This window comes from Pelophylax lessonae, assembly GCF_965119305.1.
Source record: "Pelophylax lessonae genome assembly, chromosome: 11".
In the NCBI taxonomy this organism is placed as follows: Eukaryota; Metazoa; Chordata; class Amphibia; order Anura; family Ranidae; genus Pelophylax; species Pelophylax lessonae.
Genome location: NC_138778.1, coordinates 5,222,597 through 5,510,954, shown reverse-complemented (window position 1 = coordinate 5,510,954; position 288,358 = coordinate 5,222,597). Strand labels below are relative to the sequence as shown.

The window sequence follows — 288,358 nt, the reverse complement described above, 5'->3', positions numbered from 1 at the left end:
CTATAGGGATTACCAGCAGATGGAAGGAGATCTTGATTCCTCTATGTATATATTTTTATCACTAAAGGGATCAACAACAGGAGGGTTTAGTCTAATTTTTTTGAAGACCTTTACATTTATTAGATATTTTCTATAACAGAAAAAATAAAACACTGTTATTTATTTATTTATTTATTTTTAAATATTTGTTTCCATTTGGAGCACAATAAATAAAAACCCAGCGTTGATTAAATGCCACCAAAACAAAGCTCTATCCCATGACATATATCCATGGCATAGGGCCAGGCCTCAATATTGGTCATGTGGTCTCTATGAATGGAAAGCATCCATGACTACCTAATGGCAGAAATGCTCATCCACTCAAAACTGACTGGGGGTCATTTAGTCACAAACATATACTGTACTCTATATTACCAAAAGTAATTTGGGACGCCTGCCTTTCACGCACATGAACTTTACTGGCATCCCAGTCTTAGTCTGTAGGGTTCAATATTAAGTCGGCCCACCCTTAGCACCCATAACAGCTTCAACTCGCCTGGGAAGGCCGTCCACAAGGATCAGGAGTGTGTCTATGGGAATGTTTTACCATTCTTCCAGAAGCGCATTTCTGAGGTCAGGCACTGATGTTGGGCAAGAAGGCCTGGCGTGCAATCTCCGCTCTAATTCATCCCAAAGGTGTTCTATCAGGTTGAGGTCAGTCAAGTTCCTTCACCCCAAACTCGCTCATCCATTTCTTTATGGATCTTCCTTTGTGCACTGGTCTAATCATTTGGTGGAGGGAGGATTATGGTCTGGGGTTGTTTTTCAGGGGTTGGGCTTGGCCACTTAGTTCCAGTGAAGGGAACTCTTAAGGCGTCAGCATACCAAGACATTTTGGACAATTTCATGCTCCCAACTTTGTGGGAACAGTTTGGGGATGTCCCCTTCCTGTTCCAACATGACTGGGCACCAGTGCACAAAGCAAGGTCCATAAAGACATGGATGATCGAGTTTGGGGTGGAGGAACTTGACTGGCCTGCACAGAGTCCTGACCTCAACCCGATAGAACACCTTTGGGATGAATTAGAGCGGAGACGGCGAGCCAGGCCTTCTCGTCCAACATGAGTGCCTGACCTCACAAATGAGCTTCTGGAAGAATGGTCAAACATTCCCATAGACACTCCTAAACCTTGTGGACAGCCTTCCCAGAATAGCTGTAACTCAATATTGAACCCTACGGACTAAGACTGTAATGCCATTAAAGTTCATGTGTGTGTAAAGGCCGGCGTCCCAATACTTTTTACAATATAGTGTACGTCACTGTATATCATGTTGTTTACTTCGTAAAAATGTCTTGGCCTTTTAATACGCAAAGACGTAAAGAACAGTCGTTGGGCACCGATAGAGTGTAAAATATTAAAATCGTCTCCTGCTTTGGGTGCATTGATTATGGCAACTTTCAAGATAATTTTCATTTCCAATTAAACAGCTTTACTTCATCCAATGTGTAATGCTGTTCAGTGCATTCATTTCCATGTATTACGGGCTGAATGCTAAACAGCCGCTAAAATCTATACATTTTTTACGGCTATTGCTGAAATCCATCTCTTATACTGGAGCTAAACCAGCAATATTTTATGCATTCGACATGTAAGCAAATGCCATTATCCAAAATATGTTAACCTAATTAGAATGAGCTTGCCAAGCACAACTGGGTTTGTATCAGATAAGTTGTTTAGAAATCAACAACAGAATGGCTATCAGTTTTAAACGCCAAAAGGCATTGTGAGCGGTTTATGGTTCCAGTTTGGTTCATTCATATTTTAGAGTGGACCCAATTCCTAAATAAGGTTTTGGCAACCATTTTTTATGCAAAGATTTATTCATGCAACATATAACTTTATTGATACAATGCCAACAAGTAATAAAAAAAGATTACGAATAGAGACTTTTCGTAATCAGTGTATATCAGGGAAATATACCCATTAACCTCATTGGCGGTATTCCCGAGTGTGGCTTGGGGTTAATATACAGTGTCAAAATTCGGTAACCTTGAGCCAGACTCGGGATTACCCCACAATCACACTTACCTTCTGCTACGATCCCCCGCCGTCCTCCCGCCGTCCTCCTGCTGTGTACTCCGGCTGATGCCGTCACCTGTCTTCTGGTTCCCTTCCCTGCGAGCCCTGCGACGCAGGGGGGTGGAACCGGTGGGAAATTAAAAAAATAAATAACAAATGACATGTTACAATGTAATCTGTTAGGATTACAACTTTGTATCATGCCATTTAACCATAGCTTTTCACCTAGTGGCTTTTCCAGTTCCATGCCTGTACTTTTGCGGTTCTTTGTGCCTGGAAAATTGAGAACATCCGTGGCGTCCAAAAAGCGTTCTTTTAGCTCAAAAATGCTTTTAGGCGAACTGGAAAACAGCAAAAATGAATCAGAATTATTTGAAGAACTGAGCGATAGCAATTTGTGGGAAAATTCTTCATCAGGTACTGAAAGTGACGACAACGACGATTCTGCGACTGTGATGTGAGAACTTGGTTCTCTATCGACTGCGGTACGGATAAGGAAGCACCCCCAAGATTCCCATTTACTGGAGCACCTGGTATGAAAGCTGATGTTGACCATGACAACCCCTTGGCATACCTACAATTATTTCTGACCGATGAGGTCAGACCGACTGAAAAAATAGTTACCAAGACAAACCGGTACACAGAGCAACAATTGGCTACGCATCGGAAGTTTGCAAGATGCAGAAAGTGGGAACCAGTGACCAAAGATGACATTTGGAAATTTCTGGGCCTAATAATTCTTCAGGGATAGGTGGGGAAACCCCTGCAGAAGTGGTATTGGACAACCAATACATTACTTGCCACTCCATTCTTTGGCACAGTCATGTCCTAGTACAGATTTTCCCTCATAATGAAATATCTCCACTTCCAAAACAATTAAGAATTTGATGAAACTACTCATCCTGCACCAAAACTAAAGAAAATTTGGGAAGCATATTAAATGATTCTACAGAATTTCCAACGGAGCTATGTGCCAGAAAGAGACATCAGCATAGATGAAAGTCTAATGGCCTACATGGGAAGGCTCAGCTGGGTGCAATACATTACATCAAAGAGGGCACGATTTGGCGTAAAATCCTACATGGTATGCGAATCATCAACTGGCTACATTTGGAATTCAGTGATATACACTGGAAAAGGAACAAAATTCGATCAAAAATACAGCAACTATGGAATGGCAACATCTTCTGTTCTTTCACTAAAAAATATAAAACAACAGATTTCCATGCAAAACAATGTATCGCTTTGAGATAAAAAATTCTGACATAATCAGACCACCAGGGAGGGTAAAGCAGATCTTCACTGCATCTTAGCATCACAATCCAAAACACTTTTTAAGGCCCCTCTCACACCTGGCGGTCCGTTGGCGGACTCCGTTTTTCTCAGCGGGGGATCGATCCGCCGATCTCCCGCTGAACAGGCGGATGGCAGCTCTGTTTTTGCGCTGTGTGCAGAGACGGAGCTGTCAGGTCCCCGCTGTTCTCTATGGGGGAATCGGATGAGAACGGACCGTTTGTCCATTCTCATCCAATCCCATCCGATCCGATGGACGGATGGAAAATAGGGTTTCCATCCGTCCGGATTTGATGGATCGGATGTCAGCGGACATGTCTCCACTGACATCCGAGGCCCCATGGAGATGCATGGGGCCTCCGTTCAGATCCGCCAAAAAAATGGACAGGCGGATCTGAACGGTCCGCCTGTGTGAAAGGGACCTAAAAGAGAAGTATGTTTGTTTTTACAGTGAGGGAAAAAAGTATTTGATCCCCTGCTGATTTTGTACGTTTGCCCACTGATAAAGAACTGATCAGTCTACTGATAAAGAACTGATCCCGTGTACTTCCGGGAAGGTCTGCAAAGCTGAATGGATCTCAGGAGCGTACCGGAAGTGATGTCAGGATTACACAGGAAGTGATTATACAACACACCGGAAGTCCCCATGGGAGGGAAGTAGACAGGAGACATCGCTGGAAGTGGCAGGAGAGGAGCGAGGATTTGTCCCAGAATTCTTGGTTGGACCTTGACTAGTGATTTTCATACACACTTGATTGAATTAAAGTCTGGTAAGAGGCGACCCCTACTGGTGTTTTTCTGACATTGCATCCTGTGTCACTTGGAGTTACCTATACACACTTGCTTTTACTTGATTTTGGTAAGAGGCTTGTCTAGCTGGTGATGGTCCAAGCACTTATCTTCAGTATTGTTATCATTCACTTGGGTTTATTAGATAATTTGGTCTGGTAAGAGGCAACTCCAACTGGCTATTTTTTGCACTTTATTTCACATTTATTTTGGTACGGTTTCACAATCCAAAAAAATTTTTTTTTTCCTTAGCTATCTTGGTGGTAGCTTCTTACACTTTTCCCAATTTCTATTATAAGTCACACTCAAGGTGATACTTTTTAGTCGTTGGGTTTTACGCTATTGCGTTTATTTGTATTTTACATGATCCAATGACCTCCGAGTTCATTGCTTACACGGGCCTGGATCTTCTATCAAATTGACAAGATTAAGCATATCCGCTTCAATTTTGCCTCAAGCTGGTAAGCGTACACTCTTAAGGGAGTCGGGCTCAGGACCCTACCAAGAATACTTTCCATTTGTTATCAACATTGGGACTTTGTGGACTTTATACCTCCATAGATCATATTAGCGCAACTTAATTTACATATTTCTATAGGGTGTGGTCACACTTGAAGTTGCTGCTTGTCTGTTTTATTCCTTTAGCGCGGTTAATTTCCCAATTTTTCTATAATTTTAATGGTTGGTTTATTTTACCAGTCAGACAGAATAACAACAAAAATATCCAGAAAAATGCATTTAAAAAAAGTTATAAATTGATTTGCATTTTAATGAGTGAAATAAGTATTTGACCCATTCGCAAAACATTACTTAGTACTTGATGGAGAAACCCTTGTTGGCAATCACAGAGGTCAGACGTTTCTTGTAGTCGGCCACCAGGTTTGCACATATCTCAGGAGGGATTTTGTTCCACTCCTCTTTGCAGATCCTCTCCAAGTCATTAAGGGTTCGAGGCTGACGTATGGTAACTTGGACCTTCAGCTCCCTTCACATATTTTCTATGGTATTAGGGTCTGGAGACTGGCTAGGCCACTCCAGGACCTTAATGTGCTTCTTCTGGAGCCACTTCTTTGTTGCCTTGGCCGTGTGTTTTGGGTCATTGTCATGCTGGAATACCCATCCTTGACCCATTTTCAAAGCCCTGTCTGAGAAAAGGAGGTTCTCACCCAAGATTTGACAGTACATGGCCCCATCCATCGAAGTTGTCCCCTCCCCTTAGCAGAAAAACACCCCCAAAGCATAATGTTTCCACCTCCATGTGTGACGGTGGGGGATGGTGTTCTTGGGGTCATAGGCAGCATTCCTCCTCCTCCAAACACAGCGAGTTGAGTTGATGCCAAAGAGCTTGATTTTGGCCTCATCTGACCACAACACTTTCACCCAGTTCTCCTCTGAATCATTCAAATGTTCATTAGCACTGTGTCAGACAGCTTCTATTAAGTGATTTCTTGAGTAATCAGGCCTGGGTGTGGTAAGTGAAATTTTACTCAGCTTTCCAAAAATTCTGATTTAAGTGTAAGTTCACCGTTACAGAAAATCTGTAAGGTGAACTTACACCGGACCCCCTCCACATCCCCCACAGTCCTGCTTTACCAGTGTCCTGCGATTCCCCGCAGTCAGACACCGGAATGCCGCTTCACCAGTCTGGGGATTTCAAATGCTCACAGTTTAAAGGAGTTGTAAACAGAAGGTGCATTCAATGAATTAAGATAAAAAGCCATCTGTGTGCAGAAGCCTCCCAGCATCCCCTAATACTTACCTGAGCCCCATCTCTGTAAAGCGATGTCCACATATCCCACGGCCGTTCGGGACGCTCCCTCATGTTTGGCTGAGCCACAGCAGTTCCTGCGGCTGTCAATCAAAATCAGCTAGCCAATCAGGAGAGAGATGGGTGGGGCCGAACAACAGCTCCGTGTCTGAATGGACACACGGAGCTGCAGCTCAGCTCGGGTGCCCCCTTAGCAATCTGCTTGCTGTGGGGGCACTTGACAGGAGGGAGGAGCCAGGAGCTCTAGTCAGGGACTCAAGAAGAGGAGGGTCGGAGCTGCCCTGTGCAAAACCAACTGCACAGCGGAGGTAAGTATAACTATTTATGTTAAATATAAGAAGGTTTGTTAAAAAAAAAAAAAATGACTTTACAATCACTTTAATATCCTATCCGTACCTCTCAGCATGTACAGATAGGAGGCATTCTAACTGAACTGGTCAGCACCATCACTTGGACGGCGATGACCAATCAGAGTCCATCTAGCCAGTCCTGTCAGTGCTGGAGGAGAGGAGAGGAAGCCAGGAGGTTTCAAATCCCCAGACCGGTGAATCGGCGGCCCGGTGCCTTGACAGCAGGGGATCGCGGGGCTCTGGTACAGCAGGACCAGGGGGTGGGGTCCAGTGGAATTTCACCTTACATATTTTCTGTAAAGGTAAACTTACCCTTTAATCACCGATCATTCATAATTTAGGAAGGGGGGGGCAATCACTTTTTCACACATGACCAGCCAGGTTTGGACAGCTTTTCCCTTGATAAATTAAATCATCATTTAAAAACTGCATTTTGTACTAAATCAGGGTTGTCTTTGTGTAATATTCAAATTGTTGTGATGATCTGAATCACTTAAAGGAGAATTATGGGCAAAGCTCGTTTTAGGAGTGCAGTTCGTTCTGCACTCCTGTGACCCGTTTTCAGCAGACGTCCCAGAACCGGTCCAGGCTTGGGCAAGATCGAGACAATGAAGTCAGGATCCGCCCACACGCATGGACCGTCACCCAACTCAGCCTCTCAGTGAGCTGCTGGGAGCCTGAGCCACCACTCCCGCCCCTCCACAACCTAACGCTACAGTGAGCGCAGGGGGAGGGGGCAGAGCAGAAAGGTTCTGACTGGCAGTCAGCAGCCCTCAGCTCAGGGAGCCCTGAAAACCAAGCCTTGATTGATTGCTCGTTTCTCAGTGTTAGAGCCGGTGGGGGACAGGTGCAGCATTGGAGCAATAAGTAGGATTCTACAAAAAAACAAAACCCCATACTTACCTTTTAAGTGTGGCAAATATGAAAATCATTTAGGAAGGGGGCAAATACTTTTTCACAGCACTGTATAATGTAAAATGTAGAAGTAGTGTATAGCTACTTTTGGTCCACTCTGTACGTTGACTGACAGTGTCTTTTTTAGAACACTATCTGACTGATATGGGCAGTCAAAGTGCAGCTTTGGAAAAAGTGAGCCATTGGTTGTCCCAAAATTATTGTTAATTTATGTACCTTGCGTGATTACTATAGAATTGTGATATAACTGTGCTCAAAATCCCAATATCTTCTACATGTACATAAACAATCAGGTGCTAAAGGGGGGTGGCCACATGTTTACAACAGAAATTCAGGATGAACCATCTTCAAACTGCTATATACCCTTTCTATCCAACTTTGCAAAAAAAAAAAATAATGATTATTAGTTCACATCTATTTCAATACATGCTTAACCTAGGCAAACTGCGTCAAACAGGGCCGGGACAAGGGGTGGGCAGGAGGGAACGGCTGCCCTGGGCACAATGGTTTATTGCAGGGATGGGAATGGCCTGACCCTAACCCTAAGGGAAGGGGGGACGCAGTTTGACGTCTTTACCCTGGGCGCTGGATGGCCATGTCCCGGCACTGGCGTTCAAAGTAATCCTCTGCTTGGCAAAATGCAAAGCTCCAGTGGATATATTAGTGCCAATATGGGGCAGATAGACAGATAGAAGTTGAAGGATTACTAGTCACCTGACTACTCAGCTATAGTAAAAAGTTAAGGCCACATGAAGGCTCTCTGCCCAATTAAGTATCTCAGGAATTGAGAAACAGGACAGTATTTGAAAATTTAAATAGAAATTGCATTAAAATCCAAGTGTGGCAAATCATGCAAAGAAGAACATTAATGAAAACAAAGATTCTGGAGGAGAAAGTAGAAAATGCAGCTTGAGTCAATTAGGCAGCACTGGACGGTTTCCGTTCTCTCCCTGTGAATGTAGCTACTTAAACCTGTCAGCTTCATTCAGACATATTTTGACATCCAGGATACGTTGTTAATTTCAGAACCCATCTATTTTCCTGGCCGTCATTGAAGTGCTGACTACATTATGCTTGATTGCTATTTTTGGATGGCTTGCTCGCCGCTGAAAATGGCAGAAACCATTATTTTGAAACTGGCTAAATTTGGACAGATCCCATAGCTTTCTCTCCCTTTTTATCTGACTAAAATTCATAAGCTTGCAGCTGCATTTCATATTAAGATTTTCTTAAAACATTTAATGCTGGATGAAGAGGTGACTTAATAACTAGTTAAAAAAAGAAAATGGATTTAATGGCTATGGGTTCATAAAAATAAAGAGACTTAATGATGTTCTCTCTAGTAAATGGAAAGAATTCATTATTTAGTAAATGAAGAGCCTTGGTGATGTCACTGGTCTCTAGTGATTGGATAGGCTGTGTTCTCATGAATATGAAGGGTCTCGGTGATGTCACTGGTCTCTAGTGATTGGATAGGCTGTGTTCTCATGAATATGAAGAGTCTCGGTGATGTCACTGGTCTCTAGGGATTGGATAGGCTGTGTTCTCATGAATATGAAGGGTCTCGGTGATGTCACTGGACTCTAGTGATTGGATAGGCTGTGTTCTCATGAGTATGAAGGGTCTCGGTGACGTCACTGGTCTCTAGTGATCGGATAGGCTGTGTTCTCATGAATATGAAGAGTCTCGGTGATGTCACTGCTCTCTAGGGATTGGATAGGCTGTGTTCTCATGAGTATGAAGGGTCTCGGTGACGTCACTGGTCTCTAGTGAATGGATAGGCTGTGTTCTCATGAATATGAAGAGTCTTGGTGATGTCACTGCTCTCTAGGGATTGGATAGGCTGTGTTCTCATGAGTATGAAGGGTCTCGGTGACGTCACTGGTCTCTAGTGATTGGATAGGCTGTGTTCTCATGAATATGAAGAGTCTTGGTGATGTCACTGGTCTCTAGTGAATGAATAGGCTGTGTTCTCATGAATATAAAGAGTTGAAGAGTCTTGGTGATGTCACTGGTCTCTAGTGATAGGATAGGCTGCATTCTTGTGAATATGAAGAGTCTAAGTGATGTTACTGGTCTGTTTTGAATGGATAGGCTGTGTTCTCATGAATATGAAGGGTCTCGGTGATGTCACTGGTCTCTAGTGATTGGATAGGCTGTGTTCTCATGAATATGAAGGGTCTCTGTGATGTCACTGGTCTCTAGTGAATGGATAGGCTGTGTTCTCATGAATATGAAGACTCTCTGTGAAGTCTCTGGGAAATGGATAAGCTGTGTTCTTGTGAATATGAAGGATCTTCGTGATGTCACTGGTCTCTAGTGAAGGATCGGTTTCGTTCTCATGAATATGAAGGGTCTCAGTGATGTCACTGGTCTCTAGTGAATGGATAGGCTGTGTTCTCATGAATATGAAGAGTCTGGGTGATGTCAATGGTCTCTAGTGATTGGATAGGCTGTGTTCTCATGAATATGAAGGGTCTCTGTGATGTCACTGGTCTCTAGTGAATGGATAGGCTGTGTTCTCATGAATATGAAGACTCTCTGTGAAGTCTCTGGGAAATGGATAAGCTGTGTTCTTGTGAATATGAAGGATCTTCGTGATGTCACTGGTCTCTAGTGAAGGATCGGTTTCGTTCTCATGAATATGAAGAGTCTCGGTGATGTCACTGGTCTCTAGTGAATGGATAGGCTGTGTTCTCATGAATATGAAGAGTCTGGGTGATGTCAATGGTCTCTAGTGAATGGATAGGCTGTGTTCTCATGAATATGAAGAGTCTCGGTGATGTCAATGGTCTCTAGTTAATTGATATGCTACATTCTCGTGTCTATAAAAAAGTATTGGTGAATTCACTGGTCTCTAGTGAATAGACAGTTGGCGTTCTCATGAATATGAAGGGTCTTGATGATGTCACTGGTCTCTAGTGATTGGAAAGGCTGTGTTCTCATAAATATGAAGAGTCTCAGTGATGTCACTGGTCTCTAGTGATTGGAAAGGCTGCATTTTCATGAATATGAAGGGTCTTGGTGATGCCATTGGTCTCTAGTGAATGGATAGACTACCTTCTCATGAATATGAAGCTTCTTTAGGATGTTATGTTGTAACTGGATACAAGTGACTGTACATTCTGCATTGTCCTTAATATGAAACATCTATGTGATATCTTTGGGCTCCAGTGTATTACCAGATTGGGTTGATCTTAAAAACATTTAGGCAAACAAAATGGCTGTAATTACAAGCACAAGGCTCTCTTTTAAATAGTTTGTATCAGGAAGACATGATAAATGTTTTTTTCTCCCATGGCAGTTACAGTATTCCATTACCACTCCATATAGATACGCTGGACATCAACAACACATACGCAAATGCTGACTTCTAATGCAAGGAATGAGCTGAGAAATCTTTAATATTAATGGTCTAGGTCAGCTGGCTTTGAATCATCGCATTTGAGCTCCAGTGTAATTAGAGTAGGTTGTCTGTGCTTGCAGCTGTATTAAGTTTTTGACAAGCCAAGCACGAACATCTTGGTGCAGGCTGATTTTTGAAGCTGGGCCTTGAAGTGTGTCTGATGGGAGCCTGTTCCCGTCAGAATCTGGTTCAAACAGCAACTGAATTTACATTAGTCATCAGCTACTCCCTCTTTTAAGTATTTAAAGGACACTGATTCTGTCTGTTAAAAGAAACTTCCACTTAAAATTATTAGAGTAATTGTGGGGGAGGAAAGAGATGAGCAAAGACTTTATGTAACAATATATATAACCTTTTCCTATAGGAGGATAAAGTTACTGAATTAACACAGCTGAATTTTTTTCCCCAAAATTTCTTGTTACCAAAACATAGAGCTGGTGTTGAGTATTAGCTTCTTTCCCCCGGGTAGAAGTCATATGACGTCATGGACTTTGAGTTGATATATCTGAATGATGCCTGCAGCAGCAGGCATCATCCAGATATCTATAATATCTATAAAAGCCATCTGTTTAACCACTTTATAGCTTTTGCAGGTGGCGGGAGGGGACCACCCCCTCCTGCCACCCTCCGGTGCTTCTCTGGGCTCCCTCTGTCCGGTTGGGGAGCTGGAGAATGGATCTGGCAGCCGCGTTGGTTTACCATAGAGCTGGCCGGGGACCAAATGGTCCCCTGCCAGCTCTATGAACCTCGGAGGCTGTAAGCGACGTCATAACTTCACTTCCGGCTCGGGCAGATGTAAACACTGCCTTATTTTGTACTGGAAAGCCTCAGGCTGATTTTTTTTTCTATCTCAGACTTTGCATCATAATGGAGAGAAGTGGGGACTTATAGACCCCAGATCTCTCCATAAAGAAGACCTGTCATGCCCTATTCCTATTACAAGGGATGTTTAAATTCCTTGTAATAGGAATAAAAGTGATCAAAAAATAAAAAGTTAAAGGGAAAGTGTAAAAATAAAATAAACAATTATTATTTTTTTTAAAGCGCCCCCATCCCCTTGTGCTGGCACACAGAAGCGAACACGTGTAGGTTGCGCCCGCATATGTAGACAGCGTTCAAACCACACATGTGAGGTATTGCAGCAACCGTTAAAGTGAGAGCAATAACTCTACCGCTAGACCTCCTCTGTAACTCTAAACTGGTAACCTGTAAAACGTTTGTTGCCTATGGAGATTTTTAAGTACCATAAGTACCATAATTCCTCGAGTTTGTGCAATTTTAAAGCGTGACATGTTTGCTATCTATTTACTCGGCATAACATCATCTTTTAGATTTTAACTTAAAAAAATTGGGTTATCTATTGTGTTTCATTAGGATTCATTGACCACCTCCTTCCCAAGCCTATTCTGACACTTCGCTCCTACATGTAAAAATCTACTTTTTTTTGCTAGAAAATTACTTAGAACCCCCAAACATGATATTTTTTTTTTTTTTTTTTAGCAGAGACCCTATAGAATAAAATGGTGTGTTGCAATTTTATATGTGACACGGTATTTGTGCAGGGGTTTTCCAAATGCTATTTTTTTTTTTGGAAAAACAAATTTATGAATAATAAAAAAAATAAAAAAATAAAGCAGTAAAGTTAGCCCAATTTTTTTGTATAATGTGAAAGATGATGTTAAACCAAGTAAATAGATACCTAACATGTCACACTTTAAAATTGCCTCTGCCCGTGGAATGGCGGCAAACTACGGTGCTTAAAATTCTCCATATGCGACGCTTTAAATGCCTTTACAGGTTACCAGTTTAGAGTTGCACAGGAGGTCTTGATAGCTTTTGCAGGTGGCGGGAGAGAACCACCCCCTCCTGCTACCCTCCGGTGCTTCTCTGGGCTCCCTCTGTCTGGTCGGGGAGCCGGAGAATAGATCTGGTGGCAGCGTCGGTGTCATGGACTTGCAATAGTGTTTGGCAGCTTACCTGCTCCTTCATGTCTGCATTAGAGGCCAGACTCCCCTTCTGGCTCCTTTTTATTTTCTTTCCTCCCTGTTCGGCCCCAGCCCAGGCCATTCCAGGAAGTCTATATTAACCAGTGCACTGCAGGTCTGCTTTGCTGTTCAACAATGTTTGTTAGTTGTTTCCTGTCTGCCGTATGCTTGATCTACCTTTCTGTGTACCGACTTTGGCTTGTCTCTGACTACTCCTGTTTGCCTGTGACCCTGACCTTTGGCCTGTCCTTGGTTACCCTCTTCTGCCTGTTGTCCCGACCTCGGCTTACCCATCACTATTCCTTGTGTCCTGAGTGGCTGCTTCCCCTCTCTCCCTACGGAGCGTGACCCAGGGGGACCCCAGGGGCCGCGACCTGGGCCCAGCTGCAGCCAAGTCCATCCTCACCACTAGAGGCTCTGGTGAACACCTACTGGGTCTTAGACTTCACTCTCTGGGGAATCTTGGGCTCACATTTCTGTCTATCCGCAGCAGTCAGCTACTGGGTTCACTATCTTGCGGTGTACCCCTGCCTCCAACAGGGTGCAGTCATCACCTGGCCACAGGTGACCTGACAGTCGGTTTACCATACAGCGTCAGTTTAGAAAAGATTAGGTGGCTAGGGAGTGGGGAGTTTTTTTTTAACATGAACCCAACCTTTGGCGTGCAGCTGATACATCATCAACATCCTACAACTAAGCCTTGTTTGGGTGAAATGCATTAGCATTCTATTACTAAGCACTGATTAAGTGAAATACGTTAGTGGGGCCGGTCCTAAGGGAAGGACTGTCTTTGCCATATTTGTGGATGGTTTGTACAATAAACATGGGCAACTGTGATCAAACCATGGCTTTTCATTTTATTCCTGATTAAAGAGCATGGACTGCTCAGCTTGCCTCCTGCACTTGGGGTTCAAGTATAGCCAGAGAGCAGCTGCTTGGAGTGGAGTGTTCACTCAGTTTGATGCTATTCAAACATGTGGCTATCCAAACGTGTGGCGGCTTGTGTTGTTGTGAATGATTGTGTCTGGAGTGGAGTGCCATCATTCACAAAAACACAAGCTCACAACATAGGCCAGCTATTACACTAGTCTCTCTCGATACGCCATCATTCACAGTTACTTCTCTACTCTAAAAAGGAAGAGGGGAAACAAAAGAGATAAGGGACAAAGAAGATCCCCCCTTCCCCCATATGACCCCTCGAAGAAATGGGACTCACAATCACAATCATAGGGAAGACTGCTGACTTGACAGTATTCCAGAAGACAGTCATCGACACCCTCCACAAAGAAGCTGGCTGTATACAGAGTGCTGTATCCAAGCATATTAATGGAAAGTTGAGTGGAAGGAAAAAGTGTGGTAGAAAAAGGTGCACGAGCAACAGGGATAACCGCAGCCTTGAGAGGATTGTGAAGCAAAGGCCATTCAAGAATTTGGAAGAGATTCACAAGGAATGAACTACAGCTTGTGTCAGTGCTTCAAGAGCCACCACACACACAGACATATCCAGGATATGGGCTACAACTGTCTCATTCCTTATGTCACCCCACTCCTGTACCAGAGACAACATCAGAAGCGTCTTACCTGGGCTAAGTAGAAAAAGGAAAGGACTGGACTGTTGCTCAGTCATCCAAAAGTTCTCTTTTCAGATGAAAATAAATTTTGCACTTAAATTGGAAATCTAGGTACCAGAGTCTGGAGGAGGAGTGGAGAGGCACAGAATCCAAGTCACATGAGGTCCGGGGTGAAGTTTCCACAGTGAATGATGATTTGGGGAGCCATGTTATCTGCTGGTGTTGGTCCACTGTGTTTTATCCAAAGTCAACGCAGCCCTCTAGCAGGAAATTCTAGAGCACTTCATGCTTCCCTCTGCTGACCAGCTTTATGGAGATGCTGATTTCATTTTCCAGCAGGACTTGGCACCGCCCACACTGCCAAACCTACCAATACCTGGTCACATGATCATGGCATCACTGTGCTTGATTGGTCAGCAAACTCACCTAACCTAAACCCAATAGAATCTATGGGGTATTGTCAAGAGGGAGATGAGAGACACCAGACCCAACAATGCAGATGAGCTGAAGGCCGCTATCAAAGCAACCTGGGCTTCCATAACACCTCAGCAATGCCACAGGCTGATCGCCTCCATGCCACGCCGCATTGATGCAGTAAATCACTTAAAAGCAGCCCTGACCAAGTATTTAGTGCATACTATACTGTACATGGACATACTTTTCAATAAGCCAACATTTCTGTATTAAAAATCCTTTTTTTATTGGTCTTATGTAATATTCTAATTTTCTGAGATACTGAATTTCGGGGTGTCACTCGCTGTAAGTCATAATCATCAAAATTAAAAGAAAGAAATGCTTGAAATATATCACTCTGTGTGTAATGAATCTATATAATATATATGAGTTTCACTTTTTGAATTGAATTACTGAAAAAATTTACTTTTTGACGATATTCACATTTTTTGAGATGCATCTGTATGCAACTATGTAACTACATTTCTTATAAAAAAAAGACGCAACATCTAGCATTTTTTTTCCTCACTATCACACAGAACCCCACGGGTTACCACTGCAAAAAATCCTCACACCTAATAAAATCAGAATCGGCCCAAATATTATTATTCCATCAATATTATGCTGCCTGGTGAGCTGTGTTTGCTCCGAAACCCAAACCAAAAATTGCAGGGAATGTTTAAAAAAAATTTGGAATGAATTTTATCTGTAAATTTAATGTAAGCAATATCTCGCAGTTGTTAAAATATGACCTCGTTAAGTTATGCTGAGATCCACAGGAATAATCTTTTTTATTAGCATTGATAATCATAAGATGACATGCTTTGTTATCAGCTTCCTAATGTATCAGGGAAATGTAACACAAACTATGAAAAAGACATAAAATGACAACTAAAAATACACCAGAGAGAGCAGGAGTGGGTGGTCTGATTACTGTTTAATGGAGCAATTATTAACACTAAGCACATTCGATGTGTGGGGGGATTCCAGCTGGCAGCATGTTGCAGAAATGCATCGACGACGGGTGTCTTTTTGTCATACCTCAACAATAATACTTCTTTCCAGGTACCCCTTGGGATGGTCTATAAAAGCTTATCATGAGATTCTGCGCAATATCACACTACTCTACTGGCTGTGCAAGTAAGTAGGGATTATTAGCAGTGGGTTTTATAGTAGCTTTGAGGCTGAAGTTTAATTGACTTATATTGTGCCTTCTCTGGTTCAGGGCTGAATATAACGGGGTGCTGGGGTGGGCAGTGCCCCCCCAGATTTAGGTCTTGTCCCCCCTAGGCGGGTGGCATCAGCAGAGCGGAACCTATAATGAGGCACTGAAGCCCAGTCCAACCACCACGGTTCAGACTGCCACAAGGATAAAATGAAAGTGTTTGCACCCCCAGATCAGACAGGCTAGAACTGGCCCTGGCCTGCTGTATTAACAGTGTGTGTGTGTGTGGGGGGGGGGGGGGGGGAGGCAGGGGGGTGCAGTTCTGGCTCAATGCCCTGAGCGCTGGTCAACCATGTCCCAGTACTGCTGTGCTTACTAGGCAAAACACACAGCTCAACCTTTGTGCTTGACTTCTAGTACAATAAAAGTCTCTAAATGCAGAGATTGTGAATCTCATGTCAGATTTAATCAATTAAAGAAATTTCAAGAGTCATTTTCAATGTTTTTCAATCTGCAGCTTTTAATAACCAGTTTGGCTCCAGAGCAATTATTATTATTATTTTTTTTTATTTGTTGCATACATGTAAAAATCTTAAATTTTGGCAATAAAATTACTTAAACCCCCAGAAGATTATATATTTTCTGAAAGCAGAGGCCCTGTAGAGTAAAAATATGATAGTTGCAAATTGTTTACGTCACATGATATTTGCGCATGATTAAATGCAAATTTTCAGAAAAAATATAATAAAATGAATTTTAATGCAAAAACACACCATATAAAGAAAACAAATGTTGGTTAAGTATAATAAATGAGGTTGCATCGAGTAAATTGATACCAAACATTACATGACCTAAAATTGCATGCATAAAATACGTCATGACGTCGCTTCTGGCCTCCGAGAGTCATAAAGATAACCGGGGATTTTTTGGTCCTCGGTCAGCTCTATGGTAAACTTCCACCGCCGGCGGGTTTATTCTCCATTTCGCTGATCGCACGGACAAGAACGGAGAAGCCCCAGAGGGTGGCAGGTGTGTGGGGGGCGTTCTCTCCTGCTGCCGGTAAAAATGATCAAGCAGTAGAACAGCCACTGTGATAGTTTTTATGGTGCAGGGAATCGCTGGCTGACAACAAAGATATCTGGATGATGCCTGCAGCTGCCACTCCAGGTCCCCGACATTATATGACGGCAACCCAGGAGAGGTGGTTAACTTCTAAAAATTACCCACAATGCCTGATTTTCACAGGCCATTCAGACTGTGGGGATAGCCGAACTACTGTACAGGGATTTAGCGGGCAGAGCCTCCAAGAATGCAAAGGATGGACGTCAGTAAGAAAATGAAGACAAATAAACTTATAGGAAAAAATGTTGTGTCTGACTGCAATGCACCTTCAATCCATTGTTTTTTTAATTTTAGAAATAAAGTCCCCACATCTCTCCTCTAGGCTGGAAAGCCTAAGATAAAAAAATAAAATAAATCGATCTCAGGCTTTCCATTAAAAAAAAAAAAAAAACGGCAGTGTTTACACCTGCCAGTGCGGGAACTGATGTCGTGACATCACTTCCGGCCTCTGAGAGTCATAGAAATGACCGGGGACCATCTGGTCCTCAGTCAGCTCTATGGTAAACTTCCACCACCGACGGGTTTAATCTCTGTCTTGCCGATCACACAGGCGAGACTGGAGAAACACCGGAGGTTGGCGGGAGGGGGGGGGTCCTCTCCTGCCGCCTGTAAAAACAATCAAGCGGCGGAACAGCCACTATGATTGTTTTTATGGTGCAGGGAATCACTGGCTGAAAACAAAGATATCTGGATGATGCCTGCAGCTGCCACTTCAGGTCCCCGACGTCATATGATGGCGAACGGGGGGAAGTGGTTCCAAGAATGCAAAGGATGGACTTCAGGAAGAAAATGAGGACAAATAAGCTTATAGGAAACAATTTTGTGTCTGACTGGAATGCGCCTTCAAATCCATTCGTTTTTTTAATTTTAAAAATAGTGTCCAAGGAAATTGCAGAGTGGAGAGACACGCAGAGCTCAGTAAATACACAGGAGCCAACAGTATAGAATTATACAATTAGAGTTTAGATACAAGGTCAAACCTTTCTCCTCTTCCAGCTTTTCGGAGTTCCTTTTACCGTTTCCCCACAATCTTCAGACAGATTTACAAATCTTATTATTCAAACATTGTCTGTGGTTGTATTTTTCATCCTAATTAGCCTTGGAACGCTGATCGGCCTTGACAGCTTGGCTGTAATTTCAATCCATTTTTTCTCTTCGCAAAAGTTTCTGCTTTTCTTCATGAAGGGCAGCAAAGTATTGACGTGAAAAGCCGGCATTTAGAAACTTTGTCGGATTTATTAATCCTTTCTGTGCTAGAGTGATTCATGGCAAGGGCAACTGCGGTCATAATCAAATTGTTAGTGGATTGTTATTGCCTTATGGCAAGGTGCTCCATCATGCTGGAAAAGGCATTTTTCGTCACCAAACTATTCTTGGATGGTTGGGAGAAGTTGCTCTCGGAGGATGTTTTTGTACCATTCTTTATTCATGGCGGTGCTCTTAGGCAAAATTGTGAGTGATCCCCTCCCCTGACTGAGAAACAACCCCACACATAAAAAGTCTCAGGAGGCATGACACAGGACTGATGGTGGCGCTCACCTTTTCTTCTCTGGACAAGGTTTTTTCTGGATGCACCAAACAATCGGAAAGGGGATTACGAGAAAATGACTTTACCCCAGTCCTCAGCAGTCCAATCCCTGTATCTATTGCAGAATATCAGTCAGTCCCAGATCTTTTTCCTGGAGAGAAGTGGCTTCTTTGCTTCCCTTCTTAGCACCAGGCCATCCTCCAGAAGTCTTCTCACTGTGCGTGCCGACGCACTCACACCTGCCTGCTGCCATTCCTGAGCAAGCTCTGAACTGGTGGTGCCCTGATCCCACAAAAAGGGTTTTGGGTCTATTGTAAAAAAAAAAAAAAAAACAGGTATCTGTCTGTCGGTGGGACATGGCTGCTCCTGTGTGGAGGAAACAACAAGACATTACAGACATTGCTCAAATTTTACCTCTCCCTTCCCTGTTTGCAAAGCTTTATTTTTCTAACTGAAGTCCACCTTCATTTGACCCTTCCTCTCTTGGGAGCAAAGACCAGTGACCCACCATTGCTCCTGAGGGCATCATATCTGACGAAACGCGTTTGGACGAGCCAGGTATACACGCAATCACGCATGCGCAATCCATCATCGGCCATTGTGGTCATTGGAGGAAGTATTATTTCCAGCGTTTTATACCTGAATGGTTCTACTTATGTGAGTGTCATTCGATTGGTAACAGCGGGTATCAAGCCCCCCACAGCATTCGGTAACATGGAGGAGGACGGGAGTTCTCCATATTTTGAAAGGCAGGCCTATATCCCTTGAGCAGGAGCATGATTTGATTACTTTTGATTAAGGAGTCACACAAGTTCGGGTAAGTGCAACAAGAGCTTTTCCTGCTGACACCTTGATTTCTTCTCATGATTTCACTTCTTGAGCACGGCTTGTGGGACTGACAGTCATTACTTAACCATTCGGATTCTGGATTTTGGGACTTTTTTACACATTTTTCCGTGGAGTAGGAAATCACTGGCCTTGGAGTGTGGCGTCACATCCGGTCCAAAGTGGTAGTAAATCATTTATTTTTATTTTTTTTTAGTAAAAGATCAAACTTTTATTTTTAATTTTGCTTTTAAAGTTAAAGAAGAGATTTGGAGTCTTTGACCCCAGATCTTTTCATAAAGAGGACCTGTCATACTTATTTCTATTACAGGGGATTTTTTTTATTCATTAAAATGTATTTTTTTCCCCAAAAATTGCGTTTAAAAATCAGCTGCGCAAATACTGCGTGACATAAAAATTACAATGATTGCCATTTTATTCCCTAGGGTCTCTGCTGAGAAATATATATATATATATATATATATATATATATATATATATAAATAAATGTTTGGGGGTTATAAGTAATTTTCTAGCAAAAAATACTGAGTTAAACTTGTAAACAAAAAGTGCCAGAAAAAGCTGGGTCTTGAAGTGACTAGTTTATAGTTGGGTTCATGCAAGTGTCAGCTGAAGGTGTAGCCAAACTAAATCATTTTCAAAAGATTTCAGAATAAAATCTTCTTCCTGTCTCATATCACAGAACACCCTGGAGAATATCGGGGAACAAACAGGCTTTGATTCAACATGTAAAAAATATCAGTTATTCGATACAATGTCATGGACATTCAGCAACCTACAGATTGCACATCATCGTAGTCTGCATGATGCTGACACCATTGACGTCTAGAAGCCTTGAGGATCATCCACCCTTTGTGGGACCCTTGGCTGCTACTCCGTTTTCCAACTTTAGGAAAGTCCGATGAAGGAAAACACATTTGTTTTTTTTGTTTTTTAAATTTGGTGATGAAATGTGTGCCAGAGCCAAGGGGACGCCGATCTGATGTGCCATACAGATGTAAAGTATAAACAGGCAGGAGGGTTCATCTTTTCCAAAAGTATTTCGGGACTTAAGGAAACAGCCTAGCTTAATGGGTTGGCAGTATGTTCACTTTCCACTTTAATGCATGACATCATCATCACTAGACTTGAAGTCGAGTCTAGTGGCGAGCCAAGTGTCACAAATCCGGTTTGTTTTAACTGCAGTGGCTCATTCCATGATAGTGAAACATTTCTATAGCATGTAAAAAATAAAGTCCTCTATAATTTTAATTTAATATTGTTAACCATAGTTAGTTAACAATACTAATAAAAAACTAAGCAAAACAAGCTCATGAAACTCAACATCTCAAAATTCTAGCAGTTTTGGTCCAGTAGAAGGGCTGGTATTGATTTTGCCATCACAAATAATGTAGGACCTTCCATACTTTATTACATTTTATTGAACCCGTTCCTGTTATGGCATGAAAACTATTTTCCCTCCAGATGGAATTGTCCCAGTTTAATTTCTATAGTTCTTGGAATAAAGGACTTACTTGCTAAATATAATTATTGACATTGGAACTAAAAACAAAAATAAACTAGGTCAACAGTGATTCATACGGAGCGAGTAGGTAATTTCAGAGCAATAATTTGGCATCATTGGGTGGAAGAAATTGGACACACTGGCAAATCACCTAAATAGTATATTATACGCGTGTTTGTGTAAAACATAATCTTTAGAAGATGCCTGCCAGTGAAAAGGCTTAACTATCTAAATTGTCCTTAGTATGTACAGTATATGTACAGTATGAATGTTAGTTGGGGACCTTAGATTGTAAGCACCATAAGGACAGGGAATTATGTGAATGTACAATACATACACTATATTGCCATAAGTATTGGGACGCCTGCCTTTACACACACATGAATTTTAATGGCATCCCAGTCTTAGTCCGTAGGGTTCAATATTGAGTTGGCCCACCCTTTGCAGCTATAACAGCTTCAACTCTTCTGGGAAGGCCGTCCACAAGGTTTAGGAGTGTCTATGGGAATGTTTCACCATTCTTCCAGAAGTGCATTTGCGAGGTCAGGGAAAGATGTTGAATGAGAAGGCCTGGCTCGCAGTCTCCGCGTGGTGGCTGGCACGTACAGGCCTGGGGCTGGCTGGCTGGTATAGTCAGGAGTCAGGACTCAGGCAGGGCCTGTGGCTGGCTGGCTGGTACACAGTGGGCGTGTGGGACTGGGTGGCTGGCTGGCACTGGGCAGCTGTGGGTGGCCGTGGTGGCTGTGTTACAGAACGTGTGTCTGTGACTGGTCACTGTGATTTTGAAGAACTACTAAATCACTGACTGTGTAGATCACTCACTGTCCCGACCGACTGTGCAGCATGCAGACTCCAGTGTGGCCACGGAGGGTAAACACTGTAACGAGGCTGAGGGAGGCAGCCTAAGAGCTAAAGGCCGAATCCGCTATATCAGGGAAAGTGCATATTAGACCCAATATATCGGTGTTGCCGATAATCGATCGATCTCTAATTTATACATGGTGATTATATCCCCCTTATGTATTTATACATGGTGATCGTATCCCCCTTATGTTATTATACATGGTGATCATATCCCTGCCCCTTGTGTATTTATACATGGTGATCATATCCCTGCCCCTTGTGTATTTATACATGGTGATCATATCCCCCCCTTATGTATTTATACATGGTGATCATATCCCCCCTTATGTATTTATACATGTGATCTTATCCCCCTTATGTATTTATGCATGGAGATCATATCCCCCCCTTATGTATTTATACATGGTGATCATATCCCCCCTTAATCTCCTCTTCTCAAGAGAGAATAAATTCAGTTGCTCTAATCTTTCCTCATAGCTGAGCTCCTCCATGCCTCTTATCAGTTTGGTTGTCCTTCTCTGCACTTTCTCCAGTTCCCTGATATCCTTTTTGAGAACTGTAACCAAAACTTTTAATATTAGGACACTTACCTGTCCTGGAATCCAGCGATGTCGGTACCGCAGCCGATGCCGCCACCATTGCCGGTAAGGGAACCCAGCAGTAAAGGGTTCCTACTGCACTGCGCTCGGTTGCTGGCCTGGAAGCAGAGGAAGGAGGAGGGGGGCCGAACTTCTGACGTACCTCGCCGCGACAAGGTCCGACCAAAGTGAGGACAGGGTACCTGTCAAAAACACGTACCCACTCCCCACGAAAGGTGCCAAATGGCACCGAAGGGGGGGGGGGCGGAGGAGACAGATAAGCGGAAGTTCCACTTTTGAATGGAACTCCGCTTTAAAGTAACGTAATTCTATCGTGGATGGAACCAATTAGGTGTCATCTGAGCACCAACATCCCTAATACTCATGTATAGAGGTGTATGCGTTATGGGACTTTAACGGTGCTCATGTGATATAACAAGAAAAAAACGAGGAAATAAGAGCCCATTCAGACTAGCGCGACACGACTTTGGGGGGCGACCTGTGAAGTCGCGTGCACCGCGACTTCGGCGCGACTTGCAGAGACTTCACATAATGGAAGTCTATGCAAGTCGCTCCGAGGTTGCCCCAAAGTAGTACAGGACCCTTTTTCTAAGTCGGAGCGACTTGTGTCGCTCCTATTAGAACGGGTCCTGTACTACTCAATGGGCCGCGACCGAGCGCGACTTGTCAGGCTGACAAGTCGCCTGACAAGTCGCGCTAGTCTGAATGGGCTCTAATAGTAATATATATATATATATATATAAAGTATAAACGTTTATTTGTTACAAAAGGTAAATATACTGTGAATATAGGATTGTGTATATGGGATTGTATGGTTGGGTTTTCTTTTCTGTTTTTTTGTTTTTTATTGGTTTAGCCAGATGGACTTGTGTCTTTTTTCATCCAGACTAACTATGTAACTGTAAAACATAATTTAATAGGTACACTTATTGAATATATGCATTTGCTGCAGTTTATTTTCCAACCGGATTCGTCGTGTCGGCTTCTTCAGGGAAATGCAGAAATTAATCTGGCTAACAAACAAATAGAAATACAGTGAGTGCTAGAAAACAGCAATATATATATATATATATATAAGAAGAAATATATACATAATTATTTCACTGATTTACAGCATAAAATAGTTATATCACAATGCAGCTAAATATATCCAAATGAATATGCAGGGACAATTAAAGGTATCCAAACCTGTAGCATGGAACACCGAGAGTAAAGCTGGATACAAACTATACAACTTTTGTTGTTAGATTCCTTTAGATTTACCTTCAACTATGTAGTGCAAGGGCCGGCTTGATTGCTAACAAATTGAAAGTGTTTAAATTTGACCTCATATTATTTGGTTTTGGTAAATCTAAAGGAAAAAATCTAAAGACAATTGTATAGTGTGTATAGCCCATAACTGTAAAGTGATGTATTTGAGTCCATTCATGAGGGCCACTAGCATCAGCTAGATGTAAGGGATAACTCCACCATACTAGGTCTCCCACAGGGGGGACATCCAGCCAATTACAATATCACTATTTAACAAAATCATGTAATGAATAAGCCAACAAGTACAGAAAATCCAAAATATTTTTACTGGTATTGCTTACTATTTCATGTATTCAATATACATACATATATATATAAAATCAAGTTACAAATGTCAAAAAGTAGTGAAAAGAAGCTCAGGCCTGTGAACAGCCGTGTGCTTTAGGAATTTTTGTTAACGCAAGAATCGCTGAACCATACTGGGAATTATCAATGCTCTGCAGTAAACATACCACTTTATGTCTATGCAAGGAATACACTTCCCTCCATGCGGGGAAGGGACAGCACCTGTCCTAAAAAAGACAGAGAATCAGGTTCTAATCACAAGTCCAATAAAGGTATACAGACAACACCTAATTCTAATCACTCACAGTGCTCTAAATACAACTACCTGAAGCAGTCAGCCAAGCAACACAGGAGGCTCCACAGCACACTTTGCAACTGATCGGAGCATTAATGTGTGCTGTTTTAATATCCCCCCCACCCTGCTGACGTAATACGTCTGTGCGGGATGCGGACGTAATGTCGAAGGATCACACCTGCACACTGGAGAACTCACCGCTCTTATACTTCCTCGCACTGCATCCCCTGAACCCGCCCACATGGGCGCAGAAGGAGAACCATCCAGGCCTAATCACGGGAGAAGGAAGGGGAGACGTGCGAATGGGGACACGATTGACCGAGAGCGGTGGGTGCTGGTGATAAGGGCTGGTCTCCAATAGTTAGGCACTCCCCCGAATTAAAAGTAACGCAGTGCCATATCGCAAAAATGGCTTGGTCATGAAGGGGGGTAAATCTTCTGGAGGTCAAGGGGTTAATGTACTTTTTTTGTTTGTTTGTAGTGATGCTTTGTAAACTTGTAATAACATTTTTTTTTTTGCTTTTAATTCAGTTTGTAGTATTTCCTGTAAGGCAGGTTTAAAGCTCCATAACCTATGTCCTATGTCCTGGGGGCGCCGTTGGCAGGATATAGACAATTGATCAATTCATTGTATGCCTCATACACACGATCAGATAATTGGACGACTTATTGTTCGCATTTTGTTGCATGATACTTGTATCGAATTCAACAACGCATACTAAATGTATGATTTTTTTTCCCGTACGATTCTGGAAAAGTTTCCTGGTTGCGTAGCTACGTGTCAGATGGTGCAAAACAAAAACAATGGCAGCCGGGTTATTTTCGTGTTTCTGATCATGCGTGGTCTCTGTCTATCGATTTTTAGCGAACGCATACTGTACTGATTAAACGATTGCCGTTTTCTGGCCCATCGTACGACAGAAGTTTTCATGTTTGTCCCTTCGGATTTTGTTGGACAAAATGTTGCGATCAGCTGTGTACTAACGATCAGATTATCTTGCGCTTAATTAGAAAGCGATTTTTTTTTTCGTACCATTGTCTGATCGTGTGTACGAGGCATTAGGGTAGAGATCTTTTGATGATAGATTTTGGGGAAAATACTTTACAACAAAAAGAGCCTTTATCTGGAAGATCCCAAGTGCCAAACAAATTCCTGAATAAATTGATTTTTTTTTTAATATACTGACTTTCCCTAGATGGGACGTTATCAAAGCCATGTTGGATTTTTCGAGCCCCTTATCTGCCAGTTTAGTGTTAACACTCACAAACACGCAGTTCCTTGTGACTTTTCCTGAGCGCGAGGCTCTTGTCCAAATGGCAGGCGCAGAAAGGTTCCCTTTGTACCGAGCAATGTAATGAAATAAAAATGCAGAAATTACACGGGTGACTTGTAAGCTGGATCCGTGCTTTCCGAGGAAGGAAAAAGCACATATGTATATTTTATTTTTTTTTTCTCCCCTGACATGCAGACGTTTTTAATTGAAGCTAAAATGGAAATTAACTGATTAAAATCTGGGAACAATGTATGAAATTGATTTCTGTTGTATGGCTCAGGGAAGGAAAGCTGGTTTTCATTGGCTAGAAGAATAAAAAATAAGCCGTTTCTTGGCCATGTCTGGCTACTTCATTGGAAGTGGTTAAAATGTTGTAGAACATGAATTCTGAAGAGGCTCAGTCTCAGCTTGTCAAACAGAACCTGGATCCGGTCTCCCGGAGCATGCGGTCAGCAAGCCATCAGCAGCTGTGAGTTCTCCCTAACAACTCAAATACCTTTTTTTTTTTTTTTGTAACGGTAGCGTACCAGCAGCAGTGGACTAGTTATCCCTTTTTTTTTTTTTGTACGTCACATCTTCTTCCTGGTCTGGAGTGCACGTGCTGCCAGCGACCAGTTTCCACTGTGATTGGACACAGGGAAAGCCAATCCGCCGATCGCTCCCGAGAGAGGCAGAACAGAGGTCTGTCTATGTAAGCAAGGCAGATCACTGTTCTGTCAGGGATAAGATAGAGATCTTGTGTTCCTGCTAAACATTACCACGGATCTCTGTCTTTCACCAGTTAGACCATCCCACACACAGTTAGCAAGCATCCCCTTGGGACACTGTGACGGCGTTCACCCATGGGGAATTTAAGGACAGATGGGTGATGGTTTGGATTGCTTCATATTTGTCAGCAAGGTCTCCATGTAGAAATATTGAGATTTGTTCCCATTTGCCATGAGGTCTCTGATCAGGAAGTACAACTCCTAATATGGTCATTCCAGGAAGTTCAATGAGGAGACTGACTGTCTAACAATGTTGCTTTTGTCTGAGGTGGCTTTCCATTCACCTATTGTCGGGTGTGCTAATGAACCCACCTGTTGTCTGCTAAGGGATGTATTGACACTAAGAGTAATGTGTATTGGGGGCTCGTTATGGAACCATTGTTCTGTGTCTGTCTATTGTGTACATTGATTGTCCCCTGGGGGCTTCTGTCTCATTACACATAACAGTCCTTCTGGTCAAGCTATCGGACCAATCCCTGCTGACTCATTTTCAAGTCCTCATTTGCATGGCTAAGGAGGACCTGAAGGAGAATGGCATGTACTTTGCAATTGACCAATGGGAAAGCGGTTGTTGGGGGCAGGATGTTCCAAATTCTGTATAAAAGTGTATTGTGTACTTCCAATAACCGTCTTCCTGTTTGAACTTACATACAGCCTGCCTGGTGTTTGTTCTAATGGATTCCGAACGGCACATAGCTGTAGTTAGGATCCCGGAGCCTTGGTTGACCGAACCATCAGACATTGCGATCTGCAAGCTGACTCACTAGAAGCAGAGGAGTGTCGGGAGAGCGGAAGCGAACGAGCAAGGGTCTCGTCACAGACACATTTAACCCTTTGATCGCCCCTGATATTAACCCCCTTCCCTGCCAGTGTCATTAGTACAGTGACAGTGCATAAGTTTACAAAGTGAAACTAATTCGTAGAGGCACACAGACAAGGGTTTTCTTGCCCACAAAGGTACAAACATACACTGCCTGGCCAAAAAAAAAAAAGTCGCCACCCAAATAAATAAAAGGTCACAAACTCTACTATTTTGTTGGCTTTGATTACGGCACACATTAATTGTGGCATTGTTTTGATAAGCTTCTGCAATATCACAAGATTTATTTCCGTCCAGTCTTGCATTAATATTTCACCAAAACTTAGACATGCCCGGAGTTTGAAGTAAATGATAAGCACAGGGCATACATGACAGGGTGGAAGGAAAACCAGGCAGTAGGGGGTTTGATTATTTGTTGGGATATGAAAGGTCAGGACCTTATTGGCAGAGCAGATGAGGTTATGAGGAGGAGCAGGAGAGAAAGTAGTTGGAGAGGGAGGAGTAAAGGGGCTTCACTTGCAGACTGAGATCATAGGAGAAACGTCCCTCCCGCTGGCCATGGTGAAGACGTTTTCTGTTGTTCTGCTAAGGAGGTTGGACGTTGGCAATTGGAGTCCTTGAGGAGGGTCCAAAACATGGTATCGAACAATAAAATGGTGGGATCCCTCTCAGGTATAGAGTCCTATGGTTGGTCGGGTTCAGTCTAGATCGACCAGGTAGTGTAAGGTGGTAGGGTTCTGTGGTCAGTGACAGGGTTCATACACATTTTTACCAATAAAATTCCACTTTTCCATGACTTTTCCATGACTTCACGTAAATATTCATGACCTAAAGTTTCATGAAATGTCTATGTATACATGTTACATAAGAAGAAAATCCATGTCACACCCAGCATATTTTTACTAAAATAAATGACAAGCTTTGTAGTGTACAGTACCTCTGCAGTTAGGGTTTCGTTTCTGGATACAGCGTGACTCAAAATGGTCCCTTGTTTTACAGTGGATGAGATGGAAGCACCACTACCGCAGCTTGGAGCGGGTGTCACTTCAGGCGCACGGGTGAAAAAGCTGAGAACTCTGATGTAGGGGGGACTCTGGTGACCAGAGACCACTTTCTACAGAGTGCATGCACTAAGGAAGGGAGGGGGGGGTCCTGATATAAGGAGGAACCTTTATAACAGTGCCCCCTTACATCAGTGACCCCCCCCCCTCAGACTGGCCGGGCAGCACTGTCACTGACCTCCTCTTAGGTGCACCATACTCTGGTTTTATCCTGTAGTCTCCTCTCCCCAGTCCACACATGTCTGTCTTCTCCTGCGATCCCTATCCTGACAGCACTCCCACTTTTGAGTCCTCTCCAGACCCCCTCAGAGACTGCAGACATGATAAAAGACAAGAGATGGTCAGAGATTACGGACATGATAGAAGAGATGGTTAGAGGCTATGGACATGGTACAGGAGGTGGTCAGAGGCTGTGGACATGGTACAGGAGATTTTAAAAGGCTGTGGACATGGTACAGGAGGTGGTTAGAGGCTACGGACATGATACAGGAGGTGGTCAAAGGCTGTGGACATGGTACAGGAGGTGGTCAAAGGCTGTGGACATGGTACTGGAGGTGGTCAAAGGCTGTGGACATGGTACAGGAGGTGGTTAGAGGCTGCGGACAATGTACAGGAGATTTTCAAAGGCTGTGGACATGGTACAGGAGGTGGTTAGAGGCTGCGGACATGATATAGGAGGTGGTCAGAGGATGCGGACATGGTACAGGAGATTTTCAAAGGCTGTGGACATGATACAGGAGGTGGTTAGAGGCTGCGGACATGATACAGGAGGTGGTCAAAGGCTGTGGACATGGTACAGGAGGTGGTCAAAGGCTGTGGACATGGTACAGGAATAGGTCAAAGGCTGTGGACATGGTACAGGAGGTGGTTAGAGGCTGCGGACATGGTACAGGAGAGTTTCAAAGGCCGTGGACATGGTACAGGAGGTGGTTAGAGGCTGCGGACATGGTACAGGAGATTTTCAAAGGCTGTGGACATGATACAGGAGGTGGTCAAAGGCTGCAGACATGGTACAGGAGATGGTCAAAGGCTGCGGACATGGTAGAAGAGATGGTCAGAGACTGTGGACATGGTAGAAGAGATGGTCAGAGACTGCGGACATGGTACAGGAGATGGTCAGAGACTGTGGACATGATACAAGAGATAGTCAGGGACTGAGGACATGATAGAAGAGAAGGTCAGAGACTGCGGACATGATAGAAGATAGAAGAGCACTAGGGGGGGCCGGAGAGCACAGGGGAAGCCAAGAGCACTGGAGGAGCTGAAGGGCATGGGGGGTAGAGAGAATTAAGGGGGGGTTTGGAAAGCATTGCAGGGGGGTTGGAAGGCGCAGGGGAGTGGAGAACACTGGGGGGGGGGGGACAGGCAGGGAAAACCAGGGAGATGGAGAGCACAGGGGGAGGGGGGAACTGGAGAGCACTGTCTGGGGGGGAACAGGAAATCACTGAGGGGGGAGCCAGGGAGCACAGGGGGGTGGAGAGCACTGGGGGAGCCAGACTAAGTTAGTGTTGCCATTTAAAGTTAAAGGGGGGTAGTGTTGGGTACTGATCCAGGTAATATGGTTAAACAGGTGGGGTCTGAACTATCCTAGTCATGTATTGTTGATGGGAGAGTCGGACCACTGCGCAAAGCCTTCTCCAGCAAATCCCAAAGATTCTTAATGGGGGTAAGTTCTGGACTCCGTGGTGGCCAGTCCATGTGTGATAATGATGTCTCATTCTCCCTGAACCACTCTTTCACAATTTGAGCCCCGATGAATCCTGGCATTGTCATCTTGGAATATGCCCGTGCCATCAGGGAAGAAAACTTCATTGATGGAATAACCTGGTCATTCAATATATTCAGGTAGTCGGCTGACCTCATTCTTTGGGCTCATGCAGTAATATCCAATAGGAAAGTTACTGCATGCTTAGTTTAGTTAGTTGCTTAGTAATTCCAGGTGGCGACTTTTTTTTTTTTTTTTTTTGGCCAGGCAGTGTACCTTGTCTTCTGTTAGGCACAACTTTTAAATGTCTAAAATGCTGCATTGAATTGAGTCTGCCTTTGATGCATTAAGCTTGTTTCTTTCAATGACGCCCAATGACTGACCGGATATTCAGCGTCAATCAATTGACTGAACTGTCTGCCAGAGACTTCGGATTATGCCGACACTGTCTGCTCCTGCATAACGACACTAAGTCAGCGCTTTGTTTATGGAAATCTCCATAGCGTGTAATGGCTTCTACAGATCGGTTGTTTTTTGTTTTTTTTTCCAATCTAAATTTTAGTCTACATTTTGTGCTTGCATGTTAACTCGCTAAGGGAGGAGAGTATGCATATTATTATAGGATCCATCTTGTGTCATGGCAGGAATTAGAACAGAAAGGTGAAAATGATAATGTGGGCAGCAGCTATACTGGGGCAATAAAAGCACATATTAAACTATACCTGAAACAATAATATAATACACTATATTACCAAAAGTATTGGGATCCCAGTCTTAGTCCGTAGGGTTCAATATTGAGTTGGCCCACCCTTTGCAGCTATAACAGCTTCAACTCTTCTGGGAAGGCTGTCCACAAGGTTTAGGAGTGTGTCTATGGGAATGTTTAACCATTCTTCCAGATGTGCATTTGTGGGGTCAGGCACTGATGTTGGATGAAAATGTCTGGCTCGCAGTCTCCACTCTAATTCATCCTACAGGTGTTCTATGGGGTTGAGGTCAAAACTCTGTGCAGGCCAGTCAAGTTCCTCCACCTCATCCATGTCTTTCCCTTATTTGATAAGTTTGCTATCAGTTTTTAATTGCTTGCCGACCAGCCACTGTAGTTTTACTGCGGCAGGTCTGCTCTGTCCTGCAAGACCATTCTTCCAGAAGAGCATTTGTGAGCTCAGGCACTGATGTTGGAGGAGAAAGGCCTGGCTCACAGTCTGCTCTATTGGGTTGAGGTCAGGACTCTGCAGGACAGTCAAGTTCCTTCACCCCAAACTCGCTCATCCATGTCTTTATAGACCTTGCTTTGTGCACTGATGGGAAGTCATGTTGGAACAGGGAAGGGCCATCCCCAAACATTTCCACAAAGTTGGGAGCATGAAATTGTCCAAAATGTTTTGGTATGCTGAATCCTTAGGAGTTCCCTTCACTGGAACTGCGGGGCTAAAGCCCAACCCCTGAAAAACAACCCCACACCATAATCCCCCCTCCACCAAATGATTTGGACCAGTGCACAAAGCAAGGTCCATAAAGACATGGATGAGCAAATTTGGGGTGGAGGAACCTGACTGGCCTGGACAGAGTCCTGACCTCAATCCAATATAACACTTTAGGGATGAATTAGAGTGCAGACTGCGAGCCAGGCCTACTCTTCATCTGTACCTGACCGCACAAATGTGCTTCTGTAAGAATGGTCAAACATACCCATAGACACACTCCTAAACCTTGTGGACGGCCTTCCCAGAAGAGTTGAAGCTGTTATAGCTGCAAAGGGTGGAGCCAACTCAATATTGAACCCTACGGACTAAGACTGGGATGCCATTAAAGTTCATGTGCGTGTAAAGGCAGGCGTACCAATACTTTTGACAATATAGTGTAGTTCTGTGGTAACACATGTAAAACACTATGGGGTTGATTTACTAAAACTGGAGAGTGCAAAATCTGGTAGCAGGTGTGTATAATAACCAATCAGCTTCTAACTTCAGCTTGTTCAGTTAAGCTTTGACAAAAAAAAATCTGTAAGCTGATTCTATTCTATGTTCTATATTTCGGTTTCTATTCACAGCTGCATCAGATTTTGCACTCTAGTTTTAGTAAATCAACCCCGTAGTGCACATATTAAACACCCACAACATGTCTGAATTGTGCAGATGTGAAGAGGACCTAAAGCAATCTGTGCCCAGTCAGAGCAGGAGACCCTTACCAGGACCCTACCTGTTAGGGTGGCCACATGTTCCGGATTGCCCGGGACAGTCGCGCATTTTGCAGGTCTGTCCCGGGTCCCAGGCACCTTCATTCCGGGATAATACAATGTCCCGGAATGAAACTGACACAGCCACCCTACTCACTGACAGTACTTGCTCTGGCCAGCAGAGACCCATTTTACCTGGTTCCACCGATGGCTCTACACTGCCTGAACTGGTTGCTAGGACCACCTGGTGTCTAACAATCAGTGACGTCACGTCAACACAGAGGGAGACTGAGGTGGCCCCAGCATTCAGAGCGGAGGAGTTCCTCCTCCTCCTTGGCTATTGCTTTAGCCCCACCCACCTCCTCCTTAATCTTCTCCGGCGACATGCTCAGAGGTAAAGGAACTGCCAGGATTTGAGAGCCACTCTCAATACTCAGAGGTGAGGCCGGGCGCCAGGGATGGATGGAACACCATGTGTGTCATGAGGCACTAACTGCAGAGAGGACGGCAGATGAGCTGGCTGCGGAGGACAGATGAGATGGGAGGAGGACACATCCTTAGACCCAGGGGTTCATGATGGGACTTGTAATCCTTCACTTTTTGGAATGTGACCCCCCAAAAGTGAAGGACTATAAGTCCCAGCATGAACCCCGCAGAGCTGAAGATGTGATACCCCTCGCCCCCACCAACTAGTAAAGAACTACAGGTCCCAGGTCACTACAGTTCACTACAGTGAACTTTTAGGAAAGTGTGGGGGGGGGGGGGGGTGTCCCTGAATGGCAGTTTAGAAATGTGGTCACCCTACTACCTGTAGCTAATAGGAACATTACAACCTTGACTGGATTAAATCATCCAGAAGCTAACGGAAGTGTTGACTGAAATACGAAGCTCTGAATTAATGACTTTTTTTGCCTCCATTTAAAAATTTACATAAACCCATAATGCAATGTTTACATGAAGCATGGGTTCCTGAATTGTAGATTGTTGTAATAGTCAGATCTGTGTCCAAGGCTGCCTGTATAAGGTAATTCTCTGGGCTCGAACACTTGCACAAAGCCACAGGTTTGGCACCATCCGTCGTAACGCTGTCCATGAACAATACATCTGACAGCACCCTGCCTGCCAGACATAACCTAGAATTCCTTCCGCATAATAGACGACTGAACACTTTGTTTATTTGAACGTCTTTGGCTGTCCATTCATATAATCACAATAAACAGAGTCACATTGGGATTGGCTCTGAATGAACATTTTGTTTAAAAGAGTTGCCATTCATAAATACAACCTATGGCCCAGCGAGTCAAATTACTAAGTGGGGATTAAACTTTGTGTGTAGCGTCAGAGGGTGGCATTGTTTTTCATTTGTGCTTACATTGGCTAATCATGAACAGGTAGCCATTGCTTCAACATGGAGGAGGCAGCCATTGCATTCAACATCCACCAAGAACTGGTGACTTTATGGAGGGCATTCCTGTCACGGATACAGGAAAGGATAGAGCGGGAAAAAGTCAAGTAGTATAATTGTGTATATACAGCCGTGGCCAAAAGTTTTGAGAATGACACAAATAATTAATTTTCAAAGTCTGATGCCTCAGTTTTTATGATGGAAATTTGCATATACTCCAGAATGTTATGAAGAGCGATCAGATAAATTGCAATTATTTGCTATTTTAATCCCATAAAAAAAACATTCCCCCTGCATGTGAGAAGAAGGCTTCAGGTCGCCCAAGAAATTCCAGCAAGTGCAGGGACCGCCTCCTAAAGTTGATTCGGCCACGGGATCAGGGCACCACCAGTGCAGAGCTTGCTCAGGAATGGCAGCAGGCAGGTGTGAGTGCGTCTGCATGCACAGTGAGGAGAAGACTTTTGGAGGATGGTCTGGTGTCAAGAAGGGCAGCAAAGATGCCACTTCTCTCCAAGAAAAACATCAGGGACAGACTGATATTCTGCAAAAGGTACAGGGATTGCACTGTTGAGGACTTGGGTAAAGTAATTTTCTCTGATCAATCCTCTTTTTGATTGTTTGGGGCATCCAGAAAAACCTTGTCGGGACAAGAAAAGGTGAGCGCCACCATCAGTCCTGTGTCATGCCAACAGTTAAGCATTCTTAAACCATTCATGGGTAGGGTTGCTCCTCAGCCAAGGGAGGGGCTCACTCACAATTTTGCCTAAGAACACCTCCATGAATAAAGAATGGTACAAAAACATCCTCCGAGACCAACTTCTCCCAACCATCCAAGAACAGTTTGGTGAGGAACAATGCCTTTTCCAGCATGATGGAGCGCCTTGCCATAAGGCAAAAGTAATAACAAAGTAGGTTGGGGAACAAAACATCGAAATTTTAGGACCATGGCCAAAAAAACCCCCAGACCCTAATCCCATTGAGAACTTGTGGTCAATCCTCAAGAGGCGGGTAAACAAAAAAACAAAAAAAAACACAAATTCTGACAAACGCCAAGCATTGATTATGTAAGAATGGGGGGCGGCCATCAGTCATGAAGTGGCCCAGAAGTTGGATGACAGCATGCCAGGGAGAACTGCAGAGGTCTTGAAAAAAAAGGGTAAACACTGCAAAAATTGACTCTGTTGCCAATAAAAGCCTTTGACGCTTATGAAATGCTTGTGATTACACTTCAGTATACCATAGTAACATCTGACAAAAAGATTTAAAAACATTGACCCAGCAGACCTTGTGAAAATTAATATTTGTGTCATTCTCAAAACCTTTGGCCATGGCTATACACAAGCCCTCCAACCTGGACAAGGGAAAACAAGGACAGGTCTGCAAGGAAAGCACAATTCTGACACCACTGGCCAGAAAACTTTATTCTCCAACAGATAATAAGATAATTTTTTGCAAAAACACACACTACTTTCTGTAAAAAAAATAAAAGTTAAAGACTTAATGCGGAACTTAAAATCCATAAAGACATGGATGGGCGAGTTTGGGGTGGAGGAACTTGACTGGCCTGCGCAGAGCCCTGACATCAACCCGATAGAACACCTTTGGGATGAATTAAAGCGGAGACTGCGAGTCAGCCCTTCTCTCCAACATCAGTGCCTGACCTCACAAATGCACTCCTGGAAGAATGGTCAAACATTCCCATAGACCCACTGCTAAACCTTGTGGACAGCCTTCCCAGAAGAGTTGAAGCTGTTATAGCTGTAAAGGGTGGGCCAACTCAATATTGAACCCCACGGACTAAGACTGGGATGCCATTAAAGTTCATGTGTGTGTAAAGGCAGGCGTCCCAATACTTTTGGCAATATAGAGACCAAAAAACATGATCACAAATTCCAAGGCTTTCAAGACATGTTTACACTCCTATTCTATTAAATCTAAGGAACCAATCTTTGGCATTAATTAGTAGAACTATGTACATCAAGATGTGCCGGTTATGAGTATGTTCAATTGTTTGCAATCATGTTCTTGTGTAGTGATCAATAAAGGCAATTGATAGGATAAAAGACCTCTCCAGAGATGAAGTGTGACACCTCCTTTCCCTGGAAGCAATACGCCTGTAACCTGACTTTAGCTAACTGCCCAATGCTGAGCGCCCCACTATTATTATCAAATTCCATTTATTTATCAAAGTAGCGTTAAAATGTATCTGTAGCCCAATTTTTTTTTTTTTTTTTGATTATTAGTTTTGGATACAGTTGGAAAGGAATAGAACCTCTGTCAGGTTTTATTGCTATGAAGAGATACCTTTACTTCCTTTCCCAGGATAGGAAATACCGTATATGCCGGTGTATAAGACGACTTTTTAACCTTAAAAACATCCCCCTCTCTCTCTCTCTCTCCCTCTCTCTCTCTCTCTCCCTCTCTCTCTCCCTTTCATTCAGCATTTGGGATAGACTCTGCAAATCGCATGCATTCAAATCCCCTCATTGCCCATTGGCCCCTTTGTTGCGAAATAGAGAATTCACCCCGGGCCTCACTCCCCAAACTTTTGAATGGTGGACTAATAAAGGCCTTCTGCGAATAGCAGATCTCTTAGACCATAAGGGCATGATGCCCAAACAGACTTTTATAGATAAATACTAGATGCCATCTTCTGAAAATTTTCGGTACCTTCAAACACAGCACTATTTACACACTTTATCTCGTAATAATGATCTTGCGACTATGTCGCCCATGGAATATCTGTGTCGTAAATATGATAAGGTTCAGGGTCACATATCAGAAATATATACTATTCTAATGCACACCTCAACCAAACAGGAATACATGGTCAAATGGGAGCAAGATTTTCAGGAAAACCTAGAACTTGAGGAGTGGCATTCGATTGCTCAGACAGCTTCGAGGTCACTCATCAATACCTCCATAATAGAAGAAAATTACAAAGTTCTCTTGTGGTGATACATGGTGCTGACCAGATTGGCTACCTATGTACCGGGAGCGTCTCCGATGTGTTTTCGAGGCTGCGGACAGGATGGAACGTCATACCATATTTGGTTGCAATGTCCCAAGGTCAGACGATTTTGGATTAGAGTTTATTTCAAATCAATCTAACCAAATCACCCAAACATACCCTGTTGGGTTGCAAAGTAGATGAAGCCTCAAGAAATCAGAAACGACTTTTCACTTTTATATTCATATCCGCTAGGATCACCATAGCAAGAAATTGTAGGTCAGCAGCCATCCCATTTGATCAGATTAAACATAAGCTTTCCTGGTTTATAATAAATTATAGGCTCTCTGCAATTTTAAGGGATAAAATGAAAGTGCTTGAAAATGTCTGGGGCCCGTGGATCAGATATTTGAATGGTGACCCCGGACTATTCCCAAATAATGTGTCTTGGCATGGTGTGGCACAGAGCACAGGGTCTTCCCCTTCCCTCCCCCCCCCCTTTTTTTTTTGTCCTCTCTTCTACCTATTCTTGCTTTTCTTTTCATTTCTAAGATTATGAGCTTGTAAGGTTTTGACTATGCAATTTTAGTAATGGATGATCAGAAGTCCTATCTCCATTTTATCCCCCCTCTTACAAATTATTTTCTTAGATTAACAATGCAAACCCTTTCTTTGGGAAATGTACAAGCGCTTAAGAATGTATTAACCTTGTGTAATGCAATTTTCTACATTGTTATGTTTACTTTTTGTAAAAACCTTTAATAAAAAATATTGAAACGAAAAACATCCCCCAAAAATCAGGGGGGTCGTCTTATATGCGGAGTATAAAATGTGAACCTTAAGAGAACTCCAGGTTTGGGACTGCTTTACATAGTTTGTTTGAGCCAAGCTGGCCCAAAACTTATGTCCCTAATCTGTCAGCCCACTGGATGTGCAGTAATACTGTATGTACCGTAGCTTCGGCTACATAGAGTATACCTCGCTGAGCCAATCACGGCGAGGTATTCTATTAACCACTTGCCGACCAGCCACCAATACACAGCGATGGGTTGGCCGGTTCACACAAATCACCGTACCTGTATGGCGGTTCGCGGGAGCATTGCTGTGGGTGCGCACCCCCGCCCAATTGACAGCCGGGAAGCCGAGGCGCGGGGCACACGCAATCGCTCGTTGTTCTCTCTGGTATCAACACAGAGCTCCAGTGTTCCTGCTATTTAGGAACACAGGTCTCTGTGCTGATATTACAAGCCCATCCCCTGCAGTTAGAAAACACCCCCTAGGCCCACATTTAACCCTTTGATCGCCCCTGGGTTAGGGGTCCGATCTGTCTGCCGCAATGTCGCAGTCCCGCAAAAATCGCTGATCACCGCCATTACTAGTAATAAAAAAATAAAAATGATATAAATCTTTCCCCTAGTTTGTAGACGCGATAACTTTTGCGAAAACCAATCAAAATATGCTTATTGGGATTTCTTTTACCAAAATATGTAGCAGAATACAAATTGGCCTAAAATGATTAAAAAAAATTGATTTTTTCATTTTATTTTCATTGGGAATGTTATACAGCAGAAAGTGAAAAATATTGTTTTTTTTTTTTTTTCAGAATTGTTGCTCTTTTTTTGTTTATTATTGTTAGAAATACAGAGATACAGGATGGTACACAGTTACATAGTTACATAGTTAGTGAGGTTGAAAAAAGACATCAGTCCATCCAGTTCAACCTATGATGTGTGCGTGAGTTTGCTGTTAACTGCACATTGTATACCCCTGTATGTTGTACATTGTATACCCCTGTATGTTGTACATTGTATACCCCTGTATGTTGTACATTGTATACCCCTGTATGTTGTACATTGTATACCCCCTGTATGTTGTACATTGTATACCCCCTGTATGTTGTACATTGTATACCCCCTGTATGTTGTACATTGTATACCCCTGTATGTTGTACATTGTATACCCCCTGTATGTTGTACATTGTATACCCCTGTATGTTGTACATTGTATACCCCTGTATGTTGTACATTGTATACCCCTGTATGTTGTGATCTTTAAGGTGCCCATCTAATAGTTTTTTGAAACTATCGATGCTCCCTGCTGATACCACTGCTTGTGGAAGAGAATTCCACATCCTTACTGCTCTGACAGTAAAGAACCCCTTTACGTATTTTAAGAATAAACCGTTTTTCCTCTAGTTTTAGTGAGTGGCCACGCGTCTTATTGTATTCCCTTTCCCTGAAAAGTTTGTTCCTTATGCTAGGGTCATCACCAGTACAGTGTTTGTACATTGATATCATATCCCCCCTCAAGCGTCTCTTCTCCAGAGAGAATAAGTTCAATGCTTGTAGTCTTTCCTCATAGCTGATGTCCTCCATTCCCCTAATTATTTTTGTTGCCCTTCTCTGGACTCTCTCCACCGTTCCAGCACATCCTTCCTGAGGACCGGTGCCCAGAACTGGACAGCATACTCCAGATGTGGCCGGACCAGAGTCTTGTAGGGAGGGAGAATAATCTCTTTATTTCTGGAGTGAATCCCTTTTTTTTTTATACATGCCAGTATTTTGTTGGTTTTGCTGGCAGCGGCTTGGCATTGCATGCCACTGCCAAGCCTGTTGTCCACTACAACCCCCAGGTCATTTTCCATCTTAGATTCACCCAGAGGTTCCCCCCCTAGTGAGTAGCTTGCTTTCGTGTTTCTGACGCCCAAGTGCATTACACCATAATGTAAACCCCTTATATTTCACAGGCATAGGTTCCCTTTATCTGAACCCAAACAAACATCCCCTGGACTGGGGCAATAGGGGCTGTCCCTCCACTTGAGGTTCCCTCAGTGATGATTACCATTTTAGTGTCAATGTATGTATCCTATATCCCATCGTTTCCATTCAAAGTAGGGGCTTGCAGATTAAAAGCTTCATTTTTCTGATTGCCTGCAATCTCTTTGGTCAACTGGCCAAATCAGAAGGTATACAGCCAAAATGATTGGCTGTAAGCTGCTGACAAACAAGCACAGGTCAGCAGGGGGTGCGCACCTCTGAAAAGGAAGTACACCGCGACGTACCCGTGACTGTGCCGCCCACTAGCAGTAAATGTACTGTTAGAAGGCGACAGGTGGTTAAAGAGGAATTCCAGGCATGAATTTTTTTTGCATAAAGACATTGGTCCACCTTGGACCATACCTGTGGTATCTCTTTGGAAGCAGGAAATTATATTTCATCATTCACAATCTCTGTTATCTTTAATTAATACTAAACTTACCAATTGTATACAGAATAAGTTAAACTCTAAAAATGCCAGTCATGGCACAATGGGGAAACCACGTGACACGCTGTTAAAGAGAGCATGAAATTGGCATGTTGCAGGCAAACACGGAATGCACTTCAATAATAAATGTACATGTCATTATAAATGTATACATTTAGCCTGCAATATTAAACACACAGAGGATATCAAACCATGTCACTTCCAATGTATACTGGTACAAAGCTTGTTACTATGCTAAAAAGTATCTTATGAAACATGCATTATGCATTCTTTTAGAGAGTTTGTCAATCAAAAAGTGTGACAGCCAGAAATCCTTTAATTAGACAAAAACATTTCTGCTAAGTCTGATTCCATACTAATACAATGTATAGCAAATTAATACCAGAAGCAGCCATACTCAGGGCCCCCGATAAGCCAGTACAACCGGTCCTATTGTACCGGGCCTGGCGTTCTCAGCTCAGCAGGCGGGGGGGGGGGGGGGGGGGGGCCCGGCCCAGGCAGCTTCACAGACAGTTAATGCAGAATAAAAAAAGGGGGCTTTCTAAATGACACCCCTGCTTGGCTGCTACTACAAACTTAGGGGGTGTATTACTACTATTTTCTGGGCCCCTCTCTGAAGTGCTGGTGGGAGCAGTGGAGGGACTTTTCTTTTTTTCATTGTCAGGCGCATGTGCATTCTGTGCCCACTCCGCTTGTTCTGGCTGCTTAAGTCACGGCCGCCTGCTGCTGCAGCTGCCCATTGTCTTCCCTCGCCGAGTGATCTTCCTCAACACAGCTCCACACTTGAGCCCAGGACGGAATGCGAGAGGCTTATGTACGGCAGGCGGTGGCGGCAGGCAGCTGACAAGGTACAGGAGCAGAGGTGGAGTCAGAATTCATTGTGGCTGCTGTAGCACAGGGGGCCTGGGGTCAATATAAAGATATACTACACTGCACATTACTATGGATGGTGTCATGGTGACATAACCCACAGGCAGCAGGTTCTCTGTCACAGTGTGTAACATGACATGGCTGTTGGGTGCTGATTTTGTCAACTTATTGGTCATTGCCAAACTCCTTGAACCACTTGGTCTACAACCGACTGAGCAACCATCTGACTAAGAACAAACGTCTTGATCCCCTTCAGTCCGAATTTCGCCCTCAACATTCCACAGAAACTGCTCTCCTTAAACTCACAACCAACCTACTAACGGCAAAAACCAACGGACACTATTCTGTACTACTCTTCCTGGACCTCTCTGCTGCCTTTGACACAGTGGACCACCCTCTCCCCCTCAAAAAAATCCACTCCTTTGATCTCTGTGACTGTACTCTTTACTGCTTCTCATCCTATCCCATTGCACCTTCAGTGTCACTTACAACTCTACATCCTCCTCTCCTCTTCCTTTTTCCATCGGGGTCCCCCAAGGTTCTGTTCTTGAACCTCTCCTTTTGTCAATCTACACCTCCTCCCTGGGTCAGTTGATTGCCTCCAATGGCTTTTAATACCATTTCTACACGGATCACACCCAAATCTATCTCTCTACCCCCCAGCTCACTCCATCAGTCTCCCCATGCATCACCAACTTACTAATAGACATATCAGCCTGGATGTCACATCACTTCCACAAACTCAACTTATCCAAAACTGAGCTCATGATACTTCCTCCCCCATGTGCCACTTCCCCTGATTTCTCTGTCAAAATCAATGGCTCAATTATCAACCCGTCCCCCCATGCCAAGGTCTAAGGAGTAGTCCTGGACTCTGAACTCTCCTTTCGGCCCCACATCTAATTGCTGTCCAAAGCTTACTGCTTCAACTTTCGCAACATTTGCAAGATACGCCCCTTCCTAACCAATGACACCACAAAACTATCTGAGACAACTGCTGAACACTGTGCTAATCTACAGCTAGTACACTATATCATTTACCTTCATTGAAGCCCGTATACATTGTTTCCCTTTTCTAAACCCTGCTGAAGGAGACAAGGTTTTGCCCCTGAAACGCATTTGCTTTCTTGTATATTCTTCCATCTAATTTTACATCGCAATAAATCGCACAGTTTATGGGAAAGAGCCGGGATAACCCACCACATCAAGAATAATATAACAGTATCCTAATCTCGTGAGACAAAGATATTCAAAGAGTGGATTTTATAGGTGTTAATACAAGTTACCACCCCTTTTCTTTAAAAGCAAAAACACACATTAGAACTCCATGCAGAATAGCCACTCAGACCACGCTACCAGTGATTTTTGCTGCCAGCCACGCCACGGCAAATGGCACCCCTTTAATAGTGGTTTGCAAGGTGGGGCTCTGTAGATCTGCAACCATTGATCAAGGACCACATAATACATTTTGGATTAATACAGCGAGGGTGGTTGTGTCCACTCTGACAGCTCATTCTTGGCCTGCTTAACTCACCATATTTGATGTAATTTACATATAGACGGGCATAATCCTAATGTTTGAGGATTGGACAGAACAACCCCCTCCCCATATTCCTGAGGAAGCACTTTCTGGATGAAAAGCGTTGGAAAATCATTTGATGCAATGATCCTTATTGATCCTAATCTCAGATCTACTCTTTTTGTGTAGAACCTGCCAGCCCAGTGCTTAGACACCTTATTAGGCAAATATCACCTCCATGTATTGTAGAAAAGGTTCCTCAAACTGCACATCACTGCAAAGCCACTAATAGAGAGGTATGTGATAGTCTCAGCCCGGGGCTCCGGCCAGGCCACTGCCCCAATGTATTTTTAGTCCCCATGATTAAGTTCTGGGGTGGGGCAAAACACTTTATGGGCGTGGCCTGGCTGGAGCCCGGGCTGAGACTGATGTTTGGAGCTGAGATTAGCTCTGTTCCCGGGCGGCACTCCCCGCGAGTTGGCAATAGATCGGGATCCTCCAGGAGCCTAATCGGCACCCACACTTGTACATAGGTTCACAGCAAATACCACCTACGTCTTATTGGGTAGTAATATTCAAAATATCTGGGTTCCAGGGCTACCTATCCAATCCTGCAGGTTATTATTACTGTCTCTGGTCCAACTGAGGAGATTTACCCTCTCTATTTGTCCTGGGTATCATAGTCTTTGGGACAAATTGATGGAAAACCAAAAATGGTGTCATAGTCACTGGAATAGGAGGTGAGGGGAAATCTTTGTGTTTAGGAGACAATTAGCAATGGCTTCCTTTCACCTTAGAGAAATGTCCATTAATTTCCTGTTGTGTCTCAAGGATAGGCAATAAAGGAAAAACCTCTCCAACAGGATAAAGACAGCAAAAGCCCCACAGAGGTTTTAAACTATATAGAAATTAAATATACATTTTTGCTTTAAATACTTATACCAGCTGAAGGCTGCAAAGAAGGAGTGAGATTTCACCATGAGGACTTAGTAATTATTTGTTTGATTGTATTATTGCCACAGAAAAAAGAAATGCTGCGAATACCTTGAAGTTAGACAAAGGTTTCTCAACCAGGGTTCCAAGAAATCCTAGGGTTCCTGTAGAGGTTGCTAGGGGTTCCTTGAGCAATGAGCAATTTCTGCCTCTAAGATAAGTTCCCAGTGACACCATTCATTTTTTTAGCTATCTGTAAGGGGGTAATTCTTGCCAATGGTGTCAAGAGTAAGGAGGATTCTTCCCACTGACCATCACACTAATGTATCATGAGCTATAGATATAGTCATTTTTAGCAGGGTATCCCTGAGACCAAAAAGTTATTTGAAGGGTTCCTCTGTGTCGAAAAGGTTGGGAAAGGCTGAGTTCAATTGTGGATTAATGTTACAGTAAGAATTCCAAACAATGCAAAAATGAAATGTCAGAGTAAACCCCATTTAGAAGACTGTTCAGTGTTACAACGATCTGCTAAAACATGAGATCCCATCAACAACCCAATGAAATTGTATTTATTCAGTTTATTAAAGCTAAAGTTGGACAACAACACTATTGCCTCGAAGAATCTAAACAATAACACAATCTTTCTGTGTACTATCCCATCCTCTCCTGGTTCTCACAACCAATTTGCTGGTACATGCCAAGGATAATTATCAAGGATAGAGTAACTAGAGGAGACATTAAGGTCTATGGTCTGTATTAAGGGCTTCCTGTATGCAACTTGAGTACATCAGTTACAGCAAGTTTGGCAATAAGCTTCGTAACCTGGGAATTCTAACGTTTTCATCACCGTCCTTTCTCAGTCTTTTATAGTGGGATCATTACGCCACTGGGTTATTCCTCGTCAGGAAAGCATTCAAAAGTAACATTTGTCTCATCCATGCAAACTCTATTGCAATTCAAACAAATGTTGGATGCATAGACCAGCAAGTGACAGACTCATAAAGTCTGCTAAATCAATGCATTGTGCTGCTTTTGGCTGGAGGATTCCCTGTGAGATCATATTTTCCTGCAGATATCCATGAAATGCAATCTAATTTATGGTATCCTTTAAAGAACCAGTCTAAAACTTGTTGCTACTCTGTTGGACCAGTCGTCAGGGGTTTACTCACGACACATCTGCCAATACAGGAAATAGACGGCACCCAAACAACGCTAATAAATCTTCATTTTTGGAACTTTAAGTGTTTTTTTTTTTAAGAGGAAATTTACTCGGGTTTGAAAAAAGTAAAAGACAGCAGCTAGAAGCACGCATACTCACCAGCCCAAGAGGTCCAGTACTGTCTTCCTAATAACGGAAGTTGTTCCCCCTGTTGGCTGAGGGCTGACAGGGCTGAGGGCTAGACAGACCCTATGCAACATCATCCTTGCCTAGGCAAGGGATGAGGTAATGGGAGAAAGTACCCGCTGGAAAGGTACTTTCTACCTCAAAAAAAATTTTTTTTTTCCATTTGTGTATGTACAGTAGCTCAGATCCCTGATGGGCCCTGTTGATTTGTCCCAGTTTCTCTTCTAAACTGGGTGTGCATGCAACCAGGAACACAATAACTCCATCTCACAAATGAGTGACCAGGCAGGGAATGTCTTTTTATGTTTTAGGTATTATTATTAATATTATTATTATACAGGATTTATATAGCGGCAACAGTTTACGCAGCACTTTACAATATAAAAAGAAACAGTGCATTTACAACACAATAAAATACAAGAGGGTTAAGTGGACCCTGCTTAGAGGAGCTTACAATCTAATAGGATGGGGCAAGTGGTACAAAAGGTTGTAACTGTAGGAATGAGCTGATGGAAGTGTTAAAAGATTAGTTGGAGGCATTATAGGCTTCCCTGAAGAGATGAGTTTTTAGGGATCACCTGAAGGTGGCCAGATTAGGAGATAGCCGGACAGATTGAGGTAAAGAGTTCCAGAGGATGGGAGAGGCTCTGAAGAAGTCCTGAAGATGAGCATGGGAGGAGGAGACAAGGGAGCTTGGGAGCAGGAGGTCTTGAAAGGAGCGGAGAAGACGATTTGGGTAAAATCGGACCCATTAGGTATTTATTGTTGTCTGTGTCCCCGTTGGGGAAACTCACTCTGTTTGTCCTGATGACCACTGTCACCAGAAGAGATGTAGAGAGGAAAATCTACCAATGGGGACACTTTTCCTGGTGACAAGGAGGAGAGATTTTATGGGGACAGGCAGCAGTCAGCATGGTCGATATGGTGTCATTTTTAAAATCTGTTATCCCTAGCCTATCCGTAGGATGCGAAGGGGGGAGACACTTGAGACACATTTATGTAAAAGTAAAGTTGTCCTTTATTTATTTTTATTTCAGGTACTTATATAGCGCTGTCAATTTACGCAGCGCTTTACATATACATTACACACATTCACATCATTTAACTTATTATAACTTTTCATTCTTACCTATGTAAGATTTATATTTCTCCCTGTATTTAGCATTACACATTATCTGAGTCTGAAGCAAGAGTTGTAGGGCTTCTGTCTCACTGGACCAGAAAGCTGCTTGGTCAGTGCTGGGCCAAACTTAGTGATAGAGGACAAGTAAATGGGGCTGTTATGCAGCCATACAACACCAGTGATGTGTGAAGAAGGGATTATGGGAAAGAATGGATAGCTTTGGCCTCAATGGACGAGCATAAGTTACTATTGTGGAGGAGGAGAGGAGTGAAATAAACAAAGGCCTTAAATGCCTTAAAACTTTCATCCATTTAAAGGACAAGATTTAAAAAATCCCTGAGGAAGAAAGTGCCTTTAGGAACTCTGACTTACTAATCATCTCAAATCTTGTAATTTAACTGGATACAAAATTAATGACCTTTTATTTATGGTACTCCTCACCTACATCAATAACACTTCTATGTTTTGGGGACCCTTTCTGGGAACCCTCAACATGCTAATTGCTAGAAATCACTGACCATGCGCCACATTACCCACCCACCACAGACTTAACATTAAACATAATGACTGTCACTGATTCCTCCTGAAGACTTGTAATCAAATCTGTGAAATTATGGTTTATGTTAGCCAATCATATCACTAAAACAGCTATGGCCATGTTTGGTAGCACAGAGGTTCCTTCGCCCTTGCATTGCAAGACCAGCCATTCTCAAACAGGGTTCCATGGAACCCTAGAGATCCTCCAGAAGTTGCTAGGGGTTCCTTAAGCAATGAACAATTTCTGCTTCTCAGATGAGTAACCAATGACACCAGCGATCTTTTTAGCTAGCTGTTAAGCAGGGATTCTTCCCACTGGCCATGTATGGAGCATTCTTACTAATGACCATGGAACTCCAGGGTTCCTCCAGAAGTTGCCAAGGGTTCATTGAACTGTGGTTGATTTACCTCCATCCCCAGCCCCCCATCATCTGGTGGTGCCTGCAAAATTTTCGGGTCCAACGCCATTTGGCAGATCTTTTTAGAAGTCTAAAAAAGGTGTCATTATGACAACCACTGTAAAGAAGACCGTTCTTCCCCCTGACAACCAATGCAAGTGGCATTCTTCCCACTAAACATTGACAAACTAATTTCAGCAGAGGTTCCTTGGGACATGAAAATTATTTTTTTCACAATATTTTTTATTGGAAAAAAGGTTTTCAGCCAAGAAAAAAAAAAAAAAAACAGTTGACATACAATAGCGTCATAAATGGGGATTGACAATGGACCAGACCATCCACATCTCAGTCAAGCCTGTTGTAGACAGTAAGCAGCTAGCATCATCAGAATGAACTAACCGATAAAGCAGTTCGCTCCTCTAGGAAGGATGATGAGAGTATGATTCTTAACAATTGAATACACAAGAACTATATACTCCGCGAACCCAAAGGGTTATAAGATAAGTAAAGATGGTATCCAGAGCAGCATCTGAGGTCAGTATGTCTTCGTGGTACAGGTCAAAAAGGCCCTAACTAGGGCTCAGTGGGACTACTTAGAGAACCACCCCATGCAACAGTTAGTTGGGTTTCAGTTCTAAGGAAGAGGATTTACCCTCGAAACACGTAAGCCATTTGAATCCAGGAGATGTACCCCCCAAGCTTCAGGAGAGTACAGAATGGCCTGAAAAAGCTTAACATTTTGATGAGCTTTTCTTACTTCTATGTCTAGTCACTTGCTTACTTTTAACAATAAAAGGCTATTGGGATTATGCACTAGGCTGGTATGCCCTCTCTTCTTTATCTTTCCAGTTCTTTGCTGGGACTCTCCCCAGTCTTAAGAGGGCTGAAAACACACCGGTGCACTTACTTCTACAGCCAGGAAGTGTTGGAAGATTCTGTGCCAGACCCCAAGATTCACGTGCAGGAGGTGTATTGTTGAGTTAACAGTTGGTACTGGACCTGTCAAGAGTATAACGTATAACCAAAGGAAAAGTTAAACCTCTTGAGGATGGAGAAGTGACGTGTTGGTTCGGCTGGAGAGCAATAAACGGTGCTGAAGAAAGTACAGCAAAAGAGAAAGAGGGGATAAGAAAGGAAGAGAGGAGGGGCAGGGGGGAGCATGGAGGGGTAGGGATACCCCTAAGAGGGGCAGAGGGGATCCATCGTCCACGCAACTAGGCTGATGCAGTGCCCTACAATTCCAGAAAATGCGAAGGTGTTCACATCGATAGGAACTGATCTCTCCAGGGTAGCCAGATGCATAAAAATGTGTCATGCATTTCCGTAAGTATCGCCATAAGCTTTTCAAATGAGAGGAGGGGTGTTTTCCACGCTTTCACAACGGTCTATCTTGTGGCCATAAAAATATGTGTCGCTAGAGCATGTTCCCTTTTCGCTATGCCTGGCATAGATTTGTGCAACAACATGAGAATTATTTCAAGGGTTCCTCTGGGGTAAAAAGGTTTAGAAAGGCTGCACTAATGTATCGTGAGCTGTAGATATAGTAATTATTAAATTATTAGCAAGGATTCCCTAAGACAAGAAAGTTATTTTGAGGGTTCCTCCATGTTAAAACGGTTGAGAAAGGCTGGTATAGACAGAAGTGGCTGAAGAGGTCAATGGCCGCCTTGCTAGCCTTGCCCTGGCTTGTCCTGCCTTTCTTCTTCTGGTGTACCTACTGTACATCTGCCAAATGCCGCTGCCTCTTGCCTTCCAGCAAACATAATATCACCAAAATAACAAAATTGACTTAATGATCCTAAAACCCTGTCGATCAAAAGTAATGCTTTATCAGGAAAGGAATTCAACAGCCTTTTTAGAAAACCACTTTCTCACAATGACACATTATCATCACAAAACCAATTTTTTCCACCCTTTTTCTTCTTCCCTTTTGCCTCTCCTTTACGGAACGAATCCCTCCCGCCATTTACCGTTTATTTTTAACGCTTCGCCTGCAAGTGCCATTTGCCTGAATTGCCCGTCAGTGAATCAATATTTCATTGCGATTTTTCCCTCTTTGCAATTTCGCTAACAACCTCTGATGCGTACAGGCCCCTTTTAACTCCAACAAAACGCGCATCTCTTATTCACCAGCGCTGTGTTCCTGGGACTAAATAGCTTGCTCATTATCTTGTCCCTTGATATTACTCCCAGAGTAGTGATATGAAATGCCATTACACCGTAATGTTCCCTGGGATTGTGCAATCGTATTAGTAAACACAGAAGCTTATAGAGATGGTGTATAATGCGTGTTGACAGTTACAGCTTTATTAAATCAGAAACACGAGGGAGCACAGAGGAGATAAAACGGACCCATAGACAACCTCCGTAGCATTGGCAAAATCTCTTGCTGAACTCCAGATTTTATGTCAGTAAATAATGCCTTCTCTCTTTTATTTAAAGGACCATTAACCACTGAAATTGGAAAATTTCAGGTGTGAACTATGAGGGTAGACTATGTAATTTGGTGCTAACTTGACGTCCCACTGCAGCTCTGTTATAAAATATCACCTCCGTTCATTGCAAACTCCTCCCATATCTCTTTTACAAGAGAATCAAGTTAAAAAGATGATGAGGATGCTGTTTTCTGAGATGCTGTGATATAATGAGCTCTGCATATTAGGGATGGATTCACTCATACATTCTTTGCTCTTTTTGTAAAACAGACTTTTCCAGAGTTCCCTGTTTGCCAGGAAATTAAAGGGCCTATATATTGGGGTTGATTTAACCACTTGAAGACCAGGCCTTTTTCTGACACTTTTTCTTTTCATGTAAAAGTCAGGATTATTTGCTATAAAATTACTTAGAACCCCCAGGGCTTTTTTTAAGGGGGAACGCGGGGGAACACAGTACCGGCACCTCCAGAACTGAATGCATGTAATAGCAGGTGCTGGGGTGTGAGGGTCTATTATTGCTGGCTGCTGAGCAATCTATTGTTGCTGGTGGGGATCTATTTTTGTGTAGGAAAGGGGGGGGGGGGTCTGTTGTTGCTGGGAAGTTCTTCTGTTGCTCACAAGGGGTCTATTGTTGCTGGTGGGTGTTATGTTTCTGGGGGTCACTTGTTGCTGGAAGGGATGTACTATTGAGGGAGGGGTCTTTTGTTGCTTGCTGCTGTAGGGTATATTGATGCTTGCTACTGAGGAACCTTTTGTTGCTGGAAGGGATCTATATTTGTAGGGGGTCTATTGTTGCTGGGAAGGTCTATTGTTGCTAAAAGGGATCTATTGTTGCTGGGGGTGGGTCTTATGTTGCAGGTGGTCAGTTGTTGCTGGGAGGGATGTACTGTTGAGGGAGAGGTCTTTGTTGCTGGCTGTTGGAGGGTCTATTGATTCTGGCTGTTGGTAATCTATTGTTGCTGAGATGGATCTATTGTCGTTGGAGTGTCCATTGTTGCTAGATATATTTTACTGTCTTTCTTGTTATCATTAACAAATTCCATACAAAATACTTAGCACCACAAAATAATACTTGGGTCTGTATTCTCTAAAAGGGGCGGTATTGGGAGGTGGGTAAGGGGTGGAACCAAGGAATAGTGCTTGGAGGTGGGTAAGGGGCAGAGTCAAAGGGTGACTCGAAATGGAGGAGTTCCTGAACCTATTCTCTGAGAAAAAAAGCCCTGAGAACCCCCCTGTCCTATTCCTATTCTATTGGGGGTATATCCCAATCCTATTGGGGGTTCTAATCCTATTTTCTTATCATGGCTTGTTGGACTCTTTATTCTGTCCTATTGTATTTTCTGTTGTATATGCCCTCATACGAATTTGATGATTTATGTTTCTTGTTTATTACCACAATATCACGGTTAATGTAAAGCATTTTAATTACACATATCTCTAAAAACAATAGACATTGGGGGCAGAGGCGTAGCTAGAACCTTCAGGACCCCGGTTCAAGAAACAACAAAGAGCCCCCCCCGCACCCTAGCAGGCACGTCCTCCCTGAACCCAGTGCACTCAATCTCCACCTCTGCAGCTTCAGCTGCACAGAATGAACGGACAGGAATAGCTCTGTACAGAGGCTTCCTGTTCATTCACAAACTGAAAAAGTTTACTATGCTTCAGTTATGAATGGACACAGTAAGTGCGGTACTGATCACTCACTGTGTTCATTCAGAAAAGGAAAGATTCTTTGGTGAATATTTTTCACTACTATTTGAATTTAGTTTGTGAGCCCTGCTCTTGTTATATACCTATATCTGTTGTATACTATCTAGGCTTAGTGTCAGCAGCTAACATATGCATGGATTCACCTGATCGCAGATATTTCACTTCTTTTTTTATTATCAAAATCTTCTCTGGGCCTTCCTTCTAGTTGCACAGCTAGATGGGCTTTAAATTGTGGTGTAAAAAAGACACAAGGTGCCCTAAATTACCCTAACTTGTATTTCCCAATTCAAAATACTCTAAGTCATTCCCTGGGTGCCAACTAGCTTTGAAGATTAAAGCTACTGTATATATACCAGAGACTATAGAAGATGTTATTTCTGGGCTATAATGAAATATTAAAGTGACATCAGGAGGAAAGTGGCTGGGGAGCAGCAGATGGCTGCACTGGTGTCACCTGAAATAAAGCACACACTTGCCTGGCAGTCAAAGTGTATGAATTCCAACACAAAAGAGAGCCTCACATGGCTGCTGGGTCTCCAGACTCCTCCATACTAAGAAAACAGGTGACTGTGCAAAAAATGGAATGCAATAGTTCTCTGAAAGATCCCTTTCTTCCTCTTTTTAACAGTACATTGCATCTCGTGCTGAGTCTAAAGCTCATGCAGAACAGGGTTTTCCGAACTGTACTAATAAAGTTTGTCGCAGATCATTGAGGGCCCCTGTGCAGTTTTGATCCCCTCCTTGCACTTGCCCCAATATCCAGAGTTAGTCTTTATCAGGAAATGAAATGGCCTATACAGTATGTTGTACAGTACATCCATAGGTGTGCGCAGTCTATTGCATTAGGGTGTGCACCCTAAAGCTCAAGCACAATGTGTGTATATATATATTTATGTAGCACTGTCCCCGCAGGGCTAGCTGTGTGATGACTTCTTGGGCTTCCTCTGATTACCTGCAGACAGTCACTTAGGGACGTTTCAGTCATCCATCCTTACTCCCAGTTACTCGTTACTCAATAAACAGTCCAAGGGTTTTGGTTTTATATGTATTGTGGAACTTGGTTGGAAGAAGGGAATAGTGGGATACTCCAACTTGAAATATTCACAGTAGATAAAGACAACTCTCACTTGGCCTCACCCGGTTATTTGTGGAAGCAGACACACTGCTTTACCCATACTGCCACTTGTATGGAAGAGTTAAGTCCTCTTGCTCTCTCTAGCAGCAGACTTGATGCAACTACATTATCCTCAGGACACTCTCTAACATCCCTTCGACTGAAACCCATCCACTGACTTTTCTAGTAGAAGGGGTGGCCCTCTCAGGTCAGGCCCCACGACACAGATTTGTACTCACTGTAGGCAGAATCAGATACTTATCTGTGTCTCCCTTCCACTCAGCTCTGCAGGACCTCTGGGTTCAGCTCCTCTCTCACTCCGGCCCTCAGGTCGACCACCTGAGGCCACATGGCAGCTTCTACAGAGGAGGGGTAGCCGTCCCCCCTCCCTCCAGGACCCCACTCTCCAGCTGAAAGACCCGGAGCACGTGTGCCCTTGTATTTTTACAGTATCTTAGCATGCATGAGTCACTTTCCTCTGCCAATTACCAGAGCTGTACGAAATGCCTGTGCACTCATTTGTCAGGTTTGCTCCCACTGTCTAATATGCCTCCTTATTGGACCAGTGTGAAACACTTCAGACAAACTGAGCTGCACCTGAGCACCGAAAGTAAAGGGGCTGAATAATTTTGCATGCCCAGTTTTTCAGTTTTTTATTTGTTAACAAAGTTTGAAATATCCAATAAATATCGTTCCACTTCATGATTGTGTCCCACTTGTTGTTGATTCTTCACAAAAAATTACAGTTTTATATCTTTATGTTTGAAGCCTGAAATGTGGCAAAAGGTCGCAAAGTTCAAGGGCCCGAATACTTTCGCAAGGCACTGTGTATATATATATATATATATATATATATATATATATATATATATATATATTTATATAGTATATCAGTTTATTTTTATTTTATTTTTTTATTACTTTGTTACAATTAAATTTATTTTTTATATATATATATATTTTTTTACAATATTTGAAGAGCCCCATTGGGGGACTTTGTGAACTTTGCTGACAGCGCTATATATAAGTACCTCGAATAAATATAATAAAATAAAATAAAAAAATGTTTGTGTTTGGGGGTTCAAAGTAATTTTCTAGCAAATAATATGAAGATTTTTACTTGTAAACAACTAATTTCAGAAAAAGGCCTGGTCTTAAAGTGGTTAAATTGTCCATTTGGTTCCAATGTTAGCGATGTGCGCACATGTTGCACATATGCTGAAAGTATGGTCAATAACTCCAATGTGTGAAGGGAGCGGGCCGGATGAAACCAGAAGTGTTTTTTATTGAAAAGTTTCTGCAATGACATAAAGCGTGACCCGATAGACAGGATAGCAACTGCTATTCTGTTCATACATAAAAATACACAGGAATAATGCCCTCATAGAAAATAATAACTAATTTAGCATGTGCTGATATGTTATTACTCATTCTGCACCACAGTGGTCTAATAATACAATCTAATATAATATAAGAACATAACACTATGATAATCACATTCCATGGACACTGGCCCCATGTGACGTCAGTGTAATCCACTAATGTTTGTGCAGTGTGTTATTTAATCACAGTAGCGACAGCAGCCTTTACTGATCACAGGGATGTACATTCAATCAATTTCGCCCTGTTTATAGCCCTAAATATGCTCCCTCTTACCTGCAATGACATAAAGCATGACCTTCAGTCTCATAGACAGGATAGAAACTGCTATTCTGTTCCCACCAGAAACGAAGGTCTGTCTTTTTGGTTCCCCCTGCTATATTAGCAGTTTCTATTAAAATTTGCTCTCTGTCATTCAGGCTTTTAACTCTATGATGCCATCTACTGGTGATTTAATAGAAATGCTATGAGTTTTACTTTAGGAACAGAGCTATAATCCTGGACTGCTGGAGCTAGAAATGTGATACTTTTTAATTTGTTTTTTTATGGGGTACCTGATTTTGACATCCCTTACACACGCATATTTGCACGACTAAGCATAGAAAAATGAGCACCTGCAGGCCTGCGCCTTAAGCCGTCATCTGTACTATGGTCAGTGGAGAGTACCAGATGTAACTCCGAATTAGCCCAGAGTAACGGGATGAATCTTAAACAAGGGCTACACAACCTCTTTCACAGCATGATTTCTCTGGAACATCTTCAAATCAATGAACACAACAGTTTTACAAATATGAAAAGTGTCACAGTATCAATGGAGACTAGCATAGAAGTGCTGATTGGACCAGCTTTGCTCATATAATTGATTGGCGGTTGAGGGATTTAGAGTATCACAAGATCCGAAACACAACAAAAAAATGACAAAAATGGTAAACAGAGGAGTAAGACCTGGACCCCCGGTCTGCAATCAAACTCTTACAGATTACAGCAACTTCTGAAAGCCTCTGTGCTTCTGAGGGACTTTAATGAGTTCTTTAAATGCACTTTGACAGTAAAAAGGGAAAGCAACACAATCTGTTTTTTGCAAACATGAATGTGCATCATAATCAGGCCTACATGGCTGTAATGCAATAGTCACACTCTTGTTTCATAAATGATTTTTTGCGGCTTTGTGGCATTTACTAAATCAGGGACAGACAAGACATTTGAGCTGTGTGCTGTTTACACAATAAGGACTTTATGCAAACGCAGGCCATCAATATGGCTACTGTTTACCAGATGGAGGGTGCGCAGGAGGCAGCAGTCCTTCATCTGCCTTTTAAGCAAAAGAAATTGTGTCGCTCAAGGAGGTCTTGAATGGGCACTTTAATCAGGTAGCATGTTACAGCTCGTGGGGAAAGAAGACTAATATGCGGTAAAAGTCGGCTCTATTTAATGTGGTTTTTTTTTTTGAACGAACTTAAAGAGTAAAAAACCCAATATTTTCTCTGAAGAGTTACTTTATTGTATTCTATACATTTCTTGACTTTGCAAGAATCTACAGGATGTGTCTTGGATATTTCATTTATGTGTAGAAAGTGTAGAGTATTTAAATATTTGAAAATCAACATATTTATAATACAGTCTAACAAATCTCTCTGATTGCAATACAATTGTCAGAAAAACTGCTCAAGCCCTCCTGTGCTCAAAGGAACGGAATGCATGCAAAATAGTCCAAAGGACTGTGCACAATATTAGAACCCCTAAACATGTGCATGTTTGATGGACTTTGGTGCCAAGTGGCCTATTTAAAGCCCTACTGGAAACAGGATCATTGCTGAGTGGTCATCACCTCCTACTGCTTATGATCTGATCCTGCGTACAGCCATATCCTGACCCAGCTTATTGATTCTGCTTGTTCCTGAACCTCTGTTACTTGAATCTGGCTTGTAACCCAACCTTGCTTCCTGCCTACTGTTCCAGTACTTCCTCTGCTTGCTTGATACTGACCTTGGCCTGGCTCTGACTCCACTCCTTGTTCCTGACTCTGTACTCTGGTTGTTGCCATCCTCCACCCGTCTCACTACGCACCTGCCTCCTGCCAGATTGCTTGCTTCAGTTCCTCATCTGCTGCCAAGATATTCTGAACCAGATCTCTTACAGGGGCCCGTGCCACTCTGTAGTGTTATACCCTATCATCATCTCCAGGGGAACCGGGACAAGAGGTGTAAGGGCAGCCCTCTCCTCAGTTTGGCTTCAACCAGGTATGTGACAACAATCCAGCAACATTTTACTAGAATGCAGAATGCCACAATTACCCAAGTCAGCATCAGTCTAGTCCTATCACAGATTCAGTGTCATGTAATGCACCTGTATACAGAGCCCAAGATGAGGAGAGTGATCTCTTACACAGTTCCCATCCAAGCCCCTCAAAGTTAGAAAAGGGTCTGCAGGGACCATAGAAAGACACAAGTGACAGGGTGGATCAGAGTCAGAGACAGGCAAAGGTCAGCAACAAGCGGCCAGAGAAGTATGAATTTGCTGGGCAGAAGCATGGTCATTAGTCCAGACTGAGGTCACTAGTGGAGATAGGCAGCAAACATAAGCAGATCAGGTTGATCCAAAAGCAAGTCAGGTGGAACTTAGGTCAATAACGGGATCGGAATGAGTTTCAGGCAGAGCAACATGGAGCGAGGCTGAAGACCATTCACCAAGAAGCTTGAAGAGTCCAAGTTTAAATAGACCACTTGGCTTTAGTGGACATGCACATGCTTGTAGAGGTACAATGATGCATGTACAGTTAGACTTCTATGTCCGCAAATATGTGCGTGTGCATTAGCCAGATGGCTGGTACAATGTTTCTGAAATTCATGTTCACTGGCAAATTAGACCCGGACTTCTCAATCAATCAATCAGCAAGTCCTATCACGACAGACTACTTGCTATCCTTATTTGTGCTTCAACCAAAAGGGCCAAAAATCTGGCAAATTTGTGATGATAATATTAGTTGAAACAGTAGTGATTCCCTACCTTTTAAAGGCTGATACAAATTATCTAATTTATTAGAATTTAGAAAGTTTATAACCCAATTCCAGAGACTGGACACCACACTGTCACTGAATATCTCTGTCTGGATCACCAACCCCACCCTACCATTGGACATATACAGTATTTATTTATTACAGGTACTTATATAGCACCGTCAGTTTACACATACACTATATTACCAAAAGTATTGGGACGCCTGCCTTTACACACACATGAACTTTAATGGCACCCCAGTCTTAGTCCGTAGGGTTCAATATTGAGTTGGCCCACCCTTCGCAGCTATAACAGCTTCAACTCTTCTGGGAAGGATGTCCACAAGGTTTAGGAGTGTCTATGGGAATGTTTGATCATTCTTCCAGAAGCACATTTGTGAGGTCAGGCACTGATGTTGGAAGAGAAGGCCTGGCTCGCAGTCTCCGTTCTAATTCATCCCAAAGGTATTCTGTCGGGTGGAGGTCAGGACTCTGTGCAGACCAGTCAAGTTCCTCCACCCTAAACTCACTCATCTCTGTCTTTATGGACTTTGCTCTGGTCCAAATCATTTGGTGGAGGGGGGATTATGGTGTGGGGTTGTTTTTCAGGGGTTGGGATTGGCCACTCTTAAGGCATCATCATACCAAGACATTTTGGACATTTTCATGTTCCCAACTTTGTGGGAACAGTTTGGGGATGGTCCCTTCCTGTTCCAACATGACTGCGCACCAGTGCACAAACCAAGGTCCATAAATGCATGGATGAGTGAGTCTGGGGTGAAGGAACTGGCTTGCTTGAGTCCTGACCTCAACCTGATAGAACACCTTTGGGGGGAATTAGAGCAGAGGCTGCGAGCCAGGCCTTCGAACAGGAGCCATGAGCACTGAGGTAGCGCTGTGAGGAGCACTTGAGCTTGGAGCTCATGCAGGACCACTTAAGCTTGCAGCTTTTTGGGATATGGAGAAGCCTAGGCTTGGTAGGGAACCTTCAATGTAGCGGCATGACGTCACGTGTCTAGCTACCCAATTATTGAGGAGCCTGGACTTCTGGTGAGTGAGTCATCCAGCTATTTGGAAAGTCTGAATATTTGATACATTTTATGAACTTTATAAACTTTCACTAATTTTTAGCGCTGCAATTTTATATTTATTTTTTAAATAGCCTCTGCTTGACCCAAGATGGCTGTCAAAATCATGTGGGGCGCCAGCGTCCAATCGGAAAGCTGTCTCCCTGTGACTGCAGAAACTTATAGAGGAACCACTTTCCTCACAACTTCCTTCCCCTTCCGCACTGCCTCTTCGGTCGAGCGCCACCTACAGTGGGGAATACAGACTACACCTGTCTACAAGTGACCTGAACACTCGTAGAAGATCAAAATCAACTCTAATACACTCTGTACAGACATATAATATTAAACTGCCAACAGAACCTGATCAATAGTGGTATAGTTTTTATACAATTATATTATATTCAGCATTATATTATACTCAGACATACAACAATACATTTCAGAAATCATAATACTGTTTTATCACATTCTAATCAGATGCAGAATTACACCTGACAATATGGTCCTACTACTGGACATGACGATAAAGCTTTATAATATTCTAAGCAGACATAGGACTACATTTCACATTATGGTTCTACTGCTGGACATGTGGTGAAAAGAACTGCAATGCAAACAATTTACCAAATTAATCTTCATGTACAAGGGGCATTCAAGTCAAACCGGTACTTTGAGTTTAAATGATTAACCACTTCTGGACCGGAAGGATTTAACCCCTAATGACCAGGCCATTTTTTGCGATTCGGCACTGCTTTACTTTAACTAACAATTGCGTGGTCGTGCGACGCTGTACCCAAATACAATTGATGTCCTTTTTTCTCCCACAAATAGAGCTTTCTTTTGGTGGTATTTGATCATTTTTGTGCTATAAACAAAAAATAGCAACAATTCTGGAAAAAAAAAAAAACAATATTTTTTACTTTCTGCTATATAAAAATTTAAAAATCCTATTTTTTTATAATATAACATTCCCAATAAAAAATGTTTTAAAATCAAATTTTTTCATAATTTTAGACCAATTTGTATTCTGCTACAAATTTTTGATATAAAAAAAAATTCCAATAAGTGTATATTTGCGCAAAAGTTATCATTTCTACAAACTAGGGGAAAGATTTGTCATATTTATTTTTTATTTTTTTACTAGTAATGGTGGAGATCAGTGATTTTTAGCAGCACTGCGACATTGCGGCGGACAGATGGGATACCTAACTGACATTTTTGACACTTTTGGGGGGACCAGCGACATCACACCAGGGACGTCTCATCACCATACTGTGCTTGAAGACTTCTGTAGATATCCGCTGGTTTTATGCCTTCGTTCACAAGAAACCTCATCACCGCACGCTGCACAATGCATGCACTAACACTGTTGTCTGCCATCTTGAGTAACGGTCTCTGGACTGGCCTGCAGCATGTGGATCGCCTATCAGTAATAGGACCCACTTACTACTACCGCCATGCAAGCATCCTTTTTTTTTACCTGTGAAATTAAAGGTCCCAGTTTGACTTGAACACTACTCGTACCTAATAATTTTTTGAACTGTGTAACTGGTGATATCCTTTTCAATGCTAAGAGTATCATTAAAAAGTATTTGATGTCTCTTATTATCTTCTGCATGTGATAATTAGCAGTATTTGTGAAAATCTTGCTCGCATCCCAGCCTGCTAATCAGATCAGGGAGCCTTGGTGGCAGTCAATTTTCTTCTGCCATCTGCACTAGCTGACAGCTTCCAAACATCAACAGCTTGTTTAGGAACTGAAGATGAGGTGCCCTCGCTGCGTCATCCAGCGGGCAGCTGTTTCCAGTGTTATATCGTCTCTTAGGTTTGCCCTCCAGGAAAATAATACACCAGTGTTTATGACACTTTTATTCTCAAGCTTCACTTGAAATGTGTTAATTTTCAAATAAAATTAAGCACCTGTCATTCAGCCATTGAAAATCCACCATTAAAGCTCCAGCCCTCATAAAAGCTGTAAGTTAGCCTGTGCTACCACCGACTGGCAGTAATCCCAAGTTATTTTGGATAAAAACTGGAGTCTCTTGCTTGAACATGTCCAGCAAGAGCCACCCAGGGGGCATCCATACAAGGTATCCTAAGCCCATCCAAAGGCTCTTACCATTTCTAAGGGACTACTGTAGTGTAACATAAGTCTGGCAGGCCTGCAGAAAATGTCATTTACACTGCCTGGCCAAAAAAAAAAAGTCACCACCTGGAATTACCTAAGCAACTAACTAAACTAAGCATGCAGTAACTTTCCTATTGGATATTACTGGATGTGCCCAAAGAATGAGGTCAGCTGACTACCTGAATATACTGAATGACCAGGTTATTCTATCAATGGGTTTTTTTCTTCCCCGATGGCACGGGAATATTCCAAGATGACAATGCCAGGATTCATCGGGCTCAAATTGTGAAAGAGTGGTTCAGGGAGCATAAGACATCATTTTCACACATGGATTGGCCACCACAGAGTCCAGAACTTAATCCCATTGAGAATCTTTGGGATGTGCTGGAGAAGGCTTTGCGCAGTGCTCCGACTCTCCAATCATCAATACACCAATAAAAAGAGAAGCTGCTGCCAGGCACACACCGACACTGGACACCGAAGCCTGGTGAGTGCTAAACTGACTGCAATCCCTCTTAAAGTGGGTGATTATCACTAGTGTTGGCACTTTGAAATAAATAAGTTGGTTTTGTCTCATAATTTGGGCACTCAGGCTCAAAAAGGTTTTCCATTCCTGGAGTACTGTAAAGTCTGTAGGAGACAATAAATATCTGGAAGTGTTACACTGACACATTACTCAGCACGCAGCACTTGACATACAGTACATCTGATACTAAGCCCACTTTAACAATACTGAACCAATCTAGTAAATGGTATCACAAGTCTAGTATTTCTTTCCGAGTGATGCTCTAGCTTTGAGAAACCCTTGTCGCGTAAATCTGGCTGCATCTCATTTTTTCAGATTTGCAGTGGTCTTGTCAAGCTGACTGTGAGAGTGAAAAAATTAAGTAAAGAATATATTAGCATCATATTTAATATTAGCACATAATACAACCAACAACAAAGGGGTCAGAAGTTAGGCTTCTGTCTTCATTATTAAATGATCACTGCACCTTTTGCATTTGTAGGCCTGTGGAGGCAGTAGGTGCTGCTAGCTAAGGAGAGATGCCGGCCTTCTGTCGGGCTAGCAGAGCATGGAGTGACGCGGTTGAACAGGGATTGCTCAGTCACTTCCTGGTTATTTCTACTTCCTACAGACACTAGGGGGGCTTGGCAAAGGGCCTATGTTTCCTCTGCCATGGATTCCGGGCACCATTGCAGTACACCCTGTGTTTAATTGGGCACAGAGTCCTTCTGAGATATTGGTGGTCATCTTGGATGCAGGAAGGCTATATGCGTTGTGGGAAGTAGAAGCAAGAACAGGACCCTGTTTGATAGGGAGAGGTTAAGATTCGAATTTAGGGGGCTGTAACAAAACCGCAACCCACACTGTACTTGTGGACTTCCGTCAGTATACGGCTTCCTCCCAGTTGTAAACATAGATATCAGATTTTCCAGCCGCCCCCATACAAAGCTAGCCGACAACTTAGCTTGTACTGGAATCTCTCTTTATTGAACAGTCACACAGAATTTATATACAGCATGGACCTCCCCCTCCTGATCAGATTACCACACACAAGTCAGGGGATGCCTGATTACATTATCATATGCAGATGAAAATGTATACAGAAATATAATTAACCTGAACTAATTATCTAGCCACCTAGACAGAAACAATATGTGAGCTCATTAACATTTAACAATGGGACAGACAGGCTTAACAGGATCCACATCACATCTCAATACACAAACAATAGGGAGAGCCGGTCTCTGCCATTGAAGTACAATACACATTAGCATAAGTGTAAATACAGACCCCATTGGAAGCACTCCAAGCAATATTCTCAGTGTCCATTAAGTATCTGTCTTTCACTCCCAGTGATGGTGAGTACTGTCACAGGGGCTTAGACAGCTGCTCCCTAAAAGGACAGCAGACAGAAGAAGAAGTTCCACATCCCATAACTAGTGTGCTGGAGCACTTGTGGAAGGGGGGTCCGGTACTGGATACCTAGAAGCAGTTACAAAATTACAGTTTTAAGTGCAAACTTCAATATTTAGGCTTCAAACAATTACAATATGCAATTAGCAATGCAATTTAAGGTAGATATTAAGGCCAAAAACATATATCTTATTTTATTTTTGATATACAATATCTCACAAAAGTGAGCACACCCTTTACATTTTTGTAAATATTTTATTCTATCTTTTCATGTGACAACACTGAAGAAATGAGACTTTGCTACAATGTAAAGTAGTGAGTGTGCAGCTTGTATAACAGTGTAAATTTGCTGTCCCCTCAAAATAACTCAACACAGCCATTAATGTCTAAACCGCTGGCAACAAAAGTGAGTACACCCCTAAGTGACAATGTCCAAATTGGGCCCAAAGTGTCAATATTTTGTGTAGCCACCATTATTTTCCAGCACTGTATTAACCCTCTTGGGTATGGAGTTCACCAGAGCTTTACAGGTTGCCACTGGAGTCCTTTTCCACTCCTCCATCATGACATCACGGAGCCTTAATATCTACCTCTAAGGAAAATTGAGTTATAGCAGAAAGGGTTCACATTGATGAACCGGTGACCAGTCCCTATTCTGTCCTTCCTCTCACTGGAGCCTCTCCCTACTCTAGGCACACTCTCCCTGACCAGCGGGTTTCTGTCCCTGTCCTGACCACATGCAAAATGGGTGTTAACTGCAGTGAGTCAGTGCTTTTTATAAGTGCTGCCCTCACTAAAGATGGCTGCCAGGCTACCCAGGGCAGCAGAGTTCAATTGGACAGCTGCCCACCTGGTGACACCTACAGAGGCCTTAACCACTTGCGATCGCCGCTGCTCTTCCCCGATCGTTGGGGAATCGAGTGTGGAGATCTGCCTGCTTGTTTAAACACAAGCGGGCAGATCTCCTAAGTGACAGGCAGGGTCAGATTGCAGGGTTCAGCATAGCTGAACCCTGGATCTGTCCTTGTGTCACACAGTCACCTCCCCCCACACACGTTAGTAAGCACCAGGCATAAATGAACCCCTCCCTCTCCAATAAAATTAACCCCTTCCCTGCCAGTGTCATTTTTACAGTAACAGTGCATATACAGTGGGTACTGAAAGTATTCAGACCCCCTTAAATTTTTCACTCTTTGTCATTTTGCAGCCATTTGCTAAAATCATTTAAGTTCATTCTTCTTCCTCATGAATGTACACATAGCTCCCCATACTGACAGAAAAACACAGAATTGTTGACATTGTTGCAGATTTATTAAAAAAGAAAAACTGAAATATCACATGGTCCTAAGTATTCAGACCCTTTGCTCAGTATTTAGTAGAAGCCCCCTTTTGATCTAATACAGCCAGGAGTCTTTTTGGGAAAGATACAACAAGTCTTTCACACCTGGATTTGGGGATCCTCTGCCATTCCTCCTTGCAGATCCTCTCCAGTTCTGTCAGGTTGGATGGTAAACGTTGGTGGACAGCCATTTTTAGGTCTCTCCAGAGATGCTCAATTGGGTTTAAGTCAGGGCTCTGGCTGGGCCATTCAAGAACAGTCACGGAGTTGTTGTGAAGCCACTCCTTCATTATTTTAGCTGTGTGCTTAGGGTCATTGTCTTGTTGGAAGGTAAACCTTCGGCCCAGTCTGAGGTCCAGAGCACTCTGGAGAAGGTTTTTGTCCAGGATATCCCTGTACTTGGCCGCATTCATCTTTCCCTCGATTGCAACCAGTCGTCCTGTCCCTGCAGCTGAAAAACACCCCCACAGCATGATGCTGCCACCACCATGCTTCACTGTTGGGACTGTATTGGACAGGTGATGAGCAGTGCCTGGTTTTCTCCACACATACCGCTTAGAATTAAGGCCAAAAAGTTATATTTTGGTCTCATCAGACCAGAGAATCTTATTTCTCACCATCTTGGAGTCCTTCAGGTGTTTTTTTAGCAAACTCCATGCGGGCTTTCATGTGTCTTACACTGAGGAGAGGCTTCCGTCGGGCCACTCTGCCATAAAGCCCCGACTGGTGGAGGGCTGCAGTGATGGTTGACTTTCTACAACTTTCTCCCATCTCCTGACTGCATCTCTGGAGCTCAGCCACAGTGATCTTTGGGTTCTTCTTTACCTCTCTCACCAAGGCTCTTCTCCCCCGATAGCTCAGTTTGGCCGGACGGCCAGCTCTAGGAAGGGTTCTGGTCGTCCCAAATGTCTTCCATTTGAGGATTATGGAGGCCACTGTGCTCTTAGGAACCTTAAGTGCAGCAGAAATCCTTTTGTAACCTTGGCCAGATCTGTGCCTTGCCACAATTCTGTCTCTGAGCTCTTCAGGCAGTTCCTTTGACCTCATGATTCTCATTTGCTCTGACATGCATTGTGATCTGGAAGGTCTTATATAGACAGGTGTGTGGCTTTCCTAATCAAGTCCAATCAGTATAATCAAACACAGCTGGACTCAAATGAAGGTGTAGAACCATCTCAAGGATGATCAGAAGAAATGGAAAGCACCTGAGTTAAATATATGAGTGTCACAGCAAAGGGTCTGAATACTTAGGACCATGTGATATTTCAGTTTTTCTTTTTTAATAAATCTGCAACAATGTCAACAATTCTGTGTTTTTCTGTCAGTATGGGGTGCTATGTGTACATTCATGAGGAAGAAGAATGAACTTAAATGATTTTAGCAAATGGCTGCAATATAACAAAGAGTGAAAAATTTAAGGGGGTCTGAATACTTTCCGTACCCACTGTATATAGCACTGATTACTGTAGTAATATCACTGGTACCCCCAAAAGTGTTAAAAATGTCAGTCAGGGGTCCGATCTGTCCGCCACAATGTCGCAGTCCCTCAAAAAAAAATCGCAGATCGCCGCCATTACTCGGTTAAAAAAAAAACACCAAAAATTACAGAAATCTTTCCCTTAGTTAGTAAACGCAATAACTTTTGCGCAAACCAATCAAAATACGCTTATTGTGATTTGTTTTACCAAACATAGGTAGCAGAAAACAAATTGGCCAAAAATTTAAAAAAATTTAGATTTTTACATTTTTTTGGGGGGGAATTTCATATAAAAAAATGTGAAAAATATTGTTATTTTTTCAAAATTTACGCTCTTTTTTTGTTTATAGCGCAAAAAGTAAAAATCGCACAGGTGATCAAAAACCACCAAAATAAAGCTCTGTTTGTTGAAAAAAAAGGACGTAAATTTTGTTTGGGTATAGCGTCGCACGACCGCGCAATTGTCAGTTAAAATCGCACAGTGCCGAATCGCAAAAAGTGGCTCAGACGTAAGACAGCAAAATCCTCTAGTGGTAAAGTGGTTAAAGGAACGTGAGTTCTCTCTGCATGGTGGCTGCTGGCAGCACCACCTGTGCAAGGAGGTCAAACTACACCTGCCTATACATTGAAGGTCAACCTTCAAAGCGGGAGGTTCGGGACAGCACCCTCTTCTGGGATAACCTTGCCACAGGAATTTTTTAAGCAGCTCTCTGTACGTAAGCCCTTTATTCTTACATTGTAACAATAAGTGTTAATAACTGAGTAAGTATATTTTTAAGAAGCCTTTGAGGTTTACTTACTAAAACTTAAGTGCAATATCTAATGCAGCTCTGCATGGTAGCCAATCAGCTTCTAACTTCAGCTTGTTCAATTAAATTAGTTGTAAAGTCAGAGGTTTTCTTTATCTTAATGCATTCTATGCATTAAGATGAAAAATATTCTGTGTGCAGCAGCCTCCCTCAGCCCACCTAACACTTACCTGAGGTCCCTCTCTCTCCACCGATGTCCATGAGTGTCTCAGCCGTCCGAGATTCTCCCTCCTAATTGGCTGACACAAAGTAGCGGCGCCATTGGCTGCCACTGCTGTCAATCAAAGTCAGCTAGCCAATCAAGAGAGAGAGTGGTCAGGTCTGGGCTCCGTGTCTGAATGGACACAGGGAGCTGTGATTCGGCTCTGGTGCCCCCAGAGCAAGCTGCTTATTGTGGGGACACTCAACAGGATCACAAAAGAGAGACCTGAGAAGAGGAGGATCAGGGTTGCTCTGTGCAAAAACCTGGAAGCTGATTGGTTTCTATGCACAGCTGCACCAGATTTTGCACTCTCCAGTAAGTTTTAGTAAATCAACCCCATTGTCTAAAAAAAAACGCTGAAAACAAAGAGTTGTGTTGCCTGTTCCCGTTAAGCCAGCGCCATGCGGTAAGCACCCGCTACATGTTGTCTGTGGAAATAAGCTATCCAGGGAATTTTTTACAATACATTTAGTATATTTTTCCCCTTCTCATAAAAGAAAAAAAAAACTCGTCATCTTAATTTTCAACCCTTATGTTCAAACAAGGTTAAAGCAATTTAAGGCGGAAGATTTTAGCTGTAGAATTTTCTGGATATTTTTTTTTTCTTCTAGCCCGGAGGCTGTCGATTCAGTTTTCTGAATTCATCAGAAGTTAATTTAGCGGTGGGGACAGCCCAGCTTGTAATGTACATTCATAAGTTCCTAATCATGGCGTATCTAGCCAAAAAAAAAAGATCACAATCCTCACTCAGCACCATATGGAACGAGATCCATGCGATGGCAAACGCGATATGCCCAAATGGACAAAAAGACAACGGTTATGAAAAATGAAAGAACGTTGGATATTATTATATTGCTCCATTACAAACACATTACACTTCAAAAGATCTGCATTTCCCGAGCTTTTATTTATTCTTGTAAGCCAGTAACAATACCTGTTTTATGCAGCCGGAATTGGAGACACATTGAGCCGTTTTCTTGTGATTTGCACTGTGTAATTCAGGCCTTTGGCAAAGTGATACAAATCTCTGCCTGCTGACAACAGACATATGCAGTGCATATGGTGACTATAAGGCAGAGGGTGAACGGAGCCAAGAAACGCACAGTGATCAGAGGGAGATAATCATGTAAAAAGAAAGGAACAAAGGGGAAAAGACAAAAATAATTAGTTCTGTTCTGGAACATGCCAAATAGAGATCTTGTTTAACCATTCCAGTTATAGAATGTTTTACTTTTATATTTTTACCATGAATTTTAACCATTTGCCTACTAGTGGCCTTTCTACCCAGGCCAATTTTCAGCATTCAGTGCTTTCAATGACAATTGCACGGTCATGGTCCTTATTTACCAGTGTTTTTTTTTTCTAAATAAATGAGTAAAGACCTAAAATTAAGAAAAAAAAAATATTTTTTATTGTTTGTTAAAAAAATTTGCACACAGGTAATTTTTCTCCTTCACTGACGTGCGCTGATGAGGCTGCACTGATGGGTACTAAAGAGGTGGCACTGATAGGCATTGATGGGCACTGATAGGCTGCAATGGTGGGCACTGATAAGGAGGCACTGGTGGGCACTGATGAGGCTGCAATGATAGGCGGCACTGATGAGGCTGCACTGGTAGGCGGCACTAGTAAGTGACACTGATGAGGAGGAACTGATAGGCACAGATTGGCAGCACTAGTGGGCACAGATTGGCAGCACTGGTGGGACTGCACTGATAATCAGGACAGCTGATCATGTGGTAAAGATCCGCTGATTGGCTCTTTACCTCAATCTGTGATCAGCAGTGTCCTCCGAATACGACGGCCCCCCAGAGCTAGCCAGAGACACTGTAGCCATCATTTGGCTATAGTGTGGTCTGTAAGTGGTTAAAAGAAAAGTACGGGGTTAAAAAAAAAAAACAATCATACTGAGCTAAATGGATGCAGCATTGGTTTGATGATGCATCTGTTCCACATCAGCTTTAAGACCAAGAACTGGACAATCAAAGACTGCTGACCGCTCAGTTCTCAGTGTTCATTGAGCAGAGAGCCTGTGACTGTCAGTCACTGCTCTGTGCTCTTCACCTCCAGTGCTCACTGGAGTGCCAGGGGGCAGGACTGGCTGGTCCAGGCTCTCAACGGCTCGCTGAGAGGCTGAGCCAGCTACCAGTCAGGCATCTGGGTGGATCCCAACATTAAAGTCGGGATCCTTATAGAGCCTGGACCATCTGAGTGACGTCACCTGGTAGCTGGCTTTAGCACACTGTCGGTTTAATATGAGTTACAGGAGTGCAGAACTAAGTGCACTCCTGTGACCTACGGGAAAAGTATGGCCAAAGGAGCTTTGAAAGTGGGTTATATGGTTTTCAGTGGCAAAGTTCACACCAGTGCTTGCAGTTCCAGTGCGTTCCAGTTCCAGAAAAAAAGTCCAACATGCAGCTCAGCTGAGACCTGCTCGGCATCACGCTGAGTGCTCACTGTTGGGCTTCCTTCCACCGGGCTTGTGGTGAACTGTCTTGTTTTGACTTCAATACAAGTTCTTTCAATTGTATCTGGACTAAGTGTGTGTGTTATTTCCGTCTTGCCACAGTGCAACCACCTATAAACTAATTGGTAAAATTCTTACCCCAGCACTTGCAGTTTACAACTTTTAATGTGGTTGGCTACAGCTCTTCACAGGAAAGGCCCCTTTCACACCAGCGGACTGATCGTATCCACCTGTCAGTTTTTTAAGCAGACCCGATCAGACCACCCATTAATCTCTATGGGGCGGCGGATGTTAAAGAACATGTCTCCGCTGATTTACGCCGGGCATCCGATCCAATAAAATCCGGTAAAAATAGACGTATGGCGATATGTTTGCCATGCGTCCTGCGGATCGGATGACAATTGGATGGAAACGGACACGCAGTCCCTTTCCATCCAACAGCCCCATAGAGGAGAGCGGGCAGTGTCCGTGTTCGCTCTGCATAGTGGAGCAAACACAGACCTGTCATCCGCCTGCTCAGTGGGGATCAGCGGAGAGATCCCCCGCTGAGCAGGTGGATTCTGCTTAGATGGAACCACTCCATCTGAAAGGGGCCAAAGAGTTAACAATGTACAGTGCAGTCGGGAACCACTTGGAAAATAGAGGGGAGAAGAGAGAGGAGTAGGGGAGTGCTATGCCATCTCAATGTATGGGTTAGTGTGGCCAGAGGCCTCAAAGGAGGTGGAGCTGAAGTACAATAAATTGTATGAAATAGAGCACTATGGTTTCTCTTTATTTTCTGGTTATACATGATTGATGGATATCTGCGCAGGAGTCTATTTGGGTCCAGGTTCATCCAGAGGAAGACCAGTGAGATCCAGAGGGACATAGTTACAGGCAATTGAGGCTCTGTAGTGGGGCCATTGTTTGGAGGTGAGCAAGCATTCCAGCCACAGGTGGTGGTCACTGAAGTCACTTGATTATAGAACTGAAAAAACACGACTGATTATTGCAAGGCGGTGGATTTTTTATATATTTATTGGGACTATTGCACATTGATTGCTGCTACACTTGATGTCATAGTTTTCAGTACAAGCCATATTTAATACCTTAGCCATGAACTATGTGACTTTAGTACTCCCACACCACGCCCTCCCTCTTCAAGCCCTCCACACCTCCTGGCTAACGTGAGAATATCAGCCCAATAGTATTGTGAACCGCAAAGGAAAAATTGGACCATTTATACTGGAAGTAACAAAGGAGGAGGACCGATAACCACATGCCACTGTGCTAGAGGCTGGTGGACTTTGTGTGTCTGCTGTACTCATTAAACACTAACAAAAAAAAAACACAAAGGCAACTTTATTCTTTAAGCAAAAGTGCAGAAACATAAAAGTAATGTATAATTAAAGATGAAAGTAATGACTTTTCAATGTTTGTCTGGACTAATCGGAATGAGTACATTCAGATATTTAAACGTCTTGTCCACGTGGACTCTGTACAGAAAGAGGAGAAGGTAAATGAGTTGATATAAAAGCCATGTGTTTGCATGCAGAAGTTGTGACTTAAACCTATATGTCTGGCTGGCTGTATAGAATACCCCCCCCCCCCCCCCCCCCATGTGTAAAAGTGATGGGTTGTAAGATTGGCCCTTCAGTACAAACTGAGACCCATTGAGACAATCTGATCTTTTCAATCTGTATGTTATGCATCAGAGCCAAAAGTTTAAATCATGTTTTGGGGTGTAAGAGACAGTCACTTCAGGACTACAAAATTGCTAAGATAGTTACATAATCACATAGTTAGTCAGGTTGAAAAAAAAAACCACAAAGTCCATTTGGCTCAACCAATAAAAAACAAAAAACAGTAAAGAAAACACAACCATACAATCCAATATACACAATCCTATACCCGCCCCAATCATACAATCCGCTATACACAATCCTATACCCACCCCAACCATACAATCCCATATACACAATCCTATACCCACCCCAACCATACAATCCCATATACACAATCCTATACCCTCCCCAACCATACAATCCCATATACACAATCCTATACCCACCCCAACCATACAATCCCATATACACAATCCTATACCCACCCCAACCAAACAATCCCATATACACAATCCTATACCCACCCCAACCATACAATCCCATATACTGTACCTACCCTTTATGCCTTTAAGCGATCTTTGAAAACTCATTTATTTAGGGAAGCGTACCCCACCTCAATCTAAGAACTGTACCCGAGTCACTTCCATCAGATCATCCCCCACAGCTATTACCTTTTGTACCACCTCCCCCTCCCTTTAGATTGTAAGCTCCATGGGCAGGGCCCTCCTTTTCCTTCTGTATTGAACTGTATTGTAATTGTACTGCCTCCTTCTACATTGTATATATAAATCCTGTATAATAATAAGTGTTAGGCCGCAGGCCTTTATTTGTGGGAGGAGCTAGCGTGCCTTTAAGACGCTGCTCCTCCCCTCCCCGCCTGCCGCGTCACACGCTGTCACCGGACAGCCGAACTTCCGGTCCCCCAGGCCCCGCGGGAGGTGCAGCGGACACCGCCGGCTCCCGCTGACACCACCGACTCCCGCTGGCATCAGATGGCACCGCCGAATCCCGCTGACACTGCCGACTCCAGATGGCACCGCCGACTCCCGCTGACACCGCCGACCTCGCTGGCACCGCCGACTCCGCTGACGCCACTGCCGCAGGTCCCCTCCGGCCTGCCTCCAACTTGCCAGCCTCCTGCACCATCATCCCCCGCTCGGGCGGCCCGTCCATCCATCCGGCCGCGCCGGGTGGCAGGTACCGCTGAGAGGGGTTTCCTGGGGGGGTTTCCTGAGGGGGCTTGATGTCTGCCTTGCCTGCTCCAGGCCACGGCATACTGCATACGAGGGTTTCTGGGGGGGGGGGGGGGTCTTGTTCTGCCTTGCCTGCGTCAGGCCACGGCCCTGCTTCTCACTACTCTCTGTCTTTTCCACTGTCACTGGCTGCGTACTTCTATGCTGTTATTACTGTTTTTACTATATGTACCGTTACTCTACTATGGACACTACTTGTTACCATGGGTACTACTCTAATACTATTGGTGATTAGGGGTACTGTTACTGCTATACTTGCTATGGGTTGGTACTCTTATACTTTTTGTTACTTTGGGTACTGCTACTTAATACTGTTGTTACTAGGGGCACCGCTACTCTGCTAATACTACTTTGCTATGAGTATTGCTACTTCAAGGGAATATTGTTACTATAGGGATTGCTACTCTGATACCATGGGTACTGCCGCTATGTTACTGTTAACTACTGTTATCTCTTGGACTGTTGCCATACGTACCGCCACACTCCCATTTCCGTGTTCCACTGGTTACAACTGCACGACTATACTGTTTAATACCACAACTAAACTGCATACCGATACACTACCATGCCGTTATTGCATGCACCATGGCTTCAATTACTACCACACGCGCTACTGCCCTACACCTACGGATGTGCGGGCAATACCACTACCTTACGTGTGCCTTGCCATACATGCTACGCATGACACTACTGTGGTCACGGCTACTCGGCCATGCTACTTCACTGTTGATACTATTTCTGCCTATTTACTGCTAGACGCTATTTTTCATCACTACTAAACGCTGCTCTTCTGCCTGTGCTACGGCATACGCTGCTACACTACATGACTATTAACACTATCGCAACCGTATTCATACTACGACACTACCTATGCTGCTACTGTGTGTACTACTACTACTTCTTCGCTGGTATGTTGCACTACCCCTTCATCAAGCCCCCGTATAGGGTTAGAGAACTGGCTATTTAGGGCTAGGCGCTGGCCTTAGTCTCCCTGGTAGCTGGTCCCGCGAGGCCAACACCCCAATCTCAACACGGAGATTTTTTCGCCCTCGGGCCAAATCATAGTTAGTGCCTCGCATCCACCCATCTCTTGGGGTCATAGTCAGGGCCTCACCTGTCACGGCCACACGTTAATCTTTTACCAGTCACCGAGAGGCCAACCCCCCGCCACCACGCTAGTGGCTCGTGCCCCACGCCCAAATCATAGATAGAGCCTCTCATCTGCCGCTCGGCAACTAGCAGGGCCTCACCTGTCACGGGGTAGTCAGCTTTCGCCTCGGCACTAGTTAGCCAGCCAGTTTCTGTTTTAGCTCAACGGTGTTTGTTTAACCAATTTTTTCTTGTGTGTTATTTTCTCTTTTCAGCATGTCTCAAGCAGTCATCGTAGGCGAAGGGTCATCCCCTCCAGGCACACCCGCTAGGCCTACCACCCCTGTGAGAACTGGTACACCCATAGAATTCCGAGAACCTTCCACGCCAGGCCCCTTGTAAGACCCTGGTCCATCCCCAGGACTTCGTCTGTTTTTAGCCTTACGGGCCCCCCTTTTCAGCTACGGCAAGGAGGCTGTATCCTGTGTACAGCTCTCAGCACATCCTGGGGTTCCTGGTCTGGGTACCAGCTCTCGGGGGGGGGGGCTCGGACGGACATTAAAGGACGCTAGACTCCATCTTCTGATCACTACAATCAACAGAGTCAGACTGTCCAAACTGGGAACGCTGACCATCCCACATGGTCCCACTTCCCTCTAAGCCGTGGCAGGCTCTCACTCCTAACAACTGATGGAGTAGGCCCCCAGCCTCGCCTTTCTTCCCTTCTGTTCCCCAATCTTTTCCCCGGCACATTGTCCCCCCAGCACTCCGCTAGGACATTTTTGAGGGGTGGACGTGTACCTGGTTTCCTTACTATCTGCCTCCCTAGTTGATGTAGGTAACTGGGCGTACAGTTACGGTGATTCGGCCATCATGATGAAGGCCGGAGACCCAAGACTCTACAAGCTTCCATACCAGATTTTGTTCTAGCCTTCGGCATCCAAAGGGACTTTGCGTGCTCCGTGCGTTGCAATGCCGGAAGGTATTAGGTTTAACTTCTCGTGGTGGTTGACTTAGGCGGCAGTACGGGGGTTTTCTTGTCCTTCGTCTTCCACAATCTGTATCAGCAAGCAGTGGCAGCTTGGCCCAGTTTTACGTCCGTTCTCACTGGAGCCTCTTGGGCTCAGAACTATTTTTTCAGGCATTTTTTCGCAGGCTTAGGCAGTCTGCTCCTCCACCTCTCCTACTGCCGACCTGTGCCCCTCGGAGGCTGATCCCTCCTTTCCTGGTTCCTCTGGGGGAGCTAGCAAACCCGATCTACGTAGCCTAAGGGACAGGCTTGGTCGTCCCGTCATTTGTTTGGCTCAGTTGTGCTTTACCCTTATGGAGGTGCCTGTAATTTTAGTGCCTGCAGTCTGCTGCACATCTGTTCCATATGCTTTGGGCCCATGCCAAATCCATGGGCCTGCTATGCCGCCAAACTCTATTGGGGTAGCCTCCAGCGCATATTCCAATAAACATCTTGTCTTTATCTGTCTGCTCTTCGTTCGTCCACTAACCCGAGCCTGTATTTACCCTCATTCTATCTACCTATTCTCTCCTTACCGTTTCACCCTGGTCATGCCATCCAAGCCAACTTGAAGGCAGGTAGGGCCGCATGGCTCAGTTAGTCCGTCACCCCTACGCCTTGAATTGCTACCCATTCGTCCTTCCTTGTTCATGGTGTCAAGGACAGTAGTATGTTCCTTCCTGTTAGTCTCACGTTTGGGGCCTTGAGTAGCCTGGGAAGTTTCGACACTTGCTGAGACTCCCTGCTGGTTCCTCCTCTTTCTCTAGATGCCCCACGATGTTTCATCACGTTGATGATTTCCTGATGGTCGCACATAGCGACTGCAACCCTGTCAATCCCTTGGCACTGTAGCACCGTCACTACCTTAGGCGTCCCCCTGTCACTAGACAAGACTACTGTTCCCACCACTAGACTAGTCCTCTTAGGCGTCACACTCGTTCCACGCCACACAGTCTAGTCTCCCCGTGGTCAAACTCGGGCGTTTCGCTAGGAAGTAGTTTAGTTCCTACTAGTTGGAACTTATTCGTAAGGATCTTCATTCTGGTTGGTTCCTTGAATTCTGCAACGCGCTTTATTCCCCTAGGTAGATCATTTATTTCTAGGCTGTTGGGCTTATCAACGGGCCTTCCAGATGAACCTTGGACGCTCAGATTCCCCGGCTAGGGTAGTCCTGGCTATGTGCTTGGTATTCCTGGTACACCAGCATGGGGTCTCCATGTTCATCCCACCGGGATCCGCCCGATCCTCCACATTTGGTGAACCCTCTACGTCTGGACGGACGCAGCCGCCGTTGCCGGGTTGGCAGCACTCATTCACTCTTCTTTAGGTGTTTGTTGGCCGGTTGGGTCTCTTGACTTATCCGCCTCTCGTGAGACTTCGGCCTTTTTAGGGTTTTACCTGATAGTAACGCCGGCTTTCGCATGGGGCAATCCTGGACAGGTTGGCTGTGAAGTATTAGTATCAACTAGGCAGCCGAGACGAGATCTAATAGGGCCGTTCATCTTCTTTGATCATCATGAGGCTGGTTCGCTGGCTGACCGGGGAGGCAGCCTCCGGTCAGTTCTTCCTCTTTGGCGATATTCTCAAGTTCCCCAAGTTCGTCTAGTTGTTCCTGGGCTAGCCCGGTTTTTGGCTCACGGTGACAATTGTCCCGGGTGGCCGTATCTGCGGACACCAGGAGGACTCACGCCAGAGCCTTGACCATCTTCCTAGGTTCTCATTTGAACTTGTCTTACACGGTCGTTCAGTTCACCATGGTCGCGTTCGCTGTTTTTTGCCACCTTTTAGCTCAGACTTCTCTATTACACGGGCAAACCTTACTTTGTCTAGCGTACAATCCACGCTTTGTCATCTGCTCCAAGCCTTTCTCCTTTCCTCAGGGTTGCCCAGTGAAGAAGGTATTGTAGGTTTGGTAGGGAGAGCATCACGAGACATCAAGCGCTGCCCTTAGATGGGAATACCGGACCTTCTGGCGTACTGGACACGTCACCATTCGAACCTCGTACTTCCTAGTCATCAACTTCCATTTATTAGTCCATGGGCTCTTGGTCCCGGGATTTCACCTTTGCAACCCGGTCGGCTAGGCATTCGTGCCTCCTCGAGAGGTTAGGTAGGTAGAGGACCGATGTCCTTTCACTCCGACGTTCAAAGGCCGGGCAGACATACCATCTGTTGGCATCCCCGTCTACCCGACCAAGGTTAACTGGTGCCTAATTGGAATCCTGGAATCTTCCAGCTCGGGACTCTCCCGGCCGCTCTCCGCTATTCTCCCTGACAGGTAGTCCCCTAACCACCACTTAATCCATGTTTTACATACGCTCGTTGTGCATTGTGTTAGGCTGGGTCCCCTCTTCGCATCCCGGACTTTCATTCAGAACAGGGGCGGCTTCAGCTGCTTCTAGTGCCAATACGCCAGGGCACATAATTATAACCAGGGCGATGGGAATCAGCTATTTTCCACGCATACACCCCTCACCCGGGGATAGAGGTAAGGTTAGCCTTCAAGAATCTTGTATCGTGAGTTGTGTCAAGTATTAGTGTGTTTACCGCTTACTTTTTGCCCTCTTTTATTTACAGGCCTACCCCCTACGTCGGTTCCGGCACACCACACCGACTTATCCATACCTGCAGGTTCTAATCATCATTAATTAGCCGACCACAAGTGTTAGGCCGCAGGCCTTTATTTGTGGGAGGAGCTAGCGTGCCTTTAAGACGCTGCTCCTCCCCTCCCCGCCTGCCGCGTCACACGCTGTCACCCCACCCACCTTCACCCTTTTTTAATACTCTATCCCTCGGGTGGGCCCTCTTTTATTTACAGGCCTACCCCCTACGTCGGTTCCGGCACACCACACCGACTTATCCATACCTGCAGGTTCTAATCATCATTAATTAGCCGACCACAATATAATATTAATGAGAAATCCAAAAGGGAGAATGAGACACTCTTCATGTAAAATGTCAGTTTTTGTTTTTTCTTGACCATTAAAAATAGATCTCTGCTCCTGTAACAAACAATGACAGTCTGACTTTATTGACTTTATGAAGGGTGAAGGAGGTAGACATGTGCGGTTCGTTTCGTTCCGAATAAATATTCAGGCAAATTTTTCTTTATTCGGAGATTTGGATATATCCGAATACCCGAACTGCAGTATAAACAAAGTTTACTGAATGCTCTGAATAACGAAACAAAGTTTGTCCGAATTTCAGAAATTCAAATTGAAATTCAATTCGAATTTTACATTGAATTTCATTCAAATTCGAACTGTAAACATATTTCTGAAATCAAAGAGTGTTATTAGACTACCATTTCTAAATAACGCTGTTTTTTTTTTTTTTCAAGCCAAAGGTAATTTAACCTCCCTGGCGGTATGATTCTTTTGGATTTTAGGTGCTGAAAGAGGTACCATTATTTTGCATGTAATTCTTGTGAATGAGCAGCCAAAACCAACTGTATACATTTATTATATATATATATATATATATATATATATATATATATATATATATACGTATACATATATTATATATATATATATATATATATATATATAATATGTATACATATATATATATATATAAAATAAATGTACACAGTTGGTTTGGGCTGCTCATTCACAAGAATTACGTGTATATATATATATATATATATATATATATATGTGTGTGTATATATATATATATATATATATATATATATATATACGTATATATATATATACATATACATAAAAAGTACAGTAAAACTGCAGGAAAGGGCACTGAGGGGCAAACTAATATGATTTTTTTTATTTTGAATGGTATCAGTGTGTTTGGTGTGTTTTTACATTTGAATTTGCCGCCGGTTCCACTCCCCTGCGAACGTCACGTCGCAGGAGACGGAAGCCGGGGCACGGAGACGATCGGGAGGAAGATCCGCCGCGAGACACCACCGGGACACATCGCTGGATCCCGGTGACAAGGTAAGTAACCCTGCTTACAGGATCCAGCGATGCTTCTGGCGGTACCGCTTTTGGCTCTGAAATTTAACCCCGAGCCGCGCTCGGGAATACCGCTAAGAAGGTTAAAGAGTCATTGTAATCATTTGATGAAGATTTTTCTTTTGTTTGTTCACTTTGCCGCATTCTAATCGAAAAAAAGAAAAAGAAATCTAAAGTTTTCGATTAGACCGATTCAAAATTTATCGGTTGGAATGTTTTGAATCGAAAAAATTTGTAAATTCAAAGAAAATTTGAATAAGACATAAAACCAATTCTGAATACGAATCCTGAATACGAATTGAACAAATCAACCAAATTGAACTAAACAAAATAACTAGATTAACGAATCTAAACTAAATGAAACACATTTTTTCGTCATGCACATGTCTAGAAGGAGGCTAAAAAATATTTATGGAAGGAAAGGGTGTTTCAGGCTCCCTTCAGCAGCTGGCCATATGTCCAATATCATGGCATTGGTCAGTTGGTCTCTGCCAAAGGTGTGGAACAGTTTTCATGCATCACTCAACTGATTGCCATGATATTGGTGGGGGGAATATTTGTTTGAGCATAGACCCACCTAAATTTACAGAATTTTGAGATGCATCCAGCTCATGGTCCTTGAAATCCCCAATGGTACCCAGTTCAGACATTATTTAAACTGGGATTACCCAGTGATAAAAGCTTCTATTGTGTTATTTTTCTTGTTGCCGTTGCACAGATCATTAAAATGTACTGTGATCCACCTTGCTGACAGTTTGTTCAGTACAGACAGGAAAATGAAAATTTTTTTTCTTCTGGTGTCATGTGTGCATGGCGGCAGTCTGCGGATGCTCGGCACTGATTTACGTACTGTGGTTTAGGAGTAATGGAGACATTGTGACATTCTTGGAATTTTACTTCTCCTGACTCAGGCCCAGGAGAGGAATATGAGATTGTGAATGGTCTTTCCTACATTCTGGCACATTTTCACTCCAAAAATGTATTTAAAATCCATGTAAGTTTTTAATGTAAATCTCACATTTGTTACATGATGATAATACTGAAAATAAAAAAAACACCAAGCTTGCTTTAAATGTATTTATCTACCTAAAAATTCCTTTACTTACATTATTTTGTGGTCACAGTAAGTAATTCATAACTGCCTGATGATATGAAAAGTCCAGATGCCCACATTGCTGCCTGGTGACATGAACAGTCCAGGTGCTCATTTCGCTGCCTGGTGACATCACATGAACAGTCCAGGTGCCCACTTCGCTGCCTGGTGATATGAACAGTCCAGATGCCTACATTGCTGCCTGGTGACATGAACAGTCCAGGTGCTCATTTCGCTGCCTGGTGATATGAACAGTCCAGATGCCTACATTGCTGCCTGGTGACATGAACAGTCCAGGTGCTCATTTCGCTGCCTGGTGATATGAACAGTCCAGATGCCTACATTGCTGCCTGGTGACATGAACAGTCCAGGTGCTCATTTCGCTGCCTGGTGACATCACATGAACAGTCCAGGTGCCCACTTCGCTGCCTGGTAACATGAACAGTCCAGGTGCCCACATCGCTGCCTGGTGACCTGAACAGTCCAGGTGCCCACTTCACTGCCTGGTGACATGAACAGTCCAGGTGCCCACATCGGTGCCTGGTGACCTGAACAGTCCAGGTGCCCACTTCACTGCCTGGTGACCTGAACAGTCCAGGTGCCCACTTTGCTTCATTTTTTATATATTTTTTCCAGCCCTGTTGGGGTCTAAACAGACCTCTAATGTCTCACTTTTAAGACAGAGAATGGAAATTGAGGATAAAGTCCTCAGCTGCACATAATAAATGAACAGGAATAGCTCTGTACAGAGGCTTCTTATTCATTTACAAATGAAAGCCTAGTAAACACAGTTTTCTATGCTTCAGTTATGGATGAGCACAGTGAGTGATTGGTATTGATCGGTCATTGTGCTCATTCAGAAAAGAAAGGACTGGTAAATTACATACTAGCCACTCTCCATCCTGAAGATTCCCCGCAGCAGCTGGTGGGAGAGGAGGGGAAGCCGGAAAAACTGCAAGGGGGGACCAGGGGAGCACAACGGGGAAAAGGAAGGGGAACCTGGAGAGGAGGGGCGACGGGGTGGCATATACTGGAACCAGTCCACTTTGCCCCGGAAGCACCTGAATGCCGGCAGGAGGGAGAGGAGGAAAAGCTGGCTTTCAGCTGATGCTGGGGAAAGGGAATCAGTTCCAGTAAATGCCGCCCCTGCTCCTTCCCAGGTTCTGGGGGTCGGCCAGGAAGGAACGCGATCTACCCGTCACCTGCCCACAGTCGATGGTGTAGATCGCGATCAACTGGTTGCCGACCGCTGGCTTAAAGAGACTGATAGACTTGAGCCATGAAGAAAGAACAGTAAAGCACAATCACTGTGTAGCACTTCTAAGCAGGAAAATGTGTGTATAAAATAAGCAAAAAAGGTTGTGGTCATATACAGAAATTACAATGCATGCTTTGTAATAAAAGTATTATTTCTGGTTTCCACATTGAGAAGAAGGTATCAACTCAATTTATGTCCCGGGGATTGAAGCCATTGGGACTGTATGTGTTTCTTGGGAGACGTGGAAACAATAGAAATCAGGTAAAGCTTTCAGTCCTCTACCTTACCGAAAAAGTTTTTTACAGCTTCCTATGCCATATCTGGAGGGAGCATTCCTCATCCTTTGTCGGAGGCAGCAGCAACTAGGATGGAAAATAAAGAGAAACCATGGGCACAAATAGTAAAAAGAACCAACAATTTCTAACTATTCCTTCCCATTCTATCCAGAAAAAAAATAGATTTTTATACGTAAATTTATATTTACTGTTATACTGTAAATTTTTTTTACCATAAAATCTTTTTCTCTGAAGTTCATTGACAGACACAGCTTCATATCTTCTTCACCATTGGGTTAGGCTGCCCCCTACAGGCTGGGAGACCTTAAGGATCTAGAATATCCAGTCCGAAACCCAGCCGGCTGTTGCTTGCAGTTCTCCAGGAACTCTATTAAAAGAATAAACTACAAAACTCCTAAACTAGGCAGAAACAAACTGAGGGCTGTAGCAGAGTGTGTGGGGTTATGCCTGCAGGGACAGCCCCATAGGCATGGTAAAGCTTTTTACTGCCTAGTGTGTCCTACTCCTGTAGGGGGCAGCATAACCCAATGGTCAAGAAGATATGAAGCTGCATCTGTCAATGAACGATAGAGAAGTATTTTTTTCCACTTTGAAGTACAAATAAATATTGTATTAATACGAGCAAGTAAAAGGGGCTTCGTGGTTGGCTGATTTTGGCATCAAGCACAAGTACCTACCCAGTGGGAGGAAACCTGACAAATGAGTGCACAGGCATTTGGTACAGCCTTGGTGATTTAGCAGAGGAAAGTGCCTCTGTGCATGCTGGGATACTGTAAAAAAGCCATAAGCACATGTGATCGTGGTCGACCTGAGGGCCTGGAGAGTGCTAGTGAGGAACTGAACCCAGAGGTCCGATAAAGCTGACTGAAAGGGGATACACTGGAGGATCTGATTCTGCAGTACAGTGAGTACAGATCGGTGTCAAGGGGCATGACCTGAGGGCCCCCCCCTGCAGATAAAAGAGTCAGTGGATGCCTGTCAGTAAAGGGGATGCTAGTGAGTGTCAGAAGATAATGTAGATTCACCAAGTCTATTGCTGGAGAGAGAGAGCAAGGAGACCTAACCCTTTCCATACATGTGGCAGTATGGATTAAGCAGTACAACCTCTTCCACAAGCAACCTGGTGAGGCCAAGTGAGAGTTCCACTATTCCCCTCTCCCATCCAAGTTCCAAAATAAATACTAAAAAACCAACACCCCTGGAATGTTTATTGAGTGATGAGCCATCGGGAGTAAGGAGGGATGTGTGAACTGTACCCTAAGTGACTGTCTGATGGTAATCAGAGGAGGCCAGGAAGTCATCTTACAGCAAGCCCTATGGGGACAGCGCTACAGAGGCTATAGAGAAATGCATTGACTTGAATTTCATGTGTCTGGAGTTCAGCTATAACTGTTAGCAGATAGTTACATGAACAGTCAAAAATATATATGAATATATCAAATGTTTTTCCTGACAAACAATTTTTAATTCTGGTTATCCAGTTTTATTATTCGCACACTTTGGCCACTTTACTAAGCTAGTCAAATGTGTTTTCCTGGTTCAGTTTTACAGCTTCCCGTGTTCCTGGCCGGCTCACTGGGAAAATGAGTCAGCGGTGTGGGGATGCCAATTTACTTACCACTAAACAGGATTGAGGCAAGAGGTGAAGCTACAAATCTGCACCAGGAAATAAGATTGTCACCTTCATGCAACTCCTTGTGGTACTTGGCAAAGGGGAGGCTTTATCGGGGGTTGTCCAATGGCATAGGGAAAAATTGGATTGAATGAATGGGAGTAGGTAGGGAGCGGTGACAGGAGTCAGGAAGCTTAGGATAGGTTGGGTAAGGGACTGTTAGGTAGCAATGATTTCCTCTTGAAGACCAATGGAAGTCCCACACCCCCTCTCATTAAGTATGAGTCCTGTATTGATCCAGTGCTGTGCTCAGCTGCATCTGGACTCTCCTCTCTCCTCACTCTCACAGGCTTTGCCATTGGCTCCTGCTGCTGTCAGTCAAATCCTGTAAGCAGTGAGCGGGAGCAGTCATTGGACACACACAGGCTGGCTAGGGAGCAAGCCCCTACAAGTGCCCTCACAGCATGCAGCTTGCTATGGGGGTACTTGGAGAAGGGGAGCAGCAGAGAGTGCTGGCAGGGGACACCAGAAGATGAAGAAGGGGGCTACTCTGTGCAATACCACTGCACAGAGCAGGTAAGTATACCATGTTTATTATTTTAACCACTTGTCCACTGCACTATAGCCGAATGACGACTACAGGGCAGTCTAGTTCTGGGCCACCATCATATGATGGCCTCCCGTAATCGTGCCTGTCATGTGCCCGCAGCTGGGCACTCTGTGATTACAATGTCCTCCAGACACTGCTGATCACAGATTGAGGCAAAGAGCCAATCAGGGGCTCTTTACCACATGATCAGCTGAGAGCATGAGGAGAGAAGAGAGCTGATAGCCAGATTCTCTAAAAGGAATCTATACTTATAATCAGGGTACTGATTATTAGTGTCCTAATTATCAGTGCAGTCCCACCAGTGCTGCCAGTCAGTGCCCATCAGTGCCTCCTCATCAGTATCACCTATCATTGCTGCCTACCAGTGCCACCTATCAATGCCCATCAGTGCCAACTATCAGTTCCTCCTATCAGTGCTGCCTATCAGTGCCACCCATCAGTGCCCATCAGTACCACCTATCAGTGCCCATAAGTGCTGACTATCAGTGTAGCCTCATCAGTGCCCATTAGTGCAACCTATCAGTACCCAGAAACGCCCATCAGTACCACCTCATGAATGCCACCTCATCAGTGCCACCTATCAGTGCCACCTCATCAATGCACATCAGTGAAATAGAAAAATCACCTGTTTGCAAAATTTTATAACAAACTAAGAAAAAGTGTTTGTTTGTTTTTTCAGTATTTTCAGTCTTTTTTCATTTATTTAGCAAATAAATAAAAAATCCAGTAGTGATCAAATACCACCAAAAGAAAACTCTATTTGTGTGAAAAAAATGATAAAAAATATGTTTGGGTACAGTGTAGCATGACCCATGGACACAGAGAAACAAACAATGATTTCTTCAGAATAACAAAAGGTAGAAATCTGCAACAAAGTTTGTTACATTCCCTGCAATGTACAGAGATCACCCAGAGGGGAGGGGTTGTTCTCAACCAATATGGAGTTACTGCTTAAAGAGGTTGTAAACTCATTTAAAAAAATTTTTTTTTTTTTACAACCTGCAAGAGAAAGACATAATGAGCTAGTATGCTTCGCATAATAGCTCATTATGAAATACTTACCTTAGAACGAGCCCCCGCCGTGCCGCTCTCTTACCTGTATGACGGGCGACATGACATGTCGCCCGTCTTCCGGGATCGCGGCATCCGGTCATCTGATTGGCCGGAGCCGCGGTGACGTCACTCCCGCGCACGCGCACGGGAGCCGACGGTCACGGCACGGGGCTCTGAAGGAACGGCACGATCAGCCGTTCCTTCAGAGCGCATGCGCCAGTGACGTCACTGGCTGCATTAAAGGTAAATATCTCCTAAACGGTGTAAGTTTAGGAGATATTTACAGTACCTATAGGTAAGCCTTATCATAGGATCACCTATAGGTACAACTTCCTGAGGAGGGTTTACTTCCTCTTTAAGTCTTAAAACAATTTCACAAATATAAAAGAAGCAAAATGTTACGAAGTGTTTGCTAGATTTCAAAACTTTTACCAGCAACAACAAGATTTTTTTTAGAATTTGTACTTTTTATTTTGAGAGCAGCCATTTATTTGTGTATAAGATGATTTTGTGGCTTTGCTCAGAACTTCACTCTGCTAAAAGCAAATCACATCAGCTGTGCATGTAATACGACACTGGCAATTTCTGCACATTAAAACTATTTACTGCAGAGATGTGATCGTCACACTAATGGATCCTTGTTCTGTTCGGAGCTAAACTGTTGTTATTGAGTTTTTACAGCGGGGTGACCCAAGATGACGTTCATGTGTTATTTAACTCTTTCACTGACAAAAAACGTTTTTGTGTTTGCAGGTATTGCCTTTTGTTTGCCTTACCTTGTAATGATGGGCTCACCCGTTGTGTTGTGATAACCAATCGATCCCCCTACAGTACATCCGGAAAGTATTCACAGAGCTTCACTTTTTCCACATTTTGTTATTTTACAGCCTTATTCAAAATTGGAATAAATTCATTATTTTTTTCTCAAAATTCTACAAACAATCCCCCATAATGACAACATGAAAGAAGTTTGTTTGAAATCTTTGCAAATTTATTAAAAATAAAAAAGGAAAAATCCCATGTACATAAGTATTCACACCCTATGCTCAATACTGTGGTGAAGCAGCTTTGGCACCAATTACAGCCTCAGTCTTTTTGAATATGATGCTACAAGTTTGGCACTCCTATTTTTGGCCAGTTTCTCCCATTCACCCATCATTTCTGAGACCTGCTGTCACTTTACCAAACCAGTAAGGCCAGGGAAGATGCTAACAGAGTGCAATATGCACTCCATTAGCTTCACTGGGGGACAGGTGAGACATCAGGGGTCTTTTAGGACATTCCAGACACAGACTTGTATAACACAAGTAAGTCGGTGCTTCTCTGACACAGCGGAACAAGCAATTAAAAGTCTACATAGTCCATATAATGGCAGGGTAATCAGGTGGATAGGAAAGGCACATACAGTCACCGGCAGCTCCTCATCAAGGGTCTGGGAATCCCTCATAGGCATACAAAGAAATGGAAAGGGCGCCAGATCAGTATGGGTTAGAAACAACGCTGGTTTATTGTAGACTCACAAAGGCCGGCCATACGGGGGGGGGGGGGGGGGCAAGACAGCTACGCATTTCCAAGGCCTTGCCTCCTTCATCAGGCGTTTTAGGACACCTGGGAGATGTAGTTCTGGGGGGTGTACTTCGAGTCTCGGCTGGTTCAACAGGAGCCGTTTGAGATTCGAACTGTTAATGGGCAGGCTGAATCTACCAAGTTGATTGATCTACTTGGGTACAACCAGTCTGCCAGGTTCTCTTGCGATTCACTGTCTTCTCCCAGCGGGGGCGGTTTCCCCCACCCCCTGCCAGGAAAAGACAATGGCCCAGCAGGAGGGATTCCCGAATCAACACTGTCTGCAACAAAAGAAATTTGCTCCGTGTATGGCCGGCCTTACATATAAAACTCCTGGGTGCTGTTCACATGGCTGGTGTGGTGTGCAAGGCAGATTCAGCAATCTGGATGGACTAGTAGATAACTGTGAGGCACAGGCAGAGACCCGCCGTGAGGAGTAATATCGGCAGCGCCTCGAGCCCTCACTCACACCACTTACAGGAGACCAGGACAAGCAGGGGGGGAGCGCGGCCGATACGCGTTTCCAAGGCCTTGCCTCCTTCATCATGCCTTTTAGGACACCTGGGGGATGTAGTTCTGGGGATGTGCTTCTGTTAATAGGAACTGAACTCTGTGCAGCTCCCACCTTTACAAGCCTGCTGATGATGTGAATAATAGAAGATGTTTCTCTGTAAAAGAACAAGGAAAAAAATAATGCTGGGACATGATGTAGAGAGACAGATGGACCCTTGGGAGTAAATTTGGGTAATGCCTGGACAGTGGACACACACTTGAAATTAAACCAATCAAATACAATGATCGCAGAATATTTTGTTGCTGTGCATTGATATCACTTTCAAAACTGGTGGCCCTGTGAGTAAAATCAGTTACTTCAGCTGCACCAGATTTTGCACTCTCCAGTTTTGGTAAATTTACCCCAATGTGTGGGAGTGCAGTCCTCACTTCCTAACTAAACTTTAGCAGAGGGTTTACTGTTTTTTTCTTAAAGAATAGGTTCAGGTACTCCCACCTTCCTAATCATCCTCATCCTCCGAGCACGTCCCTTGATTTCACTCCCTACCCGCCCCCTTTTAGAGAATACAGAAGTATCATTTTGTAATGCTAAGTAATTTGTATGGAATTTGCTAATGATAACAAGAAAAGCAGTAAAATAGATCCCCTGCAGCCATCAACAATAGACCCCGCCAGAACTATAGATCCACCTCAGCAACAATTGAACCCCCCCCCCCATTCCCAGAAACAATAGATCCCTTAAAAAATAATAGACCCTCTAAGCAACAATAGACCCCCATAACTATAGAACCACCTCAGCAGCAATTGAACCCCCCATTCCCCAGCAACAATAGGTCCCCATAAAAATAATAGACCCCCCTCAGTGACAATAGACTCAGAAACAACAACAAAATACCTTCCAGCACCAATAAATCTACCCCAGCCACAATAGACCCCCACAAGTAACAATGGATCTCCCAGCAGGCAACCTCAAATGACACTTCAGCAGCCAGAGACAATAGACCCCTCCCTCAACAGTAGAGGCCTCCCAGCAACATAAGACCCCCTGCAACAAAAGTTCACTGGCAACAATAGATCCCCCAGCAGCCAGGATCAATAGACTCTCCAGCACACCTCACATTCCCGCTGAAAAATAGCCCTGCCTATAAATGCTAGTCCATAATCCTAATTTACTAAAGAAATCAAACATGTTTACTTTGCATAGTGAATTGTCACTTTGCTTAGTAAATGTGGTGAAAATTTAGATTGGAAACTTTAACCAATCATGTGCAAGGAAAATTTTAAACAGGATTTTTTTCTTGCACAAATTGGATTGAATGATTGAAGCCACCACAGCTTACCCACATTCACTAAGCTCAGTCCTTTTTGTAAATCAGGTACGGCCCCTTTCACACGGGCTTTCCGATCCGGTCCCTGTCAGTTTTTTCAGGTGGACCTGATCGGATGCTCCATGCACCCCTATGGAGCGGTGTATGTCAGCGGTGACAAGTCCGCTGACACTCACTGCTATCCGATCCGATCCTGTCCATGAAATCCAGACGGATGCAATCCCTATTTTCCATTCATAAGGAGGATCGCATCAGATTAAAATGGACAGGCGGTCCATTCTAATCCGATCTCCCATAGAGAAGAGCGGGGATCTGACAGGTCTGTCTCTGCAAAGTAAGCGGAGATAGAGCTGTCATCCGCCTGCTCGGCGGATCAATCCCCGCTGAGCAAAACAGAAAGTGGAAAGCCTATGTGAAAGGACCCTACATCTACACACTGAAGAGCAAGTAGGAGGATGAACAGCATAGAATCATTTGACCTGAGATTGCAGTCCCCGGCATAGAAATAGGCTAACATTCTTGACAGCAAGTTCTGAAGGACAATGTACTAATAGATAAACTGAGATGACATTGCTTGTAGTGTTCATTGGGTAGCTTTGTCAGTTCATTCATCAATTCTGTTTCCTTTTCTAGAAAAACAAAAAGACATAATAAGTAAACAGATTTATCATTAATTTTCCATTAAAATTTTGCTTCCTGAAAGAGCCGCAGGATGTTATATTTACACAGCAGAAAATCAATATTTGAGTTGTGATAAATGGTATAATTTAGCTCTTATGTCCAAAATTATGCAACTGTAAAAAAAATAAAATGATAGAACCTTGAAAAACAGCAATATACATTATTTGTGCGCTATTTAGCAAAATAATGCATTATGGTAATGCATAAATAAATGTGACTAAATTACAGGTTTTGAAAGATGCAATTTGAAAAAGGCAAAAAAAAAAACCAGATAAAAAAATGGTGAAATCAGCTTGCTTAATTATTACAAGTTTTCCTGACTTCTAAAGGGTACCTGTCACCTAGAAAATGAGAACAGTTGGTCGCCCACATTTAGGTGGGTGAGATACGGTTTCCTGTGCCATCACAATGTCCCCTAATGTTCCAGCTGAGAACTAGTAGCACACATCGAGAGCAGAAGATCTCAAACACCAACCAGTCAGCATTGTGATTACCACAGCATAGATCACCTGCTCTATGCTTTGAAAAAAGGTACAAGTTATTACCATAAGTATTGGGACGCCGGCCTTTACACACACATGAACTTTATTGGCATCCCAGTCTTAGTCCGTAGGGTTCAATATTGAGTTGGCTCCACCCTTTGCAGCTATAACAGCTTCAACTCTTCTGGGAAGGCTGTCCACAAGGTTTAGGAGTGTCTATGGGAATGTTTCACCATTCTTCCAGAAGCGCATTTGTGAGGTCAGGCACTGATATGGATGAGAAGGCCTGGCTCACAGTCTCCGCTCTAATTCATCCCAAAGGTGTTCTATCGGGTGAGGTCAGGACTCTGTGGCCAGTCAAGTTCCTCCACCCCAAACTCACTCATCCATGTCTTTATGGACCTTGCTTTGTGCACTGGTTTCCCCTCTCACCGCCGTCAGTCTGCAATCGTGACTGGGAAGACTATGCTGCAGTAGAGCGATCTTAAAGCGAGGCTTGAAGCGCTCGTGGAGTGCAGCATGGAAGGGATGATAACAATGGTGGTGTGGAGGATGTGGACAGCTTTACCCCCGATACCTGCATACTTAACTGTGCCTGTTTTAATCATCAACCATGTGAGTTGCTAAATGTTGAACCTTCATTAAATGTAACCATATTGCTACACTCTTTTAGTCCACTATAGAGATGACAGACATCGCATGTGATTCGAGGTGCACTGCTCTGAAAATCACATGCGATGCCTGTGCGATGCAAATTCAGCCATACAGATTGTATCTGAATTCGCATCGGATTTGGACACAACACGCACAGGACCCTTTTTTGGATCTGCAGCAGAATCGGATCGCATGGGTGTTGTTCGCACCAGTGCAATCCGATTCATGTCCAAGCTGACAGTTTGCATTGCGATATGCAAACCGATCTGGGGGTGTCGTTAACTTCGTATTGACAGCCCCAGCGATTCGCATATGGCAGTGTGAACTGACTGCGATTTGAATGCGATGCGGGAACCCGCAGTGGATTTGCAGGGTTCCCCGCATCGCATATATGTGAACTGGAACTTATACTCAGTTGTGACATGATGCTACTTGTATATCCAGACATTGCTTGTTTATCAAGAACTCATTCACTATATCCGATCTCCCCAGTACTCTGCATTCACTATATCTGCTCTCCCCAGGACTCTGCATTCACTATATCTGATCTCCCCAGGACTCTGCATTCACTATATCTGATCTCCCCAGGACTCTGCATTCACTATATCTGATCTCCCCAGGACTCTGCATTCACTATATCTGATCTCCCCAGGACTCTGCATTCACTATATCCGATCCCCCCAGGACTCTGCATTCACTATATCCGATCTCCCCAGGACTCTGCATTCACTATATCTGATCTCCCCAGGACTCTGCATTCACTATATCCGATCCCCCCAGGACTCTGCATTCACTATATCTGATCCCCCCAGGACTTTGCATTCACTATATCTGATCTCCCCAGGACTCTGCATTCACTATATCTGCTCTCCCCAGGACTCTGCATTCACTATATCTGATCTCCCCAGGACTCTGCATTCACTATATCTGATTTCTCCAGGACTCTGCATTCACTATATCTGCTCTCAGCAAGATAGTACCCACCCCAGCAACAACTGACCCCTCAGCAACATAGTACCCACCCCAGCAATAACCCCCCCCCCCCCCCTGCAAAACTAGACCCCTTCCAGAGACAATAGATGTCCCAGCAGCCATACTAGACCTCCCCAGCAGCAATAAACCCTCCTGCAGGAATAGATCCCCTCCAGCAAAAAAAGACCCCTCAGCAGCCAGCATCAATAGACACTGTAGCACAACCCAGCACTCCTTGGCAATACATATATTCAGTGCTGGAGGGGTCTGAACTGCGTCCCCTGCATTCCCGCTGAAAAAAGCCCTGGCTTTATTATTAGTGCTTGGAGAAGTTAGGATTGTCTGCCCCTGCTGCCTGACAACCAATCCAATATGCACTATATGATTGTTTGGCTTGTGGCACCCTCTGATAGGACCTACATTTAATATTCTAAAGGAAAGTGGGCTTTATGCAAATATTTTTCTTAGTTCAGTTCAAAAAAATATAATTATGACAGGAATTCCTCCTTAAAATTAGCATAGGACTACATAATTCCTGTAGGGTAGAGTAGAGGTGGATCAAGGGCATGAATAGTTTCTTTCTGAATAATCAGAATTTTGCATATTAAAATTGCACACTGATTCCATTGACCAAAGCCATGGAACCTTTACCTGCAGAGTTACTAGCTCAAGATCAAGTGTCCCTGGTGTACTCACCCAACTTCAGAATCCAAAACAAAAGCTATGTTCCCTATATGTGTCTGCATGTTAAATTTTCCATCATAGCAGGAGTAGAGTATAATGCCGTGTTTGCTATCGATTAATGCAGAATGTGTGATACCTTTTTTTTTTTTTTTGGCTAATTTAGGTTATTAAAGATACAAGCTTTCGGGTGCCTTACATATTTTCTTTATACTGTATGTAGAAACTGATATTAATCAAACCTTTCTGCATGTTTAATTCTAAAACAGGCTTCACTAAATGGCAGACCACGGTCCGGATCTGGACCCAGTAAAAGTCCTGTCCGGACCGCAGCCTCGCCAAATAGTTGTCTGAGTGTCCTCTCCCCACCGCCGGCTCACCTGTCCGCCACTATCATCCTTAATTAGGTTCACAGCATGGTAGGTGCGGCAGATCTGTCTCTTCCATACCATGGCAGCACTCCTCCCTTCCTCCCCACTCCCACACAGTGCCCTGCCTTATTCATACAAGATGGGACAGGTCCGGACAACGGGTGGGACTTTTCAAGTCAAGAAGTGGGTGATTGGTTTCTAGGCAGTGAGGTGGTCCCAGCAATCAATTACCTGCCTTTCACATGAAAATTCCCGCCCTTTGTTCGGACCTGCCGTTCTTCCTTGTGTGAATAAGGTAGGGCAGGGTGGGGAGGAGGGAGGAAGGGGGGAGTGCTGCAATGTTATGAAAGGATCAGTCTTTAATATTAAAGCGGTTGTATCCTCCTAAAAATAAAAACCCTGCAGGACAAAGGCATAATGAGCTAGTATGCATCGCATACTAGCTCATTATGAAATACTTACCTTAAAACTAAGCCCCGACACGGTCGTCCGGACACCGCTGAGGAAGCTATCATGTTCCCTCGGCGTCTCTTCCGGGGTTCGGCGGCTCCGACGCTGTGAGTGGCCGGAGCCGCGATGATGTCACTGCCGCGCATGCGCGCTGGATTTTTCTTTCCGGCGAGGAGCCGGACCTTCAGAGCTCATGTGCCGCTGGTGTGAGCAGCTGCATGCAAGGGGAATATCTCCTAAACCGTGCAGGTTTAGGAGATATTCATTTTACCTACGGTTAAGTCTTATCATAGGCTTACCCATAGGTAAAAGTTTATTGGCGGAGTATACTACCGCTTTAAGGGAGGACTGTGATGTGAAGGATCTGAGAAATGGGACCAATACGACACTCTGAAATTTTTACTGACTGGACCCGTGAATTTGAATTCAGTACCCTTGTTAAAATATGATTAGTAGCAGTTTTATTCTTTGACAGCACTTTAGTCATGGAAAGAAAATAACAATTGCAACAGGTTAGTGAACCTACAAGATGGGAGCTCTTCACTCCATTGGAATGGGTGTTATTCAGAGGACCAGAACAGAATTTCCCTCCTCTGTAGGAGCCTGGGCTCATAATTATTTGTTGTTTTGACAGAATTTTGTATCCAGAAAAAAAGTAGCATTATTCTGAAACAAGCAATTTTCTGCTTTCTAAATCAGTGGTCTCCAAACTGCTGCCCAGGGGCCGAATGTGGCCCTTTCCTTGCTATATTCTGGCCTTTGAGGCATTATTCCTCCCACTGACACCAATGATGGGGCACTATGCCTCTCAATGACAACAACGATGGGGCACTATGCCTCTCAATGACACCAATGATGGGGCACTATTCCTCCCATTGACACCAATGATGGGACACTATTCTTCCCATTGACACCAATGATGGGGCACTATGCCACTCAATGACAACAAAGATAGTATACTATTCCTCCCATTGACACCAATGATGGGGCACTATTCCTCCCATTGACACCAATGATGGGACACTATTCTTCCCACTGACACCAATGATGGGGCACTATGCCACTCAATGACAACAACGATAGTATACTATTCCTCCCATTGACACCAATGATGGGGCACTATGCCTCTCAATGACCATATCAATAGTACACTATTCCTACCACTGATACCAATGATAGGGCACTATTCCTCTCAATGACTATAACGAAAGTACACGAATGTGGCCCTTTCCTTGCTATATTCTGGCCTTTGGAGCATTATTCCTCCCACTGACACCAATGATGGGGCACTATGCCTCTCAATGACACCAACGATGGGGCACTATGCCTCTTAATGACACCAATGATGGGGCACAATTCTTCTCAATGACACCAATGATGGGGCACTATTCCTCCCACTGACACCAATGATAGGGCACTATTCCTCCCACTGACACCAATGATGGGGCACTATTCTTCTCAATGACACCAATGATGGGGCGCTATTCTTCTCAATGACACCAATGATGGGGCACTATTCTTCTTAATGACACCAATGATGGGGCACTATTCCTCTCAATGACACCAATGATGGGGCACTATTCTTCTCAATGACACCAATGATGGGGCACTATTTCTCTCAATAACAACAACAATAGTACACTATTCTTCTCACTGACACCAATGAGTGGGCACTATTCTTCCTACTGACACTAACAATGGTATTGTCTACTCCCACTGACATGAGGACCTTTTCTGCTCCAAAAGGCCACAGTCCGACCCCCCTAAAGCCTGAAGGACAGTAAACTGGCCCTTTGTTTAGAAAGTTTAGATACCCCTGCTCTAGATGAATGTACTGTAATATTGGGGAAAATGAGCCACTTTGGAAAAAAATATGTATACACAATACACTATTAGGTTATGTTTATACATTTTCTGCCAGCATCCCATAATACAGATTGAATAAAGTAATCAAATATTTTATTCTGGTTATGAAAAGGAGAAAGTATTTATTATAATGTGATTGTTATACATCTCTTATTGTGAAGACACAATCTAAAGATTTATTTTAAGTGTAAAAAAAATATAGAAGTTTAATATATTATATCTGTTTTATTTATGAATCCCAGCCAAAGTCGTGCCCAGTCATTTGGTAGAACTTCATATTAAATGGCCTGTAGAATTCCCGTAGTCTCTGGACCACTTCAGGGTCAATGTTGGGGTGAGTCCTGCCCTTGGTTTTTCCCAAACAGTGGGGTTTGCTGCTCCCTTCTGCCTTCTTTAAGCAAGGAAAACCTTTAGTCTTATTGAAATAAAAATGTTTGTCTGTTATGATCCTCTTAAGCACCAGAAAATCCTGAACGCGCCCCAGTTCTCCTGCGGGATCGGTGATCAGTCTCTCCCCGCTCACAAACAGTATCTGCCTCATAGGGAAATACTGGAGCCAGTTCTCCAAGTGCTTGGCATAGATGCCAATCTGGATGGCACTCCATGAAATATCGATAAGGCCCGTAGTCCTGTTTTTAAACGTCAGGCTCTCAAAAGTAGGGATGTCGGGCCTCTTGGATAACGTCTGGGTATAATCCGATATGACTCGAGTCACTGGGTCCCTCACCACCACGATGAGCTTGGCATCCTTCGACATGGCCGAAATACGGGCTGGGGCTTCCTTGGTCACAAAATAACTGGGAGTTTTTTCCATGGTGATCTGGCCATCGAGAGTCCGTGGCATTAAGTCCCTACCAATAAAAAGAGGAAAACAGATTAGTAAGAAAAATTATAAGCTATAACAACTTGCCATGAATTATTGATAAAATGTTTTGTTTTCATTATCACATTTACTTAGCAAAAACACAGCAAATTTAGTTTATGATGTAAAGCTTCACTTTACAAAGAATACCCAATCACACGTGAGGAAAATAAAAAATAAAAACAGAATTTTTGCTAGCACGATTGGATGATGAAAGTCAGCAAAGATTCCCCTTATTTACTAAGCTCTTGAGCAAATGCTCTTGCAGAGTGTAACTGCACTTGAAAAGTCTAGTTGCCTTTAGTGAATAACCCCCAACTTCTGGAAATGACAGTATCTTTGTTCCATTTGTAGGCAGGTGCAGTCTGTACTCCCCACTGCAGGTGGCGCTCGACCAAAGCAGTGATGCAGAAGGGAAAGGAAGTTGTAAGGAACTGGGAGGGGAGAAAGCTGTCTTATTGGACACTGGCACCCCATGTGACTTCAGTGGCCATCTTGGGTCAGGCAGAGTCTATTTAAGACTCCAGCTCCTGGGTTTGGCTCATTTTAGTTGCTAGTGTAGGCATAGGATTCCTGTCTGACAGGGAAAGTGCTTAGAGATAGGGAAAGGTTCCAGAGGAGTAAGTAAAGTGCAGGGAATACATCTACCTCTCTTCAGAAAGCCTCCCCTTTGGGTGTGCACCGGCCAGGCTGCATTCCACTCCTCATTGCAGACGCTGTTGGCATCTTCATGTCTTTAGACTGCTGTCATAAGTGGCTCCTGGTGGGTGTTTACTACCCACCACACCACGCTGCACCTTGTTCATGCACCTGTACAAAAATTGTACAAGGCATTCATTCTGTATTACTAACCTAAGTAATAATCATCTTTTCGGTCCAGAAACATACAACAGGGTGCAGCTCATTCAGAGACCCTCGAATCTTAGAGATTTAGTGAAAGAAAAAGGCCTCTGTAGAGATGAGCAAAAATAATAAATTATCTGTAACCATCCATTCCCCTGCTGCCATTACTGATCAGTGTCCATGGAAAGCGTTGTGTTTTGTCTGATGGGAATATAAGCCTTCAACTGCCCTTGCTCTCAACAAATGGCAATAGGCCTAATTCACAAAGCTACATTTTTTTTAGCAAAGTAAAGTAACAAGCAGTAACCATAAGGCTAAAAAAAAATAGAATGAAAAATAATAATATATGTGTTTTAGCTTAGGAATTGAGCCTGTTGACATCTCTATAGGCTGCCCAGTCTAATGTATGAACAGACTAATATATCGTGCTGACTTAAAACAAGGGACTCTCTGTAGCAGGGGTCTTCAAACGATGGCACTCTAGTTGTTCAGGAACTACAATTCCCATCATGCTTTGTCATGTCTGTGAATGTCAGAGTTGTTCAATGCCTCATGGGATGTGTAGTTCCGCAATAGCTGGAGGGCCGTAGTTTGAGGATCCCTGCTCTATAGAAACTACCTGATGCCACTTTGGATTATAAAGGCCAATTAGAGGATTGTGTTGGTTGTGGTTAGCCTAAGGGCAATAAGGAGCTCTTACAACTGCCCTGTTAGACTGTCTTCCTCCAGTTATAGCTATGACAGTGTTCGAGAAAGGACAGTCTTCTCCATTATTCTTCACACCTTCCCATCTAACAGCCATATGGCAAAAGAAGCCTGTGTTCCCAGTTATTAATGAGGGAAATTAACACTGAACTCTAAGCAAACAGCTAAAGAAACAGGCCAGCAAAATGAAAAGTTAAAGTCATGAAAAAATTACTTTTAACCACCTCCTTCCCAAGCCTATTCTGACACTTCGCTCCTACAAGTAAAAATCTACTTTTTTTGTGCTAATAAATGACTTAGAACCCCCAAACATTAGATTTTTTTTTTTTTAACAGAGACCCTCTATAATATGGTGGGTGTTGCAATTTTTTATGTCACATGGTTTTTGTATAATGTAAAAGATGATGTTACACCGAGTAAATAAATACCTAACATGTCACTCTTTAAAATTGCGTCTGCCCGTGGAATGGTAGCAAACTGCAGTGCTTAAAATTCTCCATAGGCGACGCTTTAAACGCCTCTACAAGTTAACAGTTTAGAGTGGCACAGGAGGTCTGGTGCTAAAATTATTGCTCTTGCTCTGACGTTCGTGACAATACCTCACGTGTGGTGCGATCAACGTTTACATATGCATGCGGGAGTAACTTATGCATTCACATTTGCAGGTAAGCATGGTGGGACGAGGGCACTTTAATTTTTTTTATTTATTTATTTTTATACAAATTTTTTTTGTTTTTTTACACTTTTTTTATTATTTTTTTTGTACAAACTTTATTGCTATCACAAGGGATAAACAACATTCTTTGTAACAGCATGGGCCATGACAGGTCTTCTTTATGGAGAGGTTTGGGGTCTATTAGATCCCAAATCTCACCTCTGGTCCCCCATGCAGCCGATGAGACCGAGATCAGTCCGATTGGCTGCTTAGCTGGTCGCTGGTGGTCAGGTAAACAAACAGGCAGACTTGGAAGTCATGAATACTCGTCGTTCCCGGTTTCCAGGGTTACAGAGAGAGGGAAACGACGTCAGTTCCTCTCTCTCTGTACCAGGCAGCCATCGCTGCCAGCTGCATCGCTCCCAGCCTCTGCAATGGGACCAGAAAGCCCAGGAGAGGCGGCGGGAGGGGGGTGGGACCTCCTTCTGCTACCTGCAGAAGTGATTGAGTGGCTAAATAGCCACTCAGATCACTTCTACAGAATAGCCAGCTGCAAACAATGGTACCGGGATGATGCCTGTAGAGGCAGGCATTATCCCGGTATAACCACCGAAACCCAAGATTGACCACAGATTGACACAGCAGAGCTCTATTTTGAGTCCAGTCAAGGTTCTTACCTTAACTGAAGCCCTCATGAAGGGGGTGTTTTTCTGATCCATGAAACGCGTTGGCTGTTTTTTTTAGTATAAACTAATAAATCAATTTTATCCTTGGTTTGGCGTGCTTGTTTTTTTAAATAATATATGGGAGCTGTTTTACCTGCCAAAGGATTTGTATTTCTGTCCATGATTGAGAAAGCGCTGTTCCTAGTGCCAAACATGTCAATAGAACTTGTCCCTGCTGACTATTTTAATAAAGGAAGATTTTTATTTTTCATCTCAATGTTTTGCATCCCTGATGTTGCTTCGGTGGAGTGCAAAAGTGCAGTTAAAGTTAAATGAGGTGCTTTTTGGAGCTTTCAATAACCAGATATAGTTGATGGCACCTCTACCCACCAGACGGCGCAGACTAGAACATATATTGAATTGAGGGAGTTTAAAGTGGAGTTCCACCCAACGGGTATCTGTTTTGAAGAAGTTCGGCCCCCTCCTTCCTCCTCCGCTGCCAGGCCAATTACAAAGCGCAGCACACTTCGCACATGCGCAGTAGGGAACCAGCTGTGAAGCTGAAAGGCTTCACTGCCGAGTTCCCTTACCCTGAATGGCGGCGGCAGCACCCGAGAGCTGATACGAAAATTGGCTTCGGGTGCCAACATCGCGGGAACCCTGGACAGGTAAGTTGTAATATTTAAAGGTCAGCAGCTACAGTATTTGTAGCTGCTGACTTTTAATTTTTTCATGGGGGCGAAACTCCTCTTTAAGCAGCTGCAGATGGTTTCTTCTACTCTTATTGAGGGCGCTACCATTCCTCCAGGCTACAATATAGCTACATATACAGATAAGTTCATCCATTTGATCTAGGGACAACTTTTTGGCCTTTCTTTGTTGGGACCCCTGTGAAATTTGGAATCTTTTTGGCGGCATTGGCATTCCCATCACAACAAAGTGAATGCAGCAGAGCCACACCGCAGCACTTTCTGCACCATTTCCTCTCCCTTTTTTATACATCTCTGTGATTTTATCCTACACTGCTTTTTCTTTTCAATAGTTTTTATTAAGATTTTCAAGGTTATAACAAAAAGACAGTGCAATACTTTAGAAACAGTGGTAATAGAAAAACAAAAGAGTATCCAATCACTTCCTACCAATGGGACACAATTAACAAGTACTTTAAGAAGCAATTGAGGGCCACAGACCTTAACAGTAAACATTCTTAAGTGGTTTCTTGGGAATGGTGCCCCAGCCCAGGCACCCCAAAGGGAACACACTGTGCCCGAGCCAGCGCCCCATTCCCCGCCACCATCCGTCACACCAGTCCATGAGCCATAGTATATCAATGTTAGCTGTAGGAATTTTGTCTATTAAGAGTGAAGTAATTGTAAGAATTAGAAAGAAATCTGAAAATATGGACTATCAACAGGACAGTCCCAACAGTACCTCCTAGTGATCAATCATACATTATTATATGAGCACATGAAATTAGAAATCGATTACCCTGGATACAATAAGGACCACTTCATCCAATGATTATGAAATTTCCTGACAGAATCTTGTGAGCATGCGAAATACAGTTCATAAGAGTAATAAACCTTAACCCTTTTAATGACTTTGTAAACTGTAGGCATTTGAGCCGTCCTCCAGGCCACGGTGATAGTGAGCCTAGCTGCCCTGAATATGTGAGAAACTACACTTCGATGTTCCGTAGGGATCTCCCCTATGCCTAGGTTCAGTAGGGCCAAGTCGGGAAAAAGGGTCAAGGTCAAACCAGTCACTGAAGCTATTAATGTGTATACTGCCACTCAATAACTCTGTAAGCACACTTGCACTCCCAGAATAGATGAAAGATAGTGCCCCTGGAGCCACAGTGTCTCCCCTACACTGCTTTCTCAATATTAGGAACGTCTAAAGTGTATAAGAAATTACACAGCTCTGTACTCTATACCCCTGAGGAAAGGTGTTCTCACCTGAAACTCGTCGGGTTTTGGAGATTCAATTTCCACTGAAGTTCCACCCATTAGGATGAGTACTAGCCGTGTTTCTTTTATTGTGTTTGTATAACTCTATACGTCCTATCAATCCTTTTTTTGAAATGTGATATGTGTAATTTTACATGATTTAATAAATGATAATTTTTTATTATTTGGATGAATAGTTGCCCACATAGTCCCACCCACAGGGGTTTGTTGCTTCTCAGATCCTTTAGGGCCCATTCACACCAGCCTGCGCCTAAGCTCCCTATAACACACTTGTGCTGGTGTGCATTGTGTAGGAGTGTGCAATGCTTTGTTACAGTGTATCACATTGTTTATATATATTTTTTTATTTGATTGAAAGTTACAAAAAGCACCTCATTTACCTTTAGCTGCACTGTTACGCAGTTAACCAATACACCTGTATGGTGTGAACAGGAGACTTAGAAAACAATCGTTTTCTGTGTGACCTTGTGTTGAGCCTGTGTTGACTAATGCTGATTGATACAGCTCAACACACCTGGTTTTAAGGAACGCTTAAAGCAGGGGTAGGGAACCTATGGCTCGCAAGCCAGACGTGGCTCTTTTGATGGCTGCATCTGGCTCGCAGACAAATCTTTAATAAAGGGGGCGTGTCCAGACGTGAGCCGCGCTGGACGTGTAGTCCCAGAGCTCCGCTGCGTCTACCACTCAATCCAGTGACATCCGTGTAGCTGTGCCCGGTGCCAAGGAGATTTCTGCACCCATCGACGGTACACTTTGTGGGCTACCCACCGCTACCCTCAGTTAGTCTCTGGGTGACCGGATTGCCGCGCTACGGACCCCGCCGCCTACTCGCGGTACCGCCGCCGGCTTGTGTGCTGTGTATCTGAGTGCCTTGGCAATCACCACCCGGTAAGGTGACCTGCCATCCGCTCCCTGTGCCACGATCTCCTTCTCCTCTGACACCCGGGGACCCGCGGGAGCTACCTCTCACATCCATTTCTGAGGCCTTCAGCGGCCGGCCGCCATTTTCTCAAGGCCTATACTCTCCCCCATCACCTGCAGGCGCTTCACCACTCCGGCCTCATTGCATACCTGCCTGCTCTGCTCTCTTCCCGGCTTGACTCCAGGCACTTTCACATGGCTCCATCTACTCACTGTATAGCTGCGGCCCATGAATATGAATATTAAATATAGCGTATGGCTCTCACCGTATTACATTTGAAAATATGTGGTGTTCATGGCTCTCTCAGCCAAAAAGGTTCCCGACCCACGCCTTAAAGTGTCCATCTAAATTATTTTCAAATGCTTTCAACTATGTAGAGGATGTCATCTGCAAGAGCCGGGGAGGAAGTGAGTAGTGGAAGACTTCCACTGCCAGCTTCTGTGTTTGCAAGTGGCAGTGATACTTACAGGTCTGGGTGAACCAGCTGAAATTCACTCAATGGGGGGGGGGCGCTGAAAATGTTTTCGGCCAAATCAGGGCTGCATCAAATCACATGCAGCTGCCTCTCAGAACGCAATGGCTCGGGAGAGGGATTCATCCTGCTGTTTGGTGTAGATGGAGAAATCTAAGTGTATGGCCAGCTTTAGACTTTCCTTCCTATGGTAACTGCATCAGACTAGAAAAAGGTATTTAATGTAAATCTAGTCTATGCACCCCTAAGCTAAACTAGAATATGCATAAGGGCTAAATTATGCTAAATTTCTGCTGTTGCTATGAGATCTATTTTGGCATGTGCAGTAATACTATTCAGGTTTAATGGCTCTTTATTCTCTGCTAAGTTTGTAAAGGTTCCAGCTGTATAATGTTGAACGGTGCATGACGGCAAATTTAATATTACATGTTTAAACAATCATCAGTACAAAATAAAATAGCAGTTAGTCTAAAGTGCAAATACACTTAATGGTTTAGAAACTGCAGTGTATTTCTTTATGTTTTGTACATTATACTGCATTGCTTTCTATTATTAAAGCTTTGTAAAAATTACTTAAATGATGCACATGATGTAAACCTGGTTATGTATGCTCTAGAAGGGGAAAGGGGTGCTGAGAGGTGGGGAGGGGGTGGAGACAAGAGATGGGTACCCACACCTATTATTCTCTAAGCCCAATATTTAGGAATGTTTTGTTGAATTTTGTTTAATTACTCTCAGTGAGTGATGGGGTTTAGTCGTTAGTGGAAATCTTTTTTTTTTTTTATTTGCGTGGGGGTCTATTGTTGCTGGGGAGTTTTATGTTACTGGGAGGGATTTACTGTTGAGGGAGAGCTCTATTGTCTCTGGCTGCTGGAGGATCTACTGCTGCTGGCTGCTGGGAGATTTGTTGTTGCTTCGGTGGAGGGGGGTCTATTGTAGTGTGGGGGTCTATTTTTCCTGAGGAGGAGTTGCTCACTGCTGGGGATCTATTTTACCGTCTTTCTTGTTATCATTAACAAATTCCATAAAAATGAATTAGTAGTAGTTGGTTCTGTATTCTCTGTAGCACTGCCCCCTTGAGGACAGACAGATTTCACACTTATGAGTCCCCCTGAGTTACAATCAGCAACCTTGACATGCACAGTCTCTCACTTTTCTTCTTTAGCTCGTCCAATAATCAGTCCAGGGGTATGTAGTTGTTTTTTGGATTTTATAATAAATTAGGGTTGGGAGAAGGGAATAGTGGGACACTCCAAATTAACTATTCACAATACTGGAGGACTTCTATCTCTTGGTACAGCCAGGCCGTTGATCCACCTTGCCACTGGGGTGAGTTTAGATTTAAGTCTCTTTCCTAAGACGACTTGATGAACTACGGTTATCTTCAGGAAACTCTCTCAGTGGACGGGTTTCGGCAGTCAAGAAAGAGGATACTTTCCTACTCTTGGGGTGGCCCCCCCTCAGGTCAGGCCCCTCAACACGAGCCCCTGTTCTCACGACACTGTTTTCCTAGGGTCTCCAGTGTCTCACCCTCAGTCAGCTCTCCTGGACCTCTGGGTTCAGCTCCGTTCCTCTGGCCCTCAGGACGACCCTCATGAAGCCACTGCTACAGAGGAGGAGGCAGCTGCCACCCTCCTTCAGAGACTCTGCTCTCCAGCCAAAGACCCTGCAGCACATGTGCTCCTGGCTTTTATACAGTATCCCAGAATGCACCGAGGCGACCCGCCCCTGCCAATCACCAGGAATGTACCAAAGCCTTTGCATCCATTTGTCAGGTTTCCTCCCATTGTCCAACATGCCTCCCTATTGGACCAGTGTGAAACACTCTCTAGAGATAATGAATCGCATACTGAGCACAATGAGCAGACCTCACTAACAGATCCTGCTCTACAATAAGCAGAAAGCAATATAGATTCGCCTGCTGCTCCTCTGATAGGCAGACAGAGCCAAAAACTATACTTTCTCACTAGTACTTACCTAGGAGGGTGCTACATCTCTAAAAGGGGTGGTACTGGGAGGCAGGTAGGGGGTGGAACCCAAGGACGGTGCTCAGAGGTTGGTAGGGGGCAGAGACGAAGGATGACTCAGAAGGAAGGAGTTCCTGCACCTATTCTCTGAGAAAAAAAGCCCTGCCTACAGGTAAGCTTATAATAAAGCTTACCTGTAGGTAAAACGAACATCTCCTAAACGTGCACTGTTTAGGAGATATTCTAGTGAGCAATAGCCAGTGACGTCACCGGCGCATGCGCTCTGAAGGAATGACTTGGCCGTGCCGATCACAGCTCAGTCATTCAGCCCACGAACCCAGAAGGAAGACCGGGTGAAGATGGATGCCTCTGCAGCGGTGACAGTGCGCCTCTGGAGGGCTTTGTTTCAAGGTAAGTCTTTCAAAATGTGCTAGTTTGTGGTGGTTATTATATTGCAGGAGGAAACTTTTTATGTTTATTTTACTGGGGGCATGGCCAAGATCGCGAGATGATTGGCTGCACGCTTCAGAGCTCTGCTGGCTGTACATTAGACCCTTCCGTTTCCTGCTTACCTCTCTATTCGTGAGTTGCTTTACTCGCTAAAAGGGGGTAAGAAGCTTTGTTTTTCGCTTATTGCATATACTCCTTCGGCCCCAGGAGACCACGTGGCAGCTTCCCCCAGGTCAGTCACCAACATGGCATCCCAGGTGGAGGATGGGGAGCCTGCTGACTACCCACAGCCTGGCTTTCAAGAAGTTTTGGTGGTGAACACTTACTGTCAGGCAACGCTCACCACTAAGATTGAGGCTGTTCAGCTGGATGTGGGCCTGTCTGAGGCAGAGTAGCGCATCGGCCAGGTGGAAAACATGGTTGCCGAACATACCTCCTCGCTTTGTACTCTGAAGACCAAAGTCCCAGCCCTGGAGTACAAGGTTGATGATGCAGAAAACCGGAATAGGAGGAATAACCTAACATATTGTGGGACTGGCGGAGGGCGCTAAAGGCAAAAACCCTACAGTCTTAGAGGAGGACCTGCTACGATCTCTGCTGCCTGCAGCTTAGTTCTCTCATTACTTCACCGTGGAGCGAGTGCACTGCATCCCGCCCACTTTGGGGCCCAGGGGCACCCCTTCCCAAACATTGATATTTTGATTGCTTAATTTCAGGGACTGGGATGAAGCGTTCTCTGTGCTGCATGTACCAAAGGTGACCTGGCCTATCAGAGTTGCAAGCTACTTCTTTTCCCTGACTACTCTGTGGAAAGAATTTACTACCACTTTAAGGTAAAAAATGTTCTGCAAGCAGCCCCAACCCCCCTTATACTTACCTTACCATGATCTTGATCTAGCGATGTGCATGAGAGCAAAGGCTCTGTCAACTCTCTCTCTCTTTCTCTCACCTCGTTGACTCAGACACAGCAGTGGGAGGCATTGGCTCCCACTGCTGTCAATCACAGCCAGGAGGGAGTGGGAGGCAGGGCAGAGCCACGGTCTGAGTGTCTTATTAAAAAGTAATAATTGAGCCTTTAGAATCACTTTTTACCGCCCCCCTGGTCGCCCATGTGAACAAGCCCTTAGTAAGCATTATAATATTATAAACACCAACCTAAAATGTGTACTGACCAAAAATACACACTAGATCCTTTAACCTGAAAAAAAAGGAAGAGAGCTAAAAAGTTAATGGAATCCATTGCACACCCAACAACCACTTTATACAGTTCCATTCACCAGATAGTCATTAGAACTTTGTATCAATCTCTCCATAATTCACTGTACTCCTAAAGTATATACTCTGATATACAGGTATGTATAGTAGCCTGAAATGCAGTTTCCATGGTACCCGCCTATAAAAGCTGACAACTTAAAGGTTGCTGAACATTTTACTATAATTTTTGTACATTACACAGAGGTAACCATTTACTGTAGTAATACAAGTACAATAACAGAGATCTGTAATGTTGCTACCTTACATTACTACTGTGCATAAAGCTATTCACAACCAATTTTACATACAGCGCTGCTGAAATAGGACAGCAATCTATCAAATCCCATTGAAGGGTCTATTTTAAGCGTGTCACTGAACAGAACACATTATGAGAAAATTAAACTGCAGTCCTCTGCCGTCCAGGTATACTCCGACCATCAACTGCCAATCTATCAGCAGAGGGAAGATGAAGATAAACAAGAGATCAAATGGGTCATGTGATCACCTGTGAGCTGCCACTTAGCCCCAAGTGAGCCACAGCATTGTAAAGATTGCCAAGCATACTTCATTTCCTTTAGCTTACTATAAGTATGATCTGTATTAAGAACATAAACATGCACGCAAAGATGTGTGTGTATGTATTCATCAGAGTTGTATAAAGTACTCGAAACCCATACTTGAGTAAAAGTACAAGTGCTCGATCAAAAAGTGACTTGAGTAGAAGTGGAAGTGCTCGATCAAAAAGTGACTTGAGTAGAAGTACTAAAGTATTCAACATTTTTTGTACTTAAGTATTGCAAGTAGTTTTTTTAAAAAATGTTGCTACTCAAGTACTGAAAGTAAAAGTACAAGTACTGTGTTATGTAGTTATTAAAGAAAGAAGTCAAAAGTTTGAACATCATATTGTCTTTTATTATTTCAAATGCAGCTTTTATTTATACATACAGTAGCATTTATTTTTGTATGCGCTGATAATACACATGTTCTGATCGCTTCATGAAACCTGCCATCTACTGTTCTGGCAGTGGTAATTTTTATAATAGTAACGAGTAACTATGCAGCACAAAAAAAAAAATATCGGAGTAGAAGTATTGAAATCATCGAAAAAAATGTAGTGAAGTAAAAGTGGAAATAGGAGAAAAAAATTCTACTCCAGGAAAGTACAGATACCGCCTTTCGGTACTTAAGTACAGTAGTGAAGTAGTTCTACTTAGTTACTATACATCTCTGGTAGTCATGCACAGTATATTTCCTTTTTGCCTCTTGATTAAACAGAAATTCAGACAAGCAGCTAAATACACACATAATGTTTCCTCCCCCATGTGCCTCCTCCCCTGATTTCTCTGTCAAGATTAATAGCACTACTATCAGCCTGTCCCCGCATGCCAGGGTGCTAGGTGTAATCCTGGACTCTGAACTTTCCTTTCAGCCCCACATCAATTCACTGTCCAAATCTTGCCGCATCAACTTCCACAACATCTCCAAAATATGCCTCTTTCTAACCGATGACACCATAAAGCTCCCAATCCACTCCCTGGTTATCTTTCAACTCGACTACTGCAACTACCCCCTCATTGGATTACCTTTACATATTCTATCCCCCCTTCATTCCATCATGAATGCTGCTGCCAGGCTCATCCACCTTACCAACTGCTACTCCTCTCTGCCAATCCCTCTACTGGCTTCCATTCAGTGTCCTCCCCCTCTCCTCCAATCCCTCCACTGGCCTTCATTCAGTGTTCTCCACCCCTCTCTGTCAATCCCTCTACTGGCCTCCATTAATTGTCCTCCACCCCTCTCTGCCAATTCCTCCACTGGCTTCCATTCAGTGTCCTCCCCCTCTCCTCCAATCCCTCTACTGGCCTCCATTCAGTGTCCTCCACCCGTCTCTGCCAATTCCTCCACTGGCCTCCATTCAGTGTCCTCCACCCGTCTCTGCCAATTCCTCCACTGGCCTCCATTCAGTGTCCCCTACCCGTCTCTGCCAATTCCATTCCTCCACTGGCTTCCATTCAGAGTCCTCCACCCCTCTCTGCCAATCCCTCCACTTTCTTCCACTCACCTAATGAATTCAATTCAAAGCCCCCAACTCCATCACTGACCTAGTCTCAAAATACCAATCAAATCGTTCTCTTTGTTCCTCCCAAGACCTCCTGCTTCCCCATCACCTCTTACCATGCTCACCTCCATAACTTTTCCGGAGCCTCTCCGATCCTATGGAGCTCCCTACCCCAATCTTCCCAATTATCTCCTACTCTGTTTACTTTTAGACGATCCCTGATAACCCTCCCCTTCAGAGAAGCCTATTCTGCCTTGACCTAACAACTGTACTTTCTCCATCAGCCCATCCCCACAGTTATTACCTTTTGTATCACTTGACTCTCCCGCAGAGTTGGGGGTTACTACGGAGCGGGTGATCAGGAAAGGTGGGGGTACTACTGAGTAGGGCATCAGCAGAGCTGGGGGTACTACTGAGCAGGGAATCTGCTGAACGAGGGTACTTATAAGCTGAGGATCTGCTGAACAGGGATACTAATGATCTGGAGATCTGTTGAACAGGGTATTAATGAGCCGGGGTTCTACTGGACCCCTTTAAAACAAAGAAAGAAAATTAACACCCTCAGGACATTTGCCAAGTTTCATTATAGCTTCAAAAAAGCATCACCGAAGCATCAAAAACACATAAAAAAAGCATGTTGAAACGTCAGGTGCTTTGATGTGTGTTAAAGTCGAAGCAAATGTAAATGAGCCCTAAACGAGTCTCACTTCACAGTCCTGCCAAGGGTCGACCCACTTCCATAAGTGTTACATCTCTCTGTGTATGGTTCCCTTCCCATGGCCAATCTCTTGGTGTAGAGAGCCCTAGAGACCCCCCCCCCTTTCCCCCGAGGCCTTAATACTCCACCTACAGGATTGTTAACAGTCCAGTCAATAGAAACACCACATCAAGTTAACCCCAACAATACCAGCAACAATTACAGTACAAACTATAATACTATTAGCACCTGCCTACACAGTGAAAACGTGTTTATACCCAGCCATGTATTTCAACATGGAGGTCCAAAAATTGTTCTTGCAGCAGACTTTTGCTGAGTACATCTGCCATGGGCTTCAGATCAGGGATGCAGGAAGTACTGAAACATGGCAGCAGGGCAACAAGCATTTTCAACAGGGAGTCACCAATGGCAGGCCAAGGGTTTCTCTTAAAACAACCCGCTAGGAATTCTTCCTTCGGTAAATGAACTATATGCCTTTGCATGCAAACAAACTTCCTAAGTAAACCCATCAGCACAATGTAAGTGCACCATGGTGAAGCAGTCAGTACTGTCAACCTCCCAGCAGCAGGGAGGCAACAACAACATCTGTTCGTCTGAGAGAGAAGAATTGGACAACTCAGAGAACAAAACATTTTACCAAAATCTACAAGCGATCCAAAGATCCCCCTCTTGTTTTTTACAAAACAAAACAATTAGCACTTCACCTAATGAAGCCAAACTGGAGCTGACACAGTGGCCCAGGGCACCTGAGATAATTACACCAATTTGCTAATGCTGCAAAGCACTAATCTGTCTTGAAACAATCGTCTCTCTCGGGATGCTGCTGAAATATTAACAGCTGATGAAAAAGGCTCATATATGAGGCTCTGCATAAAACAGACAGCTGAAACATACATGGTAACCTGTCAAGAGCTGTACATAGCAGTGTCCATACTCATCTGATTCCATCACCTCTGCTGTGTATCATGACATCGGGATATCATGGGATGTAAATTCCCAAAAGCCCACGTTCACATTGGTCCGATTTGACATGTCGAATCGCATGTCAAAACGGAAAGCCAGTTGCCGGAAATTGCACCTTTCGAATTGGTGCGACGTCGACTTTGCGGTGCCACACAGATTCTCAAAAGTAGTACTACTTTTGACGACTTCAGGGGTGATTTCCATAGACATTTGTGCAGGAACTCGCACAGGTGTCTGTAAAATCGCCCCCAAAGTGGGACTAAAATGCCGGCTTGAAATCATATTTCTCGCAAGAGTAGTCCTGTCCATAGGTTGTTAGGGGCCCCTTCTGTCCACCACACTAGATGACAAGGGGTATATAGTAGGGATCGACCGATTATCAGCAAAGCCGATAATTCCCTGATATATCGGAATCGGCCCCTGAGGATCCCGATATTGCCGATATTCCAGGAAAGTGCTTGTACCGGAGTGATGCCTGCAGCTAGAGGCATCACCCCGGTACCGGCGTCCATAGCCGACAGTCGGCTGTCTTGTAACGACAACCGATGCGGCTGAGAAGCCGCTTGGCTGTCACTACAAGGAGCGGGAGGGGACATCCCCCCCCTCCCGCCGCCTTCCGCGGCTCTTCCGGGTCTCCCGTCCCACCGGTAGACCGGGCATCCTACCTCCATGTCCGCCGAACAGAAGACCCGATCAAAGCCGCATTCGTCTCTGATCGGGTCTCCATGTAAAAACCCGGAAGTGATGTCATGACATCACTTCCAGGTATTTGGCGCCAGATTAAAAAAAATGACAGCATTCAAAACAGCCAAACTTGGCTGTTTTGAATGCTTTCAAGTGCAGAGGAGGGGTTTGGGTTCTTTTAGACCCCCAGATCCTTCCACAACAGTACCTGTGACTAATTACATTTTTGTCCGAAAGTATCGGCCAGTATCAGTGGATACAGATATCCGATGACCAAAATATCGGTATCGGCACTAAAAAAACGATAGTGGTCGATCAATAGTATATAGCACACACAAATAGCAACCACCCCAACAAAAACAAGGAGTGTAGTTACCACACATTTGCAGATATATGCGTAAGCTGCAGAGGCCACGTCACAGCACCCCAGTGTACTGCAGTCCTAACTATCATTTTGAGAGTCTCCTGAGTTGGAGCTCACATATCATAATGGATAGATTAAGGGAAGGTAAGGGCAAGGGGTATATACCCTGGCTGGGGAAAGAACTGAGAAAGAGCTAGTGGAGGCTTGAGAGAGTGAGACCCTGTTTTTCCCTGGAAGGATGAAAATCTCTTGGACCCCAATGTAGTAGTGGGGTGAAATGATTTCCCCCGTGGGGAAAGCATGGGGCTACCTTCAAATGAGAATATTATATAATAGCATGACTGACTATTTTGCAGTCACGTAATCCCAACCAAAAATATGGATTAAACACAGTAAGTACAGTAACTTGTGAGTGCTGTATCTCTCTTCCTCGGGGTACAGACTAGGCTCCTAGTAGAAGAATGGAAAGTTTAGAACTACTAATGAAACTGCTCTGTACTGTTGGTTCATTCTGTAATCTGTCATGCTGTGATAAAGAAAGAGATGCACCTGTCTTGCATGCTGTAAAGCAAATTTTGTTCTGCAAATAAGTATGCTGGACTGGTCTTTTATTATTTTCTGAGAGGATTGCGGTGTAGCCAGTGCTTGGGTGATAGAAGGGGGTAGTTGTGCTGTATAAGGTGGACATTGTGAAGGAATTAATTACCAGGTCTCCCAATATCCTAAATCAACTGCCTGCTTGGGGCATCCTGTTGGCCGGTTAGAGCATCGGTCCATTGTGCAGTGCCTGAAGCCACAAGGGTTAGGGAGGCCTTGTGAGTTATTGTGTTCCCCTGTGGAAAGTGAGCCAGTACCCATAGGAGATCCAATGTTTGGAAGACTGAAAACTTCTTGTAAGGTTCTGAGGCTTAGAAGAACCTGCTGGAGGGGTGGACTAACAAGGATGTAGGCAGGTGCCTATTATATACTATTATTTTATTGAGTTTGGCATTGTATTGTGATGCTGGTACTGTGTTACCTAAAATATTCTGGCTGTTTGCTGCAGGGGTCGGGTTGTGTGTGACTTCTTCCTCTGCAGATGTTTCATATCCTGTGTCCTGGGTTATATATACAGTAAAACCTTGGATTGCGAGCATAATTCGTTCCAGGAGCATGCTTGTAATCCAAAGCACTCTTATATCAAAGCGAATTTCCCCATAAGAAATAATGGAAACTCAGATGATTCGTTCCACAACCATTTATTCATAAGTCCTTCAGTTTATAGTCCATATAAAAAGATTATAGCATTGCGATAGGTTATATAACCATAAAATGTCCATCGACAAATAGCCGCTTCCACAAGGGGATTAGAAGCAAAATCCAGCAGGAGCTACAGAGTATCAAAGAGAAGAGAGGCGCCTCTAAGTGTAGCAATATGGTTACATTTAATGAAGGTACAACATTTAGCAACTCACATGGTTGATGAATAAAACAGACACATCTAAGTATGCAGGCATCCGGGGTAAAGCTGTCCACATAGACTATCTTCTGCACCGCCGGCTGCCAATCTGTAATCCTGACCGGGAAGACCACCCTGCAGTAAAGCGATCTGAAAGCGAGGGGCAGCATGGAAGGGAGATGTAGATGGCGTTGCGGAGGATGGTCTATGTGGACAGCTTTAGCCTGGATGCCTGCATCCTTAGATGTGCCTGTTCCAATCATCAACCATGTGAGTTGCTAAGTGTTGTACCTTCACTAAATTTAACCATATTGCTACACTTAGAGGCCCTTCTCTACTCAGCTGTGACTCGAGGCTACTTGTATATCAAGACATCGCTTGTATATCAAGTCAAAATGTATTTGAAAATTTTGCTTGTCTTGCAAAGCGCTCTTAAACCAAGTTACTCTCAAACCAAGGTTTTACTGTAGCTGCAGATGACCAGCCCCATGGAGAGAGCCCGATGGGAATAGATCTGTGAGGACCAAGAGCTGTGATGTAATTCTTGTTTTGCCATCCCTTCTATGGGCCCATTCTTCAAGTCCAAGTTTCATGGACTTTTTGTTGTTGTGGACATTACCCACTACAGGTATGGGGCGCACTAAAATCTCTTTGCACCTTTCTCTATCCAAATGCTTGGGACAGTATTTTAATTCAGCAACACAGCCATTCTACCCAGGGCTGGCCCAAGACATTGTTCTGCCTGGGTCCAAAAATTAAATGCTGCCCCCCCCTCCCCAAAAAAAAAATCACACCCACCAAAAGGCCCACACAATTTTATTTTATATTGTGATAAATGTAAAACTAAAATTAAATGGGTCAGGAAGTTAGATTTATATGCAACAATACATGAACAATTATGACATACCATTATGTTCAATTCCAAACCACAAACTCCAGTATTATTGTGTTTGTCTGAATGTCTGATGTCATTGCGCACACCACAATCACATAAGGAAAGTTCCCCGGAGGAGACCCTCCACCTCCTCAAACTCATCAGTTTGCACTACAGACGGCAGTATGAGATGGGAAAATGCCACCCGTAACGCGCCGCAAACTGATGACACAGAAAACTACTGGAAAAAAAATATTGAGCATCAATTTGCTGCCCCTCTCAAAGTTCTGCTTGGGTCCAGTGGACCCAGTGAGACCCATGGTAGGGCCGGCCCTGATTCTACCTCAGCAAATCCCATAGCCAATTGAATGTCTGCAGTCATATGTGTATGTGGCGAAAATTCTAGAATGTAGAAGGTAATTTCAAGTCTGCCAGTAAAAAGGACTTTATTTAAAGTAGAACTATAGGCACAACTTTTTTTTTTAAATTTTGGATAGAATAAGGAAGAGTTATAACCCCGGTCAGATTTTTTGCCAAACAGGAAGTGAGAGGAAATCACTGCAAAATAAGGGAATACCTTGGGGAACCCCAGATCACTAGAACTAGGTTCCCCATGGAAGATTTCCCCTCTATTACTTTTTCGGGGGCAACCCAAGATTTGGGATTTTATTTTACTTTCAGTCCCCGTTCACACTGGGGCGACCTGTCAGGTCGCCGTAGGTCGCCTGCCATAGAGAAGCTGTGGACCCGTTCTAATAGGAGCGACACAAGTCGCTCCGACTTAGAAAAAGGGTCCGGAGCTTCTTTGGGGCGACCCAGAGCGACCTGCATTGACTTCAATGTTATGAAGTCCGTGCCGGCCGCTCCGAGGTCGCGGTGCGAGCTGCGCACCGCGACCTGTGAGGTCGCCCCGGCAAGTAGCGTCGCCCCAGTGTGAACGGGGTCTTACTCTCAATGATATAGTAAACAGGACAAATAGAGAGGGTGAATCTCCTTAATAGGATCACAGACAGAAAAAAAAACTGACAGGTGTTCGAATTCCTCTCCACTCCATCCAAAACTAAAGAAAAAGCTTTGTCTTTAGTTATACGTTAGGTTGTATGTGTCATTTACTGGGAGAGATGTTCAGGTAAAGAATAAGTGTAAACTTGGTGTGGCAACATAACACTAGCTTTGGGAGTAAAGCCATTGAAACCCTTAAGCAGCTTAAAAATTGAGACACTCTTTCAAGGAATAGTGGCCAGTCGTCGTCGTCGGAGGAGGAGGAAGCTGGTGACTGTGGTGACTGACGATGACCCTGGTAGGTAAGAGGACAGGTGCACTTCATGTCCTCGCCTCGCAGCTTGGTCTTCATATTGGAGCCTGCTGTGGACCAGAGTTGACCTATGACCCTGGCCTGTGGAGTCAAGAGAGCTTGGGTTAATAGAAGTGAGATAGCTTCCTGTGGCGTGTGTCTATAAGCCAAATAACTTCAAAGCCCTGTAACGCTAATCTTCAAGTGTCAATGTAGGACATGAGTGACTGGTGAGGAGTGGGTCATGTTCTGCACCCTTTATCCTGAAACGCTGACGGATACTGGGACTGAGAGGAGATCATGGTGTCTGTTCGTTTCTGGCAAGAAGAGGTTAATGCTATAGGAACCAAGGTGTGGAAAATTCTTTAAAGGCTGGTGGTTTTTAACCTGCCGTCTAAGGGGCAAACTCCCATTTTCACTCACACACCCTACAAGCGGTTAGATGAAACTTTTCAGACCTAATTTTAAACCTGTCCTGAATTCTGCCTTCTGAAATATTGATGAACGTGGCCACACTGGCGCTACCTACCTTATTCTCCTTTCCGCCTGTAAACACAACTAATTATCCCCCTCCCATCCATCGGTTAATATAGCTACTTATTTTTTCAAGTTAAAAAAGACACATGTTCAAACAAAAGACAAAAATTAAATAAACTAGAAGCGAATAATTTAAAGTTCTGGAGATTATTATTATTATACAGGATTTATATAGCGCCAACAGTTTGCGCAGCGCTTAACAAAATTAAGGCAGACATTACAGTTACAATACAATTTGGAACAAAAGGAATCAGAGGGCCCTGCTTGTTTAGAGCTTACAATCTAAAAGGGAGGGTCAATTGATACAAAAGGCAATAGCTGTGGGGGATGAGCTGATGGAGCAAGTGAAACAGTGTTATTAGTTAGTAGCCGTGTAGGCTTCTTTAAAGAGAAGGGTTTTCAGGGATCGTCTAAAGATGGATAGATTAGGGGACAGTCTGATAGATTGGGGTAGAGAGTTCCAAAGAATGGGAGAAGCTCTGGAGAAATCCTAGGGGCGCGCATGGGAAGAGGTGACAAGGGAGCTGGAGATTCTGTAGAGATTTTGCCATTTTGGCTACATGCATTGGATTTAAAGGGAAGGATGAAATGAGGAGGTGTTTTGGTGCTGTTTTTGGGTATAATGAGTTTTTATTGTTTCATGAGGATTCCTGAAGTTCCTTTTATCTATTCTGATCCTGTTTTTGGGCCATAAAATTGTCTTACGTTAGCCTCATTATTTTATGTTTTTTTACAGAGAAATAAAAAACAGATGGCTACTAAGGTAAAATATCAAAGTTACATGAAGTAATGTACAATGCACAAATTACATATTATACACAAAAAAAGAACAAAAAAAGTACAAAGAACACTAAGGGCCACATTTGTGCGGTGTGATAACTTGTGTTATGTCCTGTATTAACGTGTTAAATTAAGACAGTCCATAAATGGGATGCTAATACATCAAAATGTTTCAAAAATCGGATTTGCCACAAAAGTTTTAACACCCACCAATTCACTATGGTGCCTTGCTGTGCGTTGCGTTGTGCTGCCAAAGTATGTTGGAGTGCCATTTAAAATGTATGGCAACGCAACAAAGCAGCACATTTAAAGAATATTTCTGCAATGCATAGATGTAAATGGTCCCTAAAGAAAATAACTCCACCTCCTCAACTAGTAGGATTACCAACAAACAAATGTTCATTTGAACATTCATTTAAATATTCAATTTTGGAATGAAAGTAATTTTCCAAGCGAAAACCATATTCACTTTTAGAAATTTGTTCAGTCAAGAAATATTTTCCATCTTGCTTCATTAAATGTTCCCATCACTGCAGTCAAAATACAAACATTGATTTTACCACACTAATGATTTGAAAATTGAACGAACATTCCTGAAATTAAAGTTTTTGAACAAAATTCTTCTAGTGTATGGCCAACTGTAGCAAATCTGAGATTTTCCACTTTCATTGGTGTCTTAATCATTTTAGAAGAAATCTAAGTTCCCTCATGCCTAGTTCTCAAGGATTGGTTAATAAGGAGCTTTGCCTGCGATGTCAACTTCTAACTTGCAAGTTGAGCAATATCTAGCAAAAGTGTTAGAGAAGGCAACACTTAAATTATCTCCCACATGGACATACCAGTCTGAGCGATAATGTCACATTTGTTTACTGTATGCGTGAGCGGAAGGCAGTTCAAGGGTCACAGACATAACTTGTGTTGGCCGATATATAAGAGTTCTCACCTTGCTGTGCTCACATTGGTCCTGCCTGAAAGATGTACTGGGATTAATAGTGCTGTGGTCAACAAGACAGAGTCATTTATGTCTACAACTTTGTTTGAGGAACACCACAGCATGTCAGGCATGGAGGTGTCCTCCAGCCGGGAAGAGGTGCCAACTTACTGCCCTTAAACCATGACCTCTCAAACTTTTATTTATTAACTGCAGACCTTTTTACAGCAACAACAATTTATGCAGCACTTTATGTGCTATAAATTCACATGTGACCCTGCTGTCAAGGAATTTACAACCCAATTTGGCCATTCTTTACTAAGGTTCCGTGAAACCTTAGGGTTCCTCCAGAAGTTGTCAGGGGGTTCCTTGAGCTGTGGCTGATTGACCTCTCTTTTCATGGTACTTATATAGTCCTTTGGTCAACACCACCTGGTAGATTAGACTGTTTGAACCCAATGATCTCTTTAGCTTTCTGTAAGGATGGTATTCTGACCACCACTGTAAGGAGAGCTGTGACAGTCAGGGGTCAGGCTCAGAGGCCAGTAGCTCTTCATTTGTATGGCAGGCTGTACGCAGCAGGTGAGGTATTCTGAGCGAGGCAAAGCACCAAGAAATTATGCTAGGCATAGAAAAAGCCTGCAAAAGCCCTGTGTGCATAAGCCCTACATGTAAGAAGACAGTGGAAAATTCTACCTATACGTGTGCACCAAGAACTGAAGTTTTTTTTTTTTGCTATGGCAAGGGCAGTGTCACAGCCAGGGGTCAGGCTCAGAGACCAGTAGCTATAGCAGTAGAGAGGCTCCCATGAACAGCTGGATCAGTGCACAAGCGGGTTACCCTGGCATATGACACAAGCTCACCAGAGGTGCGGAGTGTTAGCACTAATCGTTGTTCACCAGAGCTCCTGATGGTGGATATGGGTCTTACTGCTTGTTAGTACCTGGTCGTGGTTCTCAGGATCGCTCCACCAGGATGTTAGCAAGCCGAGGGTCCAGTAGCAGATATAGCAGGTAGGGATCAAGCAGAAGCGTAGACAGTAAACAAGCCAAAGATCGGTAACAATTGGTCACAGGCTGGGATGAGGCAGAAGTGTAGTCAAGGAACAAGCCAAAAGTCAGTAATGATCGGGGCAGCAGGAGTGACAAGGGAAAGATTTTGGCTGGAGAGAGCACAATAATCTGGCAAACAGGAAGTGCAAAGGCATGGCTTAAATAGGCAGTTCATGGGAGGAGCAATGAGTTCAAGTTTTAGTTGAAGAAAGTCACAAGGCAGGATTGTTCAATTGATCAGATAGGGTGCTGTCTGGTAGCTGAGCAAGAAGACACATCTCCAGACACAGCATAGGTTGCAGGTTCAGACCTGGGTCTAGACAGCCTGGGCATTCTTTCCAGTGACCAATATAATGGTAATTTGTCCCAATGACTACCAATTAAATAAAAATGTAATGTAATTAAACATTATTTCAAGGCTTCCTCTAGGGTAAAAATGTTGAGAAAGGCTTATCTCTATCTCACATGCATGCATACAGGCACAACAATACAAGGGATAACTTAAGACAGTAGTTAATTGACCTACCAGCATGAGTGTGGTGTGGGAGAAAACCTGAGCCAGCACAGGGAGAACATGAAACTTCATGTAGACATACCTCCCAACTTTCTGAGATGGAAATGAGAGAAGCCTATTAGCAAAAGTATGTCGGCATAGGACACACCTCCTGCCATGCCCTCCTTAGAGGAGAATTCCATAGAAAACATGATTGGTTATACCCACAAGTGCTTTTTGCCATTAATATTTCTTTATATTTGCCTTTGGAATGTACAAATGCTGCAAGTTAGAAACTGGATGAAAGGTTTAGCCCTGTAAAAACCCTTTTTGATAGAGAAGTTGTGCATTTTATCTACAACTATATAGATCACACCAAAATGAGGAGCAAATGAGGAGGAAAGAGGAACAGAGGGACTTTGCACTGAATGAGGGACAGTCCCTTGAAATCAGGGACAGTTGGGAGCTATGATGTAGGGAGTGTCCTGGCTTGGATTTGCACCGAGGACCCATTACTTTTAGCATATATTAAATGTTTTAACAGAACCAGTAACTGCCTGCTTGGTTTGTAAGCTAGCATTGCAGCACTGAAGGAGGCCAGATTGGGCCCTATTGGCCCGTCAGTGCCAACCTATTTGTAAAAATGTGATAGGCCCAGGGGGTAATTGCCCTCTTAACAGTCATTCACTATCGTTGGTTTTAGAAAGAAAAAATAAGCACTGGATACTTGTTGCAGGCCATGTCTTGAAACCATTATACCGTCAAATGCCACATGCTATCATGTACAAGTCACAGATTGTTAAACAGTTTGCAATTTGACCCCGGCAATCGGTTGGCCCTTTGACTGCCAGTCAGTGTGAATTAAGGACAAGGTTGACATCGTTTTGACAACTCCGCTCAACAAGACATCTTTCTACACCAGGATTAAATCATTATTTCGCAGCTGGTGGCTGCGGAGGAGGGGGGTGCCCACTTGACCGCGTGATCTATAGCAGCAGGTGAACAAATTAATGAAACAAATATTAAATAATGACTCGACGAGAGGCAATTGAGGAAGGTGACTGTGCAGGAAAAACACATTAGCAAAGTCTTATTGCAGGCTGCCAAATCATAAGTGTTAGCGTTACCAGATTATTGATGTCTGTATTATTGAACCAGGGTAGTGCCAAGAGGCTGTATCCAGAGCAGGCTGTACTGTCGCCAGCGGGTATCTATTCATGGGGGTCGGTCTGAGAGAAGGTGACAGGCGTCTTTCCTGACAATGGTATTTTTATCATACCCTCGAGGGTAAATCTGGATGGCTTGTTAGAATATTATATTACATGGCACTATTGGCAGATCTCTGATATTACCGAACAAATGTTTCTCTGAGTGGGCAACACAAGGGCCTGTCAACACCCAACTGCAGCATTTAAAGTGAATCTCTGCATCAGACATACACTATATTGTCAAAAGTATTGGGACGCCTGCCTTTACACACACATGAACTTTAATGGCATCCAAGTATTAGTCCGTAGGGTTCAATATTGAGTTGGCCCACCCTTTGCAGCTATAACAGCTTCAACTCTTCTGGGAAGGCCGTCCACGAGGTTTAGGAGTGTGTCTATGGGAACGTTTGACCATTCTTACAAAAGCACTTTTGTGAAGTTAGGCACTGATGTTGGATGAGAAGACCTGGCTTGCAGTCTCCGCTCTAATTCATCCCATCAGGGGTCAGGGATCCAATCCTTCTATCAGGTTGAGGTCAGGACTCTGTGCAGGCCAGTCAAGTTCCTTCACCATGTGACCCTTGGAGATACCTTGCTTGCTAGTGAAAGTACTTAGCGGTAGGGAGAGGTTGCAGAAGAGGAGGAACAGATTAGGGATTCGCCATCCTCTAAGGCAGGGGTAGGCAACCTTAACCACTTCCCTCCCAAGTGTGCCCGTAGTTTCTGGCGGCGATTCACTACAAAGCAGAAGTGATCTGAGTGGCTAATTAGCCACTCCCACTGCCGCTGCCACCTCTCCCGGGCTCTTCGGTCCCATCGCAATGCAGCCAGCGGCGATGGCTGCCTGGGACAGAGAAAGAGCAACTGATGCCGTTCCCCTCTCTGTAACCCTGGAAACTAGAAGAGACGAGTATTCGTCACTCCGGTTCTGCCCCTTTGTTTATCTGGCCACCAGCAGCCAGAGAAGCAGCTGATCGGACCAATCTCAGTCCGATCGGCTGCATGGGGGGCCAAAGATGAGATTTGGGGTCTAACATATCCCAAATCTCTCCATATAGAGGATCTGTCACGGCCCATGCTATCACAAGGGATGTTAATAACAATAAAGTTTGTTAAAAAAAAGTGTAAAAAAAAAAAAATTGTATCAAATAAATATCGAAAGAAAAAAAATTTAAAGCGCCCCCATCCCACTGTGCTTACGTGCAAATGCAAAAGGTGATCGCACCAAACAAGTGGAGTATTGTCGTGAACATCAGAGCAAGAGCAATAATTCTAGCACCAGATCTGCTGTGCAACTCGAAACTGGTAACCTGTAAAGGCGTTTAAATCGTCGCCTATGGAGAATTTTAAGCACCGTAGTTTGCCACTATTCCACGGGCAGATGCAATTTTAAAGCGTAACATGTTAAAGTGGAGTTCCACCCTAAAATTATACTTACCTCCATCTTCTCGCTCCGGGTCACCTGAAAAACAAATGGATAATCGCAATTTTTTTTTTTTTACTTACCTTGTTAAGAAGAAAATATACTTACCTTACTTCCTCTTCCTCCTCTCGGTGGCCACGCCCGTCGTCACTTCCTGGCGTGCAATGATTCCTGGGAGCTGAACGTCATCGCTCCCAGGAATCAATGCGCCTGCACCGGCCCCACCGTCACTTCCAGTGCAGGCGCCTTCATACCTTGCAAAACAGCTTCTGGGCATGCCCAGAAGCTGTGCAGAAATGACGCTGCGGCACCGGAAGTGACGGCGGGGCCGGTGCAGTGCATCGTGGGACCGAAGAAGACGGAAGAGGACACAGAAGAGGATCGAGCTGGCTTCAAGCTGCCCACACCTGAGATGGCAGCGCTGAAGAATACATTTTCAAGGTAAGTATTTCTTCTAAAAGGTAAGTGCAACCCGGGACAGATCAGAGGCTATCCATTGTGGAATGTACTAACCCTGACTGTCCCGGGGGTTTTTTATAAAAAAAAAAAATGTCCCAGGGTGGAACTCCGCTTTAAGTATCTATTTACTCGACATAACATCATCTTTCACATTATAAAAAAAAATTGGGCTAACTTTACTGTTTTTGTTTTTTTTTTTATTCATGAATGTGTTTTTTTCTTCCAAAAAAATTGTGTTTGAAAAACTGCTGCGCAGATACCGTGTGATATAAAAAATTGCAACACACACCATTTTATTCTATAGGGTCTCTGCTAAAAAAAATATACAATGTTTGGGGTTCTAAGTAATTTTATAGCAAAAAAAGTAGATTTTTACATGTAGGAGTGAAAAGTCAGAATAGGCTTGGGAAGGAGGCGGTTAAAGAGGTGGAGATCTTCCAGAACAACATGGGAGAAGTCAAAGATCATCGGCCACAGTGTCACCTCCTCACACCTTATTTATACCTCTAATTGCGTTACTACCGTGTTGCAATTGCATTCATTGCACAGCAAACATGGGTTTAAATCAGGTGGTGAGGAGGCAACATATCGCCCCCTCACTACCTGTCAAACACATCTTTACAGAGGAGCTTTTCAGAGGAGTGGCAGTTCCTCCTGCACTTGTGAATATCCCTAAGTTGCATTCGGCAGCGACACCTCTAGGGCTCATTCACACAAAGCTGGGGTGGTAAAACCCTGAGGTCGGTTCACAGATTTAACACCCCCAATCCCTACTCCTTTTAGCTGCTGAGCCAGGATTATTGGTGTACACATGCAGCAGCAGAAATTAAGCCCCCTGTTGCTTTTGGTAAGTGCTAACGCCTGCCAAACGGGTCCCATTCAAGTAAATGGGGCCACTTTGCAAGAAGGTTATAGCAGGTGATGAGAAAGCAAAACAACACTGCCCGCTTTCAGTGGTGTATTTAGGTTTTGTGCTGCCCTAGGCCTGACTAAACTTGCGCACCCCCTAATTTAAATATGAACCACCTCTTCCTGTAAAGGCCACACCCCTTCCTGTTTATGACCTGCCCTGTCATCTGTAAACCACAGACCACAACCAGTCTATCAGTGCCCATCAGTCCATCCTCATCAGTTTCAATAAGTTCAGCCTCATCAGTGCCCATCAGTGCGGCCTCATTACTGCCCATCAGTGCAGCCTCACCAGTGCAGCATATCAGTGCGGCCTCATCAGTACAGCCCGATCAGTGGCCATCAGTGCATCATATCAGTGCCCATCAGTGTAGCCATCAGTGAAGCCTATTAGTGCCCATCAGTACCGGCAGGTAGCAGTGTGACCGCTTTATGGCGGTGCCAGACTGATTTGCCCCATAGGACTGGCACTATACTAAAAGTGTAGTGCAAGCCGATGGGGACCCTTTTTGTGCGGGAGTCAGGAGAAGGCTGTTTTTTTTCCGTGCGGGGTGCAGCTTTTTTGCTGCCCCCCTGCAAAGTGCTGCCCTAGGCCTGGGCCTTGTTGGCCTAGGCCAAGATACAGCCCTGCCCGCTTTGGGATAACAGGAAGAGTACAGTTGGTATCACTTGGCATGGGACAGGAGCCGGCACTACAGAGGAAGCATCGCTTATGTGGCTCTTGCTCCCTACTACACCTCCAACCTTACAAGTAGTCCCTCTGCATTGTACTCTGATGCTCTGGGATGGTGGGTCAGCAAGTCCAGACGGCAATCCACCTTTTTACCTGTCCATGATCTACGGTTGCTGACCCCCGCTGCACTCTCCCCTCTCTGAGACAGATGCTGTCGACATCTCTCCTCAGCCACCTTGTGAATCACATGAACTGTGAGTAATCCCTTAACGTCTCTCTCCCGATGGGACTTGTAGTTCCGCAACAGCTGGAGGGCTGCCAGTTTGACACCCCCTGCTCTAGGGTGTTTGTATATTAACCAGACCATCGAGGTTGAGCAGCCCTCCCCACCCCCCCACACACACCTGTACTCAATCAGTGTCCACCATCTAGTGGATATAGTAGGAGTCCCCTGTAGTGCATTTGCATATCCTTCCCAGCAAGGAGTATTATCTCCAAGGGTTAGGCTGGATTCATCTCTTTTTCATGGATAGTGTAGGACCCACTGATAATGGGGTACTTTGACGCAGTAGTGGGCTTGAGCACGATATGGCCATATGGTGGGACCAAACCCCCATTTTTATTTATGGATTGTCTTCAGATTTGGTAGTAATTTCTTTTGCATTTGCGCGCTATTCTTTTTTAATATACATGTCTTTTGGTTCATAGCTGCAGCAGCTTTAGAAATACATGGGTATGCTCCCCCAAAAATTTTTTTCTAGGGTGTTTGTACCTTTGGCATTCTACTCAATACAAGTTTCAAGTTTATTGCAGCCGGACTGTGTGTCATTACTTCCCGCACCACGCTGCACCTACCCACAGGCGCCATTCAGGGAACGCTTTGCATTTTTTTCAAGGAATGGAAGAGCCTGAGCCAAGCGCTCCCTCCCTCTCCACAACCCAGCAATCCAGTGAGCACTGGAGGGGCAGAGCAGAGAGCCAGTGACTGACACTACCGGCTCTCTGCTCACTGAAGACCGAGAACTGAGCAATCAGTTGCAATTTACATCTACTTTAACATTTGATCACAATAGGAATATTCCCATGTATATAATATACAGATCATGGAATTTTACATCTTCCAACACTTGTGGTTATATGGCAGTGGAGCACATAACTGAATTCTGTGTCTGTGCTGGAAGAAGATGTCATATCAATGTGCACCAAGAATTAAGATTTCACATTGCAAAGTGCTGGGCCTTTAGCAGAGACAGCAGCACCTCTATAACAACCCATTGCTTCTGTGTATCAAGGACATAAAGGAACTAGCCAATGCACACAATGCAATGCAAAGTTGCTTATGTGAAAGCGTTACTGGTATTTTTTTTCCTCCTGTATAGTCCTTCTCCTTAGACCTAAGAACATTTTGTGAGTTTTCCTTTAAGCAATAATCCCCCTTAAATTGCATCCCATCTTAGAGTTCTTTTTTCTTTCTTTCCAGCCTTCACGAGAGCTCATCCTCAGCAGCCTGACATAATCCATCGTTAAATCAATTGTCTAATTGTGAAATTGCTTCGGCTAATTAGAAGCAGTAATAGCGCTGGTGTCGCCGCGTGCTCGGGACCCTGAGAACAGATGGGACATTTAAAGCATTAGCAAAGCTTAGATTCGATCAGTCAATTACACTAGGTGACACTTGTTGGGATTAGGGTAGCATACGGCTGTGGCGGCGCGCCAGATCCAGCCATTAACCTTCTGCAAATGACTGTGGGGAGAGGCAAACCGTACCCCGAACCTCCATAATGATAAATTAAACATACAAAATACATCTAATATTTCTGATTAAATTATGTTAAAGGGCAACTCCAGCATCAAGTACCACATACTGCTAATCCTGTGCAGGGGACACTGCAGCTATGCTAAAGTCATAAAATTCCCAGTTTTATCGTATCAGTTGCAGCCAGGCTCAACAGGTTTTTATGTTACTTCTAGGCAGGCTGTCAGTCTCTTGTCACATGATTCTGTGCAGCCCTCTTCTCTGAGAACTACAAAGGGCAACAATATCTGCAACCACAGGGATTAAGCAAATGATAGATGATTAGAGTGTGCTAAAGGCCCTTTCACATGGCACTCCAGCTGTTTTGGAAGAGCAAGTACCATGAGGCATTGCAAAGCTCTGATAATCACAGGCATGACTCCCAGAGACAGAGGCATGATGAGAATTTGTAGTTTCACCACAGCTGGAGCATCATGGTTGCCTGCCCCTGCCATATCAAAATAAAACTTCAGTTGTTGGTGCATACGCATAAGTAGAACTATCCACTTGTGAGGAAGGTGCAGCATGGTGTGGTGGGCAGAGTCCAAAATAGGCAAGGGCAATATATTGTAGTAAGTTTCAACACAATACAACTAGGCCTGGCGGGTAGGCACGACCGCCCAGGGCCATTTACAAACTGTAACCGTAGCCCTAAAAATAGTGATGGTGAACCTTGGCACCCCAGATGTTTTGAAACTACATTTCCCATGATGCTCATGCATCCTGCAGTGTAGCTGAGCATCATGTGAAATGTAGTTTAAAAACATATGGTGTGCCAAGGTTCGCCATCACTGCCTTAAAAGATGCTGACCGCTTTGGCAACGAGAAGCAGAATGCGGCCTGGCCGGTCCAGACCCAAAAGGGAGGCTACCTGACGCGAGGTAGACATAGTCTCGGCACTGTCCCTCCTCCTCCGGAACCTTTCCCTATCTCTAAGCACTTTCCCTGACTGACAAGGAACCTATCCCTACTCTGGCCACTCGCAAAATGTGCGCCAAACCTGGAGACCAGTGTCTAAAATAGACACTGCCCTGATCCAAGATGGCTGCTGAGGTCCTGGGGCATCAGGACAACGGTTCCCACTGTTCACCTCAGGAAGTCATAGAGGAACAAAGTTCCTCACAGCTTCCTTCTCCTCCTGCATTGCCGCTTCAGTCGAGCGCCACCTACAGTGGGGAATACAGACCGCACCTGCCTACAAACTTCTTCTAACATGTGTTAGGGTTCATGCACACAGGGCTTTTAGCCTAGCATAATTTCCCACCGCTTTGCCCCACTCAGGAAGCCTCACCTGCTGCGTACAGCCCGTCATACAAGTAAATGGCTATCCACTGCCTTGCTCTTGTAAACGCATAAGATGTACAGTATTTTCTGAACATGGAAGTTATGCGTACTATCATTCACTTGTATGGCAGGCCCTTCATGGCAGATGTGGCTCCCCAAATCGGGAAAGCACTATGAAATTGTGCTAGGCAAAGAAAATCCCTTGTGCATGAGCCTTTACAGGTGCCACTAGCAAAAACTCAGACCTAGAAACTCAGGATGGTTCAAATCACAGACAGTTCATCATCATGTGCAACTTTTCAGCACCGGGCAGGCAGCTCCTATGTAGAGAAGGGCTTCCAAAACGACTTCAGGGTGGAATCAAGGAGAGTGCCACACCATATCATTGGAGACTTATGCCTCGTTTCCACTGAGTGGTACGGTACGGTTCGGTTCAGTACGGTACGGTTCGGAACGGTACACCTTGCGTTTCTACTGCCAATAGTACCCTTTCATGATAGGCGTGGTGTAGCAGGAAAGCTGTGATAGACGATTCCCTGTCAACCAATCAAAGTTCTGTCGAGTGTAGCTCCACCCTGTTGGTACGGTACTAATGTGCTTGGTACCCCACGAAAGGGTACCAAAAAAGTGGTACGGTACGGTTCGGAATTAGGGTACCATTCACAATGGAAATGGCATAAATAGCGTACCGTACCGAACCGAACCATACCAGAAAGCTCAGTGGAAACGGGGCAATAGAGTCCAAAAATATTTATTCCACTAATGTCATTTTAACAAGATTGGTAGGTGCATTCAATATGTTTCAGGAGCTCAGAACTTCCACCTTCAACAGGGATTGTATGTGCAACTGAGTGGACCTACTTATAGCTGGTAAGATCATCAGCAGCTGGTATAGACCAATGCAATAAATAATTCTGTATTCTAACCTCTTGGTACAGTGCATCTCTTCTACCAGGAAAAAACTTGTAGAGATTCCATCTCTATCAACCACTCTCCCCATGGACAAAGTTTTTGTGGAAATTTTACAACTCCTGTTTCATTCGAATGAAAACTATGCTGAGAGAAATATGGAAGATGCCATTGCTGACCTTCTGAAAAGAGGATGAATCAGTGGAAGGGTCATATGTAAATAAGTTGTTTATTAATGGTTATTGTTAATAGAAGTCAGTTGGTAAATATTATTTGGAATTTTTATTATTAATGGGCAACGCATTTCAGGTTTCCAAATTCTCCTTCTTCATGGCTTGAAGCTATAAATCCAGAATTGCTGCGGCAGTGGATACTCACCATTTGGGTCTAACTACATATTTGCCCAAGTACATGTTTTATTTTAATGTAAAATAAAAAGCAAATCATACAATGACTGAAAGAAAGCGTTCTTTAGATACGATGATAAATCGTGTTTTTATACTTTCCCTTATAGAGTCGCAAATCAAAATAAAAAAAAGATTTAATACCGATAATTCATCCAGCTTTTTTTGAGATCCGCTGGTTCACAAATCTCAGTTTGATAAATGCGAGTCAACTAAGCGGTAATAATTTTTATCCGCCAAACTAGTACTAAATGTATTTTCAGCGCAGTTTGAGAGCACTGACCTCGGCTTGTAAAGAGAGCTTGTCTCTATTTTCTCTGCTGTAATCCTCCCTGATTTATGCAATCTGGGTGATGGCGGCTCTGCCTGTGAGGCTGCTTTGTGCTTTCTATACACTGGCCCAAGCATGTGCAGATGTGTTGATCATTATCACTGATCGTTTCCCACCTCTCCGTCGCACTTCGCTTTGACGATAAATTTTCTGTCATTTGTTTGGTGGCTGGTGTCTACACCCGAAAAGGCTTTGTGTGACTGTGATTAGGCAAGGCCTCATTTAACCTTTATCTTAACCACTTCAATACCGGGCACTTTCACCCCCTTTCTGCCAAGGCCAATTTTCAGATTTCAGCGCTGTCACACTTTGAATGACAATTGTGCGGTCAATCAAATCAACACTGTACCCATATGACATTTTTATCATTTTTTTGAGACAGATAGAGCTTTTTTTTTGTTCGTATTTAATCACCACTGGGGTTTTTATTTTTTGCTAAACAAATTAAAACAGGCCAGAACATTTAAAAAAAATGTTTTCTTTGTTTTTGTTATAAAATTTTGCAAATAAACAATTTTTCTTCACTGATGTGCACTAATGAGACTGCACTGATGGGCACTGATAGACTGCACTGATGGGCACTGATAGGCTGCACTGATGTACACTGATGTGGTTGCACTGATGAGGTGGCACTGATGGGCACTGATAGGCGGCACTGATGAGGCTGCAGTGATTGGCACTGATAGGTGGCATGGACACTGATAGGTGTTACTGATGAAGCTGTAGTGATGGGCACTGATAGGTGGCATAGACACTGATAGGCAGCACTGATGAGGCTGCAGTGATTGGCACTGATAGGTGGCATGGACACTGATAGGCGTTACTGATGAAGCTGTAGTGATGGGCACTGATAGGTGGCATGGACACTGATAGGCAGCACTGATGAGGCTGAAGTGATTGGCACTGATAGGTGGCATGGACACTGATAGGCGTTACTGATGAAGCTGCAGTGATGGGCACTGATAGGTGGCATGGACACTGATAGGCAGCACTCATGAGGCTGCAGTGATTGGCACTGATAGGTGGCATGGACACTGATAGGCGTTACTGATGAAGCTGCAGTGATGGGCACTGATAGGTGGCATGGACAGTGAAAGGCAGCACTGATGAGGCTGCACTGATGGGTACTGATAGGTGGCCTGGATGGGCACTGATTGGTGGCACTGATGAGGCTGCAGTGATGTACACTGATATGTGGCATGGATGTCAACGGACGCTCTCCCAGAACTATAGTTCCGCGCTGTAGCCGTCTTTTGGCTATAGCGCGGTGCTAAAGTGGTTAAAGAGAAAGTACCTATTTGTGATGTATAACTATTAGCTTTTCCATGTAGTAGCAGTAGAGAGTTATACCTGTAGCGCTACCCCGAAAAGAGCCGCTGTAACTTACCTGGTCCTTTCCCAGAGTCGACGCAGAGGCAGCCAGGCTCACAGCAACATTTCACTGGGAGGGAGCTGTGGGATACCCCAGCAACACTGTACAGTAATAGGAGGACACTCTTCACTTCCTTAAAGGAGTTGTAAAGTCAGAAGGTTTTTTTTATCTTAATGCATTCTATGCATTAAGAGAAAAAGCCTTCTGTGTGCACGAGGCCCCTTCAGCCCCCCTAATACTTACCTGAGCCCCATTTCTCTCCAGCGATGTCCACACATGCCTTAGACACCCCAGACTCTCTCTCCTGATTGGCTGAGACACAGCAGCGGTGCCATTGGCTCCCGCTGCTGTCAATCAAACTCAGTTAGCCAATAAGTAGAGAGAGGGGGCGGGGCTACACGTCAACTCTATGTCTGAATAAATCCGTTGATCGACTTGGGTACAATCAGTATGTCAGATTGTTAGCATGCGACTATTGCCAGCAGCTAACAATAATCACTGTGTTCTTCCGGTAGGGACGGCTCCCTGCGCCACCCACCGTGAGAACACAATAGCTCCGCACAATGGATTCCCCCATCAACACTGTGTAGATGGGGGAATCAATAATCGCATAATCTATGAGCTGCCCTAGGGGGCGGATCCATGACGCACATAATCTATGAGCTGCCCTAGGGGGCGAATCCATGATGTACATAATCTATGGGCTGCCTTAGGGGGCAGATTCATGTCGCACATAATCTATGGGCTGCCTTAGGGGGCAGATCCATGATGCACATAATCTATGGGCTGCCTTAGGGGGCAGATCCATGATGCACATAATCTATGGGCTGCCTTAGGGGGCAGATCCATGATCCACATAATCTATGGGCTGCCTTAGGGGGCGGATCCATGATGCACATAATCTATGGGCTGCCTTAGAGGTCAAGTCCATGGCGCACATAATCTATGGGCTGCCTAAGGGGGCGGATCCATGATGCACATAATCTATGGGCTGCCTTAGGGGGCAGATCCATGATGCACATAATCTATGGGCTGCCTTAGGGGGCAGATCCATGATCCACATAATCTATGGGCTGCCTTAGGGGGCGGATCCATGATGCACATAATCTATGGGCTGCCTTAGAGGTCAAGTCCATGGCGCACATAATCTATGGGCTGCCTAAGGGGGCGGATCCATGATGCACATAATCTATGGGCTGCCTTAGGGGGCAGATCCATGTCGCACATAATCTATGGGCTGCCTTAGGGGGCGGATCCATGATGCACATAATCTATGGGCTGCCTTAGGGGGCAGATCCATGATGCACATAATCTATGGGCTGCCTTAGGGGGCAGATCCATGATGCACATAATCTATGGGCTGCCTTAGGGGGCAGATCCATGATCCACATAATCTATGGGCTGCCTTAGGGGGCGGATCCATGATGCACATAATCTATGGGCTGCCTTAGAGGTCAAATCCATGGCGCACATAATCTATGGGCTGCATAAGGGGGCGGATCCATGATGCACATAATCTATGGGCTGCCTTAGGGGGCAGATCCATGTCGCACATAATCTATGGGCTGCCTTAGGGGGCGGATCCATGATGCACATAATCTATGGGCTGCCTTAGGGGGCAGATCCATGATGCACATAATCTATGGGCTGCCTTAGGGGGCAGATCCATGATGCACATAATCTATGGGCTGCCTTAGGGGGCAGATCCATGATCCACATAATCTATGGGCTGCCTTAGGGGGCAGATCCATGTCGCCCATAATCTATGGGCTGCCTTAGGGGGCGGATCTATGACGCACATAATCTATGGGCTGCCTTTGGGGGCAGATCTATGATGCACGTAATCTATGGGCTGCCTTAGGGGGCGGATCCATGACGCCCTACACTAACCGGATGTCCTCAGTCTTCAGACTGAATACTTCTAGTGAAGGAAATAAATTACTGCAGGGGGGTATTGCAGTCAGATTCATTATAAACTGCTACTAGGGGACTATTTAAAAAAGAAATGCTCAGTGTTAGACTTTAACAGTAGGGAAAGACACAACTCTCATCTTTCTGAATGTTTTTTTATGGGTTCACTAATGAGCTCAGCTCTGTAGAAATCCTCTCGTCTCCCCCGGCTGTGTGTAAATAAACATATTATCTCCATCAGCTGCCCTGACACCTAACCTAATAAATGATTTAATCACATATAACATTATGATCAGCAGCATCCCTCCCTTCCCCACGGTGGCTGAGAACGGCCGGAGGTTAAAAATGATTTCCTTCCAGCGCAGAATTATCACCCCCATGCATATGTGAGAGCGTCTGATAACAGCGTGTGTGTCGCCAGGCCCAGGCAGATGGAGTCTATCAATAAAGGGCAAGAGGGAAGAGAGGGCTCCGAAACAGAAATGCTATTATTTTGATTGATGCATTGGTGCATTTGTGACACAGCAGCATAATGGCTCACTTTTGAAACCATCATTACCTCTTAAAGGGCAGCTCCAGCCACACAGAACAATAAACAGATGAAACGCATACATTATGCCAGAAGATCTGTAAACATATTCTTCCTGGAGGAGAGACGCATAAGAGAAGATATGATCGCAATGTACAAAAACACTATGTTACCAAAAGTATTGGGACGCCTGCCTTTACACACACATGAACTTTAATGGCATTCCAGTCCGTAAGGTTCATTATTGAGCTGGCCCACCCTTTGCAGCTATAACAGCTTCAACTCTTCTGGGAACAAACCCACACCCTAACCCCCCCCTTCACCAAATGCTTTGAACCAATGAACAAAGCAAGGTCCATAAAGACATGGATGAGCGAGTTTGGGGTGGAGGAACTTGACTGGCCTGCACCTCCACACCTTTAGGATGATTTAGAGCGGAGACTGTGAGCCAGGCCTTCTCGTCCAACATCAGTGCCTGACCTCACAAATGCGCTCTTGGAAGAATGGTCAAACATTCCCATAGGCCCACCTAAACCTTGTGGACGGCCTTCCCAGAAGAGTTGAAGGTGTTATAGCTGCAAAGGGTGGGCCAACTCAATATTGAACCCTATGGACTAAGACTGGGATGCCATTAAAGTTCATGTGTGTGTAAAGGCAGGCGTCCCAATACTTTGGTAAGATAGTGATTCTAGCATAGAGGATAAATTATTCAATTTAGGTCTGTTAGGAAGGCACGTGGCCACTCTATGAAGCTGGACAAGAAGTGGTTTAACCTTAACACTTCCCTCAAATGGACCTACCTGTTCATCCTTGGGTTCAAGTGGTTATACCTGGGCCCATGGGTGCAGCCGGAGCCATCAATCTTTTCAGCTGGTAATGTTGAATAAAGTTAAAGCGATCCAGCGGCTAAATAGCTACTGGATCCGTTTCACATGCGGTGGAAGGGGGTCCCCCCACTCCCGCGACAATCCTGGGCTCTCTAATCCCACTGGGGAGCCCCGAAATGAAGCTTCCATCCGGCTTACCAAAGAGATGACCAAGAACCAGAAATTCCCAGGTCATCTCTATGGTCTAAGTCTGAAGCAACAAATATTTTGCACTTCTGGTTTTAGAGTTCTGTAAACAGGCCGTTACCTGCCTGTGGAAGTGTCAGATCAAACTGATCTTGGTTTAATCAGATGCTTTTAAGGGCAGAAGAGAGATCTTGGGTTTAATAGACTTCCAGATTTCTCAGTAAAGAGAACCTATCACTGCTCCAGCTATCACAACAGATACTAATCATCAATTTTGATAGTGTAGCACCCTCCTAGGTAAATGCTAGGTAGAGAGTATAGTTTTGGCTCTGTCTGCCTATCCCTGCCTATCAGAGGAGCAGCAGGCAGCTTAACAATATATATAATGTTATGGGGCTCTAAGTAGTTTTCTAGAAAAAAAATGCAGATTTTTACATGTAGGAGAGGAATATCAGAATTGGCCTTGGTTGGAACTGGTTAAATGACCCATGTCATTGGAAAGAGTCTGGAAAACAGGCTCACCTTTCAGATCTTTATGGTTTTCATATACCAGTGATAGTGAACCTTCTCACTCCAGATGTTTTGGAACTACATTTCCCATAATGCTCATGCAAGCTGCAGTGTAGTTGAGCATCATGAGCAGGGCTGGCCCAAGACATTGTGCTGCCTGAGTCCAAGAATGAAATGCTGCCCCCCCCCACCCCCCAAAAAAATCACACCCACCAAAATGCCCCCACATCCATTATTTTATATAAATATAAAATGTTGAAAATATTATATATACTGTTATCTTCTTCTATAACTCATACCGGGACCGATCCATCAAACACCCACTGTCTGTCCTCAGTCCTCCTGCCACTCCTGTGTCTGCCGCAGCCACCGCCCTAGAAGATCCAGCCTGCCCTGCGTGAGATGGAGTGTGCTAAAGTCTGACGTCATTGCGCACACCACAATCACATGAGGGACGTTCCCCAGAGGAGACGCTCCGCCTCCTCATACTGATCAGTTTGCACTACGGGCGGCAGTATGAGATGGGGAAATGCCGCCTGTAACGCGCCACAAACTGATGTTACACAAAACTGCTGGAAAAAAAATCTTGGGAGTCAATTTGCTGCCCCTCTCAAAGTTCAGCCTGGGTCCAATGGACTTAGTGGGACCCATGGTAGGGCCGGCCCTGATCATGAGAAATGTAGTTCTGGGGTGCCAAGGTTCGTCATCACTGACATGTACTATTTGTTACAAAGTAGACCAGGTATGATGTAGCAGTTTGTCTTTTTACTTCATGAGGGAAGGAAGTAAAGAGAGGAAAATGATCTATAAATCTGGAGAATCTCCCATCGGAAGGCTTTCCTTTCATTACATGAGCTTTTGTTTTGTCCACAAACCCATCACAAAGTTCAGTATGCACCGTGTAACGTCTTATCAAGGTAGAGATACGAGGACATTTACGACAACGTAGAGCTCATTGAATGTAATGCTTTTGGAGGGTTACTCAATTCTGTACCACCAGATCATTCATAAAGGAAACTTGGAACACTCCTATCTGAGATTCAGAATAACTGGCAAGTTGATTATTTTGGAAAATCAGTCTTGCGAGATAGAATGACTGCCAATTTCACGATTTCAGGCTCTTTACAATATCCAGATCCTATCTGCACATTGTGCGCTGTGAGTTTAAAACTTATTACAGTCTACAAGACTTTCAGAATCAAATTTACTCCAGAGATGAGCAATCAGATGATGATGGAGCTTTAAAACATGAAATATACTCTTTTAAACATTATAGATGGAGGAGCCCTGAACAGGCTACCTATAGGCGTATTATTCTAAAGTCTTGTTTTTTTATTTTTTTGTACTGATTGACTATGTCCTGGGGAATATAGTAATGATGTGATTGGATGCTGGTTAGTCTAGTACTTTGACCACACATTGGTTGTAGACCACTTTAATGATCTAATTGTCTACATAGCTAGTTGAGTCAGTCTGAGACATTAAATTCAATACATTCCTAAGTTCAGATGCAAATCTTGAGTTCAGCTCAATAAAAAAAAATAAAAAAAAATGGTTAGCATGTCTGTCATTCTAAAGTGTTACTAAACCCAGGACTCTGCATTCACTATATCTGATCTCCCCAGGACTCTGCATTCACTATATCTGATCTCCCCAGGACTCTACATTCACTATATCTGATCTCCCCAGGACTATGCATTCACTATATCTGATCTTCCCAGGATTCTGCATTCACTATATCTGGTCTCCCCAGGACTCTGCATTCACAATATCTGATCCCCCCAGGACTCTGCATTCACTATATCTGATCCCCCCAGGACTATGCATTCACTATATCTGATCTCCCCAGGACTCTGCATTCACTATATCTGATCTCCCCAGGACTCTGCATTCACTATATCTGATCTCCCCAGGACTCTGCCTTCACTATATTTGATCTCCCCAGGACTATGCATTCACTATATCTGATCTCCCCAGGACTCTGCATTCACTATATCTGATCCCCCCAGGACTATGCATTCACTATATCTGATCTCCCCAGGACTCTGCATTCACTATATCTGATCTCCCCAGGACTATGCATTCACTATATCTGATCTCCCCAGGATTCTGCATTCACTATATCCGATCTCCCCAGGACTCTGCCTTCACTATATTTGATCTCCCCAGGACTCTGCATTCACTATATCTGATCTCCCCAGGACTCTGCATTTACTATATCTGATCTCCCCAGGACTCTGCATTCACTATATCTGATCCCCCCAGGACTCTGCATTCACTATATCTGATCTCCCCAGGACTCTGCATTCACTATATCTGATCTCCCCAGGACTCTACATTCACTATATCTGATCTCCCCAGGACTATGCATTCACTATATCTGATCTTCCCAGGATTCTGCATTCACTATATCTGGTCTCCCCAGGACTCTGCATTCACAATATCTGATCCCCCCAGGACTCTGCATTCACTATATCTGATCCCCCCAGGACTATGCATTCACTATATCTGATCTCCCCAGGACTCTGCATTCACTATATCTGATCTCCCCAGGACTCTGCATTCACTATATCTGATCTCCCCAGGACTCTGCCTTCACTATATTTGATCTCCCCAGGACTATGCATTCACTATATCTGATCTCCCCAGGACTCTGCATTCACTATATCTGATCCCCCCAGGACTATGCATTCACTATATCTGATCTCCCCAGGACTCTGCATTCACTATATCTGATCTCCCCAGGACTATGCATTCACTATATCTGATCTCCCCAGGATTCTGCATTCACTATATCCGATCTCCCCAGGACTCTGCCTTCACTATATTTGATCTCCCCAGGACTCTGCATTCACTATATCTGATCTCCCCAGGACTCTGCATTTACTATATCTGATCTCCCCAGGACTCTGCATTCACTATATCTGATCCCCCCAGGACTCTGCATTCACTATATCTGATCTCCCCAGGACTCTGCAGTCACTATATCTGATCTCCCCAGGACTCTGCATTCACTATATCTGATCTCCCCAGGGCTCTGCATTCCCTATATCTGATCTCCCCAGGACTCTGCATTCCCTATATCTGATCTCCCCAGGACTCTGCATCAGGGGCGTAACTACAGGGGTTGCAGGGGTTGCAATCGCTACCGGGCCCCATGCTCCAGGGGGCCCGGTAGCAAACCAGGGGGTGAACTTCCAGGATCGCAAAGGTCACACTTGCGACCGGACCCTGGCATTGCACCACTGTGGGGAGGCCCCAAGATTGCAGGAAGGGGGCCCACAAGATTGCAGGAAGGGGGCCCACTGCAGAACTTGTGAAAGAATCCTGCTGCGGGACCGTAATAAAAGGCCATGCAACGAGTGTAAAGAGCCCCAGGATTAGTGGGAAGAGCCCTGGGCTTGAAGGTAAGGGCCCGGCCAGGGGTCTGGGGGGCCCTTCATGGTTTCTTGCATCAGGGCCCTGAAGGTTCTAGTTACGCCTCTGCTCTGCATTCACTATATCTGATCTCCCCAGGACTCTGCATTCAAGATATCTGGTCTCTCACAGTACACAGAACATGGAAATTTAATTAATTTAGTAAATATAAACTGCTAAATACCTTTTCTCACCAGCAGTATATAGCAGTCTTGTGACTTCTATAAGTGTCTGGCTGAGCACTGGTTAAAGCTTAAAGGAAGATTTTTCATTTTCCTCTGACTGTTCTAGGAGGCTGCATGACCCCTGACCCTTTGTCGAGTTCTGATTGGCCCTTTGCTGATTACATGCACCCTCTCAAAAAAAAAAAAAACCTCTTGCAATACATATCAAACTGAGCATGTGCAGAGTGCCTTCAAGGCTCCATACTTTCAGGAGATGAATTGGGGACTGTGGAAGAAGACAGGATCAAACAGCCATTTTACCTGTCCCCGCCATGGGAACACAATGATTATTGCTAGCGGCTATAGCCACTGGCAATAATCGCACGCTGAAAATTCAACATGCTGGTTGTACCCAAGTCGAAAAATAGAAAAATCAGCCTGTCCGTACGTGGATTAAATCAAACCATTTATGTCCTCCTTCCCGCTTAAGTGTAAAACACATAAATCTTATTGCCGAAGCCCAATTTTGCAACTTTCACATGTGTTAGTAAAACGGTACATATCATCACAACTACTTTGTGCATACAAGTGGATTATACCGCGTTTTTTTTTTTTTTTCAGGACAAATTGGGTTTTCATTTGGTGTTAGAGGGTAATGTATATCTCCTGTTTTTTTTTATCTAAGAAAAGTGTCCCAAAATAGTAAAAATACTTATATATATTTCTTGCTACTACGATACCCTACCACCAAAGAACATTGCAAAATAAATTCTCTTGCTCCTGGCGATCGCAGTGATGCCCCATATGTGTATGTTAGTTGTTGTTTGAACCCGTAGTACAACCCAGCGCATTTTGCTTTTTTTTTTTTATCCTACCCAAAAACACAACGACACTAATTAAATAAAAATCCTGTCCTTTGACCCTGACCTTGACCCTAACACCAAGGCTTTTTTTCAGCAGGAATGCGGGGGAACGCAGTTCCGGCACCTCCAGGACTGAATGTATGTAATGTCAAGTGGTGATGGAGTTGTGCAGTAGGGTCTGTTGATGCTGGTTGCTGGGGATCTAATGTCACTGGAGGGAATCTATTATTGCAGGGGGGTCTGTTGCTGGGGAGATCTGTTGTTGCTGGCAGGGGATCTATTGTTGCTAAGGGGGGGGTCAGTCGTTTCTGGGAGGGATCTACTGTTGAGGAAGAGGTCTATTGTCGTTGGCTGCTGGAAGATCTGTTGTTGCTTCCAGGGGTCTATTGTTGCTGAGGAAGGGGTGGTATTTTCTTGCAGGTGGTCCATTGTTGCTGGGGGGGGGGAATCTATTCTTCCAGAGGGTCTGCTGATGCTGGCTGCGAGGAGATCTGTTGTTGCTGCTAGGGAGGGGGGTGTTTTGTTGTGAGTGGTCCATTGTTGCTGGCTGCAGGGGATCTATTCTACTGCTTTTCTTGTTATCATTAACAAGCTCAATACAAATTAGTTAGTACCACAAATGTTACTGTATTATCTAAAAGGGGTGGTCTTCGGAGGTGGGTAATGGGTGGAACCAAGAAACGGTGCTCGGAGGTTGGTAGGGGCAGAGACAAGGGGTGACTTGAAAAGGGGGAGTTCCTGCACCTATTCTCTGTGAAAAAAAGCCCTGCCTAACACTAACACTGGGCCAGACCTAGATCAAACCTTGATCTAGGTATTTTTTTTAATTAAATTTTTTAAATTATTATTTATTTATTTTTCTACACAAACTTTTTTTTTTATCTCTGCAGGGACAGAGAAAGATACAATGTATCTGTCTTGTCCATTCACAGAGACAGAAAATACAGGGACGGGCTTCACAGTGACTGATCACTGTAATAGCCAATCAGAAGCCATCAAATGTTTCGGGCAGGTACGTGTAGAGGGGGACTCTGTTCCAAATCAGGGACAGTCCCTCAAAATCAGGGAAAGTTGGGAGCTTAGTGTTTGTCCAGGTTGGTACTCAAGTGGTTAAAGAGGCGAAGCAGGGTTAGAAGTACCATGGAGACACTGGTGGCATTTTACTTTAATTAACTCCATTTTTCGCCGCCTTGCGCATTAAGGAACGCTGCAAAGTTCCTGACATGTTCCCATTAAAACTAAACCTAAAATCAGCCATCACTTCACTTATAATTGCTTCTGTCAAAATCCACTTTGTTATAGCAAAGACGAGATTGCCATAACCCAAATTAACTTCCCATAAACATTTGTTTAACTGGCCACCCGTATGGTTTATTTCCCCGTACGAACGGAGATAGATGCGGCCCTAAAAGGTTTTTTTTTTTTTGGCTGTTTGGCTGTTGACATCTCGGTTGTGTATAACAACTCGTTATGGTCAAGTAAATTCGGCTTCCAAGATTCTTTGTGGGTGGGAATGGCGCTGAATGGATGCTTTTACTATACCCTCACACAACTTCAAAAGGCCTTGTGAGATTCTTTTCCAACCAGCAAAGAATTTGGAGAGAAAACTTGGCAAGACTTCTTCTGAACCGAGTCAGTCCACTTTTCACCGACTGAACAGCGAAATACAAAAGGCGCTTTATTTATAAGTAGCCGGCGATAAACCCAGAGCCTTAGCAAGAAAGGATTATATCTATTTCCCTTATTTTTCCAACCCCCGGAACGAGGGCTACGTCCCGGGCCCAGGGAGAGAGCTAGATTACCCGGTGATAATCTATTAACTGATTTAGTAACTGATTCATTAGCCGACCTCATTACCCCAGAGAGACGGAGGGCCTCTTTAGAAGAAGTAATAAATCTCCTTTTTCTCAAAATATTTGGGGGGGGGGGGTAATGAGGCTATTTATATATAATACCGCCACTTCTCACACCCAGGGTTCTTGCCAGGTTATCGGAATATCTGAATTGCAGTCCTGGCAAAGGAAAACAAAAAAATGGAAGCGGGAGGGGAAAAAAAGCAATAACTTGGATTAATTTTAGAAAAATAGATATACAAACTAGGCAGATCATTTGTTTAATCTGCAGGAAAAAAGGGGGCTTTTTGTTATTGTAATTATTTCATCTGCACATGCTACTATTATAAATCAGCAAAGAGGAACTTCGGTCAAGGAAAAATTTCTCCCAGATAAGCCTTGCAAATGATATATATTATAGATATAGATATTTTGAAACCTTTGGCTTTAACCTTTTTGTATACAGCGCATTTGGAAAGTATTCACAGCGTTTCACTTTTTCCACATTTTGTTATGTTACAGCCTTTTTTCCAAAATGGGTTCAATTCATTATTTTCCTCAAAATTCTACAAACAATCCCCCATAATGACAACATGAAAGAAGTTTGTTTGAAATCTTGGCAAGTTTTTTAAAAATAAAAAACGAAAAAAAAATCCCATGTACATAAGTATCACAGTCTTTGGTCAATACATTAATGAAGCTCCTTTGGCACCAATTACAGCCTCAAGTCTTTGAGTATGATGCTACAAGCTTGGCACTCCTATTTATGGGCAGTTTCTCCCATTCTTCTTTGCAGGACCTCTCAAGCTCCATCAGGTTGGATGGGGGAGGGTCGGTGCACAGCCATTTTTAGATCTCTCCAGAAATGTTCAATCGGGTTCAAGTCTGGGCTCTGGCTGGGCCACTCAGGGATGTTCACAGAGTTTTCTTGTAGCCACTCCTTTGTTATCTTGGCTGTGTGCTTAGGGTCATTGTCCTGTTGGAAGATGAGCCTTCCAGAGCGCTCTGGAGAAGGTTTTCATCAAGGACGTCTCTGTACATTGCTGCATTCCTCTTTTCCTTGATCCTGACTAGTCTCCCAGCTCCTGCCGCTGAAAATAAACCCCACAGCATGATGCTGCCACCACCATGCTTCACTGTAGAGATGGTATTGGCCAATTGATGACCAGCGCCTGATTTCCTCCAGACATGACGCTTGCCATTCAAGCCATAGAGTTCAATCTTTGTTTGATCAGAGCCGAGAATTTTGTTTCTCATGGTGTGAGAGTCCTTCAGGTGCCTTTTGGCAAACTCCAGGCGGGCTGTCATGTGCCTTTTACTTCTGTCTGACCACTCTACCATACAGGCCTGATTAGTAGAGTGCTGCAGAGATGGTTGTTCTTCTGGAAGGTTCTCCTCTCTCCACAGAGAAACGCTGGAGCTCTGTCAGAGTGACCATCGGGATCTTCGTCACTTCCCTGAAAAAGCCCCTTCTCCCCCGATCGCTCAGTTTGGCTGGGCGACCCGCTCTAGGAAGAGTCCTGGTGGTTCCAAACTTCTTCCAATTACAGGTAATGGAGGCCACTGTGCTCATTGGGACCTTCAATGCTGCAGAAATGTTTCTGTACCCTTCCCCCGATCTGTGTCTCCTTACAATCCTGCTTTGGAGGTCTACAATTTCTTGGACTTAATGGCTTGGTTTGCGCTCTGACATGCACTGTTACCTGTGGGCCCTTATATAGACAGATGTGTGCCTTTCCAAATCATATCCAATCAACTGAATTTACCACAGGTGGACTCCAATCAAGTTGTAGAAACATCTTAAGGATGACCAGTGGAAACAGGATCAACCTGAGCTCAATTCTGAGTGTCATGACAAAGGCTGTGATACTTATGTACATGGGATTTTTTTTTTTTACTTTTTATTTTAATAAATTTGCACAGATTTCAAAAAACTTCTTTCATGTTGTCATTATGGGGGATTTATTTATAAGTATTTATAAGTACTTAAGTTAAGATTTATAAGTATTTTGATTTTATCTGGCTGTTATACTTCTGACGGAACCAAAAATCCCCCTGACCCCCCCCCCCCCCCCCCCCACCTTCCCTTGTACAGGCCTGTTGGCTCTTAATAAATGTATCCAGGATGTAGGTACCTCCTTTACTAACTATAATATAGCAAGAGCACCAACTACATTCTCTATTTTATATGATAGTCTTTAACCCAGGGATCCTCAAACTACGGCCCTCCAGCTGTTGTGGAACTACACATCCTACAAGGCATCGTAAATCTCTGACATTCAGAGACATGACTAGGCATGATGGGAATTGTAGTTCCTGAACAACTGGAGGGCCATAGTTTGAAGACCCCTGCTAACTCCTTCCCCATTGTTTACAAAACTAAAAAAGAATGAATTGTAATTAGTTCTTTCACTGACGGTTTGTTTCAATGCATTAGCCACCTCATCTGTGAAGGTGGAATTCTCCTTTAAGTTTTAATTGCCCTGGCCTGGAGTATTTATGTAACTTATTAAGGCAGGAGCACGTGGGATCTTTTATATGCAGACATTTTCTCTTTGCGCAGCAGGATTCCAGGGTCGTTCCATCGCCATTCATTAAACAAGTCTTCCAGTTGTGCCCTCCTGGACATCCATCACGGCGGTCCCCCACCGTTTCATAACCGTAAGATTAGGAAAGGAGGTCCTTTAGCACACACTGGTGTTTTTATAAAGCCACTCTGGTTTGGAGAGAAGCTAAATCGCGAATAAGAGCCAGATCTATATTTAATATAAGCAATATAAAGAGATTACACTTCCGCTAGTTTATGGGCGTCCTGGGACGACTCTGAATGCTACTAAACTGCTGTAACAACAGCGTGGATTGGGATATTTAGAGCCGGTAATTGAGCCCTTATAAAGTCTTCAGCTCCAGTTCTCACCAACATTAAATTACCAAAATGATTTTGTTCAATGCTTTGTTGCTGCTTTAATCTTGGACATATGTTTAATTAGCTTTTATTTTTTTTTTTATCTCTCTATTTTCTTATGCTTTGTTTTTACAACGTCTGGGGGATTTTCAGATTAACCAACTAATGAAGTCATTTTTACACTGATACTCTTGAGATTCTGAGGATCAGTTCTGAAGCTTGGGGCAAAGCAAACCCATTCTTGCCCGCAGCAACTGATCAGATGTGTAACTCCACGCTGTGGTTAAAACATAAAAAAATAAATAAATGAACAATCAGAACCCCCATTTTTTTAAAATTCCACAGCAAAACATTCCCTCATTGTCTACTTTCATGTACTTTAGACTGCATTCACACCTCAGCGTTTTGAATCACGGGCAGATTTGCAACAATTCTGCCCAGAATTTCAAAGTGCCGAGGTGTTAATGACAGTACGCAGAACGCACATTTGAGAAGCCATTCATTTGAACGGCACCTAAAATCGCAGTGCGGTTCTGCTGCCATTGACGCACGATAAATCGCACTGCAATCATGGCAACCGGCATCGCGTGAAGCAAAGGAAAGAAACTCACTGCTCAAGGTGGTATGAAAGCCCGTGGATAATCAGTAAAGAAAAAAGGAACGGTTGCACTCCAGATGAGGTCAAAATCCAGATTTATTGACTGGACATCCCAGTGTGACAAATGGTGGCAAGGTAGACGCGTTTCACACACTACAATGTGTGCTTAACCTCCCTGGCAGTATGATTATTTTGGATTTTAGGTGCTGAAAGCGGTAGCATTATTTTGCATGTAATTCTTGTGAATGAGCAGCCCAAACCAACTGTATACATTTATATTATATATATATATATATATATATATATATATATATATATATATATAATAAATGTATACAGTTGGTTTGGGCTGTTCATTCACAAGAGTTACGTATATATATATATATATATATATATATATATATACACATATACATGTATATATATATACATATATATATATATATATACGTATCTATATACGTGTGTATATATATATATATATATACACACACACATATATATATATATACAGTATATATATATATATATATACATACACGTATATATATATATATATATATATATATATATATATATATATACATAAAAAGTACAGTAAAACTGCAGGAAAGGGCACTGGGGGGCAAACTAATGTGAATTTATTTTATTTTGAATAGTATAAGTGTGTTTGGTGTGTTTTTACATTTGAATTTGCCGCCGGTTCCACCCCCCTGCGAACGTCGCGTCGCAGGAGACGGAAGCCGGGGGAACGGAGACGATCGGGAGGAAGATCCGCCGCGAGACACCGCCGGGACACATCGCTGGATCCCAGTGACAAGGTAAGTAACCCTGTTTACAGGATTCAGCAATGCTTCTGGCGGTACCCCGAGTGTGGCTCGGGGTTACCGCTTTTGGCTCTGAAATTTAACCCTGAGCCACGATCGGGAATACCGCTAAGAAGGTTAATCAATGATAATGGTAATGATTAAGCACACATTGTAGTGTGTGAAACGCGTCTACCTTGCCACCATTTGTCACATTGGGATGTCCAGTCAATAAATCTGGATTTTGACCTCATCTGGAGTGCAGCCGTTCCTTTTTTCTTTATCGTGTGAAGCATGTCGCCCAAAAGTAGCTCCTGAACTTTTTTTGGGCGACAAGCTTCACACAACAATTGCTGCAGAACAAATGAATGGCATCCTAAATGTGCGTTCTGCAATCTGTCATCCACACCTTGGTGCTTTGAAATCGCGGGCAGAATCGTGGCAAATCTGCCGGCGATTCAAAACGCTGAGGTGTGAATGCAGCCTTAAAGTGATTCTAAAGGTTGTATTTTTTTAAAATAACAAACATGCTATACTTACCTGCTCTGTGCAATGGTTTTGCAAAGAGCAGCCCGGATCCTCTTCATTTTGGGTCCTCCGTCGGTGGTCCTGGTTCTTCCCCCCTGCCGAATGCCCCCAATAGCAAGCCTCTTGATGCACCCAGAAGGTCACTTACTTTAAAGCATTTTCCTGGACTTTTTCACCCTTATTTAGTCCAGCACGTCCTTTTGTATTTGTGTGCTTTGACTCCACTTTTTTGTGTCCAGCCAGTACATCCTTAAACTAATCTCTCCATAAAGCCCAGAGGAAGGGGGGGGTTTGAGCCCCTGAAATGCATCAGCTACTCACTTTTGAATGATGTTTACTATACCTTCTACTGGATGTATTCAATTGTTGTGGCACTCTTGTTTTTCATTCATGTTCTTTTAAACCAATTTTATTTTATAGAAGAGAAACTATCCACAACCAATATCAACACACATTTACAATGGAGCAAAAATAAATGGTTTCATTTTCTAAGTCTTGCAGGAATTGATATCATATGAATAACAGCAGGAATTTGATTGCTTTGCAATACATTTAGGTAGTTGTTTTTATATAGTTTTTACCTAAATGCCCAATGATGCCTCACAAGGAATCATGGAAGAACATCCATCACTTTTGTGGCTCCTGACTGCATTCCACCCCTATCTGAAATGCTCCACAAGGGGGAGACATAAAAGATGTCCATATACCAGGCTTGTCAAACTCGAATAACAAAAGTGGGCTAATCTAAATGCAATATAAATCTCAAATCTCCCACATTATGAAATATAAATAGATGATGGGTAGGGGTGAGCAAAATTGAGAGTTTAATCTCTCAGAAATTTAGATGACAATCAGGAGATATCGGTGACATTTTTTTGTTCAATCTTTTTATTGAAAATCAGACTGAATATAAACATTGGTGGAGTTGGTACAAACACAGAATACAGTGGGATTTGCACCCCCAACAAGTACAATAATTATTGTTACAAAGCATTTCAGCAATATATAACAGTAACATGTACATTGACTGATAGTTACTGATGGGAGTGGAGACTAGGGTACCATTCCCTACGCAGTTAGAGCAGTATAAACTTCCGAGCACAAAAAGACCCATAAAGCAGTCAATCCAAAGGAGTTGGGATGCAAAATAAGCACAAAAAAAACAATTACCATACGCCAAAGAGGAGAGAGAAGAAAGCAGGAAAAAGGTGGCTTAAGGGGGCAGGAGGGAAAGAGGGAGGTCCACTGCACTGGTTTGGGGGAGCATTCAGTCTCCATATAGGCTCAAGAAGAGAAGAGTCAAAACCTGGAGGTTAAAAAATATCTACTCATGGCTGTCAAACCTTTATATGTTTAGGGACTGTGTCCAAGATTTCAGCAATCATGGAAGGTGGTATTAAGATGGTTTTTACGGGTACAATGGGCTTTAATTGTAACCTGAATGTTACAGCAGGCCTTTTCCTGGATCTAGTGTTGACCTCTCATTAGCCTTATTCTTTTACATATTTCCCCCCCCCCCAAAAAAAATTGTATAAAAAAAACAACAGTATACCATCAATGATAAAATAAAAAGAAAAGTAAATACAAAGAACATTAATGAAATGAACTAAAATACCCTGAACACAACCAACACTCAAAAAACCAACACCCTCTAATTTAATAGATCATTAGTAGGTTTTTTTTTTTTCCAAGAAAAATCTGGGATTTTACCAAAATCTCCAATGAATCTGGCAACGGCATTTACAGTAATTACTGCAACTTACAATACATTATCTCTAGTATAGGGTCGATAGGACCCTGAGAAATAAGGTAGTGTAACCTTTCTCAGTTGGAGAACTATCTGGGGCCTCCTTTAGATTAAATCCCTAATGTAAATCAGTCACAGGTTCTCTTTAGGATCCACCTCCCCTACTGCTACTACCCCCCCATATTCAGTTACCCATTGGAGTGTTTGGAAAAACCCATCATTTTCTGGCAGCAAGGTGCATGGGGTGGGGGAAGGTCCTAAACCCTGTGTAAGCTCTAATACAGGCTGACACTGAGCTTTGTACCTGCTTAGTGGTTAGGTGCAGGGAAGGTATTAGTAGCATAGAGGGTAGCCTTTAAATAAAACATGTCATGAACAAAGGCTGAGGATCACACTTAAGGAGTGAGCCTACTGCTTTACCAAAATTCCTCCTATGTGTTATTCAGTCCTGGGGAGCACAATAATTAGGATCTTGAATTTGGCACCCCACCCCTTTCTCAAAAATGCTCAGGCCCTAATGAAGGGTACTCACACAGAATTATGGGAAATGTAACTGGGTGGTGTAGCTAATATTGTGACCTCATCCATTTTAAGTGGGCAGCCCCTTGACCACAGATTTGTATGGTGCACATTTCAAAGTACTGTGTCCAAAATAAATGGGCAGCACAGTGGCTACGTGATAAACACTTCCACCTAGGAGCATTGGGGTTGTTGGTTCAAATCCCAACACGGTATTACCTGCATGGAGTTTGCATGTTCTCCCTCTGTGGGTTTCTTCCCACACTCCTAAACTTGCTGGTAGGTTAATGAGTTGCATATGTACAGTATGTATAATTGTGAGTTAGGGACCTTAGATTGTAAGCAACTTGATGGTGGGGACTAGTATGAATGTACAGAATATTTATGTATAAAGTGCTGTGTAATTTGATGGTGTTTTACAAGTACCTGTAACAAATAAATGTAACCTGCCTATATAAAATATGAATTTGTCATTATTTTGTCCTTGTAGGCTGAGAACCCTAAAAAAGGCCAATCCATCTAAAAAAATTCCACTTCAACTCCAGGTCTTTAAAGCCTTTCACAACTTCCAACCTGCCATAAGGACATCTCTGCAAACTGAATGGGGCTCAGCAAACTCTAGGTAAGCTACTCTTAGGTCCCATTAACACCTAGCGCCACCTTGTCCATTTTCACATGGCTTGCATAGGGCAGCCCATTTGCTCGAATGGGCTGCCCTATGCATGACAAACATGCCAAAGACGCTCCTGCATCTTCTTGGGTATAGGGCTTTACACATTATTTTTACCACTAGCAAAAATGTGTGTCTGTTGGTTGTAATTGGGGTGCCGTTAAGACTCGCCTCTTTTGCACGTTCCTGAAATGTGTTTGGAAACCCGCGTTCGTTCCCGAAGCATGCCGATGTGAATGCAGCCTTACTCTTCAGCTGTGTAGAGTGCATAGAGCAGCCTCTGAGTTGCCTCAATACACTATAAATGTTCACAAGCTCTTCACATCAAGAGCTTTGAGTGGGACTCTCAGCAACTCATGTTTGTTCTGAAGTGTTCAGCCAGAGAGGCATTGGCGTGCCAGGAACAAGCTGCGCTGTGCCACTAGTACAGAGATCAATTACTTCTCTAAATGACTTATGTTACAATGGCAAAGACATGGCAACCCAAACAGAAGAACCCCCCTCCATCCTCCCCACTTATGTGCATGTCAATTATTGTTATAAAAAAGCATGGATATTTTAATATAAATTACGTTGCTTTTTTGAGAACTCCTATACACAGTTGGTGATTTATTTTTTAGTTGATTTCTATCAATTGAAAGTCTGTTTTAGAAACATATTTTCAAGAGTTCCTATTATTGAAAATTACATTCTAACAGTACAATTCCCTAAGCTATGGGTAGGAAGTGGAATAAATAAAGATTCAGACTATTTTCTGCAACAAAGAGATTGACCCAGCCCAGTTCAGGCGCAACAAATCTCTATGGTCTGGAACAGGGTCTCCAAGATTTCTATGGGCCAGTTTACTGTCCTTCAAACATTATGGGGGCTGGACTGTGGCCAGTGGAAGTAAACTATGTCTCAGGCTTGGGAATCAGTGAGAAAAATGCATAGCTCCTGTGGTAAGTAGGAAGAGGAATAGTGCCCCATCATTAGTACTATTGGAAGGAATAGTGCCCCATCATTGGTACTAGTGGGAGAAATAGTGCCCCATCGATGGTACCAGTGAGAGGAATAGTGAGCCATCATTGGTATCAGTGGGAGGAAGAGTGCCCCATCATTGGTACCAGTGGGAGGAATAGTGCCCCATCATTGGTGTCAGTGGGAGGAATAGTGCCCCATCATTGGTACCAGTGGGAGGAATAGTGCCCCATTATTGGTATCAGTGGGAGGAATAGTGCCCCATCACTGGCATCAGTGGGAGGAATAGTGCCCCATAATCGGTATCAGTGGTAGGAATAGTGCCCCATCATTGGTGTCAGTGGGAGGAATAGTGCCCCATCATTGGTACCAGTGGGAGGAATAGTGCCCCATCATTGGTGTCAGTGGGAGGAATAGTGCCCCATCATTGGTGTCAGTGGGAGGAATAGTGCCCCATCATTGGTACCAGTGGGAGGAATAGTGCCCCATCATTGGTATCAGTGGGAGGAAGAGTGCCCCATCATTGGTACCAGTGGGAGGAATAGTGCCCCATCATTGGTGTCAGTGGGAGGAATAGTGCCCCATCATTGGTACCAGTGGGAGGAATAGTGCCCCATTATTGGTATCAGTGGGAGGAATAGTGCCCCATCACTGGCATCAGTGGTAGGAATAGTGCCCTATCATTGTTACCAGTGGGAGGAATAGTGCCCCATAATCGGTATCAGTGATAGGAATAGTGCCCCATCATTGAGATCAGTGGGAGGAATAGTGTCCCATCATTGGTGGCAGTAGGAGCAATAGTGCTCCATCATTGGTTTTATTGGGAGGAATAGTGCCCCATCGTTGTAACCAGTGGGAGGAATAGTGCCCCATCATTTTGATCAGTGGGAGGAATAGTGTCCCATCATTGGTGTCAGTGGGAGGAATAGTGCCCCATCATTGGTGTCAGTGGGAGGAATAGTGCCCCATCATTGGTGTCAGTGGGAGGAATAGTGCCCCATCATTGGTGTCAGTGGGAGGAATAGTGCCCCATCATTGGTGTCAGAGAAAGCAATGCTGTCTCACTGTTAGTATCAGTGGGAGGAATAGTGCTCCAAGGCCAGGGTAAGGGCAAGCAAAGGGCCGCCTGTGGCCTGCAGTTTGGAGATCACTAGTCTACACCAGCATCAGATATACAATTATTATGTCAAGAGCACAATGCTGAGCACTCTTGACAGGCAGCGCTCAGCAGACACTACTATGTCTACTTCCACATATTTATTACCTCTCACAGCGATCACAGTACACTCCCTGACAATACCTTCATCTATTTTTATCACCAGAAAGACAGCAGTATTTTTGTTCAAGCATCACCCAGGGTCACCGTCTTCTCCTGGACTGAGAGGCCAGCTAACAGATGAGTCAATTATGTAAATCCTGGTGTCTGTGCAGTTCACAAATTACTCAAATTAGCCCCTGCTGCAGCCTCTGAGACTTGCTTCAAAGTTGCAGTCTGATCACTGGGAGAGAGGAGATTGAGGGAATGCTTCCTCCTGCCTGCAGCAGACTGATGACATCATCTTAGTCTAGGCAAAATGACTGGACTGAAGCTCACATATGGCTTTTTAATGATAAAAGGTGGAATTTTTCTGAACATTGATCCTGCTGCTGTGTATTGTGACATGTCAGGAATGTATTTATACAGTGCAGTGTATAATGTGCACTTTATGCATTTGATCACTTGACTAAAATGCCTGAAAAATAAGCAACTGCCAAAGTTTAGTATATTTTCACGGAGCCAGTCCACATGTATGAATTTGGAATGCAGCATTTTAAAAGGGTCTTTAAATCACAAGAGCAGCACTGCATTAAGCACTACAAGCCCCAGCATGTCCTGCCTGCCCTGCACCACCCTCTATGATGGAGGGTTTTGCATTATGACAGTTAGGTTCTAGAGTCATGTAGTAAGTATCAGTTAGCAGATGAACACTAACATTGATTTCTTTGAGTCACTAGACACTTTAGCGCAGCTCTTATAAATAAGCTTAATTTTGTCTCCCTATCTGGGTATACTTTGAAGCTGAAATTTGCTAATATATAAATATGATAATGGGGATCTGCTCTTTATTTTTTTGTAAAGAAAAGATCCTCTGCCGTTTCTGCATTTTCCGCCTTCCTAGCACTGAGAACGATAATGGCCCATCAGACCTGAATAAAAATGGCTTCACATTACATTCTCGCAATGCACCAGCGATCCAAGGTATCAAGCTCTGGCAGCGGAGTCTCATTAGATCCCTGGCGCGGAACTTATGTTAACGTCCTTTATTGGACAGAACAGTTACAAGCCCACCATTATTCTGAAACCACTCCATTTATGCTGAGCCAAGCAGCCATTACTACCTGAACTCTGTCTGCTAGCTCACGGCGTACAAGGATATCAAGACAAAGGAAAGGGCAGAGGAGACACAGAGGAGATGGATACATTTGCCTCTGGGCAATATGGGAGTTGGGCAGCCCGTTGCAAAGCAGAACCAGTCTATGTACACAGCTATAGGGGATTCTGAAAGAAAGCAGAGGTAGCAGTTGTGACGGGGGGGGGGGGGGGGGGGCTCGTGGAACCCAGCTTACCTTAGAGAGGTTGGCAAACTCCTAGTTTAGTTTCCCAGGCCCTCTTATGTGTAGATCACCCTATGTCTATTAGGGGCTAGTGATGTCGCGAACATAAAATTCACTGTTCGCGAACGGCGAACATCGGCGAATGTTCGCGAACCGGCGAACATTGCGAACCGCCATAGACTTTAATAGGCAGGCAAATTTTAAAACCCACAGGGACTCTTTCTGGCCACAATAGTAATGGAAAAGTTGTTTCAAGGGGACAAACACCTGGACTGTGGCATGCCGGAGAGGGATCACACAAAAAAAAGTTCTTAAAAATTTTAATTTTTTGATAGAGAGCCAATTATTGGAAAAATTAAAAAAAAATAAAAATAAAAAATTTCTTTGGATTTAGCATCTGGGGGGTCTAAAAAGTGTACCTGTGAAGTTTCAGCTCTGTAGCATGTCCGGAACCAGAAAAAAATACGAATTAGGGTTAGGGCTAGGGTTAGGGTTAGGGCTAGGGTTAGGGTTAGGGCTAGGGTTAGGGTTAGGGTTAGGGCTAGGGTTAGGGCTAGGGTTAGGGTTAGGGCTATGGTTAGGGCTAGGGTTAGGGCTAGGGTTAGGGTTAGGGTTAGGGTTATTTTTATGGTTAGGCTTAGAGGGTTAGGGTTAAGGTTAGAGGGTTAGGGTTATGGTTAGAGGGTTAGGGTTATGGTTAGAGGGTTAGGGTTATGGTTAGAGGGTTAGGGTTAAGGTTAGAGGGTTAGGGTTATGGTTAGAGGGTTAGGTTTAGTGTTAGGGGCTAGGGTTAGGGTTACGGTGAGATACTTAGGGTTAGAGTTAGTAGCCCTACCCCTACCCCTCTAACTCTAACCCTAAGCACTAAAAATAACCCTAACCTTAGTCCTGACCCTAACCCTAGCCCTAACCCTAACCCTAGCCCTAACCCTGATTCTATTTTTTTTCTGGTTCTGGACATGCTACAGAGCTGAAACTTCACAGGTACACTTTTTAGACCCCCCAGACAATAAATCCAAAGAATTTTTTTTTTTGTTAAGTTTTTTTTTTTTTTTCAATAATTGGCTCTCTATCAAAAATGACAATTTTTAAGAACTTTTTTTGTGTGATTTAGTGTCTAGGGGGTCTAAAAAGTGTACCTGTGAAGTTTCAGCTCTGTAGCATGTCCAGAACCAGAAAAAAAAGATCATTTTTCAGTAGAGCAGGGATGGTGGGAACCCCTTTTACACCTATGTGATCTTTTTTTTCTGGTTCTGGACATGCTACATATATATATATATATAAAAAAAATACTCAAATACCAGCCCTCAAAGGGGCTTTTGGGGACAATATATATATATATATATATATATATATATATATATATCACAGAACAAAAAAAATTACACAAATACCAGCCCTCAAAAGGGCTTTTGGGGACAATATATATGTATATATATATATATCACAGAACAAAAAAAATTACACAAATACCAGCCCTCAAAAGGGCTTTTTGGGGACAATAGATATATATATATATATATATATATATATATATATATATATCCAAAAAAAACCTCAAATACCAGCCCTAGGAAGGGCTTTTTGGGGTGCTGTCCTTACAGCAGGAGTGTACCAAGAACACTGGCTAACAAGACCGGGAACACTGACTAACTGTCCCCAGCTATAACAGCAGCAACAGCACTTTCCCTGCTCTCAGTAACACAGAAATGATCTAAAATGGATGCTGCCCTTGCTTATTTATAGGAGGTGGGAGGGTGTGGGAGGGAGGTATGCTGATTGGCCTGGAATGTGTCTGCTGACTGTGATGTTCAGGGTCAAAGTTTGCCTCAATGATGATGTATAGGAGGCGGACCGAACATCGCATATGTTCGCCCGCAGCGGCGAACGCGAACGTTCGAAGTTCGCCGGGAACCGTTCGCCGGCGAACCGTTCGGTACATCTCTATTAGGGGCACAGGGTGACCGAGAAAATGATGGACAACTACTTAATAGACACTGAGAATATGGTTTGGATTACTTCAAATGGGACAGTAATATTTATCAAAAATAACTCTCAAGAAATATATGAAGACTATTCCTGGTTTGCTTGATTCTGAACTATACATGTTTATTGAAAGAGCTGGTCACATTGATGATCTCTGTTCCATGTACTCCAATGTAGGAGCCGAATAGTCTGTTGCTGTTGGTCTCCTGTGATTGTCTGTTTATTAAGGTGTTATGTGTTTTCTTCTCAACACCAGGAAACACATAGCAGATGTTAATCTCATCAACTCACGCCACCTGTCTTTCACCCATTGTTAATTGTGCTCAATAACACACCTATTGTCTGCTAGCAAACTACTGTGGGGATGTGTTTATACTTATAATAATGTGTATTGTACTTTGTGAGCTTGATACCAGCAAGTTTAACCTGGAATGAGATCCCTGATTGTCCAGGTGGCTAGTTTAATGAACTTAATCTTTATAGTGTTTAATTTATTTCTGTTTACAGTTGCTTTGCATATGATAATGTGATCAGCTTCACCTGAGTGTGTAATGTATAAAAAGACTGTATTCTTGTTCAATAAAGAGTTCCAGTTTTGCAGCTAAACTAGTCCTGTCTAGTCTTGGTTGCAATACGTAGCTAGAATATCTGATATCTATGTTCAGACTGGAAGAAGCGGTATATTGACGGAAGCACTGAAGTGGGGTGTGGGACGGTTCCATTACAGCAGTTATGATGGTTCAGTAGCTCCCAACTGTGTCCCTGATTTGGAACATAGTCCCTCTTTCCTCCTCATTTGTCTCTCATTTTGGTCTGATCTGTATAGTTGCATAAAAAAGGCACAACCTATCTATCAAAAAGTGTTTCCCAGTGCTAAACCCTTCATCCAATTTCTAAATTGCTGCATTTGTAAAGTCCAAAAGCCAATATAAAGGAATAGTAGTGTTAAAAAAAAACACTTCTGGGTTTAACCAATCATTTTTTTTCAATTCCCAATTCTCCTTTAAGGGGGCGTGACAGGGGGTGTGTCCTTTGCCTACATACTTTGTTAATAGATATCCCTCATTTCCATCTGAGGTATGAGAATGGTTATGTTACGGCACGGTACTGTTTTTCCCATAAGTGCATTATCCCACAAAATTGTTATTAAAAATGTGATAAAAAGTACTACTCAGCACTCATCAGGCCACTCTCCATGGCTATACACAGCCAGACTGGCTGATGACCCAAGCACGGGGGGGGGGGGGCCACTGGGATCCCTGTAGGCTAATGCATTTCGAAGGAATGTCCTTCTTCATCAGAGCCATGGGCTCTGATGAAGAAATTCATTGGTTTGAAACCCATCAGGACTGTTATTACCTATGCTTGTGATTAGTACTTTTTCAGCTGCACCAGATTTTGCACTTTCCTCTTGTTTTAGTAAATCATCTCCAATGTCTTTTATTTAGATAACTAATGGTAAGTCAGCTATGTGGAAGAAAATATCTCTTCTATTATTAATATTCATGATAATAATAATAAGAATAATAATATTAATATTATTATACAGAATTTATATAACACCAACAGTTTGCACTGTGCTTTTCAATAATAAGGAAAACAGTACAGATACAATACAATTCCAGTAAACAGGGTTATTGATAATATATCCGCTTCCATATAGATCCACAAACGTCTGCACATTTACCTATAAATCTAATTTATAATAATTATTTTTATTAAATAATGTGCAATTTAAGTTCACTGGTTATTAAACTAGAAGATTCTCCCGATGATATAAATGAAGTCATTACAGGTGTCAGATGGGTTAATGGGGAGCGGCAGCGTGCACAATGTTTTATAGACCCAGCAATCTCATTCGACAGCCGTCTGATTATTTACATCTGGGGCCTGAGCCTCACACTCACCTACTCTATTAATTAGGTTTATTTCATTAAACAGGCCTCATCCTAGCAATGCTTTATTCTCTGTATTATCTCTGTCGGTGAAGGAGCGGCGGTTCAGGGCCTCGTCTATCTCTGGGAGAAGATTCCTGTGCAGTCAGCACATTCTCTCCATCTTCACTAAGTGCTCAGAATGTCTCCGACAAATGGGACTTAATTAAAACATCAGCAGCTGGGAAGGCGCTCCAGTGACCCGATGGTGGAATATAGCCAACTGCCAAGTGATTGTCACTGATCTACTATCACCCCGAGGTATGGGGATGACAGGAACATTGTCACCACTTTCTACTTTTGCAATGCGGTGCAGTGACCTTGGTGCGTAGAATGAGCATGTGGTGCTGCCCAACCATACAAACTAACAAATGCAAAGCCCTGGATGTATGCAGCCCTAGATCCTCAATATGACTGCTCTGCTCTGCTGGAGGACTCTGCTCCTTCCTCTATAGCTCTCCTCTCCTGAAATACTCTGCACTGCTGGAGGGCTCTGCTCCTTCCTCTATAACTCTCCTCTCCTGAAATACTCTGCACTGCTGGAGGACTCTGCTCCTTCCTCTATAACTCTCCTTTCCTGAAATACTCTGCACTGCTGGAGGACTCTGCTCCTTCCTCTATAACTCTCCTTTCCTGAAATACTCTGCACTGCTGGAGGACTCTGCTCCTTCCTCTATAACTCTCCTCTCCTGAAATACTCTGCACTGCTGGAGGACTCTGCTCCTTCCTCTATAACTCTCCTTTCCTGAAATACTCTGCACTGCTGGAGGACTCTGCTCCTTCCTCTATAACTCTCCTTTCCTGAAATACTCTGCACTGCTGGAAGACTCTGCTCCTTCCTCTAAAACTCTGCTCGCCTGATATACTCTGCTCTGCTAGAGGACTCTGCTCCTTCCTCTATAACTCTCCTCTTCTTAAATACTCTGCTCTGCTGGAGGACTCTGCTTCTTCCTCTATAACTCTCCTCTTCTTAAATACTCTGCTCTGCTGGAGGACTCTGCTCCTTCCTCTATAACTCTCCTCTTCTGAAATACTCTGCACTGCTGGAGGACTCTGGTCCTTCCTCTATAACTCTCCTCTCCTGAAATACTCTGCACTGCTGGAGGACTCTGCTCCTTCCTCTATAACTCTCCTCTTCTGAAATACTCTGCACTGCTGGAGGACTCTGGTCCTTCCTCTATAACTCTGCTCAGGGATGCTCTGTGCAAAATCATTACACAGAGCAGGTAAGTATAGCATGTTTGTTATTTTTATAAACAAACAACATGAGGGTTTACAACCCCTTTAGGCGTTTTGGTGTGGTGTGATTTTTATGAAAGGGTCAGGGATTTCTCTTGTGTGTTTCTCGCACTTAGGGCAGCCTATTGAAATGAATAGGGTGCCCTAAACTCGACATGCAGAAATGCATAAAAATTTAAGTGCACTTTGTTGCACCTGCTGGGTGTGAATGGAGCCCTAAGGACATCAAGATGGTGTAACCATTACAAACATTGCCACATTCCATCTGATGATCTCTTCTCAGAAATGACCATCCAGAAGGGATTTCTAGCTTGCACACCCATATATGACTTCCCAAATGTGATCATAAATACAGACCGAGAATCCCCCATGACACTTCATAAAATGTTTTAGGCTCTAAGTTGCTTGTGGTTTCTAAAAGCTTCCAGGTTTTAAAGTTTTAGGAGTGAGATTTATTGGTTCCACTAGTTTGCATAATCAAAACTGCACAGTCATGTATAAAAAGGCTTCAGCTTATAAACCGGTTACTGATATGGATTCTGCTGAAATAGGTTGGCCCATTGCCTTTTTGATGGTACCCTTACCTGATCATATACTTTGTATTTGCACAGAATGTATACGGATTCATTGGTTGACCTGTCATTGATGGGAAGGGTTTTGACTTTTTTGTTTTTTTGCCATATTGTTAATACTGCCTGTGCGAACCACTAAGTATCCAATTGCCCTCAAGGCCATCATTTTTGTTATAGTATACAGTATATATCTTTTGGTCTGTGAGGGTTTCCTTTGAGTTTTCTGGTCTCCTTAAAGATTTAAAGGGCAGGAAAATTGGACTCAACCCAAAATATGCTGCATAGGTGTATGACTATGGTGGGGACATTAGACCGTGACAGACAGCAAATGACACAGCTAGTGAAGGGCTGTCTTTATATAAAATATCTACTTTTGCTGAAATATTCACTCTATCTTGGGTCCCCTCCCCATCAGATTTACTGATCTGCGAGTCTGGGTTTAAAGGTGCTCAGCATCACTCAACTCTATTCCTGTGAGCCCAGAGAGTCAAGGACCTGCCCCTTGGGTTATGTCACCAGACCATCCTGGACTCATAAGAGAACTCTGCAGGGGGGGCAAAACTAAATCCTTATGGGGGCACTGCTTTCTATTGCATTAAGGACCGGTGGAGGAAGGAGAAGACAAAGAATATCATGTGACTGACATATCACATGACTAAACCAAAGCACCTCACACAAGCAATGGGGCGGATTTACTAAAACTGGAGAGTGCAAAATCTGGTGCAGCTCTGCAAAGAAACCAATCAGCTTCCAGGTTTTATTAAGAGAATAAACTGAACAAGTCACACCAACAAAGGGTGATACTGTGGGTGCGAAAAAAATAAATAAATAAAATAAAATAAACTTCCTACTAATTATAGTGTGTAAGGCGCCACAGATTGGGAAATATGGACTTAGAAGGCACGATTATTATAAAAGTACTAATTTTATACAAAACCATTAAAAACGAAAACATACATATATACATGGTAGAAAATATGTAGTCAAAAAACACTACATGATTAATTGGCTTAGCCCACTCCAGGCTGATGGAGCAATAAACCTGATAGTGTTAGGCCCTTTTCACACAGGCGGACGGTTCAGATCCGCCTGTCCGTTTTTTTGGCGGATCGGAACGGTCCCCCCATGCATCTCTATGGGGGATCGAATGTCAGCGGAGACATGTCCGCTGACATCCGATCCGTCAAATCTGGACGGATGGAAACCCTATTTTCCATCCGTCCAGCGGATCGGATGGGATTGGATGAGAACGGACCGACGGTCCGTTCCCCTATAGAGATGTATGGGGAACTGACAGCTGTGTCTCCGCACACAGTGTGGAGAACAGCTGTCATCCTCCTGCTCAGCGGGGGATCGGTGGATCGATCCCCCGCTGAGATAAATGGAGTCCGTCCAACGGACGGATAGTGTGAAAGAGCCCTTAGACTATACAGTAGATTAAGCTCAACATGTTTTGGGATAATATGCTTCTTCAAGAGCCTGTTTTCTATTTCTATATTGATATTTGTATGAGCTGGAGCATATCTATATAAGGGAGCAGTAGCGCGGTAGAAATATCCTCTGAAACCCCTGACCGTCGGCTGCCGCTTCCATATGCTGTCAGCTTGCTACCAGTGGACTTTTTGACAGATTACTGTGTCCTGGGATATACTCAGGCCAACATACCAAATATTAGTCCTGGGGTCCTCTCAATTATAGGTGGGAATACCCACCGCTATCTTATATTGAAGTTCTCTGTATTCATCTGTTTAACAATGAAATCGACACCACAAGTGTAAGTTTCCATCAGTATCAATACAGATTTTTCAATAAGCTCCAGAGGATATTTCTACCGTGCTATTGGTCCCTCATATAGATATGCAGAATGTTGCTCCAGCTCCTACAAATATCAATACTGCTTCTATCTGAGCTGCCAGGCCCTGATGGAACCTAAATTAAAGATTACAAAGATTACAAATGAAAATAGGCTCCTGAAGAAGCGTATTATCGCGAAACACGTCAAGCTTAATCTACTGTATATTCTAATACTATCAGGTTTATTGCTCCATCAGCCTGGTGATTGAGTGGGCTAAGCCAATTAATTATGTAGTGTTTTTTGACTATATATTTTCTATCATGTATAAATGTATGTTTTAGTCTTTAATGGTTTTGAATAAAATTTGTACTTTTATAATAATCGTTTCTTCAAAGTCCATGTTTCCCAACCTGTAGCTCCTTACACATTACAGGTTTTATTGTCAAAGCTTAAAGTGATGTTCCACCCTATTTTTATACTTACCTCCATCTTCTCGCTCCGGGTCACCTGAAAAAGAAATGGATAATCGCATATTTTTTTTTTTTTTACTTACCTCGTAGCGAAGAAAATATACTTACCTTACTTCCTTCTTCCTCCTTCCTCGGCCGCGGCCCGTCGTCACTTCCTGGCTCTGCAATGATTCCTGGGAGCTGGACGTCAAAGCTCCCAGGAATCATTGCGCCTGCACCGGCCCCGACGTCAGTTCCGGGTCGCGCGCGTCATCCCCTTCTAAACAGCTTCTGGGCATGCCCAGAAGCTGTGGAGGGATGACGCGCGCGACCCGGAAGTGACGTCGGGGCCGGCGCAGAGCATCGTGGGACCAAAGAAGGCGGAAGAAGACGCCGAAGAGGACGCGCTGGCTTCAAGCTGCCCACATCTGAGATGGCAGCGCTGGACAAGACGTTTGCAAGGTAAGTATTTGTCCTAACAGGTAAGTGCAACCCGGGACAGATCAGAGGCTAGCCATTGTGGAATGCACTAGCCCTGACTGTCCCGGGGGTATTAAAAAAAAAAAAAAAAAAATCCAGGGTGGAACTCCGCTTTAATTGAACAAGCTGATTGGCTGCCATGCACAGCCGCATTCGATTCTGAATACTCCAATTTTACTAAATCACCCCCATTTTTAAATCTGAATCAAATGAATGGGGTTACTCCAATCTGGAGGGGCAGGGTTAAGGAAGCAGGAGGTGGCCCTTCAAAGCACTGTAAAAACGCATCAGCACTATATTAATTATACTACTATTGACCACTAGGTGGTGATAACAGCATTTAGCAGATCTATCCTGTCGTTAAAGCTGTTTCTAGGTAGCGCTGCTCATTCCAGGTAAGATTGGCCAGTGTGTGATGCACAGAGGTGAGCTCTGTCACCACTCCTGGGATTGCAGCAATGGCTGCCTTTAGAGCTGGATGGAACTTTTGGCCATTCCAGCTAAAGATGAGACTTGGGTTCATGGGTTGGAGGTGAATTCTCCAGGTTTAAGATTTGTACTTACCAGAAATGTATGTGCAAATTTACCCAGAAGAACTTTTTAAAGCAATAATGCACAGCATGGCCTAAACAGCGGGCCCAGATAAGCAAATAAGGGGGTTATTGGTAAGCCAACCCCTTCACTATAAAAAGGGGGCACCCAACAGTCTTAGGGGCTGTTTTTTTTTATTTTCCTTGCATGTGATTGGTTGTTCTTTGTGATGTGAAGCCTCGCCTCATTTACTAAGCTCCAGGTCAACTGCATTTGCAAAGTGCACCTTCACTTTCAAAAGAGCACGGTAAATTTGTTTTTAGTAAATCAACCCCATAGTGTCAGTAAATTGGAAGCTGTTGCAGGGAAAGCATAGGGAAAACTTACAAATGGCATAGGGAGAGATTAGGGTTAGTTAAAAATTGTTCTTTGATACGGATTGTTAGCTCTGTGGGCAATCAACCCCTCTGTTACTTTTTTGTTTTGTACTTTGGGACAGTTTCCCTTAAACAAATTGGCTTTTATTTCAGGGGGTGGTATTTTGGGGGTTTCATTTATTTTCAGAGTATATTGTTTTTATCACATGTTGATAGGGCCCTCCTTTTAGGTTAAACTGCTATTTTCTTTGGATTTTTTTTGTTTTTATGTTGATTGTGCCTTTTTTTAAGCTGTAGGTGCTCAAACTGAAGCATTAGATTTTAGCTATCTGTTTTTGAAGCTGCCTTTTGTTCACAGCACATTGCTACATTGTTTGAAAAAAAAAAAAACATTAAGTGTAAGAACAGTGTGCACCTAAACCACCTCCCAATCTATCACTCACATTTATTGCACCCCCTATCCCAAAAGATAAAATAAAAGTTAGGCATACACCGGTTAGGCCTAATATGCCTGAGTAGAACAGTCTTACTACTGGGCAGTTTTTTTAAAGTGCTGTATTCTCTGCTTTACTGTATTTTATTATACAGGATTTATATAATGCCAACAGTTTATGCAGCGCTTTTCAATATAAAAGGCAGACAATACAGTTACAGTGCAAAAAAATACAAGCGGGCCCTGCTCAGTAGAGCTTACAATCTAATAGGGTGGGACAGGTGGTACAAAAGGTTAAAATTGTGGGGGATGAGCTAATGGAAGTGATAAAAGATTAGTTGAAGGCGTGATAGGCTTCCCTGAAGGGATGAGTTTTCAGGGATCCCTTGAAGGCAGCCAGAGTAGGAGATAGCTGGACAGATTAAGGTAGAGAGTTCCAGAGGATGGGAGAGGCTCTGGAGAAGTCCGGGAGACAAGCATGGGAGGGGGGCAAGGGAGCTTGAGAGTAGGAGGTCTTTAGAGTAGCGGAGAGGATGGTTTGGGAGATATTTGGAGACATGATTGGTGATGTTGCTCGGGGCTTCGTACTATATCTTAATTCTTGTAGTAAAGCCCCCCGCCTGTGCGCTTTGTCTCTAAGAAATTTAGGCCTTGCTTTCCTCATTAAAATTGTTGTGCAGCTGGACTATTATACATTACTGTATTATCTGCAGTTTCTGAATTTTTGCAGTTTAACATCTACCTCTGCTGTTTTTTCTTTAGTATATTTTGGCCAATAATCCCCCAATACAAATGTCCTGATAATGTTAAACAATTGTGTCCAATGCCATATCCTAATATTTAGTGACAGCGTGATAGAGATAGCCCAGGACAATTTGGTATCAATGAGAACAGGGAAAGCCACAGCAAACTATCAAATCCTATGTGCCAAACTATTACCGTTTCATTAAAAAGATGTGTTGCTGCTTTATAAAGGTAGTTGAAAAATACACTTTTATTTCAAACTAATTGGGGTGATACTGCTGTGTGAAAGCCAAGCTAATTGTAAAAGAGAAAAAAAAAAATCACAATTATACTCAGCTAGTGTTCGCTGTCATTGAGACTTTCCCTGAAATCCGTACTGTGTTCTAACATCCCATACAGGTTATACCGCAAAGCATTTTATTTAACCACTTGAACTCCCTTAAGGGAAAATTTACCCCCTTAAGGACCAGGCCATTTTTTGCGATACTGCACTGTTTTACTTTAACTGAAAATTGCACAGTCATGCAACACTGTACCCAAAAAAAAAATCTATGTTCCTTTTTCCCACAAATAGCGCTGTCTTTTGGTGGTATTTGTTAAAAAAATAAAATAAAAAAATACATTTGTAATCACTTTAAAATACCAACTAAAGGCCTTATATGTTCTTAACAATATGTATAAATAGTCATAGAGTTATTGTTAAATTAACCGACACATGATGGCCCAGGGGTCTAGACATCAATAACCTTTGGTAAGAAAAAAAAAGTTAACAAAACAACATTGTTCTGCCCAAAATTCTGTGATCCCAGAGTATAAAGTATATAGCACATGCCCTCCGTATCCTGACCTTGAACCAATCCAACCCCAAAAAGTTATAGAATGGCGCAGACATTATTACATTACATCATCCATATCCTTGCAGAACTGCTCAATTCACAATTTTCTTCCCAAGTCTGCCGCATCTTCCCCGGGGAGCGGCAGAGAAAGATTTAGAAATCTTTACGCTAATTACAGATTACAATTTCCATTTCTGATTGGCCTGCTGAATAATTAATCCAGAAAGCTCCTTCTCCTACCAAATTAAAATTAACTTCTTCATCACCAGAAGCATTTTTCTGTGAGAAGGCATTTCAGGATTTCACTGCTTTTTTTTTTTTTTTCTCCCGCATAGATGTTATACAAGAGCAAAATGTTTGCCTTCCCTGCATAATCAGTAGGGGCAAAAAGGAGAACTCCAGGCAAAAAAAAAAGGGAACCTCAGGCAAAAAAAGGATAACCCCCAGCAAAAAAGGATAATCCCAGACAAAAAAAAAAGGGGATCCCCAGGCAGAAAAGGAGAACACCAGGAAAAAAAGAGAACCCCAGGCAAAAAGGAGAACCCAAGCCAAAAAGGAGAACCTCAGGCAAAAAGGAGAACCCCCAGACAAGAAGGGGTTGTATCCTAGGCAGAAAAGGAGAATACCAGGAAAAAAAGAGTACACCAGGCAAAAAAAAGAAATAGAACCACAGGAAAAAAGGAGAACCCAGACAAAAAAAGGAGAACCCAGACATAAAAAGGAGAACCCAGGCAAGAAAAGGAGAACCCAGGCAAGAAAAGGAGAACTCCAGGCAAAAAAGGAGAACCCAGATATAAAAAGGAGAACTCAGACAAAAAAAGGAGAACCCAGGTAAAAAGGTGAACTCCAGGCAAGAAAAGGAGAACTCCAGGCAAAAAAAGGAGAACCCCGACAAAGACAAGGAGAACCCCAGACAAAAAAGAAGGGAATCCCCAGGCAGAAAACGAGAACACCGGGAAAAAAGAGAACCCCATCCAAAAAAAAAAAAAAGGAATCCCCAGGCAGAAAACGAGAACACCAGGAAAAAAGAAAACCCCAAGCAAAAAAAGGAGAACTCCAGGCAAAAAAGGAGAACCTCAAACAAAAAAAGGGAAAATCCAGGCAAAAAGGAGAACCCCAGACAAAAAAAAAGATGTCCTCAGGCAGAAAAGGAAAACACAAGGAAAAAAGGAAAACCCCAGGCAAAAAATGGAGAACCTAAGAAAAAAGGGAGAATCCAGGCAAAAAAAGGAGAACCCCCCCCCCCCCCAAAAAAAAAAAAAGAGAGAACCCCAGAAAAAAAGGACAATCCAAGGCAAAAAAGGAGAACTCCAGGTATAAAAAGAAGAATCCCCCCAAAAAAAAGAGAACCCCAGAAGAAAAGGACAATCCAAGGCAAAAAAGAGAACCCCAGAAGAAAAGGACAATCCAAGGCAAAAAAGGAGAACCCCAGAAGAAAAGGACAATCCAAGGCAAAAAAGGAGAACTCCAGGCATAAAAGAAGAATGCCAGCAAAAATAGAAAGTAATAGTTATAAGTAATAAAAAGGGATGTACTTCTGTATGGTTTTGGGTAAAATTTGGGTTTTGTGCCATTTAAAAGAGTAACAAAGCGGATGAGTTCTAGTTATCTGTGTGCCAGTTCACACTAGAATGCAGTATGGGAAAGGTGCGTTCGGTGCATTTTTACGGTACCGCATGGGAACCTGCTGACCTTGTGAGGCCTCCTCTGCTTCTCTCCTTCACATTTTACATGGCCTATGGCATTATCATCCACAAAATCCACCCTGGATTAAAACAAACACATTTTTTCAGGTGAAAGTGCACACTCAACCGCAGTCACAATAAGAAAAGAAAGATCTCTGCTGTAAAGAACGATTGAATATTCCATACAGTATAGAAGGGTGTGTAGTGTACAGGTGGGAGCGTCCAGGTGAGAAAGTCAGGCACAATAAATGACACGAGTCCCTTCTGTGCATGACAAATTTTACGAAGTGAAACATAGTATGGCATTGGAATAAATTGTTGTTTGAAATGTTGGCACTCCATTATGGTATCACTGAATACTCTGATAAATAAATTATCAGTTTTTTGAATGAATGTTCAAACAAATTTCTACAGGTCTATGGCCAACCTACAGCAGAAATCTGGCTAAAAATAACAAGATAAAAAGAAAAGATAAATGAAGAATAAAATAATAATGAGATAAAAAAAAAGGAAATAAAAAAAACGCAGCTCTTGTTGCAATATTTACTCTCATTCCAGACCCCACAGGTATGGCACATACATACATGCTTACTTTTGCAAAGCCTTAGCGATTTTCTGCTAGAAGCTTGTAGCTCTAAAATGCTCAACAAACCAAATACCATTCATTTCAATGGCCCCTGTTCACATCTGAGCATTCTGTCTCCTGAAGCAAAAGCAAAATGCCTGTCGCTCAAAAAAGTACATGAGCTTCTTTTTGGCAGATTACAAGCGTTTTTGGCCCCACAAAATTCAATAGAAACGCCTGACTTGAGCGTTTTACCAGCGTTTTGTCACTCGTTTCCTGCTCAAACAGCAACTCTCCACCCCTAATTTCCTCTCCCTCTCTTCCCGCTAGTACTTTCTATTGGCTAAACAAAAACGCTTAAAAAAACACCCGAAAAACTCCAGTAAATGGCTACGCTCAGGTGTTAATGGAGGCCAAACTCCAAGTGATTGTAAAATGTTATTTTTATTTTTATTTTTTTTTAAATAACAAACATGCTATACTTACCTCCTCTGTGAAGTTTGCACAGAGCAGCCTGGATCCTCCTCTTCTCGGGTCCCTCCTCGGCTCTCCTGGCCCCTCCCTCCTGTTGAGTGCCCCCACAGCAAGCAGCTTGCTATGGGGGCACCCAAGCCGAGTTACAGCTCCCTGTGTCCATTCAGACAAGGAACTGTGACCCAGCCCCGCCCCCTCTCTCTCTGCTAATTGGCTAAATGATTTGATTGGCAGCAGCAGGAGCCAATCGCGCCTGTCAATGGGGAGGGGAGCTTAGATACTCCTGCAACATTGCTGGATAAAGATGGGCTCAGGTAAGCATTAGGGGGGCTGAGGGGGCTGCTGCACACAGAGGGATTTTTTATCTTAATCTTAATGCATAGAATGCACCTTCTGTATCTAAAACCAAAACTTTGTTTATAGTTTTTAAATGGAGTAACCACTTGCCCTCCGGAAGATTTACCCCCCCTTCCTGACCACGCCATTTTGTTGTGACACAGCACTGCATTATTTTAACTGAAAACTGAGCGATCATGCAACGCTGTACATAAATGACATTTTTATTCTTTTTTTTTCCTACAAGAGCTTTCTTTTGGTGGTATTTGACTGCGGTTTTTATTTTTTTGCGCTATAAAGAAAAAAAAAACCAACATTATTTTTTTAACTTTCATTATTTTTTTTAACTTAAAGTATATTAAATAAAAAAATTTAAAAAATCTCATTTCATCATAAATTTAGGCCAATATGTATTCGGCTACATATTTTTGGTATAAAAAAATCAAAATAATCGGATATTGATTGGTTTGTGCAAAAGTTATTGTGTCTACAATAGATAGTATACTGGAATTTTTATTTTAATTTTTTTTATATACTAGTAATGGCGGCGATCAGCTACTTATAGCGGGACTGCGATATTGCGGCGGACAATCTGACACTTTTGACACTTTGTGGTAACCATACAGTGATCAGTTCTAAAAATTTGCACTCTCACTGTACTAATAACACTGGCTGGGAAGGGGTTAAACATCTGGGGCAGAAATCTCCAAATTTCGGCCCTCCAGCTGTTGCAGAACTACACATCCCGTGAGACATTCACAGACATGACTTGCCATGATGGGAATTGTAATTTCTGAACAACTGGAGGGCCATAGTTTCAGGGCAATCAAAGGGTTAAATGTGTGCCTAACCAGTGTTTTTGTGCTTACCATGTGGTACTTTCACTAAGGGATGTGCTTTGCGGGGAAACAAAACCCAGCACTTCCCCACTGAAAGGACAGAGCTCTGCCTTGTTTACGTGAACAGAGGTCTGTCCTGTCTTCCTCCTTACCAATCAGATGCAGGCGGTCATCCATTAGCCAGTATTCTGCCGAAAACTCCCAACTCGCCTAAATCTTCCGATGACTGTACAGCAGCAATAATTGGAGATTTAGACGAGTTGCTGTTTTCACAGAACACCGGCAGCCTTTACACTTGAGTACAGGACAAGTAGAGTGTTTTGACAGAACACCGGGTAAGTAGGAAAAAAGTTGCAGCCGCCTTAGAGGCAGCCATGTTTTTGGTAGTGGGCAGACTAACAATGTCCACTCAATATATTCATTGACATTTGCATATTTTGCTTCTGTACAGTCACCGGAAGTGATGTGGTTGGAGATTTAGGCGAGTTGGAGTTTTCAGCAGAACACTGGCACTAGGGTTGCCACCTCATCCCTTTAATCCAGGACAGATATTAATTACACAGGCACCCACTGATCGACTTCTGCTGCGACTAATCACAGCACAAGCGGCATGCCTGATGTAGGGGTCCTGCGAGGCTCCGAAACGTTGCTTCTATGATTTTGATGTGATCGTTGAATAAAGCTTTGGACATGTTCTTGAGGCTCTTGGTCCAGCCGGTAGTCACTGCAGGACCGACTTACATTTACAGCCATTTTTCAGGAACATGTGCTTTGGGAATATTGTGTTTGAACTTTAATAAAGAGATATCCTATCACTTCCTGTCCCTTTGTCACCGGACGAAGGGAAAGTTAAAAAAAATACTGAAAGACTGTGACCCCTCTCAGCTCTACCAAAAAACAAAATGAATAATTTTGTCTGGAGTTGAGATTGAAGGTCCAAATCCCCTGCATGGTTGATCGTTAGAGGCTCGGGGACCCGATAATGGCGGGTTTGTTTTTTTACAGAAAGGATTGTGATTGTTTCTCAGATAACAATAGAGTTGTGTCACTTTTTACATACTTAGCGGAGAGCCTCTTTAACGCCACAGACTGAGGATGTTTAGGAGTCCTCCAGACGCAATGGAAACCCATTGAAAAGGAAAACGTTACCGGGAACTGTGCCTGCTCATGTCACAAATATTGTCAGAGCTTAAGTGCTATCGACAAGCTGGAGACCTTCCATACCATTAGCTGGAGCCTTGCATTGATTTTCTCCTTTTAACAAGAAAATCTTCTCACTTTATAAAATCCTAACAGCGTCGAATGCCATCAGCTTCCTTACTTTTGGACAATTGTTTAGACATGGAATTATCGAGTGTGGAAGCTTGCGGGATGTAGACAGCAAGTTCATTAAAAGAAAAAACTGAGCACATTTGGTTTTTGTACGTCTTAAGCAAACAATTATTTTCAGAGTCAGGTATCTTCCAGAGGCATCCATCATGTATCTGTGTCTGATCATCATAGATATTTTCCTCTTTATGGAGAATATTTGAGTCTTTCCTACAGAAATCTTTTCATATGTGCATAATGTATATTTACGGATTTTATCTTCTCAATTTCTGTACTTAAAGTGTTACTAAACCGAGAACCTGCATTCACTATATCTGATCTCCCCAGGACTCTGCATTCACTATATCTGATCTCCCCAGGACTCTGCATTCACTATATCTGATCTCCCAGGACTCTGCATTCACTACATCTGATCTCCCCAGGACTCTGCATTCACTATATCTGATCTCCCCAGGACTCTGCATTTACTATATCTGATCTCCCCAGGACTCTGCATTCACTATATCTGATCTCCCCAGGACTCTGCATTCACTATATCTGATCTCCCCAGGACTCTGCGTTCACTATATCTGATCTCCCCAGGACTCTGCGTTCACTATATCTGATCTCCCCAGGACTCTGCGTTCACTATATCTGATCTCCCCAGGACTCTGCATTCACTGTATCTGATCTCCCTTGGACTCTGCATTCACTATATGTAATCTACCCAGGACTCTGCGTTCACTATATCTGATCTCCCCAGGACTCTGCATTCACTATATCTGATCTCCCCAGGACTCTGCATTCACTATATCTGCTCTCCCCAGGACTCTGCATTCACTATATCCGATCTCCCCAGGACTCTGCATTCACTATATCTGATCTCCCCAGGACTCTGCATTCACTATATCTGATCTCCCCAGGACTCTGCATTCACTATATCTGATCTCCCCAGGACTCTGCGTTCACTATATCTGATCTCCCCAGGACTCTGCGTTCACTATATCTGATCTCCCCAGGACTCTGCATTCACTGTATCTGATCTCCCTTGGACTCTGCATTCACTATATGTAATCTACCCAGGACTCTGCGTTCACTATATCTGATCTCCCCAGGACTCTGCATTCACTATATCTGATCTCCCCAGGACTCTGCATTCACTATATCTGCTCTCCCCAGGACTCTGCATTCACTATATCCGATCTCCCCAGGACTCTGCATTCACTATATCTGATCTCCCCAGGACTCTACATTCACTATATCTGATCTCCCTAGGACTCTGCATTCACTATATCTGATCTCCCCAGGACTCTGCATTCACTATATCTGCTCTCCCCAGGACTCTGCATTCACTATATCCGATCTCCCCAGGACTCTGCATTCACTATATCCGATCTCCCCAGGACTCTGCATTCACTATATCCGATCTCCCCAGGACTCTGCATTCACTATATCCTATCTCCCCAGGACTCTGCATTCACTATATCTGCTCTCCCCAGGACTCTGAATTCACTATATCTGATCTCCCCAGGACTCTGCATTCACTATATCTGATCTCCACAGGACTCTGAATTCACTATATCTGATCTCCCCAGGACTCTGCATTCACTATATCTGATCTCCCCAGGACTCTGCATTCACTATATCTTATCTCCCCAGGACTCTGAATTCACTATATCTGATCTCCCCAGGACTCTGCATTCACTATATTTGATCTCACCAGGACTCTGCATTCACTATATCTGATCTCCCCAGGACTCTGCATTCACTATATCTGATCTCCCCAGGACTCTGCATTCACTATATCTGGTCTCCCCAGGACTCTGCATTCACTATATCTGGTCTCCCCAGGACTCTGCATTCACTATATCTGATCTCCCCAGGACTTTGAAGTCACTATATCTGATCTCCCCAGGACTTTGCAGTCACTATATCTGATCTCCCACAGTACATAGAACATGGAAATGCAAATATTTCAGTAAATATAAATGGATAAATACCTTTTCTGATCAGCAGTATATAGCAGCCATGTGACTTCTATAAGTGTCCGTCTAAGCACTGGTTAAAGCTTGTAGGAGGAGTTTTCATTCTCCTCTCACTGTCCTATGAGGCCGCATGACCCTTGACCCTCTGTCGAGAAAGTTCTGATTGGCCCTGTGTTGATCACATGCACCCTTACAAAAAAAAAACTTTGTGGTAAAGCTTGTAGGATAGGGTTGCCACCTGTCCGGGATTAACCCGGACAGTTCGGGTTTTGAATCATGCGTCCGGGTTTCAAACTGCCTGAAACCCAGACTTTATTCAAACCAGACTATGGCCACTCAGCAGGGTCTGCCCACAATCCAACTCTTGTTTTGAGGATTCCTCTTGCTCAGTGTAATCACTGGAGTGAAGCTAAAGCCAAACCTTTTTCTTTTCAGGTTGGATGGAGTAAGGAAGGGTTATAACCACTGACAAGTTGTTTGCCATCTGTGTCCCATTGGGGAAGTTTCTCTTTATTTCTTGTCCCATAGTAAAAATAGGAAGTGGGGTAATCACTTCATCAGAATTAGTTTGCCCATTGAAAGATTTCCTTTTCCGGAGACAACACAATATTTGGAAATTTCTCTTTTGGTGAGAACCGTAAACAAGACAAATAGAGAAAGTGAAACCTAAGGGAGACAGCATAAAAAACCTGACATGTTCTAATCCCTCTACACTAGGGTTGCCACCTGTCCAGGCAGTTCGGGTTTTGAATCATGCATCCGGGTTTCAGACTGCATGAAACCCAGACACATTATTCAGACCGGACTATGGCTTCCCAGCAGGGTTAAATGGTACACTCTCTTTCACACTGCCAAAAGCCAGCACTTACTGTCTGTCCCCCCTACACACACACAGATGGGAGAGGAGATTGGGCTCATTCTGCTTCTCTTCCCTCTGTGTCTGCCCACACTCCAATCCCGATGCTGTGCCTCAGAAAGTAGGGGCGGAAAATTTGAAGCCCAGCAGCCTCAGATACATCTGAATGAGAGGTGCTGACTGCCAAGGGGTGAGTGAGCTCACCATCCATCTCTGTCTGTGACTGAAGTCTCCCCCCTTCTCTCTCCTGCCTTTGAGTAAACTAAGGTAAATCTGGGTTCTCAGAGCACCCCTTACATCAGAGCACCCCTTACACTAGAGGCCACAGTGTTCCCCCATACATCAGAGTCCTCTCTTGCGTGTTGTAACACCTGAATGCTCCCTAGCCTCTCACCTTACTGCTGTAAGGTAACAGCATATATTGGTATCTTTTCTGGTACTCTGTGTAACTCAAGGGGTCCTCCACTGGTCTTCCCGGCTGGCCGGTTTCTATAGTAAAATAGTGTCGCCTCTTATATGTTTCTGAAGTCCCTCCCGATGTCATCCTTCCTGAATGGTAGACATGCTGCTGTCAGTCAAATCATGTGGGAGGAGGACAAGGTGGAGCCACACCGTGTGAAGAAGTTATGTGTGACGAAATGCGTAGGAAAGAGCTACATGTTGACGAACTGCAATACATTTTTAAATAAAAGGTGTTTGAAGATTTTACACTATATAGAGTGTGTGCTCTTGTTCTTCTTTCCATCCCTGTTGTGCATACAAAAATACAAACTTTGCCCTTGGGACTTTAGATGAGGCGCGACACAGCCAGTAAAAAACATAGTAGAGAGTTTTTACATATAATACCAATGAGGTCATCTGAAAGAAGGTTCCATGTTGCCATACAAATTGACCCAACTATAAATGTACAATCCATAGTAATATAAAATATTTCGCAGTAAATCCATAGTTCATGTAACAAAGCATCTTGAGTGACCGAAAGTTGTCTCGCCTCATCTAAAGTCCCACAAGCAAAACTCTGTATTTTAATAAAATATATAACAAATTATATACACTCACAGGCCACTTTATTAGGTACACCTTGCTAGTAGAGGGTTGGACCCCATTTTGCCTTCATTCTTGGTGGCATAGATACAACAAGGTGAGCCTGAGGACGCGTTGGACGAGAAACGGCCGTAGACCTTCTTTATCTCAAACACCTAAGGTCCAAGCCATCACTTTTCATTTTAGTGGTGGCTTTATATGAGAGTTCTTTTTTACCATTATTTGTTTTTATGCTATCCTTTTTGTACACTGTATTTTATATCAGTGATACATAGTATATTTATTTTTAAATAAATTCATTTTACTACATACAACACCATGAGCCTCTTCCATTTTGCATTTTAACCCTCTCATGACGTGCTGAGTCAATCAACACACTGGAGGTTACCCATGAGGCTGGAGGTTGCTGACTACACAGATGTCCTAAAGATCTTGAAGCGAGTCGCATAATAATCGCTGTCCTATAATCTAGACAGCATTTGGCTCTGGTGAGTTTGCATTTCACTCGTTTGGTGGTGAAGAAATCATTTTTCCTTTTCATCATTGTTTTCACCTATATATTGGACTTCCCCCACTGAATATCGTCACAATATTTATACAAACTTTTATCACAAGAGACGTTTTATATTTTATTATTTTTTCTTATTGAAGAAAGTTTTTCATTGGATTACACTTTAATTTTTGTACTGCTTTTTTTAGCGCTGCAATTTTCTCTTTATTCTTGTAGTTTTGTGTATGTATATATTACACTTTTTTTGCTAGCTGCTGTTTTTTTATCACAAGCGCTGATTCACTTTTTTATTATTTAGATGCCTAAATGCATTGAGTTGCTGCCATGTGATTGACTGGTTAGGTATAACTACTAAAGTGGCCGCTGAGTGTAGGTTTATACATTTATTTATTTTTTTTACCACTATAGTAAAGCCGGGTATATGAAAAATACCAATTTATGTGTACAGCAAAATGGCACCTCTCTAAACTCGTACACAGGCAAGGATTAAATAAGCTGCATGAGAAGCTGATTAAATCAGATAAAAACTGAGGATTTAATATCACTTTAAGGATAACCTAAGTGGCCCATTGCCAAATGCTTCCCATTAAAAAAAAAAAAGTTTTTAAGGTTTTTTTTGTAAAGGTTTAGATGGAGCCAGTCATGGCCATCCATCATCAGAATGTGGCTTCTGAGCCAAAGGAACGTTGAAGCTCAGACCTAAAGATGGAAGACAACAAGAGAGAACAAAATGTAGAAGTGGATAAATCTTCCCTCCAGTGAATAGAAGAGTATGAGATGGAGGGTACGAGTCACCGTGGTGGGTGACAGATAACTCGCACTATTGGACTCTCACAGCAGGTGTTTCCATCAAGGTTTAAATTACAACTATTTAATGCTACAAACAGACCGAGGACTTCGTCTTATCCTTTCAGTTTATTTAACAGTCTGTCATCCATCTTGAAGACAATGGCTTGTTTTGTTGTCGTTTGTGTGTTGCAAACCCAAAAATAAAAGCTTATTGTCCCACGTCGCCTAGTTCTCTGGGTGAGCTGCACAACCATCCTCCCTAGGAGTGGGCACTAACTAATTATCTTAATATCCTCACCATAGGTGTGTGCAGCCTTTGGATTAGGGCGTGCACCCCACAGCTCAAACACACATGTGTGTGTGTGAGTGTGTGTATATATATATATTGGAAAAAAGAGGACTGAGTTATAAGTGACCATACACTGATCTCAATCACCCAACGCTTAGGTAATCATTAATGAACAAATGATTCAATAGTTTCAATAGTAATTAAAATAAGAATAATATATATATATATATATATATATATATATATATATATATATATATATACATATACAGAATATACAGTATCTCACAAAAGTGAGTACAAACTAGGGATTGACGATATATCGAGGGCCGATATGCACTTTCCCCGATATATCGGAATCGGAACCAGAGGTTACCGATATTGCCGATATTTCGGGAAAGTGCTGTACCGAAGTGATGCCTGCAGCTAGAGGCATCACCCCGGTACTGGCATCCTGGCATCCATAGCTGACAGTCGTCTGTTTTGTAGTGACAACGGATGCGGCTGAGAAGCTGCTCGGCTGTCATTACAAGGTGCGGGAGGGGACCTCCCGCTGCCTTCCGCGGCTCGCCCGGGTCTCCCGTCCCACTGGGAGACCCGGGCAACCAGCCTGCACGGCCGCCGAAGACCCGATAAAAGCCGCATTGGGCTCTGATCAGGTCTCCATGTAAAAACCCAGAAGTGATGTCATGACATCACTTCCGGGTACTCGGCACCAAATTTAAAAAAAATGACCGCATTCAAAACAGCCAAACTTGGCGTTTTGAATGCTTTTAAGTGCAGAGGAGGGGTTTGGGGTCTTTTAGACCCCCAGATCTCTCCACAAGAGTACCTGTCAATTTAAAAAAAAAATAAAAAACATTAAAAAACATTGACCACCAATGTAAGGGACATTTTTCCCACTGACCACCAATGTAAGGGACATTCTTCCCACTGACCACCAATGTAAGGGACATTCTGCCCACTGACCACCAATGTAAGGAACATTCTTCCCACTGACCACCAATGTAAGGGACATTCTGCCCACTGACCACCAATGTAAGGAACATTCTTCCCACTGACCACCAATGTAAGGGACATTCTGCCCACTGACCACCAATGTAAGGAACATTCTTCCCACTGACCACCAATGTAAGGAACATTCTTCCCACTGACCACCAATGTAAGGGACATTCTTCCCACTGACCACCAATGTAAGGGGCATTACTCCCAGTGACCACCAATGTAAGGAACTTTCTTCCCACTGATCACCAATGTAAGGGACATTCTTTCCACTGACCACCAATATAAGGGACATTTTTCCCACTGACAACCAATGTTAGGAACATTTTCCCCACTAATCACCAATGTAGGGAGCATTTTTCCCACTGACCACCATTGTAAAAAGAATTCTGACCACCAATGTAAGGAACATTCTTCCCACTGACCTCCAATGTAAGGGACATTCTTCCCACTGACCTCCAATGTAAGGGACATTCTTCCCACTGACCACCATTGTAAAAAGAATTCTGACCACCAATGTAAGGAACATTCTTCCCACTGACCTCCAATGTAAGGGACATTCTTCCCACTGACCACCAATGTAAGGGGCATTCTTCCCACTGACCTCCAATGTAAGGGACATTCTTCCCACTGACCACCAATGTAAGGAGCATTCTTCCCACTGATCACCAATGTAAGGGACATTCTTCCCACTGACCACCAATGTAAGGGGCATTCTTCCCACTGACCTCCAATGTAAGGGACATTCTTCCCACTGACCGCCAATGTAAGGGACATTCCTCCCACTGATCACCAATGTAGGGAACAGTCTCTCTTCTGTATGCAGCTCCCCCCACAGACCCCCCCCCCCCCTTAAATGTTTCCCTGAACCAAATCTTGATCCAGCGATGTACACATGAGCAGCAGATCTCAGCTCTCTTTTCCCATTGGACAAAGAGACAGAAGCACTAGGCATTGGCTCCTGCTGCTGTCAATCATAGCCAGTGAGGAGAGAGCTTGGGGCGGGGCCAAGCTGCACTGTGTGTGTCAATGGACACAAAAAGCCGGCTCGGGAGCAAGCACGTATGAGTGCCCCCATAGCAAGCGACCTGCTATAGGGGCTCTCTGCAGGGGGCCAGAGGAGCCCAGAGTGCCAGCAGGGGACCCCAAAAGAGGAAGATCGGGGCTGTTCTGTGCAAAACAATTGCACAGAGCAGATAAGTATGACAAGTTTGTTATTAAATAAACAATGCATTTAGAATCTGCTTTAAAACTAAAGCACAAAGTCCACTGACAATGCATACCAATCATAACGAAACAAGATTGCTGTTTAGTGCCATCTAAAAAGAAAAAGTCAATTCTGATTGGCTGCTGCGAGTTAGGGCACGTGCCTGAGAGAGAGAGAAATATGCTCCTTCATAATCCTTAATCAAAATAAATGTATCCATCATTATTTTAATATTGTGTACAGACACTTATATAGTAAATAAAATAAAAAAACGCAGCCAAAGTTTTATTTAAACTCCCCAATAAATAGAGTAGCAGCAGGAAAGAACATACAATTATTTCCGATCGCCACAAAGCGCCCTTTCAGTGATTTCATATGGAATCCATTTTGCACATGCTGTTATTTTTCTCTCTCCCTTTTTTTTTTAAACATCCCAAGACACACACTGTAGCGTTATATCATCTAAAAACAACATACGTTTCATTACTTGGCTGCGGCCCCAGAATCCCGAGCCCCTTCCATCAGCCGAGCCTGCGACACAGACCGCTCCTCATAAATTTCCACTAAGGTGTATCAATCAACATGAAATTCCTATTAGTTTGTCCCCTCTGCTTCCTCTTGTCTGCTCGGAGAAATATGAATTTATCTCCTTTTTGAGATGTTTTTTCCTCTGTATCTCAGCGCCTAATCTCCTAAGTGCACACGGGACATTGACAAAGACACAAATGCAATTTAAATACTTCTGCAGCGATCGACAGCTCTGTGGTTCAACACAGCAACTTAAAGGGTTACTTCACCTTTTCACAGGAAAAAAGAAAAGGTGAATGAACTTACAACATCCTTCCCACCCCTTTCCGGCCCCTGCCGCATTTACCTTATATTATCCCTATTTTTCGACACTCTCTCCAGCTTGTATGTAGGCAAGTGCACTCTGTATTCCCCACTGTAGGTGGCGTCAATGCGTAAGGGGAAGGAAGTTGTGAGTTCCTGCAGTTACAGGGAGACCGCTGCAGGGTCGGCTGCCCTGGGCACTGTGGCATTATAGGAGGTGCAGGGGCACCACCAGAAGATTGGGGGAGGAAATTTGTGTTGGGAGGGGGGATTTAGGGGGCAGTAGGAGATAAGAATTGTTCTAGGAGAGGAAATTTGGGGAGGTGTTCTAGGGATAGTGATTTGAGGGGGGGATGGGGGGGTGAGGATTTGTGCTAGGAGGAGAGATTTGGGGGGGTTGTGCTAGAAAAGGTAATATGGTAGGGGGTGATATGTGCTGGGAGGGGAAATTTGGGGGGCATTTGTGCTAGGAGGGGAAATGGGGGGGGGGTGAGGATTTGAGCTAAGATGGATGGAGGGCAAAGATTTTGGCTGGGAAGGGGAATGTCAGCAGGGGGGTTGATTTGTACTGGGAGGAGGGGGAATTTCTGCTTACGGGTAAATATGCAGATTAATAAGGATAAAAACAAAAAGACCAGCGCTATGGATGGATTCTCAGAGATTAATTTAGGAAAAAATAGGTTGCAGCCTCCAACCAACCCCTAAGGATTAGGGGTCACAAATATAAAGTGGGGGGGGGGGGAGATAGTTGGAATTGGCGCTACCTTTTGTATATATTGTGCCAACAATGTATCCAAAACCATGAATCATTAGCATGCAATTAAAGTGCCAGTGCAAAATATGTGCAGATATTTTGCACTGGCACTTTAATTGCATGCTAATGATTCATGGTTTTGGATACATTGTTGGCACAATATATACAAAAGGTAGTGCCAATTCCAACTTTCTTCCCCCCCACTTTAAACATGCAGATTAGTGCTCACATTTTTGGGGATTTTTGCTGACACATAATACTCATACATCTTGGGGGATGGACACAATTTGGCATGTTCCCCCTGGGCTCTAGGTGACCTTTCCTAGCACTGGACAGCTGTATGATTGGACGCTTTGATTTGACAGCCATCTTGGCTCAGGCAGGGTCTATTTAAGACTCTGGCTCCAGGGTTTGTTGCGCTTTATGCCTGTGGCTAGTGTAGGAACGGGTTTCCCGTCTGGCAGGAACAGTGCTTAAAGTTAGTGAAAGGTTCCGGGGTAGAAGGGACAGTGCAGAGACTACGTCTACCTCGCTTCAGGAATTCTGCCCTTTGGATATGGACCAGCCAGACCACATTCCGCTCCTTGTTGCAGATCCTGTCAGCATCTTTCAAGTCTACAGACCACTGTTACAGTTGTACTGTGTTCAACCTTTCTACAATATATTGTTCTTGCCTATTTTGGGCTGTGTGTGTTTACTGCCCACCACACCACACCAAATCTTGCTCACAGGTAGAACAGTCTGCCACTTGAACATTTCTCTAAACAACGCTGGAGACTGTATAGCAGCCTAGTGCCTACAATGACAAGTGCTTAATCTCTTCTTTATTCTGAGATGCCATTTTTATTGGTCATTGTTATTGTTATTGTTATTGTATTATATATGTGTATTAATTGATTGTTTATCATTGTCAGAAAGAGCATAGTGTGTAAAAATACTCCTGAAGAAGTGGTTTGCCACGAAACATGTCGAGGTACACACATCTGGAAGTTTGAAAATCCACTTTTGGATTATTAAAACTGCATTTTTGCTCATATAATTGTTGAAATAAGCTCTGATACAGTACCTTTTATGTATTATGTTTTTTCATTGTTTTTAGATCTTACATTCAAATAAAAATTTGTATTTTACTCTTTGACTACTTGATTAATATAGTACCGAGAAAGTCCCCACTTTAGTCCATTCCCTTCCCTTATCCCCATTGACCATACTGGGTGGTTGGTCTTGGGTATCGTCCCCCTTGTATTCTTTGAACATAAAAACGAAATAGATCCGAATCAATTTGGAACATTCATTATGCCTTTACCTTATTTTGGATCCCAATGAAACAAATTAATTTCATTGTTTCATTATAATTTATTTTGGATTCATTGAAATTCGTTATTATTGTGATTCCAAGATTCGGATACCTCTGAATCTCTTAATAACATACATTTCGTCTGAATTTCGATTCATAGCGGAAAGGAGCACACATGTCTATTGGCGGCTATAGGGCAAAAGTTTTCCTTTTGGATAGAATAGTGGGAACCTCTGTCAGGTTTCATCACTGTCTTAGGCTGGATACACACTATACAATTTTCTATAGATTTTTTCCTTTAGACTTACCAAAACCATATAATATGAGGTCACACCTAAACACTTTCAATTTGTATGCAATCAGTCAGGCCCTTGCACTACATAGTTGAAGGTAAATCTAATGGAAATCTACCAACAAATGTTGTATAGTCAGGGCCGGCCTTTGGGGTGTGTGAGCTGTGCGGCCGCACAGGGCGCCATGGGCAAAAGGGGCGCCGTGCGGCCATCGCAGCTCGTACATGATCAGGCCGCACAGTGGGAGGTAAGCGGCGACCGCGGCATGGAGATGGTTAACACAGGCCACGGCCGCCGCTTACCTCCCGCTGTGCGGCTGTGCCTGTGTCTTCTATAGCTGCAGGGCTGAGCTGTGTATCACACACAACTCAGCCTCAGATCCGCCGCCACTGACAGATCTCCCCTCCTCTCCAGGGACGCCAGAGGAGAGATCGTCGGCTCCTCCTCCTCCCGCCCCTACTTCTCATGGTAAGCCTCCATACTAAGGTAAGTAAGCTCTCTCCTGCATCAAATGTAAGGGGGGGGGGGCTCTGTGTGGGGGGTCTCTCATGTAAGGGGGGGCTTTGTGTTGGGGGTCTCATGTAAGGGGGGGCTCTCTTTGGGGGTCTCTGATGTAAGGGGGGGCTTTGTATGGGGGGTCTCTGGTGTAAGGGGGGGCTCTGTGTGGGGGTCTCTGATCTAAGGGGGGGCTTTGTGTGGGGGGGTCTCTAATGTAAGGGGGGCTCTGTGTGGGGGGTCTCTGATGCAAGGGGGGCTTTGTGTGGGTGGTCTCTGATGTAAGGGGGGCTTTGTGGGGATGGTCTCTGATGTAAGGGGGCTCTGTGTGGGGGTCTCTGATGTAAGGGGGCTCTGTGTGGGGGGTCTTTGATGTAAGGGGGGCTCTGTGTGGGGGGGTCTCTGATGTAAAGGGGGCTCTTTGTGGGGGCTGGGGGGTCTCTGATGTAAGGGTGCTCTGTGTGGGGGGTCTCTGATGTAAGTGGGGCCTCTGTGGGGGGTTTCTGTTGTAAGGGGGGCTCCGTTGGGGGGTCTCTGATGTAAGGGGGGTCTCTAATGTAAGGGGGGCTAATTTTGTAGTGATCATAAAAAAGAAAAGTCAAATGAAGTGCAAAAAAAGTGCAAGAAAAAATGTGCAGGGCGCTGGTGGGGGCGCCACAGGATCAGCTCGCACAGGGCGCTTGAACACCTAAGGCCGGCCCTGTGTATAGTGTGTATCCAGCTTTAGTCCCCACTGGTGATTTTGTTTATCGAGACTAAAAATAATGAGAAATTCAGACATTTTGGAGTTGTCATAAAGGGAAAATCCTCCCATGGGGACACCTCCAGAGAACTGTCTAAGAGGGAATTTACCTCACTTTGGAGAGATGTCATCTCACTTCCTGCTGTATCTACAACAGGAAGTAAAGGGAAATCTTCTAGCACAAACAGCAAAACAAGCCTATCAGCAGTTTTATCCATTCCCTATTTTATCCAAAATTAAAAAAAAAAAATATTTTGTCTTTAGCTATATTTTAAGCCCCAATGTTTGCCCCATTCACACCCAAAACTCGATAAACTCCAATCAGATTGTGACCCTCTTCTCTCCGCAGTAATATGAAAGTCACAGAGCGTCACCCAGACCTCATCTCTCACATAGATAACACTCCAGCAATGTTCTCCCCCCTGCGGTCACCATTATCTCTCTGATGGAAAGCTTTCACAGCAACAGGAAGGCTGCATCTAAAATTATCCAGGAAGGTGATCCTTTTTATTTGGTAATATATTTCACCTCGCCACTTGTGATAAAGAGGAGACTTTCACCTCAGGCAGAGCAGGAAAATATATGGCTTCCCACATGCTTATGTCAAGCGATCTATCAAACCAAATACGCTAAGGATTATGGGGTCGTTTTTCAACGTTTTTTTTTGCTCACGTTTGCTAAGAACGTCTTTTTTCTGTCTTCCCACATGTGCGATAGTTAAAGCAGAGCTGATGCTTAAAAAAAAAAACGGTGAAAAGGTTGTGGAATAAAACTTTTTGTCAATGAAGCATCAGCCAAATTATAAACTTACAAAATGACAGCCCTGTATTTATGGGAATGGATTCTGTTTATTTATTAGAGAGAAGTGACATTACCAAATCACTTCATATTTATAAAAACACAGCATATCCGTACAATACGCAGCCTATCCTCTCACCAGTGACATCACCAAGACACTTTATTATCTATCCACTGAAGACCAGTGACATCACCAAGATGCTTCATATTCATGAGAACACAGCCTATCCAATCACTAGAGACCAGTGACATCACCGAGACCCTTCATATTCATAAGAACACAGCTTATCCAATCACTAGAGACCAGTGACATCACTGAGACCCTTCATATTCATGAGAACACAGCCTATCCAATCACTAGAGACCAGTGACATCACCGAGACCCTTCATATTCATGAGAAAACAGCCTATCCAATCACTAGAGACCGGTGACATCACTGAGACTCTTCATATTCATGAGAACACAGCCTATCCATCACTAGAGACCAGTGACCTCACCGAGACCCTTCATATTCATGGGAACGCAGCCTATCCAATCACTAAAGACCGGTGACATCACTGAGACCCTTCATATTCATGGGAACACAGCCTATCCAATCACTAGAGACCAGTGACATCACTGAGGTTCTTCATATTCATGAGAACACAGCCTATCCAATCACTAAAGACCGGTGACATCACCGAGACTCTTCATATTCATGAGAACACAGCCTATCCAATCACTAGAGACCAGTGACATCACTGAAACCCTTCATATTCATGAGAACACAGCCTATCCATCACTAGAGACCAGTGACATCACCGAGACCCTTCATATTCATGAGAACACAGCCTATCCAATCACTAGAGACCATGGGAATTCATGGGAACACAGCCTATCCAATCACTAGAGACCAGTGACATCACTGAGGTTCTTCATATTCATGAGAACACAGCCTATCCAATCACTAGAGACCAGTGACATCACCGAGACCCTTCATATTCATGAGAACACAGCCTATCCAATCACTAGAGACCAGTGACATCACTGAGGTTCTTCATATTCATGAGAACACAGCCTATCCAATCACTAAAGACCAGTGACATCACCGAGACTCTTCATATTCATGGGAACACAGCCTATCCATCACTAGAGACCAGTGACATCACTGAGACTCTTCGAATTCATCTTAAAACTGCATGTCTTTGATTCTTACAGAGCTGTTCTCTGCTCAGTCACAGCAGTCAAAAAAAAAATAAGGCTGCTAGATAACTATAAACACAATGTTTTACAATGTATAATTTCCTTCTTTTATATCAAAGGAATGAGCGTCTGTCTGTAAAGGAAGGGCAGTCTAATCTCTCTTAAGGACCGGGCCTTTTTCTGACACTTCTTGTTTACAAGTTAAAATCAGTATTTTTTGCTAGAAAATTACTTAGAACCCCCAACCATTATATATATATATATATATATATATATATATATATATACAGTGGGTACGGAAAGTATTCAGACCCCCTTAAATTTTTCACTCTTTGTTATTTTGCAGCCATTTGCTAAAATAATTTAAGTTCATTCTTCTTCCTCATGAATGTACACATAGCACCCCATACTGACAGAAAAACACAGAATTGTTGACATTGTTGCAGATTTATTAAAAAAGAAAAACTGAAATATCACATGGTCCTAAGTATTCAGACCCTTTGCTGTGACACTCATATATTTAACTCAGGTGCTTTCCATTTCTTCTGATCATCCTTGAGATGGTTCTACACCTTCATTTGAGTCCAGCTGTGTTTGGTTATACTGATTGGACTTGATTAGGAAAGCCACACACCTGTCTATATAAGACCTTCCAGATCACAATGCATGTCAGAGCAAATGAGAATCATGAGGTCAAAGGAACTGCCTGAAGAGCTCAGAGACAGAATTGAGGCAAGGCACAGATCTGGCCAAGGTTACAAAAAGATTTCTGCTGCACTTAAGGTTCCTAAGAGCACAGTGGCCTCCATAATCCTCAAATGGAAGACGTTTGGGACGACCAGAACCCTTCCTAGAGCTGGCCGTCCGGCCAAACTGAGCTATCGGGGGAGAAGAGCCTTGGTGAGAGAGGTAAAGAAGAACCCAAAGATCACTGTGGCTGAGCTCCAGAGATGCAGTCAGGAGATAGGAGAAAGTTGTAGAAAGTCAACCATCACTGCAGCCCTCCACCAGTCGGGGCTTTATGGCAGAGTGGCCTGACGGAAGCCTCTCCTCAGTGTAAGACACATGAAAGCCCGCATGGAGTTTTCTAAAAAACACCTGAAGGACTCCAAGATGGTGAGAAATAAGATTCTCTGGTCTGATGAGACCAAAATAGAACTTTTTGGCCTTAATTCTAAGCGGTATGTGTGGAGAAAACCAGGCACTGCTCATCACCTGTCCAATACAGTCCCAACAGTGAAGCATGGTGGTGGCAGCATCATGCCGTGGGGGTGTTTTTCAGCTGCAGGGACAGGACGACTGGTTGCAATCGAGGGAAAGATGAATGCGGCCAAGTACAGGGATATCCTGGACAAAAACCTTCTCCAGAGTGCTCTGGACCTCAGACTGGGCCGAAGGTTTACCTTCCAACAAGACAATGACCCTAAGCACACAGCTAAAATAACGAAGGAGTGGCTTCACAACAACTCCGTGACTGTTCTTGAATGGCCCAGCCAGAGCCCTGACTTAAACCCAATTGAGCATCTCTGGAGAGACCTAAAAATGTCTGTCCACCAACGTTTACCATCCAACCTGACAGAACTGGAGAGGATCTGCAAGGAGGAATGGCAGAGGATCCCCAAATCCAGGTGTGAAAGACTTGTTGCATCTTTCCCAAAAAGACTCCTGGCTGTATTAGATCAAAAGGGGGCTTCTACTAAATACTGAGCAAAGGGTCTGAATACTTAGGACCATGTGATATTTCAGTTTTTCTTTTTTAATAAATCTGCAACAATGTCAACGATTCTGTGTTTTTCTGTCAGTATGGGGTGCTATGTGTACATTCATGAGGAAGAAGAATGAACTTAAATGATTTTAGCAAATGGCTGCAATATAACAAAGAGTGAAAAATTTAAGGGGGTCTGAATACTTTCCGTACCCACTGTATATATATTTTTAGCAGAGACCCTAGAGCAGGCATGTCCAACCTGCGGCCCCGGGGCCGCATGCGGCCCTGAACGGCAGGCAATGCGGCCCACTGTCCCCTGACAATTTTTATTTATTTTTTGCTGGGGAGGAAGGAAGTTGGGTCGGGGGCACAGCCACAGCAGCCTCCAACTAACTGTAGGCAGAGGCTGCCTCGGAAGGGATCATCCTCTAGTTGTGTTAAATTAGTGCTGGGGGGGGGGGGTGGCGTCAGCGTGGGAAGGGCGCGGCGGCGTTTTATTACTTATATACCTTAACTATAGTTTATATTTTATATGCGGCCCGAGAAAATTTCTCTACACTCAATGTGGCCCAGAGAAGCCAAAAGGTTGGACACCCATGCCCTAGAGAATAAAATGGCGATCGGTGCAATCTTTTACAGTATGTCACACTTTAATGAATTAAAAAAAAAACTAAACAGTAAAGTTAGCTCAATTCTTTTGTATAATGTAAAAGATAATATCACGCCAAGAATCGCGGTCTTTATTCTACGCAAAAAAGTTGTGATTCTCATTTTATCCAAAATCGTGCAGCTCTACTAGAGGCTATAATTCAGTTAGGACAGCATCTGTCATATCGTGTGTGTGTGTGTATATATATATATATATATGTTATTCCCAGACGAGAGATAGAAAGATTCCCAGCTGAACATTAATTTTCCTCGGTCCCCGTCAGATAATTGTTTATGAAAAGACAGATGAGGGTAATAATACCCACTGAAGGCCTTTGATGTATGTGGTGTTAATGGATTGGAATGATCGCTTGGTTAATAATAAGAGGGCGTATTTGTCAGGCCAGGCCGGGCCCGGGGGCCTTTGTACGCCTCATCCGCCAAGTGATATCATCGAAGCTTTATAAGGAGGGATTCGAGTGACAGGCCTCCCAGAGACAGGCCTATGAATAAAAGAGTGACTGGTACCCAGACATAATTGAACTGCCAGCGAAATGGACATGATATCTTAATGGCGCAAGATAGGAGGCGAGTAATGAAGTCTGGTTGGAAGGATATAATGAACGCACACATCACAGGGTGACACGCGGTACCTGCTCCCGGACACTTCCTCTTCCCCAGCTGTTAAATGAGTGCACGCCAGTGATTTTTCTCCCCTTTCTTATCAAATCACCTGCTGGTCTGTTTCACAGCTCCCGCAGGGAAATCTCAACACCCTTGTCAGGAGTCAGAGGCCCGGGCACAGTGATGTGTGTAGAACAGGATTCACCGCGACGGCGTACGCTGTTTATAACGCGCCCTCAGGATGAGAGAAGGAGGCTGAAAACAATAGAACAAGCTGTTTAAATTGAACCTTTTCCCTTTAGAGGAATCTCATGTTTTTTGTTTTCATGTTACACGTGGGCGCTCCCTGGGCAAATGTGAAAACGCTGAATTGTCACTCAAAACGCAACCTACCCACCGAATGGCTGTCATTTTTATCCTGACCTTTTTTCTTCATCACCTGGCTGCTACCTAAAATTCCAGTGTTTTTTTGGTATATTAGACTTCAAAGGACCCTGAACCTAAAATGCCAAAAATGCAGGCCATATATTCATCTCAGAATCATGTGAACAGAAGCTGCAGTCCCTAACCAGTTGTTATGAAAAAATGCCTAGTTAATTTTTATTGTAGTGAAATTTTCCCCCAAATGTCCAAGATCTTTAGATTTGTGTTCTTACAACATGTTCCTATGCAGGGAGAATGTTCAATTTATTCAATTTGACAGCTAGGGGGAGAACTTCTGCTCAGATCGCCTAGGTGAAACCAGGTACCAAATCCCCCCCCCCCCCCCAAAGAAAAGTGCAATTTTGTAATATAGGGTAACTGCCCTTGGGATGGGGGGGGGGGGCAGGGACCCCTTTAAATGAATCAAAAGCCTCCATACTAAGAACAACATGTCTAGAACAACCCAACGCATGAGCAAAGTCCAGTCCAAGACCCAGTGATCTGATTCCCCTATACCAGTGATGGCGAACCTTGGCACCCCAGATGTTTTGGAACTACATTTCCCATGATGCTCATGCACTCTGCAGTGTAGTTCAGAATCATGGGAAATATAGTTCCAAAACATCTGGGGTGCCAAGGTTTGCCATCACTGACCTAGGTGAAACCAGGTACCAACCCCCCCCCCCAAAAAAAAAGTGCAATTTTGTAATATAGGGTATCTGCCCTTGGGGAGGGGGAGTGGGAGGCCAGGGACCCCTTTAAATGCATCAAAAGCCTCCATACTAAGAACAACATGTCTAGAACAACCCAACGCATGAGCAAAGACCAGTCCAAGGCCCAGTGATCTGATTCCCCTATACCAGTGATGGCGAACCTTGGCACCCCAGATGTTTTGGAACTACATTTCCCATGATGCTCATGCACTCTGCAGTGTAGTTGAGCATCATGGGAAATATAGTTCCAAAACATCTGGGGTGCCAAGGTTTGCCATCACTGACCTAGGTGAAACCAGGTACCAACCCCCCCCCCCCCCCCCCAAAAAAGTGCAATTTTGTAATATAGGGTATCTGCCCTTGGGGAGGGGGAGGTGGAGGCCAGGGACCCCTTTAAATGCATCAAAAGCCTCCATACTAAGAACAACATGTCTAGAACAACCCAATGCATGAGCAAAGACCAGTCCAAGGCCCAGTGATGGCGAACCTTGGCACCCCAGATGTTTTGGAACTACATTTCCCATGATGCTCATGCACTCTGCAGTGTAGTTGAGTATCATGGGAAATGTAGTTTCAAAACATCTGGGGTGCCAAGGTTCTCCATCACTGCCCTATACCATGTCTACTGGGCTATAACCTGGAAGGTGCACTCATGGAGCCACAGGATAGAACATACAAATGCAACAAGCATGGACATTTATAGTGAACTTCTCCTTTCTCTCCCCCCTTTCTAATGGCAGAGCTGTTCTCTACTTTCCCTGTCTCGCCCTCCCATGCATTCATGTAGCGAAAGTCAAGCTGTATGATTAAAGTCTGAGTCATTCCCCAGTGCTCACTTTCCAGTTTCCAAACTCCATCTCTAGGGAATAATAGATTCATTAAACACCGAGGCCGATCCAGTTAGATAAAATAACTCCAGCGATCCCCCAGAGATTAAATGCCAGCTTAGTTTAAGTCCGAGGATTAGAAACATAATACTGATTAGCTTACACAGAAAATCCTCCACCCTCCCGTTTCAAGTCCTTATGTTTTTCGAACTCAACTTGCACAAGAGAGATGGGGGTTTGGGGGTGGGGGGGGGGGGGCTAACACCACTGCTGGGAGTATTATACCAGCGGGACTGCCGGATATCAATTTCTATCACATAACCAGCCCATTTCTACTTTACATGAATGAGATCACATGCCAAACAATTCTTCTTTACAGTTAAATATAGTTATTTGTTAAAAAAAAAAAACACACTTTCAGGGGAAGTTTATATAAGCAAGTGACAGTGGTGGTTGGGGGGGGGGGGCAGAGGGAATAGGAGCCAAGAGCCAGAATGCAAAAAATATACAAATAACCTATGGGAAAAAAATGGCTGCTTTAAATTTCTCTATAGGTGGCTCGAATTTTGATTGGTTCTTGCTGCAGACTGAAGAAAAGAAAATCAAGCTGTCCAGGGAAATGTTTCTCAACTCCAGTCCTCAAGTACCCTCAACAGGTCATGTTTTCAGGCTTTCAATTTTTTTTTTTTGCACAGGTGATTTGTTCAGTTTCACTGCCTTAGTAATTTCCACGGCCGTTTCAGCTGAGGGAAATCCTTAAAACATGACCTGTTGGGGGTACTTGAGGACTGGAGTTGTGAAACATTGCTCTAGGGCAGTAATTGCAAACCTTGGCACCCCTGATGTTTTGGAACTACATTTCCCATGATGCTCAACTACACTCCAGAGTGCATGAGCATCATGGGAAATGTAGTTCCAAAACATCTGGGGTGCCAAGGTTCCCCCCGTCACTGGTCTTGGGTGACCTTAAAGTGGCTGAAAAATCCTCACATATACCTACTGATATACCTACTGATATACCCATAGACTGGCCTCAGGTGATACAGTAGATGAAACACATCCTCCTACATAAGTTGTACATGTTTATCTGCAGTCTTCTCTTCTCTACATCTGTTCAAAGTCTAACACTTTTAAAGCTTGTCTGAGCTGTCAGGAAAAAAGGGGCAGAGAGCTGAAATTACACTCTGCAGAGCTCAGTGAGGAGAGCTAATTGGAGGAAAGGGACACCCCCCCCCCCCCTTCGCACAGCACACAGGAACAGAGCTGAGGCTGTTAATCACAGGCTGTGTGCTGAAGCTCCCTCCCCTGTCACCTTTTTTCCCTTAAAAGGTTGTCAGAACTGACTCATGCAGACAGCAGAGGAAGGAGACAGCAGACAGAAATGACACTCAGTGCTCTGGATTGAGACAAGAACACACTATAAAGGGAAAAATGCTCATTAGGTCCAGGGTAGCGGAGTTAGGTCCAGCAGGCTCCCTTCATCTTTGTGACTGGTCCCCTGAAGGCCAGCGGTCCTATCAAGTACAATGCAGGACTAATCATGCTGCAATGCACACCAGGACGTCAAGGGTCCCCCTAACAGCCTAGAGCGCGTGAGAGAAGAGCAATGGCAGCCAGGGGAGCAAAGAATGCGGTAAGTATTTCAGCCTTTTTCTTACCCCCCTAGACATAAAGGGTATCTCCGCTTTTCATGAGGCAAAAAAATAGCAAATAAAAAAAAAAATAACATAGCGTATACAATTGCTACACAAGCCATACTCTAATAATTAATTGAATATTATGAAAAGATGACCTTTCCTTCTCAATCTGTGGTGCTGTAATGTTGTCTTTGTGTGATTGGAGTGTTGGAGAGTGTTCCCTGGGACAATCTCGCGGTGTTGCCTTACCACATTGGCCAATGGGACTTTGATATTGGCTGCCCGGACTCGCCTAATAATCATTGAGGTAACATAGCTTTTGAGCCAGAGGTACCCCCATCAACACAGGGGGATGCTCTGTGGCGGGGCCATTTGCTCATCCCTTCTATTTATGAGGGGACAGGACCCTATGAGGAAGTTCTTCCACTACTACGATCTGTAATATGCACCCGGCCATATATTTGTCTGGACACATGTGGGAGGATAGCAAATTATCAATATCAAATGGTTGTCCCCTAATATGGTCCTGATGCCTGCCTAGGGAACACTCTCTGCATGTGCACCATTATAGATGGGTACTGTATGGCCTTTGTAGCCCTGAGGAAGAACTTGGTGAAACGCGTCGGCACCGAAGACCCACAATTATATAATACTCATCACACCAGTTATAACAATTGCCCTCAAGGGATTGTTTTTACTTACTTGTCATTGTGTATTGCTTTTATATATTTTTTTGATATACTAAAAACATGTATTTTATCTAATTATGGATATCCCTCTGTTTGGCCTGTACAGTCCTACATTTTCTTTCTTATATATATATATATATATATATATATACAATAATGGATGATGGCCACGTGTCACAGTTATCTTTATATCATAACACTGCAAGCGCATTAGCTGATCTATAATGAAAAATGCATTCCCTTTCAGATTCACTCTGCACACAACAAACAACTTATTCTTCAGAGCAGAAACAGGTAGGTCTGTGCAACAAAGGGGTGGAATTACTATAGGGAAATAGACTGGACACTTTGACTCCAGAGCTTATTAAATAAGACGAATATTCACATTGCAAAGAACAGCCAATTACATGCAAGGAAAAAGGAAGAGCCCGTGTACATTGTGAAGAAATGAGAGATCTGGAGATAAGGAAGAAATCCCCGTGCAGGGAGATGAACTTGTTTCTATAGAGCAGAGAAAGATTTTAAACTGGAATTGGTAGTCAGGTCCAATAAACACGTCAAGCCCAATAAATGCCACAACCGAAACGAAGCTGGATCAGAATAGGCAGAATAGAAGGCCGGGTGATTGTAGAAGGAGACTAAGGTACAATGGGAAGACATTAAAGTGGATGTAAACCCCATTCATGAAATCTGACCTGGGCACATATATCTGTAGTGTTTACCTATCTCTCTCCAAAGCCCTAAGTCCTGTGTCTTTCTGCTGCTCCCTTCTTCTGTTATCAGCATGATAACTTCTGACAAGTTCTCTGACACAGGAGATAAAAGCAGCTGGAAATTTGTGTCAGGGAGGTAACTTAGAGATAGATATGCAGAGAGCTGGTCTAATCACAGCACAGCTCTGCAAGTTTATTTGTTCTTCTGCCTATTTGGAGGAGAGGTGTGTACCTTTCCTCCAATCAGCTCACACACAGTGCATGCCTAGACTCCCCTCCCACTGCTGAAATAGGAAGAAAAAATTCTTACATGATGTGACATTTTTAAAGAATATAGAAAGCCGAAGACAGCGGATATAGAGGTAAAACTTATGCAGGAGGATTTGTTTAATCTCTGTGTATCATATGAGGCTGATCACTTCACTGGGTGTATGTGAGGGTTTAAATCCACTGTAATTTAAAGGGGCCTTTCAATTTGTCCCACAGGGGAAGGGAATGTTGGGTGATCGGGTTGGCTATGGGCCCTCGGTCAGAGCGATGTAACCATCAGAGGACATTGGACACGGACAACCGGCAAATCTGTATATTTTAATGTTATTAATATACATTAATAGTAGTATAAATACAAATTATTATTAAAATTATTATATATGATCATATACTATAATACTCATGTATTACACACCTTTTATTTAGAGTATAGTGATGTCATTGCTCTTTTCTTTACCAGAATAAAATACAATCCTCAGCCCACTCACTAGGGGGCGCCACAATACTTGTATGTAGAAAATACCGGTGCTGTCTGTGCATTGCATCTTGCAGTAAAGGAAGCCCGGACTAAATTAGTTTCAATGGTAAGGAGAGCCTCAAGTTTAGTGCAGCCATTCTATAAAATCTGTAATTTATAAGCTGAAGGATTGTGCTCAGAGCTGCTTGGAGTAATGTTCCTGTAAACATGCCCCATATTGTTGGTTCAGATACGGATAAATCAATCCTGAGCCCAGCCTGGATTTTGGAGTTGGTTAAATTTCCATCTAGTGCTTAGGGAGAAACCCCGCACTGAACACAGCCATTAATCCAAGGATTCAGAAAACTCAGGGGGACTCGCTTTTTAGTTTAAGACCAGAATCAGGTTTCAGACGTTTTGGTTGTGGCGGCTTCAGAGTGCCACTAATTCCTGGGGATCTTCATAAGAAGTGGCTGGAGGTGATGTAATACCTGATCCCTGTTTGGGTCATCTCCATACCTGCTGAAATTTTAAACCAGGCTGACTGTACTGCTCTGGTGAAATGAGAGAGGAGGTGAGCATAATGCTGATTGTAGATGGGTAATTTTCTTTTTTACAGTCTGCGAGCTGATCAAAATTCTGCCAGTCCCTACTGGACCGACCGTATTTCAAACTATCTATGGCAAGCCTAAGTAATTACCAAAGCCACTGCCTATTCCTGCTGCAGAAGATTAGCAGCTGATAGTAGACGTTAGTTTACATGGAAATGGAAGACTTGGAGTATGACAATTGCAGCCCATTTTTATTAAACACCTCCCTTACTCCTCATCTCCAAAACTCAGGGAGGAGGTGTTTCACAGTCCACAAAAGATAACTGGGATGGTCTGTGTTGCACTCTTAATAGTTACATTGTTCCCAAATTTCTCTGTAAACTACAGAACTCATTCCCCTGTGGATAGGTGTACACAGGGTATTGCATTAGGGTGTGCTCCCTTAAACTCAAACACACATGCGTGTGGGTATGTGAGTGTGTGTGTATATAACTATATATATGTATGTATATGGTAGAGGGGATGAGAGAGAGGGGGGGTGAGAGGGGGTTCAGAGAAAAAGAAAGGGGGTGAAAAGAAGGGTAAGAGGCAGGGGTGAGAGAGAGAGAGCGGGTGTAATAAGGGGGTGTGAGAGAGAGGGGGGATGAGAGAGAGAGAAAAGTGAGGGAGAGAGAGAGAGAGGAAGGTGAGGGAGGGGGGTAAGAAGCAGGCGTGAGAGGGGGTGTAATAAGAGAGGGGGGGAGTGAGAGAGAGGGGATAAGAGAGAGAAAGGTGAGGGAGAGAGGGGGTGAGAAGGAGGATGAGAGAGAGAGAGACAGAGAGAAAGATGGGGGAGAGAGGGGTTGAGAGAAAGGAGGTGGGGGGGTGAGAGAGAGGGAGAAACAGAGAGAGAAAGGTGAGGGAGAGAGGGGGGGGTGAGAGGGGGATGAGAGAGATAAAGAGGAGGTGAGGAGAGAGGGGAGATGAGAGAGGGGAGGTGTTTAAAATGCTGAGACAATTGCAGGTAAGCCGCTCAGGTGCAGGTTAGATCCGTAGTCTCCAGCAGTATCCTCAGACACAAAGTGATGACCGCACTCCGATGTAAGTAAACATGTGAAGTTTATTCACCACTGTAAATCCAAACTGGACATCAATACATCATGGACAAGGACAAAGGTTGATGCGTTTCATGAGTTTACACTCGCTTACTCATAACCACCGCTTATGAGTAAGCGAGTGTAAACTCTTGAAACGCGTCAACCTTTGTCCTTGTCCGTGATGTATTGATGTCCAGTTTGGATTTACAGTGGTGAATAAACTTCACATGTTTACTTACATCGGAGTGCGGTCATCACGTTGTGTTTGAGGTGTTCGAAATCCCTGCTACTCACAATTATGGCCCGAGGCTGGTCTCCCCTAGGCTCAGGCAGCCAGGAGTTACAGCTGCTGTATCCTCTACATTTAAATCTGCCACCTTCATTAAAAGCCCTTTCATAGGAGCGTGTGCAAGTCAGGGGGTGGAGTCTGGGGCGGGGCAGACTCAGCAGGGATAAGATGGGAGGCAGAGCAGATTTAGCCTCCTCTGTTCTGTTTGTACACACTGTACTGGGCACTGCACATTGGATTGGCACTGCTAAGTGCACTCTCCGCCCTCTGGCAAGATGGATGATGCAGCAGATCTAGTGCTGCAGATAAATATAATGGTTTACTTGGGGTGTGTAGTGCATGACAGGGCACAGTGGGCCCCTCTTTCCTCGTGCTGTGTGCTCCACACATTTCTGTACACTTCATGATGCACTGGATGGCTCTAATGCAAAGGGTGATTAGGGTCTGCCCAGGCACACCTGGCACCCCCCCCCCCGCGCATTCCCTTTGCCCCTGTGCTATGGAGATTGGGGGTGGGGGGCTGTAGTCTTGTTTTAGTGTCACAGCGCTATACATCCATAGATACAGTACAGTAATGAGCGTTGTCACCCCAGGTCAGGAAGTGTGATACTGGCAGGATAAATAAAGAAACCCTAAAAAGAAGACCACTGGTAATGTACTGGTAAGCTAAGGTGACAAGATTTTCAAAATAAAATCCAAGGGCATTGTACTGGCCATGCCCATTTTTAGTGGGGGAGGGGCCGGAGGTGGGGATAACAGCAGCATGCGAAGCACGCCACACCAAATGTTATAATTTATAATTTATTGACACCTGAGCCTACTTTGCTCTGGGTCAAGAGTGCAGGCCCAGGTGTGTACAGCAGGTCACTGTCACAAACAAGGGAAAGGTGGCAAACAATGCACATCCTTACCTCCCACAATAAAGTCTGCACAAGCCGTGAGGGGAGGGACTGGGAAGACCACCTAATATCAGCACTCCGGACCCAGACGGGTGCAGACACACCCCTCCCCCCTCCTACTTCAGGCCAGTCATGCAGCCGCCCTTGGCTGGCGATGCCATTGGTAAATTTGGAAAGAAATCGGGGACACATTCTTTTAACCGGGGACAAAATTGGTGACATATTTTTCCCAGTGGATGCCCTCTAAAATCAGGGACTGTCCCGGAAACTGGGGACATCTGGTCACCCTATGGCAAACTGCAATATGTTACATTTTGGTTTTTGGGTTTATATACACTTTAAACACAGGAGATATCAGAAAAAAAACAAAGCACAGTAGAGGAAGGGGTTAACAAGGCTGTCAGTCACGTTGGCAAGGTTGCTGAACTGCAATTCCTGCTGGGAAGACCTCCGTGTGATTCTGTGCTGTTGGGAGAGGTGAGAATACACCTTCCTCTATTGAGTGTTATCACTCCTGTCTGCATTGTTAACACATGTTCATGGAATGGAAATGGGGAAAAACAACAGTAATTTCATCATAAGGCAATTCGTTTTTTAATACAACGTTCGTTCGGGGCTATTTTGATCCCATCTCTTTGCAATACCACCACTGAGGGCCCATTTACCCTTTTGTGGTGCATTAACAAGTGTTGTCATGCATAAACGTGATTTGCGTTAAGGCAGCCCAATCATTTCCAATGAATAGGCTGCCAACCTACTCTAATTTGCCTTAATTTGCAAATATCTCTTTTCTTTGTAGCACAACCCATGTCAATGCACTAACGTGTCAATGCATTTAAAGAAGAATGTTACTTCCACCACCACCCTTACATGCAGGCCCAGTGATCCAGCTGTGTTCTCCAGGGATCCACCACAACACCATTGCACACTCAGTATCATGCCAGACTTCTCTGACGTCATCAGGGGCCACCTGTCTACTTCAGGTTTTTGCAGTCCCCCCCCCCCCCATGCATTATCAGATTGCTGGATAAAAGGACCAATAAGACACATCTGGCCTCCGATGATGCTCTATAGTGCAGGTGCCATGGAGCAACACAAGGCCTCCTGAATTCACGCCCCTGAACACATTTGGCCCCTCTGATGCCATCAGGGGTTACCTGTCTACTTCAGGATTTTGAAGCTGCCCCCCTGCATTATTAGAGGGCTGTATAGAAGAATCATTAAGAGACATAGGGCCTGATGGTGACCTAGGGTACAGATGCCATAGAGCACCACAAAAGTAGAGTTACTCTTTACCATGTCTTACTGTAAATACATAAATTAACGGCACACAGGGGGGCGTGACAGAAAATAACCAGTTATAAAGATGCTCTGTGCAGTGACCACCAGCTGCCAGACTATGTACGGCAGTGAAAAGGCCCTCTAGCCCTTCCGGAACTGGGTTTTGTGATTGTAATCCCTCATATTCTGTCCTTGTAGATGATGACTTCATATCTGTTTACTTGACACCTGTGGGAAAGGGGTGACAGGATAATCCGTGCTTTAGATGGAAAGCAAAAGGTGAGCCAGAGAAAGTCTCGGCATCCACAGAAGCCGAACAAGTAAACAGTGTGGTGAGCACCTTTGTGCCGCATGACAGTGGCCTCCTGTAACCTGCTATTATCGGCCTTTGTTCTTCCTAATCGCATTGTCATCATGTCAAAGACCTGTTATTAAACCCGAAGCTGAACCGGATTAACGTCTTAAACAAGAAGCCGTGAGGTTCTGGCAGACAGGATCAGAGACACTTCCATCTGCCCAATGTTCTCTACCGGAATTTCACTATTAAAGTATAATGGAGGACATAGGTCAATAGAGGAGAGACCTCTTTTCAAGAAGATCTTATTGCCAAGTATTTCTGTTCTGCTCCTACACAGCCAGTCTTTGCCTCTATCAGAACTCTCCATACTGTGTGGTTGCCTTGGTCTGAAAAGTGACTATATTTTTAAGGCCATCACTTTTTTGGTCATGCCTCGCCTCCTAAAAAATGCCTGACCTCTGGGTGCTCCCCAAACAACAACTATCCCAGCACCTGAAGTTGGGATTTTAGTCCTGCAGCGTCCAGTATTCCGTCCAAGAGTCGGGACGCTCGGGGCTGCCATGGCTGTAAGACACACCGAACACCGGGGTCTGGGGGTAACGTTGGCGAGGGGGAGGCGGCAAAACAGGGCTGGCTGATGCCCATGACTTCTCCTTTGTGGAAGTGCCCAACTAGGAAGGGGGCTTTTTCCACCTCTTGCTGTGTTTCTCCAGGAGTGGCAGGGTGCCGCGCGACGAGATGATGTCATCGTCAATCGATGCAGCTGTTCTCTACATCAATGCAGAATCCCGAACAATTCATTGGCTGTGTCATTTTCATTCTGGAACACTGTATTGTTAAAAAAGGCCTGGATTCTTTCCTAGGTGTAAATAATATAACTGGGTACTAATATTTATAGGTAAAGTTGATCCAGGGAAGATCTGATTGCCTCTCGGGAGATCAGGAAGGAATTTTGTTTCCCCTGCTGTAACAAATTCAATCATGTTTTGCTGAGGTTTTTTGCCTTCCTCTGGATCAACTGTGGGTATAGGATTGTGTATATGGGATTGTATGGTTGGGTTTTCTTTTTTGATTTTTATTGGTTGAGCCAGATGGACTTGTGTCTTTTTTCAACTTGACTAACTATGTAACTATGTCCCGGAATGCAGGTGGCCAGGACCCGGGACAAATCTGCAAAATGCAGACTGTCCCGGGCAATCCGGGACACGTGATCACCCTATTTAACATAAAAAAATAAAGTTTTATGACACCCCCCCCCTCCCTCAAATATACTTTATCCATACATTTTTTCAGGAGTTTTCTGGTGAAGTAATTGGCCCTGGTTCTTCTGATGGCAATGATGGACAGTCCCTACCCCCCTGCACTGAATAGCACCAAGATGGGTGAGCACAATTTAATACTGCGAGCCCCAATAAAGCATAAGGATAATAGCTTGGGCTCAGAGCCAAATGCATTGACAAGTAGCTCATAGCTCTAAGCCACCTTTCCCCACTGCCCCTGAAATTAAGCCAAGCCGTCTATGCTCATGGAAGACTGCCGCACAACACGTTTCACCTGATAGGGCTTAGTCATAAAGAAATGTGACAGCTTGGGCTCAGAGTCATCCACTTGCCCCGCAGGGGGCTCATAGTATTAAATGGCGCTCACCCATTAAGGTGTGATTCACAGCTTTCAAACAAGTATAAATAGTAGACCACTGAACACCAGAAAGATCACTAAAACCCATATGTATTGTATAAGATATCCAGAGTTATTGTAATGACAGTCTCCGCACTAGGACCACCTCCTAACACCTTTCTGTACGACTAAGCCCTGCTGGGTGAAATGTGTTAGAGGGGGTGATCCCAGAGCCGGGACTATCATTGCAGTGAATGTGAATAAATTAATGTGAATGACACTGGCCTTCATTCAACCCGAAAGATTGGTGACATCTAGTGGCAGAAAGGAAATACTGCAGGGATAGTGCCAGATTGAACATAAGTATTGCAGCAAAAAGTGTTTTTTTATTTTATTTACTTTTAGGGCTTGTTTACACCAGAAGCATTTATAAATATAGACTCAACGAAAGGGTACATAAGAGACAATTGTTCCCTTTGTGCCCTGGTGCGTTGGTGTGCATTGCATAAAAATGCAGCAACACAAAGTGGCCTATAAAGTTTTTTTTTTTTGTCATTTTTGCTATTCATTTTTTAAAGGGTTTTTAATATTTTAACACAGTAGACCAAACATTAGGTCCAAATCATACATCTTCTTAGCAAACATGGTAACGTGTTGCTGGTTCACTATTGTAAAGTGTGTAGTATAACAGATTGTCAACCAACCAAAGTAATTTTGGAAAAAGGAAAGATACATGTAGCGCACCCCCTAAAGGGCTGCTGATTTGTCTCAGATCCTTTTCCCAGTTCAGGGTGATAGCAACCAGTCACACACACAACAGTCACTCTTCTGGCTCAGGAAACAGTCTAGGGCAGTGTTTCTCAACTCCGGTCCTCAGGACCCACTAACAGGCCAGGTTTGCAAGATAACTGAAATAAATCACAGGTGATATAATTTGCTGCTCAGTGATTGCAGTACTCTAGTCTGCATCTTCCCAAGGTAACACTTAAAATCTGGAAGTTAGTAGGTCCTGAGGACTGGAGTTGAGAACCACTGGTCTAGAGGTTGCCTTTTTTTGAAGATTTATTGCTGAATAACTTGGATTGGGGCATAGGGAGCTGTGGGATACAACATGAACACTAAGCAAAAGACTGAAGACACTCTTCACTAGTTCCTCCAGCAAGGCCCAAACACGGACAAGACTAAGATGCCTTTAGTAATGTCCTAAGCCAGGCAAATAGTAGTATGGTTATGCTAGGGTTACCAGCAGCAACAGTCACAAGGATACTTCATTCAGGTCTCTACTCACAATGCTCCAGAATACTTGGATGCCTCCCTCCAATATCAGACAATCTTTCAGTGAGCCTTCCAGACCAGATCCTCAATATAATCCCTTGCTTAGCTTCAGAGTCCTTTTCTAGCAGAACAGGCCCCCAGCTCTGCCACCTTGATTAATAAACACACACTTTCAGCTGGGCTGCCCAGCAGGGCAGCAGCCCTTCAGGCTGGGAACTTCTCTTCCTCAACAAGAACCAGACTGTACCAGGTCTCTATTTTTGTGTTTGGCAGCCATCTACTGGGCATACCTCACCAGGGAATGGCTGAGACCCATTAGGTTTAGGCTACTTACTTGCCCCACTACTATGTTGTAGAACAGTGATGGCGAACCTTGGCACCCCAGATGTTTTGGAGCTACATTTCCCATGATGCTCAACTACACTGCAGCATGTATGAGTATCATGGGAAATGTAGTTCCAAAACATCTGGGGTGCCAAGGTTCGCCATCACTGTTGTAGAACCTTCAAGAAGGCAGGAAGAAGCAACTGAGTTTGCAGCCTATGAGACCCTGCCTTGCACTTAAGGAGGATGCTACAAACATTATGTGCAATATCCTTATTGAAAGATTTTCAGTTTACACTCTGTAATGTCGGATAACAAAGCTAAGATTGTGACGGAACAGAAAGAAAATTATATTATAGGAGAGAAAAGAGGGAGAAGAAAACATGTGAGTCATAAAGACTGAATAGAAGGAAATATCTGAATACATTTGCCAAACCGTAGATGAATACAAGAACAAAAAAAGAAAAAAACATCCAGGACACGGACCCAAATTTGGCCAGATTATCATGTAGAACAGCAGAGCATTGTAATTCCCATTAGCTAGTAGTATCCAAATCATTATCAAGTTAAGCTCTATGCATGGAACAGTGGGGAAGACATATTTGGCAAGGCATCTATACAGACTCAGTGTGGACGGAGTTCAGGTTTGGGAACTGGTTTCCAGTTGAGGAGTCTGGGGAACCAGAGTTGGATTGGGCTATTTAAAGCATGCATGCCTTTAGGAGATTGCTGGGATGAATTTTTAATGATCTAGTAGAAGAACTCTTCAGAATAGATAGCTCTTTACCAAAACATAAATGTAGTTTTTGAGTAATGGGATCCTCCTTGCCATCTTTAATTGTACTGATCATACTTGATCTATCATAAAGCTGGTCCTATGGAGGTCCCTTGTGCTCATTCCCCAGAGGTTCCTAATGCTTGATGTCCCCTTCCCCCCTCCTTTAGGTTTTTCATTAGGTTGAGTTGGCTAAGTTTTTAACCCTGTTTTTAACGCATACTGTTAGACAGGTTAATTTGGCTGGTTGCTGGCTGGTTGGTAAGTAGTGACTGGAAATCCCTTCGTTTTTGATCTGCGTTTGCCCTTCCAGTGCTCCTTACTATCTAGACCAGTTATAGGTGGAGGAGGTGACCACTTTCTGCAATATCATATAAACGTTTATATTGGTCAGGCAACGCACTGACACCTTTGCTGCCATTGTGCTATGTGCTGGGTGTTCAGTGTGACCCTGCCCCTGTCCTCCATCTATCTCATCAGAATGCATGTGCTCCCATTGTGGAGACTCTTTAAAGGTAGAGTTAGGGACTGCAGATATCAGGGTGCCTTGGCGCGGCCTGCAGCTTACGCATGTATTTGCAAATGTGTGCAACTAAACCCCTGTTTTTAACGCATACTGTTAGACAGGTTAATTTGGCTGGTTGCTGGCTGGTTGGTAAGTAGTGACTGGAAATCTCTTCGTTTTTAATCTGAGTTGGCTAAGTTGAATCTACAATTCTAATCATTACGTGTTGAAGTCCTCTTGAAGAAACGAGTTGTTACCCCATGAAACACGTAGAGAAGCCCTCACAATTTCTACTCGCCTGCTCACATTAGGTGAGTAGAAATAAGCTGAGGGTGAGTGTGGAGCTGCATCGGAGGGAGGGGGGGGGGGGAGCAGGCGCCACCAGCAGGCGGGGTTGAATGGGAGCTGATTCTCCTCCCAGCCTCCATCCCCTGTCATTCTCTTAGCAGGGCCTGACATACAGCGGGAGTCAGCAAAGAACTAGATGAGGTGGGGGCGGGGCAGGGAGGGGGGTTGGGCGGGAGCTGCCAAAGTTTCCTTTTCCCATTAAAAAGCTGGTGACTGGTTGCTCGGACCGCCTAGCAACCAATCACCAGCTTGTTATTAGGAAAAGTTAACTTTGGCAGCTCCCGCTCCCCTGTCCAGTTCTGTGCGCCTCTGTAAATCTCTCTGCATCCTAAATCAGTGAAAGTGTCATTCATTGGTTTTCATTTTATTATAATGCTATATTATGTGTACAGTACCGATAGTAGCCAATCATATTTTATCCTTATTTTATTTATCACAGTCAGGTCAATGAAAAATTATTGCTGGTATTGGTTAATTTTATTTTTTTCCTTATTCAGTTTAATTTTTACACTGAATAAGGAAAAAAAATAAAAACAAGGTGGACGAGGACCCCCCCATGCACCATACATGGCATTGTTTAGCCTTTGGGGAGCTCTTGGCATAAAATATATTTTTTTATTGTTTTTTTATGCTATGTGCTATAAATGAAACGTTTGTTAATAAAATTAATTAAAATTGGTGTCCTTATGCTTCAGGAAAAGGGCACAGTTTCCGCTTTCCTTGCCCCCCCCCTTTCTTGGGGGTGAATTGTTAAGCTCTATTCTTACTTTTTTGTAAACAGTGAGATGTGTTGAAACAAAGCATCACACAATGCACACAGAGCATAATGCTGGTGTGAATGGACTCTTAATGGGCTACTTTAAAAAAAAAAAAAAAATTGCTACCGTTCTGCTTTAATATAAAGATGGCAATAAAAACCTAACAGGGGTGCCAACCCTCCTGTGGTCTAAAAAAATTCAAAATGTATATGGATTAACCGCTTGCCAACCAGCCACCGTAGTTTTACAGCGGCAGGTCGGCTCTGTCCCGCAAAATTATGTACCTGTACCGCTAGCGGGGGGGGGGGGTTTGCTTTGGCTGGGGTCATGCCACAGGGGAATCTGATCAGTGGGTCCGGTGGACGCGATTGCCGACTGGCACCCGCAATCGCTCCCTGTGGAGACAGAACGCCGGTCTGCCGATGTAAACACGGTAGACCGCTGTTCTGTCAGTGATAAACACAGGGATCCTCCTATTTAGGAACACAGGTCTCTCTGTTCATGCAGCAAGCCTGTCCCCCATATAGTTAGAAAGCACCCCCTAGGGACACATTTAACCCCATTGATCGCCCCTGGTGTGAACCCCTTCCCTGCCAATGTCATTATTACAGTAACAGTGCATATTGTTAGCACTAATTACTGTAGTAATGTAACTGGTCCCCCCCAAAAGTGTAAAAAATGTCAGTTAGGGGTCCGATCTGTCCGCCACAATGTCGCAGTCCCGCTAAAAATTGCTGATCGCCACCATTACTAGTAAAAATAAATAAAAATGACATAAATCTTTCCCGTAGTTTGTAGACGTGATAACTTTTGTGCAAACCAATCAATATACACTTATTGGGATTTTTTTTTTTTACCAGAAATATGTAGCAGAATACAAATTGGCCTAAAATGATGAACATTTTTGATTTTTATTTATTTATTTATTTTTTTTATTGGGAATGTTATATAGCAGAAAGTATAAAATATAGTTTTTTTTTTTGTTTTTTCAGAATTGTCACTATTTTGTTGTTTATAGTGCAAAAAATAAAAATCGCACAGGTGATCAAATACCACCAAAAGAAAGCTCTGTTTGTGGGAAAAAAAGACATCAATTTTATAAGGGTACAGCGTCACAAGACCGTGCAATTGTCAGTTAAATTAACGCAGTGCTGAATCGCAAAATATGGCCTGGTCATTAAGGGGGTAAATCCTTCCGGTCCTGAAGTGGTTAAAATTATTTTTTTTTTTCCATTTACCAGGTTCACCAAAAAGTGTTTCTGACTACTAAAGTTGCCTACAGTTGTTTGTTTCCTTGCTCATGGACTCCACACCTCTTTAGAAGGGCTCTGTGGTCATTTAACAGCACAAAGGAAGCATCTCTGTTCAGATTCTGTGTGATGAATTGCACTCTTGCTGTGCTCTGTACACACTACAGCCAGTGTTACCACGGAGGTCAATCCGGGCCGCGAGCGCGCACACATGTGCACCAATGGCACCGGGCAGAAAGATGTATTTGTAAAAGAAGAACGAACAAGGAGCCTTTAAATAAAACATTACGAAAAAGGAACCCCCATGGTCTAAAACACAGCACTGCCCACTAATCAGATGGTTGTTTCAAAGCACCAAGGGTTTAAAATATTCTTGTTACACTTAAGAAGTGCCTCATTAGCCTCATGTTGGGTTTCCTTCTTCACAGTCATAAAAAAACATTTCCTGTAGAGAGAGTAAAAATACTGCAAACTTTTTTGGGAAAGACGGGGGTGGAATAATGAATATGGAGTGCTGTCTACTCCTATTGGATTAGATTAGTAATATAGTCATACTGTAAAACAGTTCCCAAGGGTCGTTGGTACATTAGGAGTCCCCTGAGAATAGTTAGCATACAGAACTTTGCACGTTGCTGTTGGGACCTTTGAATACCAAAACTCAAACTTTATACAAAGGTCAGAATGGCCACTTTCCAGAAAATAAATCTCTTATATGCTCCAGTGTTAAAGCTGAACTTGGAGTTTTTGCATAGCCACTTGTCGCCGCAATACATACAAACCCAATTCCAAAAAAGTTGGGACACTGTACAAATTGTGAGTAAAAAAGGCATGGACTAATTTATAAATCTCATAAACTTATATTTTATTCACAATATAATATAGATAACATATCAAATGTTGAAAGTGAGACATTTTTAAATTTCATGCCAAATATGGACTCAGTTTGGATTTCATGATTGCTACACATTCCAAAAAAGTTGGGACAGGTAGCAATAAGAGGCTGGAAAAGTTAAATGTACATATAAAGAACAGCTGGAGGACCAATTTGCAACTTATTCGGTCAATTGGCAACATGATTGGGTATAAAAAGAGCCTCTCAGAGTGGCAGTGTCCCTCAGAAGTCAAGATGGGCCGAGGATCACCAATTCCCCCAATGCTGCGGCGTAAAATAGCGGAGCAATATCAGAAAGGAGTTTCTCAGAGAAAAATTGCAAAGAGTTTGAAGTTCTCATCATCTACAGTGCATAATATCATCCAAAGATTGAGAGAATCTGGAACAACCTCTGTGTGTAAGGGTCAAGGCCAGAAAACCATACTGGATGGCGGTGATCTTTGGGCCCTTAGACGGCACTGCATCACATACAGGAATGCTACTGTAATGGAAATCACAACATGGGCTCAGGAATACTTCCAGAAAACATTGTCGGTGATCACAATCCACCGTGCCATTCGCCATTGACGGCTAAAACTCTATTGGCCAAAAAAGAAGCCATATCTAAACATGATACAGAAGCGCAGGCGTTTTCTCTGGGTCAAGGCTCATTTATAATGGACTGTGGCAAAGTGAAAAACTGTTCTGTGGTCAGACGAATCAAAATTTGAAGTTATTTTTGGAAAACTGGGACGCCATGTCATCCGGACTAAAGAGGACAAGGACAGCCCAAGTTGTTATCAGCGCTCAGTTCAGAAGCGGGCATCTCTGATGGTATGGGGTTGCATGAGTGCGTGTGGCATGGGCAGCTTACACATCTGGAAAGGCGCCATCAATGCTGAAAGATATATCCAAGTTCTAGAACAACATATGCTCCCATCCAGACGTCGTCTCTTTCAGGGAAGGCCTTGCATTTTCCAACATGACAATGCCAGACCACATCCTGCATCAATTACATCATGGCTGCGTAGAAGAAGGATCCGGGTACTGAAATGGCCAGCCTGCAGTCCAGACCTTTCACCAATAGAAAACATTTGGCGCATCATAAAGAGGGAGATGCGACAAAGAAGACCTAAGACAGTTGAGCAACTAGAAGCCTGAATTAGACAAGAATGGGACAACATTCCTATTCCTAAACTTCAGCAACTTCTCCTCAGTCCCCAGACGTTTGCAGACTGTTATAAAATGAAGAGGGGAGGCCACACAGTCGTAAACATGGCCTTGTCCCAACTTTTTTGAGATGTGTTGATGCCATGAAATTTAAAATTAACTTATTTTTCCCTTAAAATTATAAATTTTCTCAGTTTAAACTTTTTATTTGTCATCTATGTTGTATTCTGAATAAAATATTGAAATTTGAAACTTCAACATCTTTGCATTCTGTTTTTATTCACAATTTGTACAGTGTCCCAGCTTTTTTGGAATCGTGTTTGTATATATACGTTGCGGTTTACCTGTATTTTTCATTTTTTTTTTTCAGCCGGCAGCTGGCTTTCTTGTTAAAGCGGTCCGAGCCCCTCAATTACTGTTTTTTTACCGGTGCACCCCCCCCCCCCCCAACGCATTTCACCCGATAGGGCTTAGTCATAGAGAAAAGTTATGTGTGTGTGAGCAGGATTCCCAGCCGTTTTGCTGGATATGGGTCCGCCAAGGTTACCGCTAGCAACAACAGCACATTTAAGCATGTTCTCCAAGTGTGAGCACTGAGACAATGACCAGTCCAGTATCTTTGGGTTTTGTATTTATTTTGTAACTGGGATGGGAGAAGGGATGAGTGGGATACTCCTTTGGCTCAACTATGCACAATTTGCTAGGGACAACTGAAAAAATGCCAGTTGTCGCTGACTTGACGCTGGCTGCATGCCGGTCAACGCCGGTTGACACTGGTTAACGCTGGCTTGCTGCCTGTTAACTCCAAACTGACTTTTGACTTGTTTCTTGAATAAAGAAGTCCTCTTTGAGCTCCCTTAAGCACTCCTTGCTGAGGTAGCTACTTGTATAACTGCTGCACTGCTGAACACTTCAGGGCCCTCTTTTACTCTCTTATCTTCAGGGCTTAGAATCTGGCACCCCCTTTCTAAGCCTTTCTCTACTGGTTAGCTGGCTCCTGGATCCCTCTGACCTTCTGGAGTGGTCCCCTCTCCTAGCTAGACCCCTGGGCAGTTTTGAGTACTCACAATACTGTTTTTCCTGGAAACTTCTGCCCAGCAGCTCCACTCTGTCCACAGCACACTGGATTCCTCTCTGCAGCTCAGCTCAACCTTTGTTCTCTAGGCTGACTGCCCAGGACACCCTCACTAGCGCTGACAGGAGGAGAGACAGCCGTCATCCTCCTCCTGGGACTCTGCTTCCCGCCAAAGACGCTCTGTCAGGTGCTCCCCTCAGACTTATACCCCATCCCAGGATGCATTGCGGCAAGTTCCGCCCACTGAGACTGGTATAAGCCCTGGTGCACTGTTGGTTAGGTTTCCTCCACTGTCCAACAAGAGCCCTTATTGGATACAGTGGGGAGACTCACACCTGAAAACACATGACAGCCTAGCTGAACGATCAGGCCCCCCTGATAAGCAGACAGGGCCACAATATGGTTTTCCTATACCTACCTAGGAGGGTGCTACATGTGGTAGTCCTATGGTGGGGACCATCTTTGCAATGCCTGTAGATGTATTATACAATAAACATAGATTTTAGTGATCTTTCCGGTGTGCGACGTGCATCTGTCTTCTTTTTTCTACCTGTTGGAAAGCTGTAAAGCGGAGAATCGCTGTAGTACTGCAGTGATTGCTACTGTCTTCCAGGTACCATGCCAAGCAGCTGCCCTTCTGCATAGTGAACCCAGGGGGTTGCTTTCTCAACATGAGAAAATGAACAAGACACCTTGCATTGTTCCCATTGAATAAAAGGCGTTCTCTAAATGGACAAGGTGAAGACATGAGGCAGTGACGACACAATGCCAAGGGATCAAGTGAACCGCACACTTGGTCCACCGAGGGACTCCAAATGGAATTTTAAAGCTGAAGTAATACTTTTTTCTTAAAATGTATCTAAACCCAAGAACAAAAATGATAATATGTTAAAGCTTACCAAACCTTAGATAAGTTTTCCCATTAAAATTACAGACATTCTCTGATTGGACAAGGTGGAGAGGTGGGGTGGTGACATCACAGCGTCATGTTGCACTTGATCCCCTGGGGCACTTTAAAAGGAATTTTAAAGTTTAAGTGATACTTCTTCCTTAAAATGTATCTAAATCCAAACATAAAAATTTAATATTTTTTAACTTAACCTTTAGATGTGTTTTTTTTTCATTTGCATCATCCTACCTTGTTTCACTAATATCGGGGTTATTTACTAAAACTGAAGAGTGCAAAATCTGGTGTAGCTCTACATAGTAACCAATCAGCTTCCAGGTTTTATTGTCAAAGCTTAATTGAACAAGCTGAAGTTAGAAGCTGATTGGCTACCATGCACTGCTGCACCAGATTTAATAAATCTCCCCCATTGTTCTCAGTTACAGTATCTCTGAGGGCTACTGAAACCTTCCACACTTTGTAATATGGAAGAAGAGAGAGGAAGGGTATTGAAGACCCTTTCATAGGGTGAAAATGCTGTTCTTTCATGTGTTGTCAACCCTAGGACAGGAAGTGTTGTTACTGGCAGGATCCCCAGTAGAAAATAAAGGGGAAAAGAAAGCCTTAAAAAGGAAAACAAATGCAACCACCACATCTAAAGACTTGTAACCTGCAATATATTACATCTTTGTTCCTAAACTTGGAAAAATCTAGATAATTTAGATATTTATCAAAAGTATAAATCAAGGCTAAAATATCAGATATAGAAAGATAAAGAAGGACACTGGAAAATTTCAACAAATGAGCAGTAGGTGTTAAATAGCGGATTTGGAAAACACAAGTGAAAGTGAATTGCAGTCTCTCGGCCTTTGTTTCTGGATTATGACGTCATCTAGTGGTAACCAACATTATCAGCCAAGCTCCACGTACGAGGTTGAAGATTTCACCAGCTCCACTAAAATGGCGTAGGCTCAACGAGTCTATCTTATCTAAACGACACAGTCTGACTGGCATTAGAAGCCACGTCCAAGTCTCATTTCCTCCGGGAAGCTGACCCCTTTGTTATGTACATTTTGTATCAAACTGCAGTTTATGTTTTTGCGCTTCAGTTGCTGGTGGTTCCCGGACCATCTGGTCCATGTTTGGGCCGTGTCCAACTGTCATCAATTAGCCCAATCTTTGTACTACAGACGAACATTTGTCTTATTCAGGTCTAACTACACCGACACAGCTCAATCCACTGCTGCCTCTAGCAAAGATGGCTGGAACCTGGCCAATCTCCACTAATGCTACAAAGACAAAGAGGAACGTACGTAAGAGGGCCTTTTACCTGCCAAGCATAGGTGGTGTCTCACATACTGTTGGCTTGGTTAGAAGGCTGCTTTAGGAAGCCAAAGTTTTCTTCTCTGAACTGAGGAAATCTTTTAATCAACAGAAACAGTGTGAAAAATCAAATAAAGCCCAGGTCTTAATGATGGTGATTTTCAGTAAATGGCTTCGGTGCTATTGCTTAGTCTATGGAAGAGCCTGGGGCCATCCTACAAAAAATGTTAACACAATTCTGAGTTTCAGAGTCAGAATTCTGAGATTAAAACTTTGCACCATCCAAAAATGTATTAACCTTCCTAGCGGTATTCCCGAGTGTGACTCGGGGTAAGATTTTAGTGCCAAAAGCGGTAACCCCGAGTCACACTCGGGGTAGCGCTAAGAAGATCGCTGGATGCTGGAGGAGGTTTTACTTACCTTTTCTCCGGGATCCAGCGAAGACTGCGAGCGGTGTGCGGTGGCCGAGCTCTCTCCCGATCGTCTGCGAGCCCCGGCTTCCGTCTCCGGCGACGTGACGTCCGCCGGGGGGTGGAACCGGCGGCAAATTCGAATGTAAAATGCACCAAACACACTGATATCGTTCAAAATAAAATAAAATCACATTACATTACCCCCCAGTGCCCTTTCCTGCAGTTTTACTGTACTTTTTATGTAAATATATGTATATATATATATATATACATATTTATACAGTATATATATATATACGTATATATATACACATATACATATATATATATACACACACATATTATATATATATATATATATATATATATATATATATATACATATATATGTATATATATATATATATATATATATATATATATATGTATGTATATATATATATATATATATGTATATATATATATATATATATATATATATATATACACGTATATATATATATACACGTAATTCTTGTGAATGAGCAGCCCAAACCAACTGTATACATTATATATATATATATATATATATATATATATATATATATATATATACACACATATATATATATATATATATATATATATATACATATATATATATATATATATATATATATAATATATGTATACATAATATATGTATACATACATATATATATATATAATATGTATAATAAATGTATACAGTTGGTTTGGGCTGCTCATTCACAAGAATTACATGCTTTCAGCACCTAAAATCCAAAAGAATCATACCGCCAGGGAGGTTAAACATGATTCTGAGTTTCTAAGTCAGAATTCCATGAAAAATCCCTGGGGCAATCCTCATTTCTTTTTTTTAAACAGAATTCTGAGTTTCAAAGTCAAAATTTTAGGTCAGAATTCTGAGATTCAAAGTCAGATTCTGAGATTAACTGTTAGAATTCTGACTTTTAATCTCAGAATTCTAAATTTCAAACTCAAAATTGTGTTTCATAAATTTTTGGATGGCCCCAGGGTTCTTCCATGCTTCCATAATTAGAGGTTGCTCTAGAGGTTGGAATTGGAATTGAATCTTGGTGGTTTGCAGAAGTAGCACAATTAGATAAATCAGTGATAGCAACCTAAAGAGGTAATTAACTCTGGAAGCTTGCCAAAAAAAATACAAAAGGCCTGGCAGAGGGAAAGGGCTGGTCACTAGTATTGTCTGTGTTCTCCTTGCAGCTAATGTTTTCCCTATTAATGACATACCATGCCGTGTTGTGTTCTGAGGTGGCCTCCAGCAATGAAAACAATGAGGAGCACAGGAATGACTTCTCGCTCCAAAGTCGGTAAGACTAGTGGAGAGAAGTAGCAGTGCCTTAGATGATCTCATGCTGCAGATATACAGCTATGAGGCTACAGAGCAGAAATGCCTAGGCACTCCTTTTCTGGTACCATGCATTTTGGCATGTGATTTTGCACACATTGACAAGGCATTTTGGGATGTCATTAAGAATTAATGGTACCCCCTGTGCCCTCAAAAAGAAAGTCAAGAAAGTATTCACAGCGCTTCACTTTTTCCACATTTTGTTATGTTACAGCCTTATTCCAAAATGGATTTAATTCATTATTTTCCTCAAAATTCTACAAACAATCCCCCATAAAGACAACATGAAAGAAGTTTGTTTGAAATTTTTGCAAATTTATTAACAATAAAAAACGAATAAATCCCATGTACATAAGTATCACAGCCTTTGCTCATAACTTTGGTGAAGCTCCTTTGGCACCAATTACAGCCTCCAGTCTTTTTGAGTATGATGCTACAAGCTTGGCACTCCTATTTTTGGGCAGTTTCTCCCATTCTTCTTTGCAGGACCTCTCAAGCTCCATCAGGTTGGATGCGGAGGGTTGGTGCACAGCCATTTTCAGATCTCTCCAGAGATGTTCAATGGGGTTCAAGTCTGGGCTCTGGCTGGGCCACTCAAGGACTTTCACAGAGTTGTCCTGTAGCCACTCCTTTGTTACCTTGGCTGTGTGCTTAGGGTCGTTGTCCTGTTGGAAGATGAACCTTCGCCCCAGTCTGAGGTCCAGAGCGCTCTGGAGCAGGTTTCCATCAAGAATGTCTCTGTACATTGCTCCATTCATCTTTCACTCGATCCTGACTAGTCTCCCAGTTCCTGCCGCTGAAAAACATCCCCACAGCATGATGCTGCCACCACCATGCTTCACTGTAGGGATGATATTGGACAGGTGATGAGCGGTGCCTGGGTTCCTCCAGACATGACGCTTGCCATTCAGGCCAAAGAGTTCTATTTTTTTTTTAATCAGAGCAGAGAATTTTGTTTCTCATGGTCTGAGAGTCCTTCAGGTACCTTTTGGCAAACTCCAGGCAAGCTGTCATGTGCCTTTTACTGAGGAGTGCCTTCTGTCTGGCCACACCCATACAGGCCTGATTGATGGAGTGCTGCAGAGATGGTTGTTCTTCTGGAAGGTTCTCCTCTCTCCACAGAGAAACACTGGAGCTCCGTCAGAGTGACCCTCTGGTTTTTGGTCACCTGATTAAGGCCCCCCTCCCCCGATCACTCAGTTTGGCCGGGCGGCCCGCTCTAGGAAGAGTCCTGTTGGTTCCAAACTTCTTCCATTTACAGACGATGGAGGCCACTGTGCTCATTGGGACCTTCAATGCTGCAGACATTTTTCTGTACCCTTCAACCGATCTGTGCCTCCATACAATCCTGTCTCCGAGGTCTACAGAGAGAATTTCTTGTACTTCTTGGCTTGGTTTGTGCTCTGACATGCACAGTTACCTGTGGGACATTATATAGACAGGTGTGTGCCTTTTCAAATCATGTCCAATCAACTGAATTTACCACAGGTGGACTTCAATCAAGTTGAAGAAACATCTTAAGGATGATCAGTGGAAACAGGATGTACCTGAGCTCAATTTTGAGTGTCATGGCAAAGGGTGTGAATACTTATGTACATGGGATTTTTTATTTTTAATAAATTTGCAAAGACTTCACATTGTCATTATGGGGGATTGTTTGTTGAATTTTGAGGAAAATAATTAATTTATTCCATTTTGGAATAAGGCTGTAACATAAAAAACGTGGAAAAAGTGAAGCGCTGTGAATACTTTCCAGAAGCACTATAAATGTCTAATTCACTTAAAAACAGAAGCGCCAGCCGATACATGAAAACAGCCTGTCCTTCTGGGATTGCACAACTGCGGAGATGTCAACCTGTATATCTGCAGTATTCTCTTCTCTGCATCTGTTAAATGTGCAGAGTTTACAAAGCTTGACTGAGCTGTCAGAAAAAAGGGGGCGGAGATCTGAAATTACACACTGCAGAGCTCAGTGAGCAGAGCTCTGACAGCTGATTGGAGGGGAGGAACACACCCCCCTTCCCACAGGAACAGAGCTGAGGTTGCCACTCAGCTGGAGCTCTCTCCTCTACTCATGCAGATAGCAGAGGAAGGAGGCAGCAGACAGAAATTACACTTGGTTCTCTGGATTGAGACAAGTATACACTATAGAGGGATATCCTTTGTTCATATTTCATGTCTGAGGTTTACAACCACTTTAACCACTTGCTGACCAGCCGCCGTAGTTTTACGGCGGCAGGTCGGCTCTGTCCCGCGAAACAACGTACATGTATGTCGCTTTGGGACTACTAGTGGGGTTGCGCGTGTGCCCCAAAAGAGTCAAAAATGTCAGTCAGGGGTCCGATCTGTCCGCAGAAATGTCACAGTCCCGCTAAAAATCGCTGATCGCCGCCATTACTAGTAGAAAAAATAAATAAATAAATAAATATTACATAAATCTTTGCCCTAGTTTGTAGATGCGATAACTTTTGTGCAAACCAATCAATATACACTTATTGGGATTTTCTTTTACCAAAAATATGTAGCAGAATACAAATTGGCCTAAAATTATAAAAAAATATATTTTTAATTTTTTTTTTGTAATGTTATATAGCATAAAGTGAAAGATATTTTTTTTTTGTTTTCAGAGTTGTCATTTTTATTTTGTTTATAGCGCAGAAAAAAAATTGCAGAGGTGATCAAATACCACCAAAAGAAAGTTCTATTTGTGGGAAAAAAGGACATCAATTTTATTTGGGTACAGCATCGCACGGCCGCGCAATTGTTAGTTAAAGTAACGCAGTGCCATATCCCAAAAAATTACCTGGTCATTAAGGGGCGGCCCATCCATTGGGGGCGCAGGGGCACTGCCCCCCATCCATGCGTCCGGCCCCCTAATCTACATGCAGGGTGCCGGACGCATGGGTTCCAATGGGGTTTTTGTTTTTTGAAGCACATGATTAGAGCCAGATGCTCTAATAGGATTCAAAAAAGGGTGGGCTTGGGGAGCAGAGTATGGTGTGGTCCGTCTGCCGCCCCCCCGGCCCATGGAGCACCAGCCGCCGCTTTTTCCGGTCCAGAAGTGGTTAAATCCTGTGGCTCATTTATCAAATCAAATCAAAATATAAAAACTTTAAATAAAAAGTATGTAAATGTTGTGGAATTTTTTTCAGGGCTAAATATATCTTTAGGGAGATCCGGTATTTCCCTCCATACAACTATCAGTAATCCCACCGCTGGACAATGAAGTCACCGCACAACTGTAAATCCATTGTGAAATATCTCACGTTCCGCTCAGAGACGGGAACGCAGACGTACAGATTCGTCATTGTTATTCTTAGATGTTTTACATAAGCTAACGTCTGTTTTTTTGTGGACTGATCCTTTAAATCTCGGATAAAAGCACGATAATAATTGCGCACAGGTGACCAGCTCGTTCCTCTCTCATAATCCTCCAGCGAACAATCAAAAACGGATTAAAAATCTGGTGTCGTTCGGCCAAGAGCGGAACGCACGTTTCAGGAAAACTTGATATCAGCGACGTCTGTAATCCCGTCTCGCTACAATACGGAGACGGGGACTATGGTTCCTGGAAACCCAAAAAACTAGAGTTGGAATTCGCAAAGCTTCCGTGACGTTGAAAGATTTTGGGTTGTAGTCTTTTTTTTTTTCTGTATTTAAAGAACATCTGAGTTAGGAACAGCGACAAAATCTGGAATCTCGGGAGCCTCTCATATTACTTTTCACGTGAGGTGATGCAGAATTCGGCTGAGAAAGTTTGGTGGAGGCAGACACACAGCCGGATGCAGCTGTTGAAGGGAATGCGGCCGTGCTTGTGAGCGAGCGGCAGATTTCCTCTCATGACTGGCCCATGTCACACTTGTGACATTGCGGCGTTGTGTAGACAGCTTGGACGTTCAACAAAATGGATAGGCTAAGACCGTTACGCCGCAAAAATCACGTTCCCTGCTGCCGGCTTTGGTTTGAATTTTAGTGTGTCGCATTCGTCACCCTTGGAAGTCTTTTAAGCAGGGCTCTTTTTCAGCTGGAACTTGTTGGATCTCAGTTCCTCCACCTCTGGCTCAGGCCCTCTGCTCCCTGCTCACCACTAGCACTTGTAAACCCAGAAGTTTAGCTTGTCTCCCAATGGCTCCCACAGATCTGATCTCCTGAGCGGCTCTTACTGAGTGCAGGATGGGAGCAAGGGGGATGCAGGTACCGTGCGGATGCCGACACCCTCACTGGATAATCTCCCTGCAAGTGAGAGAGTCGGGGCCACCTACAGTGTGGTCGTGGTTGAGAATTTTGTCCGCTGAAGCAAAACTCTTGAAGCTCCAAAAAGTATGAGCTTCTTTTTTGGCAGATTGCAAGCATTTTTGGTCAGATGTCAATGCCTGCTTTCAAACACCTGTAAAAAATGCCTAAAAAACGCAAAAAAAAAAAAGCCTGAAAATGAAAAGCCCAGGTGTGAATGGAGCATTAGGGTCCATTTACACTGGTTTTGCCCTCTAAAGAGAGATCACCCACTCTGTTCTGGTGACTATTTTTAACAGGACTGAAAGTACGGGGAAAACCAAAAATTTGTAGTTGTCGCCAAACAGGAACAGAGGAGAGATCTTCCAAAAAGGGAGATTATTGAAGTAACAAATGCTCAATTTGCAGAAAATTCCTTTCAGTTCCTGTTGTGTCTATGAGATAGGAAGTGAAGGGAAATCTTTGTATATAAAAAAAAAATGTTATTAGGCATTTTATATGCCTAGAGTTACATACAATGATTACATACGTAGTTGGTAAGCTTGAATAAGTTCATCCACTTCAACCTGAGTGTGTGTGTGCGTGTGTGTGTTTATGTCAACTACCAATATCCATATCCCTCAACATTGCATGAATTCAGAAGTTTTTGAATTTATCCACACTCCCTGCTTACAGCACCAACTGTGGAAGGGAGTTGCACATCCTTATCACTCTAACAGTAAACAACCCCTTAGGCAGTTTAGGATTGAACCTCCTCTCTTCCAGCTTCATTGTGTGGCTGTGAGTTTTCTTTAGAGGCCATAAGTTAAATAGTTTTTTTTCCCAATGCTAAAGTCTCCATTTAAAGATATGTTTTGCAATCATATCCCCTCTTAGTTGTCGCTTTTCCAGGGAGAATAAGTTTAATGTCTGTAGTTGTTCCTCATAACTGAGGTCCTCCAGGTCCCATAGCTGAGGTCCTCCAGCCCCCATAACTGAGATCCTCCAGCCTTTAGCCCCCCTAAGTGAGGTCCTCCAGCCCCAATAACTGAGGTCCTCCATCCCCCATAACTGATGTCCTCCAGCCCCCATGACTGGGATTTTTGATCACCTATAACTGAGGTCCATCTTCCATCTCCCATAACTGAGATCCTCCTTCTCCCATAACTAAGATCCTCCAGCCCCCATAACTTGAGGTCCTCCATCTCCCATAACTGAGATCCTCCATCTCTCATAACTGAAATCCTCCATGTCCCATAACTGAGGTCCTCCAGCCCCTATAACTGAGGTCCTCCAGCCCCCATAATTGAAGTCATTCATCCCCCATAACTGAAGTCCTCCTTGCCCCATAACTGATGTCTTCCAGCCCCCAAAAATAAGATCATCCATCCCCCATAACTGAGGTCCTCCATCTCTCATAACTGAGTACTTCCAGCCCCCATAACTGAGGTCCTCCATCCCTCATAACTGAGGTCCTCCAGCCCCCATAACGGAGGTTCTTGATCCCCCATAACGGAGGTCCTCCAATCCCCTTATTAGCTTTGTTGCCCTTCTCTGGACTCTCTCCAGTTGCAGCACATCAGGAGAACTGGTGATCAGAACTGAGTAGCACACTCCAGATGTGGCTGAACCATAGTTTTGTAACTCAGTAGAATTATAGTCTTATCTCTTAAGTAGATACACTTTTTAATGCATGCTAAAAGTTTTCTGGCCTTGCTTGATGCAGTTTGGCTTGATGCTTGATGCAGTTTGAGGGGGGATATGATATCAATGTACAAATACTGTACTGGTGACCCGAGCATAAGGAACAAACTATTCAGAGAAAGGAGATACAATAAGACACGTGGCCACTCACTAAAACTAGAGGAAAGGCGGTTTAACCTTAAAGTGCGTAAGGGGTTCTTCACTGTAAGAACGGTAAGGATGTGGAATTCTCTTCCACAAGCAGTCGTATCAGCGGGGAGCATTGATAGTTTCAAAAAACTATTAGATGGACACCTTAAAGACCACAACATACAGGGGTATACAATGTACGGTTAAAAGCAAACACACACACGCATCATAGGTTGAACTGGATGGACTTATGTCTTTTTTAAACCTCACTAACTATGTAACTATGTAACTATGTAACTATGCATGATATTGTTGAGTCTGTGATCTACAAGGACCCCCAGCTCCTTCGACATCTTCCCCCAGAGGTTCTCCCCCCAAAGGGTATATTGCATTCACATTTTTAGCCCCCAAAGTGCATTTAATTTACATTTTTCTGCAGTAAACCTCATCTGCCATATTGCTGCCCACCCCTCTGTTTAAGCTAGGTCTACTTGTAGAGTTGCTCTTGGAGTCAACTGAAGAGATGGGTGTAAACTCTATATACAGCCGTGGCCAAAAGTTTTGAGAATGACACAAATTTTCATTTTCACAAAGTGTGCTTCCTCGTTTTTTTTTATGGCAATTTGCATACACTCCAGATTGTTATGAAAAGTGATAAGATGAAATTAATTAATTGCAAAGTCCCTCTTTGCCATGAAAAATGAACTTTATCCCAATAAAAAACATTTCCACTGCATTTGGGAAGAAGGTTTCAGGGCACCTAAGAAAGTCCAGCAAGTAAGAAAGTCCTACAGTTGATTCAGCTGCAGGATCGGGGCACCACCAGTGCAGAGCTTACTCAGGAATGGCAGCAGGCAGGCGTGAGTGCGTCCGCACGCACAGTGAGGAGAAGACTTGGCCTGGTGTCAAGAAGGGCAGCAAAGAAGCCACTTCTTTCCAGTAAAAACATCAGGGACAGACTGATACTCTGCAAAAGGTACAGGGATTGGACTGCTGAGGACTGGGGGAAAGTTATTTTCTCTGATAAATCCCCTTTCCAATTGTTTGGGGTATCCGGAAAAACTTTGTCTGGAGAAGAAAAGGTGAGTGATATCATCAGTCCTGTGTCATGCCTCCTAAAACCATTCATGTGTGGGCCTGCTTCTCAGCCAAGGGAGTGGGCTCACCGCCATGAATAAAGAATGGTACAAAAACATCCGAGAACAACTTCTCTAAACCATCCAAGAACAGTTGTTTGACGGACAATGCCTTTTCCAGCATGATGGAGCACCTTGCCATAAGGCAAAAGTGATAACTTAAGTGGCTTGGGAAACAAAGCGTCAACATTTTGTGTCCATGGCCAGGAAAATCCCCAGATCTTATTTCCATTGAGAACTTAAGGTCAATCCTCAAGAGGCGGGTGAACAAAACAAAAAAACACAAATTCTGACAAACTCCAAGCATTGATTGTGGAAGAATGGGCGGCCATCAGTCAAGATGTGACCCAGAAGTTGATTGACAGCAAGCCAGGGTGAATTGCAGAGGTGTTGAAAAAGAAGGGTCCACACTGCAAATATTGACTCTTTGCATAAACTTCATGTCATTGTCAATAAAAGAATTTGACACTTATAAAAAGCTTGTAATTATACACTGCCTGGCCAAAAAAAATAAGGTGCCACCTGGAATTAACTAAGAAACTAACTAAACTAACCTGTTGGATATTACTGGATGTACCCAAAGAATGAGGCCAGCTGACTCCCTGAATATACGGAATGAGCAGGTTATTCCATCAATGGATTTTTTCTTCCCTGATGGCACGGGAATATTCCAAGATGACAATGCCAGGATTCATCGGGGCTCAAATTGTGAAAGAGGGGTTCAGGGAGGATGAGACATCATTGTCACACATGGATTGGCCACCAGTCCAGAACTTACCCCCATTGAGAATCTTTGGGACATGCAGGAGAAGGCTTTGCGCGGTGCTCCGACTCTCCCATCATTTGGTGAAAAATGAATGCAACACTGGACGGAAATAAATCTTGTGACATTGCATTATCCAAACAATGCCACAGCGAATGCGTGCCGTAATCAAAGCCAACGAAATATTAGAGTGTGGGACCTTTTTTTATTTTTTGGCCAGCCAGTGTACTTCAGGATACCATAGTAACATCTGACAAAAAGATCTAAAAACACTGAAGCAGCAGACTTAATATTTGTGTCATTCTCAAAACTTTTGGCCACGGCTGTAGCTAGTGTCCTTGGAACCGACCTTAACCATGCAATTCACTAAAATACAGGAGCTAAAAATGTGAATAAAAAAGATTTGCGCTGCCCACAAAGTGCTTATGATTTTTTTTTACCTGCACTTGAAAAGTAGCTGCAACCTGATGTTGCTATGAGTGATTTCACAACTTCAAATGCAGACAAATGTAAACTTCCACAAATATGTCCTTCCCTCCCCATTCTAGCACCCTAGCTACCCCAGCACTGACAGCTCATCTGATGCAGGATTTGACAGAAGCTCTGAGTTCTCACCAATGTTGGCCTGTCTTTGCTTATATAAAGTCATGGCCCGTTTCCAGCAGCGACTGTCTCACAGTTTATGTCGCGTCTACTTGAAGTTTAGACAAAAACCCCCGGGTGTCCGCTGGTGACATCACACTATGAGAGACAAATTACTCGTATAAACAGCAGCTAGAGACACCACAAGGTCTGCAGCATTGCCAAGGGTCCTGTGTATGATTTCACTGCTGTGAAAGGGGCGCTATGACTTTTTGTTTTTAACCAGTTCTGGACCGCCCTGCGCAGATATACTGTGGCAGAGCGGCCCTCCCTGCGTGAAATGACATACCTGTACATCATTTCGTGCACTGGGTCTGGGGGGTGCATGCACACCGCTGGCAGACCCGCTTCCGCTGTGATTGAACACAGCAGGAGCCAATCAGTGGGTCTGTCTGGCGGACCCAATGTTCACCGGCACCCCGCAATCATCCACGAGAGGGACAGAACAGTGATCTGTGAGAGGAGAAGATGGAGATCTTGTGTCTCCTCTAAGCAGGGACATGGATCTCTGTCTTCCCCCAGTCAAAGCACCTCCCCAACACAGTTAGAAAGCACTCCCTATGAGCACATTTAACCCTTTGATCTCCCCTGATGTTAACTCCCTTCCCTGCAAGTGTCATTAGTACAGTGACATTGCTTTTTTTTTTTTTTTTGTTTTTTTTTTTAGCACTGTATTAGTGTCACTGGTCCACAAAAAGTGTCCGATTTGTCCACCACAATGTCGCAGTCCAGCTATAAATCGCTGATCGCCACCATTACTAGTAAAAAAAAAAAATATTTAATAAATAAAAATTCCATAAATCTATCCCATAGTTTGTAGACGTGATAACTTTTGCGCAAATCAGTATGCACTAATTGGGATTTTTTTTTTACAAAAAATATGTAATAGAATACATATTGGCCTACATTGATGAAGAAATGTGATTTCTTTAATGTATATGTTTTATAGCAGAAAGTAAAAAAAAAAAAATTTTTTCAAAATTGTCGCTCTTTTTTTGTTTAGAGCGCAAAAAAAAAAAAAAAAAAACTGCAGAGGTAATCAAATACCACTAAAAGAAAGCTCAATTTGTGGGGAAAAAAGGACATCAATTTTTTTTTTTTACTTTCAATATCTCTTTTATTATAATTTTCCACAAAACAATAATAACATATACAAAAAGAAAAACAAAAAATATCATCAAAAATGTTGCAATAATATTATCGATCATAGCATTATACCTTGGAGAGAGAAAAAAAAGGGGGGGGGGGAAGGAATAAGAAAGGGGGGGGAACCTTCCTTCCAATTCAGTTTAATCACCAACCAAGAGGGTTTCTATATGTATATACCCATAGGCCACTCTAGGCCCATTATTTTCATCCCATCGTCACTAGACGTCAATCTTATAATAGAAAAAAAATTTTTTTTTTTGAGTGCAGTGTTGCACGACCGCCCAATTGTCAGTTAAAATAACGCAGTGCCATATCGCAAAAAATGGCCTGGTCATAAAGAGGGGAAAACCTTTCCGGGGCTGAAGTGGTTCATGAAAATCTTCATATGCATAGGGAGGCAGTCATTCTATGGCCTTAGGTGGTATATGTGAATTTTTTATACAATATACTGTGGAAAGGTCTCACTTGAGGCCACGGAAACTTACCTGAGCTCTTTGTAGAGGGATGGAAAAAATATAATCATTTTTTTTTTGTATATTACCATGTTTATTTAAAGAAGAATTCTAGATTTTGATCATAGAATATAGACGCGATAAGTTTTGCGCAAACCAATCAATATACGCTTATTGGGATTTTTGTTTACCAAAAATATGTAGCAGAACACAAATTGGCCTAAATTGATGAAGAAATTTGATTTTTTACCTTTTTTTTTTTATGTTTTATAGCGGAAAGTAAAAAAAATAGTTTTTTGTTTTCAAAATTGTCAGTGTTTTTTGTTTATAGCACAAAAAATAAAAAAAAGCTGAATCGATCAAATACCACCAAAAGAAAGTTCTATTTGTGGGGAAAATTATATAAATTTTATTTGAACACAGCATTGCAAGACAACTGTCAGTTACAGTGCTGTATCGCAAAAAATGGCGGAGGTCAAGTGGTTAAAGCGGTTGTAAACCCTAGAAACAAAAAAAAAAAAACCTGCAAGACAAAGGCATAATGGGCTAGTATGCATCGCATACTAGCCCATTATGTGTAACTTACCTTAGAACGAAGCCCCGACACGGACCCCCAGACATCGCTGCGGGCGCTGCCATGATCCCTCGCCATCTCTTCCGAGTTTGGCAGCTCCGGCGTGGTGATTGGCCGGAAGAGACGGCTCCGGCGCGATGATTGGCCGGAGCCGCGATGACGTCACTCCCGCGCATGCGCGTGGGAGTGATTTTCCGGCAAATTAATTGAAGGTCCCCCGGACCTTCAGAGCGCATGCGCCGCTCGCAAGAGCGGCTGCATGCACTGTAAATATCTCCTAAACCATGCCGGTTTAGGAGATATTATTTGTACCTACAGGTAAGCCTTATTATAGGCTTACCTGTAGGTAAAAGTGTCAAAAAGCGGGATACTACCGCTTTAACTCACTACTTGAAGAGTAAATCCACTTTTGTTGAGAAAACCCCTCCCTCCCGGCTGAAAGTGACTGAGGACATCGATTTATCAGCCCTTTTCTCTGTAGCCTCAGCTGCTCAGATGAATGAATAGAAAGCGCTCTGCTCATTCACAAACTGAAGCATAGAAATACTATGCTTCAGTGATGAATGGACACAGAAATAATAGGTACCGATTGCTCACTGTGTTCATTCAGGAAAGGAAGGGGCCAGCAAATTACATATATACCGGCTACTTTCCCCACTCTCCATCCTGAAACATCCCCCTGTGTGCAGCAGCTGCCGGCGGAAGAGGAAAGGAGGGAAGCCGGAAGAGCTGCAGGGGAAAATGGCACACAGCTGATGGAAGGGGCCGATGTGCTACAACCACTCTCCCTGCACTGCAGCCAGAGGGAGAAAGAGAAGCTGGATGTGCTGCAGGAGGAGGCAGAAGAGGCCTGTAAATTTTCCGTGGGGTCTCGGGAGACCCAGGCATCATGCTGACTGGTTCCCTTATCTTTGGACCTGGTTGCCCATTCACGTGTGTGAAGGAGAATAGGATCTCTTATTTCTGGTGTTGGGTGAGGTAACAGATCTTCTGCCTTATAGCTGGGAGTCCATCACACTCTCCCGGTTATAGGCAGCATCCTCTGGGAGCCTGAGGCACCTGATGCATACAGTTTATGATCTTCCCTTAATTGGGACACATCCGACAATGTTTATTCCTGTGATTCCCCCCCCCCCCCCTCGTTTTTTGGACATCTGTGAAACATATGCAGAAAATAAGCCCTGAAGAAGCGGATTTCCCACACCACGAAACATGTTGGGATACTCTATAGCTGCAGTTTTTTTTATGTCATTGTAGTGTATTGTGTCATTGTATACTACATAGGTCCTCCTACTTTTGCATACTTGCCAACTGTCCCGTTTTTGCCGGGACAGTCCCGGCAAATAGGAGCCTGTCCCAGGTAATTTATATTGTCCCTGGAAGCGCCCTTTAACCGGGCTGCCCGTAAATGTTACGCAGAAGTAGCGCAGCTGAATGGGAGAATTATTCCAACTCTGCTACTTTGGCCTTAAGTTTGAAATTCCCTTTTTTAAATTCCTGTAATTCTCTCTATATTGAGTAGACTCTATAATCTGAAGATAAATAGGCTGAGATTAATTATGCTGAGTGGGCGGAGCTTCAGGGAAGTGGGTGTGGTAAGTAATTGATAGCTGTGCTGCAAAATATCCCTGGAAATTTTTTTCAAATATTGGCAACTATGCTTTTGGGACCTTGTTTCTAACCATGTATATGTCTTTATATGATCAATAAATATATTTTTGTACTTTTTAATCTAAATATATGTATTGCTTTTATATACCATTTGGGAATTACCATTTAAAGGCCCATTTTTTCGGTGGTATAAGACGATTCCCTCTTCCCCTCCTCTCCTTTTTTGATACATACATACAGGGCTGGTTTCTCCCAAATTGTTTGACTCATATTTCTTTACCATAACTTTATACCATTGAGGCAGAAAAGGATCGGTGTCTGCAATAAGACAGAACTCAGCAGGTCCCCAGGCCCCCATTTTGAACTGATGGGGTCTGGGCCCAGTACAGGAAGGGCTGGCTGTACTGCCTTATTAGCGGATCTGCCTGAGCCTACTGGAAACAATGGATTCCGGCTTGTTATAGCATTGAGCATGCGGTGTGAATGGGCCTTTAATAATGTTATATTTAAATCTTATTAAACACCCATATCATCAGCCTTCACCCGTGCAGCATAGTGGAAGTGGTACATTAGCAATGTTCTGGGTAACAGTAAAAATTGACTTTCCATTACACTACGGTTGTATTGACAGCTCCAGAATGGCTGCTCAGGGAAAAGCTTGGTATTCACGTTGGTTTCAAACAATCTTATTTACAAAGTAAAGACATCGACAGATAAAAATACAGAGTCCCGACAGAGAGGAATTTAAACACAGACAAACCTGGCAACTGTTCCTTGTTCCCCAAATCCTTCAACTTTTTTGCAGATCTTTAGACCTAGGATGGCCATACATGTGGCACTTGATCTGATCGAGCCGGTACAAATTATCTCAAACAAGCGATTCATCATGGATCAAGATGCACAACACACACTTTTTTTGTACTGTAGTTTGCAAACGACTGTCATTTGAAATTCTGATCGGTCATCAATGTAAATGAATAATTCAAACTCATCATTTAATTGATCTGCATTATGATTGGTTCTTTAGATCTGCCTTTTTCAACCAGGGTGTCCAGGCAACTTGGAGTGCCTTGAGGTTTTTTCAGGGGTGCCTTGGCAAAATGCCTAAATAATGCTCCAAAATTGTATACAAGCCGGTGGGTGGATGAAATCTGCCTTTTAGTTGCATAAAGCCACAAGTTTTCATTGTGCACCATTACAACCTTCTAGCTGCCAACCCCCTAACCACAAATGACATCATCAGTTGATAAGGAGGATGTTACATAGTTACATAGTTTGTGAGGTTTAAAAAAGACATCAGTCCATCCAGTTCAACCTATGATGTGTGCGTGTGTTTGTTGTTAACCGTAGATTGTATACCCCTGTATGTTGTACATTGTATACCCCTGTATGTTGTACATTGTATACCCCTGTATGTTGTACATTGTATACCCCTGTATGTTGTACATTGTATATCCCTGTATGTTGTACATTGTATACCCCCTGTATGTTGTACATTGTATACCCCTGTATGTTGTACATTGTGTACCCCTGTATGTTGTACATTGTATACCCCTGTATGTTGTACATTGTATACCCCTGTATGTTGTGGTCTTTAAGGTGTCCATCTAATAGTTTTTTGAAACTATCGATGCTCCCTGCTGATACGACTGCTTGTGGAAGAGAATTGCACATCCTTACTGCTCTGACAGTGAAGAACCCCTTACGTATTTTAAGGTTAAACCGCCTTTCCTCTAGTTTTACTGAGTGGGCACGTGTCTTATTGTATTCCCTTTCTCTGAATAGTTTGTTCCTTATGCTAGGGTCGCCAGTACAATATTTGTACATTGATATCATATCCCCCCTCAATCGTCTCTTCTCCAGAGAGAATAGGTTCAGTGCTTGTAGTCTTTCCTCATAGCTGATGTCCTCCATTCCCCTAATTATTTTTGTTGCCCTTCTCTGGACTCTCTCCAGTTCCAGCACATCCTTCCTGAGGACCGGTGCCCAGAACTGGACTGGATGTGTCGGTGCATATCATCTTTGTTTGACCCTCCCTTGCCTCTCTCCATCAGCTCTGGGGTCTCATTAGGAAGAGAAACATTGAAATACTAGTCAGTAGAAGTTTGCAAAAGTGTATTTGCTTTGGAAGACAAAAACACCTTTAACATCGGGTGTCCTACATGTATTGATGTTGCTGCATTATGAAAAATTTTCAGAATAGTTTTTACATTTTAGAATGGGGCACCTCAAGACTATCTATAATTTTGCAGGATTCCTCGAGATTGTCCATCATTTTAAGGGGTGTCTTAAATGAAAAAAGTTTGAGAAACACTGCTTTAGATTCACACACTAAATATTTGTTCTAGAGATCAGAAGCAAAATTCCACCGTGACTGATCGCCATGGGAGAGTCAATATCGATCAAGAGCTCTCCAAAATTGTGATTTATATTCGATCATTGTAGTCAGATTGAATGATCAACTGAATGATCATATTAAGACATGTGTGATCACCATAAGGCTGGCTTTAAACAGGCCCCATATCAGAAAGCTCTTAATTTCAAGCTTGGTGATAATTGGCCGTTATACCAAATTTTTAACCACTTTCTGCCCAATGGTTGTTTATAAACAGCATGGAACTCAAGTGGTTAAAAAAGCTCATGACTTTAGTAACAGCCGTGAGCTTGGTATGGTTTTTTTCAGCCAACTCTCAGCTATAAAGTAAAAGTGATCCAGGGAGCTTTAGAGCCACCCGATCACTTGTAGGGTACCCAGAATGAGTTGCTCAGTTCCCCCTCTCCGAGGTTTTTGGGGCTTTCTCACTAATCCAGGGAGCCCAGGACCATGGTAAATGATGTCCGGATAATGAGTGACAGCTCTGTGGTATATGAACCCAGGAGGTACTCTGAGCATTTCTGGATTGAGGACTGTCAGCATCCGGGTACTTGGCGGCGCAGAATTCAAAGAAATGGAGACCCGGTCATACAGCGGCGGTGCGGCGGTGAAGGTAGAATGCCTGGGTCTCCCGGTGGGACAGGAGACCCGGACGAGCCGCGGAAGGCGGCAGGAGGGGGGGACGTCCCCTCCCGCTCCTTGGAAAGACAGCTGACCGTCGGCTATGGACACCTGTACCGGGGTGATGCCTCTAGCTGCAGGCATCACCCCGGTACATGCACTTTCTCGAAATATCGGCAGTATCGGTAAATCAAAAGGCAGATTCTGATATATCGGGCAAAGTGCATATCGGCCCTCGACATATCGCCTTTGCCGATAATCGGTCAACCCCTAGTTTCCTGGGACCTAAAAGTTCTTTCAAAGATTCCCCCATTTAAAAAAAAATCTTGAGAACGTCTGATCTAACTCTTGTATGTTCTCTGGAAGTCTTTTAGTAAAGATCAGATTTTTTGCAACTGGCAATAAAATAACTTTTCTTCCCAACTGCAATGCACATGTTTCCTATGACTGTATGATCATTAGAGAAATCCTAAACCTTTTGAAGGATCAGAGCCTTTCATGACTGATGTGGCACATTGCTTTAGTACTACCGCTACCAGCAAGATACTACAACTCTTATCAATGTAGAGGAGGGCCCATCCAGCCCTGAACACTTGCAGCAATTCCAGCCTCTCAGAAAAGGCTTTATACTCATTAAATCGCCAGCCTGATTGATTCTTTCAGCAAAAGCTTTCAAGAGCTGCACTAAAAAAAGACTGTTAAACATCCAGAAGAGGAATTTCTGTGAACAATACACGTCTTCGTCATTTTACTGCTGATACAAAGCACCACTGACATTATGAAGACCGTATTAAACAGATCTGCTTACAAGGACAGTTCAGTGTTCCGATCTCACACTTTATGGCTGCGATAGAAAAAGAACGCATTTATAGCTGCAAATATGAGCTTGATATTTTATTTAAGTCTCACTGGGCGCCGAGGCGATAAAATCACTGCGCAATTTCACTATTATTTTCAAAATCCTGCCGACAACAGTTTTGTCCTGAAAAAAACAGTAAACTGAACTAAAAACAACTCTTTGTTTTAGAACTTCTAACAACGTTCACAGATACGTGTGAGGCCTCATACACATGGATGTCTGGAGGGGGGGGAATCCCATCACTTTACCATACCCAGAGCCGCAGGTGCCCCAAACAGCCCCCAATTCAAGTGTAATAGCTGAAATACATCACCTTCGCGTTTCGGGAAATACGACATACGTGCCAATCCAGAGGCCATCAGCGTTCACAGGAGTATGGCCACATGTAGCCATTTACTTGTATTGGTGGCTGTACATGCAGTAGCGTCACTAGGGTTGGTGTCACCTGGTGCGGTAAAACATGGTGTCACCCCTCCCCCCTTGAGGGGGGGGGGGTGAGGTGACACCATGTTGTCCTGCTGCTACTCTTAACACAAATCCCCCCAAAATCCCCCCTCCTAGCACAAATCCCTCAATAACCTGTCCTAGCACAAATCCCCCCAATCCCCTCTTTTAGCACAACCCCCCCCCCCCTCCTAGCACAAATCCCTCCAATCCCATCTCCTAGCACAAATCCTCCCTCCTCGCACAAATTTCCCCCACCCCCCCTAGTAGCACAAATCCCCCAATACCCTCTCCTAGCACAAATCCCCCCAATTCCCTCTGTTAGCACAACCCCCCCCTCCTAGCACAAATCCCTCCAACCCCCTCTCCTAGCACAAATCCCCCCTCCTCGCACAAATACCTCCAATCCCCTCTCCTGGCACAAATATCCCCCCCCCCCTCCTGGCACAATCCCCTCCTCCTAGTATAAACCCCCCCTCCCAGCACAAATCCCCCCAATCCCCTCTTATAGCACAAATCCCCTTCCTATACAAACTTCTCATCTCAGGACCAATGATTGTTACCCCCCCCCCTCCTTTCATTGTGTGATGTTCCCCTGGCCTGTGAGCTCCCCCCACCCCCAACATACAGGTAGAAATGCAGGTAGAGAGGCGGGTTGTGCTGTGTTCTCTCACTGCTGTCAGTGGAGAGCTCTTCCATACAACAGATGACACAGGATCGGGCTGTAAACGGTTTGATTACCCCACCCCTATCTCCTCCTATGACCTCCCATCTCTCGGCAGCAGGGAATGAAGCAAACACTGTAAGATGTAAGAGTGATCATGTGTTATATGCTTTATGGAGGATCGCTCCGCTGACAGGAATTTTTCCTATGGGAGTATCTCACCAAAAATGACATTTTTGTTGCAGGGGATGCCCAAAATCTGACTTGTATCTTAGTGCAGACTTCTAGGAAAATCACAAAGCCAATCACACAAGCAGAAATATTACATTTCTGGGGGTTGGTTTGCATACCATCTGTGTACAGAGCGCCTCCTGGTGGCCATATTACATTTTACAGAAAATTACAGCAGCTGCAGATTGAAAAGGAAAGATAGTTTTTAATAACATTAAATTACAATATTACTTGTGTAGCAATCAAAAACACTGTATATATATTTTTCTTTTATTTGCTATTTTTTTTTGTAATAAGTTACCCTTCAAGTGAAGGTTCCAGAATTCTGATATGGGGTAATGGGCCAGAGGTCAGCTGAGTATTCGATAATACCACCACAATATCACCTTTAAATTAAAGTATATCTAATGCCAAAACATATACAGTATCTCACAAAAGTGAGTACACCCCTCAAGTTTTCGTAAATATTTTATTCTATCTTTTCAGGTGACAACACTGAAGAAATGACACTTTGCTACAATGTAAAGTAGTGAGTGTACAGCTTGTATAACAGTGTAAATTTGCTGTCCCCTCAAAATAACTCAACACACAGCCATTAATGTCTAAACCACTGGCAACAAAAGTCAGTACATCCCTAAGTGACAATGTCCAAATTGGACCCAAAGTGTTAATATTTTGTGTGGCCACCATTATTTTCCAGCACTGCCTTAACCCTCTTGGGCATGGAGATCACCAGAGCTTCACAGGTTGCCACTGGAGTCCTCTTCCACTCCTCCATGATGACATCACAGAGCTGGTGGATATTAGAGACCTTGCGCTCCTCCGCCTTCCATTTGAGGATGCCCCACAGATGCTCAATAGGGTTTAGGTCTGGAGACATGCTTGGCCAGACCATCACCTTTACCCTCAGCTTCTTTACCAAGGCAGTGGTCGACTTGGAGGTGTTTGGGGTCGTTATGTTGGAATACTGCCCTGTGGCCCAATCTCCGAAGGGAGGGGACCATGCTCTACTTCAGTATGTCACAGTACATGTTGGCATTCATGGTTCCCTCAATGAACTGTAGCTCCACAGTACTGGCAGCACTCATGCAGCCCCAGACCATGACACTCCCACCACCATGCTTGACTGTAGGCAAGATACACTTGTCTTTGTACTCCTCACCTGGTTGCCGCCACACACGCTTGACACCATCTGAACCAAATAAGTTTATCTTGGTCTCATCAGACCACAGGAGATGGTTCCAGTAATCCATGTCCTTAGTCTGCTTGTCTTCAGCAAACTGTTTGCAGGCTTTCTTGTCCATCATCTTTAGAAGAGGCTTCCTTCTGGGATGACAGCCATGCAGACCAATTTGATGCAGTGTGCGGCGTATGGTCTGAGCACTGACAGGCTGACCCCCACCCCTTTCACCTCTGCAGCAATGCTGGCAGCACTCATATATCTATTTCCCAAAAGACAACCTCTGGATTTGACGCTGAGCACGTGCTCCTTTGGTCGACCATAGCGAGGCCTGTTCTGAGTGGAACCTGTCCTGGTAAACTGCTGTATGGTCTTGGCCATGAGGTGCCATGTTGAACTTCCAGTGACCAGTATGAGAGAGTGAGAGCGATAACCCCAAATTTAACACACCTGCTTCCCATTCACACCTGAGACCTTATAACTCTAACGAGTCACATGACACCGGGGAGGGAAAATGGCTAATTGGGCCCAATTTGGACATTGTCACTTAGGGGTGTACTCACTTTTGTTGCCAGCGGTTTAGACATTAATGGCTGTGTGTTGAGTTATTTTGAGGGGACAGTAAATTTACACTGTTATACAAGCTGTACACTCACTACTTTACATTGTAGCAAAGTCTCATTTCTTCAGTGTTGTCACAGGAAAAGATAGAATAAAATATTTACAAAAATGTGTACAGTAATCCCCCGCTACATCGCGGTTCAGTTTTTGCGGTCCCGGTAATTCACGTTTTTTTTTGTAATGTTATTTTACTATATAAATCATTAAAAATGAAAGATTTTTGTGTTTTTCATAGCTCTTGCTCTGTCTCTAAGTATCTTTTATGTGTTTAAATGAGTTTCTATTGTTTTAAAAGTGTGTTTAAAGACCTTAAAATGCTTCTACACGTACAGTGACAGTAAAAAAAATCATGCCTACAATGCATTTTAATAGGGTTTTTCTATTTCGCGGAATTTCACTTTTCGCAGCTGGGTCCGGAACGTAACCCCCGCAATGGAGGGGGGTTTACTGTAGTCTTTTTTGGGAGCTACTGTATATATATTTTTTTCTGGATAGAGAGGTGAAGGCTTGGGACCCCAGTGAGCTTCTTTTTGTCTCTAAGGCTTCAGGTACACTAGGAGCTCCTAAACTCAACTCCATAAAAGCCTATAGGGTTGATTTACTAAAGGCAAATAGACTGTGCTTTTTTCAAGGGCATTTGCTCCAGAGCTTAGTAAATGAGGGAAAGCTTCACTTTCCCCCAGTTTGTAGACACGATAACTTTTGTGCAAACCAATCAATGTACACTTATTGGGATTTGGTTTACCAAAAATATGTAGCAAAATACAAATTGGCCTAAAATGATGAAAACATTTTATTTTTTTATTTTTTTTTGTTATTGGTAATGTTATATAGCAGAAAGTAAAAAATATTGTTTTTTTTTTCAGAATTGTCGCGTAAAAAATAAAAATCGCACAGGTGATCAAATACCACCAAAAGAAAGCTCTGTTGTTTGTGGGAAAAAAGGACATCAATTTTTATTTGGGAACAGCATCGCACGTCCGAGCAATTGTCAGTTAAAGTAACGCAGTGCCAAATCGCAAAAAATGGTCTGGTCATTAAGGGGGAAAACCTTCCAGGCCAGAAGTGGTTAAATAAAAATTCACCTGTAAAACGTTCCATAAAAGCTGAACTTGTTTACCCACTTCCTGTATGCCGCATCATGTATATATACGTAATTCCGGACTTCCACCCCCAGCGGGCGCAAGTGTGCCACCGCTTCTGCTGTGATAATTCACAGCAAATGTTGATCTGCGGATGCCGGGTACTTTATGTCCTCCGGCACCCACCGATTGTCGGCAATACACAGCAAACTGAGATGTGCCTATATAAACAAGGCATGTCTGAGTTCTGACAGAGGGGAAGGGATGTATTCTGTGTCTCTGCAAAGCAGGGACTAGGATCGATCTCTTCCCCTAGTAAAAGCAGCACACTGTTTACACAAAAACACTGGCTAGGTACACATTAACTCCTTCCCTGCCAGTGTCATTAGTACAGTGACAGTGCATATTTTTAGCACTGATTACTGTATTAGGGTCACTGGTCCCCAAAAAGTGTCAAAAGTGTCAGTTAGTGTATGATTATCCGTTGCAATATCACAGTCCCACTATAAGACGCTGGTCGCTGCCATTATTAGTATTAATAATAAAAAAATATACAAAATAAAAATGCCATAAATATATCCCATAGTTTGTAGACGCTATAACGTTTGCATAAACCAATCAATATACGCTTATTGGGAATTTTTTTTTTTTACCAAAATCAGGTAGCAGAATACATATTGTCCTAAATTTTTAAAGAAATTCGATTTTTTACATTTTATATTGGATATGTTTTATAGCAAAAAGTAAAAAACATTGTTTTTTTTTATTGTCGGTCTTTTTTTTGTTTATAGCGCAAAAAATAAAAAAACACACAGGTGATCAAATACCGCCAAAAGGAAGCTCTATTTGTGGGGGAAAAAAAAACATTATTTCATTAGGGTACACAACCGTGCATTTTTCAGTTAAAGTAATGCAGTGCCGTATTGCAAAAAATGGCCTGGTCACGAAGGGGGCAAATCTTCCGGAGGTCAAGTGGTTAAATAAACTAACTTGTAAATTTGTTTTATGTGGCCTCCTAATAAATAAATAAATAAATAAAAAAAATAAAAAAAATAAAGAAAAGTTAGTTATTTCCTAAAATGTCTCAAAATATTTGCAGAGAGGTAATACACCTCTGTTTTTCTGCAAATATTTTGGGAATGAATTTCTTTACTGCAGTTTTGGGGAAAAAATTGTTATTCTGAAGTACGCTTCTTTTCTTTTTTTTTTTATTTGACCATTAAGCTTACATTTTTATTGAACAGATATGATAAAATCCAGATACAAAAATATATAGTAACTTCAGTGGTAGAAGAGTATACATCCTGATGTATGCAATGAAGGGAAAGCACAGAGGAGAGTGCAGTAAACGATCGCAGAATTGTATGGCATGTAACCCCAGTTGCCCAAAAAGTGATGAGCGATCCTTCGGGGGGGGGGGGGGGGTTAATATGTATTCTAGATATCTTTGGGGGTCTGAGGATAATTGGGGCAAAGTACCCCCCTCTAAAATTGAATGTTATATTGGGAGAGGCGCCTATCAAGAGAACCCTCCTCCAGCCTTTTTCAAGGCAAACAAGACATGTCCTACTAAAATAAAGGACTGGAAAATAGAAGCCTAAAGTTTTTTTTTTTGGGGGGGGGGGGGTTAGGTAAATGCAAAACTGTGCTCTGATTTTTCCCAATTGGACTGGCACTGTAAACAATCTTTATTATATTATTCTGTTTGGGGTGAATGTGAACCCCAACAACCTAACTCAAACCAAAGTGTCCCAATAGAATGAGGCTTCATTCACAGGTTGCTGTTGGGCTGCACTGCACTGCAATGTAAATCACATTATTCTCTATGGCGCTTGCTCTTAGCACTGATCACTGTATTACTGTCACTGGTTCCCAAAAAGTGACAAAAGTGTCAGTTAGTGTCCAATTATCCCTTGCAATATCGCAGTCCCACTATAAGACGCTGGTCAACACCATTATTAGTATTAATAATAAAAAAATCTACAAAATAAAAATGCCATAAATAAATCCCATAGTTTGTAGAATCTATAACGTTTGCATAAACCAATCAATATACGCTTATTGGGATTTTTTATTTTTTACCAAAAACAGGTAGCAGAATATATATTGTCCTAAATTTATAAAGAAATTATTTTTAGGGCAGCTGCAGAGCAGTTTTTGAAATGTTACAAGAACTTCTTTGGGGCAGTTACAGAGTGATTTTGGCCTCACCAACTCAAATGGAAACACCAAAAATGTGTGTAAAATGCACGTATAATGCACCTTTTAGTGCATTTTTGTCTTTTTGTGTCTGGAAAAACACATGTATAGTTATAAAAAAAATGCATCAAAAACACAGGATGTCGCAGTACATGCACTGAACATCGCATTGTGCTGCAGCTGTACTAGTGCGATCCCAACGTAAGGCTAGCTTCACATCCATGCGTGTGCTGTTGATGCAGTTTTTGGTGTTCCAGCGTGTTTTTGATGCTTCCTGCATTTTTTCGATAGGAGGAGGAGACTGATTGTTAAACACAAAACCCTACAAATAATGCTTTAAAAACGCATGCATATGCATTTTATTTTTTATTTTTTTGCTTTTTTGACATGAAGTCTATGGAGCCAAAAACACACTGTTCTGTATGACAAAAAAAGTCCCTGCAGCTTTACGAGAAACGCATGGCAGGAGCGTGCACGGATGTGAATGGGACCCCTAGGAAATACTGTTAAATGGATTGCAGTGCACTGCTGCAGATCTGCAAACACACCAAAAAAAACGCATTAATGTCAACCTAGGTATGCGGTTTAAAGTGCGTTCGCAGATTTGCGTTTGCAGATTTGCAGAAACACACTACAGTCAGTTTAACATTTGTTCCCTATGGGTCCCATTCACATCCATACAGTTTCCATCGGTGCATTTTTTTTTTTTTTTATGGGAAGGTGCAGGGACTTTTTTTTTTAACGCAGCATGGCCCTTTTTTTTTCTTGCTCCATAGGCTTTAAAGCGGAGCCCCAGGCTCCTTACCTGTCCAGGGATCCTGCGATGTCTTCACAAGAGCCGATTTTTCCATGCTGCTGCCACCATTTTTTGTAAGGGAAACCTGCAGTGAAGCCTTGCGGGTCCACAGCCGGCTCCCTACTGCGGATGTGCGAAACGCGTTGTGTTTTGTGAATGGTGCGGCTGCAGGGGAAGAAGGAGGGGGCCGAATTTCCGGGTGGCTTGCCTTGGCCAAGTCACCAGGAAGCGGGAGCGGGTACCTGTCAAAATCCAGTACCCGTTACCCCCCCCCCCCCCGAAAGGTGCTAAATGTGGCAACGGAGGGGGGGGGAGGAGGAGGCAAACAAGCGGAGCTTTCCCTTTTGGGTGGAGCTCCACTTTAATGGAATTGCATCAAAGAAGCATGAGAAACTGATGTACACACATGTTTGGTGTGTTTTCCTGCTTGACAACAGGCACCTCCTCCTAGCAACAATAACACATCCCAAAAATGCATCAAAAACACACATGAAAAATTGCAAAATGTTCCAGAAAACTGGCCTCAAAAACGCATCAAGCGCACATGCATAGATGGGAAGCGCGCCGTAGATTTGATCAATAAAGCCACATGGCTAAAATAAAGATCCTTATGGGTTCAGTTGAAAATAAGGATCCTTATCCTAGCTTTGTGAATCAGATCTGGCTCTTCTCATAGTCCTCACATGGACCCCCATCATCCCCCCTGTGACGCTTGTTATACTGTTATGATTATTTATGTATCAATATTTGTATAATACAATATAATACAATGTATCAATGTACAGTGTTTATGTCCTGCTGTTGGCCAGTTGGGGGCAGCAGAGATCCAGCATCTCATACACTGATGATAGCTGATGCACATACAGAATGTTAGAATTGGATCTCACCTGTACCAGTCCAGTCCCTTGTCGTAGTTGCGATCGAAGAAGTGGGGTTCAGCTCCCACAGCCCTGATGTCGGGGTGCACCCTGAGGAACTCCAGCAAAGCCCGGGTCCCCCCTTTCTTCACCCCTATGATGATGGCCTGGGGCAGCTTCTTGCTCCCTTCCCCCAGTGGGGTGAGGCTACTGCCCCCCTCCTGGGCAGGGTATGGCACCCCAATATTGGGGAACAGGCGGCTCCACTGCGCCCCCTGCCGGAAGGTGCCCTGATGGTCCCTGATTTTCTGCAGCAGCTTTTTCCTCTTCACTGATTGCCAGAGTGCCAGCGGTGAGTCCTCATAGCCCCCCTCCTCCTCTGGGGCCCCTATGATGGGCCCTGGCATGCTCTGGCAGCGATCAGACAGACAGTAGAAGACATAGAGGGACATAATGAGGGAGCACAGCATCAACACAAACTTCCTGAAGATACTCCTGGACAGGGGCTCAGGCAGGACTGATGGGAAGGTCATGGTCGCCAACAGAGGGCTGAGGTCGCCATGTCAGGTGATCCTGGACCAGGGTGCCATGGCATCACAGCTGGGAATCAACTGAGAAAACAGGCAGCTGCCTATGAACCTACACCCACTGTGCCCCCTCCAGCATCCTAATAGCACATGTTGTGGCATCAAGACTGTAAGTTCTTGGGGTCAGCAGAAAGTTTCCAGCTGGAAAAAAAAAATGCACAAATTCATCAGGGTTGGCATAATGCAAAAAGTCTGTATTCATGACAATGCAAATCAGATGGCAGTCAATGGTCTCTGGTATCCTCTCAGCTGTCATTACCAGTCATGTCCTTGTTGGTATGATCCCTGTGCAGAGTATTATCCTGAGGACAGGGCACTGCTATGGTAAGCTGGGGGAGGCTACAGAAAAGGCTGCAGCTGTCCCAAAAATCCCCCCCGGAGCCCCTGCCAGCCCCCTGCCAGCTCCTCTTCAGCCAGCGCTTCTGTCAATGCTCATCACACGTGGGGACCAGCAGAGCAAACTTCTCAATGACATCACAGCACTCCAAGAGAAGAGGCTCCTCCAATAGGCAGCCAGGAGTGAGATCAATGGAATGTGAAGGGGCCAATCAGGAGAAGGGAGGAGGTGGGTTTACTTCACAGCCACTATCAAAGCTTCATTCTGCTAAATTACCAACCAAGAGGTGGCAGAAGATATTATATGTCACACCTGTGTCCTCTGCTACCTGTCCATCACCTCTTCCCCCTCTCTCTGCTCTATCCTTATCCTGTCTACTTGTTTGTCTTATATGTTCTCTCATCTGTTTGTTCTCTCTCTCTCTCTCTTTCTCTCTCTCTCTCTCTCTCTCTTACTCTCTCCTCCAGAGAGCCAGACCCAGGACTATGTATCCCATCCTACACCCCCCAGGACTACACATCCCCCCCCCCCCCCATAAACTTACCAACATTTACCAATTATGTATTTCTTTCTTTTTTCTTTCTTAATTTTCTTTCTTCCTTTCCTTCTTTCTTTCTTTTCTTGTATTCTTTCTTTCTTTCCTTTTCTTTCTTTCTTTTCTTTCTTAATTTTCTTTCTTTCTTTTCTTGTATTCTTTATTTCCTTTTCTTGTATTCTTTCTTTCCTTTTCTTTCGTTCTTTCTTTTTTTCTTTCTTTCTTTCTTTCTTTCTTTCTTTCTTTTTTTCTTTCTTTTCTTTCGTAATTTTCTTTCTTTCTTTTCTTGTATTCTTTCTTTCCTTTTCTTTCGTTCTTTCTTTTTTTCTTTCTTTGTTTCTTTCTTTCTTTTTTTCTTTCTTTTCTTTCGTAATTTTCTTTCTTTCTTTTCTTGTATTCTTTCTTTCCTTTTCTTTCGTTCTTTCTTTTTTCTTTCTTTCTTTCTTTCTTTCTTTCTTTCTTTCTTTCTTTCTTTCTTTCTTTCTTTCTTTCTTTCTTTCTTTCTTTCTTTCTTTTCTTTCTTTCTTTTCTTGTATTCTTTCTTTCCTTTTCTTTCTTTATTTCTTTCTTGCTTTGTTTTCTTTCTTTCTTTCTTTCTTTCTTTCTTTCTTTCTTTCTTTCTTTCTTTCTTTCTTTCTTTCTTTCTTTCTTTCTTTCTTTCCCCCTCTCTTCCTTTCCTTCTTTTTCCCTGTTCCCTTCTTTTCAGACTTCCCTTCCCTATCTCCTTCATTTCCTTCTCCCCTCACTTCCTTCCTCCTTCTTTTTTTCCTTGCTCCTTTCATCCTTCTTTCCTTCCTCACTTCACTGCTCCCTCCCTTTCTTCTCTCTTTCCCTGTCCCTTTCCTGCTTCTCTACCCCCTCCCTCAGTTTGCTTCCTTCCTTTCCCAGATTTCCTATCCCCTTCCCTTTCCCTTCCTTCCTTCCTTCCTTCCTTCCTTCCTTCCTTCCTTCCTTCCTTCCTTCCTTCCTTCCTTCCTTCCTTCCTTCCTTCCTTCCTTCTTGTTCTTCCCTCCTTCCTTCCTTCCTTCCTTCCTTCTTTTCTTCCCTCCTTCCTTCCTTCTTTCCTTCCTCTCCTACTTCCCTTTATCCCTTCCTTTCCTTTATCCTTTCCTTACACCATCCTCCCTTTCTCTGTTCCTTTCCTTTTTATCTTCCTTACCCCTTCCTTCCTTTCTTTCTTCCTTCCTTCTATTTATCTCCTGTATCCCGTTCTCTCTTTCTTATCCCCTTACTTCCCTTTCCTTGTTCTATTCCTTACCCTCCCCTTTCCTTCCTTCTTTCCCTCTCTTTGTTTCTTTAATTCTTCCCTTCCATTCTTCTGCTTTTTTCCTCTCTCTTCTTTATGTTCCATCTTCTCTCTCCTCTGTCCTCAGCTGTCTCCTCTCTGTAGTCCTTCCTTCTGTCCTCCCTGCAGTGTTCTATGTGTGGAACATACACTGAGGACATGCGTTACACTGCAGGGGACAACACAGGTGTGAACGCCTCCTTAGAAGACAAAGTGTGACTATTTATTAAAAAAAAAAAAGAAAAGTAATGACAATCTAATCTAGGGAATGTCTAGGTGTTTAGAGCATTGCACAGCTTTGATAATTATTTACCTTGCAAATTAGTGACAAATAAGAATTGTGGTGTCATTCAATGCTGTGTACTTTGGGGAACATTATTCACTTTACAGCAGCCTTTCTCAACCTTTTCAACACAGAGGAACCCATGAAATAATTTTCAGGTCTCAGGGAACCCCTTGCTAAAAATGACTATATTTACAACTCATGTTACATTAGTGTGATGGTCGGTGGGATGAATGCTCCTTACACTTGTGGACAATATGAAGAATTACCTTCTTCCAGATAACTAAAACGATCAATGGTGTCAGTGGGAACTTATCTGAGAAGCATGAAATTGCTCATTGCTCAATGAACCCCTAGCATCCTCTGGAGGAACCCTATGGTTCCACGGAACCCTGGTTGAGAACCACTGCTTTAGATGGAAAACACAGAAATAGTCACATTTTCAGCTTGTGCCAGTTCTTTATATTTCAGCAAAGTTCTGTAGTCCAGCAGAGGAGAACTGACCAGGGCTGACAACGTCACTTGGGACTTTAGTGCAGAGTTGTCAGCAAACTACAGAAAGTTTGGAGCTCACTGGATTCCTGTACTGAATATCTGTGAGAATTATATTCATCCTTATAGCGAACCTTTAAATCTGTCTTGTTGGGGGTTCCAGAAACTGGGGGCGGGGTAACAGGGGGGCACCTAATAGTGCCTGTTGGAGGTGGAATTCCTTCCTGCATGGCCATAAAATTCCTTCATTTAAAAAAAATCAAAGAAATGCGTGGTGTTGAAGTAAAGGACTTATCAGATATTCAAAGTGGCAGAGAAATGATCCGCGTTCTGACAACGCTGCCGGCATCGCATTGTCTATGCAAATCATATTTGACTTACGTTTGCATAGGAAGCAGTGGTTGGATTTGAATACAAATTTCTCATTCCAATGCTATCCTTCCTATTCTAATCACCTGCTTCATATTTATTTTACTCCCAGATTACATAGCATTCCTGGGCTTCAGAGGAAGAAAGCAAGAAATAAACCAGGACATCTACACAACTTACATTGTGGAGATTTTCCTAGAATTGACGGTATAATGTTAGGAGTGAATCAGAGGCCTAACCAGAACCTTCAAGGCCCCGATGCAAGAAACCATGAAGGGCCCCCGGATCCCTGGTCGGAGCCCTTCCATTCAAGCCTGGGGCTCTTCCCACTGATCCTGGGGCCCTTTACTCTCATTGCGAGGCCCTTTATTACGGTCCCACAGCGGGACCCTTTCACAAGTTCTGCAGTGGGCCCCCTTTCAGAGCCCGGTGGCAAGTGTGACCTTTGCGATCCTGGAAGTTCACCCACTGATGTCAGTAGTTTTTATTTTTTGGTATTTCAATTGTATTATTTTTTATCATTTTTTTTTTTTTTTTTACAATGTCACTGACTATGACTCTGTCCATTCAGAAAAGGAAGGAGCTGGTAAATTACATATTTACCGACCCCTTCCCGGTTCTCTATTGTGACACATCCCCTGCAGCAGCCAGCAGGAGAGGGGAGGGAGCACAGTGGGGGGGGGGGGGGCAGCACAGAAGGGGGGGGGGGACCAGGGGAGCACACAGGGGCCCAGAGACAGCAGAACACAAGTGAACTGGATAGGAGGAGTGGCAGGGGCAGCATACAGAGGAACCAATCTCCTCCATTTTCCTCCTGCAGCTACAGGAGGAGAAAGGAGGACAGTGATTTCTCTACATGCTGCCCCCGCCGCCCCTCCTATCCAGGTGTACAGGGAAGCCGCACAGGCCCCCTGGAGCATGGGGCCCGGTTGCAATTGCATCCCCTGCAACCCCTGTAGTTACGCCCCTGTGAATTGTAAGTCAATAGGAGCACAAGCTGTATATCAGGCATGACATGTTTCATATAGTTACATTGCTCCAGCTTGGACTAATGTAAGTATGTACAGTATATACCATACCTGTGGGATCCCCATGGAAGTTGGAAATCACTGTAGTAGACACCACTGCTACACCACTATTGCACCTCTACTACACCATTACTACACCACTACTACACTACTATTACACCACTACTACACCACTATTATACTGCTACTACACCACTATTGCACCGCTACTACACCACTAATATTACACAACTACTATTCCACTATTACAGCACTACTACACCACTATTACACCGCTGCTACACCACTACTACACCCCAACTACACTGTTATTACACCACTACTACACCACTGCTACACCGCTATTACACCGCTACTACACCACTATTGCACCGCTACTACACCACTACTATTACAGCACTACTACACCACTATTACACCGCTGCTACACCACTACTACACCCCAACTACACTGTTATTACACCACTACTACACCACTATTACACCACTGCTACACCGCTGCTACACCATGACTACACTACTATTATACCACTAGTACACCGCTACTACACTGCAATTACACCACTACTATGCCATTACCAAACCACTATTACACCACCACTACACAAATACTACACTGCTGTTACACCCCTACTACATCACGATTACACCAATACTACACTACTACTACACTACTACTGCACCATTATCACACAACTACTACACCACAATTACACAGCTGCTTCACCCCTGCTACACCACAATTGTAACACTATTACACCACTATCACACCGCTACTTCACCATTACCACACCACTACTACACCTACTACACCGCTACTGTATCACTACTACAGCACTATTACACTGCTCCTAGAGTGATTTCCACTAACTTCAGGGTCATTCAGGGTTTTGAGTGGCTGCCCTGCTGCATCATAAACACACGAGGACACTCACTTGGCGCAGACGCTGTTCAGAGAACAATTTCCATTTTCTAAATGAATTTAAAGTGTTCTCTGATTGGAGGAGGCGGAGGTGACATGGGACAGCTAAGACCAGGAAGCCAGTGGAGATTACTGTAGTAGCGTGCACAGGGATCCCACAGTTATGGCACATACATACTGACACTGGTCCCAGCTTGGCCTATGTGACTATGTACAAAATGCCATACCTGGAATTCCGCTTTATTAAAGTAATACTCCAATCAAGAAAAAAAAAAAAAAAGCGTATTAACCACTTGCCGACCAGTCACATTGACTGTACTGCGGCAAAGTGGTTCGTTATCGCCTGGCGACGTAGACCTACGTCACCAGACATTCCCCTCTCTCGAGCCGGAGGCTCGTTCCCGCTGTATTCAGTCACAGCGGGAGTCGGGCCAGGGGAGGAGATGTGGTGATCACCGCTGCTCTTCCCCGATCGTTGGGGATCGAGTGTGGAAATCCGCCCACTTGTGTAAACAGAGCGGGCGGATCTCCTAAGTGACAGGCAGGGTCAGATTGCAGGGTTCAGCACAGCTGAACCCTCGATCTGTCCCTGTGTCACTCAGTCAACTCCCCCCACACACGTCAGTAAGCCCCAGGCATACATTAACCCCTCCCTCTCCAATAAAAATGAACCCCTTCCCTGCCAGTGTCATTTTTACAGTAACAGTGTATATTTATAGCACTGATTACTGTAGTAATGTCACTGGTACCCCCAAAAGTGTCAAAAATATCAGTCAAGGGTCCGATCTGTCCACCGCAATGTCGCAGTCCCGCAAAAAAATTGCAGATCGCCGCCATTACTCGTTAAAAAAAAACACCAAAAATGACAGATATTTTTCCCTTAGTTAGTAAATGCAATAACTTTTGCGCACACCAATCAAAATACGCTTATTGCGATTTTTTTTTACCAAAAATATGTAGCAGAAAACAAATTGGCCTAAAATTATAAAAAATTTAGATTTTAAATTTTTTTCTTGGGGGAATTTCATATACAAAATGTGAAAAATATTGTTATTTTTTCAAAATTGTCGCTCTTTTTTTGTTTATAGCGCAAAAAGTAAGAATCGCACAGGTGATCAAATACCACCAAAAGAAAGCTCTGTTTGTGGTGAAAAAAAGGACTTTCTTTCAAATTTTTTTTTTTTTTTTTTTTTTTTTTATATCTATACACAAATGTTTTGCCTTTCATTTCTATTTTAAACTGAATGAGGTGTTTTACAAGGTGAGGGTTTGCAACTATATTAAGGCACCTATGAAGATATAACAAAGTACAAAAAGCATGTACTGCGTCCAATCAGGAACTAAATAATGTAAAAAAAGAAAAAAAAATAACTTTTCTTTATCAGCAAAAGTGCAACCCTTTATACTTTATGTGTGATTTTACACATATCATATGTATCATTTGTATGTTATATGGTATCTTCTGCACTGCCTGACCTGTACTGTGTTTAGTAACTTACCAAAGCCATATCAAGTCTACAGCTTAACTGCAGGGGGCAGCACAGAGCAAACGTTAATGTAGTGTTTTAGAGGCAGATACCAAATTAGAGAAGGTTAAAGTAACATTTTTTTGTTGTTATTTTCTTAAATTATCTCCCCATGTCTAAAAAAAAAAAAAAAAATATCTGAAAAAAAAGTTACATTTTAACCACTTGCCCACTGGGCACTTTCACCCTCTTCCTGTCCAGGTAAATTTTTAGCTTTTAGCGCTGTCACATTTTGAATGACAATTGTGCAGTCATACTACACTGCACCCAAACAACATTTTTATCATTTTTTATTTCACACAAATAGAGCTTTCTTTTGGTGGTATTTAATCACCTCTGTGTTTTTTATTTTCTGGTAAATAAATTAATAAATCCTAAAAAAATGTGAAAAAAAAAAACTAAACTTTTTCATAGTTTGTTAACCACTCTGCAACCGCTCACAGTAATACTACTGCGGCAGAGTGGTTCGTTATCGTCCAGTCACGTAGTATTAACGTGACTGGACTCCTCCCCTTCTGAGCGGCGCTTGCGCGCCGCCGGAGGCTCGCTCCCGCTGTTTTCATTCACAGCGGGAGTCGGGCCAGGGGAGGAGCAGCGGCGATCGCCGCTGCTCTTACCCGATCGTCGGGGATCGAGTCTGGAGATCCGCCCGCTGTGTGTAAACACAGCGGGCGGATCTCCATAGTGACAGGGAGTGACAGATCGGACTGTTCAGCATAGCTGGACATCCGATCTGTCCATGAATCACATAGTCACCTCCCCCCCTACACGTCAGTAAGCACCAGGCATACATTAACCCCTCCCTCTCCAATAAAATTAACCCCTTCCCTGCCAGTGTCATTTTTACAGTAACAGTGCATATATATAGCACTGATTACTGCAGTAATGTCACTGGTACCCCCAAAAGTGTCAAAAATGTCAGTCAGGGGTCCGGTCTGTCCGCCGCAATGTCGCAGTCCCGCAAAAAAAATCGCAGATCGCCGCCATTACGCGTTAAAAAAAAAACACCAAAAATGACAGAAATCTTTCCCTTTGTTAGTAAACGCAATAACTTTTGCGCAAACCAATCAAAATACGCTTATTGCGATTTTTTTTACCAAACATATGTAGCATAAAACAAATTGGCCAAAAACTTTTAAAAAAATTGGTTTTTACATCTTTTTTGGGGGGAATTTCATATAAAAAAATGTGAAAAATATTGTTATTTTTTCAAAATAAACGCTCTTTTTTTGTTTATAGCGCAAAAAGTAAAAATCGCACAGGTGATCAAATACCACCAAAAGAAAGCTCTGTTTGTGGGAAAAAAAGGACGTAAATTTCGTTTGGGTACGGCGTCGCACGACCGCGCAATTGTCAGTTGAAGTCGCACAGCGCCGAATCGCAAAAAGTGGCCTGGACGGAAGACAGCAAAATCCTCCGGTTGTAAAGTGGTTAAAAAATTTTGCAAACAGAAAATGTTTCTCATTTGCTGATGTGCGCTGATGAGGTTGCACTAATGGGCACTAATGAGGCGGCACTGGTGAGCACTTATGAGGCTGCACTGATAGGGAGCAATAATAGGCACTAATAGGCGGCACTGATGGGCACTGATGGGTGGCATTAATGGGCACTGATATGTGGCACTGATAAATGGCACTGATGGGCATTTATAGGCGACACTGATAGCCACTGGTAGGTGCCACTGATAGGCACTGGTTGGGGGCACTGATAGCTTACATTGATGAGGATACACTGGTGGGCATTGATTGGCAGCAGTGGTGGGTGAAGAGATGGAGGTCTTGGTGCTTAGTGGGGGAGATGGGGGTGGGGTCCTGGTGCTTAGTGGTAGTAGATTAGGGGCACTGCCAGTCAGTGGGGAATGGGGCGCTGGTGCTAAGTGAGGGGAGATGGGGGTCTTGGTGCTTAGTAGGGGCAGATTGAGGGCACTGCCAGTCAGTGGGGAATGGGGAGCTGGTGCTAAGTGAGGGGACATGGGGGTCTTTGTGCTTAGTGGGGGAAGATTGGGGGCACTGCCAGTCAGTGGGGAAGAGGGGCGCTGATGCTAAATGAGGGGAGATGGGGGTCTTTGTGCTTAGTGGGGGCAGATTGGGGGCACTGCCAGTCTGCCCCCACTAAGTCAGTGGGGGAGGGGGGTGCTGGTGCTAAGGAGGGGGAGATTGGGTCTTTGTGCTTAGTGCTTAGTGGGGGCAGATTGGGGGCACTGCCAGTCAGTGGGGGAGGGGGGCACTGGTGCTAAGTGAGGGGAGATTGGGGTCTTTGTGCTTAGTGGGGGCAGATTGGGGGCACTGCCAGTCAGTGGGGAAGGGGGGCACTGATGCTAAATCAGGGGAGATGGGGGTCTTTGTGCTTAGTGGGGGCAGATTGTGGGCACTGCCAGTTGGGGTGGGGTGCTGGTGCTAAGGAGGGGGAGATGGGGGTCTTGGTGCTTTGTGGGGGCAGATTGGGGGCACTGCCAGTCAGTGGGGGAGGGGGGTGCTGGTGCTAAGGAGGGGGAGATGGGGGTCTTGGTGCTTAGTGGGGGCAGATTGGGGGCACTGCCAGTCAGCGGGGGAGGGGAGCACTGGTACTAAGTGAGGGGAGATTGAGGTCTTTGTCTTTAGTGGGGGCAGATTGGGGGCACTGCCAGTCAGTGGGGGAGGGGGGTGCTGGTGCTAAGGAGGGGGAGATGGGGGTCTTGGTGCTAAGTAGGGGCAGATTGGGGGCACTGCCAGTCAGTGGGGGAGGGGGTGCTGGTATTAAGGAGGGGGAGATGGGGGTCTTGGTGCTTAGTGGGGGCCGATTTGGGGCACTGCCAATCAGAAGGGGAGGGGGGGGCAACATTATGTACTCACAGTATAGAACAAGTAATATGAACCTTAAAGCTGCTGGCTGTCCAGGGCCCCCTGTTACATGATGGGGCCCGGGCCCCCTACAGGAGGCCCGGTGGTACCCTTTATCAGCGGCCCTGACACAGAGAAACAAACAGCTATATCTTCAAAATAACAAAAGGTAGGAATCTGCAACAAAGTTTAATATCCCTGGAAAGTACATAGACCACCCAGGGGAGGGGTTTTTCTCAGCAAAAGTGGAGTCACTCTTTAAGTCACCCAGAGATGCCATAAGGAGTTGATGTAATTAAATTTTTATTGCAGCACACATTAAAAAGAAAATTTTGCAACAAAAACTGCTGAATTTTATGTAGTTTTGCAACACACATTGGTCGATTGTATTATTATTTCTATCATTTTCTCCCACAGATTCCCCAGCATTGGGCAGCAATCATCTCATCTCTAAGGGTACTGTCAGCGCTGGCCCCTCCCTCTCCGTTTCTCCCAAATTAAGTTTGTAATTCAGGAAGGAACAGGATATTTTTAATAAGGGGTCACTGAAAAATGTCTTCTCTATTAACCTCCTCCGAGCGTTTAACATTACATCCAGGCAGAGCGATATTGCGTCTTGGCGGTTTACACAGATAAATGGCCGCCGGGGTCACCGATCGGCTTTATTCTTATCTTACACCTCGCCAAGGATAGGCATGCCTGGAAGAGGCACATAAAATCCATGCATTTCCGTATAGACTTCAGACGACACAATTAACACTGAGACTTCCTAAAAGCAGTTATCACATCTACCTCTATCAATATTCTATCAGAGCGCCATAAACCCGAGGAGAAAGGGCAACGCCGCTGACACTTTTAAGAGATGTTAATTTTTGTAACAGATAGTCTGTGTTCCATCATTACCAGCATTACTGATTAATTGGAGAGGAGGCAGAATTAGCTGTAGAATTGAATCTGTTATGCAAAAATTTCATGCCAACAGGGCTGTAGTAATAAATTCATTCATTAACTACTTCCCGACCGCCCCATTGCAGATTTCCTGCTACAGGGCGGCCATTCTGTGCAGAATCCCATACAGGTACAGAGCATCCGGAAAGTATTCTCAGCACTTCACTTTTTCCACATTTATTTTATGTTACGTTTTATTCCAAAATTAATAAAATTCATTATTTTCCTGAAAATTCTACAAACAACCCCCCATAATGACAACGTGAAAGAAGTTTGTTTTTCAATCTTTGCAAATTTATTAAAAAGAAAAAAAAATCCTATGTATATAAGTATCACAGCCTTTGTCACGTCATTCAAAATTGAGCTCAGGTGCATCCTGTTTCCACTGATCATCCTTAATATGTTGCTACAACTTAATTGGAGTCCACCTGTGGTAAATTCAGTTGATTGGACATGATTTGGAAAGTCACACACCTGTCTATATAAGGACCCACAGTTACTGTCAGAGCACAAACCAAGCCAAGAAGTCCAAGGAATTGTCTATAGGCCTCCAATATAGGATTGTATGGAGGTACAGATCGGGGGAAGGGTACAGAAACATTTCTGCAGCATTGAAGGTTCCAATGAGCACAGTGGCCTCCATCATCTGTAAGTGGAAGAAGTTGGGAACCACCAGGACTCTTCCTAGAGTGGGCCGCCTGGCCAAACTGAGTGATCGGGGAGAAGGGCCTTAGTCAGGGAGATGACCAAGAACCCGATGGTCACTCTGACAGAGCCTCAGTATTTCTCTGTGGAGAGAGGAGAACCTTCCAGGAGAACAACCATCTCTGCAGCACTCCACCAATCAGGCCTGTATGGGTGTGGCCAGACAGAAGCCACTCCTCAGTAAAAGGCACATGACAGCCCACCTGGAATTTGAAAGACACCTGAAGGACAAACTGTTGTGGCCAGCCTAAGGCACACCTGTGCAATAATCATGCTGTCTAATCAGCATCTTGATATGCCACACCTGTGAGGTGGACGGATTATCTCGGCAAAGGAGAAGCGCTCACTAACACAGATTTACACAGATTTGTGAACACATACATAGAAAAAGTCTGAGATCTTTGAGTTCAGCTCATGAAAAATGGGAGCAAAAACAAAAGTGTTGCATTTATAATTTTGTTCAGTGTATATTGAATTGTCAGATATACCGTATTTATCGGCGTATAACACGCACTTTTTCCTCCTAAAAAAGGAATAAAAAGCAGCAGTGTGTATTATACGCTGATATGAAAAAAAAAAAAGTCCAGGAAGCAACGCTGAGATGTAGAAGGGGGCAGGCGGGGCCAAGGAGGGACGCGCTGTCATCGGAAGCGCGTGTCGGAAGCGTGCGTCCTTCCTTCTCTTCGGCCCCGCCCGCCCCCTTCTACATTCCAGTGCTGCTTCCTGGACTTTTTTAAAAGTGATCCAGATAGAATCAATGGCGCTGGCGAGGCTGCAATTACTGGCACAGCGCTGGCGAGGCTGCAACAATGGGCACTGCGCTGGTGAGGCTGCAATGATGGACACTGCGCTGGTGAGGCTGCAATGATGGACACTGCGCTGGCGAGGCTGCAATGATGGACACTGTGCTGGCGAGGCTGCAACAATGGACACTGCGCTGGCGAGGCTGCAATGATGGACATTGCGCTGGCGAGGCTGCATTGATGGACACTATGCTGGCGAGGCTGCAATGATGGACATTACGCTGGCGAGGCTGCAATGATGGACACTGTGCTGGCGAGGCTGCAATGATGGACACTGCGCTGGCGAGGCTGCATTGATGGACACTACGCTGGCGAGGCTGCATTGATCAACACTATGCTGGCGAGGCTGCAATGAAGGACACTACGCTGGCGAGGCTGCATTGATGGACACTGCGCTGGCGAGGCTGCATTGATGGACACTGCGCTGGCGAGGCTGCAATGATGGACACTGCGCTGGCAAGGCTGCATTGATCAACACTATGCTGGCGAGGCTGCAATGATGGACACTGCGCTGGAGAGGCTGCATTGATGGACACTGCGCTGGCGAGGCTGCAATGATGGACACTGCGCTGGCGAGGCTGCATTGATCAACACTATGCTGGCGAGGCTGCAATGATGGACACTGCGCTGGCGAGGCTGCATTGATGGACACTGCGCTGGCGAGGCTGCAACAACGGGCACTGCGCTGGTGAGGCTGCAATGATGGACACTGCGCTGGTGAGGCTGCAATGATGGACACTGCGCTGGCGAGGCTGCAATGATGGACACTGTGCTGGCGAGGCTGCAACAATGGACACTGCGCTGGCGAGGCTGCAATGATGGACACTGCGCTGGAGAGGCTGCATTGATGGACACTGCGCTGGCGAGGCTGCAATGATGGACACTGCGCTGGCGAGGCTGCATTGATCAACACTATGCTGGTGAGGCTGCAATGATGGACACTGCGCTGGCGAGGCTGCATTGATGGACACTGCGCTGGCGAGGCTGCAATGATGGACACTGCGCTGGCGAGGCTGCATTGATGGACACTGCGCTGGCGAGGCTGCAACAATGGGCACTGCGCTGGTGAGGCTGCAATGATGGACACTGCGCTGGTGAGGCTGCAATGATGGACACTGCGCTGGCGAGGCTGCAATGATGGACACTGTGCTGGCGAGGCTGCAACAATGGACACTGCGCTGGCGAGGCTGCAATGATGGACACTGCGCTGGAGAGGCTGCATTGATGGACACTGCGCTGGCGAGGCTGCAATGATGGACACTGCGCTGGCGAGGCTGCATTGATCAACACTATGCTGGCGAGGCTGCAATGATGGACACTGCGCTGGCGAGGCTGCATTGATGGACACTGCGCTGGCGAGGCTGCAATGATGGACACTGCGCTGGCGAGGCTGCATTGATCAACACTATGCTGGCGAGGCTGCAATGATGGACACTGCGCTGGCGAGGCTGCATTGATGGACACTGCGCTGGTGAGGCTGCATTGTTGGACACTGCACTGGTGAGGCTGCATTGATGGACACTGCGCTGGTGAGGCTGCATTGATGGACACTGTGCTGGCGAGGCTGCAATGATGGACACAGCGCTGGCGAGGCTGCATGGATGGACACTGCGCTGGCGAGGCTGCAATGATGGACACTGTGTTGGCGAGGCTGCATTGATGGACACTGCGCGCTGGCGAGGCTGCAATGATGGACACTGCGCTGGCGAGGCTGCAATGATGGACACTGCGCTGGCGTGGCTGCATTGATGGACACTGCGCTGGTGAGGCTGCAATGATTGACAATGCGCTGGCGAGGCTGCAATGATGGACACTGCGCTGGCGAGGCTGCAATGATGGACACTGCGCTGGCGAGGCTGCATACGTGGGCACTGCGCTGGTGAGGCTGCAATGATGGACACTGCGCTGGCGAGGCTGCAATGATGGACACTGCGCTGGCGAGGCTGCATTGAAGGACACTGCGCTGGTGAGGCTGCAATGATTGACAATGCGCTGGCGAGGCTGCAATGATGGACACTGCGCTGGCGAGGCTGCAATGATGGACACTTCGCTGGTGAGGCTGCAATGATTGACACTGCACTGGCGAGGCTGCAATGATGGACACTTCGCTGGCGAGGCTGCAATGATGGACACTGCGCTGGCGAGGCTGCATTGATGGACACTGCGCTGGTGAGGCTGCAATGATTGACAATGCGCTGGCGAGGCTGCAATGATGGACACTTCGCTGGTGAGGCTGCAATGATGGACACTTCGCTGGTGAGGCTGCAATGATTGACACTACGCTGGCGAGGCTGCAATGATGGACACTACGCTGGCGAGGCTGCAATGATGGACACTTCGCTGGTGAGGCTGCAATGATTGACACTACGCTGGCGAGGCTGCAATGATGGACACTGCACTGGCGAGGCTGCAATGATGGACACTGCGCTGGTAAGGCTGCAATGATGGACACTGTGCTGGTGAGGCTGCAATGATGGACACTTCGCTGGTGAGGCTGCAATGATGGACACTGTGCTGGCGAGGCTGCAATGATGGACACTGTGCTGGCGAGGCTGCAATGATGGACACTGTGCTGGCGAGGCTGCAATGATGGACACTGTACTGGTGAGGCTGCAATGATGGACACTGTGCTGGCGAGGCTGCAATGATGAACACTGTGCTGGCGAGGTTGCATTGATGGACACTGCGCTGGTGAGGCTGCAATGATTGACACTGCGCTGGCGAGGCTGCATTGATGGACACTGCGCTGGTGAGGCTGCAATGATTGACACTGTGCTGGCGAGGCTGCAATGATGGACACTGCGCTGGGGAGGCTGCAATGATGGACACTACGCTGGCGAGGCTGCAATGATGGACACTTCGCTGGTGAGGCTGCAATGATTGACACTACGCTGGCGAGACTGCAATGATGGACACTGTGCTGGCGAGGCTGCAATGATGGACACTGTGCTGGCGAGGCTGCATTTGATTAAAAATAAATGTTTTAAATTTCAGCTTTTTTCCTGAAATTTCTCTCCTAAAATTTAGGTGCGTGTTATACGCCCATAAATACGGTAATTAGTGTTTGTATCGCTATTACAATGCTGATGTTATAGAATGAAAGTGTATGCTTTGACTAGAGATCTCCTTTAAGGAGAAGAATGTGATTGTATTTTCCCATCCTGACTATATTTTAATATTTATGTGATGGATAACGTCGGCTCTCAGGTTCTATAATGAATGGAAGCGTCCAGCAACATTTTCTGCAATAACAGAAGATTTGTGGAAATACTTCTGGTGACAAAAGATACGTTCCCGGACTTACAGAGTCAGCAGAGTCCTCTTATCGCGGGCGATGTACCAATTCAACCCTACAAATGGTTCTTCAGATGGAACACGGCGATAACGGAAGTATTCCGCGCACAGCCCCCCCTCTTCTTTTCATAAATACGTTCAAACTGAATCTCAGGCCACAGATTTAATTAAAATACTTTAATTGCCTTCACTTCTTAAATTACAATCCTTAACCAGCAGCCAACGCAGAGAGAGAATTTAAAGCAGGAGACGGATTTTATTAAAAACATTAAGAAAAAAAAAAAAAAAGAGAGATTTGTGAGGTTTGTAGAATGAATCTTTGTAAACTTTGTGATCTGAGTTTCAGATTTCAGCAAAATATGTTTTATTAAAAAAAAAAAAAAGTTACAGTTTGACTTTGTGGATTGATAGTACAACACAGAGCTGGAATATCGGGATTACTCTTTATTTTTACTTTTCACACACAGGAGGACCGGGCATTAGGTGTACAAAGTATTGGGACGCCGGCCTTTACACACACATGAACTTTAATAGCATCCCAGTCTTAGTCCGTAGGGTTCAATATTGAGTTGGCCGACTCTTTGCAGCTATAACAGCTTCAACTCTTCTGGGAAGGCTGTCCACAAGGTTTAGGAGTGTCTATGGGAATGTTTCACCATTCTTCTAGAAGAGCATTTGTGAGGTCAGGCACTGATGTTGAACGAGAAGGCCTGGCTCTCAGTCTGCTCTCTAATTCGTCCCAATGGTGTTCTTTCAGGTTGAGGTCAGGACTCTGTGCAGGCCAGTCAAGTTCCTCCACCCCAAACTCTCTCATCCATCTCTTTATGGACCTTGCTTTGTGCACTGGTGCGCAGTCATGTTGGAACAGGAAGGGGCCACCCCCAAACTCCTCCCACAAAGTTGGGAGCATGAAATTGTCCAAAATGTCTTGGTATGCTGGCGCCTTAAGAGTTCTCATCACTGGAACTAAGGATCCAAGACCAACCCCAGAAAAACAACCCCACACCATAATCCCCCTCCACCAAATGATTTGGACCAGTGAACAAAGCAAGGTCCATAAAGACATGGATGAGCAAGTTTGGGGTGGAGGAACTTGATTTGCCTGACCTCAACCCAATAGAACACCTTTGGGATGAATTAGAGTGCAGACTGCAAGCCAGGCATTCTCATCCAACATCAGTGCCTGACCTCACAAATGCGCTTCTGGAAGAATGGTCAAACATTCCCATAGACACTCCTAAACCTTGTGGACGGCCTTCCCAGAAGAGTTCAGCAGAGCAGAAGTTTACTTTTTGTTTGTTTTATGGCAAGGCGCCAGTTTCTTTCGTTATGAATTTCGCTGTGGATTAAATATGATGTTTTTTTCTAAAGAATCTGTGAGCGTGTCCCTGCATTGAGTCCGATCCCCCTACAATATGGATGACAGTTGGGGTATAACACTGAAACAAGAATGATTTCCTTTACTAGGTATACACAGGAGCATTGTGTCCGCGGTGGCACCGCTGCCCTAGATTCCATGCCAGGAGGTGATAAGAGCCCCCCGGTGACACATAAGCTCATAGTATTGAATTGTATCCCGCGTTACACTCTGATAATCCTGCGCCAGTCACAATGAGAGACACAGAAGCACCATAAAAAGATCTCAACCGGGCGCAGGGGAAAAGGTAACAGAAACTGTGCCGCTGTGGTGTTCAGGTTCCAGCTCAGAATGCTGTGACACCTGTTATACGTCCCGCACACACCGGGGCAAGAGGGCAGCCTGGCATTCTCAGAGCTGGAGACTTGGCACAGGGCGAGAGACATCTGGGAGACAGCGGGCGCATGAATTAGTAAATAGTATACAGGTAAAAGGAGACGCCAGAGGGGGGGGTGAACTGACAGCGTCAAAGTGCAGCCATACATCTCTTTGTCATATTTTGCTGCCTCGCCTTTCTTTAGTCTTAAGATACGTTTCCTAAGTAATAGTTCACTTTTCATGTGTTCATAGTTCCCTGTGCAATATATTGTTACATGTTCTGTAAATTACATAGTGTTACTCTTTTTATTTTATGTTTTAAGGCTTCATTTGCACCTGGGGCATTTTGGGATCGTAGCAGAATTGCTGCCACGATCTCAAAACGCGCTACAAGCAATAAATCCCGGTTCGGGTGCCATTATATTTGTGCAGTTTTGCCACAATAGTTATGCAATTTTATTGCCTAGCAAATTACATCACTTGAAGCTTGTTGGCCAGAAAGAAGCAGGAGCTTCCTTTGGGCAACAATGTGATTTGCCATGTGCTTCTGCCAGGATCCTAAAATGCCCAGGTGTGAATAGAGCCTATGCCTTGGTTCACATATGTGCGATCAGCGGCTTGCTGAGAGGCTGAGCCGGATCCCGGTCCAACATGTGGGCGGATCCCGGTCCAACATGTGGGCGGATCCCAACATATAGTAGTGATCTTTCCTGAGTCTGGACCTGCTCTGTGATCCTAAAACACCAAGGTGTGAATGGAGCCTAAGCCTCTGTACACATAGGTGCGATCAGCAGCTTGATGAGCCGGATGCTGGTTCAGGCATGTGGGCAGATCCTGACCATATGGTTGCGATATTTCCCAGTCCTGGACTGGCTCTGTGACGTCAGCCGACAGCGGGCTTCAGCCCGCTATCTCATGAAAACAGGTCACAGGAGTGAAAAACGGTCTGCACTCCTGTGATCCATAGAAGTACAGCCAAACGAACATTGAAAACTGTGAGAAAATGGGCGATTTTAAGAAGAAAAAATCAGGTCATTGGGAAATTGATGACAGCAGCACGTCTCCAAAATAGTTGAGACACGGCAGCAAAAAGCTGGCAAAGTACATGGTTCTAACAAGAAAGAGCTGGAAGAATATGTTGCAACTAATTAGGTTAATGGGCAACAGATCAGTAACACAATTGGGCATAAAAAGAGCATCTTAAGGCCCGTACACACGTACAGATTGTCGGCCGAAAAGATTCGGCCGACGACCAATCGGCCGATTGTAGGCTTGTTAGTATGATGCTTCCGACAGCCGACAGTGCACTTTCGGCCGAACAGAATCTGTCGTGCAAGCATTAAAATTTTTGTATGCCGACACCAGAACGGCCAATTGGTCGCCGGTCAGTACAGAATTCGGCCGACAGACAACAGATTTGCAAGACTGGGCATGCTCAGAAAAGAAAAAAGACAAGGAAAGTTAACCATTACATGACATCACTTCTGCAGTCGGCTGTTGTGGGCCGACAAAATTCGTGTGCAGTCTTTTGCAGTTTTCAACAGACACGACAGCCCTGGACAAAAGACGGCCGATCGTTCGGCCGACGATCGGTACGTGTGTACGGGGCTTTAGAGAGTCAAAGTTTCTCAGGAATAAAGATGGGCAGAGGCTCACCAATCTGTGAAAAGCTGCGTTAACAAATTGTCCATCAATTTCAGTTAACGTTCCTCAATGTAAAATTGAAAAGACTTTAAAAATATCCTCATCTACAGAACATAATATCAATAAAAGATTCCAAGATTCTGGAGAAACTCCATATTGGATGGCGGTGATCTTCGGGCCCTTAGGCGGCACTGCATTATAAACAGGCATGATTGTGTGATGGGCATCACTGTATGGGCTCAGCAATACTTCCAATTATCGCTGTCTGTGATCACAGCTTGCAATGCCATCCAAAAATTCAAGGTAAAGCTCTATAATGCAAAGAAGCCATATCTGAACATGAGCCAGAAACAGTCGGCTTCTTCTCTGGGCCAAAGCCCATTTAAAATGGTCTGTTGCAAAGTGGAAAACTGTTCTCTGATCAGAAGCTCATTTAAAATGGTCTGTTGCAAAGTGAAAAACTGTTCTCTGAGCAAAAGCTCATTTAAAATGTTGCAAAGTGGAAAACTGCTCTGTGGTCAGATGAAATTTGACATTCTTTTTGGCAACCATGGGTGTCGCGTCCTCAGGACTAAAGAGGAGAGGGACCTTCCGGCTTGTTATCAGTGCTCAGTTCAACAGCTGGAATCTCTGATGGTATGTGGGGGGGGGGGTGGCGCATCAGTGTCTATGGAATAGGCAGCTTGCACATCTGATCTGAAAAGGCACCATCAATGTTTTTTAGTTTCTAATGTTAATAAAATCTGAGTTTATGAGATGCAAATCATTGCATTCTGTTTCATCTAGATTTTACACAGCGCCCCAACTTTTTTGGAATTGGGGTTGCAAAGAATATAATCCCTTTCTATGTATGTATGTATATTATGTCATTTGTTTGTGGGTTGTTTTTTGTCCTGTATGCTGGGTGTAATTCTCAGTATCTGTTCTTATTCTGTATGTAAAGACTCTGCACAGTACCACTTCTCTTGTCCTGTATACTGGGTGTAGTTCTCGGTATCTTTTCTTAATATGTATGCATGGACTTTGCACATTACCCCTTCTCTTGCCCTGGGTGTAATTCTCAGTATCTGTATGTATGGCCTCTGCACAGTACCACTTCTCCTGTCCTGTATGCTGGGTGTAATTCTCGGTATCTGTTCTTATTCTGTATGTATGGACTCTGCACAGTACCACTTTCCTTGACTGTAGAGCTGTGCATTGTACATAAACCGTTTTGCTTAACAAATGAGACTTTATCTGTTGGGTTGCAGGAAGGAAGATTCCAGCCCTGTAGGAGCAGATTTAAGGTACGGCAGTCCAGTCATACTTGTTTATAGATAACATTATTCCAGACAGAAATGAATGTCTATAATTAAGGTGGAAGGAGACACTGGATTCCACAACCTCCTTTAGGTTTTTATCACCTTTGATGTACATAGTTAGTGTTGTCTCTTCCCAGAATCCCCTTGTAGGGGGGAGGATGGGGGGTCTGGACAGGATGACATGAGACTAATTGCAGCACTTCGCTAATTGTAAATAGTCGTTATATTTTAATTGCTGTTTGAACATATTCCACAGAAACAGTTACGGCACAGCCATTAATAACTGTCAGGACTGCAGCAGACACCACTGCTGGCTGTTTATAAATGTCAGGGATCTGGAAATGCCCAAAATATAAGGAGGATCTCCGCTGAAACATCTCGCACATACAGCTAAGCTGACTCTTGAAACAGCTGGAAGCCATCCCATGGTTTCATTTGCACTATTGTCTGCAGTGCTTTCTATTGTGTGATTGTCACTGCCCTCGGCCCCAAGGCCGGGGATAAGGGGGTACCCACTGTCCTGTATGCAGCCTGGGCCAGCAAGGTGGGGGGGGGGGGGGGGGGGGCAGGCAGCATGGTGAATTGGAGAGTAATAGGCACTTGTGGGGGGGGGGGGGGTGGAGACAGAGGGCGCCTGGGCAGCAAGAGGAAAGATATGGTGCACAGGGAGGGTGAGTGGGGTGGCAGGGAGGGGGCAATTACTGGAACCAATCCCCTGTGTGGCACTTTCTGAGCTGTTTCTATTCTCCCTCCTGTTGGCTTTCAGCTGCTGCAGAGAGAGCCATACCGGGAATCCGTTTCAATAATTGCCCCCCGCCACACCAATCACCCTCCCTGTGCACCATATCTTTCCTCCTGCTGCCCAGGCCCCCTATGTGCCCTCCCCCTTACCCCGACAATGCTGCCAGGCTTTACTGCTCCCCTTCCAGTCGGCAGTTGCAAGCACTCAATAGGATCCTTCAAGATGGAGAGTAGGGGAAGGGTCCAGTAAATATGCAATTTGGCTTTATGGGGCCCCCGCGTCAGCCTGTCTGTATGGGGCCCAGTGGTTTTTAACAGAAGCCCTGCTCAGACCCAATACATATATAGTCATTACAAATGTATTCATACTTTAAGAACAGGTGACCCATTTGTCACTGACTGGGCCTGCCCAGGGATAGTCTGTGTTCACAGCCTGCTGGGTCTTATGTGCTGGGCTGTAATGTGCATATCGTAGTGCCTGGAGGTAAAGAATATTAGGTTGCTTAGAGTTGTGCAGCTGTACCTCCGAGACTGCTTTTACATATGTACATCCGGGTGTTGCTCTACCTCTAGACTGCTTATATTCACTAAATTACCAAAAGTATTGGGACGCCTGCCTTTACACACACATGAACTTTAATGGCGTCCCAGTCTTAGTCAGTAGGGTTCAATATTGAGTTGGCCCACCCTTTGCAGCTATGATAGATTCAATTTGTGTAGGCCAGTCAAGTTCCTCCACCCCAAACTCCCTCATCCATGTCTTTATGGACCTTGCTTTGTGAACTGGTCCAAATCATTTGGTGGAGGGGGGATTATGGTGTGGGGTTGTTATTCAGGGGTTGGCCCCTTAGTTCCAGTGAAGGGAACTCTTAAGGCGTCAGCATACCAAGACATTTTGGACAATTTCATGTTCCCAACTTTGTGGGAGGAGTTTGGGGATGGCCCCTTCCTGTTCCAACATGACTGCACACCAGTGCACAAAGCAAGGTCCATAAAGACATGGATGAGAGAGTTTGGGGTGGAGGAACTTGACTGGCCTGCACAGAGTCTTGACCTCAACCTGATAGAACACCTTTGGGATGAATTAGAGCGGAGACTGTAAGCCAGGCCTTCTCGTCCAACATCAGTGCCTGACCTCACAAATGCGCTTCTGGAAGAATGGTCAAACATTCCCATAGACACTCCTAAACCTTGTGGACGGCCTTCCCAGAAGAGTTGAAGCTGTTATAGCTGCAAAGGGCGGAGCCAACTCAATATTAAACCCTACGGACTAAGACTGGGATGTCATTAAAGTTCATGTGTGTGTAAAGGCAGGCGTCCCAATACTTTTGGCATTATAGTGTATGTGCGGCTGTGGTTTGCAGTCTGGGGTACAGTGCGTTTCTGTTAACCAGTTCAGGTGCGATTTCAGGTCCGAATTATTACCTGAATTCACACCTGAACCGGACCCAAAAAGACACAGAAAACCTTTTGCAAACTGAACTGTGATTGCCTGGGATATGTGTGAGCCGACTCCATTGAGAGCCGGTCACACTCTCACATGTCATTGGATGCATTGAAAACCTCATCCAATTCGCACATATGTGAACCCGGCCTCAGACTGCTTTTATAAATATGCATTTCGGTATTGCTGTACCTTTTTAGTCCGCTCTTGCATAGATGTGTCCAGATAACGTAGTAAAATGCATGCTTTACTCCTTGTTACCACAATGCATGTTAATGCACAGAATAATGTGTGGCGCAATGGGCTGTCATTGAGTTTGGAATTAAGTAACAGAATTATGGGGCGATGGACCACTTTGACTTTAATCACCGCCTACAATGGGACAATTTCACCACGACCACAAGCCGAGTGTTTTACTCACAGCTGCGGTGATTTGAATAAGTGAGTTTGACAGGCAATGGTGCTTGTCTACTTAACATGGAAATTTGCAGCGGCAGTCGCAACATGTGAACCGCCCCCTCCGGCTGTATTGTGGACTTTTGGTGAGCAATCATGGGTGGTAAACCCACAGCTCAACTGCCTGTTTTTCCCCACCCTCCGGCTGAAGAGGACCTTTTTTTTTTTTTGCAATAGGTGGCTCTTTAGTACTGCAATAATCAGGCCGTTTATCTACTTCAAGTCACGTAAACATATTCCTAAGGATTATTCCACTTCTACAGAATACACCTCTTTCAGTACCTGCTCAGCCCTGATGAAGGGGGACTTTTCTACCCCCTGAAAGGTAATGGTTGCTTTACTGTGTAGCACTGCCCCCTAGAGGACTGCTGGAGATAACACTTTCTGGATTCCCCTGGGTTACCCGTAGCAACTGGTTGCAGAAACCTGGGTTACCCGTAGCAACTGGTTGCAGAAACCTATCACTTTTAAGTTCTTGGCTCAGTCAATAATCAGTCCATAGGATGTTGTTTTGTAGTTTTATTTAGAAATTGGATAGGAGAATCGATGAGTGGGATACTCCAACTAATACCTATTCACAGTGTTGAGGACAACTGGCTTTAGGATGCTTCACTCTAGCACTGAAGTGAAGATATTTTAAGTGCTCCTGCTTGCAATTCTCTTCAGGGTTCTAAACTCGGCACCCCCTTTCTCTCTCACTGTGTGTGCTGACACCCGTCCACTGACTCTATCCTCTGGAGTGGTCCCCTTCCTGGGCAGACCCCCAGGCAAGTTCCTATGTACTCACGGACACTGTTTTTCCAGAGCCACCGTTGTCTCCAACTCCACCAGTCAGCTTTCCTGGACCTCTGGATTCAGCCACGCACTCTGGTTCACCAGGCTGACTGCCTGTGACCACCATCCACAGCTACAGAAGAGGAGACAGCCGTCACCCTCCTTCCGGGATCTGGCTTCCAGCCCAAAGACCCCCTGCCTCATGTGCCCCTGGCTTTTATACCTTATCCCTTGATGCACCATTCTCTGTGCCAAACCCATGGGATGGTACCAAAGCCTGTGTGTCATTGGCTGGGTTTCCTCCACTGTCCAATATAACTCTCCATTGGATACAGTGGGGACACTCCCTCAGGCCATATGAATCACACATGGAACAGGCCTAACTAGTAGATCCAGCTCCCTGATAAGCAGAGAGCTCAAATGCTTTACCTTCTGCTTTCCTGTTAAGCAGAGAAAGTCAAAAACTATACTTGCTAATTGCTATCTAGCACCTGACTAGGAGGGTGCTACAACTGTATGTATCCAATTTACTGTCCTTCAAGCTTTGGGTGGGGTCAGACTGTGGCCAGCACGAATAGAATAGTATACAATATCTCATCCTGGTTGGGGGGAATAGTGCCCCATCATTGGTATCAGTGAGGGGGAATAGTGCCCCATCATTGGTGTCGATTGGAGGAATAGTGCCCCATCATTGGTGTCGGTGGGAGGAATACTGCCCCATCATCGGTGTCGGTGGGAGGAATAGTGCCCCATCATTGGTGTCAGTGGGAGGAATAGTGTCCCATCATTGGTGTCAGTGGAAGGAATAGTGCCCCATCATTGGTGTCAGTGGAAGGAATAGTGTCCCATCATTGGTGTCTTTTGGACTGTGAAGATGGGGAATTTTTGCATTTTTGTTTGGGGAGAATTTTAATTTGCAGAAGATTTGTGCGGGAGGGGGCAATTGGGGGAGAGGATTTGTGCTGGGAGTGGGGTTTTTGGGGGGAGGGTTTATGCTAGGAGTGGGTATTTGTAGGAGAGGATTTGTATAGGAGTAAGGATTTGGGGGGGGGGGGGGGGGTTTATGATAGGGGTGGGGATTTGGGGGGGGGGGGGTTTACGCTAGGAGTGGAGATTTGGGTGGGAGGGTTTACGCTAAGAGTGGGGATTTGGGGGGGAGGGTTTACACTAGGAGTGGAGATTTGGGGTGGAGGGTTTACTCTAGGAGTGGGGATTTGGGGGAGACGATTTGTGCTAGGGGGGGATTTGGGAGAGAGGGTTTGTGCTAGAAGGGGGGATTTGGAAGGACAGAGGATGTGTGCTAGGAGGGGTGATTTGTGGGGAATTGGGGGGATTTGGACTGTGAGGATTGGGAATCTTTGCATTTTTGTTTGGGGAGAATTTTAACTTGCAGAAGGAATTAATGCTTGGGGGGGGGGGGGGTGCTTCAGAATTCTTTGCCTGTAGGCTTCTGAGATGTAAATCTGGCCCCCACAGAGCCCTGATTTCACCATCATGGAGTCTGTCCAGACTGTCTGGGATGACTTGAAGAGACAGAAGGATTGGAGGCAGCCGACATCCACAGAAGATCTGTAGCTAGTTCTCCGATGTTCATAGAACAACCTACCTGCCGAGTTCCTTCAACAACTGTGTGCAAGTCTTCCTAGAAGAAGGCAAAGGGGGGGGGGTCACCCCAAATACGGATTGGGTTTGGATTTCTCTTCTCTTCATTTACTTTCCATTTTGTTAATTGATACAAAATAAACTTCTATTTCTGAAAGCATTCTTCATTTACAGCAATTTTTCCCCACACCTGCCTAAGACTTTTGCACAGTAGTGTATATACAGTATACAGCCCATGTTACGTTTTGTGATCATTTTATTGTGCCAAATGTTTTGAAGCCATGTTTGGGTTCATACTACCCTTGTCATGTGGGGCCCCAACCAGTCAGCTTTGGGGACTGTTCTGATTCTGCTACAAACAATCATACCCTCTCCACCCCATCCTCCGCTAAAAACATGGCCGCTCACATTCAGAGGCCGAGGAAAAGGTTAAATTAATATATTCTCCCATTCTGCTTATACGCTACATAATGGATGTTCAAAGTCGGTGTATGCGTGCAATTTATCAGATCTCCTTTCCTCACATCCCCCTAATATATATGTATAATTTACAATGCACACACAAATGAGCGCCACGGACATGAAAAACGCAAGTGGTGACACAAACGAATTAGCGTGATTTATATGCAAATGTGTCACGCTACGCTCAGGCAACGGGGTGACAGAGAGGGAACGGGATCCGGCTTTAGAACATTAGACAGACATAATCAAGTTTATTCGTAAACTGCAAAGCCGAGCGTCTGACAGATAAAATAGTATGATTTATGCGTTCCTGGCCTCTGCGGCCGTTTCTGATGAGCCAGCGGAGGCGTTTGCCGCTGCGTAATGCACCTGACCTCTTTTAGCACTGAAGGCGTTGGAAGTCTGCCCCCGTGACGCTAAAGGTGTAATACTCTTTGCGGGGGCTAATTTTTCTCCATAATAGCAGACATTTCTGAAATGAAGGCCTATGCCAGGCTCATAAAAGCTCATTTCATTTTTTATTTCCTTCAGAGATTCCTCTTGGATACGCTGTTTGTTTTTCAGTGTGCGATACACAAGTTTTAATAATGCATCTGCGGGCAACGCGTTTTATACGGGTTCCTTCGCTGAACATTCGCTCTCCCTAAAATAAAAATGGTGGCTTTACTTTTAAAGGATAATTCCTGAAATCATCAGATGAAAACCAATTACAGTACAAAAAATAGCCTATTGGTATCACCTATGAAAGTATTATTAAACCCAGAACTCTGCATTCACTATATCAGATCACCCCAGGACTCTGCATTCACTATATCTGATCTCCCTAGGACTCTGCATTCACTATATCTGATCTCCCCAGGATTCTGCATTCACTATATCTGATCTCCCCAGGACTCTGTATTCACTATATCTGATCTCCCCAGGACTCTGCATTCACTATATCTGATCTCCAGAGGACTATGCATTCACTATATCTGATCTCCCCAGGACTCTGCATTCCCTATATCTGATCCCCCCAGGTCTCTGCATTCACTATATCTGATCCCCCCAGGGCTCTGCATTCACTATATCTGATCCCCCCAGGTCTCTGCATTCACTATATCTGATCCCCCCAGGGCTCTGCATTCACTATATCTGATCTCCCCAGGGCTCTGCATTCACTATATCTGATCTCCCCACGACTCTGCATTCACTATATCTGATCTCCCCAGGGCTCTGCATTCACTATATCTGATCTCCCCAGGACTCTGCATTCACTATATCTGGCCTCCCCAGGGCTCTGCATTCACTATATCTGATCTCCCCAGGGCTCTGCATTCACTATATCTGATCCCCCCAGGGCTCTGCATTCACTATATCTGATCTCCCCAGGACTCTGCATTCACTATATCTGATCTCCCCAGGGCTCTGCATTCACTATATCTGATCTCCCCAGGACTCTGCATTCACTATATCTGATCTCCCCAGGACTCTGCATTCACTATATCTGATCTCCCCAGGACTCTGCATTCACTATATCTGATCTCCCCAGGACTCTGCATTCACTATATCTGATCCCCCCAGGACTCTGCATTCACTATATCTGATCTCCCCAGGACTCTGCATTCACTATATCTGATCCCCCCAGGACTCTGCATTCATGCACACAGGGGGTTTGGCTTGTGCAGCGTAAAAACAATGACAGGCTGAAATATAAAGTATCTGAAGTGAAAGAAAATGGCCGTTCAGCCACACCTCCCAACTTTCTGAGATGGGAATGAGGGACACTTATTAGCAAAAGCATGCAGGCATAGGACACACCTCCTGCCATGCCCCTTTAAATGAGAATGATACCAAAAAAAAAATTTAAGCCCACAAGTGCTTTTTTTTTTTTTCTACTATTCCTTTATATTGTAAATACACTGGGGGAAAAAATACAGCAATTTAGAAATTGGATGAGGTTTAGCATTGGGAAACACTTTTTAGATAGATAATTAGTGCATTTTGTATACAACTATATAGATCGGGACAACTGAGGTGGACTGAAGGACTTTGTTCCAAATTAGGGACAGTTCTTGGAAATCAGGGCCAGTTGGGAGCTCTGATTCAGGGACATATACTCCAAATGTGTAACACCGGCATTTGCTGCATAGGCCCCTAAATGCAAGTAGCGCTTGGAACGGCGTCCAGGCGATTACAGCCGCTGGGTATGTCAGCCTTTCATTGATTTTGATAGGCTGTTGGCAGCTGGTTGCACAGTGCACCTCTTCCTCGTTGTGTACCCAAAATTGGCAGTTTTTTTACTTCTGTATAAGTCAAATTGTCCATAAAAAGGTAATGGGCATGTACAGCATATGCTTAAAGGAGAAGTACGGGCAAAGCTCGTTTGGCTGTACTTTTCCTGTGGATCGTTTTGCAATCCTGTGACCTGTTTTCAGCAGACAATGGTCTGAAGTCCGCTCTCTGCTGACATCACAGAAGCGGTCCAGGCTCGCGGCATCATCACCATCACAGAGTCGGGATCCGCCCACATGCCTGGAGCGGCACCCGGCTCAGCCTCTCAGCCAGCCGCTGAGAGACTGAGCCCAGTGTTTATTTAGTTGACTAAAATATTTTCGTTGATTAAATTAATACTATTTTAGTCGACTAAAACTAAAACAATTCAGATGACTAAAATATGACTAAACCTAAAATGACATTTTAAGTCAAAAGACTATGACTAAAACTAAATTGAATTTATATCACAACGGCTAAACCTGTGTCTGTAAAGCACGTTCAAACCTTAAAACCATAAATAATAAACATATTTTTGGCAGTTCTAAAGAAATAATGCATTAACATTTAACTAAACTTATTGGATTTTAGTCGAAAAGACTATAACTAAAACTAAATCGAAATTTGATGTCAAAATGAACACTGCCTGAGCCGGACATTTCCCACCCCTCCACAGCCCAGTGCTCCAATGAGCAAGGAGGAGGCAGAACAGAGAGGCGGTGACTGACAATCAGCAGCTCTCTGCTCGGGGAGTTTTGTGAGAAGTGAGTGATCGGCGGTGTTTGATCGCTCGGTTCTCAGTGTTAGAGCCCCTAAGCATCCACCTAGGTAAGTATGATTCTAAAATAAAAAATAAAAAACCCCATACTTCTCTATTAAGACCCGGTCCACACTAGCGCGACTTGTCAGGCGCCTTGTCAGCCTGACAAGTCGCGCTCCCTCGCGGTCCATTTACCGCTACAGGACCCGTTCTAATAGGAACGATACAAGTCGCTCCGACTTAGAAAAAGGGTCCTGTACTACTTCGGAGCAACCTCGGAGCGACTTGCATAGACTTCCATTATGTGAAGTCCATGAAAGTCGCTCCGAAGTCGTGGTGCATGGCAATGCACAAGTCGCCCCGAAGTAGTACAGAGTCGTGTCGCCTTAGTGTGAACCAACTGTAAAGCTCAAGCCGCACACACAAAGACGAGAATATAGACTTTGAATCTTTTTTGACGGTGATGGCAGCGTCCTTTTCATTTCCAGACAGATGTGTAAAATGATTTGGGAAATTTTAGTGACACCTAAATCTGTCCTGTGATTTCACATCTCACAGCTTGTCAGAAACGGAATATCAATCTGATTCTCACCCGTCATCTTTATGTAGAGACTGCATTGAGCTGAGCGCCTTTGGTTGTTTTACAGGATTTTTGGGGGGTACATTGATAGAATTCACTCTTCATGGCAACGACCACAGCGCTGGGGGATTCCATAAAGAGCAGACTGCATGCCGCAGGTGGTGACCATCAATGCCCAGACTGGACTGGTGAAAAAAGCTGATGCCCCCCTTTTGAGATCGGGGAATCTTGCAAATACACATAAAAATAAAACAAAGAGTGCATTTTTCACAGCATTTTTTTAAAAAAAGTATAGGAGTGCATACTCACAAAAGCAATGAATGTAAAATAAGCTCCAGAACTAGACATGGGCAGAACAAACATTTAGTTTTGTTTCGATTCAATAATCACATAAATTTATTTTGTTATATTAGTTTAATTTGTTTAATTTGTTTTCGGAATTTGTCTAATTTATTCAAGTTCTAATCGATTCGAATGTTTCCAAATTCTGTAGAATTTGGAAACTTAGAATCGATTTGAATTCAAATTCCATTCAAAATCAAATTTATTCTATTCAAAATTCAAATTTTGGAAGATGGTTATATTCTTTCTATTCTATTTTTTATTTTTATTTTCTATTCTATTATTTTTATTTTTTTTTTGTTGTATTCTTTTCTATTCAAATTAATTCTACTCAAAATTCTAATTTATTCTGTTTGAAATTCAAATTTCAGAAAGAAGGTTATATTCTTTCTATTTTTTTCTTATTCTATTCTTTTTTTTCTTATTCTATTCTTTTCAATTGTATTTGAATTCAAATTTATTATATTTGAAATTTGAATTTTAGAAGATGGTTATATTCTTTCTATTCTATTCTTTTTTTCTTATTCTATTCTATTCTTTTCTATTGTATTTGAATGCAAATTTATTTTATTTAAAATTTGAATTTAGAAGATGGTTATATTCTTTCAATTTTATTCTATTCTATTTTTTAATCTATTCTTTTCTATTCAAATTTTATTCAAAATTTGAATTTCAGAAGGTTATATTCTTTCTATTTTATTCTATTCTTTTATTTTTTTCTATTGTATTCAAATTTATTCTATTTGAAATTTAAATTTCAGAAGATGGTTAAATTCTTTCTATTTTAATCTATTCTATTTTTTTATTTTATTATATTCCTTTTTATTTCTATTCTATTTTATTCTGTTTTACTCTATTATATTCAAATTTTTTTCCCATTCTATCCCCTTTTCTATTCTCTACTTTTTTCTATTCTTTTATTTTGGGTTATGTTCTGTTTACTATATTATATTCTTTTATTTTCTATTCTTCTCTATGCTGTTATATTCTTTTTTTATTGTTTTCCTTTTCTATTCTATTTTATTCTCTTCATAAATTCGAATTCGATTCTAAAACTATTTGAATTCAAATTGTTTTGGAACTTTAATCGTTTTCTAATCTAATTTGAAAACAATTCGATCTCAAGTATAAAACTATTCTAATTCGATTTGAAGCATATTCGGATTTTATCCGAAATTTTGTTCCGTTATTTGGAATTCATTTAAATTTGTTACATTGCAATTCAGAAATTTCGGATGTATTAACAAAAATTTGTCCGAATTAAAATTCGGAACAAAACGAACTGCACATGTCTATTCAGAACCAAAAGGACTTTACCATAAAGGAATACATATAGAAAACAACATTGTAGAGCAGCTGACGTGTTTCAGGGGCTATACCTTCTTTTTCAGAGCATTTGTAGAAGCATTTCTAAGTGCTTTTTTTAAAAAATTATTTTTTACAAATAGAAAGCTAGTGACTAGGGAAAAAAAAAAAACATGTAATATGTGCATTTTCACACGTCTCCAGGTGAAGTCTATTGGGGCCAAAAATGGTTGAAGCTTGTAGCAAAAGAAGCTTGCGTTCAAGCAACACTACGCTTTTGAAAACCATGAGATTTTTGATGTTGGGAGTTTCATGATTAGAGACCCCCATTAGGGAGTGAATGGGACCTGAACTTTAAAGCCGGCCATAGCTGGGTCAAAATTCAGCCGGTTCAGCGGGGCCCAGGCAAATTTCGATTCATCTATGACCGTTTCCATTCAAGAGAAGTTGATTGTTAGATGAACGGTCTTGTTGGAAAAATGTTGCTTTGATCAGAGCAGGCAGCCAAACAGCTGCAGCACTTATCAGTGTATTCTGATGGCAGGGGAGTCCCTGCTGTCAGAATACAATGACACAGCAGGGAGCATTCTCCCCTACACCTCGAATATGTGGATGGGGGGAATCGGTTCGTTTTTTTTGTTCAGCCCTCTGGCTAAATGAAAAATATCGTTTTCGTTTATGTCCAGCTTAACCACTTGCCGGCGAGCCGTGGCTGATATACGGCAGCAGGTTCCCGCGAATCGCCCATACCTGTACGGCCGTTCACGGGAGCGATTGTGGGGATGCACGCGTGCCCATTTGCCAGTGGGGAAGCTGAGGCGTGGGGCCGGCGGCTGCGATTGCTCCCTGTGGAGAGAGAACGGTGGTCTGCTGTTGTAAACACAGCAGACTGTTCTATCAGTAATCATCACAGGGCTCCTGTGTTCCTCCTATTTAGGAACACAGGTCTCTGTAATGATTATATAGGCCCATCCCCCACACAGTTAGAAAGCACCCCCTAGGCTTACATTTAACCCTTTGATCGCACCTGGGTTAACCCCTTCCCTGCCAGTGTCATTATTAAAGTAACAGTGCATATTTTTAGCACTGATTACTGTAGTAGTGTCATTGGTCCCCCCCCCCCCCCCCAAAAGTTTAAAAAATGTCAGTTAGGTGTCCGAGCTATCCGCTGCAATGTCGCAGTCCCGCTAAAAATCGCTGATTGCCGCCATTACTAGTAAAAAAAAAAAATAAATAAAAATGACAAATCTTTCCCCTAGTTTGTAGATGCGATATCTTTTGCGCAAACCAATCAAAATACACTTATTAAGATTTTTTTTTACCAAAAATGTGTTGCAGAATACAAATTGGCCTAAAATGATAAAAAAAATTCTAATTTTTTTTTTTTTTTTTTTATTGGGAATGTTATATAGCAGAAAGTGAAAAATATATATATTTTTCAGAATTGGTTTTTTGGTTCATAGCAAAAAAAATAAAAATCGCAGAGGTGATCAAATATCACCAAAAGAAAGCTCTATTTGTGGGGAAAAAAGGACACCAATTTTATTTGGGTACAGCGTCGCACAACCGCGCAATCATCAGTTAAAATAACGCAGGGCCGAAATCGCAAAAAATGGCCTGGTCATTAAGGGGCAAATCCTTCCGGTCCAGAAGTGGTTAAATCTTTATCAGTCTGAGATTTTATAGAGGATCTTAGCCCGGGATGTACAGATTCCTTCAGTAAGAGGGTGGTGTTGGCTCGTTCCCCTGGGAGGAGGGGGCATGTATTTACCTGCATATTTTTGGGTATTGGCAAGCCTACTCAGATTCCGCCTGGCACTTTTAAGTAGCAGTTGGGTTTAAAGAGAACATTATTTCAGTTTGAAGTGAAATGGTGCTAATCCACATTTAGCTTATCTTCCAGACTCGAAGGGAATGGAAAAAGCAGTCGGCGATCGATGTGGTTTGTTCTGGAGCGTAATACAGGGAGACCTTTAATGAGCGGGGTTTGCCCAGATGTTGAAGCAGCACATGGCAGTGACGTGCGTACAATCCTCGGTTACATTGAGGAATTCCAGCTGTGGTCACGGCAGCAGGTTCATAGTTGGGGAAAGTTCCAATCTACAGGCTGAGGGGCCTGCCATGGCTGTCTGTCTCAGACTTTCCTAACATCAAATAGAAACAATTACCTCGCCATTGATAACCCCATAACCTTGCCTTTGGGGCGTCACAATGGATAAAAAGTTGTCTGGTTTTGAAATTTTCTACAGTCTCAATTGCTTTATATTGAGAAAGTACAAAAGAATACAGCACTACATGCATCCTCTGAAGATCCAATACAGCGGTCTCCAAACCGTGGCCTGGATGCCAGATGAGGCCCTTTGCTTGCCTTTATCTAGACCTTGAGGCACTAGTCCTGCCACTGATACAAGACACTGATCCCCCCCTCGCTGACACCAATGATGAGGCACCATTCCTCTCGCTGACGCCAACAATGAGGCACCATTCTTCCCGCTGGCGCCAACAATGGGGCACTATTCCTCCCGCTGGCGCCAACATTGGGGCACCATTCCTCCCGCTGACGCCAACAATGAGGCACCATTCCTCCCGCTGGCGCAAACAATGGGACACCATTCCTCCCGCTGACGCCAACAATGGGGCACCATTCCTCCCGCTGGCGCCAACATTGGGGCACCATTCCTCCCGCTGACGCCAACAATGAGGCACCATTCTTACCGCTGGCGCCAACAATGGGGCACTATTCCTCCCGCTGACGCCAACAATGGGGCACCATTCCTCCCGCTGACGCCAACAATGGGGCACCATTCCTCCCGCTGACGCCAACAATGGGGCACCATTCCTCCCGCTGACGCCAACAATGGGGCACCGTTCCTCCCACTGACGCCAACAATGGGGCACCATTCCTCCCGCTGACGCCAACAATGGGACACCATTCCTCCCGCTGACGCCAACAATGGGGCACCATTACTCCCACTGACGCCAACAATGGGGCACCATTCCTCCCCCTGACTCCAACAATGGGACACCATTCCTCCCGCTGACGGCAACAATGGGGCACCATTCCTCCCGCTGACGGCAACAATGGGGCACCATTCCTCTCGCTGACCCCAATAATGAGAATTGTTTACTCGCAGGGCGTTTTCTACTCACACTGGCCAGTTCGGCCACCTTAATGTCTGAAAGACAGTAAACTGGCCCTTTTTTTTTAGGATATTTGGAGAGCCCTGCTATAATACATTAAAATGGTTAAGCAGAGGCTAAAATAACATTTATACTTGTTGCAGTGCAGCCATTTATAAGAGAGTCTCTTTGCTATGTGGGGTGCCTTTATAAAGCATCAGAATCCAATCTGTATTCACTATAGAGCAGAAGTCTCTAAACTTTCTAAACCAAGGGCAAGTTTATTGTCAAAACTGTGGTCAGTGGGAGTAGAAAATGTCCTGGATTCACTGGGAATAAACAATGCCCCAGGCTTGGTGGTCAGTGGGAGTAAACTGATTAAATAGTGCATGCCGTTAGTGGGAGGTGCAATAGTTCCCCATCATTACTGGCAGCAGTGGGAGGAATAGTGCCCCATCATTGGTATCAATAGGCAGAATAGTGCCCCATCGTCACTGGTGTCACTGGGAGGAATAGTGCCCTATTGTCACTGGTGTCACTAGGAGGAATAGTGCCCCATCGTCACTGGGAGGAATAGTGCCCCATCGTCACTCAGAGGAATAGTGCCCCATCGTCACTCGGAGGAATAGTGCCCCATCGTCACTCAGAGGAATAGTGCCCCATCGTCACTCAGAGGAAAAGTGCCCCATCGTCACTCAGAGGAATAGTGCCCCATCGTCACTCGGAGGAATAGTGCCCCATCGTCACTGGCCTCACTCGGAGGAATAGTGCTGTATCATTGGTTTCAGTGGAAGGAATTATGCCCCACTGTTGGTGTCATTGGGAGGAATAGTGCCCCAAGGGCCAGATAAAGTCTACCAAAGGCTGCAGTTCGGAGACCATTGCTATAGAGCCCATGCAGTGCTGGGATAATGTCTTTTTTAGCACCTAACATGTACCCAATCCCACCATGAGTTGTAAACTACCCTAGCAGCGTAGATTGTAGATTTTGGACTTTTTTTTTTACTACCCTTCCCCCTCCTGCTGAGGCACCGAAGGTGACTGCTTCTTCTGCCTATCCCTCAGGCATGACCCTGAGAACATATGGCCCTGTGCCAGTACAGTACAAGCTAATCATTATCGATAAAGTGTGGAGGACTTAAAATCTTTTTCAGATTTCTATGGCTTCCGAAGAACTGATCCAGGGGGAGCTGGAACTGGAAGTGCTCATTCATTGGATATGAAGGAAGTACGGAAGTACACTACTTACCTCTTAAAAGTTTTATTAGTGATCCTTTTTATATATACAGTATACTGTATACTATTTTACACAAATATTCCACCAAAAACACTTGTTTGTTGTAAGCATCAAAAGTTGCTGCATTCGCATCCAGCAATTAATGAAAAAATGGGGCGTGAAGAACTCTTTGCATTTATCATACGGAATGTAAAATCTTTACTCTTTGCACTAATGAAATGTTTTTTTTTTTTAAAGGGCCACACGAGACGAGGGGGTGTGTAACAACCTATAATGTGACCTAACTGTCACTCTGTAATTGTGAGGTTATCTGTACATCACAACCCTAACCTTCTGCTTTACTGCGTCCGAAAATCCTCAGCTCCCCCCCCCCCCACAAAATAGAACCCTCGATGCTAGAGCCCACCTAGGGAGGCGAACCATTGTCCTAAACGTCGCCCTCTTCCTCGATCCTTACAGATGTGTATCAACCTTACAAGAAGACAAGGGCATAACCGAATGTTTCACATCTGCTCTGACACTTTACATTAGCATACGAATGATCGGCCAGTTCCTCAATGATGCTCAGATGAGTGGAAGAGAAAAGGATTCTGGGAGTCTCGTTCTCTGGCAGATGTCCTGGCTCTGAGTACAATAGATGGAACGCCCATCGCTGCTCAGTCTTATCGCTTTATGAGAAGGATGAGCTGTTATGGCTGACCTTTCCAAGCCTTACAAGCCTTCCCTTTTTATACAAGGGTATTCCCCGATCGGGATAAAACAGTTGTTTCAGCGACTGGATACAAAACAGGTTTAATGCTATTGATCGCATTGCTTAACGTGGCATTTTAACTGTTGTTGGAAAACAAAAAAATAAACACCCAGAAGGACAGGGCAGAAGCAGGTTAGCATTGCAAGAAATAAAATTAAATCACAAGCGGGAATCGTGGGTGGATTTTGTTCGCGTTTCTTTTTCAGAAATGTTATCACATTTTACAATCTAATAAATTCATATGTACTTCCATCTTTGTTCTAATGACCAGAAATGTCATACTTATTTTGAAATACCTTAACCACTTAAGGACCAGGCCTATTACTGACACTTGTTGTTTACAAGTTAAAATGAGTATTTTTAGCTAGAAAATGACTTAGAACCCCCCAAACTATATATATATATATATATATATATATATATATATATATATATATATATCTCTCACAAAAGTGAGTATACCCCTCACATTTTTGTAAATATTTTATTCTATCTTTTCATGTGGCAACACTGAAGAAATGACACTTTGCTACAATGTAAAGTAGTGAGTGTACAGCTTGTATAACAGTGTAAATTTGCTGTCCCCTCAAAATAACTCAACACACAGCCATTAATGTCTAAACCGCTGACAACAAAAGTGAGTACACCCGTAAGTAAAAAAGACCAAATTGGGCCCAATTAGCCATATTCCCTCCCTGGTGTCATGTAATTCGTTAGTGTTATAAGGTCTCAGGTGTGAATGGGGAGCAGGTGTGTTAAATTTGGTGTTATCGCTCTCACTCTCTCATACTGGTCACTGGAGGTTCAACATGGCACCTCATGGCAAAGAACTCTCTGAGGATCAAAAAAAAAGAATTGTTGCTCTACATCAAAAGGGCTTAGACTATAGGAAGATTGCCAAGACCCTGAAACTGAACTGCAGCACGGTGGCCAAGACCATACAGCGGTTTAACAGGACAGGTCCACTCAGAACAGGCCTCGCCATGGTTGACCAAAGAAGTTGAGTGCACATGCTCAGTATCATATCCAGAGGTTGTCTTTGGGAAATAGACGTATGAGTGCTGCCAGCATTGCAACAGAGGTTGAAGGGGTCAGCCTGTCAGTGCTCAGACCATACGCCGCACACTGCATCAAATTGGTCTGCATGGCTGTCGTCTCAGAAGGAAGCCTCTTCTAAAGATGATGCACAAGAAAGCCGGTAAACAGTTTGCTGAAGACAAGCAGACTAAGGACATGGATTACTGGAACCATCTCCTGTGGTCTGATGAGACCAAGATGAACTTATTTGGTTCAGATGGTGTCAAGCGTGTGTGAGCAACCAGCTGATGAGTACAAAGACAAGTGTATCTTGCCTATAGTCAAGCATGGTGGTGGGAGTGTCATGGTCTGGGGCTGCATGAGTGCTGCCGGCACTGGGGAGCTACAGTTCATTGAGGGAACCATGAATGCCAACATGTACTGTGACATCCTGAAACAGAGCATGATCCCCTCCCTTTGGAGACTGGGCTGCAGGGCAGTATCCAACACAATAACGACCCCAAACACACCTCCAAGACGACCACTGCCTTGCTAAAGAAGCTGAGGGTAAAGGTGATGGACTGGCGAAGCATGTCTCCAGACCTAAACCCTATTGAGAATCTGTGGGGCATCCTGAAAAAGAAGATGGAGGAGTGCAAGGTCTCCAACATCCACCAGCTCCGTGATGTTGTCATGGAGGAGCGGAACCTGTGAAGCTCTGGTGAACTTCATGCCCAAGAGGGTTAAGGCAGTGCTGGAAAATAATGGCGGCCACGCAAAATATTGACACTTAGGGCCCAATTTGGACATTTTCACTTAGGGGTGTACTCACTTTTGTTGCCAGCGGTTTAGACATTAATGGCTGTGTGTTGAGTTATTTTGAGGGGACAGCAAATTTACTCTGTTAGACCCGGTTCACACTGTCAAGTCATGCTCCATTATGTGCAATGGAACCTTTCTAATCAGTGCGACTCAAGTCGCTCCGACTTAGAAAAAGGTTCCTGCACTACTTCGGAGTGGCTTGCATTGACTTCTATTATAGAAGTCGTTTGCAAGCCACGATGAAGCCGTGCTGCACGGGGCGGCTCAAAGTCAGGGAGACTTTGAGTCGCCCCAGTGTGAACCGGTTCTTATACAAGCTGTACACTCACTACTTTACATTGTAGCAAAGTGTCATTTCTTCAGTGTTGTCACATGAAAAGATAGAATAAAATATTTACAAAAATGTGAGGGGTGTACTTACTTTTGTGAGATTGTGTGTGTGTGTGGGTATGTATATGTGTGTATGTATGTATGTATGTATATGTGTGTGTGTATGTATGTATATATATATATATATATATATATATATATATATATATATATATATATAGCGGTCGTTGTAATATTTTTTTTGTCACGCAGTATTTAAAAAAATACATTTCACTGCATTTAAAAACTAAACTAAACCGTAACATTAGCCCAATTTCTTTGTATATTGTGAAAGATGACGTCACGCTGAGTAAATAGATACCTAACATGTTACGTAGCCCCTTTTCGTCCCAGCGAATCAGGGAACGTTGGAAGGTATGGCCTTGACTATTGCAACTCTCTCCTCCATAGGTCTACCTCTCTGAAGGCTATCCCCCTTCAGTCTTTCATGAATGCTGCTGCCAGACCTACCCACGTTACTAACCCCTCAGAGTCCTCCACCCCTCTCTGCCAATCCCTACACTGGCTTCAGATCGCCCAACGAATAAAATTCTAAATACTATCTACAACATACAAAGCCATTTCCAACTCCATCCCCGAGCTACATCACCAATCTTGTCTCCAAATATCACCCAAATCGTCCTCTCCGCTCCTCTCAAGGCCTCCTGCTCTCCAGCTTCCTTGTCTCCTCCTCCCATGCTCATCTGCAGGACTTCTCCAGAGCCTCTCCCATCCTCTGGAACTCTCTACCTCAATCTTACCAGATATCTCCTACTCTGGCTGCCTTCAAACGATCCCTGAAAACTCATCTCTTCAAGGAAGCCTATTATGCCTCCAACTAATCTTTTACCACTTACATCAGCTCATTCCCCACAGTTACAACCTTTTGCACCACCTGCCCCACCCTATTAGATTGTAAGCTCTTTACAGGGCCCTCTTATACTTGTATTGTAACTGTATTGTCCCCCCTTTTATATTGTAAAGCACTGCATAAACTGTTGGCGCTTTATAAATTCTGTATAATAATAATAAAGCACTTTCTTGTAAAAGGAGCTAGTCTCAAAACTTTTTGTTACCACCTCGTACTCCAGTGTGCCTCGCTGGTCAGCGGTGAACCTGGTGTGGGCCTTAGTAGTAGGGTTGCCACCTCATCCCCTTAAAACCGAACACATATGATGTAGTTCAGGTTCTGTGACTGATTAAGGTGGTAATTCAACTCACTTGGTGCCTTATCTGCATTAAATTGGCCTCAGAACCTGTGTAATTTCCATGTGTTTGGGTTTAAAGGGATGCCGGCCCAGCACAACGTTGCATAAATATCCAAAAAAGGCCTCATACTGATGATGGGTGCACAGGTAGAGACTACTGGTAAACCAGTCTGGTGGAATAAACTATCAATGGTGTGACATCACAGTGAGGCCTTTTATGAATACTTACTAATCCTCATGGTCATAAATACTGTTCTCAAGGATGGAATATGATTTAGTTACAAAGTTACGAACAGGAGAGAAACAATGAAATATCCAGGACCAGATATTTCTATAAAATATAGGTAGCAGCTATCCTTTCTTCAGGCCAAGCCATTCAGCAGTGTTATTTTAAGCCTCTCCGCTTCACATCCAAATTCACCGGAATCTGTAAGGAGCAGACTATTTTTTTTTGTTTCTGGCCACACTGAATGAAAAGCCCAGCAATATCATGGTTGCAAAGTGCTGAATATTCGTAGTTTTCCTCCATATGGACTGAGTCGGCCTGGCTGAGTCAGCAGCGCAGTGGCTCCTGATTATTAGCTGAGTAAATGACAGGGCGTGTGGGAGACCCGCTCTGACCAGATTGTCAAAAAATACACTCCCAGATCCGAGCCAAGAGCAGCCTACTGGTCCCACCTGTGAAAACAATCCACGTTCCTTCCAAAAACAGGAGGGTGCTTTCTTATAGCAGGCAGAAATTATCCCACCATTAACTGCTGCTGTCCATCCATCATACATCTCACCCTTTCATCGGGAAGAACAGCAAAAACAGCCGAATCTCGAAAATCTCTTCCTCTTGTCAAACAATATGGAGCCTAAAGAGTTAGAAGACCCAAAACTGATATTTAGGTTATAGCTATATGTCAGCAAGTTATAACATACATTGGCTTCTTATGTTTCGGAGGTAAAATTCCTTCACCTGAATTCCAGGCTCTACCACTACTATTATTGGTACATTCTTGGCGGTAGATTTTTTTTACATTTATTTTATTTGGACCAAAAGCAGACCTGACATTTGATGTGTGGTTAGGTCCACTTATATATAGGACATTGGATATTGTAGGACAATATCTCTAATATGTGCATGGATGCAAAGTAATATGTCTGTGAGACACTTCCCAATAATTTAATTATAATGGGCTCATGCGCTGCTGTAAGGCCCCGCTCACAGTGGGGCGATCCGACTTCCAGGGGCGACCTCCGAGGTCGCGGTGCGAGCAGCGCGCCGCGACCTCGGAGCATCCGCCACGGACTTCATAACATTGAAGTCTATGACGGTCGCTCCAGGTCGCCCCAAAGAAGCTCCGGACCCTTTTTCTAAGTCGGAGCGACTTGTGTCACTCCTATTAGAACGGGTCCGCAGCTTCCCTATGGAAGGCGACCTACCGCGACCTGTGAGGCGACCTGGTCGCCCCAGTGTGAACGGGGACTAAGATGTATTGGATAAATATTGTGGAACTGCTGCAACCCAATCAGTGTGCACAATCACCAAAACCAAAAATAGATAGTTATATATATATATATATATATATATATATATATATATATGGCTTTTTTTCAAGGGGAAAGTGGGGGAACGCAGTTCTGGCACCTTCAGTACTCAATGGTACTGTATGTATGTAACTTCCTAAAAGAAGATCTCAGAGACAAATCACGCTCCAAACCCTGGTGAAGCGGTGAACCAGGTGCCGGCCTGGGGAGCCCGTCCTTTCTCTGTATCCAAAAACCCAAAGAAGGTCGCACTCTGATGTCACACTGCCAGAGATGTATAGTAACTAAGTAGAACTACTTCACTACTGTACTTAAGTACCGAAAGGCGGTATCTGTACTTTCCTAGAGTAGAATTTTTTTCTCCTACTTCCACTTTTACTTCACTACATTTTTTCAATGATTTCAATACTTCTACTCCGATATTTTTTTTCTTTGTAAATGATTTTTATTAGGTTTTTACCAAAACATTTCAACAAAGGCACAGTAGGTGATACAGTCAAAACAATCAACAGCAAGAGGTGGTGATGCACATTGAGGTACAAACCATTGACTGAACCACAGTGTAACATGAAAAACAGGAAAAAAACAAGGGAGTGGGGGGAGGAGGGGGGGGGGGTGAGAGTCATCCAAGTCCTCAATGACATACTGCTTGCAATCGGAAGCATAAAGAAAGTAAAATAAGATACAATAAACAAGTAAAATAGAATAATCAAAACTGCTGTGGGATAACAGCCACATGGGTAGCATAACCGTGTACATATTCTGCAGCACACAATCCCTTTATCCTATAAAGCTGAGGACCTCTAGGATCTAGAGGGGATCTGGGGGGAGACTTTAACATAAAAACAGAAGATATGCAGGAGGGGGCTGACCAGTATCCCGAGGCTGCCCTTTGGGACTCCGATATTTTTTTTGTGCTGCATAGTTACTCCTTACAATTATAAAAATTACCACTGCCAGAACAGTAGATGGCAGGTTTCATGAAGCTCAAAACATGTGTATTATCAGCGCATACGAAAATAAAAGCTACTGTATGTATAAATAAAAGCTGCATTTGAAATAATAAAAAACAATATGATGTTCAAACTTTTGACTTCTTTCTTTAACCACTTTAATACAGGGCACTTCCCTCCCTTCCCGCCCAGGCCAATTTTCCCCTTTTAGCGCTGTTGCATTTTGAATGACAATTGCGCGGTCATGCAACACTGTACTTACACCAAATTTATATCATTTTCCCCCCACAAATAGAGCTTTCTTTTGGTGGTATTTGATCACCTGTGCGATTTTTACTTTTTGCTAAACAAATAAAAAAAGACAGAAAAGTTTGAAAAAAAAAAAAAGTTTTTTTGTTTATGTTATACAATTTTGTAAATAAATAAGTTTTTTCCTGCACTGATGAGCACTGATGAGACTGCACTGACAGGCACTGATGAGGAGGCAATGATGGGGTGGCACTGATGGGGTGGCACTGATGGGGTGGCACTGATAGGCGGCACTGATAGGCGGCACTGATAGGCAGCACTGATAGGCACTGATATGTGGCACTGATAGGTAGCACTGATATGCAGCATTGGTGGGCACTGATAGGCGGCACTGCTGGGCACTGATAGGCGGCATTGATGGGCACTGATAGGCGGCACTGACGGGCACTGATAGGTGGCACTGACGGGCACTAATGGGCACTGATAGGCAGCACTGGTGGGCACTGATGGGCACTGACGGGCGGCACTGATCGGCACTGACGGGCGGCACTGATGGGCACTAATGGGCACTGATAGGCGGCACTGGTGGGCAATAATGGGCACTGGTGGGCGACACTAAAGGATGGCAATGGTGGGCAGCACTGATAGGGAGGACACTGGTGGGCATCACTGATGGGGAGGGCAATGGGGGGCTCCCTGAGCCCTGATTGCCATCCCTGGTGGCCATAGTGGGCATCCCTGGGGTCATAGTGGGCATCCCTGGGGTCATAGTGGGCATCCCTGGGGTCATAGTGGGCATCCCTGGTGGATCTAGTGGCAGATCCCCCCCCTGAGGGTCTGCACTGGTAATCAATGATCTGATTACCAGTGCCGACCCCCCCCCCCTGTCAGGGGAGCCGCCGATCGGCGCTCCTTTACTCGTGCCTGTCAGGCACGAACTAAGGAAAGCCGATCAACGGCTGTTCCTGTTTTACTATGTGACCAGCCGTGATTGGACACGGCTGATCACATGGTAAAGAGCCTCCGTCAGAGGCTCTTTACCGAGATCGGAGATGCAGGGTGTCAGACTGACACCTCGCATCACCGATCGCCGCTCTGCGCGCCCCCGGGGGGCGCCCAGAGCGGTGTTATCCTGCCGCCGTCATATGACGTCCGGTCAGGATAACTCAACCACATTCCCGCCGTCATTTTGTAATAGGGCGGGCGGGAAGTGGTTAATAACTACATAACACAGTACTTGTACTTTTACTTTCAGTACTTGAGTAGCAAAATTTAAAAAAAAAAACTACTTAAGTACAAAAAATGTTGAATACTTTAGTACTTCTACTCAAGTCACTTTTTGATCGAGCACTTCCACTTCTACTCAAGACACTTTTTGATCGAGCACTTGTACTTTTACTCAAGTATGGGTTTCGAGTACTTTATACAACTCTGCACACTGCTGATGTTTATCCACCAGACTGGCTTACTGATCCCCACCAATCCCCCACAGTCTGGTGAAATAAACATTAATGGTCTGACGTCCTCAGCATGCATCTTTTTTGGGGATGTTTGCTGTTTAAAACAAACTTTGAGCAGCAACCATATTTTGGAAGGAAGATATACTTAAGGAAGCCTTTGAGAAGTTCCCAAGCTGAGCGAATACTAAAAACGTTCCCCGCTTGGCTGGGAACTTTGGAAATCGTCATTTTCTACTGTTTGGGCAGACACAATTATATGCGGGTTCAGGGCCAACCATTCTTCTTGGAGCTGGAAGACGTCTGTGTCTGCGAAAGTCTCTATAAAATATAATAACCTAAAAAGTTCAGAGCCTGATGTAAAATTTTTAGTAGTCCTGGCTCTCCAGACCCTGAGCTGTGGCCAGAAAATGGAACGGTTTCAATTAAGCCCTTCATGACTGTGATTGTATTCACCTTAGTGATTGGAACATTCTTGGAAATGGTCCTCTTACTATTTTTTATTGCAAAGAATAAAAATTTCTGGCCAACTCTCAAATAAAGACATTTTATATTGCACTCTGAGATTATGGCAGGATTAAGGCTTACACTGTGTTAATTTTGATGTCATGTATAATGAGGATCCATGGATCAAAAGAATCACTTGAAGACCGGGCCTTTTCCGCCACCTTTTGTTTACAAGTTTAAATCTGTATTTTTTGTTAAAATTTTTTTTTTTATTCTATCTTTTCATGTGACAACACTGAAGAAATTACTCTTTGCTACAATGTAAAGTAGTGAGTGTACAGCTTGTATAACAGTGTAAATTTACTGTCCCCTCAAAATAACTCAACACACAGCCATTAATGTCTTACCGCTGGCAACAAAAGTGAGTACACCCCTAAGTGAAAATGCCCAAATGGAGCCCCAAATGTCAATATTTTGTGTGGCCACCATTATTTTCCAGCACTGCCTTAACCCTCTTGGGCACAGAGTTCACCAGAGCTTCACAGGTTGCCACTGGAGTCCTCTTCCCCTCCTCCATGATGGCATCACAGAGCTGGTGGATGTTAGAGACCTTGCGCTCCTCCACCTTCTGTTTGAGGATGCCCCACAGATGCTCAATAGGGTTTAGGTCTAGAGACGTGCTTGGCCAGTCCATCCTCTTTACCCTCAGCTTCTTTAGCAAGGCAGTGGTCAACTTGGAGGTGTGTTTGGGGTCGTTCTCATGTTGGAATAATGCCCTGGGCCACTATCCAAAGGGAGGGGATCATGCTCTGCTTCAGTATGTCACAGTACATGTTGGCATTCATGGTTCCCTCAATGAATTGTAGCTCCCCAGTGCCGGCAGCACTCATGCAGCCCCAGACCATGGCACTCCCACCACCATGCCTGACTGTAGGCAAGACACACTTGTCTTTGTACTCCTTACCTGGTTGCCACCACACGCTTGACACCATCTGAACCAAATACATTTATCTTGGTCTCATCAGACCACAGGACATGGTTCCAGTAATTCATGTCCCTAGTCCACTTGTCTTTAGCAAACTGTGGGCTTTCTTGTCCATCATCTTTAGAAGAGGCTTCCTTCTGGGACGACAGCCATTCAGACCAATTTGATGCAGTGTGCGGCGTATGGTCTGAGCACTGACAGGCTGACCCCCCACCCATTCAACCTCTGCAGCAATGCTGGCAGCACTCATACGTCTATTACCTAAAGACAACCTGTGGATGTGAGGCTGAGCACGTGCACTCAACTTCTTTGGTCGACCATGGCGAGGCCTGTTCTGAGTGGAACCTGTCCTGGTAAACTGCTGTATGGTCTTGGCCACTGTGCTGCAGCTCAGTTTCAGGGTCTTTTCAATCTTCTTATAGCCTAGGCCATCTTTTTGTAGAGCAACAATTCTTTTTTTCAGATCCTCAGTGTTCTTTGCCATGAGGTGCCATGTTGAACTTCCAGTGACCAGCATGAGAGAGTGAGAATCATAATACCAAACTTAACACACCTGTTCCCCATTCACACCTGAGACCTTGTAACACTAACGAGTCACATGACACCAGGGAGGGAAAATGGCTAATTGGGCCCAATTTGGACACTCACTTAGGGGGTGTACTCACTTTTGGTACCAGCTGTTTAGACCTTAATGGCTGTGTGTTGAGTTATTTTGAGGGGACAGTAAATTTACACTGTTATACAAGCTGTACACTCACTACTTTACATTGTAGCAAAGTGTCATTTCTTATGGACTAAGACTGGGATGCCATTAAAGTTTGCGTACATGTAAAAGCAGGCGTTCCAATACTTTTGATAATATACTGTATATAAATATTTAAATATATATATTGTATATAAAAATGTCTATTATATAGAAATGTAACTAAATGTGTAAAATAATGATATATATATATATAATTTGTATGGGAATATGGCAATTATGTTTCTGAGTTTTTCATGTGCTGACCTTTTAAAGGAGCCCTAAATTCAGCTTGGTGTGTAAGTTTGATATAATTATCTATGGAGGTTGTCAACACACCCAATACTTTTGGTAATATAGTGTTTAATATATATATATACTATGGAAGCTTTCAGTAGACACTTAAAAAACACTTAAAAAGTTAAATTGTCACACAGTACATCGTTTTTAGGGGACTTCCTGTATATCTACGCGTTTCATTGTTTTTTCCAGCTTCTTCAGGATGTGGGAATTTCTACTTTCTGAAGATTGTATTTCTTATTTCCACAATTAGAGTGCACACTTAGACAAAAATCATAAGGTCCTCATTTGTCATGTTTGTGAGCCCCTCGTATCTCCTAAAGAAACACTGGCTCCCGCACCTCGTAATATGCAGAGAAAGGACAATGATGAATGAAATTGGCCTCCGACGCTGTAGAGAGCTCCATTTAAGGTGCTCATGCATAGACTGAATGTGCAGAATAAAATTAGATTTGCTTTTGTAATAGCTTGGTGGTCATTAGAGTTTGATAATTATGATAGCTGAGAGATAAACATAAGTGCAGTGTGATAGATAAAATGAGGGCTTCCCTTATGCCTAGTTCACATGATCAGAAAATTGAACAAAAATTCCGCTTTTAAAGTGATCATACGATAATCTGATCAATAGTACACAGCTTTTAAAGGCCGATCATGACTGTTTATGCAAAATTATTTGAAGGGACAAACATTAAAAATGTTCCCATACGATACCAGAACAAATGGTTTTCGTTTATTACTTGCCTACCGGGCCACTTTCACCCCCTTCCTGCCCAGGCCAATTTTCAGCTCTCAGCGCTCCCACACTTTGAATGAAAATTGCGCGGTCATGCAGCACTGTACCTATATGACAATTTTATCATTTATTTGAGACAGAGCTTTCTTTTGGCAGCATTTAATCACCACTGGGTTTTTTATTTTTTGCTAAACAAACAAAAAAATACTGAAACATTTGAAAAAAAAATGTTTATTTCTTAGTCTGTTATAAAAATTTGCAAATATGTATTTTTTTTTCTCCTTCACTGATGTGCGTTGAGGCTGCACTGATGTGCACTGATAGGCTGCACTGATGAGGTGGCTGATGGGTAGTGATGAAGCAGCACTGATGGGCACTAATGAGGCTGCACTGATATGCGACACTGATGGGCACTGATAGACAGCACTGATAGGCGACACTGATGAGGAGGTACTTATGGGCGGCACTGATGGGGGCTGATAGGAACTGTTGGGGCTGCACTGATAATCAGGACACTGATGAGGAGGCACTTATGAGCCTGCATTAATTTGTGGCACTGAAGGTGGCACTGATTGGCTCTGTTGGGGCTGCACTGATAATCAGGACACTGATGAGGAGGCACTGATGACGCTGCAGTAATATGCGGCACTGAAGGAGGCACTGTTTGGCACTGTTGGGGCTACACTGATCATCAATTGTAATGTAATTGTCCTCCTCACGCTTGCCAGTTACCGGCTCTCCTCTCCTCATGCTGTGACAGTGCGTGAGGAAAGGAATGTAGATAACTTGCAAGTGCGTTTACATTGTGATCAGCTGTGTTTAGACACATCTGATCACATGGTAAAGACGCAGCTGTGATTGGTCCTTTATTCCGATTAGTGATCAGCTGTGTCCGAAGGGCACAGCGATCACAATGCACATTGGATACGCACTGCAGGGGGCGCAAGGGGGCAACGTGGTTTTGGGAGGAGGTTCATGGACACCCTCCCAGAACTGGACGACTGCACTGTAGCTGTATTTTGGCTATAGCGCGGTCAGGGAAAAGGTTAATCACTACAGTATTCATCTGAAAAAAATCGAAAGACCAAGAACATGCATTCTCGTAAATAAAAGAATACATTACAATATAACACATCACATCACTTCCAAAGTTTATTCTGTCGTACAAGAATTTTCATAACTTTAGTTACCTCTTCATTTTTGATATGAGACTAACATGCAAAAAAAAAAAAAAAATGGACGATCATTCATCCCATATTCCTTATCATGTGTAGCAGGCTTTATCCTCTTGTTGCCTACATAACACATACTGCATGTACAACGGCAAAATGAGTGGGCTTTAACCGCTTTACCACCGCCCACAGTAATATTACTGCGGCAGAGTGGCTCGTTATCGTCTGACGACGTAGTACTACGTCGTCAGACACTCCCCCTTCTGGGCGGCGCTTGCGCGCCGCCGGAGGCTCGCTCCCGCTGTTTTCATTCACAGCGGGAGTCGGGCCAGGGGAGGAGCAGCGGCGATCGCCGCTGCTCTGCCCCGATCGCCGGGGATCTAGTGTGGAGATCCGCCCGCCTGTGTAAACACAAGCGGGCGGATCTCCATAGTGACAGGGAGTGACAGATCGGAGTGTTCAGCATAGCTGGACATCCGATCTGTCCATGACTCACTCAGTCACCTCCCCACCCACACGTCAGTAAGCACCAGGCATACATTAACCCCTCCCTCTCCAATAAAATTAACCCCTTCCCTGCCAGTGTCATTTTTACAGTAACAGTGCATATGTATAGCACTGATTACTGCAGTAATGTCACTGGTACCCCCAAAAGTGTCAAAAATGTCAGTCAAGGGTCCGATCTGTCCGCCGCAATGTCGCAGTCCCGCAAAAAAAATCGTAGATCGCCGCCATTACGCGTTAAAAAAAAAACACCAAAAATGACAGAAATCTTTCCCTTTGTTAGTAAACGCAATAACTTTTGCGCAAACCAATCAAAATACGCTTATTGCGATTTTTTTTTACCAAACATAGGTAGCAGAAAACAAATTGGCCAAAAATTTTTTAAAAAATTGGTTTTTACATCTTTTTTGGGGGGGAATTTCATATAAAAAAATGTTAAAAATATTGTTATTTTTTCAAAATAAACGCTCTTTTTTTGTTTATAGCGCAAAAAGTAAAAATCGCACAGGTGATCAAATACCACCAAAAGAAAGCTCTGTTTGTGGGAAAAAAAGGACGTAAATTTTGTTTGGATACGGCGTCGCACGACCGCGCAATTGTCAGTTGAAGTCGCACAGCGCCGAATCGCAAAAAGTGGCCTGGGCGGAAGACAGCAAAATCCTCCAGTGGTAAAGTGGTTAATATGTCATACATAAGCGTACATGGGCAGCAGAGCTTTCAGTTTTAGGAGCATGCTCACTGTGCGCTCCCAGCACAGTGATCAAGCTGCTAAAGATCACTTAAGCCCCGTACACACGTACTGATCGTCGGCCGAACGATCGGCCGTCTTTTGTCCAGGGCTGTCGTGTCTGTTGAAAACTGCAAAAGACTGCACACAAATTTTGTCGGCCAACAACAGCCGACTGCAGAAGTGATGTCATGTGATGGTTAACTTTCCTTGTCTTTTTTCTTTTCTGAGCATGCCCAGTCTTGCAAATCTGCTGTCTGTCGGCCGAAATCTGTACTGACTGGCGAACAATCGGCCGTTCTGGTGCTGGCCAACAAAAATTTTAATGCCTGCACACCCAATTCTGTTCGGCCGAAAATGCGCTGTCGGTTGTCGAAAGCATCATACTAACAAACCAACAATCGGCCGATCGTTCGGCGGCCGAATATTTACGGCCGACAATCGGTACGTGTGTACGGGGCTTTACTGTCTCTAATGATTGGGAACTGGTGGGACTGACTCCCAATCAAGTGACTGTTGTGAGAGCCAATCAGAGTGGTCATGTGATTGGCTGGTCCTTCTCGTCCCCTGGGAATACTGACCCTGTTAAATGGGATGCTGGGGCTAGAAAGGGTTTAATTAATAAGTAATTATAGACCAAACTTTTTTTGATAGAGTATGTAAAGTATTAAAACCCCTATCAGTTAATGTTTTGCTGTCTGGGTCTTGCTGGGGAGATTTCCCCTACTTTCAGCCTTGAAGATGCAGCAGGAAATCTTCCCAAGGTAAAGACAGCTGTCACCAGAACATTTCTCTCCCTTGGAAGATCACCTATTGCACTCTAAAGTATAGGAATTCCCCTTACTTTCTGCTTCGATGACAGTGGTCACCAAGACAAATAAGGTGCATGAATCTCCCCAGCAGGGACACAGAAGACTTGGCAGAGGATCTAACCCTTCCTCTATCCATAACTAAGAATATACTTTAAAAGTTGAGGTTAAAAATAATGATTAAAGATTTGAAGTCAAAGCGAGTAACAAGATTAGGTATAAAGTTTCCTTATAAACTCATCTCCTATCCCTTCTTGGATTTCACTCTCATTTTTTATTTTTTTTAATCCCCTATTTTTCCACAATGCACTTCACAATTGTCATAAAATATTTATGAAGCTTGGTGCGTGACATCTGTTACTATTTTACTGGTGCTGTTCTCTGTTGGGTTGCTGTCATGCCGCCAGCAGAGCTTGGCAGCCTGCAATACAATAAACAGAGAGATGGTACAATATGCCCAGGTGGGGGCTCACATTACTTAATCATAGTGATAGCGGGCATGATCAGAAAAGCTAATCAGTGGCATGCTTCGCTACAGCTACCTTGAATTATTAGCCTAGAATTGCTGTGCAGGGGGGGGGGGGGGGCAGTAGAAAAGTAGAGTAGAACGGCAGAGCCATCAATGAACCCCTTGGTGAATCAGGAGACACCAATGAACCTCTAGACATCTTTTATTAACTGTAAAATGTTTTTGGAAGGCCATGGAATCAGCTATATAATGTGGCCCTTGACTTCATGGGTCGGTGCCACCGTACTGTAGATAGGGAGAATTCCTTGGCAAAAGACTCAGACTTCCATTGAATAAAGCTTCTGGGGAGGTAGACCTTTCAGACATGGCTTGACTATGGGTGGGTTTGTATCTTGCTCCACTTTTTTCTTTTTCTCCTGGATGCGGTAAACGATAGCATGATGGAAGTCTGCACCATTTCTTCACATAAGTTATAAGCAGAAGAAATGTAGTTCATCTGTCCAAGGCTTGGTCCTTCATTCCATTGTATCAAGGAGCCCAGCTGCTTAAGTATCAGTAGTGTCAGTTTATAATGGTTTGTGGTGAAAAAATGGCACACCCAATTGTCCAATTAAGTTGATTATTTTTTTTTTTTTTTTCGCTGGAGGGTAGTATGGCGCCTACATGGTGAGCAGTCTGAACTTTTATTTGGCTCTTTCAGCCAGGGACATTGCAAATATGTAGAAGGGCTCTTCATCAAACCTGGCATGCAGTACATATTTGTGATGGAGTACTGTGCTAATCATATTAGGTGAGGTTGACTGCCTGTTCACACTGATCCGACTTGTCAGGCGACTTGGTCGCCTGACAAGTAGCGGTCCATGCTGTGCAATGGAACCGTTCTAATCAGAGCGACTCAAGTCGCTCCGACTTAGAAAAAGGTTCCTGCACCTTTTTTTTTTGCAAAGTCGGAGCGACTTGCATTGACTTCCATTATGTGAAGTCGTTGAAAGCCGCGCCGAAGTCGCGGTGCACGGGCGACTTCATTAGTCGCCCGAAGTCGGGGCGACTTCGAGTCGGATCAGTGTGAACCGACTCTTAGTGTGGTGAAGCTGCAATAACACACACAGTCCATGTGCTATGAAAGAACTTGTATTGAAATAATGCAAAGACGGTTTACAATTAACCCGGAGGGAAGGCAGTCCAGCCGTGAACACTCACAGGTCTAACAGCATGTAGCGAGCAGGATTCAGCCGCACTGACAGCACCGGTTGGGAGGGGCAGAAAGCAGCCTGGCTGTTTTGTACAGAAGCAGGAAGATGGCAATAGAAGTTGCGAGCCCTACGCTTTTCCTCCTCATCAGGAACCTTTCCCTGCTGCTAGTTCTGTCGCTACCAGGCGGGGTAACTGTCCCTATTCTACCAACTTGCAAAAACCTGGGAGCCAGGGTCTTTAATCGGAGTTCCACTCTGTTTCTTTGTTACCAATGTGCCCCCTGGTGTACTAAATATCTAAATGGATATTTTTTTGTTTTGTTTCTAAAATATCTTTTTTTTTTAATATCTTTAAACGGCACTTCCTGTCCTGGCCGCCTGGGCGATGATGTCATTAGGCGATTCTTGTTGACTCCTGGGATATCGGCGCCATCTATCCCAGGAGTCTTTGGGAAGCCTAATGAAATCTCATAGTATTTGAATGACATGACAACCTGCAATCAACTGTGCTGCGCAGTGTCATTACTGCAAAAGCACGAGATCGGGAGGTGCATGCTGGGTAGCAAATGCTTCTGAGATCATGTAAGAGATTTCTAATTTATAAATAACTAGAATGAAGACATTTAGGTTAGTATGAAAATTATAATGTGTATACATTGAGAATCACGTGGCAGCTTTTAAAAAGAAAAAGATATGAGGGACTGGAGCGCCATTTTTAAAAGGCTCTGTCTGACCCAAGATGGCTGCTAGAGTCACATTGGATGGCAGCATCCAATGGCATAGCTTCAGTGACCCAGGAAACCATCCAGGAATCATGTTCCTCTTGACTTCTTCTCCAACTTCACTGCTTCTGTGGAAGAGCGCCACCTGCAGTGGAAAAAGAAGACGGCACCTGCCTACAGATTTCTCAACTATGGTTCCTCCAGAAATTGCTAGGTGTTTCTTGAGCAAGGAGCCATTTCTGCCTCTTAGATAAATTCCCACTGACACCATTGATCTTTTTAAGTATCTGTAAGAGGGGGATTCTTCCCAATGACCACACGTGTAAGGAGCGCTCTTCCCACTCACCATCACACTAATGTATCAGGAGTTGAAGATCTAGTCAATGTTAGCAGGGGTTCCCTGAGACCGGAAAGTTATTTCAAGGTTTCCTCTGTGTTTAAACGGCTGAGAAATGCTGTATTAGAGTGTAAGCTCTTCTAATGCAGAGCCTGATAAGAATGATTTAGTGTTCTCTGTACAGCACTGCAGTATATGTCAGAGCTATGTAAAGGTATAATAATAGTGTGTGACTTTGGAAGGGCATTAGAGTGTAAGCTCTTCTAGCGCAGAGACTGATGTGGCTGGCTCTCTGTACAGCACTGTGCAATATGTCAGAACTATACAAATGTATTATAATAGCTTGTGACTGTGGGGGGGGGGGGGGGCAGTAGAGTGCAAGCTCCTCTGGTGTGACTGCCTTTGTGTTCTCTGTACAGCACTGCAGAATGTGTCAGAGCCAGAGCTTTTTTCAGCGGGAATGCGGAGGAACACAGTTCTGGCACCTCCAGCACTGAATGTATGTAATAGCAAGGGGACTGTTCAGGGAGCAGTCTATTGTAGCTGGCTGCTGGAGGATCTATTGCTGCTGTCTGCAGAAAGATCTATTGTTGCTGAGGGGGGGTCATTTTGTTGCAGGTGGTCCATTGTTGCTGGGGGATTTATTGTTGCTGGGGGGGAGAGCCTATTGTTGCTGGCTGCAGGGGATCTATTTTACTGCTTTTCTTGTTATTAACAAATGTCATACACATTACTTAGTACCACAAATGTTACTTGGCTCTGTATTCTCTAAAAGGGGCAGTACTGGAAGATGGGTAGGGGGAGGAACCAAGGAACGATGCTCTGAGATAGATAGGGACGGAGACAAGGGGTGACTCTCAAAGGGGGAGTTCCTGCACCTATTCTCTGTGGAAAAAAAGCCCTGGTCAGAGCTATATAAATGTATAATAATAATAGTGTGTGAATGCGGTGGGGCATTAGAGTGTAAGCTCCTCTGGTACAGAGACTGATGTGATTGGCTCAGTGTTCTCTGTACAGCACTGCAGTATATGTCAGAGCTATATACAATAAATGTATAATAATAATAGTGTGTGAATACGGTGGGACATTAGAGTGTAAGCTCCTCTGGTGCAGAGACCTTTGTGAATGGCTGAGTGAGCCATTCACAAAGGTCACACTCAGCCATACGCAGATACGCAGTGCTCTGTAGAGCACTGCGGTATATGTCAGAGCTAAATAAATGTAAAATAATAATAGTGTGTGAATGCGGTGGGACATTAGAGTGTAAGCTCCTGTGGTGCAGAGACGGATGTGACTGGCTCAGCGATCTCTGTACAGCACTGCGGTATATGTCAGAGCTATATACATTGTATAATAATAAACGTGTGTGAATGCGGTGGGACATTAGAGTGTAAAGGCCCGTACACACGTACCGATCGTCGGCCGAAAAGCTTCGGCCGACGACCGATCTGCCGATTGTAGGCTTGTTAGTATGATGCCTCCGACAGCCGACAGCGCACATTCGGCCGAAAAGAATCTGTCATGCAAGCATTAAAATTTTTGTTGGCCGACACCAGAACGGCCGATTGTTCGCCAGTCAGTACAGAATTCGGCTGACAGACAGCAGATTTGCAAGACTGGGCATGCTCAGAAAATAAAAAACACAGGGAAAGTTAACCATCACATGACATCACTTCTGCAAATTCTTGTGCAGTCTTTTGCACTTTTCAACAGACACGACAGCCCGGGGACAAAAGACGGCCGATCGTTCGGCCGACGATCGGTACGTGTGTACGGGGCTTAAGCTCCTCTGGCTCAGAGACTGATGTGACTGGCTCAGTGATCTCTGTACAGCACTGCGGTATATGTCAGAGCTATATATATAATAATAATAGTGTGTGAATGCGGTGGGACATTAGAGTGTAAGCTCTTCTGGTGAATAGACCGTTGTAAATGGCTGAGTGTTCTCTGTACAGCACTGCTAGGTGTATTGATGCTGTATAAATGCAGGATACCTTTAGCAGGGCTTTAGATATATGTTGTAAAACCTCCTTCGCCTTAAATAACCCTAAATAATCAGTATTCATCTAGAACTTCAGAAATATCAGCGGTGGCAGCTCCTTTATTTCTGTCTTCACCTGTTCAGTTCGAGGTTTCAAATCTGAGATTCTGAAATGTTGGCTGGCTGCTATGAGGATATAATCAGACCCTAAAGTATCTCATTTATGTCACCTGTTCCCAATCATCCTTTTGGCAGGACTGTAGATTGGCATTGCCTATACAATGGCTGCTCTTGTTTTATGTTACATTTCATTTAAACGGTTTATTTGCCTTCATCATCATCGTCATCATCATTGGATACTCTGGCCAGTATAGTCCAGCCAGGAATTCCCTCTGACTTTGACCTGCTTGTCATTCATTGGCATTTTGCCTTAGAAATACATTTAGATCTTTTTTCCGAACAGATACTTCATATAACAATGTATCAGAAAGGAATTTCCCTGATTGTTCTCAGATCAGGCGGTGATCTTCAGGGGCCCTGCGAGGAGACAACAATTTAATGATGGCGGTTATTGGACATCTGCCGAGAGGATGAAACAAACTCATCCAGCGATTGACTGTCCTCGATGGCAGCATTGAAGGCAGATCCCCCCGGGGGGTTGTTAGGAGGCTTTCTTTGTCACATTTCCTTCCCGATCGGCTAAGAATATTGCTTTTAAGTGCACCTGTCAATACGGATTGATATGTCTTTATCCTGTGGTTCATGAAGAATACATCTACACTGTGTTATCTCAGAGCCAACAGTTCAAAGCCTCATTTTTTATTTCTTTTACTGATCGCCTTTTTACTTGTGTACAATATCTTTACCATTTTCATTGTCTCTATAATTAATGGTGCACTGTGGCATTGACATACCCGTACATTAATTGCTGCAAGTAAAATATTTGTAATTCTGACATTCTTGTGATCTGCATGCATTGTAATACAGCTGAAAAAATGAAATATTACAGAACACACCGCTTACCTTCTTCTTAACATAACTTTATTCAAACACGTGGCAGAGGTACTGCTTTCTGTTCTTTGCCACTAATGAGTTTCAGCCTTTACTGGGGATTAAAGCAAATCCATGGTCACGCCCCTTAATGAATGGGTTAAACTTTTGTTGCGCCCTATTAAGCCTAGTACACATGAAGGCCTACTGATCCCCCTCAGGGAAAGAGAGCCTTGACTGATAAGGGCATGGCTAGGAGGGCATGGCTAGGAGGTGGGAGCTATCAGCAAGATAGTGGTCAAAGATGATTGGATAGAGTCATGGAGTGATGGGGTGGGCCTGAGCTTAGGAAAAGTCTGCCCCCTGGGAATTCTGGGCCTTTTAAAGAACGCATGGCTAGAAGGGCTGAAGGACCGACTCTCCCCTTTACCATGGACTTTGATTTTCTTCTGGCAAGGGTCTGTGAGTTGGTGGACCAAGGTCAGGGTCAATGGCTCCTTTCCCTCCTCTCCCCTGACTTGGCTTCCCCTCCTGCTGCCCCTCCAACTGAGAGCCTGGTGGGGGGGCCTTTGGCCTCCATGGCCTGGAGTCGTTCTCGCCCACCGACCCGCCTGAGCCCTAGTCTTTCCTGGGCTCGGTACAGAGAGGAGAGTGCTCACCTGCCGCCTAGAGCCACTGGCGTGGCTGGTGCTGGCTCCCCTCCCTCTGATCATCTGCCTGTCGCCAGTGCAGTTCCTTTTGGTGGGTCCACCCACTGGTGAATGCTGCTGCCCCCCGTGCCTGCACCCGCTCATTGCGCTCCCAGAGTCCTGGGGCCCCTCGGATGTCTGCTGTGGAACACGGGTTGCCGGTCTCTGCCCCCTCTTCTCTGCTGCCTGCACCCTCCCGGGCGGGAGCCGGCACACTAGCTTTTCCTCCTGCTTTACCGAGGGTGCTGCAGGCTCCTCCTGGTGCTGTCCTCGCACTCCTGCCATTCGGGGGGGGGGGGGAGCGGTCTCTGCTGCACTGGGGGGCATGAGTTCCCTGGCTGGCTCGGCTCCCCACTCTGCTCATCAAGTGACACACCTGTCAGAAATATTATTGTCCCAAGTGAAAAAGCCCCTCACTCTTTCAACACAAACCACACATATAGAACCCAGGATAACCGGGGTAACACGAAAGGCTGAGTCCGGTGTGGTTGCACAGCGAGTCTGATTAGTGCAGACCAGACTGGGGTTCTTGGTCACCCTGTGCCCCTAATAGACACAGGGTGAATTACACATAAGAGGGGCTGGGGAAGCTGGACAAGGAGTTTCCTGACCTCTCTAAAGTAATCTGGGTTCCAAAAGCCCCCCAACCAAAGTGACTCCCTTCACAGAGTCTTTCTTTCATCTGAAGCACAAAATGGGGGCTAGGCAGGGGGGATTGTTGTGGCAGTCTTTTAGACAAACAGCCCACTCTTTTAACCCCATTGACTTCAATAGGGGTGTTTGGGTTCAGGAACATGTTCAAGCAACACTATTACCATCTGTGCAGACAACAAGATGGCTGGCTGTTGGAACCACCCTGACCTAACTTAACCTAAACTGCCAGTCGTGCATAGCGCAGATCACATAAATCTCAAGAGAAAAGCAAAAAATGAAGGAACTTTTATTTTTCAAAAAATATTTTTTTAAAGCAGCTTTTATTTTTAAATTCAGACCGTCCATGATCACTGAATCAAATAAAATTAGTAAAAAAAGTATAGCATTCATATAAAATATGAATGGATAAGAAAAAATCTGAAATAAAAGATTTGTTTCAATTAAAAATATATCAGGGGGGCTTACATTACAAAAAACGTACTTTGTGTCAAGATTGCAAAGTATTTCCTCCCGCAGTCATTGTTGGTGGCCCCTCTGGTAGACTCTCAAGTCTATCGAATTGTTAGAGGTGGAGCCAGCTCCTGATACATTCAGGTTATATGGAACGTTCTCAGCTATACACACAAGTTAATGACATATTTAGGCATCACCACAACCGGGTTAATACCTAATTCTGGGACAGACGTGTAGGTTGGCGCCTACATTGTGGTGAATCTGGGGAATTTTTCGGGCATCTGACACAGGCCCTTCCTAAGGCCAGGAGCCATCAAAGGTAAAATCAAGACAAGATGGTTCTACGCAGATGTTTGGGCGTTGGCCTGAGGTGGGATGAGACATTCCTGCGGAAAGTATGGAGTCAGCTGTGTGGTTTTGGCTCCACCTAAAAAAAAAAGTCCAAGACATTCATGTATTATGTCTTATGTATCCAGACCAAGCTGTGTGTCATATTCGACAGTCGTCCCTTCCCAGCTGGCTATTGTTATATAAGGGGCTTTTGTAATGTGTTTATTTTATTTAAAATGATAATTACTGTTTTGCCTTCTTTTTCTCTCTTCTCCTTACTGTTTTCTCTTCTTTCTTTCTACTTCTTCTGCAGTTTTTTGTATACTTTATCTGATAGTTGGCATTACTGTGTTGCCTGCTAACCCGAATATTTCATACCCCCCGTTGAATTTGATGTTGCTGTTCAGTATCCCATCTGGTGCATACCGTTTCTTATACATCTGATGCTTCTTCAATATAGTCCGCTGGCTTCTGATGACCTGAAGGTTGTGCTACTATACCGATTATCTGTGTCTTGTAATTGTTTACCACTATTACATTGTATTTTGATTTTCATACCTGGATGGTACGAGTTTGGGCGCATTTGTTCAAAAATGATTTATATTTTTACTGTAAGGCCGGCCAAACACGGCACACATTTCTTTCCTGCAACTACGGGTTGGAGGAAAGAAATTTGCACGATTCCCCCATCAACACAGACCGCGCCGACAAGGGAATCAACAATTGTCTAATCCCGGCGGGCGAGGGAGGCCATTCCCACCAGGAGGAGACAGTAATTAACGCTAGCGCCAATAGCAGCCACTAGCGATAGTCGTAAGAATCCGGCAGGCTGGTTGTACCCAACTTAATTGATCGATCAACTTGATATATTCAGCCTGCCCATACACCTAAACGTGTATGGCCACCCTAAGAGGGCGCTACAAAAGTTTAACCAATTCATGAAGGGGCATTATCATAGATTCACTTTAAGTCCCAGTTAAGGTTGAAACTCATTAATTGGGGAGAGAGCAGAACGGAGTACCTCTG

The 288,358-nt window shown here is 43.8% G+C and overlaps 1 protein-coding gene across 1 annotated transcript; it reads right to left on the bottom strand.

Annotated features, from left to right (window-relative positions):
- Positions 1-91,862: 91,862 nt before the first annotated feature.
- On the bottom strand, positions 91,863-230,262 carry LOC309566752 (heparan sulfate glucosamine 3-O-sulfotransferase 3A1-like). The gene is made up of 2 exons (XM_082272034.1): positions 229,078-230,262; positions 91,863-92,573 (listed from the first exon to the last, which is right to left on the bottom strand). Exons 1-2 carry the CDS (start codon positions 229,578-229,580, stop codon positions 91,952-91,954), a joined length of 1,125 nt encoding a protein of 374 aa, XP_082128160.1. The 5' UTR covers positions 229,581-230,262; the 3' UTR covers positions 91,863-91,951.
- Positions 230,263-288,358: the final 58,096 nt, after the last annotated feature.

Excerpts from the sequence above, each read along its gene's own strand:
- LOC309566752 (XM_082272034.1), bottom strand. The coding sequence starts at position 229,580 with ATGACCTTCCCATCAGTCCTGCCTGAGCCCCTGTCCAGGAGTATCTTC. Across the intron at positions 92,574-229,077 it reads AAGGGACTGGACTGGTACAG|GGACTTAATGCCACGGACTC; the intron begins GTGAGATCCAAT and ends TTTTATTGGTAG.